Here is a 260,122-nt window from a genome sequence, read left to right on the forward strand (position 1 = left end):
TCTCTTGCAGAGGCTCCAGGGACCGTAGAGTTTGTGGCTGACCCTGCAGCCCTGGCCACCATCCTGTCAGGTGAGGGGGTGAAGAGCTGTCGCCTGGGGCGCCAGCCCAGTCTGGCTCAGAGAGTACTGGTTCGAGGGAGCCAGGGAGGCACCATCCATAGAGGCCAGGTAATAAGACAGGATATGAGAAAATCAGGCTGGTGTGGACTGAGGACAGACTCCTGAGCCTGTGCTGACAGCCTCTTTTGTGGTGTCAGGGTGCCCGGGCCTCTGCATATTTAGCCCCTAGAACTCCCATCCACCGACTGGACCCTGCCAGGGCTTCCTGCTTCTCGAGGCTGGAGGGACCAGGACCCCGCGGCCGGACCTTGTGTCCCCAGAGGCTAGAGGCTCTGGTGAGTGCTCTTGAGGGGCTGATACTCAGTGCTTCTGGGAGCTCTTTCCGGGGACAAAGCTGAGCTTTAGGAGAGAAGATACCTCATGATGAACCAGAGGGTTGTGGAGGCTGATGGGGCTGGTGGAGGCTTGAAGTTTTGAGGTCCACCTCTGACTCTGTTTTTTTCTCTTTCTCCCATGGGTCAGATTCCACCTTCAGGACGTTCCTTTCACCCCTCTGCGCACCCCAGTTTCCAGGAGCTAAGAAGAGGGACAGGTGGCAGCAGCCGGTGAGGAAGAAAGGATCATTTAGAAAAGAATGATCCAGTGTCTGATACAGGGGTCCCTCAGAGCTAGCGTCTTCCAGTAGCTTTAGGACTTCCCACCAACCCAGAAGGGAAGAGGGAAACTTGTGGCTGCTTAGGGTGAACCCTTGGAATAGGGTTCAGCCTCCATAGCCAGGCTTTAGTATGACACGAGTTTTTTTGGGTGGTGGGGGAAGAAGGAACAGAAATGAGAAATGCTATATCTCTTTTGCTTAGTGGCTACAGCGTAGATGATGGCAATAAATGGAATTTGGGGTTGGTTCAGCATTTACTAATTGTGTAAGCTTGCCCTAACCACCAAGCTTCAGTTTTTTTTTAATCGGTCAAATATGGATAATGTTTGTATCATTAGAGGTGGTTGTGCGAAGAATTAAATGAGATGATGTTTGTAAAGCACTTAGCAAAGTGCCCAGCTCATACTTGGTACTCAGTGACTGCTAGCTGCTGTCCTTATTGTCATCAGGACTTCAGTGAGCCAGACCTCAGGATTACTCCTGGAGACCTCAGTTCAGCCTGGTGAGTTTGTGTGGCCATGGGGAGAAAACAGGGGCAGATGGGCTGTGTGCAATCGGGAGCAAGACGGGAGGGTCAGGGTGGGGGGTGGTGGAGAGAGGGGAAGGCCACATCAGAAGGAACCAGAAAGGAAGGGACCTTGATATGCTAGAGGTTGCCCAGTTGCCCTTGGGTAAAAGGAGGTGGTCCCCACTTCAGCCCTCTCTCTGCCACGTCCTATGAGATTTACCTTCCACTCACTGTTCTGTCCTCAGCCCTAAGAGCCATCATCACACCCCTAGCCCACTCAGGGTGTTCAGATTAATAAGTGATTACTGAGATAGTGCTGGGCTCCAAGGGGGTGCTGGATGTGTCCCCACCTCTGATGGTACAGTGGGGGCTGTCCAAACCCGCACACCCTCTTTGGAGGTTGCAAAACCCTATGCCAGACATCGGTGTCTGTTCTAGACACTACAGCAAATTTCCTGTCTCCTCATAGCTCCCTCTCTCCCTGAAGGAGAACATGAAGTTGTTACTCACTCTGATGAAGGAGGAGGGGGCCCCCTAGGTCTGGCCCAGCGGGTACCATTAAGAGAGATAACCCACACCAGGGTGAGATGGGTCCCTTCTGGGATGGGGAGAGGCGGGGGAGGTGTTTGGGGGAATTCTCTGGCAGCAGCCAGCCCTGAGGATTGTGGGTGGGCCTCGGGATGCTAGCTGAGTCTGTGTTTGCCCCATGGGCCCAAGGCCTCTCCAGAGGGGGACTAGCCTCTGTTTACCAGGTGTCAGGAGCCTGGGGCTGAGAGGTCACAGTCCGGTATATATTTGTAACACCATCAGATCAGTGCTGAGAATGAGACAGACCTGACATTCATTCACTCCACAGTACTCTAGGTTCTGGATACACAGTAGTCAATAAGTTTATATTCTAGAAGGGGGAGACAAAAAATAGACCCATATGTAAAATATGTAACATGTCAGGCGGTGGTGATAAGGTTAAAAAAAAAAAAAAAAAAAGCGGGCGCTGAAGGGGTTGTGGATGTAGGGGAGGAGGGTATGGCAATTTCAAATAGATTGGTCTGGGCAATCACATTGAGAAGATGAAATTTTAGTGAAGACCGAAAGGAGCTGGGGGAGTGAACCATGCACATATCTGGGAGAAGGATGTTCCAGGCCAGAAGAACCGCAGATACAAAGGCCCTGAAGAGGGAAGGTGCCTCGTGTGTTTAAGAGGACTCCAGCCAGGCAGAAGCAGAGTAAGGAGGATGACAGGAAGTGAGGTTAGGGTGATGGCAAGATCCCATCGGGTAAGGATTTATAAACCAGTGTGAGGCCTTGGCTTTTGCTTGGATTGAGTGGAAAGCCATGGAGAGGGGTGATGAACAAGGGAGAGACAGGATTTGATTAGGTCTTAATAGAATAGTACTGGCTGCTGTAATGAGAAGACATAGGAGTGCAAAGGGGGAGTGATCCTTCTTCCACCTCATTCCTCCCCACAGGACGGCCGTGCCTCCCACCTGATACCCTCCCCTGGCCGTGTGGTGCCACCTTCCATCGCCCATCCATCACCCTTTGGACAGGCTCAGCGTGTACCCTCGCCTCGCACCTCAGCTCCAGTTTGTATCCACAACTCCTGGGGGCTGGGCGAGGGCAGAACAACCTGGCTGGGATCCCTGCTCAGTCTAGGTTTTGTTCCTGCTTAACCATCCTCCTCTCTCCCCAGACCTCGTATTCAGTTTTGCGGCGTCTTGCCGTTCGCCCCAAAACCCAGTTCACACCCATCCTGTCGGCCCCCAGAGTTCAGCAGGTAAGGGAGAGCGGAGAGAGTGGGGGCGGGTAGCTGGCATAGGTCAGGGCAGGGGAGGAAGGGAATGGATGGGTACAGAGAGAGCTATGATGTCTCACTTCTGTCTCAGGCCCAGTGTTTGAGTGGCCTCTCCCCTCAGTCTTGCCCTGAAGACCCTGCCCTGCCCTGGGTAAGTATCTGAAGGCTTTCCATGCTGAGATCCCGCTCTGTGTCCTGTTGGCCTGAGCCCAGCAGTTTCAGGCACGTGGGCTCTCTGGAAAAGCTACCAACTCTCCAACTCTCCCCGCTCCTCTGCTGCCCCTCCTAATCTCTGTTTAGGGCCTCTCAACTAACCTGATTCCTTCTTTGTGGACCCCTTTGTGGAACCTGGTCTTCCTGCCCCAGCCTGGCTTCCTCACACAGCCCCTCCCCTCCCCTGTGGCAGGAGCAGATTGCAATCCGGTTATTTGACCAGGAGAGCTGCGTGAGTTTGCATGAGGGTCCTGGGAAACCCACCGTGGCAGCTCCTCATGGACCCCACCCTGGCACAACCCCCAAGCTCCAGGAGCTGAAGATGCAGGTGGGTCTGTGGGCAATAGCTTTGATGCCTGATTGGCCGTGACGCACCAGGGAAGGGGATGCAGGAGAGGGAAGTATGGGAACAGGACAGTGTGGGTGGAGACTTGAACCCACACACTGACATCACCCTGGGTACTCTTCTCCCACTCACAGCGCATCAGTATCCTGCAGCAGCTGTTGCGACAGGAGGTAGAAGGGCTCACAGGGGGCAAGTGTGTCCCCCTGAATGGAGGCTCCTCTCTGGATATGGTTGAACTTCAGCCCCTGCTGGCTGAGATGTCTAGAACTCTCAATGCCCCAGAGAAGAATTCAGGGGACTTACACCCTCCCGGACTGTTACAGAACCCTGGGCTACCAAAGCCCTGCCTCCCAGAGGAGTGTGGGGAACCACAGGCCTGCCCAGGAACAAAGCTGGAGATAGCTCAGCCCTGCCCTGCAACAGAGCCAGGGCCCCCAGAGTCCAGCCATAGCAGGGAGCCTGGGATACCAGAATCCCCTGTCCAGGAACAGCCTGAGGTATCAGAGCCCTGCCCTCCAGTAGAGCCTGGACCCCTTCAAGCAGACTCCCACGGGCAGACTGGACTCCTAGAGCCCTCCCCTAGGATAGAGCCTGGGGCATCAGAGGCCTGCTTCCTGGAACCTAGAAGTCCAGAGTCCAGCCCACGGCCCTGCTGCAGTCCGTGGGCACCAGCCACCACCAACCTGATCTTCTCCTCCCAACGCCCACTCTGTGCCAGCCCCCCTATTCACTCACTCCGGTCACTGAGGCCCCCAACAGGCCAGGCAGGTAAGGAGTTGGCTAGAAGGGCTTGTGAACAAAGGAGGTCCTCATCTCTTACTGGGAGCGGGCCCCCACCTTGCACCAGCTGGTCCCATTGCTTGCATTTCCCCACCTACCCTGCCCCAGCCTGGTGCTCTTTCGGGAAGAAGGGAAGAGTTGCGCCTCGAGCTGTGTGCTGCTCTTGGCCCTTGGTGGGGGAGTGGGGAAGCGCTGGATATGACGGGAGTTTAGAGCCTGCCCTCAAGTCTCTGTGGCCCTCGGCCCTCAGGCCCCAGCAACCTGGCCCCTCGAACCCTGGCTCTGAGGCAGCGCCTCAAAGCATGTTTGACTGCCATCCACTGCTTCCACGAGGCCCGCCTGGATGATGAATGTGCCTTCTACACCAGCCGAGCCCCACCCTCAGGCCCCACCCGGGTCTGCACCAACCCTGTGGCCACATTACTTGAATGGCAGGACGCCCTGGTGAGCCTCCCATTCACAGCCAAGCTGTGCCTGCACAGCAAGCCTGTGGAAAGTAGGGTGGTGTGGGGAGAGGGAAGGCAGGGGGGCGGGGAAGCCTCTGCTTCTTTACAGTGGTCAGTGGGGAAGGGTTGACTACAGTTCAAGGATGGCTGGGCTGTGACAAGGTCTCTCTCTCCAGTGTTTTATTCCAGTTGGTTCTGCTGCCCCACAGGACTCTCTATCATGATGCGTCCACATCCTGTCCTGCCATGCGCCTTCCTTTTAGCCCTTATTTATTATCCTTCAATAAAGTTTCTTTTTTTATTTTATTTTTTTAATGTTTTATTCTTGAGAGAAAGAGAGACAGCATGAGTGAGGGAGGGGCACAGCGAGAGAGGGACACAGAATCCGAAGCAGACTCCAGGCTCTGAGCTGTCAGCACAGAGCCCGACGCGGGGCTCGAACTCACGAGCCGTGAGATCATGACCTGAGCCGAAGTCAGACGCTCAACTGACTGAGCCACCCAGGTGCCCCTTTTCTTATTTTAAATGTTCATTTACTTATTTTGAGAGAGAGCAGGGAAGGGGTGGAGAGAGAGAGAGAGAAAATCCCAAGCAGACCCAGGGCTTTCAGCTCAGAGCCTGACTCGGGGGCCTTCCACAAACCCGAGAGATCATGACCTGAGCCAAAACCACGGGTCAGACGCTCAACCAACTGAGCCACCCAGGCGCCTCAATAAAGTTTCTAAAGTGTCCAAATGTCTGTTTCCCTCCCAGCTGACCTAGGCCAGCTACGACTGTTGCTTTCCAATTGCCCACACGGTGGCAGTGTCCTCCAGCTTAGAGGCAGGCCCTGGGCTCCCCCAGGCTCCCTCACCTAAGAGCTATCCTAAAGGCAGACCGCTCCTGCCCATCCCCACCCCTCAGCAAGCTCTATGAGTGTGTGTGTGTGTGTGTGTGTGTGTGTGTGTGTGTGTGGTGGTAGGGACCGGAGCGGGGGGCAAATGTGGGCCTTTGGGGACCTGTTCTTTTTGCTTCTTGATATCAATGCCACTCCTAGGAGCCATCAGCAACTCCCCAACCCCTAGTGCTCCTCTTATAAGTCCACCTGCATCAGGCCAAAAGCAGAAGGACCAGATCCATATCTCTGGAATCCTCCCTTGTTAGTGTCATTCTGGCTGGTGTCTCCCTACAGTACAAGGTCTCCAAGCTCTCCTGAAGCTGATACTCCTCCCTTCCCATATCCGAGCAGAAGAAGCCCTCCTCTTTTCCACCAGAGACAGACCTTGCCAGGAATAAGTAAACCTTTACCTCTGGCAGAGAGTGGTAGGGCGGGAGTCCTTGAAAGGAGTGAGGGAAAGGGTCAGCCATTTTTCCCCACGCTGTGCACCAAGTTAAGAGGCACACACATTCTCCAACTTTGCTTTATTGGAAGAGGCAACAGCAGCTGTAGCCCCAGGGCCTAGGTGGAATGGGGGTGAAATGGGGACTGTACAGAATGAGTTTTAAATGCTAGGAAAGAATTCACTCCTTCCTCCAGTTCACAGGAAGGCTACCAAGACCGGGGCCTGGAGCCTGAAAATGGGGATGAGGGAAGGAGAGAAAGTTGTGACAGAGGACGAGCCTGACCCCTCCAAACGTTTCCTGTCCTCCCACCTAGATGGGCTCCTGTTTCTGCTCTCCATCCCCGCACACACACCACCACCACCAAATGCCGGGGCTTCCTTTCTGCTTGCAGCTCCGGGTGGTGAAGCTGTTCCCCAGCTCCTAGCAGAAGAGAGGGCCCGACCTCCGCCCCTCTCGGATCAGCTTTGACAGGCGCGCACTCCGAAGCCGGCGGTCCCTTCCCGAGCCGCTCTGCTCCTCCTTAGCCCGGCTTCCTCCTCTCCCCGGCCACTTAGACCTCGGAGCGTCCCCGGAGCGCCAAGAGTCCGCCCAGCACGGCCGCCTCCGGGAGCGGGAGGGTCTGCCCCACCGCCAGGCTCTCGAAGGATAGGATGGCGCCTTGGGTGGGACCGGCTGAAGGTGGGTGAGGAGGGGAGCGGAGGCGAAGGGCGAGCGGGGGCGCGGGGGATGGGGCCCTGCTCAATCCGGGTAGATGATGAAGCCAGAGAAGGTGCTGTACTTGTTGGTGTTACCGCCGTGCACCTTCCCGCCGTCCAGCTTGATGAAGACTTCGTCGCCCACATCCAGGTGCAGGATGACGCTGTTGCTGGCGTAGTCGTAGTTCTGGTCCGCGTCCTGAGCAATGGCGCTGGCCCGGACCTAGCGGGGGAGAACAGAACAACCCACTCACGCCCCGTGCGGAGCTGAGGGTGGAGAGAAGCGTCGGGCGGAGTAGGCGCAGCTGGGCCTGTGAAGGCGGCGCGAGGGTAGCAGGCTGCAGGGGCTGGGGAGGACAAGGAGAAGGCAGGAGATCGCTGAGCTTCCCAGGCACTGCCATTTACCAGCTGTGCGACTCGGCCAAGTTTCACGCCTGCTCTGGTCGTCAACGTGAATTATAAGATGGGAGGTAATAATAGAGCCTACCTCATAAGGTTATTAGGATTAAGTGAGTAACTACGTGTGAAATGTGTTAGAATAGTACTTAGCACCTAGATAGCACTATATAGGGTTTGCTATTATTTAAACAATAAAATTAGGCTGTAGGATAACTTCTAAAATTCTGAACCTGCTCTGACCTCCTAAACTTGGATTCCCTCCCTTCAGTGATAGGGCACAGGTGTGTCTGTATGTATGCAAGCAAGGGTGCGGGCCATGGGAAGGTGCAATGATGCATTCTCGCCTCTGGGTGCCCTTTCCCCTTCTAGCCCCCACCTGCGCCATGACATGGGGGTCGCCTTCTGCCCCAACAGGTAACCCCTCCTTCCCTCTGGCCTCGCTGCTGGTCGCCTCCGGCGCCCAACCCCTTCCCCAGCCCCCTTCTTCCCGTCCCGCGGGGGCTGGTTATTAACTCATTAATTATTCATCATTATTCTAATCACTATTTACCGTCCCCAGGGCCGCAGCGCCCGCGCCGCAGAATACAGAGTGGGAGCCGCGGGCCCCCGCTCCCTCAGAAACCGGCACACTCTAGATAGACACTTGCCCCCTCCAACTGCTCACCGACACCCTGCATAGACCACACACACCTACTCAGTGCCACATGCACATAGACGCTGCTCTATTTTCACACCTTGGCACCCTGCACCCACAGAACCTCACATCACGCACACACGCTCTCACTCCCTTACACACATACAGCCCTCACTCCCATACAGACACACATACACACTCTCTTTTCTTGGGTTCCTGGGGTGACCCTGCTGGGAGGAGACCCCAATGCAGTGCCTACTAGTCCTGGAGCTGGAGGGTGCGGCAGCCGGCAGCTGTAGCAGGACTTGGGTTCAGACACCAAGACCAGCAGGCCTGATGCACCACGGTCAACACCACCCCATGGTGCGGGGCATTCGGAGGTCACCGCTCAGCCCCAGTCTTACCTCCTGCGATTTGTGGGGCCCAGGCACCTCCCCAACCCCCGCCCCTGCGGCTTCTCGTTCCCTCTATGTGTGTCCCGGCCCTCCAGCTGAGTCCTTGGAGCTATTCTCCCAAGCCAAGGTGGCAGTGACTCCGACTCTGACCACAGGGGCAGGGAGTAGCAGAACCTGGAGGCCAGAGGTTGCCAGGGAAGATGTGGGGCCTACAGAACCAGGCCTGGGGCCAAAGCTTCTGCTTGATCTGCCCTTTGCCTCTTTCCCCCTCCAAATCCCTTCTGTCATGCCGCCTGGCTGGCCCCTGAGCTGCCACATCATTTCCACCTCTGCCTACTGACTCAGTATTAGTATTAGGGAAGGCCAGCTGTAGAATTGGTCCCAGGCCCTGGGCGAATGCGTTCTTTTTTATGTTCTACTCAAAAATCCAAGCTAAATGCCCCCACATGAGAACAGCTGCTGACAGCCCATGGCCAGAGATCCGGATTCCATTCTAATTTGAAGGAGCCAGACTCCAGGTAACTCGACCATGGTGAGGCTGAGAAACCCAAAAGCCAGAAGACCTGTCTCAGGAGAGAGGGTGACTAAAGACAGGATAACTGGCAGGGAAAGACACCAAACAAGTTTGGTGTAGGGTTGCCTATATAGTTGGAGTGTGAAATAGCAGCTGTAGAGACATTAAGCTTTGTGTCCCGAGTTCTGATTCTGACACCATTCCTCATGCTCGTTGAGACCCTGGGCAGGTCATTTCCTTTCTTTGGCGGCTAATTCCTCTTTGGCTAGATGAAAGGATTCATAAATTATTGGCAGCCTGGCGTTTCTAGACTCAATGATGTTGTTGGGAGAGGGGTTCGAATGCAGCCCTCCAATGTAATGAGTGCAGGGAGATCTAGAAAGCTACCCTGTCGCCTCTGGGCCTGGGGTGGGGGCATCTCACCTGTCCATTCTTCATCAGGTCGGCCCACATGCTGGTGCCGTCACCGCCGCGCATGAGCACATGGTAAGCGAAGAAGTAGACACCTGGCATGGGGCAGGTGAACTTGCCGCTGGCCGCCTCATAAGCGTTTCCCACGTTGGTCACCACGTCGTCGAAGCGCAGCACCTCATAACCTTCGTGTGGCCGCCGCAGACCCGCGTAGAAGGCAATGCGAGGCACGTAGCCGGCAGGGGGCGCCACCCCGCCAGGGCCTGGGCCGGGAGGACCTGGTGGACCTGGCCTGCCCGGCTCTCCTGGAGGCCCTCTGGGACCTGGGGGTCCCGGTGGCCCTCGCAGACCTGCCTTCCCGCGCCTGCCCACCTCTCCCTTGGCGCCGGGAGGGAAGGGGGGCACGGAGGAGGGCGCGCCGTCGGGTCCCGGGCCTCGAGGCCCGTGTGGGTCGCACACCATGCGGCAGCGACCCAGCATCTCATAGTGCGCCGGCCCGCGGGAGCTGTGCACCAGCAGCGGAATGGCCACCAGCAGCAGCAGCACCATGGCCACCCCGACGGCCGCGCCCGCCACCCGCTTGCGGCGGCTCAGCCGCGACGCGGCCAGGGCCAGCAGATCCTCCTCACTCTTTGGCGCAATGGCGGCGGAGGCCCGGGGCTCTCCGCGGGCCCCGGAGGCGGTGGCCGGGCTCGGGCTTGGGTCGGGACCCCCCCGACGGCTGCGCCCGGCCCCCCCGCCCCTGCGGGCTCCCGCCTCAGCGGTGCCGTTCCCCAAACCTTCCGTCAAGGCGGAGGTTCCCCCCCCACCCGCCCCGTAAGTTGGGCCAGGGGCGTCCCGACGGTTCAAAACCCGCGGTCCTCTATTACCCTCCTGTGCAGCCTAACGTCCCCGGGCGCCTGAAATCAGCGGCTTCTCGGACGGCTGGTTTCTTACAGATCTAGGATGCCTGCTTTCCGGACAGCTGCCTTCTCAAGGATGGCGGCGCCTAGGTCCCCGGCTACCCAGACGGATCGCTCCCGGCCGGAGCAGGGGACTACTCTCCGCTCTCTGGACGTCCCGGGCTCTGCGCTGCGGGTGGCGCCCACCGGACGCGACCTCCTTGGAGGTTTGCGCTCTGGTTCTTGGAGAGCACTGACGCGCCTCTCTACCCCAGCCACGGCCCCAGACCCTGCTAGAGCCTGGCCCCGCGTTTCTCCCCAGCTAGAGCTCTCCCTCTCTGCGTCCCTAACCTTCCTCCCCTCCCTCCCCGGGGCGGCAGTGCGGGTGGTGTGAGCCGCTGCGCGGCGGGAGCCTCTATAAGCGGCCCGGGGCGGAGCGACCCCTGGCGCCCAGAGTGGGAAGCGCGGGGGCGGGGCAGGCAAAGGCCCCCACCCGCGTCCCCCCAGCTTCTCGGTGCCTGCCTGGTTCTGAGCGGATTCTGCAGGGGTTCGCTGCCCCCACCCTATCCTTACTTTCACCGCACCCAGAGTTCGGTATTCCTGGATTCCAGAGGAAGCCAGAAATAGATATGGGATAAAAAAAGGGGTCTAGATACACGCAGAAAAAAAAAAGACAGAGGTGGATTCCAGAGCTAAAAAGCGCCCTCCACCAAAAGAAAAGAAAAGCCCACAAACATACAAGAAGGGTGAATAAAAGAAATTCGCCACCCCACGCCCCTCAGTGCCCGTGACCCAATAACATTTGGTAAAGGGTTCAATGAGTACATGTTGGCCTGAACTGGAAAAGGCAAATTTCCAGCCACCTCCACCCTCGACCCCAGTGTTGGTGGGTGGGGGTGGGGGGAGCGCAGAGCAGAGGGTGAGGGAGAGAGAGAAAAAACAGATCAGTCTGGGGGAGCGAGCAGGAAACCGACAGGAAAGCAGAGAAGGAGCGACAGAGACATCAAAGAGACAGAAAGCCAGCTAGAGACGCAGAGACAGAGACAAAGCTTCGAAAAGAGACTAACTGACAGGCCCAGGAGGGGGAGAGGGGAGAGACAGAGACAGAGAGAGAGAGACAAGAGCTGAGACAGGTTGACAGATCGAGAGAGAAATGTAAATGGCGCGCTGCGGAGAGACACCCAGGTCCGTGTTCGGACTCCAATGTGACATATCAACTGTGGGGAAGATGCGGGGGCGGGGCGGTTTTTCCAACAGAGTGGTATGCTCTGGGTCTGTGCATTGTGACAGTATGCTGGCAAGTGCGGTCGGGCCATGGGACCCCGGTCTGGTGTGTTCCTGGGTGAGTGGGATTGTGGATTGTGTGTTGTCTTTGTGTGTGTGTGTGTGTGTATGAGGGCTGGTTGAAGGGAGGTTTCTGTATTTGGCTTCCTCTTAGTCTCTACATGTGGGACCCCACGAATGCCATCTCTTCTTAGGACTGAAGAGTAGAGAACCTGCTGGGGAGAAAGAGTCAGAAAGCAGCTATCGGCTCACTTGTCCTGCCCTGCCCAGCCCAGCCCAGCACCACCCCTGCCCTGGTCCCAGACCTTGTCCAGCCCCAGCATCTCTGCCTCTTTTCCCTTCCTAAAAGTCTGTGTTTCGATGGAAACCCAAAGAAGCTGGTCCCCACGTAGCAAATGTTTGAGGAAGGGATTTGAAGTTGGTGATGCAAATTAACACAACTAAAATGCAGATTAAATGCTGGGCGCCCTCCTGTGAGAGGTGACAGTTTCTGTCATTCCGAGTGACCAAGAGGGGACCCAAGCTTTGATAGATCCCTCTCTGTGAGGGGTCAGGGTCCATGAAAAAAGCCAGTGGCTTCATCCTTCTTTAGGGTCTGGCACCTCTGGGGGAAATTTCTTGCTCACAAGGGACTCCAGGGCCAGAAGTTTGGAGAAGGGGCAAAAGTGAGGATGTTTGGAGACCCTGGAGGTGTGCAGCTGCAAAGGACCTCTTATCGACTAGGATAGGCCAGGACTGTGATATATAGGAATAAGTTGTGCAAATGGAAGGCACAGGGCACACCAAGGCATGATTATTGGGCAAAAGATGATCCCCTCATCTCATTCTCCGTACCCCTTCCCTGCACCTCCCATCCCATAATGGTGCAGGAAGAAAGAGGTTGCTGAGGCTGGGCCAGTGTCGAGAGAGGCCCCTACATGCTTGAAAGGGTTGGAAGAGAAAGGATTGGCAGTCAGTGGGGGAGGGGCCTCCTCCTCCAACCATAAATACAAATTTTATTCAAGGTCTTTGTCGCCATTTGTCTTCCTCGGGGGGCTGAGGGCCATGTCGGCCCCGTGCATGTCTAATTCCGGAACTGCTCCCCCAGGCTGGATGATGGATGGATCAGAGAGGAGAGAGCAGGCCAGGGCTCACGCTGGCCTACCCTGCCCGATCTTCAGGCCCCTTCGTCCCCAGGTCCTGCCACCCTCTCCTTCCTCCTCCCTCCTCTCCTGCCCTCCCTCCACTGACCAGAAGCCCTCACTGCTCAGCCCCACTCCCCACCCCACTCTCCTACTCACCAAGGCCCTCTTTTTGAGCCCCTCACCTCAGCCCCTTTCAGGTCCCAGCCCTCTTCTCTCTGGAGCGTCCCTTCTCCTCCCGTCCCCAGCCCAGGCTGTGAGCTGCGGTGACCAGCAGGGCTGCAGGCGGCAGCGGGTCTGTGTGGTGGGGGGAGCAGGCTTGGCTCACAGGGAGCCGAGGGGCCAGCTCCATGAATTTATTCATGTTCTGTTGCTCTTTCCCCACGCTCTGGAATGAAGCTGCCAGCTCACCAGGTCCTTATTGCTTCCCCTGCAGCTGTCACATTCGGCCGAGGAGGGACCTGGGTAGGGTCAAGGCCGGCCGGTGCTCCGGGGGCCAGGAGCCAAGTGTCTGGGCTCAAGAGGAAATGCCAAGGCCCAGGCTGGGATCTGGGACAATTTATCCAGAGCTCCTCAGGCAGCCAAACTGGGAGGCCCCAAGAAGGTGGTGTGGTTGGGAGTGGGAAGTAGGCAGAGAAGGGTCTGCTACAGGACATAGCAAGGGCTGTGGAGGTGAGGATGAGTCTGATGGGGGAATGGGAGGAGAGAGGAGGCCTTTAAAGAGTCCCCTAGACTCCCCTATGTAAAAGCACAGCCCAGGAGCGCCTGCCTGGCTCAGTCGGTGGAGCATGTGACCCTTGATCTTGGGGCCATGAGTTCAAGCCCCACATTGGGCATGGAGCTTACTTCAAAATAAATAAAATAAAAGCACAGCCCAATCTGAATCTTACCTTAACCTCCATCCTTGACTCTGCACTAACCCTGATCCTAATTCCAAATTATACACTTGACTCCTCTTCAATCCTAAAATGAATCCTAACTCCATAACCTGAGCCTAAATGGAACACATCTCTTGTCTCTCTTGCCCTGGAGCCCAGGGGTCTCCCAAGAATTTCCCCCAGAGCTTACAGCCAGGTGTGTGTCAGAGTTCTGAGGACCAGACTTTGGATTAGCATGTGATTAGCATATGATTTGCATGTGATATGTGCCTTCTACTCTGAGGAAGTTTTCGTGTTAAAATTTTATGAAGTCTAGTGGAAAGGTCCTGGCTCCTTGAAGGTTCTCTCTTTTTGTTCCTTCTCCCACACTCCTTGTCACTGACCCAGGCCCGCTCAAGGGAAGAAGAAGAGTGAGGAGATGAGCAATAGAGGGCTCATGGGAGGAAAGATCCTAGCAGTGTGACCTGTCCCTGTCACTTGCAGTGTAATCTCCACAGGCCTCAGTTTCCTCGTTTGTAAGAGGAGGCGAACCAGCTGGCTGACGTCACATTAAGATCTAAGAAAGCACTTTTGTTTCCTTGCACTCTCTCCTTCCTCACTTTTCAGGGTAATTCATAGCGTGGCCCCCCTCCCCTCACAAACATTCTGGCTTCCTGTTCCCACATCTAAGACTATGCAGAGCTGGAAGCAGCCTGGGTTGCCTGGTACCAGACGCCTGGTATGAAGAGAAAAGAACTTTGCACACCTGAGGGGACAGGGGATAACATGGAAAGGGAAATAATACTGTTTTGTAGGGCTTTTATATGCACGTTCTTACTACGTCCTCGAAGCACCCCTGAGTGGTGGATATATTTGTCTCCATTTTACAGATGAGGAAACTGGTCCCAGAAAGGAGACCATGGCTTGTCCTGTATCACCCTGTAAGTGGCAGGCCTAGGACTCGAGTTTTGATCTCTGTGCCCCGGAGAAGAGAAATGGCACCGGAGGCAGTGGAAGGGTGAAAGAGGCAGGACAGGAGTGGGGGGCGAGATTTGAATGAGTCTCAGGGGAGACCTATGTGTGTGGGGCCGGCAGTTGGCTCAGTGTCCCTGATCCCTCACCCCAGCGCTGTGGAGCCTGACACCCAACAGGTGCTCAATTGTTAGCTAACGGTTGGCAGAAGTTAGCAGCGGAGAGGAGTTGTTCAGAAGGAAGAGGAGTGGGCAGAGAAAAGGGATGGAGAAAGAAACCAAACAAATCGGAGGAAAATGTTATCAAGAGGTGAATGAGAGGAAAGCTGGCCAGGAGGGCTGAGGACCGCTCTCCTCCCACCATGGGTGGGGAAACAGTCATGGCCCAAGATGCTGCGCACCCTTTGCCCCATTGCTCCACAGGCCTCGGCCACAAGACGAGAGGGTCAGTGTGCCATCCGGCCTAGGGCTTCCATTCCCCTCCGGCACCGCAGCTCTGTACAGCCTTGGGCTCAAAGGGCCGCGCTGACTCCCACAGGGAGGGGTAGTGATTGTTTGCAAGGTGTTTGTCAGGCCAGATCGCGCTGCTGACTTACTTCCTCAGCCCTTGACCCCTGGCCAGGTGCGTCTCCTCGCCCTAGCCTCCCTCTCCACCTCCTTTTGCTCTCCCTGGCCCCCACCCTCCGCCGGCTCCAGCTTCCAGTTAATGAAATGTGGCGAGCGGCCGCACAGACAGCTGTCAGACCCCTCATTTCTCCGCCGGGATATTGGATCCGCGCTGGGAAACCGACAGGTGAGCAGAGGAGGGGTTTGCGGGGGGGCCGAAGGAGGGGCGTCAGCTGGCGAGAGCCGGGAGCCCAGGAGGCAGCGCCAAGCTCGAAGCCTCGAGGGCAAGGCTAAGCGGGTCGGCCCTAGGATGCTCTTTCTGTTGGTGGCACCTAGCTCTTTCCTCTTCTCCAACAAGCAGGAGACGTAACGAGCCCCATATCCAGCGCGCCCAGAACCGGGTCGACCCGGGACGCCTGGTCCTGCGCCCTAGGCGGGCCCGGCTCCCGTGTGCGCCGCGCGCAGCGCCTCTGAGCCGGCAGCCGTGGCCCGGTGCTTCCTCCCACCTCCTTCCATCCTTTCCTTCTTGCTCCCCCTCCTTTCCGCGCTCCCTCCCCGGCGGCCGCGGCCTTTATTAGGGATTCCGCGGCTGTCGGTCCCGCCATCCATCCTGTCCGCCGGCAATTAGGCGGCCAGACAAAGAGCAGCTTCGGATGGATGAGGGTCCCGGCGGATCGGAAATGTGAAGGGTCAGCGCTGCCGCCCGCGGCGCACCCCGCTCCCCCCTCCGCATAATCACCGGCCGCCCGTCACTCAGCCGGCCGCCCGGGGAGCTCCGGGGCCCGGGCTGGGGAGAGGGCGGGGGTGGGACTGCAGCCTAGGCGCCTAGGGCTAGGAGAGAGCGGACCAGCAACAGGGACGCCTCCTGCGGGAAAACTGAGGACTGCGGGAGGCCGGAGGCACCTGCAGGAGAGAGAGAGAGAGAGAGAGAGAGAGAGAGAGAGAGAGAGAGAGAGCAGGATATGGCCCCCGGCGTGACCTGAAGGCGGACTGGAGGACCGCTGCCTTGGGGGCTTCCAGTGCGGAAGCGGGGATCTAGCTGCAGAAGAGGGTGGTGGCCCAGGCGCCCCCTGCTGGGAGACTGGGGGACGAAGTCCTAACGGTCTCTGGTCTATACAGGTGGAACTGCGCCCAAGAGGAGCTTTCCTAGGGAAACTGAGGGTCTGTAACCTGGTGCGCCTCCTATTGGAATAGAGTGATACTGTGCTTCTATTCCCCGATCTCTCACGCAAAATCCAACCCATCCACATGAAATCCAGAAAAGCTCCAAGGCTGGGAGAACCCGCACGGAGCCAAGAGGAAGTTCAAGGAGTCCGGGTTTTACTGCGGATTCTTTGGCTCTAGCTCCCAGCTGACAAATCAACATCTCAATCTGACAATTAGTGGTCGAGGTGGGGGGAGAGGGGCTCTCGTCGCCTGGGCCGCTTAGCCCTCACAGCGGGCGGCAGAGAGGTGGGCGGTGGCTGGCAGTGATGAACGACTCCGGGGGGGCCCGGGGCCCGGAGCGCGCATTCATTACTCGACTGACAGGCGGACGGCGGGCCGGCGAGCAGCTAGTGGACGTGCGGGGAAAGAGGCCAGTGGCAGGAGGGAGAGTAAGGGAGGCGTTTAATAGCCCCACCGCTGGGTCAGCTCCCGGTTCTTTGCCTCTATCTTGGTACTTGACTTCTTGAGCTCTGGCTCACAGCTGTTGGAGCTGGCTCTGGTTGTAGAATTTGGCGGCCGGGGGGGGCCGGGACCTAAGCCCTCTCTTTGGGTTAGGCGATTTAAGGTCTAATATCAATAGAGTGTGTGGACAGGCCTTAAGACTGGGCGCTTCAGCTTGACCTGGGAGGCATTGTGCATGTCTGTGCACACAGAGATGGCGTGCGTGACAGGGATGGATGAGTGTGGATCACACGTGTAAGTCAGTGACAGCGTGGGTCAGCGTTAGGAATGTGTCGACCTGATTTTGTCAGTGGTGGTGTGTGTTGTCTGAGGATCAGCTGCAGCCTCTTCCTTCATGCCTGTGCTCCCCCCCCCCCCACTACTTGCTGTCAGCTCTCTCTCTCTCTCCAGTTCTGTAGGAAATGGCAGTGTGCACAGTGACAGCTGAGGTATGCTGCTGGGGGTGGGGGGGATAGATGTTAACTGTGAGGATGCTGGTCTGGACAACTGCTCCTTTCCACCATTTCCACCCAAAATGTCACCTGTTCCCCAAGCTTTCTGAAAGTAGTGGATGCTTTTTGCAAAGCTTGGAGACCCATTTGCTGAGTCCTGGGGAAGGAAGTGGTCACTACTAGAGTTTTCTATAGTCCACACTCCTACATATACACAATCTTCATCACATACAGGATGTGCTCTCCAGCCCATCTGGGTCCCCAGGTGGTCAGAGAGGAGAAGGTGGGTCTCAGGCACAGGTCAGATCATCAGACCTCCAAGAGAGCCCATCTCTTTGGGGCCTGGGCTAGTGGCCCTTGGGACCCTTACCTTTTGGACCTTAGGTCCAGTTACTAGTTGATACCTTGGGAGAGTAATGCTAATTATAGTCTGATTCCTTACCCCAATAACTCTCTTTCTTCACCTGGCTTTGTCCTCCCCCACTCTCAAACACACTAAAAGGTCAACCCGAACTTTCTTCCCAGCCCTGAATCTCCTAGGTCTATAGGGCAGAGTTGGGGGTGACTCTGGATCTCTGGTTGCCTGCTTTGTTTGCTGGCTCTCAGCCACCTTCCCTTCGCCTTGCTCTTCCTCATAGCCAGGGTGTCTCTTGGAGCCTTTATATCTTTGTCTCTGTACCTCTCCTTGCGCCCGTGTTTAGGGAATCTCCTCCAAATTTGTCTTCCTACATTTTGGGTTATGTCTTTGTTCCTCTAGGGGTTCTCTCTTTGGGAATACGCCAGTGCAAGTTGAGGTCCATGGGAATGGGAAAGAGAGCAGGGCTTCCTTCCTGCCCCCATCTAGAGGCGACTGAAACCCAAGGATGGCCACACAGTGTCAGGGCCTGGCCACGACCAGGTCGCTTCTCATTCAGGGCACAAGCACCTGGTCGATGCCCCGCGGTCCCCCCGCCCCGCCGCCCTCTTCCAGCCCCTCCCCCGCCCCCTCCGCCCGCCTGGAAAAGGCAAATTTGACATTTTTAAATCCCGAGCCTTAGAGGGATCGATGCGGCCCGGGGGCCCCGCCCGGGGTCGATATTCCTGATTGGGAAGCGGCCGCTGCGCGGAGTCCGCGTGTAAATCACCCGGACTGGGGGAGGGGGCACGGGCGCCAACCGCGTCCCCAGCAAGCGGAGCCAGGCGGGGTCCCGGCCCGGGCCGACCCTAGGGCAATGGAATGAGGAGACCCACTGGCCTCAGAGACCGGGAGACAAGCCCGCCCAGGGGCTCTCCCCCCTCCCGGCCCAGCTCTGCCAACTCTGCGGGCCGGCTCCGTCTCGCTTCAGCGGCCGCCACCCTCCGTTGCCCCTGGAGCCGCCGGGGAGGCCGGTGTCGGAGCCAGCCATGCGGCGGCTCCTCTCAGGCCGCTCCCGCGGGGCCTGGGCTTTGGCGGCGGCTGTCACGAAGCCGACATGCCGGGCGGGCCGGCAGGGGCGGGTGGCGGGGGAGAGGAGTGGGGGGAGGAAGGCTGGGGCGGCTCTGGCTCACAGTGGGCGCGCAACAGATGTTTGCGCTATTGAGGGACAAGGTGGTGTGGGGCACCCGGAGGCGCGGAGCCTGGGGCTGGAGGGCGCGCGTGGGGCAAGGGGTGGCCTAGACTTATGGGGAGTGGGAGTCTGGCCACCCAGCGGGGGTGAGAGGAGCTCTGGGGACGGCTGAGCTGAGATAGACCCCCTCCCGCTATGACCAGGGTATAAAGAACAAAACAGAATGGATAAGCAGGGAAGTTTGGGCCCCACCTGCAACGGCCTCCGCGGCCCCTACCCTCCAATCCTCACAGTTCTCTTTTGGAGAAACTGAGGCAGCCGAGGCTGAGAAGGGCCAGGAAGGTTAAAAGCGGGATCAGCAACGAGGCTGGGACGCCAACCAGACTTCCCGCGTGGGTCCCCGGATTCACCCGCCCGCCCCGGTCCTTTCGTGGGTAAATACTCCGCCACGTCCCCCACCGCAGTTGAGACCCTCCCCTCCCGCTTCAGCTTGTCAGATCCCCCCACTCCCACCCCCCGCCAGTTTATAGAACAACAATTTGGGGAAAACAATCCGGGCCGAGTGACGGCCCCGTAATTGTGACAAAGTGAGTGCGGGCGGCTGGAGAGAGCGCTAGGGCGGGAGCGCGGCGGGGCGAGGCGGAGGCAGGGGCGCCTCCTGCCCGCCCCGCCGCCCTCTCGTTCTCATTCCGGTCACCTCCCATCCTCTCCTTGACTCTTCTCCAATTCTTCTCCCGGCCCCTCGCGCCTCCCTTCGCTTGTTCCTCCATCGCTCTTCCCTTTCCTCTCGGTAACGGCTCCTCTCCCGCCCCCACCCCCGACCGCCCCTCCCTCGATGTGCTTTTTCTCCGCTCACTTCTCCCTCTCTTCTCCGCCCCCCACTCGTTTCTCCATCTTTTCCGCGCACTCCTGTCGCCCTTGGGCCCCTGGCTCCCACCGTACAATCCGCTCTCTCCCCGCCCAGCCCTCGCTTCCTGAGCTGGAACCCTGAGCACCCTCCCCGACCGCCACTCTCTGGGAGGTCAGCTCAGCCCAGCAGCGCTGGGTTCCTCCGGCCTCAGAGCAGGCTGCGCGCGGCCAGGCGGCCAGCCCCTTCCCTCTGCGTTCCGCCGCTGCTTCCCCCACCCCGCTTCCAGCGCCGGGAGCGAGTTTGTTTGTCCAGCGGCGGCCGCCGCCGCCCGAGCTGTTTGCCGAGCTTAGCGCGCCGCCTCTCAGTGCGGGCCCAATTAAGTCTCATTCATTATTCAGCGCCCTGTCCGCCCCCGCCCCCAGCTGGCAGCTCCCGCGTCGCTTTGGGGCCCCTCCCAGCCCTGGCCCCTCGGTGAGCCTTAAGGCGCCTTAGGAGAGCCATGTTCCCTCCCCAGGCCGGGATAAAGGCTGAGGGGCTGGCAGTGTGGGGGCCACCAGACCCACCCCACCCCCAGGTCAAGACTGGGGACTTTGGAGAGCCAAGCCTTTCCTCTACAGAGGAGGAAACAGGCCCAAGAAACTACGTGACTTGGCCAAGGTCACGTAGCAGAGCCAGGATGGGAGCCCAGGGCATTGAAGCGAAGGCATCTTGCATCCCAGCTCTTTCCCAGCGTCGAGGTGGGAGGAAGGCAGACGACTCTGGTGCTGCGGCTTCGCTCTCGCTCTGCTCTCTGGGTGGGACGCATATCCCTTTTTGCTAGTGTTTCTGCCTCTCGCCCATAGCCTTCAGGATACAGCAGGCTCGGGCTCCCACTAGGTCTGGAGGCCCCTCAGGTTCAGGCTCAGGTCTAGACGTAATTCCCCTGACTAGCAGGCCTGGGGGCGGGGCAAATGAGGCAAACTCGGGCTGGGGGTCCTCTCTGCAGTCAGTCCGTGGGTGAGTCGGCCTTAGAGGAATTGGAAGTGGAGCCATCCAAGGCCGTCTTGAAAAACAACGGAGTAGGAAGAGCGTGCACCCTGAGAGGGACAAGTCACCCCCTCATTTGTAGGGATGGAAAGGGGCGATCAAAGGCCTATTTTTGCGTTTATAGCGAGCCACTCGGGGCTGCTTTGCCCCGGCAACTGGACAAGGTGAGTCTGGAGACCCGCCCGGCCCCGCCCTTCCGTGAGCGGCAGCGCCACCTGGCGACGGTGGTGCAGCGGTGCAAGCGCGCTCGGTCTGGAGTGGGGCGCTGCGCCAGCCTGGGTAGGCTGGATTCGCCCTGAGAGCCTCACACCGGGTTTACCCGACAGGGCGGGCGAGAGGAGCCGAGGCTGAAAGGTGATCCCAAGGGGACCGGGTGTGTGTGTGTGTGTGGGGGGGGTGCTTAGGGAGGGGCCTGACCCGGACGGCCCCACTTCCGTGACACAGCAAACACAGAAAGACAAAGTCCATTTGGATGGAAGTGAGAGCGGAGTGACAGGGGCCATTTTGACTCTGTAGCCAAAGGAAATGACTGGTCTGACGGGGTCTGGGAGCCGGGGTACCCAGGTACGGCAGTCCACCCTGGGACTAGCGAGTAACTGGCTTGTGGTCTTGAGGCCTACTAGGGGGGAGATGCTGGCAGGCACACGTTGGCATCTGGCTTGGTATTCTGGGGGTTCAACCGGCCTCTTTGGAGAGACTCCAAGTCTGCCCTGGAAGGAGGTGGTTGAACTATGGAGTGCCAGGGTTTAGGTCAAAACGTTAGTTTAACAGAACTGTTTAAGTGAAGGGACTTGAGGACCTCTTTCAAATTTGACTTGTGGGAAGATTTCGTGGCCTGGAGAGATGGGAAGGCTGGAGAGGAACCTTGGCCATGTGTCTGAGGGCGGCCATAGTGCGAATCTGAGGAGGGCTAGGGATGCCAGGGGACTTTCAAAATGTGTGGGAACTTTAGAAGGGTATTCTGTTCACTCCTGTTCACTCCATTCTCCCATGAATCATTCCGGGAACCAGTGGTCTGAAATTTAAGCTTCTGCTTTTCTGTCCATGTGCTGAGTTCTAAACCAACTGAAAGCATTTAAAACATTTTTCTCCCTTAAATTTGGAGTTGGCTGTGCTTATAAAAAACAGAAATGAAGGGCGCCTGGGTGGTTCAGTGGGTTAAGCCACCGATTTCGGCTCAGGTCATGGTCTGGTGATTTGTGGGTTGGAGCCCCGCATCCGGCTTTGTGCTGACAGCTCAGAGCCTGGAGCCTGCTTTGGATTCTGTGTCTCCCTCCCTCTCTGTCCCTCCCCTGCTTGTGTGCTCTCTGTCTCTCTCTTTCTCTCTCAAAAATAAACTTAAAAAACAAACAGAAATGAGGAGCCAGACCAAAGGGTATGGGAGAACCCGCATTTCAGGGACACTCAGGAAGATCTGCGCTTATTATTGGAAGGAGAAATGGTTACTCTTAGGGGCCTGGATATAGTCTTATGACTGCTTTTTTCATCTCCTAGGGTCTGGGACCATGACAGCCATGTTTCTCACAGATGACCCCAGATTTCTGCACTCTGGGCAGTATGTCAGGTGCCACTGGACTTGATCTGACACCCTTTACCTAAAGGATGGCCAAAGGGCTCTTGGTGACCTATGCCCTTTGGGCTGTAGGAGGCCCTGCTGGGCTCCACCACCTGTACCTGGGGAGGGACACTCATGCACTGCTCTGGATGCTTACCCTGGGGGGTGGCGGGCTGGGCTGGCTCTGGGAATTCTGGAAGCTCCCGAGCTTTGTAGCTCAGGCCAACAGACCCCAGAGGCAGAGGCAGAGCTCAGTAGGGAGGACACCCCCTCTCAGTTTCATTCGCTTTGTTGCCCAAGTGATAGTGGGCATCTATTTTGGCCTGGTGGCTCTCATTAGCCTTTCTTTCATGGCCAACTTCTATATTGTGGGCCTCCCACTGGCAGTTGGCTTAGGGGTCTTGCTTGTGGCTGCTGTTGGCAACCAGACCTCAGACTTTAAGAATACGCTAGGGGCAGCATTTCTTATTTCCCCTATCTTCTACGGCCGCCCCGTAGCCATCCTTCCCATCAGCTTGGCTGCCAGCATCACAGCCCAGAAGCATCGCCGCTATAAGACTTCAGTTGGGTCAGAAACACTCAGTGTCCGGCTCTACCGTCTGGGCTTGGCTTACCTTGCTTTCACAGGCCCACTAGCCTATAGCACCTTCTGCAACACAGCAGCCACCCTTAGCTATGTGGCAGAGACCCTTGGCTCCTTTTTGAGTTGGTTCAGCTTCTTCCCCCTCCTTGGCCGCATCACAGAGTCTGTCTTCCTTCTGCCTTACCGGATCTGGAGGCTGCTGGTGGGGGATCCTGGTTTCAGCAACAACTCCTTCCGTGAGTGGGAGAAGCTCTATGAGTTTGTTAACAGTTTTCAGGATGAGAAGCGTCAGCTGGCTTACCAGGTAAGTCTTTGTTCCCTCTCATTCCTGTCTGGGACAGCTCTGAGAGTTAGGCTAAGCCTTACTGGAACTGATGCCCCGTATATGGGAGTATATGTTTTCATGTCTGCTGGGTTGGGCCCTAGAAGGGTGTCCGGCTTTCTTTGGGCTTCTGTGTGCAATGGGTGAAGGTACAGGGTCACTAACAGTGAGTGGGAAAAGATAGGTATATATTGTTTACTTTTTATTGAGGTGTAACATATATAAAGTAACATATAACATATATGGTGCCTCGGTGGCTCAGTCAATTAAGCATCTGACTCTTGATAGTGACTCAGGTCGTGATCTCACAGTGGTGAGATCAAGCCCTGTGTTGGGCCGTATGCTGATGACGCATTTTATGTATACATCTATGTAACCACCACTCAAACCAAGGTATAGAATATATCCAGCACCAAGAAGTTTCCCTTGTGTCCCTTCTCGCTCTAGACTCCTTTCCTTGGAAGAATCTCTATTCTGACTTCTATTACCGTAGATTAGTTTTGTCCATTCTTGAACTTCATACAAATGGAATCATTCGGTATATACTATTATGTCTGACTTTTTTCCTTTTTATTTATTTTTTATTTGTTATTATTTTTTTAACATTTATTTTTGAGACAGAGAGAGACAGAGCATGAACGGGGGAGGGTCAGAGAGAGAGGGAGACACAGAATCCGAAACAGGCTCCAGGCTCTGAGCTGTCAGCACAGAGCCCGACGCGGGGCTCGAACTCACGGACTGCGAGATCATGACCTGAACTGAAGTCGGATGCTCAACCGACTGAGCCACCCAGGCGCCCCTGACTTTTTTCCTTTTTAAATTAACTTATTTTTATTTTATTTTTTTAAAGTAGGCTCCACACCTAGCGTGGACTTGAACTCACAACCCTGAGATCAAGAGTCACATGCCTGAGACAGCCAGGCACCCCATGTCTGATTTCTTTCATTCAACATTATGTTCGTGAGATTTATTCATACTGTTGCATGCACTATGAATAAGTACTGTAACATTTATAAATTGTTTCCATTGTTGTGTAGTATCCCATTGTATAAATATACTACACGGTATCTATCCATTCCTATTGTTAATGAACATTTAGGTTAGTTCCAATTTGGGGCCATTCTAAATAAAGCTGCTGTGAACATTCTTGTACATGTCTTTGGTGGACGTATATGCTTATTTCTCTTTCAAGGAAGAGATCTTGTGAGGATGGCGAAGTCCCAGGTTAGAAAACGGGCAGCTGTGGTTCAAAGCAAAGCTTGGTTCTTGCCATCAGATCCAGAGCTAGCCCATGTTTCAAAAGGCTGGAATTCTAGGGGCACCTGGGTGGCTCAGTCGGTTAAGCGTCTGACTCTTGGTTTCGGCTCAGGTCGTGGTCTCTCTGTTTCATGGGTTCAAGCCCTGCATTGGGCTCTGTGCTGATGACATGGAGTCACCTTGGGGTTCTCTCTCTCCCTCGCTCTCTGCCCCTCCTCCACTTGCACTGTCTCTGTCTCTCTCAAAATAAATAAATAAACTCAAAAAAAAAAAAAAAAAAAAAGAAAAAAGGCTGGAATTCTAATCTGAGGTTCTGGGCCTTTCTCTCAGGCAAGTAAAAGCCGACTCCAGAGATAGCACAGCCTGATTTAGCAAGGAAGTGGGGAGAGACCCAGGTTCTCTGAAACGTGTGGAATTCTAATTTTCACCTTCTGTTTCCCTAAGGTTTTGAGTGTCTCAGAGGGGGCAACAAATGAAGAAATACATCGAAGATACCGGGAGCTAGTGAAGATCTGGCACCCTGATCACAACCGACACCAGACAGAGGAGGCTCAGAGGCACTTCCTGGAGATCCAGGCTGCATATGAAGCCCTGAGTCAGCCCAGAAAGCCCAAGGGATCCTGGAGGTGAGAAGAAATTGCCCCTTGAGGGTGGACTCTTCCTGGCAGAGCTGAGCAGCTTGTCCCAACCCAGCTTTGCCCGCACAGGTCATCCCAACAGCATTGAAGAACTGGTCTGTTTGCAGTGGAGATGAGAAAACCTTAAAGGAGTGAGAAAGCTATTGTAGTGGAATAACGTTTCTGTTTTGAATTTCTCAATTGTCGGTTATTGTATTCCTGATAAGTTCTTCCTAAAACTAGATAGTGAAATTAAAGGCATGTTATAAAACCAATAAGATATCTTTTAGAGAATATACAACCTTGCCCACCCTGGTACATTGATGAGCGATGGAAGAAGATTGTTTAACAATTTCTTTTCTCTTTCTCTCGTTTTCTTTCTTTCTTTCTTTCTTTCTTTCTTTCTTTCTTTCTTTCATATGCAAAGTACTGAGTTAGGAGATTGAAGGAAAAATATGAAGGTTCTCATATTTCACAAGCTGTCCTGTGGCAATAGGGATTTGATTTGATCTATTCTGTAGATTACCAATGGGTAAGAGAGGGGTTAAATGAGAAAAATTGCAGAAAAATATCTTAATTCTATTTATAGGAGAGCTTTCCACTTTTCCTAAGAAGGAACAAGCTGCCGTGGAGTGGGGGTAGTACCGCTATCGCAAACTTTTCTGCTTGGTGAAGTATTGTAAAGAGCCCTGAGATTTTGCTTGGGTGGTTGGACTGGCTGAATTCTCAGGTCTCCCCCTGACCCTGAACTACATACTCTGCTGCCTAGGAGCTTACAGTCTGGTGGGGGATATAACATACACAGATATCCAAGTTCACCTCCTTCAGCGTTTTGATCTAAGTGTCATAAGAATTATAAGTGGAGTACACTGGAACATTGGAGAAGGGGCAGATGACATTGTTTGATGGGGACTCATGGGAAAATTTATGATTTTATATTTCATGTGCCTTTATGAGGGCTTTGGGGAAACCGAGGGAACCAGTGCTTGAGTATCTCAACAGGGTCTTATTTAATTTCCATGTAACTAGCCAAGTGTGGAAGAAACGTCTAGGACGGATAGGAAGACTGGAGAACCGGAACATGATGTTAAACTTATATACTTTTACTCCAGTTTTCTTGCTCTTCTTTTGTGTTTGTGTGATCCCTCGAACTTTTTTTCGGGAAATTAACTCTGAGTGATATCTATCTATCTATCTATCTATCTATACACATACACACACACACACACACACACACACACACACACATATATTTTAAGGTAGAATTATTATTATTTTGGCTAATACTCTTTGCAGATTAAAATAAAATCTGGTCTCATCTGATCAACTGAGAGGAATGAAATTTGTAGATGTGTTTTTCTTTGTATTCATATATAACAAAACTTGAACAGTTTTTGCTAATGAATTTTTTAAAGTTTATTTTGAGAGAGAGAGAGAGAGCATGAGCAGGGAGAGGGGCAGAGAGAGAGGGAGAGAGAGAGAGAGAGAGAGAGAGAGAGAGAGACAGAGAGAGAGAGAGAGAATTCCAAGCAGGCTCCATGCTATCAGCACGGGGTCCAGCACAGGGCTCGATCTCATGAACCCTCCAGATCATGACCTGAGCTGAAATCAAAAGGCAGATGCTCAACCAACTGAGCCACCCAGGTGCTCCTACCAGTGAATTTATATACCATGATTTCAAGGCCAAATTAACTTTTACACCGGTGTAAAGTTGCCAAAAATTGATATGTTTCTTTTGAAAAATACTTAGAATCTGTGAAATCATCACATGGAATTTTAATGAGGTATTTTCATAGACCATTGATTAGTCACTTATTAACATGATATCTAGTACTACTTCTGCACAATGTAAATATATTAAAAATAGTCTATTAGGAAAAAGGAACAAAAGAGTGATTAGGGGCTTTACTTAATTTGGAAAATATTTTACTATTCTCAAATTTTGTTATGAGCTTTTGTTACAAAAATATGGCTACACTTTAATTTATGAAAATAGGAACTATTGGGGCACCTGGGTGGCTTAGTCGGTTAAGCATCCAACATTGGCTTAGGTCACGATCCCACAGTTCGTGAGTTCAAGCCCCACATCAGGCTCTCTGCTGTCAGCACAGAGCCCGCTTCAGATCCTGTCTCCCTTTCCCTGCCCTGCCCCCACTCACACTTTCTCTGTCTCTCAAAAATAAATTAAAAAAAAAAAAAAAAGAACTATTCAGGAGCAGTTTCTATTGTTTCAACATGAGCAATGCTACAATAAATATCTTTAAATGTGTGTTACTGGTGCTTTTTGTTTTTTTGAGGCTGGATTCCAATAAGTGATAATATAAGGTCAAACAATGTATATTTAAAATTTTCATTGATACTGTATCAGGTTACTTCTGGAAAATATTCTGGTAATTTATACTTCCTCCAGCAGTGTAAGGAAGTGGCCCTTTCCTTGGAATTGGAATGGACTGTTATCACTCTTTTAAATTTTTGCCAAGATGATGGGTGAGGAATAGTATCTGATGACTTTAATGTGCCTTTCCCTGACTCATAGTAAAGGTCAGCATCTTTTCAAATTTTGTTGGGTACTTGCATGTCCTCTTTAGTGAAAGCCTGAACGTAAGTATTTTCTGCTTTTAGAAAAATATTATCTCCAAAAAAATAAATTATCTCCTACCTGTCTTTGTGAAATCTATTTTGTTGGTATCCTCGCTTGTAAGGAACCTTAACTCTTTGTCGTATGTGTCGTAGATATTTTCCCCCAGTCTATGGCTTGTCTTTCAACTTTAAGCATGAGTTTTAGAATCAGAAGGATTAGGATTAGGATTTTAACGTGGTTCCATGATTTTCTAGCTGTGTGATCCTAGGTTTCTTTAGTCTCTGAGAGCCTTAGTTTCCCCTAAAATTGAGATAATAGTATGTACTCTTAAAGGGTTGCTGGGATAAGGAAACTAGCATATGTAGAGTGAGCAAATATAACTTTAATATAACCCTTTCCCCCTTTCAGCCATGTAAGGAAACAAGGCTTGGGTGTCTAGGGGAGTTAATTGGTATGGAATGAAGGTTCTACGTGTAAGGCTGAATTTTCCTAGAGTGTATTAGTGTATTTTCTATTAAAAAAATTCCTTTTGGTTTCTTGCAAATCACCGTAATGCTTACAAATAAGGATTAGAAAGTAGTAAATAGGAATGATGGATTGTGTTGTGGTGGTAGAGTATAAATGGTCCCTCTTCCTCACCTCCTCTTTCCTAGACTCTCTCTCTCTTGTTTTATAATTAAGAAAAATTCCAGGGGTACCTGGTTGGCTCAGTCAGTTAAGTGTCTGACTCTTGATTTTTGGCTCAGGTCATGATCGCATGGTTCATAGGATCAAGCCCCATGTCAGGCTCTGCACGGACAGCAAGGAGCCTGCTTGGGATTCTCTCTCCCTCCCTCTCTCCCTGCCCTTCCTTGGTCACACTCTCAGTCTCTCTGTCTGTCTCTCTCTTTCTCAAAATAAATAAATCAACTTAAAAGGAAAAATTCCAGCCTTTTTTTTAGCTGTTCATGGGGAACCGGGGAAGTGGTTTGGATTTGGCTGTTCTTAGGCTGTAGTTTTAAAAAGGGTCAGAGCTCATCTGGGCCAGTTGGGATAGCAGAAGTCCTCAGAATGAGACAACTCTGAGGGTAAGATGAATCTTATGGGAAGGAGTTCACTGCTTGTAAGATGGCCCTTTTCACTTGCAGATTGTCTTTGCAGAACTCTCTTGTCACCCTTTGGCAGATTCATTTCAATTAGGGAGGCTATTCCCTGACATCTGGAGTCTCAGTCCTTCTATGCAGGACAGAGAGGTAGTTCTATTTTCTGAGATGCTATGGCATGGTGATCTGCCGTCCACCTCTTAGTCACATTGGTTACTTTAGTGTGGATTAGTTTAAAACTTTGCACAGGAGAAATTTTTGTAGGTATGGGCTGAGGCACGTGGTAAGAAGTGAGAAAGATGTTATAGAATGTTATCTCTTAGTAGGAAAGACTCATTAAGACTCATATTTGGATTTCATCTTCCTTCTTGCCCTGGCCTGTGAATGGGTTCTGAAATTGAGTCCTTACCAGGATTAGACTACCTACACTCCATCCCCACTCATTCCGGGGACATCTGTTCATATATCTCATAGTCACTGGTATAGCCCAGCCATTTTTTGAAAAGAAAAAAATGGCACAAAATTATGGGAATTGAGAACTTCTGGAAGGGAATTCTGCTTTGCTAACAACCCTGGGACATTATTATCACGAAGAGACTTTTCTGGGGATGTGATCCCCAAAGCACCTGATATAGCGAAAATCAGCTGTAAGTAGAAATTCACTATAAAATAACTCTATATTTATATAAACCAAGATATTAGCAAGTGTGAGGTCTTCCTTATTCTCCAACCAAGAAGATTTCATGAGATCCAATGATTTCATATTCTCCCACTCCCACAAATAAAAAATGTATAGGGCCTTTTAAAGAGTTGGAAGGGAAGTGAGAAGGCCTCTATGCCAAGTGCTCACTCAGTGCAGGACCTGAAGAATAGCTTTCCTCAAAGATTTCCATTTTGGCATTGGCTTCAGTTGGAAATCTGCTACCCGTTTCACCTTTTGGACACCCTTAATCGTTAAGTTCTTCTATCGGACTAAAATTTGCTTCCCTGTAATTTCTAGATACGCCATCTCTTGTTTCAAAGAACAAAACCCAACAACAACAACAACAACCCTTCCTTGATAAGCAGCTGCCCTCATCTCATATCCTTCGAAATCTTCTCTTTTTTAGATGAAACATTGCCTTGGTTAAGGAAGCACTGTAGTTTGGTAGGAGGAGACGGATGGAGAAGTGCGGACATAGGATTCTACCTCCACCGCTTGGGGGACCAGCCTGCCGTTTTACCACTCTGGGCTGCAGTCTGTCCCTTGTAATACGAGGAAGTTGGACTTACATGCCCTTTGAGATTGCTTTCCACGCTGAATGCTGGGTTCTTAACTTTTCAGCTGAGGCTTGTGCTAAATGATTCTGTTTGTCATCTTCTGTCTGCCCTCTGGTGGACACTGTCTTGGGAAGAAAAGAAAATATTACATTGCTCGAAGAACAATATAATGGCTACCCAGCCACCCCCCAAATAAAAAAAATCACCTACATTCACCTTGCTGTTTCCACCTATTCATTTTCCCTTTTAGTCCTCATCTGTAAATGTGCATAATTAAATTTTACACGATTGTCTCATATCAAGGGCACAATTTTGTACTGCTTTTCCCCCCTCACTGAATCATAAGCATTTTATACATTATTATGAAGATGTATATATGTGTATATATTTCTATGAAGACATACATGTATTTAATTGATATGTAATTCACATGCCATAAAATTCATCCTTGTATACAGTTTAATGATTTTTAGTATATTCATAAGGTTGTGCAACTATCACCACTAGCTAATTTCAGACGTTTTTGCCTTCCCTAAAACAAACCCCATACCCATTAGCAATCACTCTCTGCTCTCCCCTCCCCCAGCCCTTGGCAACCACTAATCTACTTTCTGTCTCTATAGATTTTCCTATCCTGGACATGTTATATAAATGGAATCATACAATGTCTCCTTTTGTGTCTGGCTTTTTTCACTTAGCATAATGTTTTCAAGATTCATCCATGTTGTAGCATGCATTATCATTTCTATGTTTTTTATTTTAACTTTTCAAATAGCGTATCATTATATTTTAATGCTGTATAATATTCCCCTTTTGGGGAGACATTTAGGCTATTAATGTATATATTTTTTTGTTATAAAGAATGCTGCATCGATATCTTCATGTTTCTAATTCATCCATTCTCTTGAATTATTTCAGAATAAATTCCCATGGGTGGGATTACTGGGTCAAAGGGTATGAACATTTTTATGGCTCTTGTCAATATTGCTCTTAAATTGTGCCCAGAACTAAATGCAATTCTCAGATGTGTTCAGACAGAACGGGGTACTGTGGGGCTATTAAGTTCTCAAGGTCTGGACAATATATCATCCTTGAAATCAAGCAGTCTAAGAATTTATTAGCTTTTTTGGTTGCTCATTGAGCTTATAGCCAACGAAGGCCCTTAGATCTTTTCCTGGGTACTGCGTCTTAAAGCTATGCTTGCATCTACTCTAGGACCCAGGAGGTTTTTGAGGACTCCCTGACTTGAATTTAGTATTTCTTTGTTTTCTCTTTTCTTTACCAGTAGGTGGTCCTAACAAGCCAGCAGGAGCTTTGGGTTTATTGCAGTCTTAGCTAAGAACTGCAGATGGCGCCTTAAGGCTGTTGCAAGGGTCAAATATGTCCCTTCACATTTTTTTTTTTTTTTTTTTTTGGATCTGGTAGTGATACCTCCTTAGTAGGTTTATTACTAGAGTTCAGTCCTCCTCTTTTGTTGGGAAAGAGAGAGCAACTGTGAAGTTGGATCTGGGTGTTATTCAGGGCAATCTCTAAATGAAATGTGTTTCCTAGATGTCATTTGATCTCCTGGGGGACTCTGAGGCAGTCTGTCTCATGTGAGAGCTTTGCTTGAACACACGTTTCATGCCACTGCTTTGGCTTTTGATGTTCACACCCTGAGAAGCTGATTTTCTGGTTTCTCTTCATGTTCCTTGCCATCTTTCTCTTGGTCACCGTAAAAGATTGAAATATGTTCAACTACCTGGTTTTATTCATTTGTTTTGTTAAGGTGGGTTTTGAGCAACAAAAGTGAAAAATTTATGTAGCATTCTGCTGCATGAGATTTCATTTCAATAATTTGTTGCTCAATTTTTTTAATGTTTTATTTACTTTTGAGAGAGAGAATGGGTGCACCTGCGAGTGGGGGAGGGGCAGAGAGTGAGGGAGACAGGATCCAAAGCAGGTTCTGCTCTGATAGCAGTGAGCCTGATGCGGGGCTTGAACTCACAAACTGTGAGATCATGACCTGAGCTGAAGTCGGTCGTTCAACCGACTGAGCCACGCAGGTGCCCCAATTTGTTTCTTTCTTTATTCTCATTTTTCTTTTCTTCCCAATTATTTTCCTTCTCCCCACCTGTCATCCACCCTTTCCATTAGCCCATCTGCTTATTTGCAAACTATTATAACTTTAAGTATGACCTTCAATTTTCTTGGTTTGAACCTCACTGACAAGTCTCAACAGTTCCCGGTATGGGAAAGTTGGAATCGTTTTAAATCCATTCTGTGCCATACCTTAGTCCCATTTCTGGACTGGGAAATGTTGTGGGGAACATTGATCGTCTGCTGGGCAGTGACTGACTTAGCATGAGAGTCTGGCTTTGTGAGCACCACCTGAAGGGGCATTTTTCCTAGCATCAATAGGTCATTCACCTTTCAGATGAATTAGTATAAAGAAAGGAACAGGAAGGATATGGGTGAAATATACCCATAACCACCAGTTTGGACTTGGCTTCTGTTGATACTTTCTCCTTTTCACTCCTGGGGTCCATGGCAGAGAGTGTAAATTTACTGCTTTTGGATTGGAAAGCAAATAGCTGTTCCATATGGGCACATGGTGTCATATTATTTATATTCAGCGACTGGAAACCCATGGCCTCTCAGCAGTTGACTTTTCTTGCACAGCCAAAAGGCTGATCATTTTAGACCCATCTCCCTTCCAACTCTAATTCTTTTCCATCAGTGTGTTTCCTGTTCTCATGTTCATGCCTTTGCTGATGTCACTCTTCTTTCCTATAATTCTTTTTCCTCTCTGCTAATCCAAATCTCTACTCTTCTTTTACGATCCAGCTTAAGGTTTATCCCTAAATGATACCTTCACTGATTAATTCCATCTCCAGTAATCTTTCCCCCTTGAATTTCTTCAGTATTCTTGTGAAGTTTGGACTATTCTATCAAGCATTTTCCTACATATTGCTACATAATCATTCTCTGTCTCACGTTTGTAAGTCTTGACTCTTTAACTATACCAAAGCCCCTTGAGGGCAGCGACTGTCTTCTCCCCATGCAAATAACAGGATATTTAACAGTGCAAACAACAGACATGTTACTTAACAATTTAAAGCCTCAGTTTTCTCATTTGTTACATGGGAATAATGATGCCCGCATCACAGGGATGTTGAGACAATCAAATGAGACCATGTGTTGAGAGCGCTTTATAAACAATAAAACATTTTGCAGAGGCTAGTCATTATTAATTTTAAAAAATGGTGACAGACTGGGATACCTGGGTGGCTCAGTCAGTTAAGCATCTGACTTCAGCTCAGGTCATGATCTCACAGTCCGTGAATTTGAGCCCTACATTGGGTTCTGCACTGACAGTGTGGAGCCTTCTTGGGATTCCCTCTCCCTCTTCCTCTCCCTCTCTCTCAAAATAAATAAACTTAAAAAAATGGTGACACGCTGTATAAATGAAAGAGCATGCTGAAATTCCATTAATAAACTTATAGTAAAGCAGTATTATTTATTGGTTGGTCTTACGTATAGAAACAAAGTCACTAAAGGGCAAATTCATGGCACCTGGCTGGCTTAGTTCCTAATGGATGCCACTCTTTTTTTTTTTTTTTTTTAATGTTTATTCATTTTTGAGACAAAGCATGAACGGGGAAGGGGCAGAGAGAGAGGGAGACACAGAGTCCGAAGCAGCTCCAGGCTCTGAGCTGTCAGCACAGAGCCCGATGCGGGGCTCAAACTCACAGAGTGTGAGATCATGACCTGAGCCGAAGTCGGAAGCTCAACCGACTGAGCCTATACACATCTGATATACAATTGGCTATGTTACTCCTGTCTTTGTACCTCAGTTTTGTTATCTGTAAAATGGGAAATGCTGACCTAATCAAACCCATTTAATAGAACTTTAGAAAATGAGTGTTCAAAGAAACATGAATCCCATTCAGAAGTCTCTTAGGGAAAAAAGCTTCCTTGGGGGAAGTTGCATACTATATAGTGCATTTATTTGATTGTTAACAAAGCACATTACCAAATTAAATGCTCTGGGATGTAAAGAAACTAGCTTAACTTTATGTTACCCAGTGTTTCCCAAACTTATTTGCAACTGGAACAGTTTTTTCAGGTCTAGTTAGCACTCCATGATGCTAAGTTTCTAAGACACAAAGTTTGGTCTGCCCACATGAATACTCTTATTAGGTACTAGAGGTGGGGCAATCAAAGAGAAAAGTACACCTTATGAGACATTCTCTGGTGGTCTTCTTGCCTATAGTGGTTTGTAGTTTGAACTTTAGTTAGCAGAGACTTCTAAGAAAATCATGTTAATTACAGTCATTAATTATCAAGTCTCCAAGATAATGAGGAAAATTTTTGTTTCTCAGACTAAATTCAGCCTCCTTTTTTTCCTAATAAAAATATGGAATCTGACAATCAGTCACTTCAGATACAAAATATCAACTCAAACAAACATAAGAAAAATTTTGATTTCCAGGATCTATTTGAAAACATGTCAAATTAGGTCTTTTTAACATCTGCAAAATATATCTGTCAAGATGAAGATTATGTCATGACTTATCCTTAGTTCTAATTTTGCCACTTGATCATTAGGTAACCTGGGATAAATTAATTCCGTTAAGGCTGAACTGAGACATATGGATGTTGTTTCAAAATGATCTTTTGCAATCCTTAGCAGTCACTTTAATCATTTCAGAAATTTGGTTGTTTTTGTGTTTTCTTCAGAGTATGTCACAAGTATTATATGTCGAATTTATTACAGCATTTCTTGTCCTCCAGTACCTCCAGTATAATTTACAGATGGACTTTAAACAATTTGCAATTCTTTCCTTTTTTAAAAAGTTTGTTTTTAGAGAGAGGGAGAGAGTCCCAAGCAGGCTCTGCACTGACAGCATGGAGTTTTGCAATTATTTCAGAGCAGTCGATGATCATTTTGTTTTATTATGCATACACAATAGAAAACATACATGTAAAGAACCAAGATAAAATTAATCTTTATAATTCAGGTCCAAAAGATATTTTTGAAATATTTATTCAATGTCTTTTTGGAGAGATAGAATGTGGCATGGAGAAAGGGTGAAAGTGGGCCATGAGTTACAGTACCCCTCTTGCAAACTCCACTTAGCAAGTTGTATGCTCTATGTGACCCACACTTTCAACCACACTTTAAACTACACTCAGAACTCTCTTAGAGATCTGTTAACTATGATATTCTTCACATTGTTAGGTTTCCAGTGATGCTTTGACAGCTCTCATAGATTGGGCCTATGCATGCTCCTTAACTCACCTCCCTTCTATATATGTACATATGGAATATCCGCATATAAAAACTGTCTCCCGTTAGACCACTGGCTATCTCAGGAGAGGCATCAGATGTCTTTCCTAACACTGTGAGATTTCCAAAAGTAGACTTTATTTTCCTCCCAAAGAAACAATATTGGTTCTGCAGCAACAAGAGGCCCTATAATGAAGAGTCTTCTTTTCTAGGCAACTTTTGGTAGGTGAAATCTGTCATTATGGAAGGGATCTTGGATTCTCTTGGTCAGGTACCATTCTTCAGCAGCATGAAGTTTCCCGTTAAGCAAGGTCATAGCATTCCATTTCTACTCTGTATGGGAAGGAAGGGACATTGTGGAAGAATTAGTCACTCATTCCTGTGTTCCTACAACACTTTGCACTTTTTGTTTCGACACTTTTCACATGCTATTACAGTTAATTATTTAATAGCTTTTATCCTCCTTTACAATAGGATACTCTCCTTGGGGATAATCTTGCTTTTATTCTTCTTTGTAAGTGACCCAAAACCTAGAACAATGCTTACCACTCATTGGGTACTTATTTCAATTTAGTGAATGAAAAAAAAGCAGATATTTGGAAAGTTTGCTTCTATTTGAATATTTTGAGAAAAGATGAAATAGTAAGCAACCTATGTATAATGCCCTTGCTAGCTAGATGACCTAGTCTTTTGCTTATTTAGATCTGTAAGTGATACGATTGGATTAGACCAGGCTTTATTAGCCAGGGGTCAGTGGGCTGCGGGGTATTTTTGACCCTCCAACCTCGTGCAAAGTTAAACACAAAGGACGAGATAACTTCTGGGTATCTGAGATCTGGCTGAGATCTATTACATACACTACTTCATTGCAGGTACTGCGACTGCAGTAACGAACATCTGGAAAACAAACCTGTGCCTGCGGTGTCTAGCTATACATACTCATATACAGTTCCAGGTTTGTCGCTGATGCCTGTCCAGAGTTCCTTAAGCTTTGGCCTCAAAAGCTAAGAACATGGGGACAGATCCTGATTAATCTTTTCAATGCTGTCTAAATCCCCAGCCTCTGGCCGCTCCTAATCGACCACTGACCAGTTGACGGTGGGGTGAGTACTTCACACTTTCAGGACACTGGGTAGAAGGTTGCACAAATACTACAGACGATTCTGGCCCTGGGGAGGTTGGGAATCCGATCATGAAGTCAGAAGGATATTTAACAGAAAGATTCACCGGCGGCCTGACCACAGCCGCACGGAGGAATGTAGACGGCTGAGCAAACCAGAGATCCGACTCAGAAATGGGCTTGGGCAGCGTCTGGCATACGTGGTAGAGAACCTTCAAGTCCAGATGTTATCCTGCCCTCGATCCCGCACCGGCCTCTACGGACTCCCAGGAAGCTGAGCGGCCGCGAAGTCCGGACGTCCGGGAGTTGCCTGAGGTCAGGGACTCTGAAACGGCCTTTTGGAGTCAAACTTGAGTCGGGAAGCAGGCAAAGGAGAAGGCGCTGGAAGGCCATGGGGCGGAGTCGGGAGCAGCGAAAGGCAACGCGGCCTGAGAGCGCGCGTCCCCGCGGGAACCTAGATATTATAAAGCCCCTCGCACGGTTCCTCTCGATGCGCCCGCCTTCGGCAATCTCCGGGGGAGTTTCGGCTCTTTCCGGCAGTTCCAGCTCCGGTCCTTCACTCCCAGAGCGCGCTGTTACCCCCCTCCCCACGCCGCCCGGCTCTTTGTGGGCCTGGGCTGTTCTGCACGTGGGCACGTGCTCTAGTACTACCCGTCCCCACTTTCATCTAGTTTGTTGCCGACCCACTCCTCCAATCCCTACCCTTCCTCGTTATTCCCAGTTCCCGGCGACGCCCGAGCACCCTCAACTGAGGCGCGCGACCCGGCGGGCGGTGCGAGGCGCGAGGGGCTGGGTCTCGAGAGGAGCGGTAACCCGACGGACTGGAGCCCGCCTCCCGCCCGGCGCCTCTCCACTCGCAAATCCCTGGCGCGCGGGCCGCCTCCCGCCCGGCCTTCGCGCGCCGGGTGGCTGCAACGGCCTCGAGCTCGGCGCGTCGGGTTCGCGCCGGCGCGAGCACGCGCCTGTGCGCTGGCTGGCTGGCGCGCACGCGCCCGAGCGGGCTCCGGGGCGGGGCGAACAGCGCGAGCCCCGGCGAGGTCGGTGTGGATCCGCTGGCACTCCGGCCCCCAGCCGCGGCTGCGATTCCCAGCCCGCCGCCCGGCCGAAGCCGGGAAAGGGGCGGTGGGGGCGGGGCGGCGTCCGGCTCTGGGAGAGCTGGGGGAGGAGCGAGGCGGCGACGGCGGCCGCTCTAGAAGAGGAGGAGAAGGAGGCGGAGGAGCTCCTTTCCTCTTCTCAGACCTCGGAGCGTCCGGGACGCAGAGCCCGGAACTGGGGGGGACGCGGCGTCTGCGGGGTCCCCGGGTAGGTGAGGCTGAGGGTGCTGGGTGGAGGGGTTGGTGGGGTGTAAAGGGGGGCACAGAAGTGCAGAGAGCGGGCTCGAGGGAGGGCACGGCGGAGGGGGTGGTTGTTGGGGGTTGGGGTATGGACAGGAGGGGGACGTGAGCCCTTTGGGACCCGGAGTGCCCAGACGGTGAAAGCCTTCTGGGGTCAGTGGGGCAGGCCGAAGCACACGGGTCCGAGTTGGGGGGTTTCCAGAGCACAGGCCAGGGAAACAATGGAGTAAGGGGGGACTCTGGTGTGAGCGTGTGTGGGGTATTGGATTTTAAGAAACAACGAGGGATCGAAAAGAATGAAAGAATGGGTCGTTTGGGTTGAGAAGTACAATGAATTGGGAATGCGGTGGGTATGCGTAAGGTCATCTGCGTGGGTGTCCGAGGTCCTCAGGATTTGGGGGCAAAGTGGGATTTGAAAAAAGATAGAAAGGAATGGGGGGGCGGAATGGAAAATAAGGCAAAGGGTGGCAGAGAAATAAAATAGATGTGGTTTGGGCTTGATTTAAAGTGGAAGGGTAGATCTTGTTTGAGAGTACAGGGTAGGTGGACTAGAGTGGCATCTTTCTCCTAATTCATCCGGGATGATTGGGTTCTTTTGGAAGGTGGGTCTTTCTCAGGCATGTCCCTCTGCTGAGTACAAGCTATTCTTTTAATAATTTGGTTATTTATGGTCCATTTCATCGATGAACCATCCCTGTAATATTTATTTCTCTTATGTTCATCAGGTTACTGTGTGTAATTTACCTGTGGTTAATGAAGCAGAGGAGAACATATCACCAAAAATAAGCATCTTGCTTTGAATTAGGTCAGTGATAATGCAGAGTTCAGGGTGTTTGGGGGAAAGAGAACCAAGAGTTTGTTTTCATTTAGACCCAAAGGTGATGAATAGCATTGATAAAATCGAAGTTATCTATACTTTGTTAGAATTGCAGTTTCTCACTGAGAAATGTTCATATACCATCTGCTACTGGATTTATGCTCTTGGGAGAGTTTGGGTTCTGCCTCAAGAAATTCTTGATGCTGATTTCAAATTATCAGGCAGCCTTTTACCTTCCAGTTTGAATTAAGGTGATTTGAAAATACTGTGGGCAAGTATTTCTGGGTCATAATCTTGGCATTTCCTTAATACTTGGATTTCCAGACCAAATATTGAATGGTTCTAGATACAAGATTGCCGATTTTGAAATTGTATTATCATTATGTGTTCATAAATAGTTGATGTTAATCTTTTTATTTGTTAGGTATTAAGTTTTGCTGACTCACCTAAGATTTCTGGGAATTTATCCATTTATATTTCTCAGCTAGGTCTTGGATAGTAGCATTAGACTAGTTTATAAAGGTCCAAAATAATGACCTCAGTTGTCACTTTTCTTATATCTTACAAAAACTGAATAAAGCAAGGAGTGTCTCCATTAGTGATAATGTGGCTTTTTATTGACCTCTTACAGTAGATGAGGCAAGGTGCTAAGTTTGTTTTGCATGCATTATCTCATTTAATTGAATCCTCACAGTTATTTCCTGTGTTATAATTAAGAGATTAAATAACTTGCTATGGTCACAGAGGTAGTAAATAAAGCTGCATTCACACTGGGCTCTGTTGGATGCCTTCTTTATATCTTTGCTTTCTGGTTCTACTTGCCTGTCTTCCTCCTCCTAATCTTGGTTGTAGTACAAGCAGCATGAATTGGTTGAATCTTGGGTTTGATATGATAATGGTGATTTAGATGAAGATTGGGTTAGTGGGCTATATCTGTAGACTTTATAAATGTTTATTGCTCTTGTGAATTAACAAGTCTTCTGGGGTCCTGTTAAAGCTAATCTTGCTAAGGGTTTGACCTGTGAACAGGCTTATTATTTTGTTTAGTCTAGTGTACTGCTGAAGTACTGTGCCTAGGTGGCGCTCTTCCTTGTAGAAGTCAACACAACCAGTTGTGGAGTCAGAACCAATTAACTTTGGAAAACAATTGAAAATTGTGGAGAGCTCAAGTGCCCTCCCAAGCACCTGTTGAGTCCACAGTTGGTACTGGCATTATCTCTAAATATAGACAGGATCCTCTTAGAAACCAGGAGTGAAACAAGTCGAACTGAGAGAAACAGCTGGGTCCTGAGGGAGGAGCCATAGGTTGCTGGCCAAAAACATCAGCATAGCCCCTGGGGACTGATCCAGGAGTGGCAAAGGGCTACAGATACTAGTGAATGGCAGGAGGGGAGGGTTGAACATATATGTATTCTTGGCACTGAACTCAGTGTTTTATGTATATTACTTCATAAGATCTTCAAACAACCCTTATAAGGCAGATGTAAACATTATCCCTGTTTTTGAGATGAGGCTCAGAAGGGTTAGTGTACAAAGTCACTTAATAAAAGCAGTAAAGGAAGTTATTATTATTATCATCATCATCATCATCATCATTGCTGCTTGCTGTTTCCTATTGTAGTGGTTCCAAAATTAAACTTGGGAATTAAAGTCACTCTTTAGGATCTGCTGTGCTTCTTGTTAAGAGTGCAACTGATTATTTCAGTCTTGTTACTTCCATTGGAGACTAGAAGGAAGAGCTTGATTTTTTTCTGATATAATTGTTGGGAAGGAGAGCCCACTCATTATTTAGTAAACGATCTCCTGTAGAATATAATTCAGCTTCCTCAGCTGCTTAGTGTAAATCTGTAGCAACATGAAAATGGTGTGTCCATCCCTCCTATTCCGAGGTCTTGACTTTCAGGTAAGTTATCTAGGCTGTGGAGGATGACAGGGAAGCATGCTTGTTACAGACTCTTACCACTTTTTTTTTTTTTTCAACGTTTATTTATTTTTGGGACAGAGAGAGACAGAGCATGAACGGGGAGGGGCAGAGAGAGAGGGAGACACAGAATCGGAAACAGGCTCCAGGCTCTGAGCCTGACGCGGGGCTCGAACTCACGGACCGCGAGATCGTGACCTGGCTGAAGTCGGACGCTTAACCGACTGCGCCACCCAGGCGCCCCATCTTACCACTTTTCTTGATGTTTTTGACACAAAACTGTGACCATCATTCTTGCTCAGTTACTTTAAAAAGTTGTGGTAAAATATGGATTATGTAAGATTTACACTTAAACCATTTAAAGTGTATGGGTCAGTGGCATAAAGTACACTTACATTGTTATGCAGCCGTCACAACCATCCATCTTCAGAACATTTTCATCTTCCCAAACTGAAACTTTGTACCTATCAAACAACTCCCATTCCTCTCTTCCCTCAGCCATTCCCCTTTCTGTCTCTATGAATAGGACTACTCTAGGGGTCTCATACAAGCGGAAGTAGTAGAATAATAGTGTTTGTCCATCTATGTCTGGCTTATTTCACTCAGCACGATGTCTTCAAGTTTCATCAACGTTTGAGCTTGTGTCAGAATTTCATGCCTTTTTAGGACTGAATAATATTCCATTGTATGTGTGTACCAGATTTTGTTTATCCGTTTAGACACTTAGGTCATTTCCACCTTTTGGCTATTGCAAAAAGTGCCGCTAGGAACATTAGTGTGCAAGTATCTGTTCCAGTCCTTGCTTTCAGTTCTTTTGGGTATATGCTAGAAGTGGGATTTCTGGGTCGTATGGTAATTCTCTGTTTCATTTTTTGAGGAAGTGTTATTACTTTTAAATGGTGATTTTATTTGTGTTCACCCGAAGGTAGCACTTGGCCTTATGTTTGAAGGATGATGTTTTCTCTATTGACTTTTTCTATACTGTTTGTAGGACACTTGTACTGGAAACGATTCAAAAGGAAATGATTTACCTAGTTGTCACGGCTCTCTCTTAGCTTCTGCCTATTTATGTTTATGTATCATGACATCTGGCAAGCACATTCAAATACATTTCAACTTAGCAATAAAAGTACTTTTGAAAATCTTTCAGACAGTTCAGCTGATGAGGAAAATGGGAATATCTGTTGTAAAGTGTGAAATATATCCAATGTGGAAGGAACCATTTGTTATATATATATAGATCTTTCCAGTCATACCTGTAAATGTAGATAATCGCTTAAAAACATTATCTGTGGGGCGTGTGGGTGGCTCAGTCAGTTAAGCATCCTACTCTTGATTTCGGCTCAAGTCATCTCTCAGTGAGATTGAGCCCTGTGCTGTTAGCATGGAGCCTGCCTGGGATTCTCACTCTTCCTCTCTCTCTGCCCTTCCCCCATATTCTCGCTCTCAAAATAAATAAATAAACTTAAAAAATATTTAAAAAACCCATTATCTATACGTGTGTTTGAAAAATGGGTCAGTACTATAGAGCATTTTCAGTTCTCTTTGCTGCCTTTGAAATCCAGGGTGCTTTTTTCATCTAAAGATGTTTTACATGCTGCTGGTTACTGTTTAACTTGTTCATCCCTTCATTCATTGAAAAAAGTTTGAGTGCCTGCTATATGCTTTAAATATTTCAAGAAGGTAGCTGTAATGTAGGAAGTAAAATTGGCTCAAGTCATTTTTTTTCTCCATCTCTCTCTCTCTCTCTTTGAGTTCTCACATAGTACCAAATATAGTTGAAATAGCTGCAGACTGATAGTGAACTCTCTCTTAGGGATGGGTCTAGCCTCCCATTTCATTTTTTCTAAATGTCACAAGGGGGTTAATTATCCCTGCGTCTTGCTTCTTGAGATTATTGTTTACAAAGGGACTTTAGGCTCCTATGCCATTTTCTGGGAGCTTCACAAAAGAGCCCACACTTCCTTAGAAGTGGTCTGTTGTGGGGCACCCGGGTGGCTCAGTTGGTTAAGTGTCTGACTTCGGCCAGGTCATGATCTTGAGTTCGAGCCCTGAGTCGGGCTCTGTGCTGACAGTTCAGAGCATGGAGCCTGCTTCAGATTCTGTGTCTCCCTCTCTCTCTGCCCCTCCCCCCCCCAATGAATCAACATTAAAAAAAAAAATTAAAAAAATAAAAAGAAGCGGTCTGTTGGTTCTGAAATACAGTTGACCCTTGAACAATGTAGGAGGAGTTAGGGGCACTGACCCCTGTGCAGTGGAAAATTTGTATATAACTTTGGACTTCCCAGACCCTTAACTATGTATTATATATTGTATTCTTATGGTAAAGTAGCTAGAGAAAAGAAAATATTAAGACCATAAGGAAGAAAAAATATTCTTTCAGTACTGTACTGTATCAAAAAAAATCCATGTATAAGTGGACACATGTAGTTCAAACCTGTGTTGTTCAAGGGTCACCTGTATTTCTAAAAATTTAAAGTTGTAAACACCTTATCTTTAGGTTACTGGATATTAAGATTTGGTTAGAAGCCAGCATTTTGTTCGCCATGTTCAAATCTACCGTAGTGGTACACAGATTCTGCAGGATTTGAGGATATAGCCATTAGATTAAAGGCAACTTCTACAGTCATTGTCCTATGACTAATTTGTGGCTAGGGGTTACATCGTGATTCTTACTAGTTCAAACCCTACGTAACAACCTTGGATTGCTGGTAAGAAGGAGGATTTTTTTTTATATGACTTAATTAGCAAAATAACATGATTACTAGTGTGGAATGTGTGTGTTTTCTTTAAAATTGGCTAAAGGATATTGGGCCTGAGGAGAAGGAAATTTGTGATGAGGACATTTTATAATTTATTTGGGGAGTAAATAGAGAATCTCAATCAGGCTCTGCACTATCAGTGTGGAGCCCAATGCAGGGCTCGAACCACAAACCGTGAGACCATGACCTGAACCAAAGTCAGGAGTCAGATGCCCAACTGACCGAGCCACCCAGGCATCCCCGTTATATGATTTAGAGGAGTCATGGTAGGTAAGTGAAGATGCTGCCCAATGATATTACTTCCCGTTGACCTGTAAAAGACCAGAAAGACCAATGTGTACAAGTTGCAGTCTTGAGGATCCTCTCTTGGGTACATGTGATATGTCCAGGAGTAAATTATTTGCTGTTGTTTCAAGGCTGCCATCAGTAGTAGAGCAATACTTGTCTTTAAATTACCCATTTTGTCTCTGATTACATGTCAGTGTGGTCAGCCCATTGCTGGCCCTTCCTGGTTATCTTCTGTTACGTTGATTTGAAATGTGCACTAATGTGTCGTGGCAGTGACTCTTCTGCTTATTTTGTTTGGTCATCCTCTTGGTTGTTAGAGTAAATTGCCTTCATTGCCTACCTGCATATCCTGCACACGCCTTCAGTGTAAGCATCTCATCATGAGAAGCTCCCTCACATTTGATGAAAACAGTCAAATATATCTATAAGTAAGATGAAATTGCAGGAAACTAAAGTATTGTACTTGAATGGCAGACGATACAGAACCACCACAGACTAAATTAGCCATAGCTTAGATGCAAGCTTGATGTTTTGTTGAATCTTACTGGTCAGTACACACTAGGTTTCTTGAGATGGTTATCTAATTCCTGGTTGACAGTGCTGTAAACAAGGCTTAGTTGGGTAATCTTTTTCATCTCTGTCACTACACAAATGTTGTATTTTATATTGGTTTTTAAAAAGTTGATATTTGATGTTTGTCATTGTCTGTCTGCCCATTATGTTATGATCCTGTAAGTTAGACTACGAGATATTATTGTGTGATGTTACTGTAATATGGGAGCATAGGAAACAGCGCAACATTAGTGGTTACTAAATCTGTTTAGGCGTCTAACCTGAAGTGGTAGAAAAAGCTCCTAAAATGGAGTGTATTTGGTATCTTCATGCTGATTACTTGTTGCCTGAAATCTTAACATTTAAGTAAGATTAGAATTATGTTCAGTTTTTATGTGATTACATTTTTGATTTGGCAGTAAAGCTGAGAACACATGATCCTTTCACACTCTACTGGCTATTTCTGTTATGAAATAGCCCCAAGCATATTATTTAAAAAAATATTTTTATTTATTTTTTGAGAGAGAGTAGAGTGTAAGTAGGGGAAGGGCAGAGAGAGAGGGACAGAGGATCTGAAGCAGGCTCTGTGCTGACAGGCTGACAGCAGAGAGCCTGATGTGGGGCTTGAACTCATGAACCGTGAGATCATGACCTGAGCCAAAGTCAGACACTCAGCCCACTGAGCCACCCAGGTGCCCCAGCCTCAAGTGTATTATTAAACTTCTTGGCAACTTTAGTTTTTGATGCCTGAAATGTGGATCTACTGAGTGGTGTTAGTTATAATCTAATCAGGCTAATACTGATAATCATGATCAGTATTATAATCAGGCTAATACTGATAATATATTTATAATATTTCTGGGCTGTATTATTTTTCTTCTAATTTTTTTATTAAAATCGGGAAGTTGTTAGAGTGTAAACCTCTTGTATCACATAGAAGTTGCTGATATATTGGATTATAGATAGCTGGGCATAAAATTAATTTTGGGGGAGAGGGGCTTCATTCTGTCAAGAAAGATCACAAGTCTGGTGCGCAAATCCACATTGAATCTCTGTTCCTGTACCTACTGCTTCTGTGGACTTGGTCATCTTTTAATTTCTCTGAGCCTGTGTTTCTGAATTTGCAAAATTGATGAAGTAGTAATTCCTACCACAGAGTTGTCATGACTATTAAATTTTTTTTAGGTGAAATTCACATAACATAAAATTAACCCTGTAAAGTGTACAGCTCAATGGTATTTAGTAGATTCACAGTTTTGTACAACCATCACTCTATTAGTTCCAGAACTTTTACATCACCCCCAAAGGAGATCTCATACCCATTAAGCAGTCACTCTTCATTCTCCCCTTGATGTATCTATTGGTAACCACCAATTGGCTTTCTGTCTCTATGAATTTACCTATTCTGGGTATTTCAAATAAGTGGAATACGGTAATATATGACCTTTTGTGTTTGACTTCTTTTACTTAGCATGATGTTTTTGAGTTTTATCCATGTTGTAGCATGTATCAGTACTTCGCTCCTTTTTATAGCTGAATTCAGTTCCATTGTATGGATGTATCATGTTTTGTTTATCCTTTTTTTAAAAATTTTTTTTTTTAACGTTTTATTTATTTTTGAGACAGAGAGAGACAGAGCATGAACGGGGGAGGGGCAGAGAGAGGGGGAGACACAGAATCGGAAGCAGGCTCCAGGCTCTGAGCCATCAGCCCAGAGCCCGACGCGGGGCTCGAACTCACGGACCGCGAGATCGTGACCTGAGCTGAAGTCGGACGCTTAACCGACTGAGCCACCCAGGCGCCCCTGTTTTGTTTATCCTTTTATCTGTTGATGGACAGTTGTGTCATTCTCACTTTTTGGCTGTTGTGAATAATGCTGTTATGAACATCCATACACCAGTGTTTGCATATCTGTCTTCAGTTGTTTTGGGTTTGTAGTGGAGAATGGAATTGCTGGGTCACAGAGAATTTTTATGATTAACTTTTTGAGGAACTGCCATACAGGCCCAACTTTTTGAGGTACAGCCCAGTGGCTGCACCATTTTACATTCCTAGCAGCAATGTTTGAGGGATCCAGTTCTCTGCATCTTTGTCCACAGTTGCAATCTTCCTTTCTTTCTTTTTTCTTTCTTTTCTTTTCTTTTCTTTTTTTTATCGTAGCCATCTTAGCTGTGAAAGGATACCTTATTATGAATTTTATTTGAATTTCCTTAGTGACTACTGATGTTGAACATCCTTTCATTTGCTTGTTGATCATTTGTGTATCTTTTGGAGAACCGTCTGTTAAGTCCTTTGCCCCGTTTTTCATTGGATTGTCTTTTTATTGAGTTCTGATCATTGAATTTTAATGGGCATGAAACAGTTCAGTGAGTGCACATAGTATTCACGTCAGTAAATATTTTTAGCTAATAATATAGTTACAAGTATTTTTGCTACTTGGGGCCTTAATTGGAAGGGGACTTTGCCTAGCTTTTGCAATAGGATTGCAGAGGCAACAAAACCTTTGTTGTCAATAAAGTTTTGACTATGTCAGTGTCGATACTTTGCTTTTAATTGATGTCCCCAAATTAAGATTAGAAACACTTATGTAAAAATCAGTTTGTCTTTGGCAAGAATCAGAATATCATCAATGTTTAATTTATTCCTAAGAACTATAAAATAGTAGTGCCATTTAGTTATATCTGGGATTTAGATCATCTTTCTTCATTCTTCCCTATTATGAGACATTTGTTGTAAATGCTGCAATCAAAACTTTTTGAAAACTGGGTCAGGGAAACCTTCTTTTTATATTTACTGGTATGGGTTTCCCCAGGTATCTGAAAGTAGAGCTATGAAACTTTTTGTAAGTCTAAATGGCATAAAGTGAAGAAATGTTTACCATTAATTTATATGGACAATTTTTTGAGCATTCCCAGACCCAAAAAATAACCTCTTAGGCTTTTCTGCTACCTTAGGACACGTCTTGCTATTGGATGCACAAAATAAATTGAGATAAAGCACAGATGCTCACAGACACAGTTCAAAGCTGTGGCAACTTTGATGTTGAGATGCTGAGCGTAGTTCCCAGGGAGGGAGCTTGGGGGCACCACTCAGTGTGTGGGGTTGCGCAGCTTCTATAAGAGCTTGCTGCAAAATAAATACCGAAAGCTATTTTCGCTTTTTGCCTTTTTTAGAAGTTTATTTATTTAAGTAATCTCTGCACCACCCAATGTGGGGCTTGAGCTCATGACCCCCGAGATCAAGAGTTGCATGCTCTTTTGACTGAGCCAGCCAGGTGCCCCTTGCCTTTTTTGTGAAAGTGAAAATCCTCTTTGGATTTCCTTCAGTTAGTGGAAACAGGTACTAATGTAGATCTTTTGTAAAAGTGAAGTGGTGTAAGGTGAACTTTCGGAAAGCAAGGGATACCTGTATGTGGTTGATGTATTATCATTATTTTTATGTTTATTGTAACATGGCTTTATGGGCTGGTCAAAAGAAGATAGGTGAGAATAGGAGATCAAAGTAATTAGTTTAGAATTACCCTCCTGGCAGGATTGTACCATCTTGAACTGATGAATATACTCTGACAGGTTTGGAGTATTTCATTTCACTATGTCATGATTTGGAGAGGGGCAGTAATTTTAAGCAGAATATACTGAAAGCTGTCTGCAAGTCTAAATTTGGTTATTTTCTTGGGAAAGGTAACAAAGGGAAGTGTAGGCTTTCAGGGACCGGTGATTATTCAGATCCCTCCTAAGTCACTCTCCCCCTGTACTCCCAAGCTTTATGTTCTATATGCTTCAGCTCTGAACCCTCCTGCCTTTTGTGATGTTTCTGTGCCTTTGCCCATTCCATAAACTCCGCCTGGAATGCCTTCTAAATCCATTGGTGAGTCTCCTTCCTGCAGTCTCTCAGGCAGACTAAACACCCCTCCTTTTGAGCTTTGAAATCTGTTACATACTTTCATAATAGCACTTGTCATAGTGTACTTTAAAAACTGCACGTGAAAATTTTAAAGCTTTGTTAAATTTTAAACAAAATTAAACAGTACAGAAGTAAAACAAGCGTAGGGAAGGGGCAGACACACACACACACACACACACACACACACACACACACAGAGAGAGAGAGAGAGAGAGAGAGAGAGAGAGAGAGAGAGAGATTCCCAAGCAGGCTCTGCACCGTCAGCTTGGAGCCCCACATGGGTCTCAAACTCAGGAACCGCAAGATCATGCCCTAAGCTGAAATTAAGAGTCAGACGCTTAACTGACTGAGCCACCCAGGCACCCCTGTAACTTACTCTTCTTAATATATCTTGGAGATTTCTTTTCACATTGTTATGTGCAGATCCATTTTATTCTTCATGGTGTTTATTCCATAATATGCATATGCCATTTTATGTAATCATTTCTCAATTGATGGATATATATACGTGTTATGTGTGTGTATATGTATGTGTATCCCTTGCAATTTTCTAACAATGCTTCAGTGAACACTTTTTTATAAAATTCTTTTTGGACCTATGTGAGTGTTTCTCTGGATTGCTAGAAGTGAAATGCTGGGTAAAAGGGTATAAAAGGGTATATTCTTCTAAAAGTTCTGGTGAATTATGCCAACTGCTTTAAAAAAAAAACCTTTTTAGTTTGAAATAATTTTAGGTTTGCAGAAGAGTAAAGATAGTACAGAGAGTTCCCATATACTCTTCCCCCAGCTTTCCCTAATGTTAACATCTTTCATAACCACAGTACATTTATCAACGCTAAGAAATTAACATTGGTACAATAGTATTAAATTATATAACTATTTGGATCTCCCCAGTTTTTCCACTAATGTCCTAAAAAGTTCCAGGATCCAACCCAAGATCCCGTGTTACAGTTAGCCAGCGTGTGTCTTTAGAGTCTTGCAATCTGTGACAGTTTCTGTTTTTTTCTTGTCTTTTTCACTGTCTTGACTCTTTGAAGAGTACTGGTCAGATATTTTTTAGAACATCCCTAAATATAGGTTTGTCTGATTTTTTTTTAAAGTTTACTTATTTATTTTGAGAGAGAGAGGGAGAGAGAGAGAATCCCAAGCAGGCTCTGCACCAGCAACACAGAGCCTGACAAGGGGCATGAACTCTAAGATCATGACCTGAGCGGAAATCAAGAGCTATATGCTTAACTGACTGAGCCACTCAGGCACCCCTAAGTTTATTTACTTATTTTTAAGAAGGGGGAGGGGCAGAGAGAGAGAATCCCAAGCAGGCTCTGTGGCTCGATCTCATGAACCACAAAATCATGACCTGAACCGCAATCAAGAGTCAGACACTCAACAGAGTGGAGCCTGGAGCCTGCTTCAGATTCTGTGTCTTCTTCTCTCTCTGACTCTTCCCCATTCATGCTATGTCTCTCTCTGTCTCAAAAATAAATAAAACATTAAAAAAAAAAAAAAGTTCCACCTATTAATTTTAGCATTCCTATACCAGTTATTATTGTGGCATTCTAATGGTTATTTTCTATTTCTCTCATTATTCCTACATTTATTAATTAGAACTTTTCTGTAAGGAGACTTGTACTTTATTCCCCATTTATTTATTTAATTTATTTGCATCATTATGGACTCATGGAATTTATTCTTTGGATTATAGCATTTTTTACTTTTTCGCTCACTAAATTACTTTCAGTTTTTTTCATGTCTATTTATTTTTGAGAGAGAGAGAGAGAGAGAGACAATGCAAGTGGGGGAGTGGCAGAGAGAAAGGGAGACTATGGGCTCCAGACTCTGAGCTGTCAGCACAGAGCCTGATGCGGGGCTCCAACTCACAAACTGTGAGATCATGACCTGAGCTGAAGTCAGACACTTAACTAACTGAGCCACCCAGGTGTCCCTGCTCACTAAATTACTTTAAAATAAGAGTTTCCAGTTTATATTCCCACCAGAAGTAGATAATGAGCTTATGCACATACACCATTGGCTGTTACCTGAGGAATTAAAGCATTTTTTCCCCTGATTAAACATAAGGCTGAATATGTTGTATGTCTTCATTGACTATATTTCTTTTTTTTAAACAATTTTTAGAATGTTTATTTATTTTGAGAGAGAGAGAGACAGCGGGGGGAGGAACAGAGAGAGAGAGGGAGAGAGAGAGAATCTGAAGCAGGCTCTGCACTGTCAGTGCAGAGCCCAATGTGGGGCTTGAACCCACAAACTGTGAGATCATGACCAGAGCCAAAACCAAGAGTCTGACACTGAACTGACTGAGCCACCCGGGTGTCCCCATTGACTATATTTCTTTGTCAATTGCCTTTTTATATACTTTGTCCATTTTTAAATTGTTTTTCTTTTGTTTTATGGAAGTTTTTTACACTGGGTATTAATCCTCTGTAAAATATATATATTTTTTCCTTTTGGGAAGAAAATGTTTTCCTTCTCTTTTTCTTTAAATTACAAAAGTAATATGCCTGTTGTAAAACATGTAAAGTGAACAGCAAAAGTCTCTTCGCTGCCTCTTCAGTCTCATTCCCCATACATATTACCTTTTTTACCTCACAGGCTAACAGTTTGGTATTTTTCCTTCCAGAATTTTTTCTGTAGAGCAGAAACATATATGTATCTGCTGTGTGTATGTGCAAGTATGTATGTACATATAAAAGCATACACTTTTGATAAAAATGGAATCATAGAATATTCTTCAGTTTTGCTTTTATCACAGATTTAACAAATTATAGAATCTTAATGTGTTGAAATGTATGTCTCATTCTTTCTCTCACTAGATTGATTACAGGCTCCTTTGTACAGAGACTGTGATTCTTCCCACCCTAAAGGTATTCTTTTTCTGTGTAGATGACATCATCATTTATCCATTTGCTCATGCCAGAGACATTTCATTTCTTTAACAAAATTTTATTGAGTGTCTACTCTCTGATACACAAGAGTGAATTAAGCTTAAAAATCCTTGCCTGCGTGTAGCTTATATATTAGTAGGGGAAGGCAGATGTTAAGCAAAGAAGTAGAATGTTTAGTATTTCAGTTGTTGATGATTGGTATTAAAAAAAACCCACCCAAATAAAAAACAAGGAAGGAGATAGGGACACTTTATGAACATGTGACTGTGTGTGTGTGTGTGTGTGTGTGTGTGTGTGTGTGTGTGAGAGAGAGAGAGAGAGAGAGAGAGAGACAGACAGACAGACAGACACTGAAGGGTCGTTAGGGAGGGCCTTGTTGAGAAAGTAATATTTGAGCAAAGACTTAGAAGTCATCTTTGATTTTCTCTTCCTCGTACCTCACATCAGATCTGTATCCAAATCTTACTGATTTCATCTTCAAAATATATCTCAGACCTGTCCATCAAGTAGGTGGATTGATTTGGTGGTAGATGTTTGTGGAAGTTTTCTTCTGATTGTTTTAATATTCTCAATGAATTGGGAATCAAGTACTCAGCTGAGAGGATATGGAGGAAATGATGGAGGTTTGTGGAGGGGGGAAGGTGTGAAATGTTCAGGCGAATGGGAGAATGGCCGGCCACAGCAGGGAAATAGTGTAAGATTTTCAGGTGGCATTAAGGGCCCCTTGAGGTTTGTGGTCGTGAATTTAAAATGAGATTAGTCAGTATGTTTTTGTTCTTGCAGCCACATTGAGCTGCAGGGGTTTATGTTTGGAGTGAATTTAACCAGGGATGGGTTTTTATCAAGATAGTGGAATAAAACATGAGAGGGTCAAGGGAATAGAGCATAGGTGCAAGGGGGTGGTTATGATAATATACTGGTTTAAATTACAGAATTTAAACCAGGTGAGGAGGAAAGGAGGCCATGAAGTGGTTAAAAGATGGTGGAAAGATGATATAATCAATGAATTGAAGGTCTCGTTGAGATCAAAAGATGTTGGAATTTGGGTATATGAGAGAGCTATAAAAATAGTAGGTCGTGGTCAGACAGTAGGATATAAAAATTGAGATCATGGGGGTGTTATCATGCCTGGGCTGCATGGGTGAAGGACAAAATCCTTGGAATCAAGGGATTCAGAGATGTGAAATAGGAATTCAGAGAGATGGAGTATTAGATCATCTGTGTGAAATCACTGAGACTTAAGATAGGATCTGTGTTGTGGAGAGTCACAGTGTTAGGGTTCTCCAGAGAAAAAGAACCTGTAGGATCTTCCTTTTTCTCATCTATATCTATATATCTACATTTGTATCTGTATATATCTAGAATCAGATTTATTATAAGGATTGGCTCACATAATGATGGGAGCTGAGAAGCCCCATGATCTGAGGTCTGTAAGCTGGAGACCCAGGAAAGTTGGTGGTGTAAATTCCAGTACAAGATTAAAGGCCTGAGAACCAGGAACACCTTGGTGTAAGTTCCAGTCCAAGGGCAGAAGACTGATAGATAGTTCAGCTCAGTAGTCCAACTCAGTAGTCAGGCAGAGACAGAGAATGAATTCTCTCTTCCTCTACCATTTTTATTCATACCCATCCACATTGGGGAGGGCCATCTGCTTAACTCAGTCTGCCACTTCGTATGCTATTCTCATCCAAAACACCCTCACTGACACATCCAGGTATGGTCTTTACCCCAGATATCTGGGTACCTCATGATCCAGTTGAGTTGACACATAAAATTAACCATGACAGCCAGGTAATGGGTAATAGAGTTTTCACATGATATTCAAAGTGGAGGTAGGGAAGAGAGGAGACTGATTTGGAAGCATCAGTGAGGAGCAAGGAGGGCAATTTCCTTACTCCTAGGTCCAGTGGTATGAAAGGTGTGGGAAGGAGGACTTTCACCACTTAAGGGGTGCAAAGGGAGTATGGCCTCAGAGGAGAACTAGTTTTTAATTAGAATAAGAAGTTGAGGGAAATGTTGAGTAGAAGTTGAAAATATAGGGCACAGTGGAAGAGTTTCAGAATTTGTAGAGAGGTGTGTGGCACATGGGGACAGAGCAGGGGATGTGTACAACTGTGTGGGGATTAGAATATGGGAGGTGAGAGGTCTGAAAGTCTGGGGCTTCTTTTGATGGACAGCATAAACAGAGATAAAGTACCTGAACAGGTTAGGACTGATAAACAGCAGGCAGATTCTGGAGGTGAGGGTGTGAGTGTTGGGAGGGAAGGAAGGGGAAGGAGTTCTGGATCCTAGGGAAGATCATGCTGATTTAAAATTTTTTTTTTAAATTTTTTTTTTTTAACATTTATTTATTTTTGAGACAGAGAGAGACAGAGCATGAATGGGGGAGGGGCAGAGAGAGAGGGAGACACAGAATCAGAAGCAGGCTCCAGGCTCTGAGCCGTCAGCCCAGAGCTCGACGCGGGGCTCGAACTCACGGACCGCGAGATCGTGACCTGAGCCGAAGTCGGACGCTCAACCGACTGAGCCACCCAGGCGCCCCCTGATTTAAAATTTTTAATTCATTTTAAAAATAAAAATTGTGTACATTTAAGGTGTTCATCATGATTTTTTAAATTTCTACATTTCTTCTTTTTTTTAATGTTTATTTTTGAGAGAGAAAGAGAGGCGGAAAGAGAGGGAGACAGAGAATCTCAAGTAGGCTCTGCACTGTCAGCTCAGAGCCTGATGCAGGCCTTGAACCCACGAACTGTGAGATTGTGACCTGAGCTGTAATCCAGAGTTGGGCACTTAACTGACTGAGCCATCCAGGCGCCCCCATCATGATGTTTTGATATACATATAGACAGTGAAATGATTACCATAGTCACTAACATATTTTCTCACATAATTACCTTGTGTGTGTGTGTGTGTTGTGAGTACCTGGAATCTCTCTTAGCAAATTTCTGGTATTCAGTATGGTGTTATTGACTCTAATCATCATGCTGTACATTAAATCTCTGAGCTTATTCATTCTGTATTACTGCAACTTTGTACCCTTTGACTAACATCTGTCCCATTTCCCCCTTCTGCTTCTGGTAACCACCTTCTATTTTCTGGTTCTATGTATTTTTTTTAAGTTAATTTATTTATTTTGAGAGAAAGTACAAGTTAGAGGGACAGAGAGAGAGAGAGAGAATATCCCAAGCAGGCTCCACACTGACAGTGTGGGGCTCAAACCCACAGCCTCTGAGATCATGACCTGAGCCAAAATTGGATGCTTAACTGACTGAGCCACCCAGGTGCCCCTGCTTCTATGTATTTGGCTTCTTTAGATTCCATGTATAAGTAAGATCATGCAGGGTTTTGTTTGTTTCTGGCTTATTTCACTTAGCATAATGTCCTCTAAGTTCATCCATGTTGTGGGAAATGGCAGGATCTCAGGAAGGACATTTTTGTTCCAAATACTTGGACCCACTTTTTATTATTATTTTTGTTATTATTTTTTAAAGTTTGTTTATTTTTGAGAGCGTTTGAGGGGGGGCAGAGAGAGGGAGAGAGAGAATCCCAACAGGCTCCACACTGTCAGCACAGAGCCCAATGCAGGGCTCAAACTCATGAACCAAGATCATGACCTGAGCTGAAATTAAGAGTCAGATGCCCAACCGACTGAGCCACCTAGGCGCCCTGGACCCACTTTTAAAATATCTGTGCATGGCAGGGAGAGATTTCTTACTCCAGAAATAAGGGGTTTTCTTGTGATGAATCCTGTGGGCTCTCTCCTGAAGATTGTGGTTAATGAGTTTTGCTTCTTTAAATCTTATTGTGTCGATATTAATATTAATAATATTGAGATTTCTTTAGATGAATATTTGTGTAGCATATATTTTAATTTTCCTTTTAATTTTCTGATTTTCTGGCTCACTTTAAGCATATGTTGGTAACCTATACATAGTTGGATTTAAAAAGAAAACAATTTGATAGTCTATCTTTTGATAAGTTTCATCTTAGTATGATTACTGACACTTTTAGACTTAGGTATGCCATTTTAGTTTATACTTTTTTTAAACTTTTCATCTTATTTGCCTTGTTACATATATATAGAGAGATCCTGTTTTTCTGTTATTTATTTTCAAGTTGAACATTGTATTTCTCTTTAGCAATTAATCCTTCAATTTTTAACATGTATACACAGTGATCTCTGCCTTCCTGTGCAATACAAGAACCTTAGAATGCTTTAAATCACATTCCTTCTCTCCACCCCACTCTGTTTTTATTGTTTGGTATTTTAGTTTTACTTTAAATCTTGCTTCCTGTGAAGTATTTCAAATGCACAGATTAAAAATAGAGAATAATAATCTGTGTGCTCACCTCAGTGCTTTGTCTCATCTTAATTATTGCAGTTTGCTTAATATCTTTTTTTCAAACTGACTTTTTTATTATGGAAATTTTCAACATTACACATGTGTGGAAAGAATATAATGAACTCCCATGTATCCTCATCTAGCTTCAGCAATTAATATTTTTTCCATTCTTGCTAACATCTATCCTTCCCTGTCCCTTTTGATCAGTGGCTTTGGGTTCTGTCAACATGATCCATCTTTTTCTAAAAGTTTTCCATGAGCCTTTTATCTAATGGTTTTTGCAGCCACTGATGATTTTTGCCTAGATCCATTCTTTGATTAAGGCTTGCAAAATAGTGATTTTCTGATGCTATTATTATTCTGTATTTGTGAGCTGGAATCCTTCTATAATGAAGAATTTTCCTTTGTTAACTCTTTGATTACTCTGAAATATGGTTTATACAGAAGAGGTGAAATAAATGCTTTGGTTCTTTTTCTTCATCAGTATTTAGAGTAATGAAATATGAATTAGTGCCCTACTAACGTCCAAAAGTGACCAATGAGTTTTTTGTTTTAGAGTGTGATTATGAGTCAGTGGATTTTTATGTGTTTAATGTGTTGCAGGCACTATAGACATTTTTCTTACTAGTGTTCACATTGTCCTATTTTGGTGTACTGGGACCCATTTAAGTCGGCTCTGTGTTCTTTTAGTAAGTCTCCAATAGTTGTTTATAGGTTTCTTGCTTTTAGACACAAGAAAATATCCCAGGTTCATCTGTTTATTTCCTTCTATAAACCTACAATGAGCCATTTCTCTAAGGAGCCCTGATTTCTTTTATTGAGAAGTGGTATTTAAAGACCACAATTTAGACATCCGAGTTTTTGTTTTTAAGAAAACATGGAAATTACGTTGCCCTCCTTCCTTCCCCAGCGGTAGCCACTGTAACATATTCAGTGACAATTAATCCCTTGCATGCTTTTAAAATTTTCACTATGGGGGCGCCTGGGTGGCTCAGTCGGTTAAGCGTCCGACTTCGGCTCAGGTCACGATCTCGCAGTATGTGAGTTCGAGCCCCGCGTCGGGCTCTGTGCTGACAGCTCGGAGCCTGGAGCCTGCTTTGGATTCTGTGTCTCCCTCTCTCTCTGACCCTCCCCCGTTCATGCTCTGTCTCTCTCTGTCTCAAAAATAAATGTTAAAAAAAATTTTTTTTTCACTATGTATATGTACACAAACTGTACAGAAGAGTATTTCATTGGTTCTAAGATGCATATTTCTCCAGCACCCCATTTAATCTTTGCATTTGTGATGTGTTTTTACAACTGATTATAGTTTAACTGGCAGAGCTTTTTCTTAGTGGTTTGTCAGATGACAATGTGTCTTATCTGTGGCTTCTTAGAAAACAGTATTAAATTATGAAACAGTATTTTATAAATAGAAAACAGTATTTTAATTTTTAAACTTTATAAATGCAGCATCATATTGTGCTTATCTTCGGGCAATTTGTTTTTCTTGCTCAGGATGGTTTTTGATTCTTGTTCCTTATTGTAGCCTTAATTTAAGTTTTCTGTGTTTGGTTATATGGCTGTACATTAAAAAAATTTTTTTACCTGTTAATAACATTTAGGCTGCCAATAATTTTTACCCTTTTTATCAATTTTTAACCATTACAAATAATGTAGTGTGTACTTTCTATATGTTTTCTTATGCTAATGAGTGAGAGTAGAGTTTCTGGTCTTAAGGTTTGTGCAGCTTCAGCTTTCTATCAAATCATCAAAATGTTTTCATCAAAATGTATCATCAAAATGTTTTCCAAAGAAGTTGTTTCAGTTTATACACCCCTCAGTAGTATATAAGAATTCATTTTGCTCTATGCCAATCCTGGATTTTATTGAGTCTTTGTAACTTTTGCTGAACTTATGAGTGTCATACTGTTTTATGTTTTAATTTGCATTTCCTCCATTGTTATGAGTTTGAGCATATTTCAGTTTGTTTATTGTCCCTTAAGTTTCCTCTCCTGTATTATTTGTTAATTGCTATGGCTTATTTTTCAATTGAGTTGTTTGTTTTTGCTTTTGTTTTTGTTTTAAACTGACTGATAGGTATTTTTAATACATTTGGATACTAATCCTTTGTGATTGTATACAGTGCCAACTGTTCTAATCTTTGGCTCTCTCTGCCTTGTTTTTTATAAATGAACTTTATAACAATAGGTGTTATGTTTGAAGTGTAATCGACATAGAATAAACTAATGCATTTACAGTAGTTTTGACACGTGCTGTGAAACTATCACCAGAGTCAAGATAATGAACATACCTATCACTCCACAAGTTTTCTTGTTTCCTTTGTCATGCTTTCTCCTCCACTTTCCTTTCCTCCAGACAATCACTAATTTCCTATCACTAGTTCAGTTTGTATTTTGTATTTTAAAGTTTTTAATCTTATTATTATTTTTTTTTTTTTGAGAGAGAGAGAGAATGTGAGCATGAGCAGGGGAGAGGCAGAGAGGGTGAGAGAGAATCCCAAGCAGGCTCTGCACTTTCAGTGCAGAGACTGACGCAAGGCTTGAACTTATGAACTGTGAGATCATGACCAAAGCCAAAATCAAGAGTCAGATGCTTAATTGACTGAGCCACCCAGGTGCCCCCTAAATTTTTTTTTTTTTAAGTTCCTTTCCTCCTTTATATCCTTTTCCTCAGAGGCACTTTTAGCTTTCTTAGTTAACACTTTTTTTGTATTTATGTACAGAGTATTACATATTCTGTAAATAATATGCTTGTATTGCTGTTTTGGTACTATCAGTTGTATGATGCACCACTATTTTATGTATTACTGAAAAAAAGGAAATAGGCCCAAGATGGGTAGTTTGTAAGAGACTCCACATAAAGCTGGGAAACTACATGAGAATGTAAATGAGAAATAAACCCACCACACAGCAAGTGACAGAAGGCATGTCTCAACCCTGGCATTGTATAGGAGGGGCAAAACCTTTCTTGGGGGTTTGAACTGGTTCTCAGTCTGAACTTCACTAGATACTCAAGTGGTACAAAAACTCAAGCAGTAGGGCACCTGTGTGGCTCAGTTGGTTAAGCATCTGACTCTTGATTTCTGCTCAGGTCATGATTTCAGGGATCATGATTTCATGGATCAGAGCCTGCATCGGGCTCTGCACTGACAGCGAAGAGCCTGCTTGGGATTCTCTCTCCTTCTCTCTCTCTTTCTCTCCTTCAAAATAAGTAAACATTAAAAAAAAAAAACAAGCAGAGATTTTAACTAAAGAGTGTTTTGATTTGGTAGTGTCACAGGTACTTGGAAGAAACATAACAATTGAAAGATATCATTAATTGTGTCTGGATTTCAGAGATGTTAAAATATGGGGGCAAAGGCATTTTTGAATCAGTGAAATATGGTACCATGTGCTAGACACTGTTCTTTCGTGGTGTTAGAGAGGTAACTGTGAACAAAACAAACGTCTCTATTCTCATTGAGCGATGTTTTGGAGAGGGTAACGTTTAGACAAAATAAGACTATGTGTGATGTGCCCAATATTGCAGATATGTAAATAAGATGAAGACTGAACATTGACCATTGCGTTTAGAAATTTGCATGTTGTTGCTAATCTTGGCAGGAGAGGGTTTGGTGAAATAACCAGGGACCATAAGCCCATTGGGGTGATTTTGAAAAAGAGGAAAGGAATTTGGAGATAGTGAGCATAGACAGCTTCTTCTAGGAGTTTTGCTGTCATGGAGAGCAGAGAAATGGATAAATAGCTGGAGGGGAAATTGGAGTTAAAGAGTTGTCTTTTAAAATGAGAGAAATAATTGCACACCTGAAAGAATATAATGTCACGTGTCAATTATGGTTCAATAAAAAAATAAAAATAAAATAGAAATAAGAGTGTATTTATATAATGCTGATGGAGAGGATCCATAGAGAAGGAAACAGTGCTGATGCAGAGGTGGGAATGGGGAATGGCTGGGCAATGGGGAATGGGCTTGGAATCTGGTATCCAAATGGAAGCATTGGCCTTAGACAGGAGCAGTCAGCTCTGCCACAGTAAATGACAGGGAAGACAAGGCAAATGGGAACCGATGCGGGTAGCGCTAGTGAGTGCTTCCTATTTCACTGGGAAATTGAAGGAAGGGCAGCAGCCAGGAGTGAAGATGGAGAGGAGGTGTTGGTGACTTGAGAGAGGAAATAACATGAAATGGGCCTGTAGGGGAGTGGGAGAACGAATGGATAAGGCAAAAGTCATAGGATTGTCACGTTGAGCCGACAGACCATTTGAAGTTAGTGATTGTGAATGTTTAAGTGAGATTGTTTGGTATGGTTATGTGGGTGTGTGTTTTTGTTCTTTTCATTTCAAAGCCATGTTTAGCAGCATTAGTATAGACACAGATTAGTGAGACAGTTGTATTTTTGTTTTTAATATGTTATTAGGGAAAACTTTAAATACACAAAGTAGAGCTCTCATGTACTCAGATGTACATCTCATGTACACAGTTTCAACAGATATTAACTAGTAGCCAATCTTGTTTTATCTGTACACTTACCTATTTCCACCCTTCCATATTATTTTGAAGCAATCCCAGACATCATATTTTATGCATAAATATTTCATATTTTATGCCTAAGAGATATGGACACTTGCAAAAAATATTATTACCATGTAAAAAAAATTAATAATTCTTTAATATCCAGTTTCCTGGCAGTTTCCAAATTTCTAGTTGTCTTTTGAGTGTCCTAAAGTGTTTAGCTGTTTGATAAGGAGTTGTATTTAATAGGGGTGGGTGTTCTTGCCAGGGAAATATGAAGTGAGGGAGGTCCAAGGACTCTTGAGGTGCATGCAAGGAAATGGACCTCAATCTAAGCTATAATGGACTTTGAACTCTAAGCTAAGGTGGGAGATGAAGACATGAGAGGGGAGTGGGATCAATGACTTATAAGTCCTGGTGAGGTCAAAGTATTGTTGGAGTTGGGGTGCTAGAGGGAGCAACCTGAAGAGATAGGAAATAGTGATTGGAGGGTGGGTGCAGATGAAGTAGAGATTATGGAGGGACTGTAGTTACTGTGTTGGCAAGTTCTAGGACAGGGTATTGACTGAGGGAGTGAGTGGCCATGGTAGGGTAAAGGGTGGGGTTGTTGCATGTGAGGAGATCAAGGAGATGAAAGGGCCAAATAACACAGCAGTCATCTAGGTGAGCATTTAAATCATTTGCAATTATGACAGTCCAGTGAGATAGGAACTAAAATCTCGGAGGCTTAAGAAGTGGCTCAGGCATATCCAGATGAATGCAGCGGTGGGGTGGGAGGTGGTGGCATGGTCTGACAGGAGGCTTTTTTTAGGAAGGAAGAAAGAGGAATAATCTGGATGCAGAAGTGAGGGACAAGGTGAATACCTAACTCTTCTGCTCAGGCCCCAGTAGTATAAGGAGTGTGGGAGAGGGGGAACCACAGATAAGACTGTAGAAAGAGCAATGGCCTCAGCAATTTGATTTCAGCTAGAGCAGGAATTGAGGAAGGATGGGAGAGAGGGGGAGCAGTTCACAAAAGGGGATGTACCTAGCCATATGGGGATGAGAGGTTAGGGGATTTGGCATGACATCAGAGTCCTCGAATTCTTGTGGTAAGTGGCATAAAGAGATTAGTAATGAGATTAGTCTTGATGTCTCAGGTAAATTGTAGGATAAGCACATGAGGGATAGGAGTATGGGAAGAAGCTCTAGAGTAAAGGGTCTCTTCATTTCTGCCTGTGCTGGTAGAGAGGCTGGGGGAGTGGCAGAAAGAGCTGCAGCTCTATTACTTGCTCTCCACTCCTGGGACCAAGGTGTTTTACAGTAAGAAGCTGTTAATGCAGTTAGTCAAAAGTTAGAAAAAGTTCTGTTCTCTGTTGTTTACCTTCCCTGCGTCTATTTTCTCCCCTTTCTTACTGAGAACTTAGAGTGAAACATCAAAATGTTTTCAGTGCCCTATTAAATACCCTAGCTATTCTGGAAACTGGTAAATGAAGCTGTTTCTAGCTTGCTGGAGGAACGTCAGCAAGATTACAAGAAGGAATTGGGGAGGCTCACCATTAGGGTTGGAAAGAGAAAAGAGGGAAGAGGTTTCAGGGAGAGTTAACTTGAGATTCCTTAAATCTGGCCAAGGAAACAGGAATTTTAAGAGAGAAAGAGTTTGACCTACGTCCTGGTTGGGGAGAGTAAAGTACTGCCTGGAAGGAGTGAACCTGCCTAAGGATCTGTGTTTTCACAGGTTCCTGAAAAAGCTGTGGCTGGATGGGGAGACTCAGCTATTGTTTGATTTGTTCATTTCAGTGGATATTAACTAACACTTACTATGTGCCAGGCCCTGGTCTAGATGCTCAGGATATCATATTGAGTATGTAGAAAGGTTCCCACTTACGTGGATTTATAATCTAGCAGGAAAGACTATTAAACAAGAAATTCCAATTTAATGTAAATGTTTTGTAGTAGGATTCTTTGGAGTCCTGTAGTAAAAGCATCAGGGGGCACCTGGGTGGCTCAGTTGGTTAAGTGTCCAACTTCTGCTCAGGTCATGATCTCACGGTTCATGAGTTTGAGCCCCGCATCGAGCTCTCTGCTATCAGCACAGAACCTGCTTTGGATCCTCTTTCCCCTTCTCTCTCTGTTTCTGTCTCCCTCTCAAAAATGAATAAACATTAAAAAAGAAAAAAGGGTAAAGCATCAGATTAGTCTCAGGGATAGGAAGGGGGAAGAGTGCAGGTTCTGGAGTTAGTGATGTGGGAACAGAGACCTGAAAGATGACTGCGGTTAGCTAGGCAAAGAGAATAGAGAGGAGAGTTACATAGCTGGTTTATCTGTGTCTCTCCAACTTCCAAATCTTATCTTACCCAGGGAACAGAATCATCTGTTCTGATCACCGTATTCACCGCCAATATTCTTGTATGTGTGAGGTTGGCAGACTACTGCTCATAGGTCAACTGTGGCCTGCTACCCGTTTTTGAATGACTGTCAAGTTAAGAATGATAAGCATTTCAAACTGTGAACCAGTAATGGTGGCAAAATTCAAACCCAGGTACCTTAATTCAGAGTCTGTGTTCATTCCACTGATCACATTGTGTTATAATTGTTTATATTTCCATCCCTCAGGAAGAGACTTGAACTTGAATGACAGCTTGCTTTTTCTTACATCCATCATTTCCAGCACAGGGTGAATCCAAAGTAAATGTTTATTAAATGACTTTTATGTATGTAATTTCGTTTGATCCCTTGTAACAAATCCTGTGAGAATAACGCATACATGAAATTTTCAAATAATTAACACTTTTACATACCATTTCTTCATTTTTGAATTTTTTAAAAAGTTTATTTATTTATTTAAGTAATCTCCACACCTTGTGTGGGGCTTGAACTCCTGACCCTACCAAGATCAAGAGTGGCATGCTTTTCCAACTGAGCCAGTCAGGTGCCCCCTTTTTTTTTTTCTTTTAAGATTTTATTTATTTATTTATTTATTTATTTACTTACTTACTTACTTACTTTTTTTTTTTAACGTTTTTATTTTATTTTTTGAGAGACAGAGTGCTAGTTGGGGAGGGGCAGAGAGAGAGGGAGACACAGAATCTGAAGCAGGCTCCAGGCTCTGAGCTGTCAGCACAGAGCCCGATGCGGGGCTCAAACCCACAAACCATGAGATCATGACCTGAGCTGAAGTTGGACACCTAACCAATTGAGCCACCCAGGTGACCCAAGATTTTATTTTATTTTTTAGTAGTCTCTACACCCAATGTGGGGCTCGAACCTACAACCCTGAGATTGAGAGTCACATGCTCTACTGAGCCAGCTAGGTGCCCCACCATTTCTTCCATTTATAATAGTAATATTTTAAAAATGTATGATGTGATTTAAAAATTAATTTCACTAAATGTAACAAAAGATAATTAGAAATATTTTGTGCTGTAACAAAAGGCCTTCAGGGACTACTGACTTACTGACATTTATGTACAGCTGTTTGTTCCTATAGCAAATAATTTCAGAATGCTAGATATTTCTAGTTTTGTAATTTCTATTTCTTTGTCATCTCTGCTACAGCTGCTTCGCCCCTACTTTAAATTTGCTGCTTCTATCTTTTATGAATTCAGAACCTAGAAATTTAATCTTACTAGAACTGTGTGTAAACTAGGAGTAGATAGTCTTGAGGATAATACTTGTGAGTCAAGTGAAAGTGTGGTGTTTTTGTTCTTAAGGACTTTGTAACCACTTGGAGAGATCAAACATACTGGGAACAATCATAACATAAAAGTATGTTAACTTCAAACTTATATACCCTATTGCCTGCTTAACATCTCTACATGGATGTCTAACATGCATCTCAAACCTAATGTTTCCCCCAGGCTTCATCCCACAGTCATCCTCATATCAAGATATAGAGACTATCCTTCCAGTTACTCGAGCCTCAAACATGGGAATCATCCTTGATGCCTGTCTGTAACATCTCATATCTGATGGTGTTTTACCTTCAGAATACATACTGAATCTGATCACCATCTCTGCTGCTACCACCAAGAGTCAAACTGCCATTCTCTCTTTCTTGGATTATTACATTTAGCTTTTTGACTGATTCCGTGCTTCTGCCCTTGTCTATGTATAGTCTGTTCTCAGCAGACCTCCAGAATGGTCCTCTAAAAAGTAAGTCAAGTTAGATTGTCACTCCTTTGCCCAAAACCTTCCAGTGACTTTCCATCTCAGAGTAAAAGACAAAGTTCTGACAGTGGCCTGAAAAACTGTAGAGTCTGTTCTCAGTTTACCTCTCTGGCCTAATTACCTATGACCTCTGCTCATGTCCTTTCAGCCTCAGTGACTGTTTTTCTAAGATGCCAAGTTGTTCCTTCTTTAAAGCCCTTATCCTTGCTAGTACCTCTCCTTGAAATGCTTTTCCTATGTTGGTAGCGTGGCTTTTCCTCTTTCTTTAGGTGTAAGGCTCATATGTCACCATATCAGTGAGGCCCTGGCTCTCTTTATCTCCTTTACCCTGCTTTATTTTTCTCCGTAGCATTTATCAGTAGGTGATAGGCTGCATGCATTTGCATGTGTAAATAATTAATTTTAATTTTAAAAAGTGTTTATTTTGAGAGAGAGAGTGTGTGTTCGTGTGCACATACAAGCCCGGGAGGGGCAGAGAGAGGCAGAGAGAGAATCCCAAGCAGGCTTCACACTCAGTGAGGAGCCTGATGTGGGCTCAATCTTACAACTGTGAAATCATGACCTAAGCCAAAATCAGAGGTGGTCACTCAACTGACTGAGCTGCCCAGGTGTCTCTTAACATTAATTTTTAAAATTTGTTTCACTACTGTCTCCCCATAGGTGTGGAATAGAGGTTGGTAAGCCAAAAACAGCCTGCTCCCTGTTTTTGTAAGTAGACTTGAATTAGAACACAGTCATGCTCATATATTAGTGTGTCTTCTGTGGCTGCTTTCACGCTCCAGTAGCGGAGTTGAGTATTGTGATAGAGACCATATGGCCTGTAAAGCCTAAAATATTTGCTGCCTGGCCCTTTATAGAAAAAATTTGCTGGCTGTTGGGCTAGAACAATATCTGGCACATAATAGTTGATTTAATGAACATAAAGTAAATGCTAATTGTCTGGGTACAAACTGTAAATTGCTAGTGAGGATATGGGTTAATATTTCAAAAGTTATTTTTTAGACTTTAATAATGAGGATAATTTGGGAATATGCCAACCATAATTATTTATTCAAGCTGAAGTTCTTGAATTTATTGCAGTCATTACTACCTGATAGCAGACTTGAGCCAACTTTTTGAAGGATACACCTAAATTGGAGATGATAGTGTTCCAAAGGCATAAGATCCTTTTAAATATTAGCTTTTAGGGGTGCCTGGGTGGCTCAGTTGGTTGAGCATCCATCTCCAGTTCAGGTCATGATCTCCTGGTTTATGAGTTCAAGCCCCACATAGGGCTTGCTGCTGTCAGCGCAGAGCCTGCTTTGGATCCTCTCTTCCCCTCTCTGTCTCTGCCCCTCCCCAGCTCATGCATGCGTGTTCACTTTCTCTCTCTCTCTCTCTCTCAAAAATCAATAAAATTAAAATTAAAAAATTTAAATATTAACTTTTATATAGTGCTACACAAAGAACTCCAAATAATGAGTTGCTGATAGTTGTTGGTTGCATTCTATGAAAAACATGAACCTGACTAAATGTATACAGCTCTCAATCGCTTATGCTGAAGGATGGGCATATAGAATAATAATACATTTGTGTTTGACTGTGGAATACCAAATGGATTAACCTTATTATTCCAGGTACTTCTAATAATGTTTTTAAGTAGCACAATTAGATTAAACTGCAAAAGCCAGCTCAGAAGAATCTGGAAAATTGCATTGCTTCTGGCATCCTGTCTTTATTCAAATCTTACTTTATTTACTTATTTATTATATATATATTTTTAAAATGTTTATTTATTTTTGACAGAGAGAGAGAGACAGAGACAGAGACAGAGACAGAGCATGAGTGGGGGAGGGGCAGAGAAAGAGGGAGACACAGAATGGGAAGCAGGCTCCAGGCTCCGAGCTGTCAGCACAGAGCCTGACGTGGGGCTCGAACTCACAGACTGCAAGATCATGACCTGAGCTGAAGTTGGACGCTCAACCGACTGAGCCACCCAGGTGCCCCTATTTATTATATTTTTTAATGTTTGTTTATTTTTGAGAGGGGGGGGGAGGGGCAGAGAGAGAGAGGGAGACACAGAATCTGAAGCAGGCTCCAGGCTCTGGGCTGTCAACACAGAGTCTGATGCGGGGCTTGAACTCACAAACCACGAGATCATGACCTGAGCTGAAGTTGGATGCTTAACCAACTGAGCCACCCAGATGCCTCCAGATCTTACTTTTTTAAAAGCTGCATCCAGGGGATAAATAATTTCAGTCAGGCAAAGCACCGTGTGGCAAGGTGGAGAAGATTTTAGAAGTATTCTAGTTTTAAAAGGCCTTCACTGGTAATGAGTATAGAGAAGGAATCTTAAATCTGTTGGACTATATACTATATGCTTAGAAAACAAATCTAAGCAAATGAATAAAGAATTCTGGAATCAGAGCCAGAAGAAACTTCATTCAATATATATTTGAATGTACCATAGCCACTTTATTAGATACTGGGTTACAGAGGTGAATAAGACGGAGTTGTTGTCCTCCTGAGGCTTACTGTCTAATCCTCCTCAGTCTTCACCTCACCTCATTTTATGTTGTGCAGTATATTGGAATCTAAAGCTTGAGAGAGCAAATACTTTTCCAGGGTTGTGTAGCTTGTTACTGGTAGAGTGGAACTGAAATGCAAGTTTCTTATAAGGGAGATAAAAGCAAAATATTTATTCATTTATGTAAAGTGTTTAGTGCTCACTAATGTGTTTATTATCCCTGTACTAGGTACTGGGAGATACAATGGTAAGTAGAAGGCCACCTTTTTTTGATGTAGAGCTTAAAAGGCATTTTTTGGGGGGGAATCCAGAATTTTTTCCACTATGTTGCATTGTACTGTTCATAATCTTTTATCTCATGGGAGGGTTAGGGGCTCTCAAATATTCATTCTTAAGTGTTCAATGAATTTAGTGTTTTTCAGTACCTTCTGACAGTGAAAGACAGTTTTACTGAAGAACGGGGACTTTTGCATGAGGTAGGAAGAATTAAGTAGTTATGGATTCTCTTTGGGAAGTGACCTTTATTTATTTCACAATTTGTATAGGGCCCAAGCTTTTGCCTATGAGTAAGAAAGAAACTTTTTCTTTCAAATGACTCTGCTATCAGGACCCAGAATCCAGGCTATAATTAAAATCAGCCATGTCTTATGGGTTAAATAGACTTTTGCATACTGACCTTCTCTTTCCTTTTAGATAGTCAGACTTTGTGTGTATTCAATACTCAGTGGACAAAGAATCACAAAAAATATGCAGGATGCTTATTTTTTTCAAATTTCTTCTCAAACTGATTGTGATTATATTTGACTTTTTCTTCTCAGTGCTTGCTTACTAAAAAAATCAAACATTTGACAGTCTAGGAAAGAGTGAGAAAAGGTTAACTAAACTGCTAAATAATTTAGGATGTTTTAGTTATTTGGTAGCTGTAGACAATTAAGGCTTTTTTCCTTAAAATGTCTCTTTGGGAATGCTTATACAATGGAGAATTTTAAGAGTAAGTTATCTTCACCTCAGGCCTCCTTGCTCTTCCTGTTCCAGAGTAACTTCTTCCGTTCTGCTGGAGCCAGTTAGTTCTTGGCTCAGTTGTTTTAGTTTCTCAGTGGAATATGAGCTTAACCATGTTTATAATCTGTGAACATCAAATTCCATTTTTTCTTCTAAGAGCTAGAACATTAAATTCCCTGCCAGTGATCTAAAACATTGAATTGTATATATTCAAATGCAGATGACTTATTTTCTCTGAACTTACATCATAGCATTTAAAAATAAAGGGACCTTAGAAATAGTGATTATTATATATTAGTGATAATTATTCTAGTTCTGTTGCAGGTATAACCACATCTTAAGACACTATAAATTAGTGTTAAGTTACGGAGGAGGTCGTATGACTACCATTACTTGATCATTTCAAAAGTGTTTGTAAAATAACTAAAATAATATGCTAGTAAGAAGCATGGACTATGTGTGTAAATATAGGTGGTTTCAAGTAACACTTAAAGTTAGATTGGCATACAATTTGAAACATAATAATTATCACACTGTAATTGTGTGTATTAAGTCATAAAATAGTTTTTTACCAGGGTCAAATCAAATATTTCAGTGGGTCTGGGGGAGGGGGAAGAAGGAGGAGGAGTTGGATGAGCTAAAGATGTTGTCTGAGGTCATTTGGTTGGTATATATAGAAAGGCAGGCTAAGTTTGACCTTCCAACATGCAGGCTAGGGTCTCCAGGCATGCTGTTGCAGTTATCTGTTGCTAAGGAACAAAATGACTACAAACATGGCATAAAAGTGTCAAGGTTCTGGGTGTTGACTAGGCTGATCTAAGTGATTCTTGCACAAGTTCTTTCATGTATTTGTAGTGTGATGGGTCTTGTGTTATCTCAGAGGCTTCCTTCTAGACTCACATGTCTGGCACTTGGGTGGGAAAGTCCAAATAGCTAGGAGCTGAAATAGCTCCTCAGACATCTCTGTCTCTATATTTCTGTGTAGTCTCAGCCTAGGGGCTTCATAGTAGCCAGACTTCTTACATAGAAGCATAGGCCTCCAAAAGCACTTGTTCTAAATAAGAGAGCCAGAAGGGAGCCGTATTGTTTTTTATGACCTAAATTCAGAATCAGTGTCCTTTCTACTGCATTTTATTTGTTAGAAGCGAGTCACTAAGGCCAACCCATATTCAGAGGGAAGGAAATTAGACCCCACCTCTTTCTGGGAAGAGTGTCAAGAAAATGCAGACATATTTCAAAGCACCTCAGTCCTTCTGGCCACAACTTACTTACATTCCTCCCAAGTGCAAAACACACTTACTGCTTCTCAAGGGGGTCTTATCTAGGACAGCATCAGGCTCTGGCTTGAGGTCTAGGATCCTGTCATCTAAATCAGATCCAGGTTCAGATAAGGCTGTTTGGATACAGCTCCTTGGGTATGGTTCCCTGAGTACCATTGCTTTCATTTTGAAGGCCTGCAAACTAAAGAGGTATGTTATCTCTCCCCATATCTAGCCCACCCAATAAGAAACAGTGGACGGCATAAGATAACCACTGTGGACGTTCCTTTTCAAAAATAAAGAAAAATGTAAGGAACACAGTAGTCACTGATCCACAACAATTCTGAAATCCAGCCAGGCCAATATTTTTTTTTTTAATTTTTTTTTTTTCAACGTTTATTTATTTTTTGGGACAGAGAGAGACAGAGCATGAACGGGTGAGGGGCAGAGAGAGAGGGAGACACAGAATCGGAAACAGGCTCCAGGCTCCGAGCCATCAGCCCAGAGCCTGATGCGGGGCTCGAACTCACGGACCGCGAGATCGTGACCTGGCTGAAGTCGGACGCTTAACCGACTGCGCCACCCAGGCGCCCCTGGCCAGGCCAATATTATCATTTCTGTGATTAGGGCTCAGCTTTATTGTCTAGGAATCATCCTCTATACTCTTGGTTTTGCCCTCTGAATTCTCCTTCCTTTTTTATAAAATGTATCCTTTGTTTGCAGTTCAGTCATTTCCTAAACCATAGTGATTTGATCATGAAGTGGGTGTGTGTCCCAAAAACCTCTTTTCATTTTGTACTGTCTTTTTTATTTTATTTTTAATGTTTGTTTATTTTTGAGAGAGAGAGAGCAAGCGAGCAGGGGAGGGACAGAGGGAGAGGGAGACACAGAATTTGAAACAGGCTCCAGGCTCCAAGCTGTCAGCACAGAGCCTGACGTGGGGTTCAAACTCATGGACCCTGAGATCATGACCTGAGCTGAAGTCGGACGCTTAACTGACTGAGCCACCCAGGCGCCCCTGTACTGTCTGTCTTTTTTAGTCCAAATGACATTGTTTCTGAATTTTAAATTCTCTAGGAATCTTTTTGAGGGGTTCACTCTGTTAGACAACTGACATCACTTACACACTGACATCAACCTTTCTCTACCTTAGGCTCTGTAGAAGAAGAAAAAGGTTTCCTTGCCTCTTTTAAGATCCCTGGCTGGGTCTGAAAATTAAACTGACAAAGACAGGGGCACCTGGGTGGCTCAGATTGGTTAAGCGTCCGACTTCGGCTCAGGTCATGATCTCACGGCTCCTGAGTTCGAGCTCCACGTCGGGCTCTGTGCTGACAGCTCAGAGCCTGGAGCCTGTTTCAGATTCTGTGTCTCCCTCTCTCTGACCCTCCCCCATTCATGCTCTGTCTCTCTCTGTCTCAAAAAGTAAATAAACGTTAAAAAACAAAACTGACAAAGACAGATTAAAAGAAGAAAAGCATACACATTTACTTAATATAAGTTTTATGTGACCCGGAAGCCTTTATAACAAAATGAAGACCTGAAGAAATGTTTATTTTTTAAGTTTAAATTTAAATTCTAGTTAGTTTACACACAGTGTAATATTAGTTTCAGGTGTACCATTTAGTGATTGAACACTTCTATACAGCACCTGGTCCTCTTTGCAACAAATACCCTTCTTAATCCCTATCACCTTTTTATTTTTTTTTTTATTTTTATTTTTTTCAACGTTTATTTATTTTTGGGACAGAGAGAGACAGAGCATGAACGGGGGAGGGGCAGAGAGAGAGGGAGACACAGAATTGGAAACAGGCTCCAGGCTCTGAGCCATCAGCCCAGAGCCTGACGCGGGGCTCGAACTCACGGACCGCGAGATCGTGACCTGGCTGAAGTCGGACGCTTAACCGACTGCGCCACCCAGGCGCCCCCCTATCACCTTTTTAATCCATCCCTCCCACCCATCTCACCTCTGGTAACTATCAGTTTGTTCTCTATAGTTAAGAGTCTGTTTCTTGCTTTGCCTCCCTCTCCCTGCCCCCCCCCCAACCCCGTGCTTATTTGTTTCGTTTCTTAAATTCTACATATGAGTGAAATCATATGGTATTTCTCTTCTCTCCTGACTTCTGACCTATTTTATTTAGCATAATACTCTCTAGCTCATTCACTTTGTTGCAAATGGCAAAATTTCATTCTTTTTTATGGCTGAGTAATATTCCCTTGTGTGTGTGTATGTATATATACATGTATGTATGTATATATGTGTGTATATATGTGTATATACATAGGTATGTATATACACAAACTATATTTTTTGTCTTCTTTATTTGTTCATCAGTTGATGGACACAGGCTAGTTCCATAGTTTGGCTATTGTAGATAATGCTGCTATAAATAAACGTTGGGATGCATGTATCCCTTTGAATTAGTACTTTTGTATTCTTTAGATAAGTACTTAGTATGTAATTGCTGGATTGTAGGGTAGTTCTATTTTTAACCTAAAGAAAGATTTAAACCTGAGTATTTTTATGCTAGGTTTGATGAAGATTGGGCAGTTGTGGAGAAATGTGATAGGACAAAGAGTATGAGGTAAGTGTAGTTAACTGGAGGAAATTTAGCAAGGCTTATTCGTTAGGATTCTTTTCTATGTCCCTTTGTCTTCAGAGATAGGAGTGCTCTCTTCTTCCAGGTATAGGGAGGCTACCTCTCATGAGCATTTTATGATCTATTCAAGGGGAGAAGAGCAGAGGAAAGGTCAGGGTGACCTTCCTGTTTCTGCCATTTGCTCCAGCTTCTTCATCTTAAAATATTCAATATGCAGAGGTACCTTATTTTGGGGTAGCATGTCCTGAATCAGCTCCATTTAAGGTTTTTGTGGGACAAAACCTTTAAGATTCTTAGAAGGCCTTTTGTTTGAAAGGAATTGTAAGGCAACACTTTAAATCTCTTGGGAGTCCACACTAGGGTTGGTAAACTATTGCCAGTGAGCTAAGATTTGTTTTTACCTTTTTAAAGGTTGTGAAAAAAAAAGAAGAATGTTCAATAGAGACTGTATATGGCCCTCAAAGCCTAAAATATTTATCTTTCCCTTTACAGAAAAAAAGTTTGCCAACCTTTGGTCCAAACAAAAGTTTAATCTTTAGTCTGTGTTTCCCTGACACTGCCTTGGATTTGATCTTTGTTCAGAGGGCATTTCTTAACTGGAGAAATGTTTGCTATATGGAAGTAAGAAACCGTTTTATTTTGTGGGTGCCTGGGTGGCTCAGTTGGTTAAGTGTCCACCTTTGGCCCAGGTCATGATTTCACAGTTCATGAGTTCAAGCCCACCATTGGGTTCTCTGCTGTTAGCACAAAGCCCACTTCAGATCCTCTGTCTCCCTCTCTCTCTGCCCCTCCCCTACTCACACTAAGTGGGCTCTCTTTCTCTCTCAAAAATAAATAAACACTCAAAAAGAAGAAACAGTTTTATTTTTGGACCTAGGAAGACCTGACTCCTTTATATTTCCTCTATATTCTTATTGAAAATTATATAATTCCTTCTTTTTCTCACTTTTCTCTACCTGTACTTTATGATACTTAGCTGAAAAAAACTAGTTGACAATTAATATTCTTCCTGGAAATCTCCTTATCCATACTTATCAATTCATTGGTTATATTGTCTATTTTCTATTTTTTTTTAATTTGCATTCAAGTTAGTTAGTATATAGTGCAATAATGATTTCAGGAGTAGAATCCAGTGATTCATCCCCTACTTTTAACACCCAGTGCTCATCCCAGCAAGTGCTCTCCTTAATGGCCCTTGCTCATTTAATCCATCCCTCCACCCATAACCCTTCCAGCAACCCTCAATTTGTTCTCTATATTTAAGTCTCTTATGTTTTGTCCCCCTCCCTGTTTTTATATTATTTTTGCTTCCCTTCCCTTATGTTCATCTGTTTTGTATCTTAAATTCCACTTATGAGGGAAGTCATATGATATTTATCTTTCTTTGACTAATTTCATTTAGCATAGTACACTCCAGTTCCATCCATGTAGTTGCAAATGGCAAGATTTCATTCTTTTTTTTTTTTTTTTTAATTTTTTTTTTTTTCAACGTTTATTTATTTTTGGGACAGAGAGAGACAGAGCATGAACGGGGGAGGGGCAGAGAGAGAGGGAGACACAGAATCTGAAACAGGCTCCAGGCTCTGAGCCATCAGCCCAGAGCCCGACGCGGGGCTCGAACTCCCAGACCGCGAGATCGTGACCTGGCTGAAGTCAGACGCTTAACCGACTGCGCCACCCAGGCGCCCCATCATTCTTTTTGATCGTAATACTCCATTGTATGTATATATATGTATGTATGTATGAAGAAATTCTTCAATTTCTTTCATAAGCTTTTTAGTTTTCAGTGTATAGATTTTTCACCTCTTTGGTTATGTTTATTCCTAGGTATTTTATGGTTTTTGGTGCACTTGTAATTGGGATCAATTCCTTGATTTCTCTTTCTGCTGCTTCATTATTGGTGTATAGAAATGAAATAAATTTACATACATTGATTAAAACAATTTTTTTTAAGTTTGTTTATTTTGAGAGAGACAGAGATAGTGCAAGTGAGGGAGGGACAGAGAGTGGGAGACAGAGAATCCCAAGCAGGCTCCGCACTGCCGGCCCAGAGCCCAATATAGGGCTCAAACCCATGAAACTATGAGATCATGACCTGAGCTGAAACCAAGAGTTGGATGCTTAACCGACTGAGCCACCCAGGTGCCCTGTCTGTGCATTGATTTTACATCTTGGAACTTTGCTGAATCCATGGATCAGTTCTAGCTGTTTTTTGGTGGAATCTTTTCCACTATGGTGGGTTTTCCATATTAGTATATCATGTCGTCTACAAAGAGTGAAAGTTTGACTTCCTCCAAGCTGATTTGGATGCCTTTTCTTTCTTTCTTTCTTTCTTTCTTTCTTTCTTTCTTTCTTCTTTTTTTAATGTTTGTTTATTTTTGAGAGAGAACAGAGACAGAGCGTGAGCAGGGGATGGGCAGAGAGAGAGGGAGGCACAGGATCTGAAGCAGGCTCCAGGCTCTGAGCTGTCAGCACAGAGCCCAATGCGGGGCTCAAACCCACAAACCATGAGATCATGACCTGAGCTGAAGTCAGTCGCTTAACTGACTAAGCCTCCCAGGCGCCCTCCCCCGCCTTTACTTTTAGCGCTTGAAAAGTGGGTAGGTGATAGAAATAATTTTAAACTTGAGGACTCCAGAGCAGATGGTAAATCAGGTTATAAAAGACTTATTATTTTTTTTTAATGTTTGTTTATTTTTGAGGGGGCATGGAAGGGGCAGGGAGAGAGGGAGACACAGAATCTGAAACAGGCTCCAGGCTCTGAGCTGTCAGCACAGAGCTTGACACAAGGCTCAAACCCACAGACTGTGAGATCATGACCTGAGCTGAAGCTGGATGTTTAACCAACTGAGCCACCCAGGCGCCCCTGTTATAAGACTTTGAATAGTATTAAGGAATGGTCTCTAGAACTGCTCTACTGCCTGACCCCATCTGAAAAGATTTTTCTCGCCTTGCATAGTGATCTTGCTATGGAGGTAAAATAGAAAAGTTGAGGTATTTTATGATATGTGTTATTGTCTTGTTTTTTTCCCTTTTTTCATTAGATGAAAGGAGCATAGCAGTGAATATGTTTTGCTGTATTTATGATTGAACAGGCAGTGTGAACATTACATTTTTGTATTTTTTCCATTCTGTTTTCTTTTTCTTCCCCTTTTACATCTTTCTTTACCTTTCTCTCTGGATTTGTACATTATGAGAGATTCACCCAAATTCTCTGATGATCTGAAAGAAGAAGATAGCTTAGTGAATAGGAAGTTATATAGAATTAGCTGCCTTCCCACTTCTGGAGAAGAAATGCCTGTACTTAATCATTTACCTGTTTTATATTTCTTGGTTTCCAGATTTATATACATTGTTGAATTGGGGTAGGGGGGAAAAGCTTTTATTTTAAATGACTCAGTTATTTTTTTTACTTGGTATTTGAAAGATACTTTTACAAAGCTTTAATAGACTCCTATAAACACATGCTAATTGGTGGCAGTAGAAGAACCTTCAGAAGAGTCAGAACAAAAAGTTTTGGAATGAGTTACATTCCTAAGAAGGAGGACAATACATATCTATCTTTTTTTTAAGTTTATCTATTTATTTTGAGAGAGAGAGAGAGAGAGAATCCCAAGAGAGCCTGGACACATAGGGTCAATCCCATGAAGAGTGAGATCATGACCTGAGCTGAAACCAAGGGTTGGACACTCAACTGCCTGAGCCACCCAGGCGCCCCAATACGTACCTATCTTGAACTCCTGAAAATGGTGAAGACTTCTTATAGCCCTTTAAGTTAGGTTGCAACTTGGAAAAGGCAACATCTCTTTTGGGATTAGCCTTCTATAACTCTTTCACTTGTTTGTCTGTGTTCTCTTTTTTTCCCAGTTGACACACATTACTACCTGAAAGGTTCCTGTTGGTGTGGAAACAGAGGTGAGGAGAAGAAAAAGTTAACTTTTCATGCTTTTAAATCTGATAGTATTACCTAACTAATTTCAACTAGATGAAAACTTTTAAAATATTTAATGCATGATATGCTGTATGCATTATGCATTAATTTTAGGAATTATAATACAGTAGTGTGGATTTATGAATGACATGGACAGCAAATTATTTCCAACCTAAATTGCCCTGTTCGTTTTTGGATAAAATAATTACTTGCTAGAGCAATATTTTTCTGGCATGTTATAAGCCAAGAGAGAAGTTTGGAAGGATCTGAATGAATGCTGAGTATAAAGATTTTGGTACAAGTTGATTTTATTCTTTCTTTCCTCAGAGTGTCAGCAATTAGTTTGATCCTGAGTGAGGAAAAAAGCTGCTTTGTGAAATCAGTAATTCCACTGAGGCTAGTAGTAGTAAAGATATATATATTTTTTTCAACGTTTATTTATTTTTGGGACAGAGAGAGACAGAGCATGAACGGGGGAGGGGCAGAGAGAGAGGGAGACACAGAATCGGAAACAGGCTCCAGGCTCCAAGGCATCAGCCCAGAGCCCGACGCGGGGCTCAAACTCACGGACCGCGAGATCGTGACCTGGCTGAAGTCGGACGCTTAACCGACTGCGCCACCCAGACGCCCCAAGATATTTGTAATTTGGGTCTTAGAAAGCCAGATCTGAGCATTAATAGACCTTTTCCTAATGTACCAGTTTAATGAGTTTAAAACATGTTGCAGATTTAATGTTTAGTTTGGATATTGATTTCTGGTTTTGTCTTTTTAAGCTGTATGTGTGTGTGTGTGTGTGTGTGTGTGTGTGTGTGTGTGTGTATTCAAGTTAAATTAGTTTTTATTTAATCATTCTGTCTTTTAATGCTACACACACCAATAGAAGACAATTATTATTTTGAAAACAACACAGATGTAGTTAATATTCTTATGATTATACAGATGTTGACTGGCAGAAAATCTTTTGGATTAGAAAAAGCATTTGTCAAATGTAGATTTTAAGTTCAGTATGAAAATGCACCATCTATTTTATTGGTGACTATAATTAACAAAAGTAGTTCAGACAAAAGATTCTAAGCATTTCTGAAATAATGAAGTTTCTTTTCTTGAGATAGTGCTACATTGACACTGTGCATTAGGGGAAAAAAGCAGTTGAGAATATCATTCAAATAATTTTTTTGTCAGTTATGGGCTCTTTCAAGAATGGCCAACTTTAACAATGACTGGTTCCTAGAGTCTTAAAATTTCAGAACTGAAAAGAGATAAGGTATGTTTTATCTGGCCTTAAATATATATATACAGGAGTAGAAAAGGATGTTTCCCTTCCTTAAGCTTTGCAGTAAAATTTTCATTTATCATTGTATCTACTGCATATTTTATGAAATTCCTTATTAAAGGATTAAAAATTAAGCAAATCATGATTTTCACATGAGTATAAAATGCACACATGTAAAAGTTTTCATTTAATTAAATTAATTGGAGAACCTGTAAGATGTTAAAAGTGGTTTAAAGGAGAATTCAGGTATTATACATACATATGTATATATATATATATGATCAAGAATGCTGAAATGGGGGCACCTGGTGGCTCAATCTGTTAAGTGTCTGATTCTTGATTTTGGCTCTAGTCATGATCTCACAGTTCGTTGAGTTTGAGCCCCGCATTGGGGCTGCTTGGGATTCTCTCTCTCTCTGTTCCTCCCCCACCCGTGTGCGCTCTCTCTCTCTCTCTCACTCAAAATAAAAAATGTAAAAACATTAAAAAAAAATGCTGAAGTGAATTTACAAATTGATGTAAAACTGGCTTTTTTTACAGGGACATGAGGGAAATCATTCCTCCTTCCACTGGACAGAATTTTTTTGCATGTATATGGACAAGAATCCTTTGCATTGCTATCAGTTATCTACAACTTACATTTATAAAATAACTCAAAGATCATGGAAGATGCAAATGCTGTAGGCTCAGATATTTAGGAAAGGCATACATTACACAATGCCTAGTTTTCCATTGAAGATCCCTGGTGATCTTTTTGATCCATTTTAGTCTTTTGCAGTTTGTCATAAAAAGACAAGAATAAGTGGGCCTATATTCTGGTTTTTGACAACAGTTTTATGTCTGTTAGTGTTAGGCCTTACTCTTATTCCTTGTAACTAAAATCAGTTTTCAAAATGAAAGGAAAGTTATTCTTAGGCTGGCATTTTCTGATATTTTGATCAACATGAGAACACTTCCTTAGGTTAGTGTTGAATTTTGGACTTTTTAAAAATTGAGAGATAATTGACATATAACATTATATTAGTTTCAAGTGTACAACATAATGATTTGATATTGATATTTATATACACCACAAAATGTCACCACAACAAGTCTAGTTCCCCACTATTACCATACACAATAAAAAATGTTTTTCCTTTGAGGAGAACTTTTAAGATTTACTGTCTTCGCAAATGTCAAATATGTGCTACAATATTTTGACTATAATGATACTAGCAAACATCATTCATAAATTGTAGCTTCAAGTGGTTAGGTAGCAAGTCCTATAAGACTACCCAGTGCCTAATATTTTGTAGGTAATAAATAAAGAACAATAAGAATTTGAAGGAAACTAGAACTCGCCTGCCCTATTTTAGTTCTTTTTTTTTTTAATTTTTTTTTTTCAACGTTTATTTATTTTTGGGACAGAGAGAGACAGAGCATGAACGGGGGAGGGGCAGAGAGAGAGGGAGACACAGAATCGGAAACAGGCTCCAGGCTCTGAGCCATCAGCCCAGAGCCTGACGTGGGGCTCGAACTCACGGACCGCGAGATCGTGACCTGGCTGAAGTCGGACGCTTAACCGACTGCGCCACCCAGGCACCCCTGCCCTATTTTAGTTCTTAAAAGTACATATCAGGGAACCTGGCTGGTTCAGTCAGTAGAGCATGCAACTCTTAATCTTGGGGTTGTAAGTTTGAGCCCTGCTCAAACCTGGGTGTAGAGATTACTTAAAGGAAAAAAATCGTTGGGAAAAAAGCACATATTTATTACAACTTTAGCAGCTTCCCATTCTAAATACTTTTTACTTGGGTAGTTGCACCCATGGAGGGGAGGGCATGGAATTGGCATTATTCATGCTAATTATAACTGGACCTTTGCAGCCTCATGATCCTTTTATTCCCTTGCACATTCCTGATTTTGAAGCAGCATTGTGGTATAGTGGAAAGAAACAGCATTTGTAGTCTTGTAGACCTGGGTTTGAATCACCACCCTACCACTTGCCAGCTGTTAGATCTTGGGACACTCTCACAATCTCAAATTCTTAATCTTCAATTAAATGAATACTAAATACTAAACAGGATTATATGGAATTTATATGTAAAGATGTAACAGTGCCTGACACATGGTAGGCAGTAAATGTTAGTGCTCTGGTCTATTCCCGTCAAGCCCTCCTTCTTTCTCTTCTCCTGTTTCCATTACTGAAATTATTAGAGTCATTTGGTATGACCTCTCTCATCTTCCTTCCATCTCTGTATTTCTTTTTGTCTTTTTTTGTTTGTTTCAGAAGTTTATCTATCTTACAAGGTTGTCGTGAGGATTAAAGAAGATAACGTGTATGAAATTGCTTAGTGTATTTCCTAGCACGTATTAGGCATTAAATAGATTAATTGCATCTGAACGTAAGGTTGATTTTACTTCTGATATTTTTTACTTGTACAAGTATTACCCTTCTCCCTAGTATGTGTGATCGTCTCGTCTTTCAAAAAGTATTCCCTATTTTGGGGGGGAAAACCTCTTTTGCCTGGCCTTGCTAGAACTCTGGCTAATACCTTATTTCTTTCATTCCTTTATTTTCAAACTTCACATTTGAATAGATACAGGATTTGGCCTCCACTTTTTTACCACCTGCTCTCACATTAAACCCCTGCATTCTGATATTCCATAATTTTCTCCTGCATCTGAAACAGCACCCTCCCACTCAAGCTCCCACAAGGCTTAAATGTAGGAGGCCTTCAATGAATATTTGTTGAATAATGAATGCAATGAGAAGCTTTAGAGTATTATCACTGAGAGCTCTCTAATAGTTTAAATCAATAGGTTTTTAAGGAAATCTGGTAAGAAACTATTGTACCTAAATTCATTCTAACTGGATGCCTGTGTATGATGTGCATTTTGTTGTTTTTCTGAGAAGAACCCATGGTTTGTATCAGATTTGGAAATAAATTTTAATTTTTTTTAATGTTTGTTTATTTTTGACAGAGGCAGAGCATGAGCGGGGGAGGGGCAGAGAGAGAGGGAGACACAGAATCCGAAGCAGGCTCCAGGCTCTGAGCTGTCGGCACAGAGCCTGATGCCGGGCTCAAACTCACAGACCATGAGATCATGACCTGAGCCAAAGTTGGTCGCTCAACCGACTGAGCCACCCAGGCACCCCTGGAAAGAAATTTTAAATACTGTGTTGTAGAGAAAGTTTAGGCCTGTCAAAAGTTCATAAAAAACTGTAAAATCGGTAATAATTAGTAAAAATTTACTGTGCACACTCCAAAAAAGACAGTTTGCAAACTCATACCGAAACATGGAATTGAAGCTCAGAGATCTATTGTTACAAAGCAGCTCACATAGTATGAAGGCAATGAGTATTCTTTATTGTGATTGGTTACAGTACTAGAATTTTTTCAAATGAAAGGGAATTGGTTAGTGGTTACTTCATACTGATTTTGGGGAACTATTTAACTTTTGCTTTTGATTTGCAGAGGCACTACCAAGAAGGGGTCAAGTTAACTTTGCTTGTCTTTGCAAAATAAGCTAACTTAAGCTTCGCTTGTGTGACTGGCTGGTTTTGTCTGCTCAGGAAATCAAGTCTGGTCTCCATTTGTGTTTGATTTTGACAGTTCCACCCTCTTTGGTTACTCTTTCAGCAGGTTGAGAGCATGACCAGCCAGTAGTGTTACTGTCAGTTACCAGTGATGATGTAGTCAGGCCAGAGAGTCACATATTCACTGTTTCCATTAAATGAGTTGTCAGGCTGGAGGGCCATGTAGTCACCGTCTTCATCATTTATATTGTTCTTGTTTTCATCCAGTTGCTTGATCCTTTTGGATACTAATTTGGTGTACAAGTGGCTGCTGACAGGCATTTGAACTGGAGGCATTTGCAACACACTAGGGAGGTTAATATGATGACTGTAAGGAGGAAAATAGTCAAGGATTGAAAAATTTCCAGGATCCAAGGTTTGTTGTTTTTGTTTTTTTTTGTTTTTTTTTTTTTTCCCCCAGAGAGAGAGAGGAGAGGGCTCATGTGCATGAGTCAGGGAGAGGGGAAGAGGGAGAGAGAGAGAATCTTAAGCAGGCTCCATGCTCAGCACAGAACCTGACATGGGGCTCTATACTATGACCCTGGGATCATGATCTGAGCCAAAATCAGGAGTCGAACGCTCAACTGACTGGGCCACCCAGTGCCCCCTGGAGCCAAGGTTTAACAAAAGAACAGATCTGTGGAAGAGGTGTCACTTATTTGATGAAAAATTTTTATCAGGTATTTAAGATCCTTTAGATTTTGGATAATAATTCCTGATTGGTCAACATAGAAACAACATTTTTTTTTACCCAGTTGTAGCACAGGCAACTCCTTGTTGAGCAGTCAAGGCATCAAGGCCTATTCCATTTTGCAGTACCACTGGAGATAAACCATTTATTTAATAGTTTTTTATTTTTTAAATAGTTGGAGAAATACATGATTTTTCTAATTCATTAACTCATTTGAGGAAAAACCACTCTAACAAATATGAAAACCAGAGCTTTTTTTGTTTATTTGGGTTTTTTAATAATTATGTGAGAGAGAGAGTACAAGTGGGGGAGAGGCAGAGAGAAGGACAGGATCTGAAGCAGGCTCTGTGCTGTGAGCATAGAGACCGACGCAGGGCTCCATCTCACAAACTCTGAGATCATGACCCGAGCCAAAGTCGGAAGCCTAACCAACTGAGCCACCCAGGCACCCCAACCAGAGCTTTTTTTGAATAATAAAATGTGGAAGTTCATGGGAAGCTAACTTATGAGGAGTTACTTTATGTACAAACAATCCTAAGTTTATATAATTCAAAGAGTCCTTTTTAGTCATTTGGGGTATAAAATATGGTAAACCATACCATCCAGACCATTTGGGTGGGAAGCCTCTGTATACTGTGTTATTACCACAGAGGATGAATTACTCAGTATTATTATTATTATTTTTTTTTTTTTAATTTTTTTTCAACGTTTATTTATTTTTGGGACAGAGACAGACAGAGCATGAGCGGGGGAGGGGCAGAGAGAGAGGGAGACACAGAATCGGAAGCAGACTCCAGGCTCTGAGCCGTCAGCCCAGAGCCCGACGCGGGGCTCGAACTCACGGACCGCGAGACCACGACCTGGCTGAAGTCGGACGCCCAACCGACTGCGCCACCCAGGCGCCCCTACTCAGTATTATTAAGAGAGAGTTAGGGTGGATCCCATGACCCACCAGTCAGGGGTAACGTGGACATCATGGTTATTCTTTGCCATGTAGGCATCAACACACTACCATCTTGAATGGCTGTAGCTTAAATTTAGATAGGAACAAAAAACATTCCTATGAATTTGGTTGGCTTAGCAGTCCATATGTCATGTTATTGTTGATAAACAATTGATTTCCTATCCAGTGGTGCCTTGAATATTTGTCTATCCAGTAAGTGAAACTGTTATTTACTTTATATAGTAGGGTTATGGAGGCATTCCATTTGCCTCCAATTTTTCACTGAACCAGGGTACAGCTTCATTAATTTCTTTGGTAATATAATTAAAGGTATCATCATTCTCTAATTTTAAATCTGGGTCATTATATTTAGGAGTCTAATCTCCTTCATCTGAGTCAAACCAGAGGGTTTGATTACAGAGTGAGTCTGGAACATGCCCCAAATCAAGTCCAGTATCAATAAGGTTCTCTATGCATAGGCACGGGTTACCAGCAATGAAGTTTACAGTGGTTATGGGCCATTCCTTGGCCTTTAAGGCTTCTTCCCAGTGTCGGATTAATGGCCATAAATATTAGTTGAATGGCCAAGGGAAGGATATCAGACCTTTTCATAAAGCCATTTCCTGAATTAATCATTCAAGCATTTATAGAAGCTGGTTCTACTATTAATTGGAGTCTTCCTGAGCATTTAAATGGTAACATAATCAATGACCATTTTGAGTAGTAAAAGGAAGTATTTGTTGGATGGTGGACCTTAGTGGGTGTTTACTGTGGGTGGTGGAAATTTCCAATGCAAAGAGAAACCTAAGTTGAAATATTTACAATTAATTTTCAAGATAGTAATACACAACAATTGTTATAAATCAAGTCCTAGAAGTGAATGAGGACTTCTGCTGAATGTTCTGTGATTTGGGGCAGAAACTATCTATAACATACTGTTGTTTGCTGCAGGGGAAGACTTTTTCTTGGAAATCTTTCATTTTTAGACAGCTGTAGGTTTACAAGTTCCAGTGTCTGGGGGAACTCTATTTAGTTGAGAGTCATGGACCCATGTTCAATACCCTGTAATTTAACTGCTGTAGGAGAAGTTTCCATCGAGGTTCAGTTGCTATTTTTCATTGATGTCTCTTCCAAAACACCCATTGTCCAAGTTCCAAATTATGGAGTACAAAGTCCTCTCATGTGGAGGGTGTTTAAGAACTTCCTTGACCTGTTGAAAGTAAGGTTTTTTTTTTCTTTCTTTTGTGTGTGTGTGTGTTTTAAAATGTTTATTTGGTTGTGAGAGACGCGAGTGGGGGAGGGGCAGAGAGGGAGGGAGACACAGAATCCGAAGCAGGCTGCAGGCTCTGTGCTGTCAGCACAGAGCCCCACATAAGGGCTTGAACTCATAAGCCGTGAAGTTTTACCTGGAATTCCCCATAATGGAAAACATTTTCTAATGATTTCTTTCCTCCTGTAGTGGCATGAGCTTTCCAACAATGGAAAGCTTTGACCCATCTAGAAAATAGACATGTCATGACAGGTACATATTGATAACCCATAGAAGGAGGCAATTGAATGAAGTCCAATTGTAGATGTTCTGATGGTCTGGATGGTGGGAGAGCAATTCCCCAAAGCTACTTTAATAGTTTTAATAGGGTTATATGACTGACAGGTTAAACACAGATTATAAACTTGTTGTGCCGATTTAGAACAGTCACCTCACCAATAGTTTTCATAATTTGGGTCATTTTGTCAATTCCATGGTGGGTAGTCATGTGCAGTGCTCGTAAGAGTGGCTGTTTGAGAGATTCAAGAAGCACTGGACAGCCATTTGGGCCTTCCCAGGGCTTTCTTTTTTCATGGAACTTGCATCCTTTGTGGTGCCACTTTTGTTTTCTATTACCTGACACAATTTTTTGTCTGTTACACAAATTGTCATGAATAATGTGATTTGGATCTTTTACATTTATTTAAATTATAGAGTTTTGGTACATTAGGAATTTCTTTTTTTTTCAATGTTTATTTATTTTGGGACAGAGAGAGACAGAGCATGAACGGGGGAGGGGCAGAGAGAGAGGGAGACACAGAATCGGAAACAGGCTCCAGGCTCTGAGCCATCAGCCCAGAGCCCGACGCGGGGCTCGAACTCACGGGCCGCGAGATCGTGACCTGGCTGAAGTCGGACGCTTAACCGACTGCGCCACCCAGGCGCCCCAGGAATTTCTTGAATTACCAGCGTTAGCATGAAAGTTAGCCATAACATTTCTCTGATATTCAGGGTCTGATTAGTGGGTACGAGCCTCAGTTTTGATAATGCGATTTGTGAGGGTAATAATAGTGCCAAGAGGAAATCAGCAACCTGAGGTTCGTGTTTTTATAGGTGTGTCATTTGATGTTAAAAATCCTGTTTTCAGAGCATGCTAAATAAAATCTTGGACTCCTCCAAAAGCATATCTCCTATCATTGTAAATATTTGCAGTTTTCTTTTTGCTAGTTTACATGCTCATTTGAGGACAAATAATTCTGCAGGTTGGGCTGAGTTAAATTGAGGAAAGATTCCTCTTTCTTTTTTTTTTAAGTATGCTTCACACCCAGTGTGGAGTCCAGTGCAGGGCTTAAATTCATGACCCTGAGATCAAGAGTTGGACACTTAATCCACTGAGCCACCCAGGCACCCCAAGGACTTCTCTTCCTAATAATTCATATTGAGCAGTTGCAGTATATCCAGCTTCATATTTCCCTTCAGAATTTTTGTTTTTGTTTTTTTTGTTTTTTTTTCTTTTATTTTTTTTCCTTTTTTTAAAAATTTTTTTTTTCAACGTTTATTTATTTTTGGGACAGAGAGAGACAGAGCATGAACGGGGGAGGGGCAGAGAGAGAGGGAGACACAGAATCGGAAACAGGCTCCAGGCTCTGAGCCATCAGCCCAGAGCCCGACGCGGGGCTCGAACTCCCAGACCGCGAGATCGTGACCTGGCTGAAGTCGGACGCTTAACCGACTGCACCACCCAGGCGCCCCTCCCTTCAGAATTTTTGGCATAAGAGCCATCAATGTTAAGAGTACTAAATCTGGACTGGTTAATGGAGTTTCTTGTAAATTTAATCAGATTTTGAGAGACGAATTTGGTGCAATTATGAGTTTTCTTCTTTTTTGGGTAAGGGTAGAAGGGTAGCAAGATTTAAGGAGTTGCAAGGAAGAATGCACAGATTTGAAGGAGACAGGAATAGAATCTCATGTTAGTCTACTAGCTAAGAAATGCTGGGTTCGCTCAGTTAAAATTTGTATATTAGGAGGAACTTGCGGATTTAAAATACTTCTTTGAACAAGTTCTGAAGAGGATTCTACAATTTTAGCAGCTGCAGCAACTGCCTGTGACCAATTTGAATGTGCCCTGGCTGCTGGGTCCAATTGTAAACTATAATTTGCAGGTCTATTTTTTTCTTCCATGTTCTTGTGTAAGGACTCCCAGTGTCAATGTTCATGAACAGCGTAAAATGCTTGGTATATAGTCAGGGAACCCAGTGCAGAAGGATTTTGTAAGGCTTGTTTGATTTTAGTAAAGGCTTCCTCCTATTTTGTTTCCTAAGGAAGTGGTTCCTGAGAGTTCCTTTTAGTCAGTTCATAGAGTGGAGAGGCCAATAAGGAAAAACTAAAGGACCCAGGATTGACAGTATCCTGCAAGTCCAAGGAGGCCTCTAAGTTGTCTCTTTGTTATAGATCTGAAGAAATTTTGGATGGTACTTACTCTTTCTGTAAACAGAAAGATTCCTTTGCTGATAAATCAGGACCAAGGTAATGTACTTTTTCTTATGAAAACTGAAGTTTATCTCAGGAGGCCTTATGGCCTTTTAAGCTAGCTGTTGCAGTAGATATTTTGAGTCAATTTCAGTTTTGTGTGGATGAAGAGCAAAGAAGTAAATCATCTACATATTGAATCAGGATAGAATTTTTTGGAAATGATAATGTACTTAAATCCTGATGTAGAACTTGTGGGAAATGTGAAGGGTCCTCAGTGGTTCCTGGAGGCATAACTATCTTAAGTATATTGTTGATTTTTCCAAACAAATACTGACTTTCCTTATCTACTGGGATGCTAAAGAAGGCAGATCTACAACCATAAACGATTCAAAATTGGTTGGAATGTCTGACAATAGAGCGTTTGGTTGGGTACTACAGGAAGCCTTGGAATGACAGTTTTATTTATAGCTCTAAGATCTTGTACAGATCTCCATCCTTGGCTATGGGGCTTTTTTTTTGGGGTAGGATAGGAGTGTTGGAAGGACTGGTACCAGGGAATAAGTAGTCCTTGATTTATTAAATCTTCTGTTATGGGGGTGAGCCCTTGTATGGCTTAGGGTTTTAAGGAATATTGGGGGCAATTTTGGAATTTTTCCCAGATCTGTGGAAGAAGAGGTCCATAGGATATTAAAAGCTTCAGAGAGGTCTACAGTATTTGCTTCATCATGGAGTTTGGCCTCTTCAGGACAATTATTTTGGGCTTATAGAACACATAATGTTTTGGAGTCTGTTGAGTCTGGAAATTCCAAGGTTATTTCTCCAGAGACAAAATATATTTGGTCTCCTAATTACTTCGAGGAAGTTCTTGATGTATCATGGTGGAGGTTTAAAGTGGAAGGAGTCTACTGGCACAGTACATTTTTCTCCATTTATTTCAGGTTTCATTTTACTCTAATGATTTATAGGAATTACTGGGAGTAGCTTACTGGGCAGTACCTTAAAGCCTCATCAGTGTTGATTATTATCTGGAGATCTGAATGGAGGTTGAGAGTTCTCTCTTCTTAGATAATTGTCCTTTCTGTTTACAGTATTGACAGATATGCTTGTCAACAGGGGCAAAGTTAATTCTGAAGTTAGTTCTATAGTTGTTATAATCATGGGCCATGAGTTTATTTGCTTGATAACACTTTTTGTGTTCTAAAACTCTTTCAAAATGCTCAGCAGAATGTTGGGGCTCAGAAAGGAGAGGGATCTTCCCTTCTAATTTATGTTTCCTTAATAAATCATTAAGCTCAAGGGTGAAGCCCATTAATAAAATGAGCAGACAGGTGAAGTTAGCGTCAGGGTCTCTAAGACCAGGATGCTGTCTAAATATTTCTTCTAAAAGAATTCCAGTGTTTGCAACTAATTTATTCCTTTTCTAGTGACAGGATTGTATTAAGGCTCAATCATTTCTCACAGGAAAAACCCTGGGTATAGCTTTAAGAAGCAGTTGACCTAATTTTCTCTCTCTTTTTTATTCCATCTTTTGAGGCATACGTGGTGGGATCGTCTAAGTTTTTAGAAGGATCTTTCCAACCTATTGCATGGAGCCACCTTTGGGTGTCTCCTTAACTTAGCACCATGTGAATGAATTGGTACAAATCCATGAGCCCAGGTCATAAGCTCCAAGAATTATCTTAAAATTTCCTATAAATTTAGTTTGATTCTTCTTTGGGTCTGGAAAATGGTTTATAATGGCTTGCAGCTCAGCTTCAAACCAGGTTTAAATTCTGCTTTGGATTGGACCACTGGTTCATGGTAAGATTTTACTCTCAAGACCATTAGGAGCCTAGGAGGTTTGAGGGAAAGGGCGAAAGATCAAATAGATTGTGAGAATCAAGATAGGCACAGAGGGGTTAATTGGAAGGTCATTCAAATCTTTAGACTCAGGGCTTTTGTCATTCATAAGTTTTCATTGACTTGTTGTAATGAATCTTTTAGACTATTTTTTTTTTCAACGTTTTTATTTATTTTTGGGACAGAGAGAGACAGAGCATGAACGGGGGAGGGGCAGAGAGAGAGGGAGACACAGAATCGGAAACAGGCTCCAGGCTCTGAGCCATCAGCCCAGAGCCTGACGCGGGGCTCGAACTCACGGACTGCGAGATCGTGACCTGGTTGAAGTCGGATGCTTAACCGACTGCGCCACCCAGGCGCCCCATCTTTTAGACTATTTTAGAGTCATTCTGTCTTCTGGAGGCCTCTGCAAACCAAGGAATGCATTTCCTTGTTTTTGAGAGATTTGAGATTCTCTTTTATTTATTTTTAAAGCTTACTTATTTTTGAGAGGGAGAGAGAGAGCAGGAGAGGGGTAGAGAAAGATAAAGAGAGAGAATCCCAAGCAGATCCCACAAACTGTGAGATCATGACCGGAGGTAAAATCAAGAGTCAGACATTTAACCAGCTGAGACACCCAGGTGCCCCTGGGATCCTCTCTTTTAAAGGGCACCCTTAAGAGGGATCATCTTTTTTTAAAATAGCTCCCCAAAGTGGCCATTGCAATTCGAAATTATCCTTTGTAAAGCCCAACCATTTTTCCAGAAGGACACAAGATTCTGTTCTATAGTGGGTATACATGTAAGAGGGAGGGAGAAGAAAAAGAAGATTTAGACTAGTTGGAACCCTTTAGAATATCTGAAACAAATAACCTACGGGAGCCTGCTAGGTTTATCATTGTCTAAAACCCAAGGAATCATGCGTTTTTTTTTCCCTTAAAGGGTATCTTACTAAGAAGCTTCAACAGAGACAGAAAGCAAGTGTGCACAGTAAACTTGGAGAGCTCAGAATGCAAAGAGTAGAGCTCAGATCCTAGAAAGACTTACCCAAGAGCTCTGTAGTCTGCAAAAAAGCAGTGAGTGCACAGTGCTCTGTGGGTACTGGCATGTGGTTTGCTCACCGGTCACAGGGAGTCATTGGCTAAAGATCCCACTGCTGACCCCATTAACTGTCAAAAGTTCATAAAAAACAAGTAAAAGCAACAAATCACCGGAGTAGTAATTAGTAAAAGTTTATTGTGCACATACCAAAAAGACAACTTGTAAACTGGGAGCACTCAGATCAAAACATGGAATGAGGCTCAGAGGCATGTTGTTTGTTACAAAGCAGCTTATATAGTGTGAAGGCAGTAAATGTTTATTATTTACAGTGAGTGATTGGTTGCAATATTAGAATTTTCTCCAAGGGAGTTGGTTAGTGGCTACATCATATCAATTTTGGGAAACAGTTTTAAGTTTTGCTTAAGATTTTCAGGGGCATAACCAAGAAGTGATCCAGGTTAAGTTAACCTTGCTTGTCTTACAAAAAAAAAATTAAGATCTGCTTATATGACTGACTGGTTTTGTCTGCTCAGGGAATTTTCAAGTCTGATTTTTGTTTGTGTTTTATTTTAACAACTTTCAAGGCAAGTTTTAACAAAAGCATCTTATCTATTTCTCCTATCAAGAGAACTCAGAACATTGTTTTCCAGTTCAGTAATACTCAGACCTTGATTCTTGGGCCCCTGGTGGTCTTTTCAGCAGCCATTTTTTTCTAAGACTTCCATTATATTAACCATGCTGGCCTTTTGATTAATGATAATAGCTAATATAGCAGCAGAGGCATATTTTAAAAACAGTAGTCCCAGCTTTGGTCAATTAGATTTTTCTTTTTGCCATTTTAATAAGTAGACTTGTTGATAGTTAATATTTTTGCTTTATGTAATAATAGGTAGTAGTAGTAGTTTGCCCAAAGTTATCTGTGCACTTTTTTTTTTATTATAGAAGTCCTCTTATCCATCACTATCTGATCTTCTATAGTGTACTGTTATTTGAAAAAGTTGGTTAAAGCAGGAAATAAAAATGATACATACATATCATAAGCATTTTATTTTAGCTTAAAACAAACAAATGTACACCAATTTTTTAAGTATCAGTCTGCTGGTAAGAGTTCTTCATCCTTTTGACATTAATGATACCTTGTGATGCATTGCTTGCAGCTTCCAATTACAGTTTTTCTATGTGAAGTGAGAATTCTTAGAGATTTGAAGCAATGAGTATAGGCTCCTCCTAGATTTTTAATTTTTCTCCAAGCTTATTTATATGTCTCATCCACACTTAATTTGATAGTTTTTCTTTTTTTTTAACGTTTTATTTATTTTTGAGACAGAGACAGAGCATGAACAGGGGAGGGTCAGCGAGAGGGAGACACAGAGTCTGAAACAGGCTCCAGGCTCTGAGCTGTCAGCACAGGGCCCGACGCGGGGCTCGAACTCACGGACCGCGAGATCATGACCTGAGCCGAAGTCGGCCGCTTAACCGACTGAGCCACCCAGGCGCTCCAATTTGATAGTTTTTCAAACGATTTATATCAGTCTTCCAGAACCTTCAATTTAGTTTTCACAGCGACTTTTTCAATATTCATAGTTTGTTAATGTATTTAATATTTCATTATAATTATGTAATTGTAGTTATGGCAAAACTGACATTAAGTAGGTTTGGAAACAGATCAGATTTGGTGTGGTATAGTGGGAGCAGAGATGTACCAGTGTTCAACCAGGGGTATTAGTACATTGTAAAGGAGATGGAGAGTATCAGTTGACTTGTCACGTTAAGAGGTAAAAGGATGCCTTTTTTTCTTTTCTTTTTGTTAAACTTCTATTTGTAATATAAAGCAAACTGCAAAGTCTTTAAGGGTATAACTTAAATTTTTACACAGTGAACACACCCATATAACCATTACTCAGATCATGATGATAAAACAGTACCAGTTTCTTTCCCACTACTATTTCTTTCCTATCACTCTTCTGACCTCTGTCACTATATTAGAAGTTTTGCTCATTTATGAACTTCATATAAATGGAATCCTAGAGCATGTACTCTTTTGTATCTGACTTTTTTTGCTTAGCATGGCTTTTGAAATTGATCCATGTTATATCAGTAGCTTGTTCTTTTTCATTGTGGTATATAGTGTTCTACTTTGTGACTACATTATAATTTATCCATTCTCTCATTGATGTGTGTCATTGATGTATGTTTAAGTTTGTTTCTGGTTTGGGTCTGTTACAAATAATGCTGCTTTAAACATTTTTGTACATGTCTTTGGTGCATTTATACATGCATTTTTTTTGTTGAGCATACATTTATGAGTGGGACATCTGGTCATAGGGTATGCTCATGTTTAGCCTTGGTAGATTTTACAAAATGGATTTTTATACTTTAACAATATGTGAGAATCAGTGGCTTCATTTCCCCAGTGGCCTTTTAAATTAAGAAACTTTATTAGTATTTATTTGTATCATTTTGTTTATGTGTGTATTTGGTTATTGAAAATATTGTAGGGGCACCTGGGTGGCTTGGTCAGTTGAGCTCTAACTCTTGACTTTGGCTCAGGTCATGATCTCATGGTTCATGGGTTGGAGCCCCGCTTCAGACTCTGTGCTGATAGTGTGGGCCTACTTGGGATCCTCTCTCTCTCTCCCTCCCTTTCTCTGCCTCTCCCCCATTCCCTCTCTCTCTCTAAGTAAATAAATAAATTAAAAAAAACACCCCACCATTTAACCTAAGAAGTTTAACATTGAATGTTCATAATATTGTACATGTTCTTCTTTCTAATGTCCTCTTGCTTTTCAAGGTAAATACTGTTCTAATTTTTTTGTTTTTTTACTCTTTGTGCTATCTTTGCAGTCATTTTTTTTTTTTTTTAATTTTTTTTTCAACATTTATTTATTTTTGGGACAGAGAGAGACACAGCATGAACGGGCGAGGGGCAGAGAGAGAGGGAGACACAGAATCGGAAACAGGCTCCAGGCTCTGAGCCATCAGCCCAGAGCCTGACGCGGGGCTCGAACTCACGGGTCGCGAGATCGTGACCTGGCTGAAGTCGGACGCTTAACCGACTGCGCCACCCAGGCGCCCCTGCAGTCATTTTATCAGATATATGTGTGTCTTAATAATATATTGTCTCGTGTTGATTATATTTGAATTTTTTAAAAAAAGATCATGCTGTATATAATCTGGGAATTGATTTTCTTAAAAAAAATTTTAATGTCCATATTGTTGCATAGTTTTAATTGACTTACTTCATTTAGCGAATACATCAAAATTTATTCACTCTTCCATTGATGACATGTGGGCTGTTTCTATTTCTTACTGTTGTGAATTCCACATGTTTACTGGTGTATCATGAGCAAGAATTTCTCTTGGTACTTTGGAATGTAATTTCTGGATCATAGGGTTGATAAATGTTTTACTTTACAAAATAATGCCTGTATTTCAAAGAAGTTATACCAGTTTACACTCCTACCAGCAGTGGATGAGAGATGAGATTTTTTTCCGTATGAGAGTATTTTAAATTAGGATCTCAATACTTTGAGTTATAGGACTATTTAGATTTTCTGTTTTTTGCATGTATCTGTCTGGTTTTCAAGAAATTTGTTACCTGGGACGCCAGGCTGGCTCAGTCAGTAGAACATGCAGCTCTTGATCCTTGGGGTCATGATTTCAAGCCCCATGTTGGGTGTAGAGATTACTCAAAAACCTTAAAAAAAATTTGTTACCTGAATTTTCAAATGTATTCACATGAGATTGTATGTATTTTTGCCTTACATTTTTAATGTTTGTGAGATCTATACTGATTCTTTTTTTAAATTCCTAATGGTGTTTGTACTTTAGTTTTTTTTCCTTTACCAGTATTTCTAGAGATTATTGGCTGGGTCAAGAAACCAATTTTTTCTCTGATAATATTTTTTCTTATTGCAGTAACATTTTAAAAAATTATGGTAAGGGGCGCCTGGGTGGCGCAGTCGGTTAGGCGTCCGACTTCAGCCAGGTCACGATCTCGCGGTCTGTGAGTTCGAGCCCCGCGTCGGGCTCTGGGCTGATGGCTCAGAGCCTGGAGCCTGTTTCCGATGCTGTGTCTCCCTCTCTCTCTGCCCCTCCCCCGTTCATGCTCTGTCTCTCTCTGTCCCAAAAATAAATAAACATTGAAAAAAAAATTAAAAAAAAAAAAAAAAAATTATGGTAAAATACATATAACATAAAATTGGCCATATTAACCATTTTAAAATGTATATTTCAGTGACATTAAGGACATTCACATTGTTGTGCAACCCTCATCACCATCCATCTCCAGAACTTTATCATCTCCGACTGAAACTGTACCCATTAAGCACTAATTCCCCATTATACTCACCCCACAACTATCATTCTTCTTTCTGTGAATTTGACTGATCTAAGTATTTTATATTATGTAAGTAGAATCACACAATATTTGTTTCTTTGTGCTGACTTATTTCACTTACTGTAATGCAAGGCTTATGCATGTTGTAGCATGTGTCAAATTTCCTTCCTTTTTAAGAATAAAAAAGATGAATAATAGTCCATCTTTTTTTTTTAATATTTATTTTTGAGAGAGAGCATGAGCGGGGGAGGGGCAGAGAGAGAGAAGGAGACACAGAATCTGAAGCAGGCTGCAGGCTCTGAGCAAGCTGTCAGTACAGAGCCCAATGCGGGCTCGAACCCACAAACTGAGATCATGACCTGAGCTGAAGTCGGATGCTCAACCGACTGAGCCACCCAGGCACCGCAGTCTGTCTTTTTTTGTTGTTTATGGTTTTTTTTTTTTTTTTTAATTTTTTTATGTTTGAGAGAGAGAGAGAAAGAGAGACAGAGCATGAGCAGGGGAGGGGCAGAGAGAGAGGGAGACACAGAATCTGAAGCAGGCTTCAGGCTCTGAGCTGTCAGCACAGAGCCTGATGTGGGCCTCGAACCCACAAACTGTGAGATCATGACCTGAGCTGAAGTCGGATGCTTAACTGACTGATCCACCCAGGTGCCCCAATAGTCCATCTTTCATAATTTTTATCTCAAGTATGGGCACATAATAATTCACGTTAAATACTTATTAATTGATCAGTTAATATAGTTTTTAAGTTGGGGTATTAGAAATCCCTGTTTCTATATGCATGGAATCTCCTTTTAAGGATTAAAATCAGTGAATAAAGTTGCTCTTAATTGCCTTGTTTTGTTTTTGCCTAATAGTTGCCTCCATTCCCTTGAGCCGCTTGCACATCTGTGCTTTGGGGAGACGGAAGGAATGGAATTTCCGTGTGTAGGGGGGTGAGGATGAAGTGATCAGTATTGTTTAAAACTATTATTGAAGAATTTACACAGCTGAGGATAATTTGGCTTGATTGGGTTTGGGTTACAGCCACCTGCATGAGGAAAAGGGTACAGACAACTCTAACCACCCAGCCAGCAGTGAAATGGGAAGAGATAAACACATATGTATTCCTACTCTGCTCCTTTTGAGTTCCCTCTACTCCCACACTTACAGCTGCCACTGATGACTAATGTTAAGCAATTTGGAGGGTCCTGTGTCTTTTAATAGTAGTAAAGAAAAGTTGTGGTATCACATGGTTTCTGATTTTGCACTTAGAATGCATTTTATTTTATTTTAAATTTATTTTTAATGTTTATTTATTTTTGACAGAGAGAGACACACACAGAGCACGAGCAGGGGAGGGGCAGAGAGAGAGGGAGACACAGAATCTGAAGCAGGCTCCAGGCTCTGAGCTATCAGCACAGAGCCCTATGTGGGGCTCAAACTCACAAACTGTGAGATCATGACCTGAGCCGAAGTTGGATGCCTAACCGACTGAGCCACCCAGGCGCCCCTAGAATGCATTTTAAATTTCCAGAAATTTCGGGTGCCTGGCTGGCTCAGTTGGAAGAGCATGTGACTCTTGATCTCGGAGTTGTGAGTTCAAGCCCCACATTGGGTGTAGGGATTACTTCAATAAATAAACTTAAAATAAATTTCCAGAAATCCTGTTTTGTTCCAATATCCAATTCTGTGTTGTTCCAAATCGAGATATTTGTTTGTTTGTTTGTTTATTTATTATTTTGGTGTTTGTTTATTTTTGAGACAGAGAGCCAGCATGAGTGGGGGAAGGGCAGAGAGAGAGAGAGAGAGAGAGAGAGAGGGAGGGAGGGAGGGAGACACAATCTGAAGCAGACAGAGCTGTCAGCACAGAGCCTGACGCAGGGCTCTAACTCAAAAACCGTGAGATCATGACCTGAGCTGAAGTCAGACACTTAACCGACTGAGTCACCCAGACACCCCTATTTATTTATTTATTTTTAAAGAATTTACCGATTTTGAGACGCCTGGGTGGCTCAGTCGGTTAAGCGTCTGACTTCAGCTCAGGTCATGACCTCGCGGTTTCTGAGTCAAGCCCACTTCAGGCTCTGTACTGACAGCTGAGAGCCTGGAGCCTGCTTTGGATTCTGTGTCTCCCTCTCTGCCCCTCCTCCTCTCACTCCGTCTGTCTCTCTCTCTCAAAAATAAATAAACGTTAAAAAATTTTTAAAAAAGAATTTACTGTTTTTCTTGGGGCACCTTGGTGACTCAGTTCCAATTTTAGTATATGTGCTGCCAAAGCGAGCACTGGTGAGTCAGTTTATTAAGCGTCTGACTTTGGCTCAGGTCATGATCTTACAGTTTGGGTTCAAGACCCTCCTTGGGCTCTGTGCTGACAGCTCAGAGCCTAGAGTCTGCTTCTGATTGTGTCTCCCTCTCTCTCTGCCCCTCCCCCCCTCTCTCTTTCTCTCAAAAATAAACAAACATTAAAAAAATTGCTTTTCATAATTTACTGGTTTTTGTAAATGAAAATTTCATTTTCCAAAAGAAAACTTATGGTGGTTAGGCCTTATAATAATGGGAAAGTTTTTAATTAGAGTGGCGTATTGATTAGAAAGTGCCAATGAGTAAAGACATTTATTAAGAAAACAGATTTGGGGGCACCTGGACAGTTCAGTCGGTTAAGTGTCTGACTTCAGCTCAGGTAATGATCTCGCGGTTTGTGGGTTCGAGCCCTGTGTAGGGCTCTGTGCTGACAGCTCAGAGCCTGGAGCCTGCTTCGGATTCTGTGTCTCCCTCTCTGTGCCCCTCCCCTGCTCATGCTCTGTCTCTCTCTCTCTCTCTCTCTCTCTCAAAAGTGAATAAACATTAAAAAAAATTAAAAAAAAAAGACTTATGCTCACCATCACTTTTTAAAAATAATTTATTTTACCATTTTATTTATTTTTTAAATTTGCATCCAAGTTAGTTAGCATATAGTGCAACAATGATTTCAGGAGTAGATTCCTTAATGCCCCTTACCCATTTAGCCCATCCCCCCTCCCATGACCCCTCCAGCAACCCTCTGTTTGTTCTCCATATTTAAGAGTCTCTTATGTTTTGTGCCTGTCCCTGTTTTTATATTATTTTTGCTTCCCTTCCCTTATGTTCATCTGTTTTGTATCTTTTAATTTTTTTTAATGTTTATTTATTTTTGACAGAGAGAGAGAGAGAGAGAGACACAGAGCATGAGCGGGGGAAGGGCAGAGAGAGAGAGAGACAGAATCTGAAGCAGGCTCCAGGCTCTGAGCTGTCAGCACAGAGCCGGATGCAGGGCTCGGACTCACGGACCGCGAGATCATGACCTGAGCCGAAGTCAGATGCTCAACCGACTGAGCCACCCAGGCGCCCCCATCTGTTTTGTATCTTAAAGTCCACATATGAGTGAAATCATACGATACTTGTCTTTCTCGGATTTCACTTAGCACAATACCCTTTAGTTCCATCCACATAATTGCAAATGGCAAGATTTCATTCTTTTTGATTGCCGAGTAATACTCCTTTGTGTGTAGGGGTGTGTGGGTATACACACACACACACACACACACACACACACACACACACACACCCCTACACACACAAACCACATCTTCTTTATCCATTCATCTGTCAGTGGACATTTGGGCTCTTTCAGTACTTTGGCTATTGTTGATAGTTCTGCTATAAACATTGGGGTGCATGTGCCCCTTCAAAACAGCATCCCTGTATCCCTCGGATAAATACCTAGTAGTGCAATTGCCGGGTTGTAGGGTAGTTCTATTTTTAAGTTTTCGAGGAACCTCCATACTGTTTTCCATAGTGGCTGCACCAGTTTGCATTCCCACCAGCAGTGCAAAAGAGATCCTCTTTCTTTGCATCCTTGCCAACATCTGTTGTTGCCTGAGTAGTTAATGTTAGCCATTCTGACAGGTGTGAGGTGGTATGTCATTGTGGTGTTGATTTGTATTTCCCTGATGATGAGTGATGTTGAGCATTTTTAATATGTCAGTTGGCCATCTGGATGTCTTCTTTGGAGAAGTGTCTATTCATGTCTTTTGCCCATTTCTTCACTGGATTATTTGTTTTTTGGGTGTTGAGTTTGATAAGTTCTTTATAGATTTTGGATATTAACCTTTTATCTGATATATTGTTTGCAGATACCTTCTCCCATTCCATTGGTTGCCTTTTAGTTTTGTTGATTGTTTCCTTCACTGTGCAGAAGGTTTTTATTTTGATGAGGACCCAGTAGTTCATTTTTGCTTTTGTTTCCCTTGCCTCCAGAGACATTTTGAGTAAGAAGTTGCTGTGGCCAAGGTCAAAGAGGTTTTTGCCTGCTTTCTCCTCAAGGATTTTGATGGCTTCCTGTCTTACATTTAGGTCTTTCATCCATTTTGAGTTTATTTTTGTGTACAGTGTAAGAAAGTGGTCCAGGTTCATTTTTCTGCATGTTGCTGCCCAGTTTTCCCAGCACCATGTGCTGAAGAGACTGTCTTATTCCATTGGATAGTCTTTCCTGCTTTGTCAAAGTTGGCCATACGTTTGTGGGTTCATTTCTGGGTACTCTATTCTGTTCCGTTGATCTGAGTGTCTGTTTTTCTGCCATCACCTTCACTTTTTTGACATCATTAAGTATATCATCTTTGTTCCTAATTGTTTTTTAGAATATATCAGCACATTAATATACATCTCTCTCCTTTTTCATATTCATTTATAAACCTAATGAGAATGATATTTATTGGCAAACTGATGATACTGTGGAATAAAAACTCTTGGTTACTTTCTTGCAGTCCTTTAAAAATCAGGAAAAAAGTTTTTGTTTGGAACTTCCCATTTTCTTGTTTTTGGTTATTACTCTGCAGGTCTAGACAGTTAGTGTCTGTAGGTCCTTATTGATACATTTCTTGAACCTATTGATTGGGTTACTGAGTTGTAATAAATATTATTTAGATTCAATTGAGGGTTTTCGGCTTTGATTTAATTTACTGGAAAGGAGTCTTTTAAAAAAAGTATTGGGGTGCCTGGGTGGCTCAGTCCGTTGAGCGGCCGACTTCGGCTCAGGTCACCATCTCACGGTCTGTGAGTTCGAGCCCCGCGTCGGGCTCTGTGCTGACAGCTCGGAGCCTGGAGCCTGTTTTGGATTCTGTGTCTCCCTCTCTCTGACCCTCCCCCGTTCATGCTCTGTCTCAAAAATAAATAAACATTAAAAAAATAAATAAATAAATAAATAAAATAAAAAATTAAAAAAGTATTGAAAATTTTCAAGCAGATGTTTATGTAGTTACATTGTCAAAATATTAAAAGGTAGATTGAAAAGTCTTTCTTATCCTAGTTTGCTTTCTTTTTCTTTTCTTTTTAGAGAGAGAGACTGAAGCACAAGAGCAGGGGAGAGGGGCAGAGGGAGAGAGAGGGAGAGAATCCCAAGCAGGCTCCATTCCCAGTGTGGAACCTGATTTGGGGCTTAATCCCACAACCCTGGGATTGTGACCTGAGCTGAAATGATGTGTTGGAAGCTCAACTGATTGAACTACCCACCCAGCATCCTCTGCTGTCTTTTTCAGTTTCCATTACTCAATGGATTTGTCACCATTGGAAGTTTCTTGTTTATCGATAACTTCCAGATATATAGTATTTAGGTACAGTATAAATATAATCTTCTCCATCACATTCATTTAACAATATATTTTACTAAGTCAGTATGTTTTATTCATAAACATTTGCATAGTGTCTCATTGTATGGATGAACCATAATTCATGAAACTAGTGTCCTATTTTTGGACAATTAGATTGTCTCCAATATCTTGCTATCATAAATAATATTGCATTGGATAACCTTGATTATCACATCAGTTCACACATTTGCAAATATGCTTGTAGGGTAAATTCCTAGAAATTGTCTTGCTGGGTCAAATTGTGTATGCATTTTTAATTTTGGTAATTACTGTCTTGTTTTCTGTAGGTATTGTGTAAATTTACCTTCTTAGACATGAAGGGGCCTGTTTTTTATGGCTTTACTACCAGTATATATAATCGTTTTGGGTATTTCCCGGTCTGAGGGTAAAAATTGGTGTTCAGTAGTTTTAATTTGTGTAAAATAGGTTATGGGAGAGAAAAAAACAGGTTAAAATATTTTTTAATCTAAATATATACACACATGATATTAAAAAGTCAAATAATATCACAAAGTTTATAATAATAATTAAAAAAAAAAAACAGTCCCTACCTCTCCCTGCAGCCCATTTCCAATTCTGGCTTTCCATGGATAGTCATTAGCATTTCTTCTGGTATTAACTTCCGTATTTCTGAATAATATGGTTATGCTAACTTTTCAGTCTTTTGGGGGCAATCCTATTATGGAAGATGAGGATTTAGTTTTTTTATATTTTCTTCCCTCCTTACCTGTCCTTCCCTTTCCCCCTGGTTTTGTTTGTGGATAGATTTTGTAACAATTTGTATTTTAAATTTAAACTAACTATATAAATACCTTCATGTATAGTCCAGTTAATCCTTTGTTAGTCCTTGTGATGCTTGCCAGTGTGAGAAGTTATGTACCCCAAGACTTGAAAATTATACCCACTCTATCTTTAGAATGCTTCAGATCATTCCAGTTTCCTAATTGCACATCATCCAAATTTAATGGAGTTACCATTCTGAGGCTCTGACTATACCTGTAATTATGACCTGGTGCTAGTAACCCATGATATTAGTAAAGTTCCCACTTACTTGTTAAGTAACTTGTATAAGCCATGATTCGTGGCATCTTTTAGTTTTAGGGGACACATCTTTTGTTGCAGTGAATATCCACCAATGTTTATTGAGTGGTTTTCAGTTAAGTATTAGGCATTGTTTTAGTGCTACATCTGTGTGAACTCATTTACACCATATAACAGCCCTGTGAGGAAGATGCTAGCATTATTTGCATCTTACAGATGAAGAAAGTGAGACATAAAGAAAGTAAGTAGCTTGCTTGAAGTCATTCAGCTAGGAAGTGGTGGAGCTAGGTTAGAAACCCAGGCAGTCTGGCTTTAGAGACTTCACTTACCCACTGCTACACTGCTGTATTAATGATATACTCCATCTCATTAGTAGAGCATGTACTTTGGTTTGGTTTTCCACTAGTGGTGATCAATTATGCTAAGCCACATGTTTAACATTTCTCATCTGTCTTTTTCCAAATCACTATATTTCTGAAATTTTTGAAAAATTTTATTTTTAATTATAAAGAAATAATATAGAATTTACTATCTTTTCTTTAAGTTTATTTATTTGAGAGAGAGTGCGCGCGCGCGCGCACACACACACACACACACACACACACACACACACAAAGTGGGGAGGGGCAGAAAGGGAGAGAATCCCAAGCAGGCTCTGTGCTGTCAGTGCTGAACCCAGCGTTGGGCTTGATCCCACCAACCATGAGATCATGACCTGAGCCAAGATCAAGAGTTGGAGGCCCAACTGACTGAGCCACCCAGGCACCCCTAAAATTTAACTATCTTAACCATTTTTAGTTACTATTATTTTTAATGTTTGTTTATTTTTGAGAGAGAGAGAGACAGAGTATGAGTGGGGGAGAGGCAGAGAGAGAGGGAGACACAGAATCTGAAGCAGGCTCCAGGCTCTGAGCTGTCAGCACAAAGCCCAATGCGGGGCTTGAACTCACGAACTGCAAGATCATGGCTTAAGCCACGGTCGGACGCTTAACCAACTGAGCCACCCAGGTGCCCCCATCTTAACCATTTTTACAACTTTATTTTTTTATTTCTAAATTTTTAAAAAATTTAAAAAATTTTTAACATTTATTTATTTTTGAGAGAGAGAGAGACAGAGCACAAGCAGGGGAGGGGCAGAGAGAGAAAGAGACAGACAGACAGACACAGAATCTGAAGCAATCTCCAGGCTCTGAACTGTCAGCACAGAGCCTGATGCAGGACTCGAACCCACAAACCATGAGATCATGACCTGAGCCAGTCAGACACTAAACCGACTGAGCCACCCAGGTGCCCCTTCACCATTTTTAAATATACAGAATAGTACTGTTAAGTGTACTTTCATAGTTGTGCAACATGTCTCCAGAAATTTTTCATCTTGCAAAACTGAAACTATACCTACTAAACAACAATATCTCATTTGCCTTTCTTTCTTTCCCTTGGCAACCACCATTCTGTTTTCTGTTTCTATGAATTTGACTATTTTAGATACCTTGTATAAGTGGAATCATACAATATTTGTCTTTTTTTGTGACTGACATTTAGCATAATGTCCTCAGTCATCCGTGTTGTGGCATATGACAGGATTTCCTTCTCTTTAAAGGCTGAGTAATAATGCATTGTGTGCGTATGCCACATTTTGTTTATTCATCCATTGATGGACATTTGGATTGCTTCCACCTCTTGGCTGTTCTGAATAGTGCTGTAATGAACATGGGTGTGCAAATATCTCTTTGATACCCTGCTTTCAGTCCTTTTGGATGTATACCCAGAGGTGGTACTGCTGGATGATAATGATAGTTGTTTTTAATTTTTTTTAATTAAAAAACTTTTTAAAAAATGTTTACTCATTTTTGAGAGAGAGAGAGAGATAGAGCATGAGCTGGGGAGGGGCAGAGAGAGAGGGATACACAGAATCTGAAGCAGTCTCCAGGCTCTGAGCCATCAGCACAGAGCCTGATGTGGGGGTCGAACCCACGAACTGTGAGATCATGACCTGACCCAAGGTTGGACACTTAATCAATTGAGCCACCCAGGCATCTCTGTTTTTAATTTTTTGAGGAACCTCCATTCTGTTTCTATAGTGACTGCACCATTTTACATTCACACCAATAGTGAACAAGTGTTCCAGTTTCTCCACATCTTTGCCAACACTGATTTTCTCGTTTGTTTTATTTGTTTTGGTAGCAGCCATTCTGCTGGTGTGAGATGATATTGTGGTTTTGATTTGTAGTTCTCTAATGATGAGTGATGTTAAGTATCTTTTCATATCCTTGTTGGCCATTTGTTTATTCTTTGGAGAAATGTCTGTTCAAGTCCTTTGCCCATTTTTAAATTGGGTTACTTGTTTTTTGTTCTTGTTGTAGGAGTTTTTAAAATATATCCTGTGGGCACCTTAGTTGAACATTTGATTCTTGATTTCAGCTCAGGTCATGATCACACGGTCATGGGATCAAGCCCCACGTTGGGCTCTGTGCTGAGCATGGAGCCTGCTGTAGATTCTTTCTCTCCCTCTGCCCCTCGCTCCCATGGTGTGTGCATGTGCTTTTCCTCTAAAAATAAAATAAATCTTAAAAAAAATTCTGGAAATTAACTGCTTATCAAATATATGATTTGCAAATATTTTCTCCCATTCCTTAGGTTGCCTTTTAACTCTGTTGATTATTTACTTTGACATACAGTTTTTAAGTTTGATGTAGTTCCATTTGTCTGTTTTTGCTTTTGTGTGTGTGTGTGTGCTTTGGATGTCATATACAGAAAATCATTGCCAAATCCAATATCATGAAGTGTTTCCTCTGTTTTTTAAAAAAATTTTTCTAATGTTTTTTTATTTTTGAGAGACAGAGTGCGAGCAGGGGAGGGGCAGAGAGGAGACAGAGAGAGAGAGAGAGAGAGAGAAAGAAAGAGAAAGAGAAAGAGAATCTGAAGCAGGCTCCAGGCTCTGAGCTGTCAGCACAGAGACCAACGCGGGGCTCAAACTCATGAGCTGTGAGAACATGACCTGAGCTGAAGTTGGATCCTCAACCGACTGAGCCACCCAGGTGCCCCTCCTCTGTGTTTTTTTTCTTCCAGGAGTTGAGGTCTTATGTTTAACTCTTTAATGCATCTGAGTTAATTTTTGTTAATATGGTGTATAGTAAGGGCTCAATTTCACTCTTTTGTATGCAGATATCCAGTTTTCCCATCACTATTTGTTGAAGAGAGTGTCCTTTCCCCAGTGAATGATTTTAGTACCTTGTTACAAATCATTTGACCATATATAAGAGAGTTTATTTCTGGGCTTTCTATTCAGTTCCTTTGGTCTAAGTCTCTTTTTGTCAATGCTACTTTTTAAAAATGTTTTATTTATTTATTTTGAGAGATGGAGGGAGAGAGAATCCTAAGCAAGTTCCACACTGCCAGTGCAGAGCCTGACTTGGGGCTGGAACTCACGAACCATGAGATCATGACCTGAGCCAAAATCAAAAGACGGATGCTTAACTGACTAAGCCACCCAGGAGCGCCCCCCCCCCATTACTACTGTTTTGAATACCATAGCTTTGTAATATGTTTTGAAGTCAGGAAGTTATTGTTTTTCTTTTTCAAGATGTTTTGGCTGTTTAAAGTCTATTTCTAAAATTAGAAATATTTTAACCACTCATAAGTGTGCAAGTCAGTGGCATTAAATTCATTTGCAGTGTTGTGTAACTATCACCACTATCCGCAAACCATTTCATCATCCCTTATAAAAACTTTGTACCCATTAAACAATAACTCTTCTTTTTCTTCTTCCCCTTAGTTTTTGGTAACCTCTATGGTACTTTCTTTTTCTTTTTCTTTTTCTCATCTCTTTTTTTAACCCATGTTCCCAGTCTGATAAATATGAAAACCTTATGCCCTGTTTTGTTGTGCTTTGAAATGAAAAATAAATATAACAGTTAACAATAAGTCAAAGTAATAGGTTCTAAAACTGTACATGTCCATTCTCGTCCTTTGTCTCCACCTCGAGAAGTCACTGAACTGTACAGAATGCCTACAAACCAGTAGTATATGCTTGTGTAGCTGGTACTAGGGGTGTGGTCTGTGACAATGTACTTCTTTAAGATCAAAGCTAACTGAATATGAAATCTGGTTCATTGCTTTTCTTAGCTTTAAGCTATAGCTCACAAAGATAACTAATCCAAGACTGACCATTTTGAATTTTTTTTTAATGTTTATTTTTGAGAGAGAGAGAGAGAGTGTGTGTGAGCGGGGGAGGAACAGAGAGAGAGGGAGACACAGAATCTGAAGCAGGCTCCAGGCTCTGAGCTGTTAGCACAGAGCCTGACATGGGGCTTGAACTCACGACCAGCGAGATTCATGACCTGAGCCAAAATCAGTCGCTTAACCGACTGAGCCACCCAAGCTCCCCAAGACTGACCATTTTGAATTTGCTTTACTATCTGATAAGAAGTAGCAAATTAATATAAACATCCAGATTTAATATTTAAAAATTTTCTTTACTAGTTTCTCCACATTTCAAACTTTAATTATATAATATGGTATTCCAGGGCGCCTGGGTGGCTCAGTCGGTTTTTTCTTTGGCTTTTTTCTTCTAGTTTTTATAGAAGAGAAATTTTAGATTCTTGAGTTTCATGTATGGTAAAATACACAAATCTTAAGAGTAAATAAAGCCCAATGAATTTTTACATATGTATGCACCCATGTGAAGACAACCTGGATCAAGATCTAGAACATTTGCCCTCTCAGAAAGTTCCCTCATGTTTGTTCTCAAAGGGACACCCTCCCTCCAGAAGTAACCATTATTCTGATTGCTATCACCAGATAGTTTTTGCCTGTTCTTGTGCTCATTTGCTTCACTTTTATTTTTTTATTTTTAAAAAGTGTTTATTTACTTTTGAGAGAGAGGGAGAGGGTGTAAGCATGCACACAAGTTGGGGAGGGGCGGAGAGAGGCAGGTCCAGCCTCTGAGTTATCAGCTCAGAGCCCTACTCAGGGCTCGAACCCACAAACTGTGAGATCATGACCTGACCTGAAGTCAGACACTTAACACTTAACTGACTGAGCCACCCAAGGCACCCCTTCCCACCTTCACTTTATTTTTTTTTATTTATTTATTTATTTATTTATTTATTTATTTATTTATTTATTTATTTATTTAAAATCCAAGTTAACATATAGTGTAATAATGATTTCAGGAATAGAATTTAGTGATTCATTACTTACATGTAACACCCAGTGCTCATCTCAACAAGTGTCATTCTTAATGCCCATTGCCCATTTAGCCCATTCCCCCCACCCAACACCTCGCCAGCAACCCTCAGTTTGTTCTTTGTATTTAGGAGTCTCTTATGGTTTGTCTCCTCTCTGTTTTTATCTAATTTTTGCTTCCCTTCCCCTATATTTATCTATTTTGTTTCTTAAATTCCCTATATGAGTGAAATCATATGATTTGTCTTTCTCTGACTTATTTTGCTTTAGCATAATAAATACACTCTAGTTCCATGCGCGTTGTTGTAAATGGCAAGATTTCATTCTTGATTGCCCACCTTTACTTTTAAAAGATGGTTTTGCTAGATATAGAATTATTGCTTGACCGTTTTTTCTTTCAGCATTTTGAATATGTCATTTCACTCACTGTCTTCTGACTTTCCTTGTTTCTGATGAGAAATCAGCAACTAGTTATATTGTTTCCTGGTAAATGATGAGTTTGTTTTTTCTTGCTTCTTTCAAGATTTTCTGTTTTGGGCTTTCATCAGTTTTACTATATATCTAGGTATGGAACTCTGTGTTTATTGTAGTTGTAGTTCATTGAGCTTCTTGAGTCTGTAGATTAATTTTTATTTTTTTTTATTTTTTTTATTTTTTATTTTTTATTTTTTAAATTTTTTTTCCCAACGTTTATTTATTTTTGGGACAGAGAGATACAGAGCATGAACGGGCGAGGGGCAGAGAGAGAGGGAGACACAGAATCGGAAACAGGCTCCAGGCTCTGAGCCATCAGCCCAGAGCCCGACGCGGGGCTCGAACTCACGGACCGCGAGATCGTGACCTGGCTGAAGTCGGACGCTTAACCGACTGCGCCACCCAGGTGCCCCTGTAGATTAATTTTTAAAAATATATCAGTTTGCATTGTTTTTGGTCCTTATTTCTGTCCTTTCTCTCCAATTCTGGAACTCCTAAGTTGTGTATATTATACTGGATGTTGTTCCATAGGTCTCTGGGCTTTGATTTTCTTTTTTCTTTTCAGATTAGATATCAAGTTTTCTGATTTTTTTCCCCCCTTATACTCCAGTGTTCATCTCTAGAGTTTCTATTTGTTTCTTTTTTATGATTCAGTCTTTTTATTGATATTTCCTGTTTGCTTGGGACATTGTCTTCATATTTTTCTTTAGTTCTTTAAAGTAGTTGGAAGATTTTGTTTAGTTTGCATTTGGTCCTACTTAGGGACATTTTCATTTCCATGAGAGGTTTTATTTTCCTCTTCAGTTTGGGTCATACTTTCCTGCATCTTTACATGTCTCATAAATTTTTGTTGAAACTAGACATTTTACGTAATATATTGTAGCAACTTTGGATTCTGGTTTGTTTTTTCCTTTGAGAGTTTTTTTTTTGTTTTATCGTCAGGACTAAATCTGTGGAATGTTTCTTCCCAGTGTGTGGCTGGTAATATCTGCTCGGGTTGTTTTTGTTTTGTTTTGTTTTTATTTTTTTTAAGAGTGTTTTCCTGGAATCACACCTATATCCATATGGCTTAGTGGTCGGTTAACCATTTGTCAAAGATTGTGCTAAACACATGTGAGCTAGTAGGGCTACCACTCTGTGCCAGTAGATCTTTGTGTGTGTTGGGGAGCTCCTTTTAAAATCTGCTCAGACTTTTACTTTCCACTGAGCCCTCTCCTGTTTCTTCTTCCTGTGTGTACAGGCTCCTAGTAGGTCCTCTCTAGTCTCTCTAGTGTGGCTATGTGAGCACTTATCCTTTATAGTCTTGTTTCCAGATTTCCCTTTTAAATTCTGTCTAGTCTGCTGGCCCATTGCTTGTACCAACCAAGACAGCATCCTTCGGCCCTTTGCCACCAAGAATACACATTGTTACTGACAATGCTTATGGGCGTGGAGTTCTGTGCTTTGACTCAAATCGAGTCAGCCCTCTCTGTGAGTGAAGGTGCTAGTTTTTTGTTTTTTGGTTTTTTTTTTTTAATTTTTTTTTCAACGTTTATTTATTTTTGGGACAGAGAGAGACAGAGCATGAACGGGGGAGGGGCAGAGAGAGAGGGAGACACAGAATCGGAAACAGGCTCCAGGCTCCGAGCCATCAGCCCAGAGCCTGACGCGGGGCTCGAACTCACGGACCGCGAGATCGTGACCTGGCTGAAGTCGGACGCTTAACCGACTGCGCCACCCAGGCGCCCCGAAGCTGCTAGTTTTTATGGCTTTCCTCACCTTGGTAGAACTACTTTCCCACTGATGTGGGGGTAATGGGAACAGCCTTAGGCAGTAATGCCATGGACTCTCGCTTTTCTTACCCCAAGTTCAGTAGGTTTTCATGAATAACCACGGAGAAGGTAGCATTTGAGAAAAGACCTGAAGGAGGTGAGGAACTATTTCATGTAGATAGGTATCTAGGGATGAACATTCCTGACACAGGGAGAACCTCAAGGGCCTGAAGGTGAGAACATATCTAGGATATAAAAGGGGCAACAAAGAGGCCAGTATGGCTAGATGGAGTACTGGAGGGAGAGAATAGTAGGAAATTATGTCAGAGAGATAAAGAGAGGATTGGGACAGGGTACTAGAGCAGATAAGACCTTTTAGGCTACTCACTGTAAGGACTCTGATTTTTACTTTGAATGAAATGGGGAGCAGCTGGAGGGCTTTGAGCAGCAGATTTGAGACACAGTTTGTGTTAAATTTTAAAAGCAGCTAAAGTGAAATGGAAGCTGGAGAGTGGCATGATAGAAGACTCGGGATGCCAGTTAAGAGACTGTTACAGTCCTGATGATAGCAATGTAGGGGAGAAATGATTGTGGCTTAGATGAGGGTATAGCAGGAGAGGTAGTGAGAAATGGTTCAATTCTGGTGTATTTTATTTTTAAATTTAACTATTTGAGAGAGAGAGAGAGCCTGATCAGGGGAGGGGCAGAGAGAAAGGAAGAGAGAGAGAATCCCAAGCAGGCTCCATGCTATCAGCACAGAGCCCAACGTGGGGCTTGAACTCACAAACCATGAGGTCATGACTTGAGCCGAAATCAAGAGTCGGATGTTTAACTGACTGAGCACACAGGTGCTCCAATTGTGATGTATTTTAAAGGTAGAAAAGATGGGATTTCTTCTGGTAGATTGGAGACGGAGAGTGAACAGATTCAGATCCCTTATTTCAATGGAATTTTCTTGCATATTATCTGTAAATGCTTTTTTGTTTCCTTTATTGAGTTCTTTATTTTCTGAGTCCCTGTATTGATCCTAATTATCCTTAGATTGGGTCATTTTAGTGCTCTAATATTCTTTTCTTTTTTTTTTTTTAATTTTTAAATATTTATTTATTTTTGAGAGAGACAGAGACAGAGACAGAGCATGAGTGGAGGAGGGTCAGAGAGAGAGGAAGACACAAAATCTGAAGCAGGCTCCAGGCTCTGAACTGTCAGCAGAGAGCCCGACACAGGGCTCAAACTCGTGAACCATGAGATCATGACCTGCCTGAGCTGAAGTCGGATGCTTAACCAACTGAGCCACCCAGGAGCCCCTCTAACATTGTTTTCTAGTTGCAATCTCTTTTTTCTTCTTAAGGCTTTGCTCCATTCCATTTTTTCTATTTTCATCTGTACTTTTGAAAGTTTTATTTAAGGAATCCCTGTAGCCAACATGGGGCTCAAACTCATGACCCTGAGATCAGGAGTCACATGTTCTTGTGACTAAACCAGCCAGGCGCCCCGATTTTCATCTGTACTATTCTGTTTCTTGCTGTTTCTGACTTCTTATTGGATCTATAATGGTGTTGTTTTGATTTTTAGTTTTTCTTTAGTTTTGCAATCTACTTTCTTTCATTCTTTTTTTTAAAAATTTTTTTTCAATGTTTATTTATTTTTGAGAGACAGAGCATGAGCAGGGGAGGGGCAGAGAGACAGCGAGACACAGAATCCAAAGCAGGCTCCAGACTGACCCGTCAGCACAGAGCCTGACGTGGGGCTCGAACCCATGAACGGTGAAATCATGACCTGAGCCGAAGTCAGACACTTAACCGACTGAGCCATCCAGACCCCTCATTCTATTTTTATCATTTATTTTCTAGCTCTTATTTTATTGAATCCCATTTCTTGAAGTATTCAACTTAGTATTCAAGGGAGAATCCACTTTTGGTTTTGGGGGTTATATTGTTTCCCTGATTTGTTTCTTCCTCTGCTGCATGGTAATTTCCTCTCTCTTGTTATCTCTTTTGTTATAGATTTTATAGTTACTATGTTTTTTTTTTTTATCTTCTTTATGTTTTATGTGGACAGCTGTGTTCACAATTTTCGTTTGTAATTACAGAGTACGGATGAAAATATCTTTGATATGTTTCCCACCTTATTTGGTACCTATCCCCACCAAACCCTGCTCATCAGCTACAGTTAGTTGTTGACTTTTGCTTTCATCCTCTTTTCTTTAGGCTGAGGACATGAGGGTAAAGAAGAGCTTGCCATTGAAGAGTTTAATCCTTTGCAGTAGATCTAAATTCTGTTCTTTCTTCTAAAATCTCATAAAATGTTTTCTCTCAGGCCCACTCTATCCAGTGGTAAATTCCACGTACTTTCACAGGCTTTGACTGATTCTCCCAATTTGACTCAATTCTCTGAAAGATAGTAAGCTCCTGAGGTTCCCCCTATCTTTCCTCAAGTCCTATAGTGGTTTGTAGTGAATCTTACTCTTGGGATGTAAGTGACATGACATACTAGTTGTAGGTGTACAGTCTAATAACGCAGTACTTGTATATATTGCAAATTGATCACCACAATTAGTCCAGTTAATATCTGTCACTGTACGAAAATTTTCTTCTTGTGATAAGAACTTTCAAGATCCACTCTTCTAGCTACTTTCAAATATGGAATATGGTATGAACTAGTCATCTTGCTGTATGTTACTTCCCTGTGACTTATTCATCTTTTAACTAGAAATTTGTACCTCTTGACCCCTTCACACATTTTCCCACCCCCTCTGCCGCAGGTAACCACTAACCTGTTCTCTGTGTCCACAGAGGCTCTTACTTTTGGTGGATTTTTTAAAACTTTACCACAGCTGTCTACTTATTCCTTCCTTTTCCTCCTTCCACATTGGAGAGTATTTCACAGAGGGTTGCTCTCATTTCCTTCTTGGGTTGCATTATGTAAAATGTTTTTCCTATCATGTGTCTAGGTGTAAGAGTTCTTGGATCCTCATCATGCTTTCTTTACCCCGAAATCTTAGGCGTGTATTTTTTAAAGTTAAGTAATACAGAAGAAAATAGCATTTTGTATCTTCACAACTTATAGAAGCTTCTTGCACTATGTGCAAAAATCCAAATTTTGATGTTTCAGTTTTTATTAAAATTGCTTTGTTCTTTCCCCATTCACCCACCCCCTTCCCCAGTTTTCTTGCAGCTGTATTTGAGCTGGGATGCCTGAAGAGAAGTTAGATAGAGGAAATCCTAGAGGCAGAAAAAGATCCTTGATTTGGGCAGGAAGAGTAGGTGATAAGAAAGGTCTTAGGGAGTGACAAGAGATAATATTTTAGTTTGTGAAGCAGAGATGAGGATAAGACTTTTGAGATAGATACAAAAGATAAGAGTAAGACAACTTTTTTTCCTGAACTAAGGAGATGTTCTGATTCTAAGATTAAAGTTTCTTTTTCTTTAATTCCAGTATAGTTAACATACAGTGTTGTATTAGTTTCAAGTGTACAATATAGTGATTCAACAATTCCATACATCATCCAGTGCTCATGACAAGCGCGCTCCTTAATCCCCATCCCCTATTTCACCTATCCATGCCCACCTCCCCTCTGGTAACCATCAGTTTGTTTTCTATAGTTAAGAGTCTGTTTTTTGGTTTGTCTCTTTCTCCAAGATTAAAGTTTCTCACAGACTAAAATATTGCTTTTTATGGCTACATTCTTTCTAGAGTACTATTCTTTTTTTTTTTTTTAATGTTTATTTTTGAGAGAACGAGTAGAAAGTGAGCAGGGTTAAGGGTAAAGTGAGAGGGAGACAGAATCCCAAGCAGGCTCCACGATTTCAGCACAGAGCCTAATGCGGGGCTTGAACTCATGAACTGTGAGATCATGAACTGAGCTGAAACCAAGAGTCAGATGCTTTACCAACTGAGCCACCTAAGCGCTCCTAGAATACTTTTAATAGCCAGTTTTCTTTAGAAAAAATACAAACTAAATTCTGTGGTATCGGTTAGAAATTTTGTACAGATGGCTGTTACTGTAACAGTGAATGTGTTTGTGTGTTTTCCCTCCAGAACCTCCCTGGAAAAAGAGACATGAATGTCTGCGATGATATTTCCTGACAAGTTGATAGAAGAGAAGGAAAGGAGATCAACAGCTAGTGAGCAGAATTTCAGATAACCAGGATTTAGTATTTATCATCTCCAACTACAGACTTCCATTGCCTACTTTTAAATCAGAGAGAACTACAGTCAGAACCCAGACAAGGCAAAAGGATATTTTTCATCTATATTTTTTGAGATCAAAGAAATCACAATGTCTAGGAAACAAAACCAGAAGGGTAAGATTATATGTGGGCATAAATTGTTAAAAGCATAGTTATGAAATAATGGTATATATATTTTTAAAAGGTTCTCTTAATGTGTTTTGAATGGTCATATTTTCCCTCACCCAATGCAATACTACTGATAGGTATAACTTATCTCCTTGTCTTAACTGCCGTTAATTTTGGAAGAGTATACAACATTCACAACTTAATCTGTTGTCTCTTTAAGTATTTGTAGATATTAGAGTATAGTTTTGTGTGTTACTAGTTTGGGAATTAACTCATATAACAATTGCTTTTCTACTTTTATATTAAATTGGGATATATTTGCCAGAAAGCCAACTGCGTCTAGGAAATGCACTCTCTGGAGTATGAACACATGTTAGGGGGCATGGTGGGAGATAACTTACTGCAGGATATTCTATATCTGATGAGTTGATTCTTTCATTGGAGACAGGAAATGAAGCAAGAGTAAGTGCTTCCAGTTTTAGATTCCTTCTTTAGCTTTCCTTCCAGGATTATTACTCTAGCTTCTTGTCTAAAGTAAAATATAAGATCCAGAGAATCAAGAAATACCAAGAATAGTTATGAGAAGGGGAAAGACAATAGAGACTCCATAAAATCACTTTTTCAACTTTTTTAGAAGAGCTGGAAAAATGCAAAGGAACAAATTTAACAATAGCACTAGAACTATTTATTATACATAACTGGAATATATTTGTTAAAAGAATGACCGTAGCTATCCTGGCTTTTTTCCGCCTCATTCAATTTAATTTTAAATTTATTTATTTATTAAAAAAAATTTTTTTTTACTGTTTATTTTTTATTTTTGAGACAGAGACAGAGCATGAACAGGAGAGGGACAGAGAGAGAGAGGGAGACACAGAATCTGAAACAGGCTCCAGGCTCCGAGCTGTCAGAACAGAGCCCCATGTGGGGCTCGAACCCAAGAACTGTGAGATCATGACCTGAGCTGAAGTCGGATGCTTAACCAACTGAGCCATCCAGGCGCCCCAATTTTAAATTTAATGTTCTTTAATTCAAAACAAAGCTATAGATTCAAGTGTCATGTGTTGAATATGAAGGAAATGCTTTTATTTTTTAATTTTATTTATTTTAATGGGTTTATTTATTTTTGAGAGACAGAGCAGGGGAAGGGCAGAGAGAGAGGGAGACACAGAATCCGAAGTAGGTTCCAGCTCTGAGTTGTCAGCACAGAGCCTGACATGGGGCTTGAATCTACGAACTGTGAGATTGTGACTTAAGCCGAAGTCAGATGCTTAACCGACTGACTGAGCCACCCAGGCACCCCTGTGAAGGAAATGCTTTTAAACTTAATTTTGACCTGGTAGTTCAAAAACCTAATTCTAAGAAAATAATGTACCAGAGCTGCTTGTGTAGTTTCATTGTATAGTAAATCTATATAAAGGAAATCTGAGTTCTAAGGAATGGTTAGATTACTAAAGAAACTGAACTGTTTTACGTAATGAGATTATCCACTGAAAAGTTTTTATAATCAAAGTTTGTTTCTTCTTAATCATCATGATTCAGTTTGCTTTCTTCCTAGTTATGCTGGAAACATGGAGTATCTGTTTTCCTCCGACAAATGAGAAATACAATAGTAAAAATAGGACTCTAGACTTTAAAATAAAACAATTTCTTCTAAAAAGTTTAGCATTTAATTTTTCCTTAAAAAGTTAACTTCAGCAGATTGCTTTGACCTTGTTAAAACTAGAGTCTTTGTTTAATTCATGTCTGTGTTTTTCCAGAACTGGAAGAAAGATTCATTGCTTTTTTGTAATTGCTATCTAATTACTATAAAATGAATTTAGATTTTTGACCATATCGTAGGTATTAAGTGCTAACAAATTTTGATTGAACGTAGCCTGAATTAAAACTTAGTTGGAAACAAAAGAAAGCTTATTTGTTGTTAGGACTTTCTCTGAAGTAAATCTGTATGTATAATCTATTTGAATAAAAAAAGTACAAAATATTTATATAATTTTATTTCATGTATTCATTTATATATTTAAAATTTTATTGTTGTGGGCTTTGTTAGTCCAAATAATTATACTGACTCTATAAACTTAGCTTTTAAAACATCAAAAAGAGAGCTAATATGGTAGTTTTTGTTTTCTAGTGATACTCATTTACAAAGAGTCATTTTATTTATTATTTTTTAAAGTTTATTTGTTCTTGGTGGGGGGAGGGACAGAGGGGGCGTAAGAGAGAGAATCCCAAGCAAGCTCTGCACTGTCAGTGCAGAGCTTGACACAGGGCTCAAACTCATGAACCGTGAGATCATGACCTGAGCTGAAATCAAGAGTCAGACACTTAACCGACTGAGCCACCCAGGCGCTCCACAAAGTGTCATTTTATAATGAGTTATGGAAACATGGTCTATTGTGGAATGAAAACATTTTCCTTTTGTCAGTGATACATGTAAATTTCTTATTTAATGAAATATTTAGTGGAGTTAAACTTGGAATGGCTTAAATTAAATTAAGGTCAATTTCACTTACAACTATTGATTGTTCCTTTTAGCCATCCTGGCAGAAATCAGTTAGATCAGTGCTTCTCAGAGTACGGACTGATATCTCTCTGCGCATTGGAGAAATATTTAGAAATGGAGAGTGTCTAGAAACTTATGGTGATTTGACAGTCTGCAACATCCAAGCCCTTATCAAAACAGTTTTATTGAGGTATAATTTAAATACCATAAAAATCACCTTTTATAAATGTGCAATTTGATTATTTTTCAGTAAATTTATGCAGCTTTGCAGCTATCACTACAATCCTGTTGTAAAATATTTTTCTAACCCCAGAAAGTTCTTTATTACCTGCTTACAATCAGTTCTTGCTCCCAACCCCAGTTCCAGGCAAACACTGATCTACTTTGTCTCTTGAGTTTTACTTTTTCTATAGATTTCATTCATATAAACAAATTAATACAATATAGTTTTGTGTCTACCTTCTTTTACCTAGTGTAGTGTTTTTGAGTTTCATCAGTTGTTGACTATATCAGTAGTTTGTTCCTTTTTACTACTAAGTAATATTAAAGTTATGAAAAGGAAAAACTTTTTTCTTTTACAGTCTGCTACTCATAACACTTTTGTAACCAGATGATCGGTGTTTTTCCCACACTGACCAATTCTCTGATACTAGCAGATGTCCTACAATTCGATTAAGTTCTGGTACCACCTACCAGGAGTTAGTGTTTGATCCCACAGGTTAAGGCCTCAGTCCCACAAGATTCCCTTACTTCAGATGCCAATGGCAAGAAGGTCCGCACGTTACTGACACTTTGGTCCAACCTGGCTGCAAATGAGCAGTTTTCACGACTCCTCAGGTTCAGTAGCTCACAGAATCCAGGAAACACTTATATTCACTGGTTTATTAGATGGCAGAGGATATGATAAAAGATACAGATGAACAGCCAGATGAAAAGCCAGGTGAAGAGCTACATAGGTGGGGTCTTGGAAAGTTCCCAAACACAGGAGTTTTTCTGTCCCTGTGAAGTTGGGGTGTGCCCCTCTCCCGGCACATGGATGTGTTCCCCAACCCAGAAGCTCCTGAAATCACCATACTTTAGGGATTTTAATGGAGGCTTTATCACCTGTGCATGATTATTAACTCTAGCTCTAGCTCTGCTTCGCTCCTGGAGTAAAGTGTGTGAGGCTGAAAGTTCCAAGCTTCTAATCATGGTTTGATCTTTCTGGTGACCAGTCCCATACTGAAGCTATTCAGGAACCTACCAAAGTTGCTTCATTAAAGTAAAAGATGTCCCTGGGGCGCCTGGATGGCTCAGTCAGTTGAGCGTCCGACTCTTGGTTTTGGCTCAGGTTATGATCCCAGGGTCGTGGGATTGGGCCCTGCATTGGGCTCTGAGCCAGGTGTGGAGCCTGCTTGGGATTCTCTCTTTCATTCTCCCTCTGCCCCTCTGCCCTGCTCGCATGTGTGCTCTCCCCTTCTAAAAATAAAAAATTAAAAACAAAAACGTAAAAAACCCAGAACAATTCTCTTTAAAAAAAATATAATAAAAACAGAATAAAAGACACTTCTATCACCCAGGAAATTCCAAGGGAATTAGGAGTTCTGTGTCAGGAGTTGAAGTCAAAGACCAAATATTAGAACAAAAGATGGTCCTAGCACCTTTATTGCCTAGGAAATTACAAAGGTTTTAGGAGCTCTAGCCACGAGCTGGGGATGAAGATAAAAATATTTATTTCCGATTATATTACAATATCACAGATTATATCACATTTTGTTTATCCATTCAGCCGTTGATTATTCATTTGGATTATTTCTGGTTTTAGCTATTATAAATAATTATAAATTTGAACATTTTGCTCACAAGTCTTTATATAGGCATATGTTTACATTTCTCATGGAGATGTACCTAAGAGTAAAAATGTGTAATTTTCAAAGAAAAGTGCCCAAACTGTTTTCCGAAATGGCTCATACCATTTACAGTCCCACCAAAAATATATATGGATTTCAGATGTACCATATCCTTGCCAACACTTGGTATGGTCAGTCTTTTTTATTATAGCTATTTTACTGGGTGTGGAATGGTATCTCGTTATGGTTTTGATTTGGGTTTCCTTAGTGATTAATGATGTTGACTATCATTTCATGTGATTATTAGCTATTGTGTTATCTTTCTGGTGAAATGTCTGTCCAAATTCATTACTCACTTTTTCGTTGAGTTGTTGGTCATACTATTATTGTGTTGTAAGAGTTATATATTATGGATACAAGTTCTTTATCAGGTACATGATTTTTGAATATATTCTCCCAGCCTGTGGTCTTGTCTTTCTGTTCTCTTAATAATCTCTTTTAAAGAGTAAAATTTTTTTTTAATGTTTATTTCTGAGAGAGAGAGAGAGAGAGAGAGAGAGAGAAAGAGAGAATGTGGGAGAGGGGCAGAGAGAGAGGGGGACAGAGGGTCCGAAGTGGGCTCCGTGCTGACAGCAGAACCTGATGTGGGGCTTGAACTCACGAACTGTGAGATCATGACCTGAGCCAAAGTTGGTCGCTTAACCAATGGAGTCCACCCAGGTGCCCCTCTTTTAGCCTTTTTTTTTTTTTAATGTTTATTTACTTTTTTTTTTTTTTGAGAGAGAGCTAGCCAGCGTGAGTGGGGGAGGGGCAGAGAGAGAGGGAGACAGAGAATGCAAAGCAGGCTCTGGGCTCTGAGGTATCAGCGCAGAGTCCAATGCAAGGCTCGAACTCACAAACTGTGAGATCATGATCTGACCTGAAGCTGGACGCTCAACCAACTGAGCCACTCACATGCCCCTTAGCTTTTTTTTTTTTTAAGTGGATAGTTAAGGTAATGTATTAACTCTGGATTCTTTATATTCTTGAGGGTATTTTAAAAATAATTAGCTTAGACATAAATTGAGGCATCTACCTCTCTGCCTGTCCCATGTGTACAGTCACAAATGTATCTGCACATTTTTTTAATTCTAATTTTTATTTTTTATATTTAAATAAATATATACAAATTATATATATAAATATATTTTATATATTAAAATATATTTATATATTTTATATATTTATAAAATATATTTATATATTTAAATATATAAAATATATAAATATTTTATATATTTATATAGGGGTTGTCCCTGCATCTGCAGTGTTTATTGGTCAGCCAGTGATTTGGAATGAGGTTTTGCTAAACATCTCAAATGCATAAGCTCTGATCCTCTGCTGACTGAACCATATAGGTTGAGGAGGATGTTCCAAGTTCAGGCAGTTCTTAAGTTTGTTTTCACTTTTACTTTCCACTGGCCTCCTGGGTTTCCCTGTGCATGTGCGTAGTTTCTCATTTAGCTAGGAATGTGTAAAGAGCTAATCTAGCTTTTCTGTGTTTTTTTCCAGGATTTCCCTGTTAACTATCGTACTTATTTACCACTCACTCAACCAAGACTCCAGCTTCAGGCTAACAAAGCAATGAGTTATTTTTATTCATTTCCAGCTGAGTTCTCTACTTGAGCTTGACAGAGCTGTGGAGTTTTGCCTTCCTCTCTAGTTAGCCTTCTTTGGCAATAAAACTGCAGATTTTTATGGCCAGCCCTGCCCTGGTAAAGCTGTTGTTCTCCACAAAGCTGGAGATAGGTGAATGGGATCAGTCCTAGGCAAGAAGCATACAGACTTCATTGTTCTTACTTAAGGCTCTAGCAATTTCTCAATTTGTCGTGTGCCTTTGGTTGAATTCTAGGGCCCTGAAATGGTTGTTGTTGACAGTCCTGTTCAGTTTAATACTTGTGTTTTCAGGAGAGGACTTGCCAATCTCTTCACACCACTCTCAAGCGCAGTTTTATTGTTTTATAAAAGCATTGGTCCTCAAAGATTAGAGATTAACAAAATAAAAACAACAACTAGTTCTTTATCCCTGATGGTTTGAATAGCTCTGAATTAAATAGTGGCAACAGTGGACAGGTCTTTAGACCCTAAGTGGCCTACTAGTTCATGTGGCCTACTAGTTAATTAGGTAAAAAATGCTTCTGCCAAAAATCTCTTGTGGGCCTTACCCTTGGATTACTTGAACTTTTTGTTGGGCAACCAAATGTTGAAAATCATGAGCTAAATAAAAGAACTTTTGGGTAGAACCCATAGCAAATATTTGAGAACCTGTTAGGTTCATAATATGAAGTTATAGTGAGATAAATAAGCATAGTTTTTACCTTTACATCTGACTGATGTCTGAATCCAGCACTAGATAAAAGAAAGCCAACTCTGGGGTAATCCAAGGTTGGGAGTAGGTTTAGTTCTGAATCCCACAGATTACTTATGATCCTAATTTTCTCTCTAAATAGCTTTCAGAGACTAAAGAAGGATAAGACAGAATGATTATAATAACTTGAGTGTATCTCAGAATCATTCTGGAAATTAAAAGAATTTTTTTTTGAATCACTATCTCTGGGGATGGTACATTAGACTCTTTTAAACAATCACATTTGCTAATATTTTTCTAGACCTAAAAATCACGTTTGCCTGTCCATGTGTGACTGTATTTATCAAGTTACAGTGATAAGAGCAGATTCACAAGTATTGTACTTTTTTTGTTGACTTCATTTCACACTTTGCTTCTCTCTCTTCCTCTTTTCCCACTTGTAAAACTATTCAGGTACAAAACACCTTCACATTTGATAGTTAAACCTCTGAAACATTAAAATAGCTGACTTGAATTTCATAGTTGATCATGCATGAACAATTAATTTCTCTATCCCAGTACTATAATATTGCTTAATTGCTTCACTACTTACAAAAAGTTTTTTTAAGGTTTGTTTATTTTTGAGAGAGAGAGAGAGAGAGCACGTACACACACGTGAACAGGGGAGGGGCAGAGAGAGAGAGACAGAGGCACAGACTCCGAAGCAGGCTCCAGGCTCTAAGTGGTCAGGACAGAGCCTGATGCAGGGCTTGAACCCACAAATCATGAGATCATGACCTGGGCCGAAGTCAAACACTTAACCAACTGAGCCACCTAGGTGCCCCGCTTTACTACTTTTTGTTTTATACAGAACTGCCTAAATGTCTCTCTCTTTCCTCTTCCCTCCCCAGCTGTTTTTCATTTCACAAAACTGAAACCCTGTATCCATTAAACAATAACTCCCTACTCTCCTTATCCTAGTCCCTGGAAACCACCGTCCTACTTTCTGCTTTCTGTCTCTGAATTTGACTACTCTTGATAACTCATACAAATGGAATCACATAGTATTTGTCCTTTTATGACTGGCTTATTTCACTAAGGATAATGTCAGAGTTAATCCATGTTGTAACATGTCAGAATTTCCTTCCTTTTTAAAGCTGAATAATATTCCATTGTATGTATGTATTATATTTTGTTTGCTTATCTGTAGATGGGCACTTAGGTTGTTTCCACTTTCTGACTATTGTAAATAATGCTGCTGTGAACTTGGGTGTACAGATATCTTTTGAAATCCCTGATCTCACTTCTTTTGCGTATATAGCCAGAAGGGAATTGCTGGATTTACAGTAATTCTGTGATTTGGGGAGGAACTGCCATTTTGTTTTCTGTAGCAGATGTACCATTTTACATTCCCATCAGCGGTGCACAAGGGTTCTGGTTTACCTGCATCTTCTCCAACACATGTTGTGTTCTGTTTGCTTTTTAAATAGCTTCCCTAATGGATGTGAGGACTTCCTTTTCAAGAGAAGATCTACAGGGGCACCTGCGTGGCTCAGTCATTTAAGCGACTGACTCTTGGTTTTAGCTCAGGTCATGATCTCACAGTTTTTGGGCTCAAGCCCCACATGAGGCTCTGTGCTGTCACAGTGTGGACCCTTCTTGGGATTCTCTCCCTCTCTCTCTGCCCTTCTGCGTGCGCTTTCTCTCTCAAAATAAATAAACTCAAAAAAGAGAAAAAAAGAGAAGAGGTAAAAACTGCTTTTATTTTTTATCTTTAAATTTTTATTATTTATTTTTAACATTTTTTTTTTTTTATGGACCACTTCATGGATTTGCATGTCTTACTTGTGTGGAGGCCACACTAATCTTCTCTGTAACATTCCAGTCTTAGTATATGTGCTGTCAATGTGAGTACTACAAACTATAAAGTCATAGAATTTTTATTTTTATTTTTTTTAAATTAAAACCATATTTCTGAGAGAGAGAGACAGGATTCTAAGTGGGCTCTGCACTGACAGCAGCTAATCCGATGAGGGGGTTGAACTCACGAACCATGAGATCAGGACCTGAGCCGAAGTCCGACCCTCAACCAACTGAGCCACCCAGGTGCCCCTGAAGTCATAATAACTATTGGAACTGACTTCTTTATTCTTTCTGCCTCCCACTTCATCTGCTATACCTATAAACATTCACTGTATGCCTGTCTTCTGTTAGACTCTGAGCCTGTTGGGATAATAACTGGGTTTTATTCTTGTTTGTCTTTCTGACACCTGGCTCAGTACCTTGGTACACTGTAGACTATCTAGAAACAAATTTTGTTAAAATTTTAAAAATATTTCAGATTTTTTTCTTTTTTAAATAAATTATTTCTTAAAATTTTTAAAATTTTGTTTTTTTTTTTCAGCGTTTATTTATTTTTGGGACAGAGAGATACAGAGCATGAACGGGGGAGGGGCAGAGAGAGAGGGAGACACAGTATCGGAAACAGGCTCCAGGCTCTGAGCCATCAGCCCAGAGCCCGACGCGGGGCTCGAACTCACGGACCGCGAGATCGTGACCTGGCTGAAGTCGGACGCTTAACCGACTGCGCCACCCAGGCGCCCCCTTAAAATTTTTAATTACAAATTTTTTATTGATTTATAGTTGACACTCATTATTATGTTAGTTTTAGGTGTATAACATGGTGATTTGAAATTATACAGCTCTGTGCTCACCACAGGTGTAGCTACCATCTGTCACCCTGCAACACTGTTAACAATACTATTGTCTATATTCTCTGTGCTATACCTTTCATTCCCATGACGTATATATTTCATATCTGGAAGTAATTTATAATGTTAATTAACTACAGAGCTAGGAACCTACGATAGGCTGAATAATTCTTCTTCCCCCGTTCCCAAGATACCCATATCCTAAATGCTGTGGGTGTTACCTGTATGGATGGCCAAGACTTGGCAGATGTGATTAAAGATCTTCAGATGGGGGCGCCTGGGTGGCACAGTCGGTTAAGCGTCCGACTTCAGCCAGGTCACGATCTCGCGGTCCCGGAGTTCGAGCCCCGCGTCAGGCTCTGGGCTGATGGCTCAGAGCCTGGAGCCTGTTTCCGATTCTGTGTCTCCCTCTCTCTCTGCCCCTCCCCCGTTCATGCTCTGTCTCTCTCTGTCCCAAAAATAAATAAACGTTGAAAAAAAAAAAAATTAAAAAAAAAAAAAAAGATCTTCAGATGGAGAGCTTATCCTGGATCATCCAAGCAAGGCCTAAATGCAATCACAAGTATCCTTATAAGAGGGAGACAGAAGGAGATTTCAGATAGAAGAGAAGGCATTATAACTATGAGGGTAGAGATTGGAGTGATATGGCCATAAGCCAAGGAATGCCTATATACCCACCAGCAGTTGGAAAAGGCAAGGAACAGATTCTTCTCTAGAGCCTTCAGAGGAGTGTGGCCTTACCGTTACTTTGATTTCAGTCCAGTGAAACTGATTTTGGACTTGTGGGCTTCAGAACTATGAAAGAGTAAATTTCCATTGTTTGAGCCACCAAGTTTGTGGTAATTTGTTATAGCAGCCATGGGAAACTAATACAGAACCGAAGCACGTCTTTGGGTCTTTTAGTTCATTGGGTTCAACCACAGTTCTTTTTTTTTTTTTTTTTTAATTTATTATTATTTTTTAAACTTTTTTTCTTTAATGTTTATTTTTGAGAGAGAGAGAGAGAATACAAGCAGGGGAGGAGCAGAGAGAGAGAGGGAGAGACAGAATCTGAAGTAGGCTCCAGGCTTTCAGCACTGAGTCTGACACAGGGCTCGAGCTCACGAACTGTGAGATCATGACCTGAGCCAAAGGTGAATGCCTAACTGACTGAGCCACCCAGGCGCCCCAACACAGTTCTTTTTGTTGAAAGTCATTTACTCACTCTTAATATACTTTTTAAATGTCATCTCTTTTTAGAAATTCAATAAAGAGGACATTTTATTTTAGGCTCTAGCTGACTGTTCTACAAAAGGTATCTGGAAATAATTGGCCATGTATTTCTTTTTCCCTTCCTTTTAGGAGTAAAATATCTAATATATCTAAAATATCTAATAATAAGGTGGGAAAGAAGTAAGTAAATGTGGTTTGTCTTTCTACCCTCGGCAATTAAAAAAATAGGTTATTCTTAGAATCAATTTAAGTTTTTTCTTACACTTCTCATTTATATGCTTCCTACAAAAAAAAAAATCTTCCCAAGTTTTTCTAATGTATCATTTTCAAAATTAGTCCAAGAGAGTTGGTTTGGTGCATGCAAGAATCCATTAGACCAAAGACAGGGAAGATAAACATTTTGAAGGGAGAGTAACAGGCAATTACCTGGGTGATGCAAAGAGGATAGAGCAGTTGAGAAGCCAATGGTGACAAACTCCTGGAGCCAAGAGGACAGTGATTGATGTTAAGGGCCTTCTGGATTGTAAGCAGGGACTTGTGACCCCCCACCCTTTGCTCTGGCATAGGACCCCAAGAGACTGAGTCCTAGTAGTAAAAATGAGTGGAAATAGACTCACCTTTGTAGGAATTGCAACTTTGTTTCAAATTATTTCAGTACCTGAAATTGGTTTGAGGTAACTGGGTACCTTGGTACAAAGCAAACAGATCCTCTCTGGAAATCCTCACAGATTATTTTCACTATCAGGTTTTTAAATAGATTATTTAGTACACACACAAAAAAAATAGAACATAAGAGGATGAAACAATAAATACGGAATAAGAAACATTAGACAATAGAACAAATTCACAGGAGATCCAAATATTGTAGTTACCAGATTTAAAATAACTATTCTTGGGGAGCCTGGGTGGCCCAGTTGGTTGAGCATCTGACCTTGATTTTGGCTCAAGTGATGATCCCAGGGTGGTGAGATAGAGCCCTGTGTTGGGCTACACACTAGTGTGGAGCCTGCTTAAGATATTCTCTCTCCCTCTCCCTCTCCCTCTCCCTCCCTCCTTCCCTCTCCCCCACTTGTGCTCACTCTCTCTTTCTAAAATAAACAAAATAACTGTTCTTAAAAAAAAATTCTTAAAATGTTCAAGGAAATAAAGACAACTTGGAGAAGTTCAGCAGCCAACTGGAAAACTATTTTGTAATGCATATTTTAGAGCTGGGAAATGTAGTAATTGAAACTAAGAACTCAATGTATGGTTTTAAAAACAGATTGATAGTATCTGAGAAGAGTCAGTGAATTAATTGCAGGATAAGTTAGAAGAAACTAAATGATATGGAAATTCAAAAGATTAGGAAATACAGAAGAGGAAGTAAAAAACATAGAGGCTACAGGGATAGGTATGCCATACGTGTAATGGGAACCCCAGAAGAAAGAGAATAATGTAGAGCATTTGAGGAGATATTGTTGATAACGTTCCAAAATTCATGAAAACCATCAAGCTACAGATTCAAGAAGTGCTAGAAATCACTAGCAGAATAAATATAATAAATCCACCTAGGAACATCATAATAAAATTTTGAGGGAGCAAAGACAGAGAATCTTAAAAGCAGCTAGAAAAAAACTATGCAATTTTGAAAGGATCACAGTCAGACCTAGAGCTAACTTCTCAACAGAAAGAAGTCAGGAGAGTGGGATGATATCTTTAAAGATCTGAATAAAAATAACTGCCAGTCTGCAACTCTACACACCTCATATACAGTGAAAATATCCTTCTAGAATAAAGTGGAAATAAACAGTTTTAAAAAGCAACAAAACAAACAAAACCAAAAGTCCTCACCCCACTGAAAAAAATTTAAAGGTACTCTGAGATAGAAGACCAATTGGAAAGTTGGAGATGCAAGAAGGCATGAATAGCAATGCAGACCACAAATACATGCTCAAGTCTGAAGATTGATGTATAAAAGACAAAGAATTTTTTATTAGGATTTAAAAATACATAGAGAATTAGCATGCATAGTAGCCATGGCCTATAAATTGGGAGGTGCATAAGCTCCCTTGCTTTTTCAAAGAAGAGGGTAAAACTGCCAATTAGTGTTAGAATTTTGCAAGTCAAAAATTGATGTTATAATCTCCAGGGAAGCTATTAAATTAAAATAGTCACTACATACTGCAATATGGATGAACCTTAAAAACATGGAGTGTCTGGGTGGCTTAGTCAGTTAAGCAGCCAATTCCTGATTTTGACTCAGGTCATGATCTCATGGTTGGGAGATCGAGCCCTGAATCTGCCTCAGTGTTGAGAGCCTGCTTGGGATTCTCTTTCTCCCTCTCTGTCTCTCCCCCATTCACTCTCTCTCTCTCTTTCAAAATAAACTTTAAAAGGACATTATGCTAAGTGAAATAAGCTAGTCATAAAAATGTAAATATTACATGATTCCACTTATAGAAGGTATCGTCAATAGTCAAAGTCACAGGAACAGTAGAATGGTAGTTATTAGGAGTTGGGCTTATGGGGAATTAAGGGACATGGGGAGTTGTTATTTAATAGATATAGGGTTTTAGTTTTGTAAGGTGAAAAAGTTCTAGAGATTAGTTGTACAATAATGTGAATATACTTAACACTACTGAACTGTATACACTAAGAAATGGTTAAGAAGAAATGGTTAAGAAAGAACATGTAAGTTTTATGCTATGCCTTTTTTTTTTTACCAGAATAAAAAAAAAGAATTAGAGACTAACAAAAGAAAACTGTTCTGAATGTTTATGTATTAATATTCAGCCAATGTAGACTTTAAAGCAAAAAAGCCTGATTAGAGATAAAGGAGGGACACTTCATAATGATAAAGCATTTGATTTAACAGAAAAAATAATTCTAATAGATTTTAAAAAAATTGACAGAATTAAAAGGAGAAATACACAATTATAGTAGGATATTTTAACACAGATTTCTTAGTAAATGATAAAACAGGTGAGGGATTAATAAGGATATAAAATATTTGATATAACTAGCACATGTGACATAATTATCATAATTAGAACAAATTGTATCCAACAGCTTAGTGTATATATATGTTTATTATTTTATAAGTGCATTTAGAACATTTTCAAAAATTCTACTGGCCATAAAGCAAATTGCCACAATTTTTAGAGAAAATCATATAGCTTGTTTTTTTACTACAGTGCATTTAAGCTAGTCATCCAAAAGTTAGTTAGAAAATCTTCAAATATTTGAGTATTAAGAAATATACTCCTAAATAACAGTTGGATCAAAAACAGAAATCAAAATGAAATTAGAAAATGCTTTAAACAGAGCAATAATAGAAATTTGTATACAAAAACCTGTAACATGCAGCTAAAATCATGCTTAGAGGGAATTTTAATTTTTTTTAGCTTTAAATGTATATATCAGAAAGGAAGATAGGCTACAAATCAGTGAGCTAGGTTCTAAGGAAGTTAGGAAAAGAACAGAAAATTAAATCCCCTCCAAAATGTAGAAGAAACTAAATAAAATGATCCATGAATAATGGGATTCCAGTATTTATGATATTTGTCCCTTTTTCCTGCTTTGTTGTAGTTATTAGACCTCCAGTTGTCTAGAAGTAATGAAGCAGAAGAGTTAACTATGTGAGGTGATGAATGTGTTAATTGTTTTGATCTTGGTCACTATTCCAACAGTACACATGTATATCAGCTCATCACGTTGTATACTTTATATATAATCATATTTGTCAATTATTTCTCTGTGAGGTTGGAAGGAAAAAAAGTAACAAAGCAAGCATTTTTGTTTTGTTTTCTGGTCTCAAAGGAAAAGGTCTTAATATTCACCATTATGTTGATGATTGCTCTATGTTTTTTGTAGATACCCTATGTAGAAAGCCCACAAGAGCTTAAACTACTAGAATTAGTGATTTGAACAGTGTTGCTGGGTATAAAATCATCCCACAAAAATCGATCATACCTGTTTATACCAGCAATAAATCATTAGAAAGTGAAATTTAAAAACAGATGCGATTACACTTGTACCAAAAGTATAACATGGAAATAAATTTAATAAAGGATGTATAAGAACACTATTAAAAAATGATAAAGCATTGGGGCACCTGGGTGGTTCAGTCAGTTAAGTGTCCGACTTTGGCTCAGGTCATGATCTCACGGTTTGTGGGTTTGAGCTCTGCGCCAGGTTCTGTGCTGACAGCTCAGAGCCTGGAGCCTGCTTTGGATTCTGTGTTTCCCTCTCCCTCTGTCCCTCCCCTGCTTGCATTCTGTTTCTCTGTCTCTCTAAAATAAACATTTTTAAAAAATGATAAAGCATCATTGGAAGAAATGGAAGAACACTTAAATAGAAGGGTATACCATATTTATGGATTGGAAGCCTCAATATTTTGAAGATAACTGTCCTTCAAAATGGATTCATAGATTTAATGCAATCCTTATAAAGGCCCCAACATTATTTTTATTGAGTTTACTTTTTTTCTTAATCTCTATATCCAGTGTGGAGCTTGAACTCACAACCCCAAGATCAAGAGTTGCATGCTCTTCCAACTGAACCAGCCAGATGCCCCTCCCCCAACATTATTTTTTATGCAGCTTGACAAAGTGATTCTGAAATTTATATGATAATACAAAGGGCCAAGAATAGCTGAAGGATTCTTAACAGCAAGGTCAGAGAACTCACTGAATCCAATTAAGACTTACTGTAAAGCTACAGTAATTAAGACAGTATGGTTTTCAGAGTACAGATCTTTTACCTCTTTAGTTAGGTTTATTCCTAGGTATCTTATTTTTTGTGTGTGCAGTTGTAAATGGGATTAATTCCTTGATTTCTTTTTTCTGCTCCTTCATTATTTGTGTTTAGAAATGCAACAGATACCTGCATGTTGATTTTATATCCTGCAACTTTGCTGGGTTCATGTATTAGTTGTAACAATTTTTTGGTGGAGTCTTTTGGGTTTTCTACATAGAGTATCATGTCATCTGCAAATAGTGAAAGTTTGATTTCTTCCTTGCCAATTTGTATGCCCTTTATTTCTTTTTGTTGTCTGATTGTTGAGGCTAAGACTTTAGTACTGTTAAATAGTAATGGTGAGAGTGGGCATCCTTATCTTGTTCCTCACTGTAGGGAAAGGCCCTTAGTTTGTCTCCATTGAGGATGATATTAGCTGTGGGCCTTTCTTATATGGCCTTTATGATGTTGAGTTATGTCCCATATATCCCTACTTTGTTGAGAGTTTTTATCAAGAATGGATGCTGTATTTTGCCACATGTTTTTACTGCATCTTTTGACAGGATCATACGATTCTTACCCATTTTTTAAATTTATGTGGTGTATCATGTTGATTGATTTGTGGATATTGAACCAGCCCTGCAGCCCAGGAATAAATCCCACTTGATCATGGTGAATAATTCTTTTAATGTACTGTTGAATTTGATTTGTTAGTATCTTGTTGAGAATTTTTACATACGGTTTATCAGGGAATATTGGCCTGTAATTCTCCTTTTTAGTGGGGTCTTTGTCTGGTTTTGGAATCAAGGTAACACTGGCCTCATGGAATGCATTTGGAAGTTTTCCTTACATTTCTAGTTTTTTGGAACAGTTTGAGAAGAATAGGTATTAACTCTTCTTTAAATGTCTGGTAGAATTCCCTTGGGAAGCCATCCGGCCCAGGATTCTTGTTTGTTGGGAGATTTTTAATTACTGATTCAATTTCTTTGCTGGTCTTAGGTCTGTTCAACTTTTCTCTTTCTTCTTGTTTCAATTTTGGTAGTGTGTGAGTTTCTAGGAATTTGTCTGTTTTTTAAAATGTTTGTTTATTTTTGAGAGAGAGAGAGAGAGAGTGTGCAAGTAGGATGGGTCAGAGAGAGAGGGAGACACAGAATCCTAAGCAGGCTACAGGCTTTGAGCTGTCAGTATAGAGCCCAGCACAGGCTTGAACCTTAAGAACTGTGAGATCATGACCTCAGCTGAAGTCGGAAGGTTCCCCCAAGCACTGGGTATTGTATGTAAGTGATGAATCACTGAATTCTACTCCTGAAACCAATATTGCACTGTATGTTAACTAACTAAAATTTGAAATTAAAAAAAAAAAAAAGACAATATGGTATTACCAGTAAGATGGAAATATGGACAAATGAAACAGAGAGCCCAGAAACGGAGCTATTCATATATGGAGATTTTATTTGAAAAGTAGTACTGTAGGCCTTGAGGAAAAGATGATCTTGTTTCAATTAGATCTGAGACATTTGGAAATCCATATGGAAAAAATACAACTCTGTTCCTTACTTACTTCATGCCTGTAAATCAATTCCAGGGTTTAGATTATAGATCTAAATGTGAAAGGTAAAACAATAAAGCTTATAAATGTAATTTAGAAGAGTATCTTCATGGGCTCAGAAAAGGAAGGACTCTTTCCTTTTTAAACTTTTTTCCTCAATAGTGTTTTTTAAATGTTTTAATAGATTATGTGTTTTAGAGAAGGTTTAGGTTTACAGCAAAATTAGCAGAAGGTACAGATTTCCCCTATACCTCCTACCCCCACACATACCCTCCCCCGTTATCCATATCCTCCACTACAGTGACACATATGTTACAATTGGTAAACTTACATAGACACATCATTGTCACCTAAAGTCTGTAGTTTACATTAGGATTCTCTCTTGGTGTAGTATATTCTTTGGATTTGGACAAATGAATAATGACCTGTATCCACTATTACAGGGTCATATAGAGTAGTTTCACTGCTCTAAAAATCCTGTGTGCTCTGCTTTTTAATCTTTCATTCCACTTAGCCCCTGACAACTACTGATCCTTTTACTGTCACTCTAGTTTTGCCTTTTCCAGAATGTCATATAGCTGTAATCATACAGGATGTAGCCTTTTCGCATTGACTTATTTCACTTAGTAATATGCATTTAAGGTTGTTTCATGTCTTTTCATGACTTGTTAGCTAATTTCTTTTTAGCACTGAATAATATTCTTTTGTCTGAATCTATCATAGTTTATCCATTCACCATCATAGTTTATCCAAGGACCTCTTGGAATTTTGGGCAATTTTGAATAGAGTTGCTATAAACATTCATATACAGGTTTTTATGTGGGCATGTTTTCAGCTCCTTTGAGTAAATACCAAAAAGATTGATTGCTGGATTGCATGGTAAGTTTTTAAAGAAACTGCCAAACTGTTTTCCAAAGTGCCTGTACCATTTTGCATTTTTACCAGCAATGAATGGGAGTTCCTGTTGTTCCACATCCTTGCCAGCATTTGGTGTTGTCGGTGTTCTGGATTTGGACCATTCTAAGAGATGTATAGTAGCATCTTGTTTTAATCTATATTTCCTTCATGACCTGTGATGAGGAGCATCTTTGCCATCTGGCTTGTTTGCCATCTGTATATCTTCTTTGGTGAGGTGTCTCTTAAGGCCTTGGTCCATGTTTAAATTGTATTGTTTCTTATTGTTGAGTTTTAAGAGTTCTTTGTATATTTTGAGTAACAGCACTTTATCAGATGTCTTCTGCAAATATTTTCTCCCAGTCTGTGGCTTGTCTTTTCATTCTCTTGACAATGTCTTCTGCAGATCAGAAAGTTTTAATTTTAATGAAGTCCAGCTTATCAATTATTCCTTTCATGGATTGTGCCTTTGGTGTTGCATCTAAAAAGTCCCTGCAACACCCAAGGTTATCTAGACTTTCTCTTATATTATCTTCTAGTTTTATAGTATTACAGTTTACACTTAGGTCTGTGATCCATTTGGTGTTAATATTTGTAAAGAATGTAAAGTGTGTCTAGATTTTTTTTTTTTTTTTTGCATGTGGATGTCTGGTTGTTCTAGCACCATGTTGAAAAGACTTCCTTAAGGTCCAATGTATTGCCTTTGCTCCCTTGTCAAAAATCTATGTTGGTCTATTTCTGGCTCTCTATATTCTGTTCCATTGTTTGTTTGTTTGTCTGTTTTCTTTCACCAATACTATACTGCTTTGATTACTGTAGCTTTGTTTTTTTAATGCTTATTTTTGAGAGAGAGCATGAGTGGGGGAGGGGCAGAAAGAGAGGGGGACAGAGGATCCCAAGCAGCCTCTGTACTGACAGCGGGGAGCCCGATTTGGGGTTCGAACTCACAAACCATGAGATCATGACCTGAGCTGAAGTCAGTCGCTTAACTGACTGAGCCACCCAGGCTCCCTGATTATTGTAGCTTTATAATATGTTTTGAATTTATGTAGTGTCATATCTTCAGCATTATTCTCCTTCAATATTGTGTTGACTATTCTGTGTCTTTTGCCTCTCCATATAAACTTTAGAATCATTTTATCAATATCCACAAAATAAATTGCTGGCATTTTGATTGGGATTGTATATAATCTATAGACCAAGTTGGAAGGAACTGACATCTTGTCAATGTTGAGTCTTCCTATCTACAAAGATAGAATAGCTCTCCTTTTATTTAGTTCTTTCTTTTTTTTCCTCAGGATTTTATTGTTTTCCTCATATATGTCTTATGCATACTTTGTTAGTTTTATATGTAAGTATTTTACTTTGGGGGGTGGTAACATAAATGGTATTGTGTTTTTAATTTCACATTCAAAAAACTTGTTTATTGCTTTGATATGAGAAAGCAGTTGACTTTTGTATATTGACCTTGTATCCTGCAACCTTGCTATAATCACTTAAAAGTTCCAGGACTTTTTAATAACATTTATTTTCTTTTAATTTGTTTTTGAAATTTTTAAGCTTATAAAAGTAGACTAATACAGTGAACCCCCAAATACTCATGACTCAGGTACAGTAATTAACACATGGCCAATCTTTTTTGTCTGTACTTCCACCCACCCTCAGTGGATTTTTTTTTATGTTTATTTATTTTTGGGAGACAGACAGAGTGCAAGCAGGGGAGGGGCAGATAGAGAGGGAGACACAGAATCCGAAGCAGGCTCCAGGCTCTGAGCTGTCAGCACAGAGCCTGAAGTGGGGCCCGAACCCACAAAGCATGGGATCATGAGCTGGGTTGAAGTTGGACCCTCAACCGAGTGAGCCACCCAGATGCCCCCTCAGTGGACTATTTTGAAGCAAGTCTCAAACATTATCTCAGGGAAAGAGTTTTTAAATAGACCTGAAAAGCACTAATCATAAGTGGCATAAAAACAGACACATAAATCAATGAAACAGAATAGAAAACCCAGAAATGGACCCACAAATGTATGGCCAACTAATCTTTGACAGAGCAGAAAAGAATATCCAATACTGGAAAAAAATAACAGTCTTATCAGCAAATGGTGTTGGGAAAACTGGACGGCAACATGCAGAAGAATGAACCTGGACCACTTTCTTACTCCATACACAAAAATAAACTCAAAATGGATGAAAGACCTAAAGGTAAGACAGGAAACTATCAAAATCCTACAGGAGAAAAGAGACAACAACCTCTATGACCTCGGCTGCAGCAACTTCTTACTAGACATGTCTCCAGAGACAAGAGAAACAAAAGCAAAAATGAAGTATTAAGACCTCACCAGGTAAAAAGCTTCTGCACAGCGAAGGAACAGTGAACCAAACTAAAAGGCAACTGATGGAATGAGAGAAGATATATGCAAATGACATATCAAATAAAGGGTTAGTATACAAAATCTGTAAAGAACTTATCAAACTCAGCAGCCAAAAAACAATCCAATGAAGAAATGGGCAAAACACATGAACAGACACTTTTCCAAAGACGACATCCAGATGGCTAACATACATGAAAAACTGCTTAACATCACTCATCATCAGGGAGATACAAATCAAAAGCACAGTGAATGAGATGCCACCTCACACGTGTCAGAGTTGCTAAAATGAACAACTCAGGAAACGACAGATGTTGATGAGGATGCAGAGAAAGGGGAAACTTTTTGCCCTGTGAGTGGGAATGCAAACTGGTGCTGCCACTCTAGGAAACAGTATGGAGGTTCCTCAAAAAAATTAGATAGAGCTACCCTGTGACCCAGCAATTGCACCACTAGGTATTATCCAAAGGAGACAAAAATACAGATTTGAAGGGGCACATGCACCCCATTGTTTATAGCAGCACTTTCAACAATAGCCAAATTATGGAAAGAGCCCCAGATGTACATCGACTGATGAATGGATAAAGATTTGGTATAAATATACAATGGAATATTACTCAGTGATCAAAGAGAATGAAATCTTGCCATTTGCAACAATGTGGATAGAGCTAGAATGTATTATGCTAAGTTAAATAAATCAGTAAGAGAAAGATATCATATGATTTCAATCATATGTGGAATTTAAGAAACAAAACAGATGAAGGGCACCTGGGTAGCTCAGTCGGTTAAGCGTCCGACTTTGGCTCAGGTCATGATCTCATTGTTTATGAGTTCAAGCCCCACATAAGGCTCTGTTGGACAGCCTAGAGCCTGCTTCAGATTCCACGTCTCCCTTTCACTTTGCCCCTTCCCTGCTTGCATTCTGTGTGTATCCCTCTCTCTCTCAAAAATAAACATTAAAAAAAGAAAAAGGAAACAAAATAGATGAACATAAGGGAAGGAAAGGAAGAATAAGATAAAAAGAGAGAAGGAGGCAAACCATAAGAGACTCTTACATACAGAGAATAAACTGAGGGTTGCTGGAAGGGTGTTGGTGGAGGAATGGGCTAACTGGGTACTAAGGAGGGCATTTGTTGGGATGAGCACTGGGTGTTATATATAAGGGATGAATCACTAAATTCTCCTGAAATCAGAAAAATAAAAATAAATAAATGAGTGGCGCCTGGGTGGCTCAGTCGGTTAAGCGTCCGACTTCAGCTCAGGTCATGATCTTGCGGTCCGTGGGTTCGAGCCCTGCATTGGGCTCTGTGCTGACAGCTCAGAGCCTGGAGCCTGTTTCGGATTCTGTGTCTGCCTCTTTCTCTGACCCTCCCCTGTTCATGTTGTCTCTCTCTCTCTGTCTCAAAAATAAATGTTAAAATATTTTTTAAAAATAAATAAATAAATCAATGAAACAATCATAAAGGGAAAGAATGTCAATGCATTATTACATTAAAATTAAGAACTATTCATTGAAAGGGGCATTTAGGAGAGCTAACAGGCAAGACACAGAATGGGAGAAGAAATTTGTATCATGTTTAAATCATTTAAACATGATACAGAGAAAAAGACCATTCTTCCTCCAAATACAGGGCATTAGTAGGCATTGTCAGGAGAGAGAATAACAAAATGGCTAATAACATACGTGAGGGCACTCATTCTTTTTAGAAATAAGTGAGGGGCACCTGGGTGGCTCAGTTGGTTAAGCATCTGACTTCAGCTCAGGTCATGATCTCATGGTTTGTGGGTTCAGGCACTGCATCAGGCTCTGTGCTCACAGCACAGAGCCTGCCTTGGATCCCCTGTCCCCTCTCTTCCCCTCCCCTGCTCGCCCTATCTCCCTCCTTCCCTCCTTCCCCCCCCCCCATCTCTTTCTCCTGTCAAAAATAAACAAACATTAAAAAATATTAAAAAAAGATGGGGCGCCTGGGTGTCTCAGTCAGTTAAATGTCTGACTTCGGCTCAGGTCATGATCTCACAGTTTGTGAGTTCGAGCCCCGCATCGGGCTCTGTGCTGACAGCATGGAGCCTGGAACCTGCCTCAGATTCTGTGTCTCCCTCTCTTTCTCTGCTCCTCCCCCACTCGTACTTTGTCTCTCTCTCAAAAATAAATAAACATAAAAGAAATAAAAATAAAGTAAAAAGAAATGAAATAAAAATTGAAACAAGATACTACTTCTCTTTGTACTGGAATGGCTACAATTAAAAAAAAGATTAACAATACCAAGAATGTGAGTCTGTGGAGTAATAGAAACTTTCAAAAACTGCTAGTGGAAGTTTAAATTGGTACAGCTACTTTGAGAAGCTGTTTGACATATATACTAGAATTGAAGATGTGCATACCTTATGACTTAGTTCTGTTTTTGAGTATTCAACAGCAATTCATTCCCAGGTCCCCAGGAGGTTTGTACAAGAATATTCAAAACAGCATTATTTGTATTGGCCAAAAACTAGCAGCAAGCCAATTGTCTATCATTTGTCTAGTAAACAGCCGAACTGTTCACCATTTGTCCATCAGTTGTTTAGTGGAATAGATAAATCAACAATGGCATAATCATACAATGAAATAAATGTTCAAGGAAAATGAACAAACTACATTTGTTTGCAAAAACATGCATGAATCTTACAAACACAGTGTTGAGCGAAACAACCCGCGGCACCAAAAATAAAATACACACAGAATTATTCCTTTTATAGATAAAACTATACAATAATATTTAGGTGTGTCTTCTTCAGTGATACCAGCTATGAAGAAAAGTTTGGAGAATCATGCCTTTGGTGAATGGTGAGAGACAATAATGGAAGGATACATAAGGAAAACTTCTGGGGTACTGGCAGTTTTATTTCTCTAACCTGGGTAGTAGTATTTGAGTGTTTGTGATAAATTATCAAGCTGTGATACTTCATGTGTGTGTGTGTGCACTGTAAATGTGTTATATTTCGCAATAAAGTATTTTTTAAAGATGTTTTATTAGGACAGAATGGGCCTAAACAAGTGTGTTATGTAGGTAATGTGTGTCTTAAACCTTCACAAGTATAACACTTAAAAGCGAGTGTCTACCTTGTGGTAATTATAACAATTATGTGGATATAGAAATATTTATAATCAAAGTAGATAATTGATTCATAATTTTTGCGGTTTAGGAAAGAAGAAACATTTAATTCTTATTTGCATAAAGGTTAATGAGTAAAGAGTGACAGATTTGCAGTGCTGTGGTTTTAGGAGAAAGGATATTGTTTTGTTGGAGACAGAGCATGAAATTAGGGTTACTTGTTCATTTCTGTACCTTGAAGCACAGGGGATGGGCTGCGTTGGAAAGGGAAGATATTCATTGTTCTACGGTGCTAGAAGGAACATCCAAACCAAAGTATTTTACAGTGACAAAAGAATATCTCTCAGATCTAAACTGAAATTAGAGGGGCGCCTGGGTGGCTGAGTTGATTAAACATCTGACTTCGGCTTAGGTCATGATCTCATGGTTTGTGGGTTCAAACCCGGGTCGGGCTCTGTGCTGACAGCTCAGAGCCTGGAGTCTGTGTTGCCCCACTCTCTCTGCCCCTCTGCCACTTGTGCGCGCGCTCTCTCTGTCGCTCTCAAGAATAAACATGAATTTAAAAAAAATTTTTTTTTAGACTGAAATTAGGGGTGCCTGATTGGCTCAGTTGGTTAAGTATCTGGCCCTTGATTTGGGCTCATGTCATGATCTCATGGTTTGTGACATGAAGCCCTGCATCAGGCTCTGCCTCACAGCATGGAGCCTGCTTAGGAGTCTCTCTTTCCCTCTTTCTCTGCCCCTCCCCAGCTTGTGCTTATGTGCATTCTCTCAAAATAAATAAATAAAAAATAAACTTTAGTTCTATATATGAAATGAAACACACAGTTTAAAAAAAATATTTCCGGGGCGCCTGGGTGGCGCAGTCGGTTAAGCATCGACTCCAGCCAGGTCACGATCTCGCGGTCCGTGAGTTCGAGCCCCGCGTCGGGCTCTGGGCTGATGGCTCAGAGCCTGGAGCCTGTTTCCGATTCTGTGTCTCCCTCTCTCTCTGCCCCTCCCCCGTTCATGCTCTGTCTCTCTCTGTCCCAAAAAATAAATGTTGAAAAAATAAATAAATAAATAAATAAATAAATAAATAAATAAATAAAATATTTCCTTCTCACTCTCCTTCAGATTCAGCATTTCTACCAGCTAGTCTGTACTGAGCTTAGTAATTGAAGATTTCTTTGACTTTTAAATATCATAGTTCTTAAATGTTTTGATTTCATTGAGTTACTGGAATTGAGTTTCTTTCCTGAGATAGCTGGTAGAATTCTTGAGAATCTGAAGAACAGTGAGGAGTAGGAACTAATTTTTTTTAAAAAAATAGTGCGTTCAGGGGCACCTGGGTGGCTCAGTCAGTTAAGCATCCAACTCTTGATTTCAGCTCAGGTCATGATCTTGAGGTTGATAGGAACAGGCTGTGCATTGGGCTCTGCGTTGGCAGTGTGGAGCCTACTTAGGACTCTCTCTCTGTCTCTCTCTCTCTGTCTCTCTGTCTCTCTCTCTCTTTCTCTCTCTCTCTGTCCCTCTCACACTTAAAATAAGTAAATAAATAAACATTCAAAAAAAATAGTGCACTGGGTGTCTCAGTCGATTAAGCATCTGACTCTTGATTTCAGCTCAGGTCATGATCTCGCAGTTTGTAAGTTTGAGCCCCGCATCCAGCTCTGTGCTGACAGTGCAAAGCCTGCTTGGGATTCCCTTTCTCTGCCCTACCCTCCCCTGCCCCCCCCCCCCCAAATAAATAAATAAAAAAATAGCGCATTCAGTTCATCCAATCTACCTTAAACCCAGAACTATGGCATATATTGTATAACAACTAGGAGTTAATAATCTTACTAGAGAAATTTTATTGAAATCTACAAATGAGGGTTTGACTTGTAAGAGAGACTGAAAATACACCCTTAGTAGCCAAAACTATGTTTTTCTTCAGACTTAAGTGAACAACTCACACAGAGGCATTTTATACAACTTGATTCATTTGCAAACTGATTTTCTGGTTTTTAGATTATCCAGATTCCTTGATTTCTCTTTTTTCCCCTGTTTTTACTGGCTATCCATCTTTTAGCCACATCACAATTTATTTTTCCCTTTCCCCAAAGGCAAGGAGAGATTAGCCAATAGAAACATAAAACTCATGACAGTTTTTCTCACTACTTAGAAGTAAAGATTTAACTAAGTATTTAATTTTTATTCTATTTTAGTGTCCCATTCCATTGAAAAGTCTGAAAGTTGGCTGTAAGATGTCATAGTAGTCATCATGTGGCTTCATAATTTTTTAAGTAACTGAATTCATGTAAACCTTGGAACTACATACAAGATTTTGTGAATAAGACATTAGCTCAGAGATGATCTAGAATCAGCAAAGAATGTATAGTTGATCTTAGTAATCGAAGATTTGTGTCTTTTATTTTTAATTTTTTTTTTTTTTTAGAGCGAGTGGAGAGGGGCAGAAGGAGAGAGAGAGAATCCCAAGCAGGCTCCGTGCTCAGCACACTGCCTAATGTGGGGCTTGGTGCCACAACCCTAGGATCATGACCTGAGCCAAAATCAAGAGTCAGACACTTAACCAACTGAGCCATTCAGGCGCCCCTGTTTGTGTTCTTTAAAAAAAAAAAAATCACAGTTCTCAAATGCTTTATTCTTTTAATTTATGAAATTGAGGGTTTTTTCCTGGAAAAGCTGTAGAATTCCTCAGACTCTGTAGGGCAGTAATGAGTAGGAAAGAACTTTTTTTTTTTTTTAATTTTTTTTTCAACATTTATTTATTTTTGGGACAGAGAGAGACAGAGCATGAACGGGGGAGGGGCAGAGAGAGAAGGAGACACAGAATCGGAAACAGGCTCCAGGCTCTGAGCCATCAGCCCAGAGCCCGACGCGGGGCTCGAACTCACAGACCGCGAGATCGTGACCTGGCTGAAGTCGGATGCTTAACCGACTGCGCCACCCAGGCGCCCCAGGAAAGAACTTTTTTTAAAGCTATGCATTTCATTTCATATGTGGGAGAACTAATTCCAAACTAATGAAAGGTGGCATTGAGACAGAAGAGGTGGGGCATTAAAATAAATATCATTGCCTCCTGGCTATTCTCTAGGGTATATTACTGAGAAGGTTTTGGAAAGGTGGACAGAATTTCCTATTCAATCACAATTCATAGAGAAATTGACAGAATTATTATTAGAACCAGTAAACCTTTTAAATAATGAGAACCTCAAGAATCCTTGTTAACTTAAAAAATAGAAGTTTATTCTAGGGGCGCCTGGGTAGCTTATTTGGTTAAGCATCCAATTCTTGACTTTGGCTCTGGTTATGATCTCACTGTGAGTTCGAGCCCTGTGTTGGGCTTTGTGCTGACAGCAGGGAGCCTGCTTGGTGTGTGCGCTCCCTCTCTAAATTTTTTTTTTTTTTTACATTTATTTATTCTTGAGAGACAGAGCACAAGCAGGGGAGGGGCAGAGAGGGAGGGAGACACAGAATCCAAAGCAGGCTCAGGCTCTGAGCTGTCTGCACAGAGCCCGACATGGGGCTCAAACCCACGAACCGTGAGTTCATGACCTGAGCTGAAGTGGGACGCTTAACGGATTAAGCCACCCAGGCGCCCCTGCTCCCTCTCTCTGAATGAATGAATGAATGAATGAATGAATGAATGAAGCTTGTTCTGTTGCACTTGATGGAAACCTAGGAAAATCTAGTGGTAAGAGTAAGGTAGGATTTAATTGTTCATTTGTGTCGTTAATAAAAACTCTGATTTTCTAGCAAGCTTTACCTGGAAAAATCAAAACTAATTCTAGAAGTTTGTAAATTTCACAGTGTAGTCTCTTTGTCTTGTAAAAAGCAGCACAATATCCTTCAGAATGTAGTTGAAGAAGCACTCAAAGGAACAAAGTAAAAAAATTTAAACAGTCGTTAAGACTATATGATAAATGAAGGAGAAATAGGGAAATATAAGTCTGCTTTCTTCCATTGAACACCCACTTAGCAGATTGACTGGTAGTTGAAGTGTGGATTTTTCAGAACCTGTAAACCATAGCAGTAGTCATCTGAGATGCCTGGAAAGGCCAGTTGATGAGACTGTAAGTCTATATCCTTGCAACCTACTGTGTTCAGGTTGCAAAGATTTTTGTATTTGGCCACTGACAACCGAGATGGAAGTTTCTTAAATAACTTTTAAAGAACTAAATATAAAAAAGTGTTAGCATTCCAGAAGGCTATAACAGTACTCCATAGTAGAATTACTTAAAGCAGACTAGACATCTTTAAAAATGGCATTTTGACATAGTTGTTTTTCTAAATTTCCCATTTAGGATTTGCTCCTCTTCCAAGCTTGATTTTTCATCACTTACACATTCTCTTTATCTTTTTTTTTTTTAAATGTTTATTTATTTTTGAGAGAGAGACAGAGTGCAAGCAGGGCAGGGCCAGAGAGAGAAAAAGAGAGAGCGAGAGAGAGAGTGAGAGACAGAGTCCAAAGCAGGCTCCAGGCTCTGAGCTGTCAACACAGAGCCTGATGTGGGGCTCAAACTCACAGACTGCAAGAACATGACCTGAGCCGAAGTCAGACGCTTAACTGACTGAGCCACCCAGGTGCCCCATCTTTATCTTTTATATATGCCTTTTTTCTTACCAAAACAGTCATAATTCTTCCAAGCTTAGGTGGTAAATTGGCAGAAGAGAAAATTGACCTAGGAAATTGAAGTTGGTGGCCTCTTCAGTTTTGAGGTTGTGAATATACCCTAGGCTTCATAGCTAGTCATGTCTGTGACAATTACTTTCTTTTATTTGCAGTCACATTTATATAATATAATTCCTGTTCCCATATTTGTAATTAGTGCACAAGAAGAAACTGTGAATTCTATCTGCCATTTTATTGGTGATTTATACGTGGACTATTTTCAAAATTGGCATGAGAAAAAAATTTCAAAACACTGGTTGTTTTCTTTTAGGTGATTGAATGTAGGCTGTGTTCAGGCTAAAGGAGAACTTTAGGTTATTTAACTGTTTGTGAGATACACTTCTGTAAGAATTCACACTTAAACTCTTGAGTCTACCTTTAAATTTTTTTAATTTTTGATTTTTTTTTTTTTTTTAGAGAGTATGTGTGTGATCATGCAAGCAGGGGAGGGGACAGTGGAGGGGAGAGAGAGAGAATCCCAAACAGGCTTCATGCTCAGTGTGGAGCCTGATGCAGGGCTTAATCCCATGACCCTGGGATCATGCATGACCTGAGCCGGAATCAAGAATCAGACATTCAACCCAACCGAGTCACCTAGGCGCCCCTACTTTTCAATTTTTAAGAGGAAGCTGATCTAGTTTGAGAAAATATGACAAGTGATCATCACCCTTGTTAGGTAATCTGTGCATCCAGGCTTTCTTCCTGTGGGCTTATCTGCATTTAATCGGAAGATCTTACCTCTGTGGCCTCTCTTTGATCGTGGTGAAATATGAATAATTTTGTTATCCCCTTTGTTTTATGCATGTGTAAGGAATATCAGTGAGTAATAACAAGAATCTGAGATCCATAGAAGAAAGGTGATATACCAAGGTACTGTTAAAATAATGGCAACTTGATAACTAGTGTGTGGTGAGTTACAGCACTAATGTATAGCATTACGTTTGGAGTCTGTCCTTGGTTCTGCTGTAGGTTTCTCATTGTGTGAGTTTGGGTGAGAAATGATACCATGACTGATTTTCTTATCATTGTAAAATTAAAGTATTCTGGGAGGTATTATAATTCCCTCCCAGATGTTTCTCTTCACTTGTCAGAAGGGATAATAGAGTAATTTACCATCATCTATATTAATGGAAAAACATAATCTAAAATCGTAAGTTTTTGTTGAATTCAAAGATACAAATTCGGTAGTTTCTGTAAGAATCCTTAGACTTATTCCATACCTGGCTTTGAGCCCCTTCTATGCTTCTCTCTACACACACACACACACACACACACACACACACACACAGGAATATTATTCAGTATTAAAAACAAAGGAGGGCGCCTGGGTGGCTCAGTTGGTTAAACATCCGACTTCAGCTCATGTCATGATCTCGAGGTTCATGAGTTTGAGCCCTACATTGAACCCCACATCAAGCCCCACATCGGACTCCACGCTGACCGTGCAAAGCCTGCTTGGGATTCTTTCTGCTTCTCCCCCACTTGTGCTGTCTCTCTCTCAAAATAAATCCACTTCAAAAAAGGAAGGAAATTCTGACAGGGGAATATCATTTAGCCATAAAAAGAAGTAAATCTTGGGGCACCTGGGTGGCGCAGTCGGTTAAGCGTCCGACTTCAGCCAGGTCACGATCTCGCGGTCCGTGAGTTCAAGCCCCGCGTCAGGCTCTGGGCTGATGGCTCAGAGCCTGGAGCCTGTTTCTGATTCTGTGTCTCCCTCTCTCTCTGCCCCTCCCCCGTTCATGCTCTGTCTCTCTCTGTCCCAAAAATAAAAAAAAAATAAAAAAAAAAAAAAGAAGTAAATCTTGCCATTTGTGACAATGTGGATTGAGGGTATTATGCCAAGTGAATAAGTCAGAGAAAGAAAATATCATATGATCTCACTTATATGTGATATCTTAAAAAAAAAAAAGAAAAAAAAAAGAAAACAAACTTGTAGATAAAGAGAACAGATTGATGGTTATGGGGAGGGGATTTAGGATGGGGAGTGAAATGGGTAAAGGGGGTCAAAAAGTACAGACATCCAATTATAAAAAAATCCTAGGGATATAATGTACAGCATGGTAACTCTAGTTAATAGTCTTGCATATTTGTAGGTTGCTAAGAGAGTTAATCATAAGAGTTCTTGTCACAAATATTTTGTAGGTATGTATGGTGACAAATGTTAACTAGATTTATTGTGGTGATCATTTCAAAATATATATAAATAGCGACCCATTACATTGTACACCTGAAACTAATATAGTGTTTTATATATATGTCAATTATACCTCAATTTAAGAAAACTTGTTCAAGTTTGGTATGATGCATGGTATAATCAGACTCAGATATTTCTGTGTAATCCTCAGTGCTTAAAATGACTTTTGCCTGATTTTTGAAGCCAGCAAAAACAATAATACCAAAGCCTGCATTATTTACAAATATGTCAGTGACCCTGTAAATAACATACTTTATCCAAAATGTTCCTAAATATATGCTATTTGAAATAATTCCAAGAAACTTCAAAGGTGGTCCCTGATAGAGTGAAATAAATGGTAAGAAACCTTAGTCTTAAGAATTCCTTGTATCCTTTATGAGTCTTATGTGAGACTTACGAGTCTTGTGCATTTTCTTTAAAAATTTATTTCTTGCAGAGTATACATACACACTTTGCTATCAAAGAATAGATAGCAAAGGATGAGATCCTGCCTGATTTCCTACTGGTGGAATTAAGTAAATCTTAAGCTTTCTTTGCATGAAAAAATAAGAGAATTGTTAAATATTGTTGATGGGAACTAAAAATGACTTTATCTATAATGCTGAGGGGCACTTAAGCTCCAGTTCATGGAGGCAGGGTTTTGAGTGTACTTGAGTTGTTGGTTGTTAAAAGAGGCAATATTAGCTGATGAGTAGGCAAGTTAAGATGTTAAATTATTGCTTTTTAGTTTTGGTGAACTTATGATTTAGAATGTAAATATGAACTTGGCATTTATAACTTGGGAGACTGCCCTGTATGGTGCACTACCGCAACAGCTCTCTTGCCCTCCGGCTTCTAGTTGGGTTAGATCAGTAGGCAACACATGCGGGCGATCAGAGACAGGGAGATCAGTGAGGTAGTGGTATTTATTTCCCAATCTTTTCCTGAGGGGGTTACTATGGGCTTACCTTGTCTTTTGACCAAAGATCTTGGCTATAGTCCTCTGGCCCTCTCCATACCAGATGAAACAAAGATGAAAGAGCCTTGTGTCTCTGGCTTCCAGTAATTGCTTTCTCCTTATACCTCTTTATTTATTTATTTTTTAATGTTTATTTCTGAGACAGAGAGAGAGCATGAGTGGGAGAGGGGCTTAGAGAGAGGGAGACACAGAATCAGAAGCAGGCTCCAGGCTCTGAGCTGTCAGCACAGAGCCTGATGTGGGGCTTGAACTCACAGACCTCGAGATCATGACCTGAGCCGAAGTCGGTCACTCAACCGACTGAGCCACCCAGGCGCCCCTCCTTACACCTCTTTAAAACCTCAGAGTAACAGTGTAGATTATTGTTATTAGCCAAGGGTACTGCACTGTATCTTTTGGTTTCCCCACTCCTTACTGGCACCTTTGAAAACAGTCCCTTTATTAAACTCTCCTCAGATTCCCCAATTTGAGTGTGCCATTTGTTTCTTCTTGGGATCCTGGCTGCTTTATGTATTTTTAATCATTATCCTAACTGGTATGTATGCCAGACAAACCCTAATAATACTTATGCTAATTGGTGGGGAGGGGCAATAGCTGAAGGTGTTTACAGAAATACTCTTTATTTGCCTTGTACTTTGTCTCATCTAATGTGTTGTTAAAGGAAAAAAATCCCTATTTTGCACCTGGGTGGCCCAGTCAGTTTGGTTAAGTGTCTGACTCTTGATATCAGTTCAGATCCTGATCTTGATCAAGCCTGCATTGGGCTTCATTCTGAGCGTGGAGACTTCTTGGGATTTTCTCTCCCTCTCTCTCTCTCTGCCCCTCCCTCACACCCAAGAGCACATTCTCTTTCTCAGAATAAATAAGTAATCGTTAAAAAAAAAAAGGAAAAAATAAAGTGTTAGATGATGTATATAAGAAGTTAGTAATACTAATAGTTCATTTAAATATAGGCCCCAAAATGCTGTTTTTCATTCACTCTACCCTCATTTTCTTAAAAGAAGTTGATGGTGTGATTCTTTAATAAGATTATCGATGTCCTTTGTATCATCTCATTGCTTATTAATATGTCTTTGGAGGAGAGTATTTATAACTTCCAAGTTAAATCATTTGACTAACCTATAGCAGTTGAGTAAGTTGCTGGGATAGTATTTTGACCGCATAGGATTTTCATCTTTATATACTGTGTTTCTTTTCAGTTAATAAAGATAATTGAGAATTAACCATATTATGTAGTCATCTAGAAAACTCAGGCTTAAACACTGAGTTTGTGGTAAGTGCAACCTAATTTTTAACTTAAGTAACAGTCTCAAAACTGCCAGTATTACAGAAGTTAAATCTAAATTAATTCATGGTTTTATTGGTAATTGGCAAGCATAGTTTTTCTTGGAATGACATTGACTCTATTCATATCCTCTTTTCCACTTCTGGTACCAAAATGCTGTTATCATTCTACCTTATGAATTACCAGTCTTCCATAGGAATTAGGAAGTATTTGAAAACCAGGATTAAGCTGTAAAAGAGTTTATTCATTTTTTATTTGAAGTATATCTGACACACAGTGTTTGTTACATTAGTTTCAGGTGTACAGCATAGCGATTTGACAAGTCTATATATGATGCTGTGCTCACCACAAGTGTGGCTGCCATCTGTCACCATGCAATGCTATTACAGTACCATTGACTATATGCTTTACCTTTTATCCCTGAAAAGAGGCTTTAATTAAAACACATCTATAATCATAGCAAAAGAATTTGGAAAGTGTACTAAAATATTACTGTATTTTTTATACTCCATCTTAATTCTGTTTGGGCTGCTGTGATAGACTGGGTAGCTTATAAACAACAGAAATTTACTTCTTACAGTTTGGGAAGCTGGAAGTGTGAGATTAGAGTGCCAGCATGGTTGAGTGAGGGCCCTCTTCTGGGTCATAGACTACTTCTCATTGTGTCCTCCTATGGTAGCAGGGGCTGGAAAGCTCTGTGGGGTCTCTTCTACAAGAGCACTAATCCCATCATGAGAGTCCACTCTCGTGACCTATTCACCTCTCAAAGGCCCCACCTGCTAACACCATAACACCATTATATAACACTAACACTTAAGGAATTCAGCGTATGAATTTAGTGCTATGTGTAGGTGGGGCGGGGGGTGCGGTGAGTAGCAGCAGGAGAGATGCATACAAACATTTAGACCATAGCCGCCTCTTTTCTCAAAATTTCTCCTTTTACTTTGTTGAAATTCTAACTCCCAAGCTACTCCCAAGTATGGTGCATGGATCAGCAATGTTGATACTACCTTAGAGTATAAATCTCAGGTGACAAGCCAAACTAGTGAATCAGAACCTGCATTTTTAAAAATTTATTTACTTTGAGAGAGAGCACACACACTCGAGTGGGGAGGGGCAGAGAAACAGGGAGAAAGAGAATGTCAAGCAGACTCCGTGCTGTCATCGCAGAGCCAGTGTGGGGCTTGCAAACTGTGAGATTGTGACTTGAGTCGAAATCAAGAGTCGGATGCTTAACCAGCTGAGCCACCCAGGCGCCCTAGAACCTGCATTTGAACCTAAGTTTCCCCAGATAAGTATCCACATCAGAATTTGGGAAGCATTCTAACCATTTCCTGCCATTGCATCTCATTAGATTAAAACCAGGTTGTCAAGTGTTAAGGCTGAGGTAATTCATTGATTACGTAGTCACTGGTAAAGAAACTGACTAAATTTGCAGATCACCTTTTCTTTATAAGCACAGGGAAGCCAAACTCTTTTCTGTAATCAGTTTGCGCTGAATTTTCCCGTATTGTGCTGGTAGTGTAAACTCAGGTACGTTGCTTCATCAAGCACTGTGTTGGGGATACAAACATGAATGTATTCAGGGATTTGTAGTCTAAGAACATGATATGTGTAGTGCAGTCTAGAAGATGGAAATTAGTTTCATGTATTGTTATTAACAGTGGTACAGAAGCTCTCAGGCTCACTCACAGTTTCAGATTCATTAGTGTCAAATTTTACAGTGGGGAACTATTTACTTGCCACATTTTAAAAGGGCCTTTTAAATTAAGATAGGATAGTTAAAGATATCAAGGATTACTGGACAGTCTAATATAGTTGATGTATTTAGTGTTTTTCTCAAGCTCTTGGCAGTTTCAGTTAAATCAGATTTTATAATTTTAACCCAAATGAAGTTATATATATATATATATATATGTGTGTGTGTGTGTGTGTGTATAATAGAATTTGCAAAATAACAAAACTAAGTTGTTGTTAATTGTTTATGGGAGGAAATCAGCTGGTATGGTTTGGGGATGGATCACATATTAGTTTTGGATCATGTTGAATATATTTTTTCCTTCTTATTCTTTCAGATACATCAGGATTCATTTTTGATTTGCAGTCCAACACTGTACTGGCCCAAGGAGGAGCTTTTGAGAACATGAAAGAGAAGGTATGACTACTTACTGTGGATAGTAAGCTTGAATGTCACAGTAAAATTTAGGTACTAATACAATCAGTGGCTACACAAACTCATTTAGAAAGTGAAATATGATTTTCTTTGCATAACTAATATCACAAATATTAGTTAATATTATAACAAATAATACTTATGGCTAAGTGTGTATCTCATTTGGCAACATTCTTCAAGGAACAACTTGAATAGAATCTTTCATTTGGAGAGGATTTTTTTTTTAATTTTTTTTTAATGTTTGTGTGTGTGTGTGTGTGTGTGTGTGTGTGTGTGTGTGTGTATGTGAGAGAGAGAGAGAGAGAGAGAGAGAGAGAGAGAGAGAGAGAGAGAGAGAGAGAATGAGCAGGGGAAGGGCAGAGAGGGAGGAAGACACAGAATCCGAAGCAGGCTCCAGATCTCCATGCTGTCAATACACAGGGCTCAAGCTCACGAACTGTTGAGATCATGACCTGGGCCAAAGTCAGAAACTTAACCAACTGAGCTACCCAGGTGCCCCTGATTTGGAGAGGATTCTTAACTCCAGGAGAGTTTAGTGCAAGAAGATAAATAGCTCTTCCAAGTAATATTCCTATGGAAGAAAACCAAGTGTTTTTAGTAATATAGCCCTTAATGAGTTTTATTGAGAAAAACATAAGATAAAAGCTTTATTGCTTTCTCTGTCTTATTAAGAAAAGTATATTGTTGATTATAGAGTCATAGATATAAACACTTTCATATTTTAGGTTATCAGAATCTTACCTTATCATTGTATCTAAGTTTTGCCTACAGTTCATTTTATAGTGATCAGTACTAAGTATTTTGCTCATCTCAAAAATGTATATTACAAATTAGCCCTCTTTGGATTACACATTATATACCTTCCCATTTCTATGGTTTTAAACCTTATCATTGTTCAGTAAGCCTGAAACAAACAAACAAAAAAGGGTAGGATGATATGAAAGCAAGTATACTAAAAAGACTTAGGTTGTAATACAGACTCTGCTTATTACTTAGACAAGATACTTTACTTCTCTTCATATATAAAAGTACTTCCTTTTCAAGCAATATGGTTGACTGAAGAACCTGAAAACATTCCTGTTATAAAATACCTAGAAATACAGAATGAAAAGTAACATACATGATTTAAAAATGCATAGCATAGGGGCACCTGGGTGGCTTAGTTGGTTAAGCATCCAACTTCAGCTCAGGTCATGATCTTGCGGTTCATGGTTTTGAGCCCCACATTGGGTTCTGTGCTGACAGCTCAGAGCCTGGAGCCTGCTTCAGATTCTATGTCTCCCTCTCTCTCTGCCCCTACTCTGCTCATGCTCTGTCTTTCAAAAATAAATTAAAACATAAATACATACATACATACATACATAAGCATACAAATTTAAAAAATGCATAGCCCAACACAAAAAAGTTAAGGAAATTCCTGGGGACAAAAAATATAGAGGGCATTAAAAACCAGCGTGTTAAGCCTGAGCTAGGTAACTGTGAAACATTTTGCCAGTGTCAGTAACAAATGGGTTTTACCACTCAGGGCCCCAAGGCTTGTCCTAGGTTAGGAATTGGAGCTAAGATCTTACATGAAATTGAGATCCTAAAAATATTTCACCTTTAGGGAAAGGGTGAACTAGAACAAATCTTCCCACTGACTTCTGAACACAATATTCTTACTATGCATGTTTAAGAGGGATATTTCAAAAAACAAAGAGGGACGTCTGCGTGGCTCAGTGAGTTAAGCATCTGCCTCAATTTTGGCTTAGGTCACGATATCACAATTCACTAGTTTGAGCTTGGGGTTGGGCTGTGCACTGACAACACGTGCACAGAGCCTGCTTGGAATTCTGTCTCCTTTCTCTGCCCCTCCCCTGCTTGTGCTCTCTCTCAAAAATAAACAGACTTTTAAAAATATACAAAAGGATTGAAAATAAATCTTAAATTGTGTGTTTTATCATTATTAACATTATATTGTAGTTCATTAATATTATTTTTCAATATTATAGAATAAAGCAAATTAGTAAATAATTTAATGTTTTTAGGACCTGAAACAGCATACAGAGAAGAGAGATATGTTTAAAATTATATAAGAAAAAACCTTTTAATGTTATGTTTGAATTGAAAGTATTATTTTGAATTCAAGTTGTAAAAAATGAAATCTCCTAACTCTATCCACTGAAAAAAATCTAGAAATAATGACTCCCCAGTAACAATAAACATACCTAGCTCTTAGATACTGGTTTCTAACTACTGCTGACTACCAAAAAGAGCCAGGTCTTCTTGGAGAAGTAGCCAATTTCACATTTTGCAGTGAGACAAGAAATGAAAATTAGAAGGATTGGAAAGAAAGAAAAAAATGGTTGTTATTTGTAGACCATACTATTATTTTCTATCTACATACACAAGCTAAGAAAGTTAGAAATTATAATAATTCATCAAATTCTTTTAATTCATTTAATTGCTAGGTATTAAATTGATATACCAAAAGGAAAACAGAATAGCAGTTGTAAATGGTGTATTTTTTATCTCCAATCTCCCAGAGTGGAGGTGGGTGGGAGGAGAATGGATGAAATAGATAAAGGGGATTAAGAGTACGCTTATCTTGATAAGCATTAAGAAATGTACAGAATCATTGAATCATTATGTTCTATACCTGAAACTAATATAACACTGTATGTTAATTATACTTGAATTTAAAAAAAAATCCTTAGGAATAAGTCTGACAAAATTGGCATATCTATTTCTTTTTTAGTTTATTTGTTCATTTTGAGAGAGAGAGAGGAAGAGGGAGGGAGAGAGAGAGACAGAGAGGAGGGAGAGGGTGAGGGAGGGAATCCCAAGCAGGCTCCATAGTGTCCATGCAGAGCCCAGTGTGGGGCTCAGACTCACAAACCATGAGATCGTGACCTAAGCTGAAACCAAGAGTTGGACGGTTAAGTGACTGAGTCACCCAGACACCCTGGCATATCTGTTTTAAAGAACATTTTGGCATTATGTCATGAATTTGTAGATGCTCTGATATTCAGGAATTCTAGTGGTTTTATACAATAGAGACCTTCTCTCATTGTTCCAAGAAGATATGATTTTTTTTTCTTTTTTTTAATTGCTTACAATGTGATAAACATTGTTTTAGGCACTGAAGAATCAGCAGCAAATTAGCATAGGAATATTCATTCCAGCATTTTTCATAACAGCCAAATATTGGAAACAATGTAAGTGCCCATCAACAGAATGAATAAATTGGCTATATTCATACAATGGAAATGCTGTGTAACGGTTCAAATAAATAAAAGATGCATTTATCAACACACACAAAAATCTAAAAAAACAATGTTATATGAAAAAAGCGAATTGCATATACACATGTATGATAATATTTATGTAAGGCAAACAATAGTATATATTACCTATGATATATACATACATCATAAAAGTGCAAAAACACGTATCAGAATAAAACCAAATTCAAGGCAGAAAATCTCTGTGAAGAGGAGGGAGATGGGATTTATGAGGGACTTCATGGGGGCCTCAGTTGCCATCTATTTTATTTTATTAAGCTGATTATCATGTAGTGAATGTCCATTATGTTTTGTATGCCTGAAACAGTTTATAATAAATTATCCTTATAGTGTTATTATATAATTAAATGATATGAAGTAAAAATGTTTTTGAGGGGTGCCTGGGTGGCTTAGTTGGTTAAATGTCGACTTTGGCTCAGGTCATGATCTCGCAGTTTGTGAGTTCGAGCCCCGTGTCGGACTCTGTGCTGACAGCGCAGAGCCTGGAGCCTACTTTGGATTCTGTATCTGTCTGTCTGTCTGTCTGTCTCTCTCTCTGCCCCTCCCCCGCTTGCGCTTCTTCTCTGTCTCAAAAATAAATAAAGACATTAAAAAAATAAATTCTGAATTATTAAAAAAAAGTTTTTGAAAAGTGCTACTAAAAAATCTAAGTTGTTACTGTTGGTGGCTCATTAAACTATTTACCTTTCTCCACAGTATGCTGAGATGAGGAAATGTTGATGCTAAATTAATACCTGATACCTAATTAAACCACCCTTTCTTGAAATAAAATCTGGCACATACCTTCTATTTCTAGAAATGTTCTGCTTTTCTAAGTTTTGAAATTAATTTTCTGTGTGCTCTTATCGTTCATCTGTTAATCATTTTCAGTGAGATGGTTGTATGTACTCTCACTGTCACTAAAGAGTGATACATACTGTTAAACATGAAACATCACTTTTTCTTTTATTTTCTATAATAGGCATCAGTTGCCAATTGACGAACTGATGTTAGAATTAAATAACCCTGTCATCTTTTCCAGATAAATGCAGTGCGTGCAATAGTTCCCAATAAGAGCAACAATGAAATCATCCTGGTTTTGCAGCACTTTGATAATTGTGTGGACAAAACAGTACAAGCGTTCATGGAAGGTAATCCTAACTCCGTTTTTTAATAAGTTTGTATTTGTTCAAATAGACGTTGCTTCAAACTTCTATTAACATTCGTTCAGCAATCTGATGTTTTATAGATGATATAGCAAACCCCAGGATAACATAATGTACCATGCCATTTTTTTTAAAGATATCTCTTAAAGATACCTCTTTCAGCCCTAGAAGTATCATTCATAAGCTATGTGATATCTTAGAATAAAAGACAAGCTGAGAAAATGCCATCATTTTACTCAAAATGTTCTCTGTTGGTTTTAAGAACAAATAGTATGGCTAGTGGTATAAGGTACTTGATTGGAATTGGGTTGAATAAGAATTTAAGAACCTCTTAGTGACAAAGCAGTGATCCAGCAGCCCAGCAACAGATGTCAAATTTAAGGACTCCACATTCTCTTCCAGGCTGCTATGCCATTTAGTGTGGTTCCTGCAAATGATTCAAATGTAAGGGTTTGAGTTTCCTTGTCTGACATATGGAAGATTGGTGGGGTTAGCCAAGGCTTCAGTTTATAGAGTTGAGGAGTGTTTTATAAACTTCTTTCCACATAATTTGTTTTGAGAAAAACTTTGCTTGAAGCTGTTGCTTCGTTAAATATCAACGTCAGATTAGGTCTCCCTGTTTCTATTGTCCTGAATTTGTCAGTGTAGAATAAACAGACCCAAATACCGTAAGGTTTTTCTTTATCATCATCTGTTTTCTTTATAATGTTAGTATTTGGGTCTAGAATAGTGTATAGCTCTCTCTTAAGGAACATAGCCAAATGGTATTTGATCTTCTAGAGGGGAGAGGATAGCATATTTGGGCTAAAACCAGTTATCTTTGTATACTGTCTAAGCTTTATAAATAAAAGAATCTTCCAAATGGTCAGGCTGCATTTCTCTCTTCTTAGAAGAACTTACAAAGGAAATTACATGGAGAAGGGGGGGGTCTAAATGGACAGATATTCCAAAAGGTAAATATGATAGGATTATCTCATCATATTAGCACTTAGACTTGAACCTTAACCTTTCCTATTAGGAACTTTGGAAATTCTCCAGCAATTACAAAATGCAGGGACACTAATTACCTTGTTGACCATGGATGTGGTAGGAGAGAAAATCTGTAGTTGGTTTCTTTTACAGGTAGCGCCAGTGAAGTACTCAAAGAATGGACAGTAACAGGCAAGAAAAAGGTAAAAATGAATTAAATTTACAAGCATGGTATTGGCATTTTTATCATTAAAAAATTTAGGCCCTGGGGTGCCTGGGTGGCTCAGTCAGTTAAGCTTCCGACTTCAGCTCAGGTCACGATCTCATGGCTCGTGAGTTTGAGCCCCACGTCAGGCTCTGTGCTGACAACTCAGATTCTATGTCTCCCTCTCTCTCTGACCCTCCCCTGCCCATGCGTGTGCGTTCTCTCTCTCTCTCTCTCTCTCTCTCTCTCTCTCTCTCTCAAAAATAAATGTTAAAAAAATGTTTTTGTAAATTTTAGGCCCTGCAAACATAATTGAAAGAAAAGATTTACATAGAAAAGATTTACATATGCCACTTCACTTCATGTGGTTAAAAAAAGTCTTCTGTGACATCAAAACACAGCTGTGTACATAGAGTACCACACAGTCTCTTCCGTGTGATTTAAGGCAGGAAACAGAATGACTTTGCCAGGGTGTAGTTGCTGAGGTAATATTACGGATGAAATGAGAGCATGTTGAGGATAGCAGAGCTCCTCTAAAGAAAGTGATCTAGTCCAGGGGTTTTCAGTATCATTCATATTGTACATCAGTTAAAATAGCTTAAGATTTTTAGGTCAGACAACTGTGTTATATAGTCTCTGATATTAATGAGCTTTGACTTAAAGCCTTAAAAGAGGCTTTGTACTATTAGCTATGCAGAGGGGGCTTATGTTTCAGTTTAGGGAGGTAGAAGTCACTTGGGCTGTGGAGTTAATCAAAACTGGATTTATATCCTGTTCTACTACTTAACTGGCTTTGTAACATTGGAGTATTGTTAACTTTTGTATGCTTTAGTTTGTTCATCTCTAAAATAGGAAAATAATACTCAGCAAATATAAGTACCTGATACAATATCTAACATGCTCATTCCCTGCTCCTTATCCACTTAAAACTAGAATGCTTTTGGGGTGCCTGGGTGGCTCAGTCGATTAAAGTCTGACTTTGGCTCATATCATGATCTCATGGCTCATGGATTCGAGCCCGCATCAGGCTCTGTGCTGACAGCTCGGAGCCTGGAGCCTGTTTCGGATTCTGTGTCTCCCTCTCTCTCCGTCCCTACCTCACTCATGCTCTGTCTCTGTCTGTCTGTCTCTCTCTCTCTCTCTCTCTCTCTCAAAATAAATAAACATTGAAAACAAAATTAAAAAAAAAAACTAGAATGCTTTCCCTAAAGGATGCTGGCTCATCTCAAAATGCTCCCCACAGCTCTTTACTGTAAATGTATCTCCTTTAAGGGGCACCTGGGTGGCTCATTCCATTAAGCGTCTGGCTTTCGGTTTTGACTCAGGTCAAGATATCACGGTTTATGAGATTGAGCCCCGCATCGGGCTCTGCACTGACAGCACGATACCTGCTTGGGATTCTCTCTCTCCCTCTCCCTCCTTCTCTCTTTCTCTCTCTCAAAATACATAAATAAGTATTTAAAGATAAATAAATAAATCTAGCTCCTTTAGAAAATGCTTAAAGTACAGATTTTAATCAGGTATCTCTGGGAATAATAGTCTCTTTGGGATGCTCTTTTCCTGTATTCAGTTAGTGCTGCAGTTCTGGAATCCTTTCTTGATGACTCTAAATCACTTCATTAGGAGTTCTGTTAGGTCTTGACCAAACCAGGTTTGGCCCTAATGACTCTTGAAATGTTTTCCAAGTGGAACCTAGTACTTCTACTGATTCCCCTGAAGCGCTCTCCATATCTGTAATTTTGATTATTTGCTTAACTTCTTCCCATTTTTTTCACCCAATATAAATAGCTATGTGTGCTATGAAGAACAGCAGTGTATTAATTTATTGCCCCAGGATAATAAGTTATTAGTGATATAAGGTATACTTGAAGCTGGAAAAGCATATGTTGGAGACAAATAAATTTCTTAAAATTTAAAGAAAGAAAAATGGCTTCAGTTTGACCATCCCAAATGCCCAAATCCAGTCTGGTTAACTGTTGGGATTAATTCAATAGGATGTGACCATGAGCAGTTACTAAGATAGTTATCATATATGCGGAGCAGTGATGTGAAAACTTAGTTCACATGGAGGAAAGTAGTTAAGAGAAAGAAATGAAAGCTGTGGGGAGGAGACAATTATATCTAGAATACCCGCAGTGCTCCTGTTAGGGCCATCGAAAACGTTTGGTGGGATAAAAGGGATTGGGGAAAAATTGATTCAGTAATGTCAGTCTAGTTTTTTTTTTTTTTAATGTTTTTATTCACTTCTGAGACAGAGAGAGACAGAGCATGAGCAGGGGAGGGGCAGAGAGAGAGGGAGGCACAGGATCCGAAGCAGGCTCCAGGCTCTAAGCTGTCAGCACAGAGCCCAATATGGGGCTCGAACTCACAGACTGTGAGACCATGACCCGAGCCGAAGTCGGACGCTCAACTGACTCAGCCACCCAGGGGCCCCTAGTCTTACAAATAGAATTAAGATTTCTACTAGAGCTGTTGTTTGTCAAGGTAAAAGGCAAAGGAGTTTTTGTTTAATTTTTCTATTTTCATAGGTAATATATTCATGTGGCTCAAAATTCAAAGCTATAAAAGATAATACACCGAAACATCTTTATCCCTTCCCTATTCCCCAGCCATTTGGCTTCCCACCCCAGAGGTAAACAGTATTGCCGATTTCTTATGTATTATCTGGGATACTTTATGCATATATAAGCAAACATGAATATATATTCTTCTCTTTGCCTGCTCTTTTTTTCGTGTAATATATTTTAGAGTGTATTCCATGTCAACATATAAAGAATTGTCTTGTTCTTTTTAAGGATGTATAGTCATTCTGCTGCTTGGATGCACCATAATTTATTTAACCAGTCCTTTATTGATCAACATTTGGGTCATTGCCAATGTTTTGTTACTATTAACAGTATTTCAGTGAATAACCTTATATATAATTTTGTACATGTGTCAGTATCGCCTAGGATAAATTCCTAGAAGTGGAATTGCTGGATCAAAGGATATGTGCATTTGTAATTTTGATAAATACTACCATACCAGATGACCATAGAGAGTACCACTTTGCGTTCCCACAAAGTAGTATAGGAGAATGTTTGTTTCTCCATATTCTCAACCCTGTCAACTCTTTTTGACCTTTGCTAGTCCAAAATGAAAAATGATACTATAGTACATCAATTTTTGGAAATTTTTGAAAATTGTTATTAGTTCTTCTGTGTTTGGTGGAATTCACCAGTGAAACCATTGCATCCAGGGCTTTTCTTTGTTGGGAGATTTTTTTTTAAGTTTATTTATTTTGAGAGAGAGAAAGCGTGAGTGGGGGAGGAGCAGAGAGAGAGAATCCCAAGCAGGCCTCACTCTGTCAGTGCAGAGCCCAGTGCAGGGCTCGAACTTGTGAACCATGAGATCATGACCTAAGCCGAAGTTGGATGCTTAACTGACTAAGCCACCAGGTGCCCCTGTTGGGAGATTTTCGATGACTGATTCAGTCTCTTTACTAGTTATAGGTCTGTTCGTATTTCCTACATTTCTTCATGATTTAGTTTTGGTAGGTTTTGTGTTTCTTTGTTGGCATGCAGTTATTCAAAGTGTTCTCTTGTAATCCTTTTTATTTTTGTAGAATCTATAGTAATATCACCACTTTCATTTTTGATTTTAGTAATTTGGGTCTTCTCTCTTTTTTTTTTCTTAGCCTTTCTAACTAAAGGTTTGTCAGTTGTGTTGATCTTTTCAGAGATTCAGCTTTTGGTTTCATTGATTTTTCTCTATTGCTTTTCTGTTCTTTATTTCATTTATCTCTGCTCTGATCTTTATTATTTCCTTCCTTCTACTAGCTTTGGGTTTTAGTTTGTTCTTTTCTAGTTCCTTAACTGCAAAGTTAAGTTGCTAATTTGAGATTATATGTAAGATATATATATAATATATATAAATACTTTCTAATGTCAGCATTTACAGTTAGCAGTTTCCCCTTTAGCATCACTTTTGCTGTACTCTTTGAGTTTTGGTATGTGATATTTTCATTTTCATTCATCTCTAAGTATTTTCTAATTCCCCTTGTTATTTCTTCTTTGATCCATTTGTTCTTTAAAAATGTGCTAATTTCCAGGGGCGCCTGGGTGTCTCAGTCAGTGAAGCATCCGACTCTTGGTTTCAGCTCAGGTCATGATCTCATGGTTTGTGAGTTCAAGCCCCTCATCAGGCTCTGTGCTGACACGGTGGAGTCTGCTTGGAATTCTCTCTTTCCCTTTTCTCTGTCCCTCCTCCATTCACATTCTGTCTCTCCTTCTCTCCTTTCTCTCTCTCTCTTTCTCTAAAAATAAACATTTTTTAAAGAGACATAAATTTTAAAAATGTGCTAATTTCCATAATATGAATTTTCCAATTGTCCTTTTGTTGATGTCTCACTTTATCCCATTTTGGTCGGAGAAGACACTTTGTATGATACATATCTTTTTAAAATATCTGTTGAAACTTCATTTGTATCCTTATGTATGGTCTATCCTGAAAAATGTACCATGTACATTCAAGAAGAGCATACGTGCTATGCTGCTCTTGTTGGGTAGAGTGTTCTGTTTATGTCTGTTAGATCTAGTTGGTCTGTCATGTTGTTGGGTTTTTTTAAATTTTTTTTTAACATTTATTTATTTTTGAGACAGAGAGAGAGAGCATGAACAGGGGAGGGTCAGAGGAAGAGGGAGACATAGAATCTGAAACAGGCTCCGGGCTCTGAGCTGTCAGCACAGAGCCCGACGCGGGGCTCGAACCCACAGACCGCGAGATCGTGACCTGAGCCGAAGTCGGACGCTTAACCGACTGAGCCACCCAGGCACCCCTGTCATGTTGTTTAAATCCTCTGTTTCTTTACTTATCTTCTGTCTGGTTGTTCTGTCCATTGTTGTGAGTAGGATATTGAAGTCTCCAAGTATTATTGTACAACCGTTTTTCCCTTTAATTCTGCTGGGTTTTGCTTCACGTATTTTGATAGTCTGTCATTAGGTATACACATGTTTATAATTGTTATATCTTCTTGCTGTATTAAGCCTTTTATTAATACATAATATGTTTCTTTGTCTCTTATAACCTTTTTTAATTTAAAGTCTATAGGCTTTATTTAAAGTCTAAAGGCTATATTAATAGCCCCAGCTCTCTTTTGGTTACTATTTGCATGGAATACATTTTTCCATCCTTCCACTTTCAGTCTATTTGTGTCTTTGAATCTAAAGTGAGTCTCTTGTAAACAGCATATAGTTGGATCATGTGTATTTATCCATTTTGTCAATCTCTGTCTTTTGATTGTAGAGTTTTATCAGTTTACCTTTAAAGTAATTACTGATAAGGAAGGACTTCTGTCATTGTGCTATTTGTTTTCCATTTGTTTTTAACTTTTTTCTATCCCTCATTTTTTGCATTACTGTCTTCTTTTGAGTTTAATCTGTATTTATACTGAAGTTTGAGTTCTTTTCTCATTTCCTTTTGTGTATATTTTATAGCTATTTTCATTGTGGTTACTATGGAGATTACATTTAATATCCTAAAGTTTTAACACTAATTTGAAATTATACCAGTTTATATTCAATAACATACAAAAACTCTGTTCCTTTACAGCTCCATCCCCACTTCTTTTGGTTGTTGATGTCACAGAATTAGATCTTAATACATTGTGTTCCCCAAAGCATAAACTAATAATTCTTTTATTTTTATTTACTTATATTTTTTTATTATTTTTATTTTCTTAATGTTTATTTTTGAGAGACAGAGAGAGTAATAGTGTGGGAGGGGCAGAAAGAGAGGGAGACAGAGGATCCAAAGTGGGCTCTACACTGACTGCTGTGAGCCGGATGCAGGGTTTGAACTCATGAACCTCAAGATCATGACCTGAGTTGAAGTCTGATGCTTAACCAACTGAGTCACCCAGGTGCCCCAAACTAATAATTCTTTTAAATGCATTAGTCTCATGGGGCGCCTGGGTGGCTCAGTCGGTTGAGCGTCCGACTTTGGCTCAGGTCATGATCTCGCAGTTCCCGGGTTCGAGCCACGCCTTGGGCTCTGTACTGACAGCTCGGAGCCTAGAGCCTGCTTCGGATTCTGTGTATCCCTCTCTCTCTGGCCCTTCCCCTCTCGAGTTCTGTCTCTCTCTCTCTCTCAAAAATAAAACATTAAAAAAATTTTAAATGCATTAGTGTCTTAAATTATGTACAAATAAGATCTGGAGTTACAAACCAAAGTAGATTTTAGATTAATAGTTTTTTTTTTAACATATTAGTCTCTTAAATTATGCAGAAAACCAAATATGTAGTTACAAACCATTATAATAATGCTGGCCTTTATAATTGCTCATGTACTTACCTTTACTGAGATTTTTATTTTTTCATATGGCTTAAAATTACTGACTAGTGTCCTTTCATTTTATGTTGCAGGACTCCTTTGAACATTTCTTATAGGGCAGATCTGGTGGTCATGAACTTCCTCAGCTTTTATTTATCTAGGAATATCTTAATTTCTCCTTTACTTAAAAAAAATTTTTTTTTAAATTTTTTGAGAGGAAGTGAAAGAGTACATGAGCAGGGAGGATTAAAGGGAGAGGGACAGAGAATCTCAAGCAGGCTCCATGACCAGCACGAAGTCTGACATGCGGGGCTCAGTCTCACAGACTGTGAGATCATGACCAGAGCCAGAATCAAGAGTGAGACACTTAACCAACTGAGGCACCCAGGCACCCCTCTCCTTCACTTTTGAAGGATAGTCTTGCCAGTTATAGGATTCTTGGTTGACCATACTTTTCTATTTCAGCGCTTTGAGTATATCCACGTACTGCCTTCTGGCCTTCATGTTTCTGATGAGAAATCTGATGAAATCTGATGATTTTATTGAAGATTCCTTGTATGTGATGAGTGACTTCTCTCTTGCTGCTTTCGAGATTCTGTCTTTTGAAAGTTTGATTATAATGTGTCTCAGTGTGAATCTCCTTGAGTTCATCTTACTTAGAGTTAATTAGGCTTCTTGGGTGTTTATATTCATGTTTTTCATTAAATTTGGGAAGTTTTCAGCCAGTATTTCTTTTTCAGATATCATCAGATATTATTTCTGTCCCTTTATCTTCTTTTCAGACTTTCATGATGTGTATATTGGTCTACTTTTTGGTGTCCCACAGGTCCCTTAGATTCTATTCACTTTTCTTCAATTTTTTTTTCTTTCCTCTTCCTCAGACTTTACAATTTGCATTCTCCAATCTTCAAGTTCACAGATTTTTTTTCTTCTGCTGCTGAAATCTGCCTTTGAATCTTTCTAGTGAATTTTAAAATTTCAGTTATTCTATTTTTTAACTCCAGTATTTCCTAATTACTTATTTTTTAATGTTTTTTTAATAAGTGAAATCACTTGTTTGTTTTTGTTTTGAATGCTTATTTATTTTTGAGAGAAACAGAGACAGTGTGAGCAGGGGAGGGGCAGAAAGAGAGGGAGACACAGAATCTGAAGCAGGCTCCAGGCTCCAAGCTGTCAGCATAGAGCCCAATGTGGAGCTTGAACTCATGAACCACGAGATCATGACCTGAGCTGAAGTCGGATGCTCAACCTATGGAGCCACCCAGGCGCCCCTTATGGATTTTTTAATGTATTTTTTGAGAGAGAGTGCAAACAGGGCAGTGGGGTGGGGGGGCATTCAGAGAGAGAGGGTGACACAGAATCTAAAGCAGACTGCAGGCTCTCAGCTCTAACTCACAAACCCTGAGGTTATAACCTGAGCCGAAGTCAGACACTTAACCAACTGAGCCACCTAGGCACCCCTCTTAACTAATTTCTTTTAGGTTTTCTATCTCTTTATTGACATTTACATTTTGTTCATACTTTGTTTTCTTGGCTTTGTCCAGATCTTCTTTTAATTTTTTGAGTATCTTTAAGACAGTTGTTTGTTTTTTTTTAATTCCAGTTAACATACAGCATAATATTAGTTTCAGATGTACAATATAGTGATTCAACACTTCCATATATCATCCAGTGCACTCTTTAATCTTCATCACCTACTTAACCCATCCCCCTATCCACCTCCCTTCTGGTTACCAAAGGCAGTTGATTTTTTCCCTTTAAGTAGATCATACTTGTTTTTTGTAGTTGTGATTTTATGTTGAAAAACTGGACATTTGAATCTAATAATGTGATAACTTTGGAAATCAGATTCTGCCCCTTCCTCAGGATTTGCTATTTTTTTATTATTGTTTGCTTTCTGGGGGCACTGCTCTTTTTATTTCCCTGGAAGTCACTCAGCCAAAGCTGGCAGGGCTTACAACAATGGGAGGAGGTGCAATAACAATGGATGCCTGACTCTTTGTCTACACTCCTGTGATCAAAAAAAGCAGCAGGGATCAGAGTGCAGATCCCCAAAATTTGGAGGACAGGGTCCTTTTTGTCTGCCCTGGCTCCCACAATGTGTGCGAGCTGCTCCAAGAACAGGTGCACAGCTGCCTGCACCCTAAGGTAACTGCTTCTATGAGAGGAGCTGATACTGACTGAGATTAACCACGATTTACTGTCGAGGTCTTCACCTGCAAATTTTAAGTCTTCAGTAGACTCCAGAGTTCCAAAATAGTTACATTACACAGATTCTGCCAGTGTAATTATTGTCTAGTGAGACAGATTACTAGTGCTTCCTCCTCTGTCATTGTCCCAGAATCCTCTGCAGTGCAGTTTTAATTTATGTCTCTTATTAGACTGAGGTTGCACTTCATTCCATGTGTTTGTATCCTACACCATTTTTTTCTATTGGGCTGTTGTTTTGTTTGTTTTTTGTTAGAGCTGTGTATAAATTTAACTTTTTGTATATAAGTTGGACGTATTTCACATTTTATAATTTATCTTTTGATTTGGTGGGTTTTTCCATGCATACATTTTTTATATTTATGTGTTTGAGTTTATCCAAAGTATTTTACATACTTATTTTAGTCAGTAGTTCAAAATATACAATAATGTGTTCAATTTTGGGGAGGGCATACGAGAAATTAATAACATTGATTGCCTTTGGGTAGCTAGAGTTACTTCTCTGGGTTGTGGGGTCTTCTTTTTCTTTTCTTTTTTTTCAAATCTTGAATAACCATTAGAACAAAAAGAAGAAAAGCAAACCAAAGCCTACAGCAGAAGCAAGTAACAGTATCCCAGATTCCAGTAAATCGGTTTCCATTCAAGAGGAACAGACTGTGCCTTCTTCAGAGAAAGGTGGTATTAATGGTTACCATGTCAACGGTGCCATCAATGATACTGAGTCTGTGGACTCACTCAGTGAAGGTATGGAGACACTTTCAATAGATGCCAGAGAATTGGAAGATCCTGAGTCTTCTACACCAGATGTGCTGGATAGAACAGGTGAGTTTATTAACAGGTCTTTGAAAAGTTGTTTTCTGTTGAAAAATATAGGGGCTTCCTGGTTGAAAAAGCAATCAATAAATTGAATTTAGTTAGTCTTTTATTTTTTAGTTTTTGTTGCCTTTTATATGAAAGAGTCAAATTTTGTACAGTTGATTCTTGAACAACGCAGTGTGGACTATGCAGGTCCACTTATTTGTGGATTTTTTTCCCCGAAAAAATATAATACAGTACTGCAAATATATTTTCTCTTCCTAATGATTTTTTTCCCCAATGGTTTTCTTAATAACATTTTCTTTTCTCTAGCTTACTTTATTGTAAGAATATTGGATATAATACATATAAAATACAAAACATGTTTATTGACTGTATGTTATTGGTAAAGCTTCTGATCAACAGTAGGCTTAAGTTTTGGAAGAGTCAAAGTTATATACAGATTTTCAACTGCAAGGGAGGGGGTCAGTGCCCTTAACCCCCACATTGTTCAAGGGTCAACTGTAGTTACCAAAGGCCTAGAAAATATAGTTGTTATTCCATTGTCTTATATTTTAATTTTAGTTTAAGTCAGTCTTGTGGAAATCTTTTAACATAATAATCCCTCAGTAGTTAGAGATTATAGAAGGTGACCTTAAGACTTTTTAAATTGCTTATTATTAAGGACAATGATGATGATGAATTGATGTTGATGTTACTATTTTAGGGCCCAACACAGTGAGGAATATATAATAGTAACTGTAATCCCATGGCTTTCATGAGAAGTAGACTGTTGGTTTTTATTGTCCCACATTTGTTTTCTAGTAAAGAATTAAGATTAATGTTGTCAATTCAAATATCTTGCACATTTTTTGTTTTATTAACCATTTTGATGAATGTTGGGAAGATACTGGGAATATGTCTTTTAAAATTGGCTTTTTAATTACTTGGTTGTTAATCCATTTCCACTTGCTCTGTTGCTGCTAGAGTTATTATGTAATGACAATTTAAAAGTTGTTCTGTACTTCTCAGATGTTCTTTTATTGATTAGCTTGCACACACAAAAAGACTTAGAGAAAAATATAGCACCTACGCTATAACCTCAAATAAACCAAAGATAGTCAGTGGCTTCCTTTTTTTTTTTTTTTTTTTTTTTTTCCTGAGCTAGCTCTTCTTTGATATCCTAACTCTTTGTGCTTTCCCTAAAGCTTTTAAAACTCTTGGGGTACCTGGCTGGCTCCATTGGTGGAGCATGCAACTCCTGATTTGAATATTGTGAGTTCGATCCCCACGTTGGGTGTAGAGATAACTTTTTTTAAAAACTTAATAAATAAATAGATTAATAATAAAACTCTTCCTTCCCTGGAACAGTGTAAAACTCTTTTTTCCTCAATATAACTTACAGAAGCTATAAGAAATTAGTGCTTCCTTGTGCCCAGAGCTACCAAGGTACAGGGAACAAGCTAGCTTATCTTGAGATGGGTTAACCCAGACTCATCCTTTTCATTCAGGATGAAGTTTAGGGCTGAGCCAGAAGCTCCTGATAGTCTCGTCCAACTGATTCTGCTCTTTGTTCTATTTTGTCAGTTGTTTTTGTTCATAACCTTTCAGAGGCATAGTTTTACCTGAAACATTTTTACCTTTTTTATTTGTTTATACTTAAGACTGCTTGATTGATTTCCTCCTAACTTTTACTCTAAAATACTGGCCTTTCTTTGACAGGGTCCATGCTGGAGAATGGCATCTCTGATTTTGAGCCCAAGTCTTTGACTATGCAGTCTACCCAGAATTCTCAACAAAATAGGAATGCTGCGAAATCTTTCTCAAGACCTACCACAGCACCTCAGTTTTCAAATCTGGGGATGGAAGATTTTCCACTCTCTTCCACCAACAAAAAGCTAGGTAAATCAGAAGGCTACCTTTGAGAGAAAACAAAAAAAAAAAAATTGTGCTTTTGGCTAGAGAGGGCAAATTTTCTCCTTGTTCCTCAGATAAGATCTCAGAGGTTAGCAGGTAATACTTTTTCTGTTTTTGAGGCAGCAACTACCCTTCCCTAACTCCCTGTACACAGTTGGAGTCTGATAGTATTTTAGATGCTGTACAGTCTTGTTACAATGACAGGGATCCTTTTAGTGAATGAAAGTCAAACTCTACTGGCCAGAATGACTTTTCTACTAACAGTAACTTGTTTCTTTTATTTGCTTTACTACAACATTTTTGTACTGTTTCCTTCATTTTTATCTCCTGGTTGATTTAATAGTAAAAAGCTCTGCCAACTCTGACATGACGTTTTAAAGAAATATTTTCATTTCTCTTCACAACTTCATGCGCTTACTAATATCTGTCAGACTGTAGCTTTAAACAAGATCGTTTCCTCTTAAGTGAGTGTGCAGTATCGACTGGTGGTAGTTATTTGATTTTTTTTTTCACTATACTCATCATTTAAATAATCAGCCAGTAATTAAACAGGTAGAGATGATAGCCCCTCTGAGTGTCATACATCTAAAGCATCATGGTCCACTCCACTAAATGTACAAAACAGAAATGTAAAAGACACTTGTAACCTGTAGCTCTTTATTGAATTATTTATTCCACATGAGCTAAATTTAATTAGTGAAGCTTTCCTTTTAAATCTAACATGACCCTCAGCTTGGTGCAGAAAGCACATCAAAAATACTCAGTCAAGCAAAAAGAAAAGCACAAGGCTTGAAAGCTTTTTAGATTTGGAAAGAAATCAAGTTACGATGAGGAAGAATTTAAATAAAAAATTGGAAATCTATATCTTGGCACATTAAACTTCTTAGATCTATGATTTCACCTATAAATTGTATATATAACTTTGACATTGGTGAATATAGAAAGGTTGGTAGAACTTTTGGAAACTGATTAGAATATGTTGGGTGGTAAATATATTTTATCTTTACCTATAAAGTTGGCTTATCCACATACAATGTTTCGAACTACTACACAGAGAATTTTATTAATTTTGTAATGCCTGCATGGTGAATTATAGTCCAAACCCTGTCATTTAGAGAGTTTTGAAACACTGGTACTCAAATACTTTACTTCATTTTGGATAGTTTCTGAAGTTGCTGTTGTCAAATTCATTAATCTTTTTTTTAACAGTTTCTAATCTGCTGTTAATCCTATCCAGTGAAATTGTCATCTCAGACATTGTCTTTTTTCACCTCTAGAGGTTCAGCTGGGTTTTTTAAAGGATCGACCATGTCTCTCCTTAACATGTTTATGCTTTTCTCTGCCTTCTTGAACTTACGGTATCTGATTGTATCAGCTGTTTTGAGGTCTTTATTTACTTGACTCTACATCTATGACATTTCTGCATCTGTTTCTGTTAGTTGATTTTTCATTATGGATCATGTTTGTCTGCCTCTTTGTATGCCTAGTAATTTTTTATTGGGTGCCAGACATTGTGAATTTTGCTTTGTCGATTGCTAGATAGTTTTTGTGTTTTATTTAAGTACTCTTATGATTTGTTCTGGGACTATTTGGTAACAGTTTGAGGCTTGTTTTTAAGCTTTGTTAGGTGGAACTAGAATAGCCCTGAGAGCTAATTTTGTCTCATTACTGAGGGAGTACCCTTCCAGGTGTTCTACCTGGTGCCCTATTCTGGCTGGTGTGAACATGAACTATTTGTGGGCTGGGTGAGGTCTGAGGCTTGTTCTGCGTATTCCTTTCCAGTGGTTCTTTTTCCTGTCTCAGGTAGTTTCCTCACACCGATGCATTCAGAATCCCCTGCAGATCTCTGTACAATTTTCTCATCTTTGTGTAGCTCTTTCCTCTCTAGTATTCTGCCCTTAGAATTCTAACCACCTTGGCCTCCCCAAGTTCTTAGCTCTGTCCTCTCAATTCAGGATTAGGATTTCTCCTCCTTGCACTGCAGCCTGGAAACTCTTTCATGGCAGTAAGTTGAGGCAATCGTAGGCCTCACTTCATTTGTGTCTTTTCTCAGGGAAAAAGTACTGTCTATCGTCTATTGTCTGAAAACCAGGTTTCATATGTTTTGTCTGTGTGTGTGTTTAGTTGTGTAAGACAGGAGGGTAAATCCAACTCCTAGTACTCCATCTTAGCCAGGATACTTAGTTAAAAACAAAAATCTATGAAAACATCAATTTTTTGGTGAGGAAGGTGGCCATTAAGGAAACATTTTTAGTCCACATGACATTTGTTACTTTACATGCTTAGGTGTTCATATCTAACTTTCAGGTTACTTGTGCTCCTTTTTTTATATTAATCCTTGGGTTTTCTTCCCAAGGTTCCAATATTGAAAAATCTGTGAAAGACCTCCAGCGCTGTACAGTGTCTCTCGCACGGTATCGAGTTGTAGTTAAAGAAGAGATGGATGCTTCCATTAAGAAAATGAAACAAGCTTTTGCTGAATTGCAGAGCTGGTAAGTTAAGTTGCATTTGATCACATGGCACAAAGATGATCATTTATAAACATGGTCTGCCATTCACCAGGTCCTTTAATTTCTGACTCTTAACTGCTCTATGTAGTGGGAAGAAACTTAAAAATCCTGAGGTATATTTAGCTTTCTGCTTCGTTCAACTCCTTTTGGTCACATGGCCATTTTGCAAATGGGTGGTACAGAGAACTCTTTGTGTTCTAGGAATGGGCTTGAGGTTGATACTGTTCAGAAAAGGACAAATAATTATAGAATGGACCATACATCCTTACTTTAGGGTCTGTCTTTTAAACCAGGAACCTGCAACAAATGGCATGATGTTTTTGAACAAAATTATGAAGTAGAAAAGACCTGTCTTTGCTTTCCCACCTCCTGTCATCCTTCCTAATGCACTCTGCCCTAAACATATCTTTGGTGCCTTATTATTAATCGATTTGTTTTACTTTTGTGTTTTTCAAACTGTGTTCTAAAAAAAAATACTCTTAACTAGGGGCACCTGGATGGCTCAGTCTGTTAAGTGTCCAAATCTTGATTTCAGCTCGGGTTATGATCTCACAGTTTTGTGGGATTGAGCCCTGCATCAGGCTCTGGAGTGACAGTGCACAGTCTGCTTGGGATTCTCTCTCTCTCTCTCTCTCTCTCTCTCTCTCTGTCCCTTCCCCACTTGCATGCTCACTGTTTCTCTCTCTCTCTCTCTCTGTCTCTCTCTCAAACTTTAAAAATAAAAATAAAACAATAAAAAATACTCATATCTTAAATATATTAATATGTGTTCTGTAGGGGAAATAGGGTTTGGTAGTTAAAGAGGTTTGAAAATACTTTTTTAAAAATTTTACCACTGGACTTAAGTGCTTTTTCAATGCTAATGTGCACTGTGAGTCTACAAGAGGGAGCTATACTATGCTGTTTCTCAAGCATATTTGACTATAGAATCTTTTGCGGGGAGAAATATATTCTAATGTTTTTTAAAATTGCTGAAGCTAGTTTTAATCATTATATATTGAGGTGGTAACTAATACTGTAGCCATAACTCCTTTCTGGGGAGGTATTTGCATTTTATAAGGGACTTGTTTGCAATGGAAAAGCCCTGAGGACCAAATTCAGTAAAGTGATGGAAAGACCAGCAGCTAGGTTGATGTTTGGAGGTGTAAGACTGTCTACTTTCCTTCTCTGTAAGACTTGCCTAGATCTGAAATATGAGAGGAAGCGTTCATGAATAGAGGAAACCTACCCCACTCTTCCTCCCAACCATCCATTTTCTTGCCTGTTTGTGGTTGTATTCAACCACGTCTCTGTTCATCAGCTTAGTATGGTTACTTCATGCCACAAGAAACAAGAGACAAGGGAGTGTAGGCAGCCTCCGTCCTGTGGAATTGAAAAGGGCATGAATTAATGAAGATGTAGAATAAAGCCTCCAAAAAGTTGCTGACACATACTTTTATCATTTGCAAAGTGTAGAATGGTCCACTAAATCATCATAACCAAAAGTACATATATGTTTGTGTATATAGTTTTAAGTTTATTTATTTATTTTGAGAAAGAGAGGGCAGGCACATGCATGGGGTTGGGGGCAGACAGAGAGAGACAGACAGAGGGAGGAAGAGAGAGAATCCTAAGCAGGCTCTTTGTCCTGAATCCTGAGTTTTTCCTTTCAGGTTTTATAGCTAGAAATTTAATGTCATATCTTCTGTCTTTCTTACATACGTGTTTGCTTCAGCCAGAAGACTTAACATTCACATTTCCTCTTCTATATACTTGTTGATGCCACTTTTCTATCCTAATATGTTCTTCTATATCTTTATACTTCTCTAACTCCAAGCAGTCTTCCCAAACTCACCTTAAATTAAGCTCTAACTTCTACGAATATTTCTAAGTAACTGGTTTCTACTCTTTATGAACCTTTTGTGAGAAAGTACCATGCCCTTCGCCCTGGATTACTATCATATCAGATATTATTGACTCATTTGGAAAAGAATAAAGAGCTAAGAGTAGATCATCCCAACTTTGCTTTGATAAGCCTCTGGTTTCCATGACTGTTTAGCTTACTGATTACTTCGCCACAGGATCTGATTGTATTCAGAACCAGCCTAAACCAGGAAATGCAGTTCCGGGAGAGAGATTTGTGAGTTCCTGTTGACTTGGAACCCAGCCAAGGAGAGCCTCCTTCGATAAATGACAAATGAAATGGTTTCCTGCCTGGGAACTGTGTATTTAGGATTGATTAGCAGACGTGACAACCGGGTCAATTTAACTTGAGGAAAGAGATTTACCTGCCCTTTCCTGCTGGTGCCCTTCTCTCTGGCTGATTGGGTTTTTATACTACCTTATTTCAATGCCCCTTGTAGTTGCTACTTCAAGACATAATTGGCAGGTAAGCTAACTCCATTTGGCACTGAACCAGAGCTTAGAGTTAATGTCACTCAGGAAGCCATTTTTTTGTGTTGGTTATAGTATAAAAGAAAAGAAAAGGGTTTAACAAATTTGCAACAGTAAGATTACATTGATGGGGCACTAGGGGAATTATACAGATAACTGCTTTCATTTTGGGGCCAAATGAAAGCAGACACATACCTGTGGGAAGGTAAAATCAGAGGCTTTTCCAGTATGTAAAACTCAAAATCTGTTTGTTGGTGATCCAGTAATAATCATCTCTAGACCCAAGTTTACTTTTCTTGTCCATTCATAAAATTTGTCTGACTTACATTGTTGGAGCTATTACTTGACTTAAGTTTAAAGTTATTAAGGAGCAGGATATGGAATGGAACATAAAGCTAAAGTAGATAAATCATTTTGGACAGTTGTCATATAATATGTTGGTGAAAATGCCAACAGGAAATACACTCAACTTGCCTTTGTAAAGCAACTCAACTCCTTGTTGAGAAAATGGAGAGGCATCTCTTAAACACACCCAACTCTTTGTTAAAGGAGAAAATGGAGGGGTGTCTGGGTGGCTCAGTTGGTTAAGCATTTGACTTTGGCTCAGGTCATGATCTCATGGCTTGTGGGTTTGAGCCCCGCATCAGGTTCTGTGCTGACAGCTCAGAGCCTGGAACCTGCTTCGGATTCTGTCTCCCTCTCTCTCTCTCTCTCTCCTCCTCCCCTGCTCACGCTGTCTCTCTCTCTCTCTCTCTCTCTCTCAAAAATAAACATTTTAAAATAATTTTTTAAGGATAAAATGGATAAGAAATTTGAAATTCTAAACATATAAAGTCAATGTAAGTCTTTGCTTATGACTGAAATTTTTCATAGCTGATTCCTCATTCACCTTAGAAAAGTTACTTCTTGGCACAAAAGCAGACACTGAGATCAATGGAACAGAATAGAGAACCCAGAAATGGACCCACAAACATATGGCCAACTTATCTTTGACAAAGCAGGAAAGAATATCCGGTGGAAGACAGTCTCTTCAAGTGGTGCTGAGAAGACTGGATAGCGACATGCAGAAAAATGAACCTGGACCACTTTCTTACACGTACACAAAAATAAACTCAAAATGGATGAAAGACCTAAATGTAAGACAGGAAGCCATCAAAATCCTCAAGGAGAAAGCAGGCAAAAAAACCTCTTTGAACTTGGCGCAGGCAACTTTTTACTCAATACGTCTCTGGAGGCAAGGCAAACAAAAGCAAAAATGAACTATTGGGACCTCTTCAAAATAAAAAGCTTCTGCACAGTGAAGGAAACAATCAACAAAATTAAAAAGGCAACTGATGGAATGGGAGTAGATATTTGCAAACGATGTATCAGATAAAGGGTTAGTATCCAAAATCTATAAAGAACTTATCAAACTCAACACCCAAAAAACAATCCAGTGAAGAAATGGGCAAAAGACATGAATAGACACTTCTCCAAAGAAGACATCCAGATGGCCAACCAACACACTAACAAATGCTCAACATTACTCATCATCAGGGAAATACAAATCAAAACCACAATGAGATACCACCTCACACCTGTCAGAATGGCTAACATTAACAACTCAGGCAACAACAGATGTTGGTGAGGATGCAGAGAAAGAGGATCTCTTTTGCACAGCCGGTGGGAATGCAAACTGGTGCAGCCACTCTGGAAAACAGTATGGAGGTTCCTCGAAAAATTAAAAATAGAACTACCCTATGACTCAGCAATTACACTACTAGGTATTTATCCAAAGGATACAGGCATACTATTTCAGAGGGACACATGCACCCCAGTGTTTATAGCAGCACTATCAACATTAGCCAAAGTATTAAAAGAGCCCAAATGTCCATTGATGGATGAATGGATAAAGAAGATGTAGTATATACATATATACCTTCTTTTTGATTACTCAGCAATCAAAAAGAATGAAATCTTGCCGTTTGCAACTACATGGATGGAACTGGAGGGTATTATGCTAAGTGAAATTGGTCAGAGAAAGACAAATGTCATATGACTTCACTCCTATGAGGAGTTTAAGATAGGAAACAGATGAACATAAGGGAAGGGAAGCAAAAATAATATAAAAACAGGAAGGGGGACAAAACATAAGAGACTCTTAAATATGGAGAACAGAGGGTTGCTGGAGGGGTTGTGGGAGGAGGGGATGGGCTAGATGGGTAAGGGGCATTAAGGAATCTGCTCCTGAAATCATTGTTGCATTATATACCAACTAACTTGGATAAATTAAAAAAATAAACAGCAAAAAAAGTTACTTCCTTTTAGTTGAGCTTCTCTTTTAGAGAAGATGTTAAGCTACAGGTAGTCTAACCTAAGGCTTTTAGATCCTTAAAGTCCATATAAACTTTAAATTTATATGGTGAAAACTTACATATCATTTTAAGAACCAAAGCACTTTCAAAAATGTCTATTTTAGAAATAAAGGAATGGGCTAATGTAATAATGTGTTATCAAAAATCTCCATAGCACTCTATACCTTTAAATTATTCTTCAGTTGTTGCATATTTAGTACATTGATACCTTATTTCTACTAGTAGTTGGCCTTCTTGGTTTTTGATATCCTTTAATTTAAATTTTTCACTCTTTTTTTTTTTTTTTTTTTGAGAGAGAGAGAGAGAGTGTGTATGCATACAAGCAGGGGAGAGGGAGAGAGAGAATCTTTAGCAGGCTCCATGCCCAACAAGGAGCCTGATATAGGGCTTGACCTCATGACTGAGATCATGACTTGAGCCAAAACCAAGAATCAGACACTTGACCGACTGAGCCAACCAGGCGCTCCTAAAATTTTAACTCTTTAACCATCTGTGAAAATATCTAGTAACATGATAATTATCAAACAGTTTACCAAACATTCAGTCATATTATCTGACTTATTTATCTGGATTTCTATCCTGCTAAGTAGGAATTTTAAATTCAACTTTACCGTTTAAAAGGGATTTGAGTCTTAAGCGATTTGCCTAACATAACATCATAAATTGCAGACTCAATATTTGAATCTCTGTATTCTGATTCCCTGTAACCTATGATTTTCATCCCATCTCTCACTGATGGCTCACTTCTCACTAAAGCTTAGGAAGAATGCTAGAGACTTGGTACTTGTTACATATATTATTTCCTTCTCAGCTTAAAGGCTATATAACAGAGGAAATTTAGGGACTAAGAAATTTTGTCATTATGGAACAGAGTTAGATTGAGCAGGACCAAAATTTTGAGTGAGCCTATGAAAGCCTTTATAAGGATTCTTTTAAAATAAAACTTTAAGAAGGAATATTCCATCCAAATATTCCTTTGTAATTCAGAAGCCTTAAATCACACCTTAGAATGATTTGTGATTCACCTATCCTTCAAGTCAGATCCTAGTTGTGGAGAAAGTATGAAGATTAAGGGAAAGGTAACTAGGGAGTAGGGTCAATTAGAAAAGATTTCTTAAAATAAATGAATCATTATTAAGGTTTGAAGGGCAGGAATTTACACTGGCAGAAAGGATGGGGCTAGAATACTGCCATTAGGAGATCTGATCTAAGCAAAGGCATAGAAGGGACATGTAGGGGCTCCGCCTGGTATAGCTATAGCTAAGGGGGCAGTAGTTGAAAGTAATATGGGAGGAAGTCAGAGACCAAGGTAAAATGAGAGCATAACAGCAGTTCTTTAAAGTAGGAGCAAAAGTCATGTAACTCTACCAACTTAACTTTCTGTGTCCTCTTGTGTCCCCCACCTGTATGCACATATAATCTTAATAGTTGTAATCATAGTGAGTGTACTTTTGTGGTATATTCTTTTCGTTTAAAGTTTTCTTTGATTCACCTCTCTGTAACTGCTTACACTGTCCTAATATATGTTTGTGTTCATTTAAGAATTTCTAGACAATGGATCTGGTATATATAATGATTTACCAAAGTTAATATGAACATATTTTACTAAATGGATATTCTGCTGGAACTGAGAAGTCAAGATGAACACAGATATTTGAATAATAATTTCTGCTGCTATTCATTGAGCCATTATTGCATGTCAGAAGCTTTTATGCACATGTTTCTAATCTGTATAACTATTATACCCAATTTATAGATAAGAAAAGATGGGCACAGTAAAAACTAATTTGCCCAAACATACTTGGTATTAAGTGACACTTTTCTACTTTCTGCTTTCTTTTTCATTGTCTTATCAGGTATCTCTGTTTCCCTTTATTTTTTAGTCTTTGCCTTTCTAGTCTATATATGTCGTCCTTTAGACATTACTGTCATAATTTGAGAGAGAGGATAAAAAAAACCCACAGTTTTAAGTGAGGATGTAGCCAGCTGCTCTCTAGATGGCTTAACACTAACAATTTTTCCTTACCAACTGGAAACTTGAGCAATAAACTCCTTGGTAATCTAGATTGCTACTGGTTCTTTTTTTCCTAAACATATTGTAAAATATCATCAAGTCATATGGTCTGTAATATTACTTCAGAACTGAGATGCTTTTGACCACTGGAAAAGAACAGTCCCAAAGGAACAGCTTATATTCACATCCTAATTTCTTAAAAGCTACTTCAGACTCTTAAAATATGAAATCGCATGTCTACATGCTTTGTGAGGACTCCTGATTTGATAAGATCCAAATATGATTTAATAAGCTAGTTCTTTCAGTTAATTTTACCACTGTTGTTCAACTCTGTGTGATGACCTGACTTACTGGTGTTTTTTGTTTTTGTTTTGAGCCTATGCATGTGTACCATACTCCATTAAGGCCAAGTGCCGGGAGTATGGAGTTCTACAAAACATATGAAGCATCATTAATTTTCTGCTAATAAAAACTACTGACTGTTCCCTCTTTTGATTGATTGTTTTCTTTTTTAATTTTTTTTTAACGCTTATTTATTTTTGAGACAGAGAGAGACAGAATATGAGCAGGGGAGGGGCAGAGAGAGAGGGAGACACAGAATCTGAAGCAGGCTCCAGGCTCTGAGCTGTCAGCACAGAGCCCGATGCGGGGCTCGAACTCACGGACCGCGAAATTGTGACCTGAGCCAAAGTCAGCCGCCCAACCGACTGAGCCACCCAGGCGCCCCTCTTTTGATTGTTTTTATGAGAAGAGGGAAATGTCTTCAGAGAAGTAAAGGTGTTTGCTTTGGCTTTGCTTGGATTTCTCCTTTGATTGGCCAGAGGTGTTAGAATGAATAAGTTTTAGGTTTTCAGCAAATATAATCAGGTACAAATATTTTCTAACATTAGTGAGTGGTTTAGAGTATTATCCCTTGAAATAGTTGGCTGTGGAATTGCCAGAGATGTGTTTCCATTATAACATTATTTTCTTTAAAAAAAAAATTTTTTTTTTAATGTTTATTTGTTTATTTTGAGAGAGAGAGCTCACGAGCAGGGAAGGGGCAGAGAGAAAGGGAGAGAGAGAATTCCAAGCAGGCTCCCAGCGCAGAGCCCGATGTGGGGCTTGAACTCAAAAACCGTGAGACCATGACCAGAGCTGATGAAATCAAGAATCGGATGCTTAACCGACTTGAGCCACCTACGCACCCCATAACATTGTCTTCTAATGCAGCAACCATGAACAAATGATAGTTAACATTTTTTTGGTACCAAGGAATACTGAAGGCAATAGCTAGAATCAATAATCTACATGTTAAATGCGTTAATTAAAGGGCTTGCTTCAAATGATGGACATGTAAGATATCTTAGAGATATGAATAGTACTACAGGCAAAACTATTCTGAGCAACTAAATAAATTACATAGAAGCTTTAGAATAAATTAAACAAATGTGAAGATAGTAAAAAGTCCTAGTAAGGAAGGCAGGCAATACAGAACGTTCAGACATTTACCAGTCTTTTCCCTTAGTGGCAGTGACAAGTCATCTAAAACCATCTTTCACGACTGAAGAAATGATGTGGAAATTCTCTACGCTGTTATAAGGCACAGGCTTAATAAGACCTAGTGTCTAAGTCCCCGCAATATTTAGCTGAATTTCATTAGCAGTTTCAGAATCCAGTGTATCAGATGCTGATTATGGTGTATTTCCATTCAGGAAAACCTTGAGACAACAACTGCAAGCTCAGTGTCCTTGTGTATTGGCACGAGCAAGGTAACAGAAAGTCTGACTGTCTGAATAAGCTTTTCATCACTCTCTGAGAGGACTCATTGCTTGCAGTTATGGCCTCTAAAAACTGTTACCTCAAACCACAGGTACTTTTGAATCTCTTGGCCACAGATCTATATGAAGACCATCGTTTAGCTGAGGAACAGATGAAAAACTTGAGCTTAAGTTTCCGCATTGTTAGAAAGCAATATTACGATAAACTCTTGTTTTTAATCGTAAAAAGAAAAAGCCTCTGCTATTTATCTTTATGCTTACCCTACTGTCCACTTTTGAACTCTTCCCACCTTTTCTATTTGTGATGCACTTATTTCAACTTTTTATTATGAAAACTTTCAAAGAGACAAAAGACATGGAAGGATGGTACAGAGTGTGTGTGTGTGATGTGTTTTGGTGGAACCATTTGAAAGCTGCAGGCATTATGACATGCCACCTCTAAAATGCTTTAGCATTGATGACCTAAAGATATGGTCATTCTACACAGTTGCAGTGCATTATGTGATGTACTTTTTGGAGGCAAGTTATTATTATATTGCTTTGGTCAGTCTCGGCCTATCTATGGCGATGCCCTCAGCTACAAACGCCCGGGGGGCATTCACCTGGGCGGCATATTACTTGTAATGAGGCCATATTTGAGCTAGCGTTGTGGCTGGATCAGCCCTGGTGGTTCTTAGGATTGTAAGACACCTCAACAACTGCCATCAGGGATCTTGGGAAAAAAACAAGCTTTTATTACTTACATGTCCTAGAGGGGACATGGCACGTCCAGTGCCATACAGCACAGGGTGCTTAAATAGAGCCCAGACTGGGGTTATGCCTTTATTGCAGGTGATGGTGGGTTACCTAAGGTTTTGTGGGTTCATTCTTTATTGGTGAATTTAAAACATAAGAGCAGGAATTAAAGCGTGGGAAGGGAAAGTAGGGTCACTCAAGTTATATGGGTCACTCAGGGCTTTCTAAAAGAGGAACTTCCTGTGTGGGGTAGCCTGACTTTTTATTGTGCAGCTGGCAGTCTGTTTATCTGAGATGTCTTTGAAATGGAGGTCTGGACAATCAAAGCTTAGTGTCAGGCACTTAACATTACAATGACAAAAGCTAACTACCAGGCATTTATATTTTAGCATTTATTCGTTTTTGTGCTTTTCTTTAAACTTTTTACTTTTTTCTTTTTTAACATTTATTCATTTTTGAAAGAGAGGTGCAGGGAGACAGGGAGACCCGGAACTGGAAGCAGGCTCCAGGCTCTGAGCTGTCAGCACAGAGCCTGACGCGGGTTCGAACTCACTAGCTGTGAGATCAAGACCAGAGCTGAAGTCGGACGCTTAACCGACTGAGCCACCCAAGCGCCCCATATTCATTTTTGTGTTTTAAAGACTTGTGAAAATCTTCAGGAAAATTGCAAATGTTCATCAGGCTTTTCTCTGAGAAAATATCCCAACAGTCTCGGTTAACCAGTAGATTGCTCTATTTAATACTTGGCTGACGACATAAGACCTTTCTTTTGTAGATGTTATCAATAGATGGCAAGACAACAAACAAGAAATAGAAGCACTTACTGCTTTTTATAGTGGGGTTTTTGGGCACGAAAATATGCACTTTTTTTAATGGCATGGGCAGATGGTTGTCCATACACTGCCTCTGAATTTCTTACGATCACCAGTGAGTCAATCAAAAAACTTTATTTAAGTGGATTCCAGTCATCCCTACAGGGGGAAAAAAATCCAACACAGTGTACTTCGTAGCTCCTACTGCCACAGAAAAGTCTGATTGTGATGATGCAGAATTTTTTTTCTTGCTAAACGTGTCATGTGACATTCTACTTTTTCATAATAAAGATCGTAAGCTGCAAAAAGCTTACTTGTTTGCGGAAGTCTTAATAAATATTTTACAAGCTTTGCCAGAGACAAATTTGTCATCTGGTGGACACAGCGTCTGCATCTTAAGGTGATTCAGCAACAGAGAGGAGGTAGGGTCAAAATTGAGGCCTGGCAGCTCCTGTCTCAGTTGTGCTTTTGTTTTGCTTTTAGGTATTCCAAATGCTGCTAGAGTTCTCGGAGCAAAGTATTGCCAAAGTTTGGAGAATGCTTTCTTAGCAGAGTATTGCTACCCTACAATAGTTGGATCTTCTCTCTTGTCTGGTGCTTCTGGATTAATATGCCATCCAAATTTGTTTCATTACAAGTCTGTTTATTAACATCATGCATAATGATGTTTTTTTGTTTTTTTTTTTTTTAGAGAGCATGAGTGTGCACGTGCACGCAGGGGAGGGGCAGAGAGAGAGACAGAGAGAGAGAGAGAGAGAGAGAGAGAGAGAGAGAGAGAGAGAACACCAAGCAGGTTCTGCTCTGTTAGTATGGAGCCCAGGGTGGGGCTCAAACTCAGCGAACTGTGAAATCATGACGTGAACTGAAACCAAGAGTCAGATACTTAACCAACTGAGCCACCCAGGTGCCCCACATCATACATAATTCTTATCAAACCTATGTTCTCTGGCACTTCATATAAAGGAATTTGCTCCTTGAGAAAATGACCCTGCCTTATCTTTTTTTGTATACCTCACACTATAGTCCCTGTATTAACTACTTTCTGCTAACATCACTAAATATTGAGCTAAATTGAATCAGCATTCATATATATGTATATGTATATGTTTATGTATGTGTGTATATATGATTAGTTTTACAATCAGAAACGAGTAGAACTTTTATTAACCTTGTAGATCTATTCCTTTGCAAAAGGGGAAATCAGAATGAATAGAAAATTCAAAGAGAGTTGGAACATTTCATGTCTGGGCAAGTGTCAAAATTTTAGATTTTTATTTCACCACTGAGTAAAACTGATACGGTAAGGAAAATTACTTGTATCCAGAGGTTGCAGACTAGGGCAGGCTACTGTCTTTCTATATGTTGAAGGTAGTGGGGTCTTTTACAAGAACATAGAAAGCTTTACGTGCCATTTACATTTGCAGTGGAGAAAATTCTCAGTACCCATTTGATGTTCATTTTCTGTAGAAAGCCTATCAGAAACCTTTGATTTCATTTTTTCTGGATTATCAAATGTTTACCTGAAACCAGCACAATGTATATATGTCTTTTAACTACTCTGCCTCCTTAAGACTAAAGTGCCACAAACAAAAACAAATGAGCAAAGGGAAAAAAGAGAGAGAGAGTGACAAACCAAGAAACGGACTCAACTACAGAGAACAAACTGATGGTTACCAGAGGGGAGGGATGGGCTGACCAGGTGATGGGGATTAAGGGGGACACCTCTTGTGATGAGCACTGGGTGATGTACAGAATTGTTGAATCAAGGGGCGCCTGGGTGGCCCAGTCAGTTAAGTGTCCAACTTTGGCTCAGGTGATGACCTCCAGGTTGGGTACTTCGAGCCCTGTGTTGGGCTCTGTGCTGACAGCTCAGAGCCTGGAGCCTGCTTTGCAGTCTGTGTCTCCCTCTCTCTCTCTCTGCCCCTCCCCTGCTTGTGCTCTCTCGGAAAAATAAAAATAAATAAATAAGCAAACATTAAAAAAATAAGAATTGTTGAATCAAAAAAGAAAAAAGAAGAATTGTTGAATCACTGTATTGTACTCCCAAAACTACTGTTACGCTGTATGTTAACTAACTGGAGTTTAAATAAAAACTTTGACAAAATAGACTAAAGTGCCAGTGGACTTGGTGCAACTGTGGTAAAGTGTTGAGAATATACAAAATCCTAATTGTGGATAAATTTACCATGCCCTAGTACGGATATTGCCTGGTAAAATGTATTAGAAGCAAAGCTGTCTGATTTCATAGACCAAAATATAAAATAAAAAATATGTGACTTTGTATGTGGAAATACGTAACTTCCAGAACTTTTGCTTTAGCACAGTTTAGCTAGAAGTGTTCTGTAGCTCGCTACTGCCACCTACTGGTTCTCAATTCTTGGACTTCTAGCTACTGGTTTACTGTAATACACAGAAATAAAAGGGAATTAAAAAAAAGAAATAAAAGGGAATCAGGCCTATTTATTGGAATCCTTAAAATATCCTTTGCTGAGGGTAAGACAATTTTTATGTGGTCCACACAGGGTTTACTTTGTAGTATGCTTTCAGTGAACCAACTCATAAGTCTGTCTCCTCTGTGAACAATGTGCTATTTCTATTTGAGTTTCTGATCAAACCTTTTTTCCCTTTGTCATCTTTTCCTAGTTTAATGGATCGAGAAGTGGCATTGCTTGCTGAAATGGACAAAGTGAAAGCTGAAGCAAGTAAGACTGATCTGTAGTTAAAGCTATTACCAGTTAGTAGGTATCTGCCTTTCAACCCTCATAACAAAAGCTCAATATAAATGTCAACGTAGGAGTTTATATATTTATTTGAAGAATCTTGAGAAGCTGTACTGCCCTGGCATATGAATCCTGTCAGGTGAAACAACTTCACAAGAATCTGGTTTTTAATATTTTTGAATGTTAATATTTTGAATGTTCAATGTCTGAGGGACTGCATCATGGTATTTGCCACCACAACATCATCTTAGGAAAATAAAGTATCCTTGCCAGGTGCCTGGGCTTTGTCTCATTTTGGGTTTTACTTCCAGTGATTGAATAATTCCATTGGGTTTTTTTTTTTTTCTACTTGGAAAAAAAAATGTTTGGCATAATCAGAGTTAACTTCACCAGCTTGCCCACAATTTAGTGTATGCATCACTGTCATTACCTATCTGAGAACTTTCTTGGTTTTCTCAGTTTGTAGAACAGTCTTCACTCGGTGTCTGTTATCATTAGATAGAGGAAGTCAATTAAATGAGGGTTTAGGATGCCATGACCAGGATTCCTTGAAAGCTTACTAAAATAGATCCTGGAGGAATAGAGTCTAACTTGGGTAATTTGTGGGGTTTTGTAACCAAAGAACAAGATACCTGTTTTTTGTCATTCCTGTTGAGGGTTAGGTACAAGATACACAGCTGTATGGAAAGAAGGGAGTATCTGTTACAGCTTCTACAATGGCATTGATGTGGGCTTTTCAGCAGCAGGTTTGACCTTCATGCTTTGAATGCTAGATTTGTAATTTGGAGGGTTGTTTCTTTTAACCTGCTCTCAGACTGGTACGAATGGCAATAGGTTGAGGTGATGACTCACAATTAAACCATTTGTGTTTATGCTCATGGGCCAGAGGAGGCACTGAGCTGAGTTCTCTTCTGATCTATTTTGACCTGAAATGTTGAACAGGTGCTGTCCACTGTTTTTCAGAGGTGAGATTCATTTAAATTGAGTGGTATATCCTGAAATTTCTAAATGTGACCATTTCGGTCCATTCGTGTACTGTGTGTTCTATTTTGAGCATAAAGTTTCAAATAAAGCTAGTAAGAAGACATAGTCCTTACTTTTGAGAAGAAGGTGCTTTTTAAAAATATATCTTTTATAGAAAATGCCAAACATTTCAAAATGGCTGATATAATTAACTGCTGCCGTCCAGCTTCAACCAATTATCAATTCATGGCAAATCTTATTTTATCAAATTAAGAGCTACAGTTTTCCTTAATTTTGTCAGTTGTATATCTGTATCTCCTTTCTCTCATGCTAAAATCCTGGATCTCAGTGTTAGTAAATGTAATTATTCATTTACCAATACTATCAAGAAGGTGCTTCTTTTTTTTCTTACACGTTTAATAGTTTTATTAATTTATATGTTCATAGTACTTCACAGTTCAGAGTTTTTTCATTCATTTCTCTATGATCTTCATATTACCCTTATGAGGTAATTAGGTTTTCCTTTTTTTTTTTTTTTTTTTTTTAATAAATGAAGAAATAAGTCCTTTGGAGAAAATGTGGCTTGTCCAAAGTTGTGTAATTGGGTCCACTGATTTGTGTGGAGGTCTTGACGTGACACATTTCCTCCATGATGGGATCTGTAGTTTTGTCTTAGAATCCTAGAATGCAGATTCCTGAGAGCAAATGGATTTGACACAAAATGGCAGACAGGTTTTATCTTGGGAGCCAGTCCAGTAGATCATTTGTAACTATTGGGCCTTAGTGTCAAGAAACTTTTGTAGGCATATCCCTCACTTACTGGGAAAGTGTGTTCTTATTAATTAAGCTTATGTGGGGAGGGCAGCCCATGGGTGGCATATCCGTGACAATCAGGCTAATAAGTAAACTTGCTAAAGGCATTCAATTCTCTGGAATACCTGATGTAGCTCTTGGAAAATTCTAGTTATTTTCTAACATAAATTTGGCTGATTTCTAAGTGGGTTACAGGATTCTATGTATAACAGTTAGGAATTGAGTTTGACTGTATGCAACAGAGTGGCCTAAATAAATGTGAGTTTATTTCTTTCTCTCATGAAATGAAAAATCTGGAGGTAAGTGATCAGGGCTGGCAGGGCGTCTCCAAAATGACATGAGGGACCCGGGCTTCTCTGTCTTTGTACTCAGCCATCCTTAGAGTGTACCTATGGTCAAAAGATCCCTGCTAAGGCTCCAGTTGAGGAGAGGCAATATGTTACATGTTGGCTAGGACTCCTGTAAACCTCGCCCTGTGAGTTCTGCTTAGATCTCAGTGACTAAACCATATCACATGACTGTCTTATCTAGCAAAGCCAGGAAATGTAGATTTTTACCTAAGCAGATTGGTACCCAAAACACTGGACTTCCGATAGGAAAAAGAAGAGAATGGATATGCAGTTGCTAACAGTCTTTTTGCTACTGTCCACCCCTCAGCTACCCGATATCCTCTTTTTTAAAAAATGAGAACACACTCCCCTCCTCCTCAATGACAACACCTCCAAAGTCTCATCTAGTTAGTATATTTAGCTGAAAGTCCAGGGCTTCGGGGTCATTTCAGATCTTTCAACAGATCTGGATATGGCATGTTGTGGTCTGGAGTCCCATGAACTAAAGGAAAAGTTAAATGCCCCTTCCTCCAATATTATATAAAGAAAAGTATAATTAGAGTAAAAAATTCCCACCTGGAAAAGCAATGATCAAATTGTACTGGGCAGGAGTAGCAGAATCCCTGGCCTTGTAGCAGAGAAAACTCCTTCGTTCATATGGCAGCACCTAGTTCTGCTTCCTTGGAGGATTTCTTTGGCTCACATCCTCTGTAACCCCTGGTTCTCTGCTCTGAGAGATTTTTTTTTTCATATTGTCTGTTATCCTCTGTGGCCATATCTGAGTTCTACATCTGGGAGCATGCCAAAGATTATACTTCTTAAAAGGCTGTCAACCACCTAAGTATCCACCGATAGGGGACTTAGTAAATAATTGTAGTATGCCTAAGTAGTAGAAAACCATGTGGCTGTTAAACAGTGAAGGAGAGCCAGCGTATTAATAGGCAATGAACTTCAAGGTATGTCAAGTAAAAATAGCTTAGGTAAAGGAAAGGACCACGTATATGACATACTTCTATCTGTAAGGAGGGGAAAGAAGGGAGAGAGATATTTGCTGTCAGAAGTAGGGGAATGCTTTTACTTTTCATTTTATACCCATTTATTCTAGGTGAATTTTTTTTACCCTGGGTACCTATTTCTGTTTTAATTTATATGTTTCTTGATTAAAAAAATTTTTTTTTGACTGGAAAGAGAAGAAAGAGAAATGACAAATGATTTATGAGTCTTTATGATTCATAAAAAGTGTTTACCATTTAACTGCCTTCAGAGTCCCTCAAGAAGCTGGAAACTGGACCTTTGGTATTTTCATTTTCTGGATGGGTGGGCAGCTAAGCCTTTGGCTGTTCAAATATGTACTGCAAGGCCCATATTTCCAATTCTCCTTTATCCTATTTAGCAGAAGATAAGAGTCCTACTCTCTTTTCCTCCACAGTGGAAATTTTGCTCAGCCGACAAAAGAAAGCCGAACTTCTAAAGAAGATGACTGATGTGGCTGTTCGAATGTCAGAGGAGCAATTGGTTGAGCTCAGAGCTGATATCAAGGTAAAACTTCTTTCTCCTTTCTGCCTTTCTTCTTACCCTCAGGGACTGAAGCAGCAAATCTCCATAATTCATCGCCATATCTAATATATTGAACTCATGATCTTCCCTTCTCAAAGCTAACCGTCTTCCATGTTCCCTTTCTCTGTAAATGGTACTGTCATCTATCCAGGTGTCCAACCTGGAAGCCTTAGGAATTTCTCCTTTCCCATATTAAATCTGTCAGCAGACCCTGTCTGTTTGACCTCCTCCCAAATCTCAGATCTGACCTTTTCTCTTCAATCTTCACCACCACCATCGTGATCCAGCTACTGTTGTCTCTTGCTTGGACTTCTGTAATGGCCTCTTAACTGATTCCACCCGTCTATTCTGCCACTGCCCTTCCCTCCAAGCTCTCCATATCTGTTCTCACACCACATTAAACTGCTTCAAACCTCCCACTGCTTTTAGGATAAAGACTGTAATCCTTAACACGGCCTCTAAGGGCTCTGCAGGGTCCGGCTCTGCCACCATCTTATTTCACACCATACTCCCCTTGTTCTCTGGCCATCTTTGCTTCTCCTTCCCACAAACATAGTCTCTTCCCTCCTGCTGGAGGGCTGTATGTATGCTTTTCGATCTGTACAAAACGCCCCACCCAACCAGTCCCAGCACACAGATAACCGACTTGCTCGTCCTTTTAACTTTCATGTCATGCCCCCTATCTTGTATGTCCATAGCATAGTTATCATTTTATATGCATTTGACTGATCTGTCTTCCCAACTAGATTGTGAACTTTACAGTGGCAGGAACCAGTGTGCCTCCAGTGTCTGGCATAGTGCCTTGGCATGTAGTAGGGATTCAGTAAATATTGAAATGGTTGGTTGGTTGATTCTGATTTTAGAAGAGAAAAATTAGCAACTTGAGATACTGATTGTATTGTATCTGTTTGTGAAGATTACTTAGGTTCAACATTCATGTATTTTAAATTGTTAAAAAAAATTTTTTTTTTAATGTTTATTTCTTTTTTGAGTGGGAGGGGGGAGAGAGAGAGAGACAGACAGAGCACAAGTGGGGGAGGGGCAGAGAGAGAGAGGGAGACACAGAATCTGAAGCAGTCTCCAGGCTCCGAGCTGTCAGCACAGAGCCCAACAGCAGAGCTCAAACTCTCAAATTGTACCGTGAGATCATGATCTGAGCCAAAGTCAGACAGTTAGCCAACTGAGCCACCTAGGTGCCCCTCATACATTTAAAATTCTTATATATATATAAAGAACAATGTTTCTGAGACTAAGCATGGAGACCTGAGAGACGTTGGGATATTTGTGGGTAGTTGTGGACACTGGAATTCTAAATAATTGTTTATAAACCATTAGCTGTGTGAAGAAGAGGAGTTGGCTGTTCCTACTCCTGAGCCCTAACCTCTGCTCTTTCTGAACACATGAGACTTCTTGCCATACTTAAGAGGAACACTTGCTGCACAGGCTATATAACAGCCTTTGTAAAATAAAAACCTAGATGGGAAATCATCTAAGACCTTCCAGGTATCCGTATCATTCTGACCCAGTCTTTCACACTCAGTCTTTCACTTCTCCTCTTAGATGCTATTGGGGTGAAATAGCAAAACGATGCCAGTATGAAATTACCATTTCTGATTAACTAGAACTATAATACTAAAAATTATAGAAAGTCTTCTTCACTGACATGAAGATGCCAGTCAGTCTTGTTCAACTATCTGGGAGAAGCCGGAAACCCCTTTGGAATTAGATGAGAATCCTGGCTCTCACAGGCCTCATCTGTTCTCCTTCCCACGTGGTTGAAAAGCTGCTAGAAATATTTCTGCAGGCTGACTAAGGATCTGTTTCTCTCCACATATTCAGTGTACTGAAGTGGGTGCTGTGCAATTTAAATGTCTTATTTCCAGATCATGTTATTTCCGTCATTCTTGTTATGTCTCTGGCTCAACAAACCCTAGAATTTGTTTCAGAATTACTCTCAGACTGATATTACATGTCTGAAGGCTCTATGTTACAGAGGTTCATGTGCTTTCCTGAGCCACAGTGTACTCTCAGGACTTCAGGGTTCACAGGGAATTTTGATTTCTCCTTTACCATCTACTGCTTCTAGATCCATCCCAAGGATTCTGATGTTTTTGATTATACCCCTTGAAAATCCAAAGTGGAATTAGACCACCTGCTAGAGGACTGTTCTGAGGAGTTTGATTCTTGTAAATGATATGTAGGCCTTTAACTTTTCCTTTTTGCCTCCTTTTCATCTGGGGGTAAAGAAAAAAAAGATTCCAGGCTACTTTGGAAATTGTTTATTGAAAGACACCCCCAGAAGCACTTTATTCCTGACATGATAGTTAGTTTTGACCCAAGGGGTTGGTTATGTCTCAGCTCAGTCTGCTTAAAAGGATTAAATTACTTGCAGCATAAACCCTTCTCATTTGCAAGGTTGGATTTTCACATGAATGATTTTCCATCTCAAGAAGTTGTCCCCACTTCAAGGACTAACAAATCCTACTTTATAAAGGGATGAAGTGGGTTGCCTAAGGAGGTTCCTATTAAAGAACACCAAGCCCTCTATTTACATGGAATCATTGTTGTAACGTACGAGCATTTTTGCTGCCTCTGCTTCTGTATAAAATGGAACAGTGTGGAGAGTAGCCAACAGTGGAAAGATGGCCCTCTACTGGAAACTTTTTCTTCTTTCTTTACAATTTCTCTTCATCATCTCTGATGGGCTTTGGCCATCAGGTAGCATTTCATAAAGCTCCCCAACAGACTTACCTTTGAACCTTAGGAAAATGGCTGAATTCCATCAGTCACCTGGCATAGGCAATATGATGGCCATTTAGTAAAATTTGAAGCAACAAAAAGACAATGGAAAATAGTTTTTTTCATCTGTTTATAAGAAGCCATGGATTCCATGTATACCACCTGTCTCACCTGGAGGCTTTTCTTTGTCCTTTCTCCAGCACTTTGTTAGTGAGCGTAAATACGATGAGGACCTGGGACGAGTAGCTCGGTTCACCTGTGATGTAGAGACGCTGAAGAAGGACATTGAGTCATTTGGACAAGGTAGGATGGCGAGAGATCCTGGGCGCTGGAGATGGTGAGGAGGGGACTCCGTCTCCTGATCCGAGACTAAAGTTTTGGCTTGGCTTCTCCACTGATTCTGCTTTAATGCCTCTTGTGTTTTTGTTTGCTTTTGTGAAAAGCAGTTCTGAGATACTTAAGAAGTCACAGGATGCAGATTCTTTGAGCTTAGAAGATGGGCATTTTCTGGCTCCCTAAATTTGCAATGTTATTTTTTCATCCTTTTCTGCTGGGTTGAGTTGTGTGTGATACATAGTGTAAAGAGCGGGAGCTCTGAGTCAGACCGAGCTGGAATCCTTGCCTTTACGTTAACCTCTCAGAACTTTATTTTATTCCTCTCCCAAATGGAGATAATAACACCTACCTTTCCTGGCACATAATAGGTGCTTAAATAATAGCTTTAAGGCTGGGGGGGGGGGGGTCCTTAAGGTGAGAGCTTATAGGGGCACACCAGTCAAACCCTGAGCTCAGCTCCTTTGTTCTTTCTCTGTCAGTATAAAAGTGAAAGGTCGGACCTAGAGCAGTGATTGTGAACTTAACATTAGACCAGACTTAAAACCAAAAAAAAAAAAAAAAAAAAAAAAAAGTAAGGGGTAGTTTTAAGCCATTGAATTCTGACAAAATTTGAAGTGAATATATTACTATTTTTCAGATATTTTGAGTTGAGGATTATTTTTGCAGAAAGAACCTTGGGAAGATATATGTTTATTATAAAGACTAGTTCTGTTCATATTTAATCCTGATTATTTATACCTTGCATCATTCAAATTTTTAAAAAGGGATTTAGCTTTCTATTTACCTTTTTCTTTCTTTGTGAAGTCTGTACTTCAGAATGTTCCTTCATAGGAAACTGAACATATGGCCCATACTATTGTTCCTAGGCTTAGTCAGCTGCTGGAGCCGCAGCCAGGAGTTTAGTAGGAAATGCCGAGAAGTCATGAGTTGGTGGGGGAATGACGACTACGATCTTACACTGTTCTCCTGTCTCTAAGAGTTCCTTTACAAAGCAGTGGGGGATTCACTAACTGGAATTTAAATAAAAACTTGAAAGGAAAAAAAAAAAAGCAATAGGGATTTGGAAGGAGTGGAGGAAGAGGGCAGAAGGGAGATTTTGCTTCCTGTTGCTTTTTTATAAGCTTATCTTTACAACTACTCCAGTAGACAGTTCTTTGTCCCAAATTGCTTATCGTGAAGTGGAGAAATAGGGAAAACCTTACCATCATGCTCTTCTGTCCTATGACAACCTATTTCTCCTATTTCCGTCCAGTGTCCCATCCAAAGAACAGCTACTCAACCAGATCCCGATGCAGCACAGTTCCATCTATGTCCTTGAGTAGTCCGTGTGATGCCTCTGCCGCTTCCTCTTCCACCTGTGCCTCTGCTCCCAGCCTTACAAGTGCTAACAAGAAAAACTCGGCACCAGGAGAGACTCCTGCACCCATAGCAAACTCCAGTGGCCGGCCCTACCAGCCTCATCGAGAGGTAACCTAGCTTCCACACCAAGCCACCTATAGAGAAAAGTTACCACCAGACTGTCACAGTTTAATTGCTGACAGCTCAGTACATTACCTTCCTCTCTTTATGGCCATTCCACACCTATTTTGAATCCCTCCAGCCCCAGTTAGTTCCAGAGAAAGCATTTGGTACTTCTGTTTCAAACCACCAGCTAGCTTAGACTTCCTGTTGCCAAGACTGCTGACTTTCTGATGTTGGCGGGAGTCCTAGCTATTGTAGGTAGTATCGCCTGGTAATTAGTCACTGTGGGAGTCATGCACCCATCTCGAGGTAGATGAGTACACAGTGGCAGGTTCACCAGAGTGCATCTGAAGCAGCAGCTCCCTAGGAGCACCGCGCCAAATATATCCAGGAGAGAGAGTAAACCTGGTGGGGTGGAGGGCAAACACCAGAGAGTTGAAGCATAATCCAGAAGTTCTTTTCTTGGTTTGAAGAAGATGCACAAGAGCAATCCAAGGCAGCGCTGTTAGCAATCCTGCAGAACTGGTATTACATTGGAAGTGGAGGACAAAAATAAAACCACATGCCATAAGCTTTCTGGGTTGTAATGTGAGAGATGTCCTAAATGTCACAGCAGCATGATTTAATCTGTGCTTCATAATGTATAGCCAAGCAGATTATAAAGACATTTATTTTATTATTCCAGGTGTTCATTATCTTTACAAATGGCTTACAGTCCTCAGAGTTCAGGCATGTGATAAGATACTTGCCCAGTCAAGGGCTTGTAACAGCCCAAGAGTGTTCTTTCTTCCTCCTTAGCTTTCTTTTTGTGTCCAGCTAAAGAAAAGTGAAGTCCTCTTCAGTGGAGAGCCTAGGGATGAAAGGTGGGGTAAAATAGTGGAAGATACATTAATTCTGGAGTAGTGGCTAAGTTAGATATGCTGACAGAATTCTGGGAGTCTCGAGAGAGAGCTGAGTCCCAACTATGGGATACCACAATTTAGGCTTTAAGAATACTCCTGTAAGCTGAACTGGAACAGACAGAGTGCCATAATGCCAGAGTTCTTTGAACATTGTATTCTTTTATCCTCAGGTATTGCCGGGGAACAGACGAGGAGGACAGAGCTACAGGCCACAAGGCCAAAAGTCGAATGACCCCATGAACCAAGGGCGACATGACAGTGTGGGTCGTTACAGAAATAGCTCATGGTATTCATCTAGTTCCAGGTATCAGAATGCTCCATCCCAGGCATCAGGAAACATTAGTGAACGGGGCCAGGCCCACTCTGCAGGGACCAATGGAACTGGAGCCAGCATGGAGCCCATCCCCCCCAAGCCCTCATTCAAAAAGGGGCTCCCCCAGCGCAAACCTAGGACCTCTCAGCTTGAAGCTGTGAACTCTTGAAGGCAGCTCCAACTGGCCTGTCTCCTCTATCCCACACAATTCAACTTGGTAACTGGACTTTAGGAAACTTATAGTTAGATGTAATAACAAAAAGAAGTTTACACATACCACTTTTTATGCCATTCTGAATATTTTGGGTTTCTTCTCTCCTCATTTCCTCTTTACCATTTTTGGAGGGGAAGCTGTTTTTTCCCTTGACCTTTCCCAATGGTACGGATTGAGTCTGATTGGTCACTTCCACCAGGAATCACAGGCAACCGATGCCAGGTTTCCCAAGGGTAAGCGATGTTCTTCCCAGTGCACCCGACCTTTCAGTTCCCCGAAGAGGCCTTCCTCAGCAACTCCCTACTGTTGAGGCTCTCAGGAGGAGATGGATCAGAACTAGTCCAGTTGCCTTTGCAGCCTAAGCAGAAGCGACACGTTCCTGGCAGGTTCCCTCTACACAACAGTATAACCAGGAAAGGCAGCGAGGGGATTGTGTACTACACTGAATTAGCCAGAGAAGCGGAAATTTAATTGGTAAAAAGGAAGGAACGCTGGGAAACATTTGAGAATCTGCCTCTGCTCCCAGAACATGCCTAAGATTGACACAGTCAGGTCAGGGTTTTAGTCTCCTGCTTGGCGCCATAGCTTAATCTGCAGTCTCTTCAGAATGCCCAAAGCCTCGTTTCCTATGGCCTTAGACTGCAAACCAGTCTAGGGAAGTCTGTGGGAAAGAAGCATTTAATTAAAGGAAAAAAAAAAGTGTTTCTTTGTTTCAAGAATGTTTGAAGATTTTTGTTGTTATTGTTCTCCCTTGTTCCTGAATCCTATTCTTATCCTCAACCAAATTTATAGCAATATAATTAGTGTTAATCTAAGGTGTTACCCATCAACAAATTGCCAGTCTTTATAGTTGGAAAAATAAAAACAACTGCATAATGTTCCCACATTTGTTTCACGGCAGCAAATGACTTCATTTCATTCTCTGGTTTCCTTTGGGCCTCATGGGGTAGAAGTCACCCGGACAGCTTGTTCGGGGCTTAAATGAGGATGTCAGAGACCTAAGTCATTTGTCCACTGCTTAGCTTCGGAACCAGAGGAAAATGCGGAAGCCAGCATGAGCAAATGCAGCTGTTCCTTGTGGGAAAAGATTCCTAGTGTAGGGAACGGTGACTTTCCAAAGGAAGCTTGCCGGTTGAGAAAAACCACAGCTGCCAGCAGCTCTCCCGAGCAACCCCTCTCCTCCACTGCCTGTCCCTTGACAGGAGTAGTGAGTGTAACGGTATAATTGAGCTCCTGCATGTAGCAGGTGGCAGTGGGGCCAGACCCCTCACCCCGCCCCCACCCCCAGCATCTATGATTTAGCAACAGCAGAGCTTTTTCTTTCTCCAGCATTTGTTCTCCCGAGTCTGAAGCCCAGACTGTAAGTGGCAGTGGTGCAGAACTTAGCTGCCTCAGGGCTTCCCTTGGCTCTTTGGCTGAAGCTGAGCTGCCAGGGTTCAGGTTGGTTGAACAGATTGAAAGAGGGAGAGAGAGAGAGAGAGTGAGTGTGTGTGTGTGTCTTTCAGTAAAGAAAACAGTAGTCCAGGAATACTAGGAAGCCATTTTAAAGGGCTGATCCCCTCATTTTGGGGAATTTGTCCAACACCATCAACCTGCTGGGTATCCAGGAAAAGCCCTGCTTTTCTGATTAATTGCTTCCCTATACTTTATAGAAAGTCCAGAGATTGAAGTGATCTTGAAGGGTCATGTGGTCTATCCCTGTATCCAGGCAAACCAACCTTCTAAGTTGGGAGGCTGCATGTTTGTCAAAACCACCTTGAAGTTGAGGAGCAGCTTGCTGGCTCGGTCCATAGAGCATATGACTCTTGATCTCCAGGTCATGAGTTCAAGCCCCATCCTAAGTGTAGAGATTACTAAAAAAAAAAAAAAAAAAAAATGAAACATTTTCATGTTAAAATTAAAACCTCATTATAGAAGAATATTTGAAGATGTTTTGGTATGATCATAAAAAGTTTAAAAATTACACTTTTTGTTTACATTTTGTTTTTAATGACAGAAGTAGTGTTTAAAATGTTTAAATGTTTAAAATGCGCTGACAGCTTAGAGCCTGGAGCCTGCTTTGGATTCTGTGTCTCCCTCTCTCTCTGCCCCTCTCCCGTTCACACTCTCTTTCTTTCAAAAATAAATAAATGTTAAAGTTTTTTTTTTAAGTCAAATAATAGCAATTATAAAAGAAAAAAATTAAAGTTTTCCACCCTCCCTTTCTATTCCTCAGGGGTAATTACTCAATAATTTGGGATATATCCTTATAGACCTTTTTCAGAACATATATATACGTATACACATGCATATATAGGCTTTTAACTTTTTGTTTTGTCTTTATAAAACAAAGATACTATATGCATTCAATAGTTCTTTTTGAAAATAATATGTCTAAGCCATAATTCACTTAGGATTTCATGTTTCAGATATTCTCCTCAATTTGTCAGTTGGACCTTCTTCCAGTGAAGAGAGGTTAGGCTTATCTTTTTTTTTTTTTTTTAAAGGCAATTTTTAAGCTTATTTATTTACTTTGAGCGAGACAGAATGGAGCGGGATGGGGCAGGGAGAGAGTGAGGGAGAATCTCAAGCAGGCTCTGCACTGTCAGTGTGGAGCCTGACGTGGGGCTCAAACTCACTAAACCGTGAGATCACTCAACTGTGAACTCACTAAACTGTGACCTGAGCCGAAATCAAGAGTCAGACGCTTAAGTGACCGAGCCACCCAGGCACCCTGAGGTTAGGCTTATCTTAAGTTTGAATTGTACAGCCCATCTCTTGCTCCCTGTAGTAGCTCTGGGCTTCCCAAGAGAAGGGAGGCTCTGTGCCCACTGTGTTCAGAGGTGCCCTGCCTAATCGTCATTTCCCTTCCTTTCCCCTTCCTCTTAAAGATCAGTGTCTTGCCCTTTTCGCAGCCTAAACATAGGACTGAAACTTCAGGTGGTTTAGCGCTGTCAGTTGTATACCACTTGAGAGAGAAAATTTAAATTAGCGTGGCTTCATTAGGAACACCAAATACTTCCTAGGCCCCTTATTTATGGCAATTTTTAAAATTCATTTTTTGAAAAAGTTGTATGGTTTTTTCTTTTTAACCTTTAAAAAGGATACATGATGGAAATTAAAAAATCCTCCCCTACCTGGTCTCACTCCTGAGAAGAAATCACTGATAAGTTTCTTATATATCTTTCCACAAATTTTCCAAATCCAAACATGCAAATATGTATTTTTCTTTCATTTACATAAATGGGAATCATATTATGCATACTCCTCTATAGCTTGCTTTTTTCACTTGTCCTCTTTTTATAGCTAGTATTTGTTTTAAGAAAATCAATATATGTAAATGGTAAAAAGGAAAAAATCTATAAGTTCAAAAGGTTATATGGTAAAAAATAAGCCTCCACCCCACTCTGGACTATTTGTCCCTTCCCCAGAGGCAGCCACTGTTAAGTTTCTTGTGGACCCTTCTGGAGATCTTCTATATTAGCACACCTACCTCGTAAGAATATACACCACTGAGATCTCTTTCCATGTCAGTACTCATAAATATACCTTGTTCTTTCTGTGGTTGCACAGTATCCCATTGTATAAACTCATCATAATTAGTTTAACCAGTCTTTAATGATAGTTTTCAGGTTTTAAGTATTGCTGAAATGAGCATCTTATACATATATCATTTCTTACTTGTGAGAGTATATCTATTGGGCAGATTCCTAGGATGGAATTGCTGGGCCATATGGTTATTGGTAAGTTCTCTTAAAGATGCTTGGATTTGTACTCTCACCAACTGTGCTTTGTACAGTTGCTGAGCTGGAAGCTAAGGAGAGGTAAAGATAAGTAAAATACAGCCCTTCATGGGCTGATAAACTAGTTGGGGCAACTGACGCATTGAATAAAACAATACTAGGTAGTGTCGCATGAAAGAGCCATCCTGTCTGGTGTGAGTAAAACGGAAGAAGCACTATGCTAAGGCCTGGGTCCTCGGCTTATAGTAGGACTATACCAAGGGGTGGTCAGGCCTTTTGTTCAGTGGTTTATAGGTAGGGTGACCTCATATTTCAGAATCCCAACCCAGGGTACAGTCATATGATGATGTATGTGTTGGGAAGAGCAAGATAAACTGTTTTAGGTTGGAGGTGACCTGGAAAACCCAGCACGCATGGTTAATCAGTCTGTGAACTGACCTATGCTTCTTGGTTATCAGTGAAGTCATGACTTGTTACCCACTGGAAATTCTGCCATTTGACCTAACAAAATGAAGATTTGTCTTGCCTACTTTACAGGATTCATCCCACCTTCTTGTCCCACCTAGTAGGGGTTGTATCCATGAGGTAGCATACTTCATGGAAGAAAAAGTCGTTCAAATCAGCACATATTGTGAGGTCGCCAACCAAGGAGCCGTTTCATCACTGTTTTAGCCAGTTCAGAGTACCAGACCATAATCCTGGTAGCCAGAAGAAGGGAACTTTTAAATCAATCAAGTTTGACTTCGGTTGCATGAGCCACCCGAGCACGTTGTTTCCTTCGAACATTGAGGCACCTACTGTGTGCTGGGAACTATGCTGAGTTCTGAGGCATAGACACATGATTCCAGCTCTTTCTTCAGCCACTTGGCAGGTGAAGGAAACAGAGCTCTCAGCTCTTCCTTAAACTCTTGGAAGCCATGCATGGTAGCTACGCAGTATGGTAAGGTGGAAAGACCCTGGACTTTTGAGACATACACTTGGATTTTAATTCTGGCTTCAGTTAGGTAGCTCTGTGTCTGACTGACCTTGGGCAAATAACATTTTTGAACCGCTTCCTGAACTGTAAAGTGGACACAGTGGCAACTACTCCATGGATGGGTGAGAGGAGGTATCTAGCCAGGTGCTGCACAACAGTACCCTGGTGTCTAAGCTAACCTGTGACAAGTTGAACTTACCATAATTCTTCTGCTCTTCTGTCTCTCCTGCCCTGTTAAAAAGTGTATAAAAGACTTCCCCTATTTCCAGCCAGACAGACTTATTAACCAAAAAAATAATAATGGCTCAGTTATCCTATTCCTTCTGTAGGTTTTCTCCTGAGCGCGTATCCCTCCAGCATGGTGAGCTCTGTGCCCTCTTGTCTGTCTGCCATACGTGCCGGAAAAGCACACCCTCATCCCCAGTTTCTGAGCTCCTGGGCGGGGTAGGCCAGAGGCTGATGGCGTTCACGCGGGTAAACAGTCACCCTTGCTGCAGCGTGCAGGAGTGAGGCTGAAGCTGGGGTTTCCCAGGGAGAGTCAGGGAGCGTTATTTCCACCCAGGTGCTGAGGCAGCTTTGTCACCTACTTTGCTCCTTAACCAAGGGGGAAACATGATCTGAAGATCTTTCTGGGTGAGGAAACTCACCCACCGTCACTACCACCAGCGCAACTGTTCTCCAGCCCACCCGCCCCTTCACTGCCGTCAAAACAGCAGGAACAAATACCACCCACTCTGATTCCTCAGGGAAAAGTCAGGTCTCCTTTTTATGTCTCTCTTCAACTTAACCCAGTTAGGCTTTCCCTGTAACTGGATTTCAAACAAATCCGTTTTCTGGTGTTGCTAGAACACACAGATTGAGATTGAGATTTCTCATACTCACTCCCCTGCCTGCCACAGGCAGGACTGCAGTGGGTTCCCCTCCCCGCAGGGCTGATGGGGCTCCCCGCGGTTCGTGGTTCGTGGTTCGTGGTTCGAGGTCCGGGTTGCCAGGCACTGTGGGCACTCGCTACAGGTCACTATCTGACCTCCCGTCAAAATGACCATACCGTCCCCTTTGAAAAGGCTGTTTACCAAAGGACAGGACAAAGCACCCCAGCAAGATGGCACAGTGACAAACTCCTGTCGACCTAGTCAAATCATGATTCGCATCTGGTTCCTCCACTTCCTAGCCATATGATCCACAACAGTTTGCAGATCTGTAAGTAAAACCATGTATCTTCCAGGATTCCCTTGTTGGAAAATGTATTGTGGTTTACTCAACAACAGCTAGGATCCTCCACTGACAGAAAAGGAATGACCTAGAATGACACAGCCAAGGAGTGGCCAAGTAGTGGAGGCCTCGAAGTTTTCCAGAATGTTTCTTTGTTCTGAGATGGCAAACCTTCAGTGAGGCTTCATCCTGAGCTCATTTCTGCATTCCCAGGGCAAGCACTCAGGAGGACTTTGATAACAATCCCAACCACTTAGTTCATCTCACTCAACAATCCTTTAAGGAAAGATCATTTCACAAATGAAGGAACTGATGCTCTTGGAGATTAACACCCACCCCCACCCCACTCCTATTTCCACCCAAGGTCATCAGTGGAAGAGCTAGAATTCAAGTCCAGACTGGTCTGACTTGAAAGGCTAAGATTCCCATTGCTCACCACAGCCTTAGAAGCAGAACCTGCCCCATTGGCTGAGAGAGCAAGGCTGGAAACAGACCTGGGGACCTCCAGAAAGGAGGAAGAGAGTGGGAAGAGGGGAGGAGAAGGGAGGGGCCCCTGGGCTCTGTTCCTCGACAGCCACCTGCTCTCACCCCCTGCACACAGTGACTCTGCCTGCGCTCTGGGGGGCAGGGTGCTTTTTCCATCTTTTGTGTCTTGAGCGGTTTTTCCCTTGCTTCACTCTTCTCTCTCTCTTAGTTCCTTTTGTAGATAATACTCCCACAGGCCTCCCACGGCAGCTCCAAAATGCAGGCTCCCGAGTTTCTTCTTTTTGACAATGGCTTTGAGCTGTCTCTGAACAGGGCTCCCCCTCAACCTTCCCCTCCCTGTGACTTCCCACCGTGGCCCAATAATGGGTCAAGAGTTGGGGGAATGAGAGAGGAAAGGGGCTTACGGTGCTCCCTGACCTCCCAGTACCCTGTTCACTTCTCAGCTCTTCCCCAACCCCCATTCTCTGGTCTCCTAAATGTGAGTCCCTGCCCCTCAGATAATAAACATTTACATGATGCAAATGTCACACACTGTTCTGTATTGGGGTGGGGGGGGGGAGTGAGGGAGGTGTGGAAGGAGGAGGCATGGAATTTGTTAGTGTTAGCTGAGAGGAAGACCTGAGGGACAAGGTGAAGTGAAAGAGGGAAGAGAGTGGGAGGCTCTATGCCTGAAAATTTGCCTCTGGGCTGAAGGGGCATCTTAAACCCGGTCAGTTCAGAGGAAGGACTTGGGCAGTGGCTGCAACCCCCACCCCATATTCACATTCCCACAAATTCTTTGAAGGGCAGTGGGGAAAGGGATTTAAAGACCAAAACATTATTGTTTCATTCTGGGATAAGAAGAGTGATCATAACATTCAATAAAGGTTAGTATATTTTCTAGTACTGGGGGGACTAGAGCGCCAAAATAGGCTGGAGTTGCAGGAGGAGGCGGTGCATCTTAGAAATGTAGCCCCTCTGCCTCAGCACGGTGCTTGGCACCCAATGCTCAATAAAAGTAAACTACTAATTCTTTGGGGGCACCCCCACATGCCATCTACTGCCTGCTCACACCGACCCAAGGTGTCTGGTTTGGGTTTGTCTTAATGTCCAAACCACTGTCTTTAATAACCAAGACCAGCCCAGGCTGAAAAGCTGGAAGCCCGAAAGCCTAAACAGCCGGCACTTACACCGGGGGACTGGAAGGCCACCTGGATCTGATTTACAACCCAGATAACCGGTCCCCAGCTAACCTTAAGCTCTTTCTGGGTCCTCGGTGGGGACGGCTGTGCTGCAGTGAGGCAGACTCTGGACCTGGGTTTGGAAGATTGTCATGGTTGGAACCTTAGTTCTGCCAGTTACCAGCTCGGTTACTGTGAGCAAACCTCTCTCCCTCTCCCATTCTTTCTCTGTCTCTCTTCCTCTGTTTCATTTGTGAGTGGAGTGTAAGTAGCATCTACCTTATTTCATAGGGGTTCTATGAGATTCAAAATCAGATAATAAACATTTACATGATGCAAATGTCACACACTGTTCTAAGTCCTTTACTCATTTAATCTTCCTAACAACCCTCTGAGGTCGTTATTATTTATTATCTCCATTTCACAAAGGAGAAAATTGGGTCCCGAATGAAAATCAGGCAGCAAGTGGCAGGACTATAGTCAAACCAAGTTGTGTGCTTTCAACCACCTCCTGGTCTGGTCTCCAAGCCAGCGGACTCCTACCAAACAGCACCCTCTCCTAGCAGAATGCTTGAACTTGGCGTGGAGGGTGTGATGATGGGCTGGAGGAGGGCTGACTTTGCTTGTGGAGGTGGGCGTGGGGAACAGGTTGGTTCCTTGGGGGCTTTCTTCCTGGGAGCGGGGTTCCAGGATTCAGAGGACCTGGGGAGGAGGACGCTTCCTCCCTGGCCTCCTAAAGCACCAGCTCATTTAAATACAGGTGCCTAGGGCTTTGGGCCGTGTCGCTGACGAGCGGTGGGTGGAGCGGGCGACACTCCTTTCTTTCCGAGGCTGGTGGCTGTGGATGTGTTTCTTTGAGGGGCGGGGGTGCTGGGCCTCCCGCTTCACCCGTTGGGGAACAAATTGCTGCTTTGGCCCCGGCGGCTCCTCTGGGCGCGGGCGGTAGCCGCGCTCGCTGGCAAATCGTGGGAGGGAGGAGGAGCGGCGCTGGCAGAGCGAGCCGGGGGGACCGACGCAGCGCGGAGACAAGCTACAGACTGCCGCCCCGGCCCCGCTCCGCTCGGCCCCGCCCGGCCCCTCCTCCCACCCTCTCACGGGAGGGGGTCCCTGCAGCCACCGCTCCCCCCGCAGCGCAGAGCCCGCTACTCTGGGACTCGAGGAGTTGGGGCAGCGTTGGCCGGGTCCTTCTCACTCCCCGCTCGCTCGCTCGCCAGGAATCCGCACGCACGAGGCTAAGAAGTTCTCCCAGTGTCTGACGTACTACCCGTCCGCTGTATTTGCAACCTGACCCTCGGGAGCTGCCTGAGAGGCAAAAGGTGACGAAGAGTAGAAATATCCCACACCCTTTCAGTATACACACCCACCACCACCACCGGCACTCACCGAGAGCATCTCAACCTTACTTCCAGGGCTACCCACCCTCCCGTTTCCTGATAGCTCCTGTCTGCAGCTGCACCTCCCAGTGACGAGGGTCAAGTTGAGGCTGACAAAGCCTTGGATGCCCAGAAGCTGCGTTTAGACACCCTCCACCCCATCTCCTTTTAGACTTTCCTGTACAGTTGGGGTCCCTCTGCCTGCCTTCCCCACCTCCCACCACCGCCCAGCCCCCTTTCCCTTTACATTTTTTCCTCGGGAAAGCGTCTTCTAAAACACAGAGCCCCCCCCCCGCGCACCCTACCCCCCCCGCCGGAGTTCTCCTCTGGTCGCTCCGGGGGAGGAGAGTCTGCGAGGCTCTGTGCGAACCCCCATGCTGCAGAGAAAGACGCCTCGCCCCTGCGCTGAGTCAGCCCGAGCGGGACCAGGCGCTCGCCGGTCTTCTCCGAGGGGCGGGCGGGGCGGCTTGGGGCGGCTCGGGCAGCAGGCTCGGCGGGGGTAGGGGGGCCGCCGCCTCCCCTGCCCCCACCGAGGTCCCAAGGGGAGGGGATCCCTAGGCGGGAGGCCTGTCCCTTTAAGGAGGCGGCCCTGCCTGGGTGTGCCCGTCTCCATGGTTACCCCGGTGCAGGCGGCGGGCGCCGGAGGAAGGGAGGGAGGCTGCCTCCTCTCCCCGACAGACCGAGGGAGCTGCGGGGACCCGGCGCCGAGCGGAGCCCGAGCGGGAGCCGACCCGCAGCCGAAACGGGAGCCGCGGCCGCTGCCGCCGCCGCCGCGAGCGGAAGGTGCGGAGAGCGCGGCGAGCGCGGAGTCTGGAGCCCGGCATTCGTGGGCGGCCAGGACGCGAGAGGCCGCGCGCCATGCTCCGGGCCCCGACGGCGGGGACGCCCCCTCGCGCACCGGCTGCTGGCCGGGCCTGCGAACCCGGGGTGGGTTTCAGCCTCCGACGGCTGCGCTAGGGGGCGCGGGGCCCGGTGGGGGGCGGCCGAGCTGGGCGCCCTCCCCCGGCGCTGAGCCCCCGCGCCCCGGAGGGATGGGGCAGGCGGCCACGGCCGCCTAAGATGCCGGCCATGCGGGGACTCCTGGCGCCGCAGAACACCTTCCTGGACACCATCGCCACGCGCTTCGACGGCACGCGTGAGTCTGACCTTCACTCCAGTGGCTCCCAGAGAAGCCGTTCCTTGCCAGGGTTCCCGCAGGTCCCGCTCCCCGACATCTCAGCCTGGCTCCTTCCCGTTCTCACCCTCTGTCCCCAACGCCCTGATTGTAGCCGGGACCACCATCTCCTTCCAGACGCCGTTTCCCAAAAGGTCCAGGGTGAACTTTACACGAGGCTGGGCAAGACGGCCAGAAGTCTCAGGGTTTGGGGCCCCGGATGCTATTTGTTTGCTAGAGATCGAACCCCTACCTAGTCAATCTAACCCACCCTGTTCCTGAGTCTGGCGCTATCCCACCGACTAACATAGAAGTGGAGGGGCGGGGTGGGGGGCGAGGGAGAGGAGCGGTGCTCAGGGACAGCCTGAGGGTTCAAAAATCAGATTTAGGAAAAAGGTTTGCAAAGGAGATAGAGTAGGCGGGATTTAGGAGCACACTGTTTGTCCAAGCTCACCTCACCGCCTAAACTCACCAGCCTAAACCCACAGGACCCCCCTAGACCCCCAAAGATAGGTTCGGGTATTCCTACCAAGATTGGGGAAGTTTGGAGTAGGCGACCAGAGCTTCTGGATCCTGGGTTTCCAGGGCTCTGAGCACAGGGAAAGTCGTGAAACCCCCCCTCCCTCCTTCTCCTGCTCCCTCACACTCACCCCCAGTGGGGCTTCCCAGTTCTCTGCTTGGCACACTTCATGGTCTTGCAGTTCCTGATAGGTGGTGGGAGCCCATCACTGAGCAGCCCCCTGCCCCAATACACACACACACACACACACACACACACACACACACACACACACACACTGGCTTCTCCATCCTGCAGCCTGCTGATTCAGTGCCCCCCACTCCCCAATACATTGCTGGCTTCAGGCAGTGCTGTGCAGCTACCATGCTTACACCCCCATTCTTGATCACATTCACTAATTCCTGAGCCCCGTCAGGCAGCTGGGGTTCAAAAAAGTACAGGCTGAATGGTGGCCTGGACCGCCTCCCATCCAGGTGGGTTCCAGTGAGAGGAGCCAGACAGCCATGAATGGACCTGGCAGAGGTATGAGTGGGGCTGTGGCTGCCTAGAGCTGGTTGTGCAGCCCTCTTTGGGCATCCCAGCCCTACCCTATACCCCAAGCTGCTCAGGACTTGGTCCAGAGGGCACAGTTCCCACACAGGGCCCCATTCACCAACCTCGGTGTTGATTCCTGAATATACACATACACACATGGCTAGGAGTGGACCCTTGCAGGGCACTGGTACACAGGTGACACACTGATTCCTGTTTATAAACCGCACCTGCCTGCCCTAACCCCAGACACACACACACACACACACACACACACACATACACACACACACACAGAATTCTTGGGTTTCGTGACACCCACCCTTTGGTTGCAGGCATTTAGGAAAGAGGGGTGGTAGACCCGGTGCCCCCCCACCCCATGCCTCCTCTGAGAGGTGCTCTCTTGCAGACAGTAACTTCGTGCTGGGCAATGCCCAGGTGGCGGGGCTCTTCCCCGTGGTCTACTGCTCTGATGGCTTCTGCGACCTCACGGGTTTCTCCCGGGCCGAGGTCATGCAGCGGGGCTGCGCCTGCTCCTTCCTCTATGGGCCAGACACCAGTGAGCTTGTCCGCCAACAGATCCGCAAGGCGCTGGATGAGCACAAGGAGTTCAAGGCTGAGCTGATCCTGTACCGGAAGAGCGGTGAGGGGCCACCTGGCCAGCCCACCTCACTTTTGAGGCCTCACCCAGCCTGGCACCCACTCCATCCACTGCCCTTGGGTTCCATCCCCATCTTCTCCATCTCCCCATCCCGTCCTGTCTTCCCACATCCCCTTACTTTCCCCGCCCCATCCACTGTCCCTTGGCTTCTCTCTTCCATCCCCACCTCAGCCTCAGTCTCCACTCAATTTCCAATCTTGAGTTTCCCACCTCAGCGGAAAAATGTCCCGGTCTCAGTAGGACAGGTCTATGAACACACATGTCTGATGGTCATCTCTGCTCTCCTTTGCCTTCCCCCACCCTCTCTGTTCCATCAAGCCCTGTCCTAAATGGAGCCAGGCCGCCGCTCCACTCCCAGAAAAGCCCCCATCCTGCTTGTGTCTTGGCGGGGGGTGGCAGTGGAACCTCTGTCACCTCGGGCAAGGTGGAGAACAGGAGCTAGGCTAAGTCTGTCTTTGTGCCCAGGGCTCCCATTCTGGTGTCTCCTCGATGTGATACCCATAAAGAATGAGAAAGGGGAGGTGGCCCTCTTCCTGGTCTCTCACAAGGATATCAGTGACACCAAGAACCGAGGGGGCCCTGACAATTGGAAGGAGACAGGTGGGTGCCCGTGGGGCTGTTGATTTTAGGTGCTGTGGGTGGGGCCTTGGCACCCAGCTTGGGCTCACGGGTCCCCCCACCCTCTTGCACTCATTGAGTCCCACTTTGCTGGGTGAGAGGCCTGTGCTGCTCTCATCTCCACATGCCCAGATATGGAAAGCTTGTTTCCAAAGAGACCAGTTGAGACAAAGTTGGAGTTTTGAAGTCAACTTTACTAAGAAACGGAAAGCAAACAAACTCCGCTAGTGCCTGCGAAGTACCATTTTCGGACCAATTAGTGGGGCCCAGTGCAGACCCACTTGGTACCTTTCCCTCATACAGAGCTGACTGGGAGCCCCATCCAAAGCCCTCTTTTAGTCCCTGGGACCTTTCCCCTCTTGTATCCTCCAAGGACTGGGGAGGCCTTACGGCCAGCTCACAAGGCTGTCATTGGGGGCAGCTGGGGATGCTGGGGGTACTCTCCATCCCCCCCTACCCACCCCCCAGCCCTGGGAACCACCTCCCCACTCCTGTCTCAGGCCTTTCCCTATGGAGATCCTCTCCTGCCTTTGCCTTAATCCAGACCTCCTTCTCCTGCAAGTTGGCATGGGGAAGAGTGTCTATAAGTGCCCCTGGAAGTGAGGGGAAGAGTGTCTATAAGTGCCCCTGGAAGTGAGGATGCTGGAGTCCCCAGCTCTAAACAGACTAACCAGTCAATGAGTCAGACTGGCCCAGGTCATGGGCCAGCAACTGGTGTCCTCCACACAAGACCCTAGCTAGGGGGTGTGGGCACTCCCCCCACCATCCTCACGGGCCGCTCTTTTGCAGGTGGTGGCCGGCGCCGATATGGCCGGGCAGGAGCCAAAGGTTTCAATGCCAACCGGCGGCGGAGCCGGGCTGTGCTCTACCACCTGTCTGGGCACCTGCAGAAGCAGCCCAAGGGCAAGCACAAGCTCAATAAGGTGGATTGCGCATAAGGGTGTGTGTTTGGGGGGCGGGGCACCGTAGGGGCAGGCTGAGGAGATGGAGGAGGGGAACTAAGCCCAGCACAGAGAGGATGTCCAGGGGACCACCTAGGCCCCACCAGCACTTTGGGGTTGTGACTGAGGGAGGGAATGTCAGATGCCTGATCCATCAAAGATAGAGTCTTGGCCCTGGAGTCAGATGGGACTTGGATCAATGTCGGCTCTTCCCCTAAACGGCTGTGTGCCCTCAGCTAAGTCAGTGGGCTCTCTGATCCTCAGTCTTTTGATCTGTAACATGAGGGCCCTAATGCCCGTGTCAGAGGTTGCTTTGAGTATGCAGGGAGAGAAAGGAGGTGGCTGCCTGTCCCAGACCCTATCCAACTCAGCTTCTATAAATTTCCTGTCCTCCCTGGCTGGACCTGCCCTGCTCCCCTCAGGGGGTGTTTGGGGAGAAGCCAAACTTGCCTGAGTACAAAGTAGCAGCCATCCGAAAGTCACCCTTCATCCTGCTGCACTGTGGGGCACTGAGGGCCACTTGGGACGGCTTCATCCTGCTTGCCACCCTCTACGTGGCTGTCACCGTGCCCTACAGCGTGTGTGTGAGCACAGCCCGGGAGCCCAGCGCCGCCCGCAGTGCCCCCAGCGTCTGTGATCTGGCTGTGGAGGTCCTCTTCATTCTTGGTACGTGTGCCCTGTGCCTCCCACCCCACCCCATGCCGGGCACCCCTCGGGCTTTGATGGGGATAGTCTGCATGGTTTCCTGTGCCTGCTGACAAGTGTCCCCCACGCCCTCCCCCTGTTAGTGACCTGTGGGCTTTGAAATCAAACCTAGGTTCCAAACATACCTCTACTGCTAATGGGTTATATGACCCTGAGCTGATGGTAGCCTCTCCAAGTCTCAGTTTCTCCCTCCATCAAATGGGCATAACAGTATCCACCCTTTAGAGTTCTGTATGAACTACGATGGTAGGGGGCCCCAGGCCATGTCAGATACCCAGTAAAGTGTCAATGCCCAGTAAGGTGTGGCCCCTCCGCTACCCCATGCTGAGTCCCACCCCGACTTCTTGCAGACATCGTGCTGAATTTCCGCACCACATTTGTGTCCAAGTCAGGCCAGGTGGTATTTGCCCCAAAGTCCATTTGCCTCCACTACGTCACCACTTGGTTCCTGCTGGATGTCATCGCGGCGCTGCCCTTTGACCTGCTACATGCCTTCAAGGTCAACGTGGTCAGTGTGGCTGGATTGGGTGGGCTTTGGGGCAGGGCTGGCGGGGCCGGCCCTGGGGTGACCTCCCTGTCTCCCCCCACCTCAGTACTTTGGGGCCCACCTGCTGAAGACGGTGCGGCTGCTGCGGCTGCTGCGGCTGCTCCCGCGGCTGGACCGCTACTCGCAGTACAGTGCTGTGGTGCTCACCCTGCTCATGGCTGTGTTCGCCCTGCTCGCCCACTGGGTGGCCTGCGTCTGGTTCTACATCGGCCAGCTGGAGATCGAGAGCAGTGCCTCGGAGCTGCCGGAGATCGGTACCAGAGGCTTCCGGCGAGGGGGGCGGCGGGGGAGGGGAGAGTGTGTGTGGACATATGTAACAGAGGAATATGTCTGCTCGAGTGTGTGTGTGTCAGGGAAATGTGAGTCCACGGGTGTGTTTGTGAGCTGATATGGGGGGTCAGGGATGTGTGCAAGTCTGCATGTGTATCTGGGGCATACATGCAAGTAGGTGTGTGTGTGTGAGAAGAATGTGGGGGCTGGTGTGTGCGTGTGTGTGTGCGTGTGTGCGCACGTGCACACAGGTGTGACTGTGACAGAGCCACTACCTTGAGGTAGGCCTGTTCTTCAGCAGCCAGGCATAGTGGAGAAAGCCTGGTGGGCCCGGGGGAGTCCTACTCACCCATCATGCCCTCCTTGTGGCCTTAGCCTTTGTCACATTCTTCAGGCCTCTGCCCAGCTGAGAATCAACCCTTCTCAGGAGAAGGCCGTGCAGGGAGCCACTGCCCTGGGTACTTCTGGTGCCTGGTGCTTTTGCACCACCCTCTTGGAATCCCGCCCCCCACACCTTGCCCTCTAAGGCCTTTCCCCACTCTTGTTATATGCAGGCCCATCCCTCTCAGCTGCTTCTCTGCCCTCCCCCAGGCCTAAAATGCAGCCTTTCTCTCTGCTCCGCTGGTGTACTCACTCTCCTTCACTTCACCTCTACTTCCACTCCTCCCTCTGCTCGCCTCCCACTCACATCTTAACTCCTGCCAGGAAGGCTCCCACCCCCACCTCTCCACCCAAAATGGTACCCAGCAGGTTGCAGTGACCTCCTAGGGCCAAACCCGCATCCCCTTGAAGTCCCTGTGGCACCTGACTCTGCTAACCACACCCCTTTGAACTGCTCTACCCCTCTGCCCTGAGCAATGAGGCCCTCCGTCAGCCTCCTCCGCCCTGGCCCTGTCTCCTCCCCTCACCTTGTCCCCTGTCATTCCATGGTGCCACTAAACCAGCTCAACCTCCATCCTTCCTCTAACTCTGAACCATTCTGTTCCAGCCAGTTCTAACTCTTCATACCCTGAGGCTCCAAAACCGAACACACCTTCTTCCTCCCTTGCCCTCCAGCCCTCTGGTGGCTTCCCAGGAACTGGCCTGTATTGCTTGTTCCAGTCCATGGGCAGCAGGCCAGCTGCTCAGATGGCCTTGCATGACCATCTGCTCCTTGGTGGGGTCACCAGGAGTCCAGCTGGGCCTTAGAAACGTGCTCCGATCAGTTCCCAGGGCCAAGGAGGCTCTTGCAAATCCTCTCTCCCTTGCCAAGCCCGCGGAGACTGGTGTGTGGCCCAGAGGCCCACTTGGATATTCCCCAAAGCTCTAGTTGCCGAGCACACGGAATCGGGCTGCTGCAGGCAGTGTCAGCTCCTTGGCACCTGCCCTTCCCAGAGGGAGGCTGTGATGGAGGCGGACACAGCGACACGGTCAGTGGGCCGGGAGATAGATAATAGTGATGCAAAGCTCTGATCCCAAAGTGGGCTGAGACACCATATCCCCAGGTCAGTTTGCACCCAAATAGGGCCACTCTTGAGTCTCCGGTCCCTGTGGCTCCTTTGTTCTGACCACCTCACAGAGGCTGCTCAGCTGATGGGAAGAATATCTTTGGCTCTTGGAGGGGCTCTGAGTCCCGCCATGGAGAATATGGGCAAGTGGGGGGCTGGCTGTTTTGCAGATATTCATATTAATTCTTGCACCCTAAGTTCTGGAGTAATTTCATTCTATTTTGGGCTGGTACTAGCTCACATTAGGGGAGTTTCCAAGTCCTTCTTCACATCATCTTCCCCTTCTTGTTTCTCCAGAGAAGCGACTCCCCAGCTGGGTCAGAGCCACACCCAGACCTCCCAGAGTCCAGCCCCAGAAGGGATTTCTGGAGGGGAAGTGGCGCCCCCTTCTGGTCTGGCTCTGGTCTGGCTCTGGGAGGTCCCTGCCCCCGGCTTCCCTGCCTGGGTTCTGCCTTGCTGTGGGTGGTGTAGACACAGAGTTCCTTCCCCCTATTCCCTTTAGCCCCATAGAGATGGGCTGCATTTTCAAAAGATTGTACTAAATGCTGAGGGAGATCACTCGGGGCATTTCTCGACGAAAGCCACTGGCCTCCGGAACAGCTTCCCCGCACCACCAGCTCCAGGAGCTGCCAATGCCCCATGGCCAAGACAGAGAGGACAGGCCCCTCTGGAACCTTCCCCTCATCCTCCTGCTTCTCACCCCTTGCTGCCCACTCTCCTTACCTGGAACTGGCTTCAACTCGGGCCCAGCTGAAGAGCGACTGACGAGCTTGGCACACTCCCGCGAATCCTTGCAGCACACGTCGAGTCACAGGAGAGCAAGTCCTCACCTTGGCTCAGGCCTTGACACATCTCCTCAAATTCCTTAGCAGGGAATTTGATGCCCCCAGTATGAACCGCACACTCCAGCTAAGCTGACCTACTGCTTGCACGTGTCACCATCCCTAGGGATGGCCCAATATGGTCCTTCCCTAAATCGGGAACAACCTTCTCTCAGTTTCTCTGAGTCAAAACCCTAGCCATCCTTGGAGACCAAACACCAATGTCCTCTCTTCTGGGGAGCGCTCTAGCCCTAACCCATAGCATGTCCGTTTGAGCCCTATCACATGGCCCTCGGGTGTTGTGCCTGAGGCACATGTTTGTGAGATCGCTTAATAAACAGGTCTGGGGGTGAGGAGGGGTGTAGAGATGGCAGGGAGAGTGTGTGTAAGGCGTTCGGGAGAGTGTGGAGCAGAGACGCTGGGTGTGTCAAGGTGGGAGTGGCAGAGTGCATGTGGAGAGGTGAGTTCCATTGCAGCCACAGACCCTGAGCCCCCTCTCTGCACCTGCCCTCTGTGTCTCCACCCTAGATCAGCCCTCTCTCCCTTGCTCCCCGTGACCCCTGGTTCTGCCAGGATCCCTGGGACCTCTGTGGACCCCAGGAACCCCCATCCAACACCCTAGAGTTCCCACAAGCTTCCAGCTGGGCTCAGAGTGACTGTGGGTAGCCAGAGCTCCTGAGAGAGCCCAGTACTCAGCTCCACCTCCTGCCAAGTCCAAGCCAGAGAGTGTGGGATTGATGGGGGGGACTGGGGCACTCTCAGCTTCTGCCCAGTGTCCCAGGCTGACCCATGTCTGCATGTGTGCTCAGGAGCCTCTGTGTGTGCACAGGTGCCTGCCTGTTTGTGGCCTTTGAGTGTGCTTACCTGTGTGCTCGTGTTCGCCTCGCCTACCTGGGTGTCTGAGTGCAAGCACCTGTGTGCCCTTGTCTCTCTCCCAAGTGCGCTCAGGCTTTTCCTGTGTGAGTGGCTGTGGCTGTGCACCTGTGAATGTGCTCATACGTGTGTGTCCTCATCCTCTCAACTGCAGAGCACGTCTGTGGCCTTGATGGTGCGTATGCACGCGTCCACGGTGTGCTTGAGAATGCGAACATGGGGTTGGGTGGTTTGTGTGGTCGTGGAAGGGGTGAGGGGGAAGCAGCCTTTGGGAGCAGGTGAGCCCAGAGAAAGAGCAAGAGGAGTCTGGGTGGACAGGGCAGAGGAGGTGGCCTCACCTCTCCGTCCCTGGGAACAAGACTGGCCGGTGCGGGCCCTGTGCCCCTCCAGCCGGGCCCGTTGGCTGGGATCAGTGGCAGCCACGGGAGAGAGGGTGCAATGCGCCTTGCTCCCTTCTCAGCACCAGCAGACGCCGGCTGGAGAGACGACAGCCTCGTCCTCACGTGCTTGTCTTGGTCAGGGCTGAGGGGGTGGACAGGGTGTGCTGGACCGGCAGAGGAGGAAAGTGGTGGGAAGACATGGGGGGGGGTCTGCATCCACATGGCCCCCGCCCCGGGGGAAGCAGTGGGCACACGTGCGCCTGTGGTGTGGCAGTGCCGTCCCGCTTGCTTAGGTGTGCCCTGTCCCCTCCCCAGGCTGGCTGCAGGAGCTGGCCCGCCGACTCGAGACCCCCTACTACCTGGTGGGCCGCAGCCCTGTGGCAGGGAACAGCTCCGGCCAGAACGACAACTGTAGCAGCGTCAGCGGGGAGGCCAACAGGACGGGGCTGGAGCTCCTGGGCGGCCCCTCGCTACGCAGCGCCTACATCACCTCCCTCTACTTCGCGCTCAGCAGCCTCACCAGCGTGGGCTTCGGCAACGTGTCCGCCAACACGGACACCGAGAAGATCTTCTCCATCTGCACCATGCTCATTGGCGGTGAGGCCTGCTGCTCTCCCTGTCCTGGGCCCACTCTCAGACTTGTGGCTCCAGGTGGCCCCAACACCCCGCCTCCCCCCAGGGCCCCAAGGTCCTTCTCAGAGGTTCTTCTGCTTTTGGGGACTGAAGGAACACAGAGCCAGGGCCAGGGGAGTCCCATGTGGCTGCAGGACTCCCTGCCACACAGCGGCCCGTGTCTTGCCTAGGAGACTTGGATGGTGGGAGGGAGGACAGATGTGTCCAGCGTGGTGTCAGGCCGGGCCTGGAGGTGACCCCCTCTCGCCACCCTCCCCAGCCCTGATGCACGCGGTGGTGTTTGGGAACGTGACGGCCATCATCCAGCGCATGTACGCCCGCCGCTTTCTGTACCACAGCCGCACCCGTGACCTCCGAGACTACATCCGCATCCACCGCATCCCCAAGCCCCTCAAGCAGCGCATGCTCGAGTACTTCCAGGCGACGTGGGCTGTGAACAACGGTATCGACACCACTGAGGTGCGCAGGCCTCCAGGGCTGTCCCTTCCAGCCTTTGCTCCTTCCAGGAGTATGCGCTTGGCCTAAAATTCCCAGGAGTGGGCTGGGGGGCAAGGAACACAAAATCCTGGCTTCTGCTCCCCGGGAGTGGGCAGTAGCATGGGGCAGAGGGCAGTCAAAAAGCCTTGAAGGCCTTTCTCCACCCTTGTTAGGCCTGGAGGCTCTGCTCACCGACATCCGGCTCTGGGCCTGGAGGAGGAAAGCCAAGCAGCTCACGGTGGGCTAAAGTGATGGGAGGGGGGCAGAGGCAGCCTCCCGCACTGCCGGTACAGGCTACAGGCACGGAGCCTCAGGTCCCTCCCACACTTCCCCTTGCTCCTAAGCCCTGTGGGATGGATGTAAAGAGGGCTGGCTGGAGGCTGCCTTGCATTCTGCCACCACTAACCTCCCCACCTGCTTCCCCCCTGCAGCTGCTGCAGAGCCTCCCAGACGAGCTTCGAGCAGACATCGCCATGCACTTGCACAAGGAGGTTCTGCAGCTGCCTCTGTTTGAGGCCGCGAGCCGTGGCTGCCTGCGGGCACTGTCCCTGGCCCTGCGTCCCGCCTTCTGCACGCCTGGCGAGTACCTCATCCACCAAGGGGACGCTCTCCAGGCCCTCTACTTTGTCTGCTCCGGCTCCATGGAGGTGCTCAAGGGCGGCACCGTACTTGCCATCCTAGGTTTGTGAGGGCAGGAGAGGAAGCGGGGGTTTTGGGGGAGGTGGGTGGAACCAGGGCCCCATCAGCAGAAACGTGGACAGGGGGCACAGGCAAGGCCGCCCGCGGAGAAACAGCCAGGACGGAGTCAGGAGAAGCCATGGCGCAAAGCTCCAAGCAGACAAAGCTCAAAGCGGACCCAGTGACCACCGGGTGGCAACACAAGGAGGTGTTCAAGGCTCCCTGAGTGAGTGGAGGACCACCAGCCTGCAGCCTATGAGGGGATGGGGGGCATCAGCAGTTCCTGCCAAGGAGAAAATTCAAATGCTAGGGATGGCAATGTTGGAGAGAGTGCTTAGGCAGGGCTGCAAGAAGGGAATGAGAGCTGTTCTTGTGGGGCCCCTCCACCAGGTCAGGGGAGAGCGGGGTTGTGCTCTCCTAGGGCTGGTCACAGAGCAGGCCCAGGGTCCCAGCGGGCAACAGCAGGGCTCGGACTCTGCCTATATACTTCCCTTCTTGGCAAAAGAAAGAGGTGGAAATGGGTCGAGTCCCTGGACAAGGAAGAAGAGATTGCAGTTGTGGGATGGACGTCAGAATAATGCTGATCCCAAGGGTCTCACTGCGGGGCTGGCCCTTAGGTGTTTCAGCTCACACAAACCTCACAAAACCCCTGGCAGAGGCACTGGTGTCGTGCCTGTTCTGCACGGAAGGAGCAGGAGGCTTGGAGAGGTTCATGAATTAGCTGATGGGGTTAGAACCTAGTCTGCCAACCCTAAGGCTTCAAACACTGTGTTTTCAGGAGCTCTGATCAAGGGAGCGCCGTGTCCCCAAGGAAGGGCACAATTTCGGGATGGCAGGCTGTACACACCGGGCTTTAGGAAGGCACACGCAAAGCACTCCTGGAAACACAGAGCTGAGGGTGTCCGTGGCTGTGGGAGGCTCCCAGCAGCGCCCCCAGCAGGCAGGAACTCTGTGACCTGTTTGGGTAATGGAGGGCCTCACAACAGGGGATGGAAGGGAGGTGAACCCTCGGCCAAGTGCTTGTAGACTCACCATGGGGGTGGCTGACGCCTGGAGGGGCTGAGGTTTGTCACCAACCTGGAGAATTAAGAAGACTAGATGCCCAGAAGCTACTGTGCGTCCCTCCCCGCCCCCCCCCCCCCCCCCCCCCCGAGGAGGATGATCTACCAACAGGAAAAAGAAATACCATCAAGGGGGTCTTGGAGGTAAGAGAGGTGAGAGGCTGCCACACCTTTCACCTTGAGTCTTCTGGGAGTTTGGCTTCCCGACCTAGATGCCTTTTATGCCAGGACTCCCAGGAAACGGAATTATGGCCCCCCACATATAGCTGGCAGTCCTTGAGAAATGCTGGAGAACTGGAGAGATTCGGAAGGGCAAACAGACAGATTTTGACAATTGCAGACTGGTCAAGACTGACGAGCGGATTATTAAACAGATGGTTTTCATCTCGGAGCCGAGGAAGCAGTGTGGCTGGGAGCTGGCATTGGTCCTGTAAGAACATCTCCTCACTGCTGCCACGCACCAGGTTGCAGAATAATCCTGTTCACTATTAAGACGAGCCTCAAGAATGTCCGCCACCTTCACCTCACTGCCTGCGTCCCCAGCACTGGAGCTTTTGCCACCTTTGATCCATCCTGTGCCTGCACACACGTTCCAGAGGAATTGTTTCCTCTGTGGGCTTGATGGCTCCGGGTGCCCCGATGTATGCCCGGTTCCCCACAACCTGGTCTTCTGCTTTGCCTTCACTCCTGCCCCCACCTGCCTCCTTCGCTGGACATCCAGGGGCCTCCTGCCTGCTGCTGGCCGCTGAGGCTCACCGTGCAGCTCGTGGCGTCAATTCTGGCCCCTACCTCTGCGTATGAGCTAACAGCTAAGCACACACAGTCGGTTGTGGGGGAAGGAGGCAAGAGAAGAGAAGTGGGCTGGGTGACAGTACCAGGAAGACCTGAGGGGGCTGGAACGCTGAGCTGGAGGTTCCCGCTGCAATGCCGGCCTGGAGGGCAGTCTCTGGTCTGAGACTGATGGCATGGAGGCTCTGTCATTGGTCTTGTCCTATTTCTCGATTCTACCTCACCTCTTAGATGAAGACAAAAAATACACACTTCTCTTACTTCCAGATGACACACAGGAGAGAGAGCTCATTCATCAGATGAGCACATTGAGATCCAAACAGCTCTCAGAAGGAACCAGAAGGATGGCCCGAAACCAAGAAAATACAATTTAACAGCAATGCTTTCTACACTTAAGTTTGAGCAAAAGTCCGTGAACATTTACAGGAGCTGCTAAGCTCAGTCCTGCTGGCAGCACGAGCCAGCCCACGGTGGAAGGTGGCAGTGATCCATCTTCTTCCTTGAGGGTAAGGAAACGCTTTCCAATCTTGCGAACTCCGGCAGTGGGCTGAGCTGCCTTGTGAAGGCGGCGAGTGCTCTGCCTACGGCAGGCCGTCTCTGTTGGGAACGATCTACAGGGGACTCTTGTCCAGAGGGAGAGAAAGGAAACGAACTTTGATCGTCTCTGTGTCAGTCACTTTACCTACACTAACTTGCTTACTCCTCACATGTCCGTGATTGGAGGCACCCTAGTTCATTGATTGTAAGATGCACATTTTCCCCCTATAATTTAACATCTCTGAGATTGGGATACGGACTCTAATTGATGCCATTTTACAATTGCTGTCAGCCAGGTGGCAGTCCCAGCTGGGTGGTGGGAAAATCCTACATTGACACCTTCTGGTAAGATCAAGAAAGCACCAGGACCCAGTTCAGTACAAAATCCGTCCCGCAAGAACCAGGGTTCAGGGAGATGAAGAAGCGTGGCTGCCTGACCTCTTCACTGTGCCGAGCTGGGCACTAACCTGCTGGCTCCTGGATGAGCCCCACCTGAATCACGTGTGAGGCTTGAAACATACCGGATTGTGGGGTCTCCTGCAGATGTTATAGGTAGAGATGGGGCCCGGGTTCCCATCTACAGACAGCCTCGGAACCACCAGAATTGTTGACCGCTCGGTTAATCTCAGAGCTAAACTTCAGGTGTGTTTCAGGACAGTGGCTTCCATCCCGGAAGTGCTTGAGCTCCTGGGCCTCAGTGCTTTTCACTCCAAGTCTGTCTGAGGAGCCGGGGGTCGGCCGGAGCCTGGGCCCCTCTGCCCGTCTGGGTCTTGGCTCCGAAGGCCCCACTCACCTCCCAAGGGAAGCTCAGCTGCCTCTGCTTGACCCTCTGTGCGTGGGCTGAGGGGCAGGGCTTGCTGACCTCTACTTCCGCTTCCCAGGGAAGGGTGATCTGATTGGCTGTGAGCTGCCCCGGCGGGAACAGGTGGTCAAGGCCAATGCTGATGTAAAGGGGCTGACCTACTGCGTCCTGCAGTGTCTCCAGCTGACTGGGCTGCACGAGAGCCTCGCACTGTACCCCGAGTTTGCTCCACGCTTCAGCCGGGGCCTCCGAGGGGAGCTCAGCTACAACCTGGGTGCCGGCGGAGGCCCCGCAGAGGTGAGGGCACCGGGAATGTGTGCGGAGGGGGCTGGGGTGGTGGCTGGTGAAGTGGGCAGAGGCTGGGGTTTGGGGAGGAGCCGTGTGAGCGCCTGGCCTGGTGTTAACACCCCCACACGTTGTGGGGGGTCTACACTCTCCCGTCTCCTGCCCCTTCATACCCACGCTGTCCTTTAGAGCCCAGCCCAGCCGTGCTCCGCCAGCCCTGCCGGCTCTCCCCGGCCCGCCGGAGACGGCCTGGCCTGGTCCACAGCGGAGTCTTAAGGGATGGAGGCTGAGGCCACACGTGAGGGATGGGGCCCCTGGGCAGGGCCGGGCACTAGTCCTCCAGGCTGCCTCCGAAGAGAGCCCTGCGGCTCTCCCTGCTTCCTCACCATGAGAGACAACTGCTCTGAGGGGCTTCGAATTTTCCTGGCTTCTACCACTAGTTCTAAACCAGTTTTTAGCACTGTGTTCCCCCGGATAGTTCGGTTAGCCTGAGGGACCAGGTAGAGGGGTGATGTATCCACATTTGCCTAGAATTTTGAAGGGCAGCAAATTCCTCCAGGGCTTGGTGGCTTTGTGGTGGCAGCAGAAGAGCAGTCCCCCACCCACCTCCTTTCACCGCCACGAGTAACAGCCTCTGCCTCCGAGGGTGGGGAGATCTTGGGCATCCAGTTTAACAAAGATGGCTCCTTCTAGGGAGATGAGGTCACGGGGGCAGGTGACTGGGACACGGTAGGGGTTATCCAGGCTGGTTCCCTGTGCCCCACTGTCCCCAGGCAGACACCAGCTCCTTGAGTGGTGACAACACCCTTATGTCCACACTGGAGGAGAAGGAGACGGATGGGGAGCAGGGCCCCGCGGCCTCACCGGCCCCGGCGGACGAGCCTTCCAGCCCCCTGCTGTCCCCCGGCTGCACATCCTCCTCTTCCGCTGCTAAGTTGCTATCCCCACGGCGAACCGCGCCCCGGCCCAGGCTAAGGAGCAGAGGACGGCCGGGCAGGGCAGGGGCTTCACAGGCTGAGGCCGGCCCCTCTGTTCACCCTCGAAGCCTAGAGGGTTTGCAGTTGCCCTCTGTACCGTGGAATGTACCCCCGGATCTGAGCCCCAGGTAAGCAGGCCCTGGGCCCCTGTGATCTGGCAAAGATGGTGGCGATAGCCCTGGGGTCCAGCCAGGCACATTCCTCCCCTGGGTGTCCATCCTTCCATCCTAACCGGTCCCAGCCTCCTCCACGAAGCCTTCCTGGACTCCACCTTCCTGCGGCCCCTCCCTAACCGTTTGGTCCATGGCCATTTACTGCTCAGAATTCCCGCTGTGTCCTGTTGCTCAAGCTTGGAGCCCCCGGCAAAACTGCAAGCTCCTAGGGAAAGGGACCACGTGTTACCTTTCCTGGGCCCCGAACTCCAGGGAGCTCCTGTGTGTGGACACTAGGGCACCACAGTGGTTGCCCGTGGATTGATTTGTTGTCCTGGCACCCGTGTCCATAGGGTAGTAGATGGCATTGAGGATGGCTGTGGCTCCGACCAGCCCAAGTTCTCTTTCCGTGTGGGGCAGCCTGGCCCGGAATGCAGCAGCAGCCCCTCCCCTGGACCAGGTACTGAGGCCCGCTCCGAGGTTGGGGGATGGGGGGCGGCGGCAGGTGGGCAGGGCTGCCTCTCTGCCCTGCGCACCCCTGAGAAACCGGCGGGGTAAAGACTTCTTGCCTCTTGTCCTTCCCAGCCTGCATGGTTTGGGCATTTTGGTGGTTAAGACCAGCACTTTGGTGGTCGGGAAGGGGTTTGGATCCCTGCGGTCAGCTCTCCAGCAGCAAGATCTCGGTTCTCGCTCCAGCTTCTGGTCTGCAGTACGGTTGTCGTGCATGTTAAAGAAGATAATGTTGCTAAGACCCTGGGGAGGATAGAGGGCTAAGGGGGAAGCAGAATTGAAAGTGGTCCCCAGGCCACGCAGCCCCGAGAGCGGACCAGGTAATGAGCTCCTGGGAGCAGTCGTGTGTCTGGAGGACAGGCGCAGAGGGCAGCGTCCTGAGGGGGAAAGTGTGGGGCAGCGTGCCCAAGGGCTCCTTGCGGTTTGGGCAGAATTCGGCAACTGGGGCAAGGCTGGAAGTGGCCGTGGCTGGCATCAGGCCCCGCCGGGCCAGTGTGGTCTGTGCTAACTGGGGCAGAGGCCTGGACCCCATGCCTGGCCTCTTCCTGGTGCTGGCTGGTAACCCTAGTCTACTCTTTGCAGAAAACGGCCTGCTCACTGTCCCCCTCGGGCCCAGTGAGGCAAGGAACACAGACACACTGGACAAGCTGCGGCAGGCGGTGGGTGAGGGGCAAAGTGGAGGTGGGGAGGGGAGCCGAGGGGAGGGGGGCGGGCGCTGCCGTTGTGTGAGGTCCAGACTCCTCTCTAACCTCGCCCTCTTTCCTGCCTCGCTCCCTAAAGGTGACAGAGCTGTCTGAGCAGGTGCTGCAGATGCGGGAGGGTCTGCAGTCACTTCGCCAGGCTGTGCAGCAAGTCCTGGCGCCCCACGGGGAGGGTCCTTGCCTTCGGGCATCGGGAGAGGGGCCGTGCCTAGCCGGCACCTCTGGGCTCCTGCAGCCTCTGTGTGTGGACACTGGGACATCCTCGTACTGCCTGCAGCCCCCAGCTGCCTCTGTCTTGAGTGGGACCTGGCCCCACCCTCGTCCAGGGCCCCCTCCCCTCGTAGCACCCTGGCCCTGGGGCCCCCCGGCCTCTCAGAGCTCCCCTTGGCCTCGAGCCACAGCTTTCTGGACCCCCACCTCTGACTCAGAGCCCCCGGCCTCAGCAGAGCTCTGCCCCGAGCCCAGTACCCCTGGCTCACCGGCCCCCGAGGAAGGGGCTAGGACTGGGCCCCCGGAACCCACTAACCAGGCCGAGGCTGCGAGTACTGGAGAGCCCCCGCCAGGGTCAGGGGGCCTGGCCTTGCCCTGGGAACCCCACAGCCTGGAGATGGTGCTTATCGGCTGCCACGGCTCTGGCACAGTCCAGTGGACCCAGGAAGAAGGCACGGGGGTCTGACTGCCAGCCCCAGAACCCAGTGTTGCCAGACACGCTGCCGTCTGCTGCTCTGCCCGAACTCGGGGCGGCAGAGAGAGTGGCAGCCGCTCCCCAGGACTCTGTGCTGCTCTCCGGCTCAGGGCAGGGAGCCTGAGACTTAAAGAGGGCCCGGCCCCTGACTCTCAGAGTGGGCTGGAGCTTCAGGAGCTTCAGAGTGGGCTGGGGCCCGGCCCCAGGCTGGGAATCTTGGTGCCCCACCTCAGCCTGCTCTCTGACCTGTCTCTGCAGGATGGAGGACAGGCCTGAGGCCGAGGGATTCTGCCATCCCCTGCATGTGTCCCTGCCTCACCAGTCCCATTTTTTATATTAAAAAATATATATAATAAAAAGAACTACTTTGGAACTCGGTGCTTTTTATTTACAAAAGAAAAATAATAAAGGAAAAGTCTGAAGCCAATCAGCTGGAGACAAAGGGAAAAGGTGGGAATCTGAGGGGCAGAGAAGGGTGGTCTGCAGAGAGAGAAGGGGAGGGGCTCTGGCTCTAAGGAAGCCGGAGGGTTCCAGCCTCGAGGGGCTTCCCAAGGAGCAGCCCTGCCCTCCCACAGAGGCTCAGATCAATGGGCCAGTTGGGTCTCCTCCTGCCCATGGTTTTTCCAGGAGCCTGAGTTCCTAGCTCCTAGGGGCTGGAATGGCAGGGGAACCGGAGGCCAGAGAGAGCACACGGGTCCCGCCACCACTCCTCACTGTGGCGTTATCTTGGCGGCCTCGGCCCGAATAAGGGCAATGAGGTCTTGGTTGATGAGGAAGACGAATCTCAGGCTGGCGATCTGTGGGCAAGAGAGAAAAGCGGCTGAGGACGGAGGTGGGACTGGGGGCCAGGCCCACACACCAGCCTCCCACGCCCCGGGTCTCATCATGACCTCTTCACCTCCCTCCCAGCTCACCTCCACCACGGAGTTGTTGCTGAGGCGCCATTTGGAGCCACACAGCACAGGCCGTCCATCGATGTAAATGGGCCGCCGACCCTCATTGGCAATGAAGAAATCACCATTATTTTTCAGCTTGATGACACCTGTGGGGATGGAGAGGCGAAAGGGATGAGGAGACAGGGGAGGCCAGAAGAGGGCCTGCAGTCCCCACACACACTGCTTCCCGGGAACAGGCTAGAAGGCACCCATGACTCCCAAGTTAGAGCTCTTGAAATGCCAGCTGCTCAACCCTAGCGGGTTCCCATGGAGACCAAGCTGCAGGGCCGGAGGGCAGCGAGAGGCTGGGAGGGACACCCCCACACTGCCGCCTGCCGGTACCTTGCTTCCGGGAGATCTTCCAGGCCGGACCCTCCAGAGACAGGTCCACATCAATCTGGTTATCCTTGGTTGCTCTGCCCAGGGTGATCTGGGGAAACGGGGTAGGTGAGGGCTGGGACCTGAGGAATGGGTCTACACAGGTCAGGGAAAGACGAGAAATCAGGGGCCAGACACAGAAGAGGTCAGCGAGGACAAGACTGGCGGAGGAGGGAAACCCGGGGAAGCAGGGGCCGGGCCCGCCTTACCTCTCGGGAGCGCATCAGGTACCGCACCATGCGGCCCCGCAGCACCGCCAGAGTCTGGTTGTCGAAGTCAGGAGAGCTCATGCCTGCGAGGGGGAGCAGCTGGTGTCACGCAGAGCCCGCCTGAGGGCCGCGGGGTGGATGGCAGGGAGCCGGGGCGTGGGAAATGAGGGCGCAGCCAGCCAGGCAAGCACAGGGGCTCTGGGTGGGGCAGAGGGAGCTGGAGCAGGCACCCCCCACCCGGGTCCCCCGCCGCCTCACCTGTGATGCTGTCTACCAGCACCTGCCACTTATGCAGCTCCTGTTCCAGCTGTCGAATCTCTCGCTTCTGGCGCCGGTCGGCCACCGTCAGCTCTGGGGTGAGGCAGGGTGGTAAGCGGGGATGCTCTGAGGTCATCAGCACCTCGTACCGATGCTTTGTGCTGGCAGGGGCTTCCACCCCCTAACGGTCCCCACCAGGGTACACTTACCATGTTCTAGGACCTCATCCCGCATGTCCCTGTGGGAAGAAGGGGGAAGGAGGAGGAATCAGGATCACCTGCTATTACCATCAGGTGCTACTTGGCTCATTAGGGTGTTCCTCAGTCTCTCAGCTGAACAACCCAGGAGGCTGCTCCTCTGACCCTGGACTAGCCTCCTTCCCGGGGGGGGGGAGGGGGGGGTGCTGAAGGGATGGGGCTCAGCAAAGAGACCAGGTGCCAAGAGCGGCAAGCGGTGCTGGGTGTGGCTGGGCCCGATTCTCAGCAGCAGGCCAGGTTGGGCAGTGCTGCCCAGGGAGCTCTGGCCCACCCAAGGGGGTGGGGGGGGGCACACTCCACTCTGTACCCTGTCTGTGGCCCCAGCCACTCACTTGAGCTTACTGTCATCAATCAGGTCTTCTGCGTCGGAGAAGTTCAGCACTTGGTCCCCCTTGGGCAGCGGCTGCACTGAACAAAGGACGGGGGGACGGTCAGCGCCGCCGCTCCTACTCCACCCTAAACTGCCGAGCAGCAACTGAACTAAGGGGACAAACTGTGAAGACAACCTGTGGCAACAGTTTTGCGCTGCAATCAATAGGCAACAGAGCACAGACCAGATTAGACACCCTCTTTTGGCACAAAGAATTCCTGACATTAGCTATGGGCAGAGGTGGTTCTAGAAAGAAAAGGGAATTAAGGCTGACTTTTTGTGTGTGCTTTTCAGTGTGCGAGGGTTCTCACACAGCCTTGAACTAAGGAGGGAAGGCATCGCTGTCAGTTCCCCTGTGCACGCAAGGGGACAGACACAGGAAGCAGGGTTAAGCCATGCGACTCAGGGTTAGGACAGAGGCAGGACCCAAGCTCTATTTTTCTGACTCCAAATCCAAAATGCTCCTCCGACACATCATACGCTCCCAAATATTCTCTGCCACACTCAGCAGGGGGCAGAGAGAGGCACATGCCGGTCAAGTGCTCCTCAGGATGTGCCAGAAGTGAGCTGCTCCCCCGTAAGCCAGTATTTTTCAAACTGCGGGTCATGAGGTATTGGCAGTCATGAAATTAGTTTCATTTCTTCCTCCGCCCCTCCCCCCAAAAAAAGAAAAAGAAACGGGATAGAATAATATCAGAGTCCATTAGATGTGTTGAGAATAAATAGTTTCGTGGAAGTTTTTCCGTTTTTTTTTTTTTCTGACCAAATTGCAAAAGGGGATGGGGGCCCACAAACTCTTGAGAACTTCTGCCTTAAGGCCAGCTGTTCCCAGGACTGCAGTGTCGCTCAGTAGTTAGTGGCTGTGAAACCATCGGCTGGGGAGTTTGTCAACACCCGGGGTGTGGTCACTGTCTGCCCAGGGAAGTGAGGGGGGCTGCACAGGAGTCACAAGTGCTCCACACCCTCAACCCCCTTAGGTCAGATTGTGGGGGAAACAAGGGACTGGGACAGTCATCCCCCCCACCCCCGACTGCTCCCCCACTGCAACTGCCTGAAATCCCACCAATTTAATACTCAAGCAACTTGAGAGCCAAGCAGTATATCTACCCGGTTCCTAGGACCTCCCAGCACTAGACAGCGAAGGAGAAATAAAATACCCACAGAAAAGACTCTTGGAGAGAAAAATTAAACCTCTGAGTTAACAGAGACGTTTACACAAGATAACTTTCAAAGAAGCCAGCTACAGCAGCATAAATCAACTTTATCTGGTGTCCACTCTCTGTGGGAATTCAGGGACGTCGGAGTCTGAGGCAGAAGCAGAGCTGTGGAAGCTGCAGGAATAAAGAGGGCTGCCCACTAACTGCAGAGACCCTCAGGAAGGAAAGACAGGGCATCCCTGACACGATCTCCTCAAATCCTCTTGCAGGAGTGTCTTCTGATAACCAGGAGCAGTAGGACCCAGGGAGTAGGCGGAGTGCACAGGCAAAGCCTCATTTCCAGAACAGTGCTGACAACTATGGAGACGATGATGGGCAACACCATCCAGGAAGGGAGGGCAGAGTGTGTCTACACTACGCTGCACCACGAAAGCCTGATCCCAAATCCCAAGTCGAATTGAAGAGCCTCCCGCACTTTAGTCAGCTGACTTTCCCCGAGTTTGTCATCAGGAGCGAGAACTTGCTGGTGAGGAAGAGGTGGGCAGAGAGTGTTCTGGCCCCTGGGAAAGGAGGAAGGCAGGGGGCCTGGGTGTGAAGCCCCAGTGGGAATTTCCGCATGGCTCCAAGGCAGCGAGAAGGAAAGTGGAGAGAGGGAAGGGGCAGAAAGACAGAGACCCTACCACCTCTGGGGGGGAAATGGGAAAAGATAAAGCAGTGCAGGGGACTTTCACCTTTTATTCACTTTCAACGTTATTCACGAAAACTATGTTAGCGTATTGTTTACATAATAGCGAAATATGTTAAAAACGACAACAAAAACAGGAAGTGGGAGACAACACTGCCATTTAGACTTTTTGCTCAGGATTGCAGACGGTTTGGGCTACCCTTACCATGCTGCTGAGTGTCATTCCAGCCACTTTCCTTCCTCCTGGAAGGAAGTTTTGCTGCCAAGAGATGCAAGACACTGGGGGCCACTGAGGGATCCGTTACTGGGCACCTGAGGGCAACCGTGCTCAGACAGCTTCACACTTACACGCACACACCCACTCCGCCAGCTCCTGGAGCCAGTTACCTGTCTGGTCCTCCAGTAGGTAATACTGCTTCATGAGCTGCCAGTGGGCCTGCAGAGCCTTGGCAGTACGGGCCAGGTAGAAGGCATCAGGGTGTCTGTGCAGCAGGTCCTGGAAGGTCTCCAAGGTGGGCTGGCTGGTCTGGTGGGCAAGAAGCGTGTTCTTGGCATTTGGGTTTTCTCATTCCTGTCTCAACCTCGTCATCCCCACCCCGTCCCCACCAGGAGCTGGGAGAAGTGAGAGGGAGCCGGTCTTGGCTCTTCCTAAGGACCCCATCCACAAAGGCCCCTGCCAATATACGAGACCTGCCAGGCACGTTTCCGGGCAGTGGGGCCTCCCCACATCCGTAGTTTTCCCAGTGGTTAGGTCCCCACCCTGCCCTTCTCTGCTCCTCAGCCTTACCGATCCCACTTTGCTCAGCAGCTGCTCCTCAGCCTTGCTAAACAAGGCCTTGCTCTGGATGGCAGCAATGGCTTCTGGGTGCAATTGTCTCATGGCCTGGCAAGCCAGCCTGAGGGGGTAGAGGGAGAAAGAGGGCAGGGTTGAAGGGAGGGGGTCAAGCAATCCGGGGTTCCTACAGGCCTCTGAGATCCAGAACTAGAGGCCAGGCCCTCAGCAGGACCAGCCGAAGGCTTAGCACTGCACCTGTGGCCTCATGCGTTTGTTGAAAGCGTAACAGGCAACTCAACAAACCGAGTTTCCAGTGTTCACCTCCTCAAAGACACTCAAGGCACAGCCCCCAGAGACCAGTCCCGAGGGAGATCCCGAGACCACCCACTGCCCACCACATCCTCTCTCCAAAGCTGAGCCCTGCCCCCTTCCTGTCAGGGCCGTGGCTACAGCTTAAATGGTGTTAGAGACCGTGGAACAGAAGACGGGTGGTAAGCATCCCGCCAGCAATGACAATGTTAAACGAAGTGGCTGAGGAGGAAAAGTGTGCACGGCGTATGCACACAGGCTTACTTGAAACTTGGACTGTTAGGGGTCTTGGTGTTCTTTTGTTCCAACTCCTTCTTGTGGAGGTCAGTGGAGAAAGGATGGAAAGTGACCTGCCCAAGACCACCCGGGTGGAACCAGGGCTCCTGGCGCTCATTCGGATATTTTTTCCAGGCTGCTTCTGCAGCTTCCAGATCCCCTGCTTCTGGCATCAAGCCAGGACTAGCCGGGTTGGCAGCAGGAAGAAGCTTCCCTCCCAAGCCTGCCTGGTTTCAATATCATCCCAGAGGATGCAAGGCCCCATGAGTCCTGCCTCCCAGGCCCCTCCCTTGGGCCCTTGTATAGTTCTCTCTGTTCCAGGAGCCAAATTCTAGTGTTCCTCATAACCTCCATGCTGCCAGAGCTGGCCCCACTCACTTGGAGATGACCGGATCGTAGAGCAGGGCGTACCAGCGCTCCTGGACTTCCCGAAGGGTGAAGCGGCAGCTGAACTTCACGCCCAGGTGGACAGATGTCAGGTCGTTGGTCTGCAAGGCCCCAGATGGGTTGGTCCCAGCCCTAGAGTTGGGAAGGACCCTTCCCCTGCCACCCCCAGGGTGTTGCTGGGCTAGTGCAGGGGCTGGGAACCGCAGGCCGGGGGGAGAGGGGGGACGTGAAGCCTGCAGTGGGAAGCACTACCTGCAGCACAGCATTGATGAGCAGGAGGTCATCCGCTGGCTTCCAGCGGCCCAAATCCTTGGTCACCTGAAGTGGCTGTTTGCTCTTCTTCACGCGCTTGGTGAGTCCAGGGGTTGGGGCTGGGCTGGGCGGCACGGGAGTGCTAGGGGCCTTGGACACCTGAGCAGAGGACAGGAAGAGCTCAAAGCCGGCATCAGGGCAGATGGGGCTTTGGACCCTGAACTTCACACACTGTGTGGTGGCCCCGGTCCCACCCAACCATAAGCAACACAGGCAGGAGCTCGGCTTTCTAGTCCCCACCCCTCCCCCTCCCACCTCTACCAAAGTACTTCTACATAATCCTTGAACATATGGGGTCTTCTCTTTGCTGGTGGCACCCTCAACCCCAGAGTGGAGGGTGGGTGGGTGGGGAGGATACCAGGAAACCACTCTTATTGGTACGGTGTCTAGGGCCAGAGCAATGCCACCTGGGGGTTATTTTTACACCCAGCAATGCTGGGAACAGGCTGTCTGCTCCCAGAATAGATGCACGCTCCATGCCTCCCACACAGAATGTGATACAGGACGCATTGACAGGGTGTGTGTGTGGGGGGGGGGGGGGTGCAGCAAGAAAGGGGGAGTAGGGAGCGATGGGCTCTCAGGAGGGAGGCATCTGAGGTTGGGGCTGAGGCCACCCGATTTTCTCACAAGTCTCCTTTGCCAGGGCCCCTGTCAGCTGGCAAAGGTGGTGGGGAAAAACAAAATCTGGCCCTGGCCCCCACATCTCCCAATCCCTCACCTTCTTCTTCTCACTGGAGGAAGGTTCACTCCCCGAACAGCGCCCTGGTTCCACCCCACTGGCTCCCTTCGCCCGGGTAGAGGACTTAGCCAGGCTGCTCTCCACTAGCTCATCATCAAACTTCTTCCTCTTGATGAACCTGTGGAGAGTCCTACCCAGTGAGCATCCCTTGCCCCTTCCCTTGGACCCACCTGCACACACTCAGCCTCTGAAACAGAGCAGGTTCCCGGCTGGGCGCTAACTGCTCCGGCTCAGTGGATGGGGCACGGAACTGCTATGCTCCATCCCTCTGAGATGACAGGGTATTGCACCACAAAGATTCCATGTCAAAGACCTCAGATCGCCCTCCCTTGGCCCATATCCCACAAGAGGGATTTGGTAGGAAAAGCACAAGGCTCTGCCAGTACTTAGGCTCCAGAGGGGCTCGGGTAGCCACTGCAACAGTGGTGAAGACATGTAGCACCTAATGCCCTTGCCCAGTTCCTGGCCCTTCAAACCCTTACTACCTGGAGGAGCTTCTCCGTTTAGGGATGGTGCCCAAGGCCTGGGAGGAAGCCCGCTTCTGCCCTGCCAGCGACTCCTCATCCTCTGAGCGGCTGGCAGTGCCTGATGCCATCAGAGATGAATCTAGCAGCCCCTGAGAATCTAGAAAAAGAAAAGCAGTGAACTCAAGTCTCCTAAGTGCCTAGTAGAGCCTTGAGCCTCTGAACATGGGACCCCTCCTCTGCTCCTCCTCCCCCTGCCAGCCCTCCTGGCCCTTCCCCTGCTTCCTTGACATTTGAGGTTTTAATGTGGGAGTTCCTTGGCCATCCAGATCCCATCTGGGCTCAGACCTGGCCCAGACCTTCCACGCTGGGCAGTTCTCCCGGTGCCACGTGTCATGTCGTGCAGCACATGGTGCTCAGGTCAGACTGGTGATGCCGACACACCGGGCTCTGGGCATAACTGCTCCCTCTGCCATCAAAATGCAGCCGTGCCAAAGAGCGGCAGCTCAACAGCAAGTCAGTCAATTGTGGCCTCTGCCGAGAGGTACGTGGGTGGTGCTGGCCCAGGGGGAGGTGGCAATGCCCAGTCAGGACGAAAAGACATACGTGCCAGGCACGGGGTGGAATCAGCAGATGCTTGGCGCCTGAGCGTTTGGGGAGCTGGCCTGGCCTCATACTACCTTTGTCCATCCTCTTACAGTCCCAAAGCCACTGGTTCCAAACCACAGGGCTAGGAGGAAGGGTCCCACAGGCTCATCCAAGGATTCTGACCAGGTGAGCTTAGAGGCTGAGAAGAGATTCTGCAAAGGAGAAATAAGGCTCCCTGAGGCACAGGTTTCCAATGGGCCAGCCCCACCTTCTACTGGAACAGCTCCCCCAGGATCCCATAAACTAGGGAAGACATAAGGAGAAGAAACACAAGGCTCTACTCTGCCATGACCCTGATAAACCAACAGCTTTCTAAAGGTCACCGACATCTTTTAGAATATAAAAGCTATGGACTCCAGGAAAATGTACAAACACATAGCATTTTAGGGGGTCCACAGACCTCTATGATTCTACTCACAGTCGCTAGGAAGGGCCTCGACTATAAACCAGCAGGAAACAAGGGATTAGTGGCTCACTTTTTCTTATCTTCGCTGCCCACTCAGTTCAGCAGCACCACCCTTGCCCTTCCAAGCCAAAGCAGGGAAATGGAAATAGAACTCTGATCTGTCCATCTAATTTTTATTTTCATTTTCAGCTTTGGCTGAAGATTTAGCGGGTGGGACTGCGTGGAACCTAAAAAAACGCGGTTTGGTAACTGAGCGAATTTCCACCGCCCTGGGGCGCCTGCTCCTAACCCCAGAGAACTCAGGTACTGGGAACTCTCTGGGTGTGCCGCTTGCGGGCCCCGCCCCTTCAGACCAGGGCGGCTCTCCGCACAGTTTTCTGGCCCTGCCCCCAGGTGCTCTAGTCGCTCGGCTCCGTAGGATACGGCTGGGAATCTTGACACTTGGGGGTCAGGTGAAGGGTAGCCTGAGGCTAAGTCTGGGCCCCCTTCCTTCCCTGGCCCTCGTTCTCCGAGTGCACACCCGAGGTGGGGGAGTAGTGCCGGTCTGTTTCTGGAGCTCGGAATAAGAGTGGTGAAGTCAGCCCTGAAACTGAAAAGCAAAGCACCGAGTGCACCCAGATGTCCTCGCTGCCTTGGCTTAAGCCCCACGAACTGGTGGCGAGGGACAGGAGGAGACTAACTCCCAGGTCAAGTCTCACCCCACCTTCGCCTTGCCCACCTTTGCGCATGCGTACCATCTCGGACCAGATTCTGGCCCGGTCCGGCCCACGCATGCGCAGATTTTCGGGGCGCTACCGGGGCGGGGCCCCAAACATTGTGGGGGGGGTCTTCCCCAGCGGCACTCTGGAAAACTCCATTTCGCCCCAAACTCTGCTCAGAACCCTCAGAAGCGAACCGCGAGGTCTCACCATTCCTAGTCTGCCAGCTCCAACAATTTCTCCGCGGCGACGGCAGCAGCCGCAGGGCCAAACCCGGCTTCCGTGAGACACATCTACTTCCGGGTCTGCGAACTAGGGGAGGCGCGATCTCTTCCGGTTCGCCCCGGGAATGTGATGAAGGGGGCGTGGTTACGGCAGGGAATGGGCCGACTTTTTGCTAATAGTCGAAGTAAAAGGTTTTCACAATTGGGACAACATAGGGGGAAACATGAGGGATTATAGGCCCCAGAAAGATTACTCGCTTGAAGAGAGTGATTAATGGAGAGGCGAGACTTGGCGTAGGATAGACTGAGAGGCGGGCTGGAGGTAGGGTGGGCGGGGTACCCCACTTCGGCTTTCGAATTCCCACGGGATATAGGAGCCTTTGATGGTTTCCCAGCGGCAACGATGTATTGTTTGATTCTCCCAGCGGTTTTAAAGAAACTGCTGTGTGTCGGGCCCTGTGCTAGGCACAACACGGGGAGATGATGTGGCGTTCTCTCCAGCTGGAGAGGTGTGGCGTACAGAAGGCGGGGAGGTTGATGTCTAAGGAACGGATGGAGGGTCGTGGGCCTGAGGTAGAGGTCCTGAGGAAAGAGCAATGCCCAGTGGCAGCCCGATCCCATCAGGACTGCTGGAAGCAGTTGTGGACCTCGGTAGGTAAGAGAGAAGTCCAGAGGAGAGTGCCCTGGAGGGAAGCTTGGGACGGGAGAACAAGGCAACGGGCAAGTTTGGCCCTGAGAATCCAAACAGACCACTAAAAGAGGGTTTCTGTTTGTTTTATGTTTCCTGAGAGGGGCACGAAAGAGTAGTAACTGCAGAGAATCATATCACAGCTCAGATTAAGGAAAGTCCCAATTCCAAAGCTGTCCAGCATTGGGTAATCCTTTCAATGGAGATGTCAACCACACGTCACCTGGACATTGTCAGGGGATGTCAGGTGGGAGGCTAGCCCTTCTGGCCCTGACAGTGTATGATAGCCCACTGCTTCAAAAGCCCTCAACTCATTTACTGTCCTGTAATCTTACTTAATAAGTATTAACCTATTTTTCTCCCCTGAAAGACTGTGAGTTTTCTGATACAAGGTGTGTGGATTTTATGAGGTCTAGTATAGTATCTATGCTAGGTGAGAGTTATCAGGGAGGTTTCTAAGGAGAGGACAGGTGAACTGAGACTTGACAGTTGATAGAAGCCAGTCATGAAAAGAGCTGGTGTATGATGACCTAGATAGAGGGGACAGCACAGCTCCAAAGCAGAAATGAATTTGGTGAGTTTGAGGAACAGGAAGGAGCCCAGGAGAAGGATGATCAAGAAAAAGAGGGATGGAGATGTGGATAGAGGTCATCAGGGGCAGATCACATTAGCCTTTGCAGTTCTTGCTGGATTTGGGCCTTTATTCTTAATGCTTTGGAAAGCTCTTAAAGGATTACAAGTGAAGGCATCCTTGCTGTGATATGATTTAATTTTTAAGATGATGCCTCCAGCTGTTTGTGGGGAAGGATTGTAAAAGAGGAAACAGATCAGATTAAGAGGTTACCTTGCAGCAATCCAGGTGAGAGGTAAATTCGGGTGGTTTAGTTGGGTTGTGGGGCAGTGAAAACGGACAGAAACAGTGACTTTGATGTATATTTTGGAGCTAGAACTACAAGGATTTGCTGATGGATTGCATATGGGATATGAGGGAAAGGGAAGAATCAAAGATAAGACCTAGGTTTTTGGCTTGGGAAATTGGGTGGATGCTGGAGCACCCTTTAGAATATATCCAGAATCTGGCCCTATCCAAGTCACCTTGATGCAGGCCGGCTGGGCCTGAGGACCCAGAAGGGATCCTGCAAGACCAGCCAAGAAAATCCTTGGCTTTGTGCAGGGTAGAAATCAAACACAGCTGAGGGGCACCTTGGTGGCTCAGTCAGTTAAGCATTGTACTCTTGATTTTGGCTCAGGTCATGATTTCACAGTGTGTGAGATTGAGTCCCTCATCAGGCTCTGTGCTGAGCGTGGCACTGCTAGGGATTCTCTCTCCCTCTCTTTCTGCCCCTCCTGTGCTCATGCTTTCTCTCTCTCTCTCAAAAATAAATAAATAAACATTAAAAAAAAAAAAAGAAACACAGCTGAGAGGAAGTGAGACCAGTTTGTTAAAGACATAAAAAGAGTGTAGATACTGGCATAGAGTCTGGGAGACTCAGAAAGGAAAAAAGAATGAATCTCGTCTTTGCTTGGGGCCTGGAGTTCCTGCATCCAGGAACAAAGGCAAGTGTTTAGGTGTCTTCCACAAGTTACTTATGCCCTGGAGCCAGAGGTCTTGATGAGTCTGGTCTTGGAAAATATTCATGGTGACCCTGCCCAGTCACTCTTTAGATGTTCACTATTGTGCTGGAAGACTGCAAAGAAATCTAAATTCTTGACCTTTACTAGGAGTGGTTTTTCTCCGATGATGGGGACCTCTGATGATGGGGGTCTCCTAATGTGGAAGAACCCAATCACAACCCAATCAGATGGACCTGGAAGCTGCGGGCAGGTGGGGAGGGGGACATGGAAGGATTCACTCAACGCAGAACAAAAGAGATAACAGTTTATTGAATACACTGTAAAGGAGTGGCAGGCAGGACAGCAAAGCAGAGATTGTCTGCAAGGAAGCAGTGGGTGGGGACTATTTAAAGGAGGCAGGTGAGCACTGTTGTTTAACATAGTGTTGGGAGCCCTAGCCTCAGCAGACAACAAATCTAAAAGGCATCCAAATTGTCAAAGAAGAAGTCAAACTTTCACTCTTTGCAGATGACATGATACTCTACATACCCAAAAGACTCCACCAAAAAACTGCTAGAGCTGATACAGGAATTCAGCAAAGTTGCAGGATATAAAATCAATGTACAGAAATTGGTTGCATTTCTATATACCAATAATGAAGCAACAGAAAGAGATATCAGGGAATCATTCCCATTTACAATTGCATCAAAGCCATAAAATACCTAGCAATAAACCTAACCAAAGAGGTAAAAGGTCTGTATGCTAAAAACTACATAAAGCTTATGAAAGAAATTGAAGAAGACACAAAGAAATGAGAAACATTCCATGCTCATGGATTGGAAGAACAAATATTGTTAAAATGTCGATATTACCCAAAGCAATATACATGTTAAACGTACTCTCAATCAAAACAACACCAGCATTCTTCACAGAGCTGAAACAAACAACCCTAAAATTTGTATGCAACCCCAAAATACCCCAAGTAGCCAAAGTAATGTTGAAAAAGAAAACCAAAGCTGGAGGCATCACAATCCTGGACTTCAGGCTGTATTACAAAGCTGTCATCATCAAAACAGTATGATATTTGCACAAAAACAGACACATACATAGATCAGTGGGATAGAATAGAGAACCCAGAAATGGACCCACAAAAGTATGGCCAACTAATCGACAAAGCAGGAAAGAGTATCCAATGAAAAAAAGATAGTCTCATTAGCAAATCGTGCTGGAAGAACTGGACAGCAACATGCAGAAGAATGAACCTGGACCACTTTCTTATACCACACACAAAAACAAATTCAAAATGGATGAAAGACCTAAATGTGAGACAGGAAACCATCAAAATCCTACAGGAGAAAACAGACAGCAACCTCTTTGACCTCGGCCACAGCAGCTTCTTACTTGAGATGTCTCTGAAGGCAAGGGAAATAAAACTTTTTTAATGTCTATTTTTGAGAGAGAGAGAACCAGAGTGCGAGTGGGGGAGGAACAGAGAGAAAGGGAGACATAGGATCTGAAGCAGACTCCACGTTCCGAGTTGTCAGCACAGAGCCTGGAGTGGGGCTCTAACTCACAGACCACGAGATCTGACCTGAGACGAAGTCAGACCCTTAACTGACTGAGCCACCCAGGCACCCCAAGGGAAATAAAAGCAAAAATGAACTATTGGGACCTCATCAAGATAAAAAGCTTCTGCACAGCGAAGGCAACGATCAACAAAACTAAAAGGCAACCAACGATATGGGAGAAGATATTTGCAAATGATATATAAAGGGTTAGTATCAAAAATTTATAAAGAACTTATCAAAGTCAACACCCAAAAAACAAATAATCCAGTGAAGAAATGGGCAGAAGACGTGAATAGACACTTTTCCAAAGAAGACATCCAGATGGCAAACACATGAGAAGATGCTCAACGTTGCTCATCATCAGGGAAATACAGACCAAAACCACGTTGAGATATCACCTCACACCAGTCAGAATGGCTAAAATTAACAACTCAGGAAACAACAGATGTTGGTGAGGATGTGGAGAAAGGGGAACCCTCTTGCACTGTTGGTGGAAATGCAAACTGATGCGGCCAGTCTGGAAAACAGTGTGGAGGTTCCTCAAAAAAAAATTGAAAATAGAATTACCCTATGACTCAGCAATTGCACTACTAGGAATTTATCCAAAGGATTCAGGAGTGCTGATTCAAAGGGGCACATGCACCCCAATGTCTATAGCAGCGCTATCAACAATAGCCAAATTATGGAAAGAGCCCAAATGTTCATCAACTGATGAATGGATTAAGAAGGATGTGGTGTATGTATGTATGTGTGTGTGTGTGTATAATACTACTCTGCTTTGAAAAAGGATGAAGTCTTGCCATTTGCAACAATGTGGATGGAACTGGAGGGTATAATGCTAAGCAAAATAAGTTAGAGAAAGGCAGATATCACATGATTTCACTCATGTGGAATTTGAGAAACTTCACAGATGACCATAGGGGAAAGGAAGGAAAAATAAGATAAAAACAGAAGGAGGGGCAAACTGTAAGAGACTCTTAACTACAGAGAACAAACTGAGGGTTGATGGGAGTGGGGGAAAATGGGTGGTGGGCATTAAGGAGGACACTTGCTGGGATGAGCACTGGGTGTTATACGTAAGTGATGAATCCCTGGATTCTACTCCTGAAGCCAAGACTGTATGTTAGCTAACTTGAAAATAAATAAGATTAATAAATAAAAATTTAAAACTAAACTAAAATAATAAATAAATAAATAAATAAGGCAGGTGAGTAGTAATGGGGACATATGGAATTTTCCCTTTTTTGGTAACTTGCCTGGTTGTAAGTAGCCCATTGGTTAGTTAAGGCCTGTGGATATTTTGAGGTGGGTCACCTGGTATTCAGCCAAGGGGTTGCTGTGAGTGTTTTTACATTCCATTGCTCAAGCCCGTTGCTTAAAAGCGGCCTCTAAGAGGGCATACGTTATCTGTTCTATATGCATGTGTAAGGAAGAGGTGCAGGTCCTAGCAAGAATAGAAGCAGGAAAAGGAGCGATAAAAGCAGTTTTTCATGGGCTCCCTTTAGTTTTCCTGTCTCACCCTAAGTCCATCGTCTCTCATCTGGACTATTGCAAGAGCTGCCTCACTGGTCTCCCCACTTTCATCTTCCTGCCCCTCCTCTGATTTCTTCACAGAAGCTAGGGCATGCCCATTAAAATGGAAATCCACTCATGTCAAGCCTTGGTTCAAAATCCTCCATCTTCTTTGAGTACACCTAATGGTCTAGCCCTTGTTACCCTGACCTCATCTCCTACTCCTCCCCCTTGCCCTTTCTAACATCTCCGTCTCCATCCCTTGCACCCTCTGCCCTTTCCCTGCTTTGTTTTTCTTCTTAGCCCTTATCTTTTAATGCATGACATACTTTGCTTTTCCCCCTTTTATTTTTTAAAAACTTTTTTTAAGTTTACTTATTCATTTTGAGAAAGAGAGACAGTGTAAGTGGGGGAAGAGAAGAGAAAAAGGGAAATAGAGAATCCCGAGCAGGCTCTGCAGTGTCAGGGCAGAGCCCAATGCAGGGCTCAAACCCATGAACCAAACTGTGAGATCATGACCTGAGCTGAAACCAAGAGTCAGTCAACTGACTGACCCACCCAGGCAGCCCTCTCCCATTTATTGCATGTCCTCCCAACAGTAGAATGTAAACTCTATTAGGGCAGGGGCTTTGTCTATTTTGTTCACTGCTATAGTAGGTGCTTAACAAATATGTGTTAAGTGTGTTTTTTTTTTAAATTAATGTTTATTTATTATTGAGAGACAGAGAAAGACAGAGCATGAGCATGGGAAGGGCAGAGAGAGGAGGAGACACAGAATCCAAAGCAGGCTCCAGGCTCTGAGCTGTCAGCACAGAGCCCAACATGGGGCTCGAACTCTAACTGTGAGATCATGACCTGAGCCGAAGTCGAACACTCCACCAACTGAGCCACCCAGGAGCCCCACGTGGAGCAAGTGTGTTAAATAAACTCACTGAAAAGGAGAATTCTGTGGGAGGAGGAGGAGGTTCGTGTAGGGGTAGACAAGAAGGGTTCTGTTCAGACATGTTAAGTTTGAGATGCCTGGGAGGTATTTGGGTGGAAGTGTTGAGAGGACAGGTGGACACACTAGTCCAGTCAGGCAAGAAGTCCTACCCTGGAGCTACACACAAAGGAAACATTATCCTGAAGATGTAGATGCCAGTGTCTAGGGAAGAGTATAGACAGAGAGTGAGGAAGGTCCAAAGCCAGTGCCTGGGGCACTCCAATGTTTAAGGTTAGGTAGAGGAGGAGCCACAAAAGGGGACAAAAAGAAAGAAGAGTGTAGATAAAAGGAAAAGCTAGCAAGGGCACCAATCATCCTGCTTCAGTTAACCATCCTGGCTCCAGAATAGTCTTTCACAGTGTGGCCCTCTTTGCCTGGGATGGATGTGGTTTACAATGGAGACCATACTCATGATTTCTGCTAGATCTGTGTTCAGCTGCTCAGGGCTCCAGGCTGCTCCTCCTGGGAATTAGACTATGGTGGTTAAGAACATAGGCTCTGGCTGTTTCCGATTCTGTGTCTCCCTCTCTCTCTGCCCCTCCCCCGTTCATGCTCTGTCTCTCTCTGTCCCAAAAATAAATAAACGTTGAAAAAAAAATTTAATTTAAAAAAAAAAAAAGAACATAGGCTCTGGAGTCGAACAGCCTGATTTTAAACCTTAGCTGTATCACCTACTGACCTGTGACCTTGAGCAAGTTACATTTCTTTGCCTCAGTTTCATCATCTTTTGAGAAATAATAGTACCCACTTTGTAGGATGGTTCTGAGGAGTAAATCACTCACTATTTAAACAAGTAGCAAGTTGTTCAAAAATGTTAGCTGTTGGTACTGTTCTTATGGCCTGGGTCTTAGTGTCACCTGCCAGGTTATCAGAGTGTAGGGCCCAAACTGATAGCATAGCCCATCCCGACTCTTGTCCACTAGAGAAGATTCCCTCTCACCTAAGGCTGTTACCTCTGGGCGCTCAGCCAGAAGACGCTATTGGCTCAACTATACCATCTTAGGAAGTCAAGTTTAATAAAGCTGTTGACCATTACAAAGTTATCTTTGGGTTCACAATGCATTTTAAGTTAACATATACTTGATATCTGTACATGTTTTTTTTCTCCAAGGGAGGAGAAACTGTCTGCAGAGGAAGAGCCTTACACACATCCTGGAGCCTCCCGAAACAGCAGTCTTCAGGATAGAGAACCACAGAAAAATGATGAAACACCCAACTTCACAAACGTGACAAAGTTTACACATCGCCGTCCAAAAGCCAGAGTCACAATTAATCAGGAAACCTAAATTATTCTCATTAAAGTTAGGTATTCCATAAGGATGGCCCCTGTGACTATTTTTCTTTTAGTATTGCTTTGGAAGTACTAGCCTACTTAATTGCAGAAGAGAAAGGAATAAGGTCGATCAACTGGAAAAGAGGTAAAATTATCATTATTTATTTATGAAATGGTAGCCTACCTGGAAAATCAAGGACATCAACTGCAAAACTAATACAAATGAGACATTTTGGCAAAGTGGGCACAAGTTAATATACAAAAAGCCAGTGAACAACAGCCAGTTAGAAAATATAGGGGAATAAAATATATCATTTACAATAGCAACAACAAAGTAAACTAACCAAGAGTAATCTTAACGAATGTACTAGGTCCAGGCGCTCAATACTAAAATGCTATCAAATAACACAAAAGGAGGCTTGAAAAAATGAAAAGTCATATTCTATTTTTGGGTAGAAAGACTCACTATCATAAAGATGTCAGCTCTCCATAAATTAATCTATAAATTTCACACAACCTAATAAAAATACCAACAGACGACATAATCTGAGTATAAAGTTCACATGGAAATTTCTGCATCAAGAATAGCCATGAACATTCTGAAAAAGAAGGTTAGTGAGAGAAATAGTTCTACCAGATATAAAACCATTAAATGCTACAATAATTAAAGTAATGAAACCCAGGGGACACTAGCACATACACAGGCAACTTGATCAAGAGAACCAAATAGCGAATCCAGAAACAGACTCAACATTTAAAATGTTAGTGTGTGATGAAGGTAGCATCATCTATCAGTAGGGAAAAATGGATTATACAATAAGTGGTATTAAGACAATTGTGTAACTGCCTGAAAAAAAATAATATGGTATCTCTGGCTTGTTCTTTACCCTAAAAATAAATCCATGTGAATCAATTGTGTTTAAATAAATGTAAAAGGATACAACCATAAATGTATAATGTCACAGTGGAGAAAGCATTTGTCAGAAGAGCACAAAATTTCCCAAAGCATAAAAAAAGGACAAGTTCAGTCAACAAGAAAATCTATAATTTCTGCAGAGCAAAAAACCACCATGAACAAACACAAATGGTACACGGAGGGAAATATTTGCAACTCATCTCACAGACAAAGGGACTAATGTGCTTAATATATACAAAATCCCCTCAAATCAATATAAAAAAAATACAAAAATCCAATAAGAAAATGGGACGAGCAACATAAAAGGAAAGATAAATGGCTCTTGGACATATGAAAAAATACTCAAGCTTACTCACAAGAAAGTTGAAAATACACTTAGATATTATTTTTGGCAAACAATCCAAACATTGACTGTATACCCTTGGCACGGTTGTGGAAAAATAGGCCCTCTTATATGTTACTGGAGGAACTGTAAATTGTTGATATTTGTCAAAATTAAAAATGCATATGATTTCAGATCCAACATACTTGCACACATGCAAGATAAAGTATATACAAAGTTATTAACTATAGCATTGTTTATAGTAGCAAAAATTTGCAAACAACTCAAACATCTGTCAGTAGAAGACTAGTTAAAGAAGTTGTGGTCCATCCATACAATGGACTACCATACAGCTAGGCTGAAGAGCTGTCACAAAAATCTTTACAGGCCATGATTAAACTCATGAAGAGCCATTAAAGAGTTTTTATGCAGGGGGTATGGTATGAGATCTGGAATTGAGAAAGATCTCTCTGGCCTAGTATGGAACATAAATTGAAACAGTAAAACTACAGACAGGGAGGTCAGTCAGTGGCTAAATTAGGGTGGTCATCTAAGACACACAAAATGTAGACTGGATACAGCTTGGGGATAAATTGGGTGTAGAGGTGCAAGAGATGAGGCATGGATCCCTGGTCTCCAGCTTTGGCAGTAGAAGGAGAATGATGATTATACTTTGAGACAGGGAGTGCAAGTGGAGAAGTTGGTTTGAGTGAGAAGGAAAGATGAGTTTTATTTGGATGAATTGAGCTAGAGGTGCCAGTGGGCAACCAGTTGACACATTCAGATGGGTGTCTGGATATACAGCTCTATGACTCAGGAGAGAAGGGGATTAGGGATAAATTTGGGAGTCATTATCATATAGCTGATGTTCAAAGCCATAGGGGAGGATGAAGTCATTTGGGGACATCATACGGCACGAAGAGAGGAGAGAGTCCAGGCACTGGTGCAACCCACAGAATACACTGGCTGAAGATAATGAACTTCTTGAGGAGCCAAAAGAGTACAGGGAACATAGGAGGGAAACCAAATATCACATGACAGAAGTCAAGGAAAGAATGTAATAGCATTTTTTAAAAATTCCTGGGTTTTTTAAATTATTATTTTAAGAGAGTGTGTGTGCAAGTGGGGGAAGGGGGGAAGAGAGAGTGGGAGAGAGAAAATCCCAAGTGGGCTCTGTGCTGTGAGTGCAGAGCCCAATATGGGGCTCAATCCCATGAACTGTGAGATGAGGACCTGAGCCAAGATCAAGAGTTGGACACTTAACGGACGGAGCCACCCAGGTACCCCACTGCGGTAGACTTTTAGTGGTCTGTGTCTCTCACTTGATTATATTATCCTTGAGGAAATAAAACTGGGTTTTATTTTTCTTTCTTTCCTCCCTGTCTGCTCCATCCCTATCTTCAATCAATACAAGGTTTTGTACATAATTGTTTGTGAACAAACAAGGGCATGAATATATAAATTCAATCAAAGCTGGTTCCTTTTTTTTTTTTTAATGTTTATTTTGAGGGAGAGAGAGTTTGAGTAAGGGAGAAGGGGCAGAGCAAGAGGGAGAGACAGAATCCCAAGCAGGCTCTGTGCCTGACAGGGCTTGAACTCACAACGGTGAGATCATGACCTGAGCCAAAATCAAGAGTGCAATGTTTAACTGACTGAGCCACCCAGGTGCCCCAAAGCTGGTTCTTTATACTACTTTGGTTCAAGCCTTCATTGTTGCTCCTCGAATTGATTTCATTCTCTAACGTCTCTGCATTGCCACAACTGCCTCTCTCAAGCAAGATCTAGAACTACCACTCCTTTTCTTGAAAATCATCAGCTTGGCCTTCAAGCCCATCCAAACCCAATTCCAGTCCAGCTCAGCTCCTACAACACCTGGCTCTACCCAATGAACCACAACCACAGGGACCACTTTCTGGCCCATTAACAGGGCCTAAGCTCATAGTGTCCTATTCCTTTGGATTCCTCTGATTCCACTCCTTCCACCTGTGGTAGTTCTACCCATCCTTCAATGTTCTATTGAAAACCCACTTAGCCCAGAAGGCCTTTCCAGACCCTCACTGCAAAGAACATCTCCTTCCCCTGTTCTCCATTTTACTTTGTACCTATACGACATCACTTACCCTGAACTGTGTTTGTTGCATATGCCAGCTCCCCACTATTTGCTGTTTCCACACCAGAGTGTGAGGAGGGATTGTGTCTCAATGCCATCATCACACATCCAGTGTAATGCACATTGCACTCAGTGCACTCAGTAAGTAACTGCTAAGTGAGTGATAGACGGATGAGTGGATGGGGAGTCCTTGGTGCAGTACAAGGACGTAGTTGTATTTATTTTAGCACTGTGCTTTGCATATGGCCTTTACTCTGTGTTTGCAGTAAGATCCTTGGAAGCTTGTTTTATTCACTTTTATACCCTCACTGCCTAGTGCAGAACACAGCCCCACAGTAGGTGTTCAATAAACGTTTAAGGACTCAATAAGTACTCATTTAATTTGCTCTCAAAAGCCTCCAGAGAAGCCAATGGCTTTGGCAAACAATATTTCGTATGTGCTTTCTGCCAGCTTTGAGAGCCTGCCTTTGCAGGGCAGTGACAAGGGTGGCGTGTAAACATGGCACGACTGAGGGACTGTGAAGGTGGCCGACAGACAGAATTAGGGCTGTTATAGTGGTAAAGTGTTTCATACAGAGAGATGTGGCTCTCCAGGCAGAAATACAGCCCAGAAGAAGCTTCTGAGGCAAGAGCAGGCAGCTCAACTAATGAGGGATGGGATAACTCATTCCTTAGGGAAAGTCTGACTTGGTTTCTGTGTGTACAGCACTCTGTGCCGGGAGAAGCTACAGCTGTCAAAGCAACTGGACATCTGCTCCTAAAGAGTCTGAGGTCTAGGGAGGCTGAGGACAGGCCCAGCACTAATCCTATAACAAAGGCAAGGTTGGCCAAGGCTGGGCGATGCATGAACAGAGGGTGGAGAGAGGTCCCAAGAGAAGGGGGGGGATCTTAGGGAAGATTGGGGGGGTACTTCACTGGGGGAGGGCATTTGAGCTCCCTTACTAACCTTTCCTGAATGGGATGGAAATTGTTAATAGCTTCCAACTGGTCTCCCTGCCTCCCCCTCCCAGCCTTCAGTCTGTTCTCATCACTGCAGCCAGAGCGATGCTCTTTTCTTTTTTCCAGTTTTTTTTTTAAGTTTATTTTTGAGAGAGACAGAGTGCAAACAGGGTGGGGCAGAGAGAGAGGGGAACAAGAAATCCCAAGCCGGCTCCATGCTGACAGCAAAAAGCCCAATGCAGGGCTCAAACTCACGAACCTCAAGATCATAACCTGAGCTGAAGTCAGACGCTTAACCAACAGAGCCACCCGGGTGCCCTTCCAGTTTGTTTTAATTGAAGTACAGTTGACACATAATATTATGTTAGTTTCAGGTGTCCCAGGGCAATGCTCTTGAGGTGTCGCTCAGATTATGTCCTTCATCTTCTCAAAATTCTACAATGGTTTCCATTTTCATTCAAAGTAAACATGGCTCCTATTCAACCAGAGTAAAAGGGAAGTCCTTACTGTGGCCTGCAAGACACTGATCTGTCCCCCGGTCACCTCTCCCTCATCATTCCTTCTTCTTCTCCCACTCACTCACCTGGTGCCAGACACACTGGTGACTTGCTGCTTCTGGAATTTTCCAGGCATGCTCCTACCTCAGCTGTTCCCTTGCCCGGTATGCTCTTACCCCATGGCTCACTTCTCACCTCCTCAAGACTACTCAAATGTCACCTCAGGGAGGCCTGATATGACATATTTGTTTTTAAGTTTATTTTTTGAGAGAGACAGAGATAGCATGAGTGGGGGAGGGGTGGAGAGAGAGAGGGAGAGAGAGATGGAGACAGAGAATCCCAAGCAGGCTCCACACTGTCAGTGCGGAGCCCAACATAGGGCTCGAACTCATGAAACTCTGAGATCATGACCTGAGCCGAAATCAAGAGTTGGACACTCAACTGACTGAGCCACCCAGGCGCCCTGACGTGACCTATTTTAAATTGTAACCCCTGTATTCTGGTACCTTACCCTCTTCTGAAATTTGTGTCTCTCCATGGCATCTTTTACCATCTAACATTCGGTGTATTTTAGTTCTAATTTCTTATCTGGTTTCCTCCAAAAGAATGTAAGCTCCATGAAAGCACTTTAAAAAATCTATTTTCTTCAGTACTGTATCCCTAATGCCTAGAATCGTGCCCAGTATTAGGTGCCCAATAGATATTTATTGAATGAATGAATGAATGAGGACATAATGCATGTTTGAGGAAGTCTCAAGTAGGGCCTCCTGGCAGAGTTCCTAAAAACCAGTTGCCTGAAGAATCATTTGCAAAGACAGCACTCTGAACTGCAGAGCTGAGGCCCCTGCTGGGGTGGTCAAGGGAGGATGAAGTGGCCCTGACTGAGGGAGAGAGGACCCTGGCAACCAGGAATTGTCTGCAGGATCCAGATGTCCAAGGAGGAGTCAGGAATCTCTTGTCTCTTTCCCCTACCTTTGCCATACTTGCTTTCCACACTCAGCCGAGTACTGTCTCAGGGAAAGCCCACCAGTTTCAGCTGTGTCCATCTTTCAGCAGTGCCCAGATTTTAAATTCAACCCCTCTGATTCTCCAGGCCAGCTGAGGCCCTGAAACAAGCTCTTTGCTGCCTCCTTGTGGCTCCTGCAGCAAAGGAACTCTTCTGGAAAGTGAGGCCACACAGAAGCCAACACAGGGACTCTCTGAACATGGGTCGTGGGGGAGGAAACAATTTTCTTGACCACGTCGCAACTCTGAATTATGGCAACTGGCTGCCTCTCACAGACTTTGCCACCAATGGCAGTGACCATCCACTCAGCAAAGTCCTGACAGGTGTCCCAACTGGACTCAGGCTTTGGTTGTTCCAGGCTGGTCACGCCTGGGGAAAGGCTTTGGAGCAACATTCGGATCCCAGGGCCTACCTCGATGGGCGTCGAGGCCAGTCTACTAGTATGTCTAGCCTCTCCCTACTCTGCCTCCTTCCAACTCAAAGCCAATAAATAGTATTTGAGGGGTGATGTGGCCACAGCCAGTTCAGGGTGGGGTGTGTGTAGAGAAAGGGGCTGGGTGTGGCATGGGGTGGTGGTGGTGGGGCTGCAGGTGGTGAACTGGAGAGCCAGTGCCCTGCAGGCTGCTGCTTAGCTGAGCCACTGCTCGGCTGCACCCCATTGTTGTTTTTGCAGGTAACAGAAATCTGCCCAAGCTCATATCAGCCCCCCAGATGGGAGAATATTCTGGAATGATACTGGGTTTATCTTGTGGACCTATATGGCAGGGATAGAGCTGGGCCTCAGGAACCATCTGGTTGAGTTTATTTTTTCTTTCTTTTCTTTGTTAATTAATTTATTTTGAGAGAGAAAGAGAGTGTGGGAGGGGCAGAGAGAAAGAGAGAGAATCCCAAGCAGGCTCTGCACTGTCAGCGCAAAGCCCAACTCAGGGCTTGAACCCATGAACTGCGAGACCATGACCTGAGCTAAAACCAAGAGTCAGACACCTGACTGAGCTACCCAGGCACCCTGCTGAGTTTCTAAGAAGACTGCTTCTTGCTTCTTTATGTAATTTTTTCTTCTTTCTGGCTACTTTAAGGATGTTCTTTTATCTTTGGTTTCAACAGTTGGGACTATACTATGCTTAGGTGTGTTTTTCTTCCCATTTATCTTGTTTGGGGTCCTCTGAGCTTCTTGGATCTGTGGTTTTTGTCTTTCGTGAATTTGGGAGATTCTGAGTGATTATCTCTTCAAATATTTCTTCTGTCCCATTCTGTCTCCCCTCTTCTTCTGAGACTTCCATTACATACGTGTTAGATCATTTGTCATTGTGCCATATGTCTTGGTGCTTAGTTTTGGGTTTGCTTAATTGTTTGTTTGCTTTTACTTTTGTGATACAGTTTGGTTCATTTTTACTGAGCTAGCTCCAAGTTCACAGGTTTGTTTTTTTTTTTTTTCCTCTGCTTTTGTCCAGTTTATTGATAAACCTGTTGAAGGAATTCCTCATCTCTGATATTAAGATTTTCACTTCTAGCATTTCCATTTTTCCATTCATTTTTACAATTTCCTACTCTTTACTCAAATTCCCCAACTGTTACACATATTGTCCACCTTTTCCGCTAGACTAGTTTCTTTATGGTAAATATAGCTATTTCAAAGTCCTCATTGATAGTTACATGTTGGCCATGCTCTACTGTATTTATTTTTAATTTTTTTTGAAGATGACTCCTCCAATCATGGAGTCAGTCATGCTCATCCTTTTTCTGGCTTACCAAGTTGGCCTCCCCTGTACATGGAAGACAAGACCCTGCATGGCTTTTCCCTCCCTAGCTCTTTGGCTGGGTTGTCTTCAAAAGGTTTTTGTCCTTTCCACTTTACCCACACCTCCTTGAAGGTCACACTTAAGGCTTAAAGTAAACCCTTTCCTCATGTCCCCTTCTCCACATTAGTGTTGGTTCATCGTCTTTGAGGTCCCCAAGGCCATGGCCATGCAAGCAGAGCTATGGCCAACCCCTAAATCTGACTCGAAGATATATGCCAAGAAGTATTCCTTCCCATGCCTTGGGTTCCTGGAGATTTTTTGGGGGTGGAGGCAATATCTTATTTGACTAAGTACATCAACTTTGCTCTGAAAAAAAAAATGAGACTCATGTAATATCAAAAACCTCATCCCTGGAAAGCCACCATATATAGTGCTTTAAATAATTTGAAAGGATTTATATAACTCTGCCTTGAAAATAACTGGCCATGAGTTTTTTTTAACGTGTCTTTGACTATGACTTCTCAACAATCATCATGCATAGGGCGTGTCAGTTAAGTGTCTCAGTCAGTTAAGTGTCTAACTCTTGATTTCAGCTCAGGTCATGATTTCATGGTTTGTGATATCATATATCATAATAAAGAGACATAGATAGAAACATATCTCCTTGGTGTCCAAATCTCTTGGCTTCACAGATTGGGACAATCCACGCCCTCTTTGTCCTCAAGGGGATGACACCATTGACAAAGCAGAAGAATCAGTCAGACACTTTGCTTGCTTGCGAGAGAGCTTGCTAGAGGATGTCCGGAAAGTCAAAGTCCTTCATCACTAGAGCAGGTATAGCCACTAGGCCCCTTAAACACAATGCCAAGAGCCTATGAAAATGTACAAAACCTTTAAGATATCATTGCCATCAAAATACAAAAATGTAAAAAAATTAATATGTAGTTGTTTACAAAATGTAACATTGTCAGTTTCATTACACTGTCAAACTTAATATTAAAATATTTTCATTACATTTACAAAATTTGTTAGATTTCATCTCTATGCATGATGATGTTTTATAAATGTTTATTTATTTACTTGGAGAGAGAGAAAATCCCAAGCAGGCCCTGCTCTGTCAGCATTCCGCCCAACACAGCGCTCGATTTCACAAACCATGAGATCATGACCTGAGCTGAAATCAAGAGTCGGACACTTAACTGACTGAGCCACCCAGGCACCTCATATGCATGATGATCGTTGAGAAGTCATAGTCAAAGACGTGTTTAAAAAAAAAAACTCAAAAGATTAAAAAAAAATTTAAGAAAAAGGGGCGCCTGGGTGGCTCAGTTGGTTAAGTATCCAACTTCAGCTCAGGTCATGATCTCATGGTTCATGGATTCGAGCCCCTCATCGGGCTCTGTGCTGACAGCTTGGAGCCTGAAGCCTGCTTCAGATTCTGTGTCTCCCTCTGTCTCTGTTCCTCCCCTGCTCTCATTCTGTCTCTCTCTCTCTCTCAAAAATAATAAAATAAAAGATTAAAAAAAACCCTCATGGCCAGTTATTTCCAAGGTAGAGTTACATAAATCCTTTCAAATTATTTAAAGTGTTGTATTTAGTGTTAGGGCATTTTATTATGTAGGATACAATTTGGGTGAGGCCTCCAAAGAAAGAATAAGCTCGAGACCTGAAAGGCCAGGAGAGGCTCTTGGCTGTCACAGTTGTCCTGTGTTAAGACCTGCAGCAGGAATGCCTCTCCCCTTCCTCCCCAACCAGGCATCCTTGCCCTATGTTAAGCCGTGGCTCAGCAGCCATTTCTACTCTCACATCATCTAAAGGCCAGCTTTTCACATCCCACATCTTCCTCTTTTTTCCGAGTCTTCACCTTGGAGGGAAGCACGCATGGGCACCAATCCTGATAAACAGAATCACTGGGTTGCGGGTTCTCTGAGGACAGGGTCACTTCCTAGACAATGTCCTCAGGCCAGGTGTGTCTGGGCCAGTGGAGGAAAGTGGGAGGCTGAAGGCCAAGTGGTAGATGAGGCAGATGGCTGTGTGCTAGAGGGGAGTAGGGTGGACAGCGGTGCTCATGAGCTGAATCAATTCACGAAAGCAGTGTTGTAACTGCTTGAATTGAAGAGTTGCCAGAGATGGCCTCCTTAGACCACACCATCTAGAGGTGGAACCTCTGTGTCTTCATTTCTTCCACACTTGTCCTCACTCCTCAGAGACATATCTGCCTTTGCCTCCTACCCAGTGACACCTGGCTCTGACTGGTACTTGATACTTCCTTTTGGTCTTATCTTCTGAGCCTTCCTGCTAATCATCAGCACATCAGTTACTTATTTGTCTATGTCTCTGATGAATTGAAAAATTACTGGTGCCTACTGCGTGCCGGGCACTAATCGTGGCCGCCCTGGCTTGCTGGCTCCCAAAGGGCAGAGGTGACACTTGGGGAATCCTCCCTGATTGGCGTCCAGGTCAGGGGCCAGATGGTCATAGATCCGGTTCCAAAACTGAGTTCAGTGTGGGTTTCAGCAACAACACAAAAAGTTTTAAAAAGAAACACACCTCTATTTTATTAAAAATGTACAGTTTGGGGACTGAAGGAGGGAAGTGGTGTTTCTCAAAGTTCTAGGACTATTTAGCAATACCCAGGATGTTTGTTTAAAAACACCAGCTGGGAACCTGCATTTGAAACAAGTTCCCATGTGATTTTCAGTCACCCTGAAGTTTGAGAATCACTGACTAATGGATGGAGTGGGGACTGAGACTGTCTTGATCCTTCTGGCTTTATGGTTCCAGGGAAAGACTCATTTGACTTTTTACAAGCAAGCTTAGCTGACTCATCTGGGGCTTCCCGGGATTCGTTTCTTTTGGTCGCCAAGACACTGAAAGAGTTAATTCAGTTATGGGTTGGAGAGCAGCTGAGACAAGGCCCCAGGATGTGTGTGCCCACCTGGCCCACCCAAGAGCTTCCCTAGTCAGCTCTGGGAGACAGTCCAGAGCTGCGTCCGGACTTGACCTGGATGCGGAACTGCTTAACATAACCTTCCTGCCACATCCCAGGGGCTCTGCTTCTCTTCTTGTGACCTGCCTCTTGTCTCATATCACAGAAAATTTCCTCTTCCCTCCCTTCATTCTTCCCTGCCCCTTCCTCTCCATGTTCCTTCCTCTCCACTCCCGTCTAATCTCCTTCCCAGAAACCAAGTTTTAATAAGCCCTCTCCTCTGTCTGCAGCATGTTGGGAGATCTGTGTGAGTCTGTGCTCACTGCATCTTGGCCATGCATGTGAACCACCGTGTATGTTAGCTGTGCAGAAATAGGCCATGAGCAACAGAGGGCAGGGCAGTTAGAGTCAGGATTAAGATCCTTCTCCAACTGCAGACAGTGTTTGGTATATGCAGGCACATAGCTGTCTTACCTGTCAGAGCCCAGAGGAGATGCTTGTAAGACAAAGCAGAGAAAGCTCTTGCAGAAGGGGGTCTGCTGGCTTTTGAGGGACATGGCCTTTCTAGTGTCCCAAACCATAGAGAGAAGATGAATAGCCCTTCCCCATATTCTGAGAGGCCACCCAGTGGCCTGTAGATGAGACAGGCTGTCCATTCCAGGCAGGCAGCATGTAGTTGGTCCTAGTTAGGAAACCAGATGGTGGTGGGACCTGGGCCAGGGGAGCTGGTGAGGCTGACAGGATCACAAAGAAGTGAGTGACCAGAGACCACACAGCAGGTGGATGTGAGCATCTGTGATGAGGCAGGGGCAGGCAGTCAAAGAGAAGGTACACTCTGGGAGTGGAAACAGAGTGTGTCTCCAGAGGCCACATGCACGGAGCACTCACAAAGAGAGCAGGATGGCCACCATCCCTGAGGCAGCAGGAGCCTGGACAGCGGCAGAGAACTTTCATCAGAGAGTGGCAGATTCCCATGTTATGATAACGGGGTCCCAAGACAACACGGCGAGCTCCCACACTGAACCATCCAGGACCAGCCTGACACGCAGGTAGGCAGTGCCAACCTGGGATGCGGATCAAGAAGGCAGATGAAGCAGGGCTTTGTCTCTACACCTGATAGTATGATAAACTGAATGAACTTGTATGGAGTTAAAAAAAAAAAAAGCGGGGGGCGGGGCGGGGGGGAAGAAAATTGTATTCACCTAAATTCCCCTGGAAAGGGGAAGCTGTCTTTGTTGGGAACAATATTTTGATAAGTGCTTAAGCCTGAAGCTGAGATCCCAGTGGAGGCCTGGGTGTGGGTGGAACAGCTCTGCATGAGACAGGAAGGAGTTTTTGAGTTTTGCATGTTACGCCAGAGAGAGAGGGGAAGAAAGACGCTGTTGTTTGGTGCTTTTCATTCTGAATCCCTTTCCCCAACATCCTCTTAAATTTTCAAAAAGATACTAATATCATGAAAGGCTTGGGGTTGAGTGGAGTGCATATTCTCGATATTTATGTACCCATATTATGTGTGGGGAAGAACAAAAGGGTTGGGGCCTCAGATTCAAACAGATGCCAAGCAAAGCCCAGGCACTAGCTGGGATGCAGAGAGAGGAGGAGCTCAGGGACGAGAGATCTACTATAGGGGAACTTGGGCAAGTTTAGCCAAATCTTAGTGGGGCGGGGCCCCAGTTGACCTCTGGTTACTGAGTTCTGCCACAGTGTTGTTTTGGTTGCTCTCAATCAATTTTGTTTGCTTTATCCAGCTCAACACCACACACACATACACACACACAGATGCACACACACCTCTTAGCAATTCTCCAGGAACTGAAAACCAGGTATCTATGTACCAGCTGGGACTCTCAGACCCACTTCAGAGCAGAAGTAGAGCCAAGGACCAGACTTCTTTGATGCTACCATGCCACCCTGTCTCACCTAAGTCCCTGTCTGGAGGACGGGGCAGCACCAGCATCTTACAGCCTTAATTCTGGTTAGATCTAGACTGGCAGCCATCAGTACCCTCTCCCTGTCAGAGATCTTTAATTGGGGCAGGGCCAGGGCCATAAGAGGCAGCAGGGATTGCTGCAAAAATCTAAAAACACTCCTTGAAAGAGCCTTAAGTCTTCAACAGAACCTTCCTAACTGGAATAGCCTCTTGTTGGCCTACTGAGTCCTGCCTCTTCCTCTCAGCTGCTGTTCCTGCGAACTATTCTCCAAGGCAGTAAAGAAATGAGAATGCCAAAGACAGGCCCAGGCCTGAGTCTCAGGTTCATCACGTGATTCTTGATCTCCTTCATCTCTCCATTCCTCTACCTGGCTCTCCTTGAGAACAACCTTCAGGCCTAGGACAAGATTCACATCCTGAGCAACTCACATGCAGCTCAAAAAACAACAAACTCACATGCAGCTCAAAAAACTTGTGTAGCGATCTTCTGAGACACTACATAAAGTCCTCTGAGAAAACTAGAATGGTGGCATGGGGACCCAAGCTGATGGCCAATGAGGCAGGTAAGCATCTCTCTGTCTGATGTGGTACAATAAATGAGGTTGTTATGAATGTCTGGAAAGAGATCTCTTGGGTGGTTGGACAGAGTCAGTGTGTACTCTGACCCCTGACCTTGGTGGGAAGGTTTCTCCAAATCCAGATTAACTATCCAACCTTGTACCTTACCGGGCCTTGAGGGACCTCAAGCTTTTGTGGTAGGAGGAATGCACATCCAAGGTCAATAGCCGGGGAATGTCTGGGCACCCCCCTAGCTGGTCCCAGGGCAGGCCGGGGGGAGTCTTCTTTTCTATTGGGTGACTGGAGGAGGCCACATCAGTCTTCCAGATGGCTTCTATCTGGTTATCCTGTTGTCTGGGGTGTGAAGGTTGAAAGCGTAGAAAGAGATAAAGGGTTAGACACACAGAGGGAGACTGAGAAACAACAAGCTCTCCAAAGCCATAAGGCCCAAAACGTCAGGACTTGTTTTCTTTCCCTCTCAAATAGTTGTTATCACCATCCTGTCACCTCTCTTCCCCTTAACTCTAAACCTCACCTCCCTGGGGCTCCTTTGGCTGAGGAGCTGCTGAAGGGGTGCTGGGATAGCCTCTGTTCTTCTAGGCACATGCCTCGGGGCTGCTCTGCACTGGGCCATACTAGGTGAGGATGTGGGTCTTCTTGACTGCCCAGAGGCTCATGGTATCTCTTTCTGAGCCTGGGTGGTGGGGTCACACGGTGGGAAGGATCAGGCTTATTTATTTGGACAGGCTAATGGCAGGTGCTGGACCAACAATGTTCAGGGCAGAAATGGTTGTAGGCTCTCAGATGTGGGTCCTCAGAGTCTTTCAGTTGCAATGTGAAACCTATCTGGATCAGGCTGGCTCCTGAGCCCACCCATCTGGGCCAATGGCTAGAACTGAGCAAGGCAGCTGAGAAGGCAGGCATCTTACAACTCACGAGGTGAACTCTGCCTGCCTGTGCCTTCACCAAGCTCCCAGTCTCCCCAGTCTGGCCACCCCAGCTTGCTCCATCTCCCCACCCATCCAGCTGGCTGCCTACCCGCTTCCCTGCACCTACCGAGCCATGCACAGGGGCTCACATTCCCAGTGCTTGCATGGAAAGTGCCTAGGAGGCTGCCTGCAGGAGGGGCCACATGAGTGCGTGTGCCGGAGAGAGGATGTGGGTGGCTTGTTTTTCCTCGGCTTTGTGGAGGTGACCACAGGGATGTGCAGACGAACATTCCACTCCAGCTGGAGCTAGGGACACCAGCAGAGAGGCATCAAGGAGACAGGAATTTATCCCCTCTCTAGAGCAGAAGGAGGCATAGCCTGACTCAGGGCTAAGAAGAGAAGGTAAGGCCCAGGGAATGCCTCCAATCAGAGAGCCCTAGAACCCCCAAGTATCAAATTCCCTAAAAATTCCTTGAATTATTATTTTCTAGGTTAGTTCCTGTTTTCTCCTTTGTTGTGGAGAATCTGGACAATGAGCAAAACAGCAAGAAAAAAACTAAAGGAAGCCAGAGCAGCTGGAACTCGAGAGAGCACTCAGGATTCACAACATGAGGCCAAGTTGTGCCTAGAATGCTCTGGGTATTTTTGTATCCAGCCTCTGCCCTGGCACTGGGTAAGGAGCTGGGGAGATCCTTCTAGCCACCCAAAGAATTGTCATATAGTCCGTTGTTAACAAGTCAAGACACCTACAACTTAACAAGTGAAGATACCTACAGGAGATGATTGGGACTAGTACAAAGTGATAGGAAACTGAGTTGGGAGATGGCCCCATGACCAAGGCTTCTCCAACTGCCTGACACAGGCACTTACACTAAGTCCCTCAGCACACGGCTTCCCCCAGACTTGGGGGGGATTCCCCATGGGTTCTGAGCCAATGCTATGATTTTCTAATTCCCTGGGAGGTCAGCTAGTCCTCTGTGGACCATGTCAGCACTTGCTACTTCTCTGACCCTGCTAGCAGGGGAAACTGAATCTAGCCCTCAGAGAGTAAAAACAGCGCAGACCCACAGATCAGGCCTCAGAGTGACTTTGTACTGTCAACAGCAACACCAAAACCCTGAAGTCAATGAGAAGTGCTGTCAAAAATGAGAGGGAAAATGCATTCTAACCTAGACTTCCATATCCAGGCCAACTGTCAATTAAGAAGGTACTAGGGGCACCTAGGTGGCTCAGTTGGTTAAGCATCTGACTTCAGCTCAGGTCATGATCTCGTGGTTCATGGGTTCGAGGCTCTGTGCTGACAGCCCAGAGCCTGGAGCCTGCTTCAGATTCTGTGTCTCCCTTTCTCTCTGACCCCTCTCCCACTCATGTGCACGTGTTCTCTCCCCCTCTCTCGCTCTCAAAAATAAAAAAATAAACATAAAAGAAAAAAAGAGTGAAGGTACTACGTAAAGATGTTTTCAGACAACCAGGGTTTCACTGATTTTACCTGGCAGGAACCTTGGTCAGAAAGTGATCAGAGGAGACCTGGCATCTAGAAAGCAAAGGAACCATCCACAGAGAGAGGCAAAGTGAGATCCCAGCATGTGGGTAAAAAGGACAGCTGTGACTAAGTCAGTAGAGGAACCAGAACACACAGGAACAGGGCAGAGGGTCCCGTGGGGGAAGGAGAACTTGAGCATAAAGTTGGGACTACAGGATCCAGCTGCCTTCTCTCTCCAGAAGAGTCTTTCTTCTACAGTTCTGTTTGAGGGCCCCTCTCTCTCCCACTCTCCCCATATAAAAAATCAGAAAGCTGCCCTTCCTTATGCTTGAGCCTCCAGCCTTTGCCTCTTCCTGGCTCAGAGTCTCTAACCTGCCCTCTTATTTCCTGTCCGCTAGCTGCCCCCAGTTACACCCCACCAGCTCACATCCCTTCCAGCTGTGCTGACCCCCAATGAGGGAGGCCCACCTTGGGGAACATGGTCACCATGCTGCTCAGGCACTCTCGGCGCTTCTCCTCCAGGTCCTTCTGCTTGTCTGTCCAGGCCTGCAGCCAGAGATTCTGCAGGCAGTCAATGTTTTCCAGGTAGATGTAGAGGTTCTGGGTCTTGCAGGTAGTCTCAGTTTCTTGTATAACTTGTATGTGGTTGGTCACTTCTTGTCTGGGAAATCGGGTAAGGGAGTTAGTGGGTGAAAGGGCCTGCTCCCCAAGTCTCGTAACCAACGTTGACTCTGCGTTTGTAATTCCTGACAGCAAGGAGGGAAACAGAGGTTGCTGAGAGTCACAAAAGCAGGGAGCAGAGAGGTGGGAGGTGGTGGCAGGTGAGGAGCCTTGGGGCCAGGCTGGAAACAGAAAGAGAGAATAAGGCCAGCAGGGGAACATATCAGGTGCATTAGGGACAGTGCAATAGGAAGAGAGGAAGAAATAAGGAAGTGGCCTCAGAGGAAAAACCCACCAGGGAAAGAGCAATGTGTATGTGTAAATGCCCGACCTCCCACACCTCCAGGGTCACCCCAGGCCCAAGGTCAGACATCCTTTGCCAGCCCCCTCCCTCAGGGGACCTTATCCAGGTCTGGGGTGACTCTCCATTCCCATTTGCTGCGTGCTCCTCCTCTCCCTTTGGGTTTTGTCTCTGCCCACACACTGCAGTTGGCGTGGGTGTCAGGGAGTACCTACCGGAGGCTCTGGAAGTGTCTGTAGCGGATGTACTTATGGCACAGACACTGCAGCCGAAGCACGTTCAGCTCCATGGTGGTGGTGGTGAGATCCAGCGCCTTGGTGCGTAGATAGTGGGGCAGCCCCAGGTCAGCCTCCTCGCTCAGGAGCTGCAGATTCTTCCTCTGTGCCTCCACATCCATGTGGTATACTTTCCCCTTGAGAGTTACTGAGGAGATACGCAAAGGAGGCCGGGACACCTTTTGGATGGATGTCCCCGTGACAGGAAAGGAAGCCGATTTCTTGGGCTTCGTGGGAACCTGGCAGGTCCACGGTTTCTGGGTAGACTTGGCTGAACTCGTGTTCCTCTGGTTTCTGGGGGCAGGCTGCTGGGTATTAGGGGACCTGGGAAAGTGCTTCCTGCCTTGGTGAGCAGACTGGGCCCGGCTTGAGGGAGGTGCCAGCGATGCCTTCTCCAAGTCCCTCCACTGCCTGGTGGTCATGAAGAGGACCCTGTCTGTGCCCTCCCCTGGAGGCTCTGGCTCCCTCCATGGGCCCCCTTGCTCCTTTTCTTGCTGGCCCAGCCTCTGCCACTGCTCCCTCGCCGCCTCCTCCACCTTCCACTGTTGCAGCTTCTCCTGGTGTTCCTGCTCCAGCAGGGCCCACTTCTTCTGACGCTGCAGCCACATCTCCTCCTCCTCCAGCCACTGCTGCCTCTGCCTCTCCCAGCGGAGCTCTTCTTCCCAGTGCTCCACCTTGCTCTCCAAGGCCACCTTCCTGGAGCTCTCTGGGGACAGCTGCATCCTCAAGTGGGGCTTAATTTGGAGTCCTTCCTTCTCCTGGGATGCTTCCTGGACATCCTTTTGGTCTTTCACTTGGTGAAAGAAGTGGCCTGGGCTTTCTGCCACCAGTCTTTCCCATATCTTAGGAGACCTGTGATCCACCGAGGACAGCATCATGGGCTGAAGATGTTCGGTGTCCTTGGTGCTGTACACATCTGCAATCCTCGAATACATGGTCATGGTGGAGAGTGGCTGAGATGTTGAAGGCCTGGCACTGCTGTCCCAGGCTGTGGCCATGGGACCTGGGGAGAGTGGTGAAAACCACTGCTCCTTCTTGGGTTCCTGCTGAGTTTCCTTCATGACTGTTTCTTTCTCTGGGAGGGTCTCTTTCTCAGGGGGCCCCAGGGAGTCAACCAAGATCTTGGTTGGTTCTTCTTCTTGATCTCTAGCAGACTGAGCCTTCTCTAGCTGGAACTCTAAGGCATGCTTTATTAGGAGAAGGTCATGGTATTTCCCCCCTAGAATTTCCACTTGCTTTAGCAGGGCATCCCTCTTGCTCTGGAGAACTTGGAGGGAATTCTGGAAGTATAGCCTCTGGGTGCTAAGTTCTTTGGTCATCTCTATTTTCAGGTTCCTGTATTTGGTCTCCAGGCTTCTGTTCTCTTTGTGCTGGAGGGTCAAGGCCTTGTTGAGGTTCTCTACCATGCCAGACATGTACCTGATGGCTCTGACCTCCCCCTGGTTGAACATGGTGGAGTCCAGGAGCTCCTGCAGCATGGACTTCACCTCAGAGACCTTCGTGCAGGTAGCATGACTGTCCTGGAGCATCTGTTCTGGGCTCAGTGGCTGAGGGTAGGGTGCAGATTTTGGGGGTCTCTGTTCCCACCAGCCCTGCCAGAAGGTGTGTTTGGATACTAGGAGAGACAGAACAAAGGCAACAAGCTCCTGTGAGCCCCAACAATTATACTGATTCTGCACACCCTGCCTGGCCAAATTCCCATCCAACTCTCTTACGCCTTTGGCAAGAATAAGGAGCTGAGGCAACAGGTGAGGCCAGGGGAGATGTTGTCAGGAGAGATCTCTGCCAGGCTCAGAGCTTGCTCAGAGCTTACCTGTCAGGGTGAGCCAGCTCCATAGCACCTGCAGGGCCCATGGGCCTGAAACTATTCAATTCAGTTCAGTTCAATTCAGTGTACCTCTTTTTTTTTAATATTAAAAAAAATTATTGTTTATTTTTGAGAGAGAGAGAGAGAGAAATAGAGTGCAAGAGCAAGCAAGGGAGAGACAGAGAGAGGGAGACACAGAATCTGAAGCAAACTCCAGGCTCCGAGCTGTCAGCACAGAGCCCGACGTAGGGCTCGAACTCACGGACTGCGAGATCATGACCTGAGCCGAAGTCGGACACTTGACCGACTGAGCCACCCAGGTGCCCCTAATTCAGTGTACTTCTGATCTCATGTATTTCCCTGGAGTAAAGTCACCTTTCCAGTCATGCTACTTCCCAGACTCAATATCCATGTTTGGCTATCTATTGCCAACTATCCAAACTCTGGAAACCTACCTGGCACTTACACTCCAGGTCACCTGAGAAGTTTTGTTTCCCTTTCCTGTTACCATTAGACTGTGTAGAGAATTTATCACATGGTTCTGCAACTGTTCATACGTTGGGTTTTTAAATGACTAATGTCATTTCCCATTTTGGAGGTCATGAACTCCTTTGGTAGTTTGATGAAAGCAGGGGACCTTCTCCCCAGAAAAATGCACATAAACACCAACTGTGCACTATGTTCAAACCCGTTCATAGACTTCAGCTCCTCAGGGCTGGATCACGATTACAGTTGTATCCCCTTGATCTACCATACGTAGAGCTGCTGGAGTGATTATCTTGGACCATCCATTCATCTGCCCATTCAGTGAACATCACTAACAGAAAAAACACTGGCTACCTTTGCGTGAGGAACTAAAGGGATATGGAAATTAAATGGCATTGAAGTCAAACTAGCATTTAGCTAATATTGTCAGAGAGGTCATATGGTTCAGAGCTTGAATTCTGGAATCAGATAACTTAGACTTGAATCCCATCCTTACCACTTGCTTTAGGCAAGTTTCCTAACTTCTTAGTGCCTCTGTTTCTAAAAAATGGGGATAACCAACCAAAGCATCTAATTGTAAGATTTCACTAGATTATGCAAGTTTAGCGGCAAGCAGAGTCCCAGGTATCTAGTAAGTGCTCAATAACTAATCCCTAAAAAGAAACTAATAAGACACAGTCTTTGCCATCCAGGAGTTTATAATCTAGCTATGAAATATATACAAATTACTATACTTCAAGATATAACATGGTAAGGATTGTAGGAGAGATTATCTCCTTATCCACCTTTCCCTGCTTCATCCCTCCCCCAACTATCAATCTTCCTTGACTGATAAGGAGTCTGGCCATGAGAGTCAATGGTGAAACACCAAAGTGACATATTGTTCATTAAGCTCTGAGCATGTTCTAAGCATGGTGCCAGATGACTTACACCCAGTGGAACCCTGCAAGTGGGCGGGTGCTCCTCATTTTGTATATGAGGAAAGTGAGGTTCAGAAAGATCAAGTAACTTGTCCAAAGTCACACAGTCAGAAATTGGCACATGGGATTCAACCTCAGGTCCATCTGACTGTGAAGCCCATATTCTTGAGTAAGATTAAAAAGCCAGAAAACCTAAGCATGGGGTCTGGTTTTGCCACAGATTTTTGCTTTGTTTTGTTTTGTTTTGTTTTGTTTTGTTTTGTTTTGTAGTCCTTTCTCTTCTCTGAGATTTAATGTTCTCATCTACAAAGCGTAGGAGGAGTTAGATAATCTCAGGTTCCTTCTAGTGTTGACAGGAGTAAAATTTCAAGGTTGAACTATGTTGTTGACTGACCATTCCTGGAGCAGCCACAATTAAGAAGATCCTGGAAGGGCATCTGGCTGTCTCGCCAGACTTCTAGGCTCTCCAGCTGGATTTGGAGTAAGGAAAAGATGTTCTTTGGGCTGTAGCTACAAATTCCAGCCTTTTTGGCCTACTAGCCTTGATTTTCAGGACCTGCATGAGGCTACAGCTCCAGAGAGTACCAACAGGGACCTGTCTCCCCATTACCCCTCCCTCTAGCCCCAAGGGATTGCTTAGAACTGCTCAGTGCTCAGCTTGGGTTAAACACCCCAACCCCTCGCTATTGCCTCTCCATCTCAGATAAGGCTTTTGTTATGGAGGAAAGTCAGAAAGACCCCACAGGTGCTGGCAAGTGACCTCTTTTCCTGAGATGGCATCCACCCCATTCAACCCCCCCTCTCAGGTGTTCCTGGAACCTACTTTGTGTCCTTTGCTTTTGTCCTTCAATGAGAGTGGAACAAAGGGAAGTGAGAGATTCGATGCCTCCTTTGGTGGCAATGAGAGAGAGAGGTAATACCTTCTCCATCACCTCAATCCATTCATCCAGGGCTTCCTCTTCCTCCTTACACTTCCTGTTCCTGAGCTCATAGGTCAGACTGTCACCTAGAGAGGGAGTGGGAGATGCAGACTGAGTGCAATCTGTCCTCTAGGGAGCCCCAAGTTGTCCTATAGCACAGGGGTTCCAGCAGGAAGCTTTGAGGTTGGATTAGTTTCACCTCTTAATAACTGTATGATGTTGGGTAAATCACTTACTTCTCTGAGCCTCAGCATCCATGCCTGTAAAAGGGTTGGGTGGGGATTAAATGAGATAATGCATGTGAAATGATTAACGTGAAGCCTGCTGTGTCGAAAACGTACAATAGACATTAAACAGTATTGTTGTTTAACTATAAGGCTAGGGATGTGTCTGCCTTGTTATTGCTCTATCCCCATTGCCTAGTTCAGTATCTGGACAATTAAATGAATTAACTGGAGTGAAAAGCCTACTTAGTTCTTGGGGGCGGCTGAAGGATCATAGAACTATGAGCTCCTTGGAGGCAGGGCAGGGTGAAGGGGGTAGGGCACATCCCTATACCATCTCACTCCAACACTGCGGCGTCCACCCAACCCCATAGCAGCCTAAGGTCTCACGATGGTGCAACAGTGATGTTAACAGGGGCAGCACCTGGTCCACGACTGGGTATAGTTGGTCCACACTCAAATGGCTATACCAGTTGTTTACGGCTGGCATCAGGGCTGTTTGGCCCATGCAGTAAGGGTCATTAAGTACTATGAATATCACCCATGGATTCTTCTATAAAACACCCGGCGTGGTCCATCAAAAAACTGTTAGAGCTAATAAACAAATTCAGTAAAGTTGCAGGATACAAAATGAACATACAAAAATCAGTTGCATTTCTATAACCTAATGATAAACTATCTGAAAAAGAAAGAAAACAGTCCCATTTACAACAGCATCAAAAACAATAATATACTTAGCAATAAATTTAACCAGGGAAGGATCTCTACACTGTAAGCTATAAGACATTGATGGAAGAAACTGAAGACACATATAAATGGAAAGATATTCCATCTTCATGGATTGGAAGAATCAATATTGTTTAAAATGTCCATACTACCATTTAGAGCCATGTACAGATTCAATGAAATCTCTATCAAAATCCCAATGGCATTTTTCACAGAAAAAAAAAAAAAATAGAAAAAAAATCCTAAAATCCATATAGAACCACAAAAGGCCCCAAATAGCCAGAGCAATCTTGAGACAAAGACAAAGCTGGAGGCATCATACTACCCAATTTCAAACTATATTACATAGCTATAATAATCAAAACAATATGATATCGGCATAAAAACAGATACGTAGACAAATGGAGCAGAATTGAGAACCCAGAAATAAACCTATGCATATATGGACAATTAGTATTTGACAAGGGAGCCAAGAATACACAGTGGGTAAAGGATGGCTCTTCACAGTGATGTTGGTCAACCTGGACATACACGTGCAAAAGAATGAAATAGGACCCCTATCTCACACCACTCACAAAAATTAACTCAAAATGGATTAAAGACTTAAATGTAAGACCTGAAACCATAAAACTCCTAGGAGAAGACATAGGGAAAAAGCCTCTTGACATTGGTCTTGGCAATGATTTTTTGGGTATGACACTAAAAGCAAAGGTAACAGAAGCAAACATGAACCAGTGGGACTATATCAAACTAAATAGTTTCTGCACAGTAAAAGAAAGGGTCAATAAAATGAAAAGGCAATCTACAGAATGGGAGAAAATATTTGCAAACTGTATACCTGATAAAGGGTTAATATCCAAAATAAGAAGTTCATACAACTCAATAGCAAATGAAACAAAACAAAACAAATAATCCAGTTTAAAAAATGGGCAGGGGCGCCTGGGTGGCTCAGTCGGTTAAGTGTCCGACTTCAGCTCAGGTCACGATTTCGTGGTCCGTGAGCTCGAGCCCCGTGTCGGGCTCTGGGCTGATGGCTCAGAGCCTGGAGCCTGCTTCCGATTCTGTGTCTCCCTCTCTCTCTGTCCCTCCCCCGTTCATGCTCTGTCTCTCTCTGTCTCAAAAATAAATAAACGTTAAAAAAAATTTTTTAAAAATGGGCAAAGGCCACACAAGATGTGATAAAGACAAAAGGAAGCTGGCCTGGTCTCAGAGATCTTTTCCTTCTTGATGCAAGTACACAGCTTCCAGAAAGTGGTCCCATGACAAGTGACAGCAATTTAACTGTCTAATTGTAGCTACTTTGTAGCTAGTTGTAACTGTGCAAGAGTCATATCCACATCCCTTTGATCAAATTTACTGTGCTAGCTATGACACATTTTGAACTGGTTTAAATGTACACGGCACAGAATCAGTTATCAGACAGCCTATCGACTTGGGGAGAAACCTATGTATAGGTGCAAATCTCAGCATCGCCCTGGAGTTTAGGAAAGCAGGCAAATGTGTGTCCCCCACTGTGCTGATAAATGTGTCCATGGTCGCTGCACTTTTCCAAACACCTGTCAGTGTGGGCCTGGCTGGGGCAGGACCAACTCCCCAGTGATGAGGAAAGGACAGCCCAGAATAATTAAATGATTTGCCTGAGTTTACGCATCTACTAAATGGTGGAGACAGACAACTCTCCTCCACAGCCAGTAATTTTAACCACAAGGGTGTGGTGTTCCTGAAGTTGGAAAGGAAGTTCAGTCAATGTGACAACGGTCAGTGGCACTGAAGAGAGTGAGAGCAGGAGGCAGGGGCCGACAGCACCAGACAAATACTAGAACAAATATCCTGAGATATTTTGAGGGCACACTAACATTAGAGATGATGAATTTAAAATGACACCAATTTGGAAGTACTTATTTTGTTATTTTTAATTTTCTCACTTGTAATATTAAGGATGTTAAGCCAGATTATATTTACAATTCCTTTCAACACTGTGATTAAATACGTATGTGCAAAAAAAAAAAAAAAGACAAAGGATCTGTTTTTTAAAGAAGACATACAAATAGCCAACAGGTAATGGAGATCAACATCACTAATTGTCAGGGAAATACAAATTAAAACCACAATGAGATATTACCTTATTCCTGATAGGATGGCTATTATGAAAAAGACAAGAGATAAAAAGTGTTGATGAGAACACGGAGTAAAGGGGACCCCTGTGCACTTCTGGTGGGAATATAAATTGGTACAACCATTTTGGAAAACAGTATGAAGGTTCTTCTAAAAATTAAAAATAAAATTGTGATATGATACAGCAATCCCACTTCTGGGTATATATCCAAAGGGAATGGAATCACGGTCTCCAAGAGATATCTACATGGCCATGTTCATTGAAGCATCATTCACAAAAGCCAAGATATGGAAACACGCTAAGTGTCAGTCAGTGGAGGAATGGTTAAAGAAAATGTGGTATATACAATGAAATATTAGTAAATCATAATAAAGAAGGAAATCCTGCCATTTGTGACCAAGGGGATATACCTTGAGGGTATTATGCCAAGTGGAATAAGTCAGATGCAGAAAAACAAACACTGTATGATCTCACTTATATGTGGAATCTAAAAAGCTGAACACACAGACACACACACACACACACACACACACACACACACACAAAGTTGAATTCACAGAAACAGAGAGTACAGTGGTTGCCAAGGGCTGGGGGGGGGGGGGTAGGGGAAATGGGGAGCTATTGGCCAAAGGGTACAAAGTTTCAGTTATAAAATTAAAATGTTCTGGGGATCTAATACACAATGTGGTGTCTATACTAACAATACTGTATTGTATACTTGGAATTTGCTAAGAGAGTAGATCTTAAATGTCTTCACCAGAAAAAAAAAGAGGGGGGGGGTAACTTGTAAGGTGACAGATGTGTTAATTAACCTTATTGTGATAATCATTTCATAACATATACATGCATCAAAGCATCACATTGTACACTCTAAAGTTACACAATGTTGGGGCGCCTGGGTGGCGCAGTCGGTTAAGCGTCCGACTTCAGCCAGGTCACGATCTCGCGGTCCGTGAGTTCGAGCCCCGCGTCGGGCTCTGGGCTGATGGCTCGGAGCCTGGAGCCTGTTTCCGATTCTGTGTCTCCCTCTCTCTCTGCCCCTCCCCCGTTCATGCTCTGTCTCTCTCCATCCCAAAAATAAAAAAAAATAAACGTTGAAAAAAAAATTTTTTTAAGTTACACAATGTTATTTGTCAATTACATCTCAATAAGTATGGAAAATTTAAAAATATAGCTAGCATGGATTTGAATTTAGTTTCCACCCTGCTGATAGATGAGATGTCAGAATGGACCTATGACAGGCTTCATCACACATGCAGCTAATGTCACAATCTACTAGGTTTTGGACTATTACATGTTTGCCCCTCTGGTGAGTGGAGATGATTGCCGTGACAGAAGCAAGGGAATATCTCACTGGAGTGTGTCTTTTGGTCCCTTGGCAACCCACCAACTGCCCTGCTTTTTCCTCCCAGTGAGAGTTGACCTGGGGTGGGGAAAGGAGGAGCCAAGAGCCAGTGTGGGACCAAGTCAGTGGGGAAGCGGCCCGCCCTCAGGCAGCCAGTCTGCAAACTCACCCCAGTCACCCAGCCAGCGGAGAATTTCATACAAGTGCTTCTCTTTAGTATTAGCATCTTCAGAGAAGGAGGCAATTTTCTCCAGTAAGATGAATCTGTTCTTGCCCTTTTGCTCCATCTGGTCAGGTTTTGCCTTTTCTTTTAAATCATATCCTAATTCTTCCTGGAAGCTGTTGATGACACAGTTGACGTTGTCCAAGATGTCTGAGAGCTGGGAAGAAATATCCTATACGGGAGGCAGCAGATTGTAGTGTTTAGGGGTGTGAACTCTAAAGCCAGAGACCAGGTTCTGGTAGTGTGATCTCAGACAAGTCAGTTCACCTATTGGGGCTCTAGCGTTCTTACTTCTAAAGTGGGGATCATTATATATCAATGTCACAGAGTTTCTTCTAAAGATTAAATGAACTAATATTTGTAAAGCACTTAAGACAGTGCCTAGCACATAAAATAAGTGTTAGCTCTTATTAATGTCACTTTGATGATTAAGACCAAGTCAGGAAGGGAAAGAATACTAAATATCCAGGGCAAACAATTCCTTCAGAATTTCAAAATTTTCTAGGGACTTCTGGACATCTCACAAGGATCCAGAGGCAACAGACTGGAAAAATGAGGCCCTAAGAAACCTTTTGGATCAAAGGTACTAGAGGCTCATGGGCAGGGTGATTTCAGCCTTTGGCTATTTCTCTATAAGCTTCTAGGGCTTAGCTTGAAGGATTCTGACAGGTTGCCCTGAACAGACCTCAATCAAGAACTCTGGGCCCTTCCTCTTGCCCTGCTAAGACCTACCACATAGTGGTAGGACCATCCTAGGGCTTCCTTATGGGCTGTTCCCTTCCTGTGCCCAGCCCTGCCTCAGAGGGCTGGTTCGATTCCAGCCGGCCCTGCAGAGGCCAAGTCAAAGAGTTGGAATTTTGAATTAATCTGTCTGCAAATCCAGCCTGTTGAAGATGCCAGGAACCCTGAGGGCCCAGAGCTGGAATCTTGTCCCAATCTGGGATCAGTTCTCAGTCTCCACATCAGATCCCAATAGAAGGGTGACCCCCTTATCTCAGGTGTTACCTCCTGAGCCCGTGTTAGCTGGGCAGCCTCAATCCTTGAGATGATGGCTTTGACCGACGCAGGGGTCACCAACTGTAGGGGCCTGTTTTTCTCCATTTTGGATCACCCCGTCAGTCGCAAAGATGTCCTGTGTCTCTGGTACACAGACCTGGACACGTGATACTGGCTGCTTTGGGGTTAAGGGCTCCAGGGCAGTTCCTGAGTTCCCTGCCTAGCCACAGCTCCCTGTAACTGCCAGACATCAGGTTCCAACTGACCTTTTCTCCGGTGACATCATCAGTTAGATTAGAAGAATGGCTCCTTGTCATCTATCTGCTTGGCTATCTAGCTTTTTATCCATCGCTAATATACATTAAGTTGACCTGTTGCTTTAAGTAATTAAATGTTCTTCTACCAAACTAAATATTAATGGCTAAAAATAAGAAAAAGCAATTAGAAAATGTTCTTTTCCCAAAGAGAAGTTTTTAAAAATTAAAGCCAGTCAATAACTAACGATAATACGTTTGCATTTGCACCAGGGGTCAAGGGTCAATCTGCACTTTTACTTACTGAAGGTGACCATTATTGCAAGATGGCTTTTAAAAACAAATGTTTAAAATGGACATTGCTATATGCCCAGGACCTAGAACCAAGCCTGGCACACAGTAGGCGCTTAATAAACACTTGCTGAATGAACGCATATGTAAGAACAGGTACGTATACTGCAAATTATTCTTCCATGCTATTTAAAAGTATTCCCATTTAGGGGCACTTGGGTGGCTCAGTTGGTTGAGCGTCTGACTTTGGCTCAGGTCATGATCTCATGGTTCATGAGTTCAAGCCCTATGTCAAACTCTCTGCTGACAGCTCAGAGCCTGGAGCCGGCTTCAGATTCTGTGTCTCCCTTTCTCTCTGTCCCTCCCTTGCTCACACTCTTTCTCTCTCTCTCTCTCTCTCTCTCAAAAAATAACCGTTAAAAAAATTTTTTTTAATTATCCCCATTTCACAGATAAGGAATTAAATATTGTAAGTTCAGTTCTTAGCAGTGCCATGGCCACTTAATAACTTGTCACCTGACACCCATCTTTCATTCATATATTTAAAGTTAATTCTTTTATTGCCTCTTTCACTCAACAAACACTTATTGGTAACATTCTACATGCCAAGCCTGGTCCTAGATACTAGAAATACATAAATGAATGAGATCTAGTTCTTTGAGGCACTCATACCTTGGTTTACGGATACCTTTCTATCTATACATCTTGAACTGGATAGCCCTTTAATCCCTTATGATTTCAGAGCATGTTGTAATTTATAAACAACTTATTCATGTATGAGCCGGCTAAGGCTCAGAGGACTTAAGAGATTTACCTAAAGTTAAGAGCTGAGAAGTACAGAGTCAGGACTTTACTCTGATTTCCTGATTCCCAATCTGAGGTCCTTTCTTTTTTTTCCCCTTTCTCCTTCTTTCTTTTAAACCCAATCATATTGATAATTAGATTACATATAAATGACCCAAACAAGCCAATTAAAAGATAGAGATTATAAGGTTCAATTAAGAAAATCCCAAGACTCAATTATGTGCTATCTATAGGAAACACACTTTAGGGGCACTGGGGTGCCTCAGTTGGTTAGGTGTTGGACCCTTGATTTAGGCTCAGGTCATGATCTCACCACTCATGAGTTCAGCCCTGCATCCAGCTCCTTGCTGGCAGTGCAGAGCCTGCTTGGGATTCTCTTGCTCTCCCTCTCTCTCTACCCCTCCCCTGCTCGTGCACACGTCCTCTCTCTCTCTCTCTCAAAATAAACTTAAAAAAAGAAAGGAAACTGGGGCGCCTGGGTGGCTCAGTAGGTTGAGTGTTCGACTTCGGCTCAGGTCATGATCTCACAGTTGGTGAGTTTGAGCCCCATGTCGGGCTCTGAGCTGTCGGCTCAGAGCCTGAAGCCTGCTTTGGATTCTGTGTCTCCCTCTCTCTCTCTCTCTCTGCCCCTCCCCTGCTCACATTCTGTCTCTCTCTCAAAAATAAATAAATGTTTTTAAAAAAACCACGCTTTAAATAAAAAAACACACATAGGTTAAAAGTCAAAGGATGGAAAGAGGTAAACCATGCTAATACTAATCAAAAAGAAAGTTGGAGTGGCTATATTAATATCAGAGTTTAGAATAAGAAATATTAGCGGGGCACCTGCGTGGCTCAGACGGTTAAGCATCTGACTTTGGCTCAGGTCATGATCTTGTGGTTCGTGAGTTCCAGCCCCACACTGGGCTCTCTGCTGTCAGCACAAAGCCTGCTTTAGATCCTCTGTCTCCCTCTCTCTCTACCTCTCCTTCACGCTGTTCATTCTTCCTCAAAAACAAACATAAAAAAAGAAATATTAGCAAAGATAAAAAGGGAGGGACATTCCATAATGATAAAGGTGACAATTAATAAAGGGGGATATAATCCTAGATGTACATGCATCTAATGACAGAGTTTCAAAATATATGAAGCAAAAAAATAGAAGTGAAAGGAGAAATGGACAAATCTACAATTATAGTTAGAGATTTCAACATTTCTCTTGTAGGATCTGGTAGAAGTAGAAAACAATAAATAAAGATAGAGAGGTTTTGAAAAATGCTATCAACCAACTTGACTAAATTGACATTTATAGAACACACCATCCAACAACAGCAGGACACATGTTATTTCCAAATGCATATGGAACAATAATCTGGGCCTTAAAACAAGTATCAATAAATTTACAAAAATTAGAATCATACAAAATATATTTTCTGACCACAATGGAATTAAACTATAAATCAGTAATTGAGAAAATTCCCAAATGTTTGTAAATTAAACAACATGAGTAAAAAAGAAATCACAAGGAAAATTATGAAATATTGTGAACTGAGTGAAAATGACATGACAAAATTTGGTAAATCAAAATCAAAATTTGTGAGATGCTGCTAAAGCAGTGCTTAGAGGGAGAAACTAGAAAAGGAAGAAAAGAGAAACCCAAAATAAGTGGAAGGAAATAATAAGGATAAGAGTAGAAATCAATAAAATGGAAAACCAACAAACAAAAACGGAGAAAAATCAATGCAACCAAAACTTGGCTCTTTGAAATATTAATAAAACAGATAAAACACTAACCAGATTGTACCAGGAAAAAGAAAAGGACACCAGTTACCAATAACAGGA

At 43.7% G+C, this 260,122-nt stretch overlaps 7 protein-coding genes and 1 non-coding gene across 31 annotated transcripts in view; 4 read left to right on the forward strand and 4 right to left on the reverse strand.

Annotated features, from left to right (window-relative positions):
* The window catches only part of TROAP (trophinin associated protein), a 6,398-nt gene extending 1,289 nt beyond the window's left edge, over nucleotides 1–5,109 (forward strand). Inside the window, exons 4-15 of one of the 3 annotated variants that reach the window (XM_047868426.1) lie at nucleotides 11–168; nucleotides 258–395; nucleotides 583–665; nucleotides 1,165–1,217; nucleotides 1,693–1,805; nucleotides 2,693–2,809; nucleotides 2,917–3,000; nucleotides 3,110–3,169; nucleotides 3,425–3,559; nucleotides 3,712–4,345; nucleotides 4,608–4,801; nucleotides 4,980–5,109. In XM_047868426.1, coding sequence (XP_047724382.1) covers nucleotides 11–168; nucleotides 258–395; nucleotides 583–665; nucleotides 1,165–1,217; nucleotides 1,693–1,805; nucleotides 2,693–2,809; nucleotides 2,917–3,000; nucleotides 3,110–3,169; nucleotides 3,425–3,559; nucleotides 3,712–4,345; nucleotides 4,608–4,801; nucleotides 4,980–5,027 — 1,817 coding nt within the window. In that variant the 3' untranslated portion in view covers nucleotides 5,028–5,109. Of the gene's footprint in view, nucleotides 1–10; nucleotides 169–257; nucleotides 396–582; nucleotides 666–1,164; nucleotides 1,218–1,692; nucleotides 1,806–2,692; nucleotides 3,001–3,109; nucleotides 3,170–3,424; nucleotides 3,560–3,711; nucleotides 4,346–4,607; nucleotides 4,802–4,979 lie in introns of all 3 variants that reach the window. The other 2 variants (XM_047868428.1, XM_047868427.1) reach the window with 2 other exon arrangements.
* Nucleotides 5,110–6,189: 1,080 nt separating this feature from the next.
* On the reverse strand, nucleotides 6,190–9,734 carry C1QL4 (complement C1q like 4). The gene is made up of 2 exons (XM_047867059.1): nucleotides 9,187–9,734; nucleotides 6,190–7,044 (listed from the first exon to the last, which is right to left on the reverse strand). Exons 1-2 carry the CDS (start codon nucleotides 9,721–9,723, stop codon nucleotides 6,865–6,867), a joined length of 717 nt encoding a protein of 238 aa, XP_047723015.1. The 5' UTR covers nucleotides 9,724–9,734; the 3' UTR covers nucleotides 6,190–6,864.
* Nucleotides 9,735–19,222: 9,488 nt separating this feature from the next.
* Nucleotides 19,223–24,904, forward strand: DNAJC22 (DnaJ heat shock protein family (Hsp40) member C22). Of its 6 annotated transcripts, none has more exons than XM_047867010.1 (4): nucleotides 19,223–19,309; nucleotides 21,890–22,837; nucleotides 24,557–24,738; nucleotides 24,820–24,904. In XM_047867010.1, exons 2-4 carry the CDS (start codon nucleotides 21,998–22,000, stop codon nucleotides 24,836–24,838), a joined length of 1,041 nt encoding a protein of 346 aa, XP_047722966.1. In that variant the 5' UTR covers nucleotides 19,223–19,309; nucleotides 21,890–21,997; the 3' UTR covers nucleotides 24,839–24,904. The 6 variants fall into 6 exon arrangements, with proteins under 6 accessions (XP_047722966.1, XP_047722964.1, XP_047722962.1 ...); XM_047867008.1 differs by lacking the exon at nucleotides 19,223–19,309 and adding an exon at nucleotides 19,816–20,559; XM_047867006.1 differs by lacking the exon at nucleotides 19,223–19,309 and adding an exon at nucleotides 20,569–20,749.
* Nucleotides 24,905–37,083: 12,179 nt separating this feature from the next.
* On the forward strand, nucleotides 37,084–187,705 carry SPATS2 (spermatogenesis associated serine rich 2). 6 transcript variants are annotated; one of them, XM_047866662.1, is made up of 15 exons: nucleotides 37,084–37,346; nucleotides 70,821–70,874; nucleotides 74,757–74,804; nucleotides 110,344–110,609; nucleotides 144,974–145,053; nucleotides 149,377–149,485; nucleotides 150,623–150,672; nucleotides 159,752–160,013; nucleotides 161,709–161,888; nucleotides 164,260–164,395; nucleotides 177,105–177,163; nucleotides 180,716–180,825; nucleotides 183,783–183,885; nucleotides 185,171–185,385; nucleotides 186,452–187,705. In XM_047866662.1, the coding sequence occupies exons 4-15, from the start codon at nucleotides 110,585–110,587 to the stop codon at nucleotides 186,761–186,763; spliced, it is 1,641 nt and encodes a 546-aa protein (XP_047722618.1). In that variant the 5' UTR covers nucleotides 37,084–37,346; nucleotides 70,821–70,874; nucleotides 74,757–74,804; nucleotides 110,344–110,584; the 3' UTR covers nucleotides 186,764–187,705. The 6 variants fall into 6 exon arrangements, with proteins under 6 accessions (XP_047722618.1, XP_047722615.1, XP_047722617.1 ...); XM_047866659.1 differs by lacking the exons at nucleotides 70,821–70,874; nucleotides 74,757–74,804 and adding an exon at nucleotides 38,104–38,183; XM_047866661.1 differs by lacking the exon at nucleotides 70,821–70,874.
* LOC125171420 (U6 spliceosomal RNA) lies at nucleotides 119,070–119,176 on the reverse strand. The gene has a single exon (XR_007154329.1). It is a non-coding gene; the product is annotated as a U6 spliceosomal RNA (small nuclear RNA).
* Nucleotides 187,706–196,367: 8,662 nt separating the features above from the next.
* On the forward strand, nucleotides 196,368–213,890 carry KCNH3 (potassium voltage-gated channel subfamily H member 3). Of its 6 annotated transcripts, none has more exons than XR_007154038.1 (15): nucleotides 196,368–196,872; nucleotides 198,351–198,584; nucleotides 199,068–199,202; nucleotides 200,010–200,143; nucleotides 200,584–200,827; nucleotides 201,217–201,374; nucleotides 201,460–201,667; nucleotides 205,560–205,841; nucleotides 206,137–206,336; nucleotides 206,786–207,035; nucleotides 210,301–210,518; nucleotides 211,280–211,611; nucleotides 211,989–212,095; nucleotides 212,332–212,804; nucleotides 212,926–212,996. XR_007154038.1 is itself a non-coding variant. In XM_047867136.1 (15 exons), exons 1-15 carry the CDS (start codon nucleotides 196,797–196,799, stop codon nucleotides 213,520–213,522), a joined length of 3,252 nt encoding a protein of 1,083 aa, XP_047723092.1. In that variant the 5' UTR covers nucleotides 196,368–196,796; the 3' UTR covers nucleotides 213,523–213,890. The 6 variants fall into 6 exon arrangements, 4 of the variants coding, with proteins under 4 accessions (XP_047723092.1, XP_047723094.1, XP_047723095.1 ...); XM_047867136.1 differs by having other exon boundaries at nucleotides 212,728–212,804; nucleotides 212,926–213,890; XM_047867138.1 differs by lacking the exon at nucleotides 212,926–212,996 and adding an exon at nucleotides 213,790–213,890 and having other exon boundaries at nucleotides 212,728–212,804.
* A 7-nt stretch (nucleotides 213,891–213,897) lies between these two features.
* Nucleotides 213,898–223,107, reverse strand: MCRS1 (microspherule protein 1). Of its 4 annotated transcripts, none has more exons than XM_047867141.1 (15): nucleotides 223,005–223,107; nucleotides 221,723–221,842; nucleotides 221,064–221,202; nucleotides 220,558–220,696; nucleotides 219,780–219,938; nucleotides 219,519–219,628; nucleotides 218,568–218,676; nucleotides 218,168–218,306; nucleotides 215,901–215,976; nucleotides 215,521–215,549; nucleotides 215,312–215,404; nucleotides 215,054–215,136; nucleotides 214,809–214,896; nucleotides 214,446–214,573; nucleotides 213,898–214,328 (listed from the first exon to the last, which is right to left on the reverse strand). In XM_047867141.1, the coding sequence occupies exons 2-15, from the start codon at nucleotides 221,730–221,732 to the stop codon at nucleotides 214,242–214,244; spliced, it is 1,389 nt and encodes a 462-aa protein (XP_047723097.1). In that variant the 5' UTR covers nucleotides 221,733–221,842; nucleotides 223,005–223,107; the 3' UTR covers nucleotides 213,898–214,241. The 4 variants fall into 4 exon arrangements, with proteins under 4 accessions (XP_047723097.1, XP_047723098.1, XP_047723096.1 ...); XM_047867142.1 differs by having other exon boundaries at nucleotides 221,649–221,842; XM_047867140.1 differs by having other exon boundaries at nucleotides 221,391–221,842.
* Nucleotides 223,108–240,662: 17,555 nt separating this feature from the next.
* Nucleotides 240,663–257,197, reverse strand: FAM186B (family with sequence similarity 186 member B). Of its 4 annotated transcripts, none has more exons than XM_047865290.1 (8): nucleotides 257,110–257,197; nucleotides 255,903–256,128; nucleotides 251,226–251,408; nucleotides 247,130–248,804; nucleotides 246,422–246,614; nucleotides 244,598–244,776; nucleotides 243,710–243,895; nucleotides 240,663–240,994 (listed from the first exon to the last, which is right to left on the reverse strand). In XM_047865290.1, exons 2-8 carry the CDS (start codon nucleotides 256,018–256,020, stop codon nucleotides 240,826–240,828), a joined length of 2,703 nt encoding a protein of 900 aa, XP_047721246.1. In that variant the 5' UTR covers nucleotides 256,021–256,128; nucleotides 257,110–257,197; the 3' UTR covers nucleotides 240,663–240,825. The 4 variants fall into 4 exon arrangements, with proteins under 4 accessions (XP_047721246.1, XP_047721244.1, XP_047721245.1 ...); XM_047865288.1 differs by having other exon boundaries at nucleotides 256,962–257,191; XM_047865289.1 differs by having other exon boundaries at nucleotides 240,911–240,994; nucleotides 243,705–243,895; nucleotides 256,962–257,191.
* Between the last annotated feature and the right edge of the window lie 2,925 nt (nucleotides 257,198–260,122).

This window comes from Prionailurus viverrinus, chromosome B4 (genome assembly GCF_022837055.1).
Source record: "Prionailurus viverrinus isolate Anna chromosome B4, UM_Priviv_1.0, whole genome shotgun sequence".
Lineage (NCBI taxonomy): Eukaryota > Metazoa > Chordata > Mammalia > Carnivora > Felidae > Prionailurus > Prionailurus viverrinus.

Coding starts and splice junctions, on each gene's coding strand:
- C1QL4 (XM_047867059.1), bottom strand. CDS start 9,723: ATGGTGCTGCTGCTGCTGGTGGCCATTCCGCTGCTGGTGCACAGCTCC. Junction 7,045..9,186: donor ACCTGATGAAGAATGGACAG/GTGAGATGCCCC, acceptor CTCCCCCGCTAG/GTCCGGGCCAGCGCCATTGC.
- DNAJC22 (XM_047867010.1), top strand. CDS start 21,998: ATGGCCAAAGGGCTCTTGGTGACCTATGCCCTTTGGGCTGTAGGAGGC. Junction 22,838..24,556: donor AGCGTCAGCTGGCTTACCAG/GTAAGTCTTTGT, acceptor TGTTTCCCTAAG/GTTTTGAGTGTCTCAGAGGG.
- SPATS2 (XM_047866657.1), top strand. CDS start 133,534: ATGGTGAGAGACAATAATGGAAGGATACATAAGGAAAACTTCTGGG. Junction 164,396..177,104: donor TTTGCTGAATTGCAGAGCTG/GTAAGTTAAGTT, acceptor ATCTTTTCCTAG/TTTAATGGATCGAGAAGTGG. Junction 180,826..183,782: donor AGCTCAGAGCTGATATCAAG/GTAAAACTTCTT, acceptor TCCTTTCTCCAG/CACTTTGTTAGTGAGCGTAA.
- KCNH3 (XM_047867136.1), top strand. CDS start 196,797: ATGCCGGCCATGCGGGGACTCCTGGCGCCGCAGAACACCTTCCTGGAC. Junction 206,337..206,785: donor ACGGTATCGACACCACTGAG/GTGCGCAGGCCT, acceptor TCCCCCCTGCAG/CTGCTGCAGAGCCTCCCAGA. Junction 207,036..210,300: donor CACCGTACTTGCCATCCTAG/GTTTGTGAGGGC, acceptor TCCGCTTCCCAG/GGAAGGGTGATCTGATTGGC.
- MCRS1 (XM_047867140.1), bottom strand. CDS start 221,439: ATGACACGTGGCACCGGGAGAACTGCCCAGCGTGGAAGGTCTGGGCCA. Junction 215,977..218,167: donor CCTACTGGAGGACCAGACAG/GTAACTGGCTCC, acceptor TCCTTTGTTCAG/TGCAGCCGCTGCCCAAGGGG. Junction 214,329..214,445: donor GCAACAACTCCGTGGTGGAG/GTGAGCTGGGAG, acceptor TCTTGCCCACAG/ATCGCCAGCCTGAGATTCGT.
- FAM186B (XM_047865288.1), bottom strand. CDS start 257,057: ATGGAGAAAAACAGGCCCCTACAGTTGGTGACCCCTGCGTCGGTCAAA. Junction 243,896..244,597: donor GAGCCCCTGTGCATGGCTCG/GTAGGTGCAGGG, acceptor TTCACACCCCAG/ACAACAGGATAACCAGATAG. Junction 240,995..243,709: donor TTGAGGTCCCTCAAGGCCCG/GTAAGGTACAAG, acceptor TAACTCTTTCAG/TGTCTTGGCGACCAAAAGAA.